This window comes from Aquarana catesbeiana, linkage group LG04 (genome assembly GCF_042186555.1).
Source record: "Aquarana catesbeiana isolate 2022-GZ linkage group LG04, ASM4218655v1, whole genome shotgun sequence".
In the NCBI taxonomy this organism is placed as follows: domain Eukaryota; kingdom Metazoa; phylum Chordata; class Amphibia; order Anura; family Ranidae; genus Aquarana; species Aquarana catesbeiana.
The window spans coordinates 542,570,949-542,792,834 of NC_133327.1; the positions used below are offsets into that span (position 1 = coordinate 542,570,949).

The window sequence follows — 221,886 nt, forward strand, 5'->3', positions numbered from 1 at the left end:
GACGTGCATGCTGGAAAACCAGCAGCCGACCGGCTCCCGATCAGTGCTCTCAGCCAATGGCTGTCAGAACACAACAGCTCAGCAGGGGAGATCACTGTACTAACATTTGATTGTTAGTACAGTGACTCTCAACAGAGCTTTCAGGTTTTTTTTGTTCAATCCAGCAGGTTGAACAAAAAAAAAAAAAACTGACAGTGTGTACAAGGCTTAATAGTAGTAGGGAGGATATGGGCAGCATAGTATTCCTTGCTTTGAACTCCAACCAGGGGTCTTCACGTTTTCCTTGTGTTTTCATAGGTTTTCCCTGGGTACTCCATTTTTCTCCCACACTCCAAAGACATGCTGATAGGGTAATTGGCTCCTGTCTAAATTGGCGTTAGTAGGTATATGTATGCATGTTGGATAGGGACCTTAGATTGCAAGCTCCTTGAGAGCAGGGGTTGACGTGAATGTACAGTATGTAAAGTACTACCTACATTATCTGTGCTACATAAATAGCTGTAATAGCTGCAATTAATAAAAGTATGTTCAAATTTAGTAATCTGTAATTTTCATCAAACTGTAAGTGGCCACTTGCATTACTTTGCTGGGAAAGTTGTCAGTATCTCCAAAAGGATCAGGATATGATCATCATATAACACACGTTTTTCATGCGAGTTTCAGAACACAGTATTTATTTACATTGAGGGTGCACCTCTCTTCAACACTCCAGACCTTGATAAATGTAGAAGGAAAGATGATGCAGCATGTCCAATTTTCTTCCTCCAGAGTGTCAAAGTACTCAGCATTTACGAAGACTACAAAAACTGACAGGGGAATTCACAATTGCATTTACTACAGAAACCTGGAGTTATTTGGCTACATGTTACCTGTGCACTTAAGTCACTATCCTTTAAGATGTGAATTCTGGTATTTTATACCACATAAAACAAATTCACACAGTTCTTATTAGAACCTGTTCTTAGTATTAGTGACAGCTGAAAGTCAAATTCACAAAGCTGATCAGACACTTTTCTTATCAAGAAATTAGGAGTCTGATAAGAGCAACATAGGGCTAGACAGAGGAATTCACAAAGACTGGTGCTAAGATACAGGAACAATTTCTTATAGCTATAAAAGGTGCAGTATATAATTCCAGATTCATGTACCTGGTACAGAAACCTCTGAGAATCGTAAACTGCCAAAATTATGACAGGTAAAATATCTATTAGTAAAAGTCCTCTTGCATAATTAGTCTATCATTTCTATTGTTAGGAAAAAAAGTAATTAATTCCAATAATATAAATTATTTGATAAAAAGTACAATATCAATAAATGTGTTTTCATAATATTTGTCATAAATAAATTAATACTAATGAAGCATTATTTAAAGCCAACCTGTGCATATGTATCTTTAATCATTCAATATTAACATTGTTTTTGCTATATAAAACCAATAAGAGTGTCACAAGATCTTTTCACAATACTGAGTTGCAAACATTCTGATTACAAAGCACTGATTTTTAAAATATATTTATTATATAATTTGTTTAATTTACACATTATTAGTTACAGATTTGGCAGTCATGTTTAAGCAGCAAAGTAGGAACAGTATGGCAGACATTGTGGTAAACACATAGGGTTTGAACTGGTCATTGTGTCCCAATATCACCTGCTAAAGCATCCAAGATAAACTTCAAGGTGCGTTGGTAGATGAACGAGTCCTTGCTTTTTGGCTTACAAATATTAAGATGGTTAACATCTACGGGAATGAGGTCACCAATACCTAAATCTAAAATGTAAAAAAAAAAAATGTTAGTTAATAAATTCACAGGAGTAATTATGAATATTATTTAAATTGGGTAGAACAATATATTTCTAAATGCATTACTAAGCATAGTTAAATGTACAAGTTTGCATATTAAAATATTATGTAAAAGCTAAGACTATACATAGGTAGAATTGCTGTTTGCTAGGCACTGGTATAATAAAACACACTGATACTGTAGCTTTGTTACAGGGAATCCTGTGGCTTGGGATCTCCCATCAGAACCTCAAGGTGATGAATGAAGAATCCAGTAGGGTAAGCATGATCTTTGCATTGTTTTATGAAAATGTTAATAAGGATTGCATGGCTAGAGCATGGAGCTAAACCCTTTTTCCATGCCCCTTTAGGCCTTCAGGCCCACTATGTCTGTATAGGCTTGACTTCTCTGCTTTCTGAGGTAAACACCATCCTTACAACTAACCAAAAAGAGTGTTTTAGGAGGCACTTACAGAGGTCTTATTTAATATCAGCATGCAAGGTGGGTTTAATCTCTCAAGTTGGAGAAGTCACACACATATTCACAATAGTAGGCCTAGCATAAAGCCAAGAAGCACTAAAGAGGATTTTCTAGAGATATTAATGTTAGATAGTGCAGTTCAGAATGAATATGGAACAAGCAAATATGTTTACACTTTAATATATACACTAAAAATTACAAACTAAACCCAGTTTCTAAAATGTTAACGCTCAGGGTGAGATTTACTAAAACTGGTGCATTTGTAATCTGGTGCAGCTGTTAATAGTAGCCAATCAGCTTCTAACTTCAGCTTGTTCAAATAAGCTTTGGCAATAAAACCTTTAAAGAGGAACTGCAGTCTGCTCACATAATTTGCAATAAAAACATCTTTGTCATTCTGTTGCTTCCCTCCAACCACTTTACATATTATTTCATATATACTTTGATTCTGTTCTTGTCAAATATGCTGCAGAAATCTCCCTCCACTGAGTCTGGCTGCAACCATTTTAACTGTGGGAAGCTGAAGCTCCTGCCTGTTCACTTCCAGGATTTACACAGACACACAGAGACACACCTCCAGCTCTGCAGCTCTCATTGGCCCTCTTATGACTCACCCCCCCTCCCTTCCTGGCAAACTCTCACGAGAGTGAGAGAGAGTTGTGCATGATGTCATAAGCGTGGGCTTTTTACCAGACAAGAAACAGGAAGTGGGCTTTATAAGGTATTTACTGGCAGAAAAAAAATTTACTATCCAAAGTTAAAACAACAAGGGCAGAGGATTTAATAGATGGAAAAATTAAAAATAACGACTGAAGTTCCACTTTAAGCTGATTGGTCCCTATGCAGAGCTGCACTTGATTTTGCACTCTCCAGTTTTAGAAAATAATCCCCATATTGACAAGATTTACTTACCGGCTGATTCTACTGGCACTACATGCAGTTTCATCATACTGCCTATGCGAGTTGGCAACTTTTCTGCAAAGTTCACTACTTTGAAGTTCTTATTTTTCAGAAATTCATGGAACTCTTCATTTAGCTGTTTTAGTGCAGGTGAATCTTATATTAAAAAAAAACAGAAAAAAGTATTATAATAAAACATATAATGCCTAGCATAACGCTAGTGCCTGGTACCTGCTAGAAGGCTAGAGTGAGGGTTGGTAATGTCACTACTGTGCAGCTCACTGTTCTTGCTGGAAGAGCAGATGTAACTGAGGAGGGTGAAGTGCAAGGACTGGTTCTATTTAATTCATTCAGTTACTCATCAGACATTCAGTTATTAGGAGGCAGCTCTGACATGAGGAAACAAAACCCCGCCTCTAACATGATGGCCACTTCCACACAAAAACAAAGTGTGTAACAAGGCATTCTAAGGCAGCAATAGGAAAATGTTCCGCTGCAGAGAGGCAATGGGCAATACTGGTGACTAGTCCTTTGTTCTCTACTTGTTCTCTACTTGCCTGGGCACAGCTTTCACAGTTCAGGTCCTCTTTAAGGCACTGATAGGAAAAAACTAGGGGTACCTTTTTCATTACCATAAAAATTCTCTAAAATAAAGTGGCTATAGCGTGTTGAATGTAGTCCTGTGAAAACATTACCATTAACGTTAATTCTAATTTTGTCTACATTTGCAGCATTTTCTTTTTTGGGGGCTAGATATAGGGGATATCTCAGATGAAACTTGGCAAATAATATTAGAAAGGGTACCCCTAGTTTCATTATCACCAGCACAATGTCTGACCTAATTATTTATAATTTACAGGGTATATAGAACACTGGTCAAACTATTTAGGTGGGGTAGGCGCTATTCCCCGGAATGTCCACGATGCCAAAAATCACCTGCTGATTTACTACATATGTTGTGGAATTGTTCTAAACTGGCTAAATATTGGCGAGAGGTGGTGAATATAATTAATGAAACATTTAATACATATATCCATAAAGACCCTAAAACTTGCCTGCTGGGCTACATTGATGAAGAACTTATGCCCCATGAGATTCTGATATCAGTTAGCAGACTACTGTTTATGGCACGAAAGCTAATTGCCCTAAGGTGGATATCTCCAAGTGCACCTTCCTTTGAGGAATGGCGCCTTCATGTAAACGACAATATTCTGAAGGAACAACAGATCTATTGTAACAGAGGCATACCCAATTACTTGTACAAACTGTGGAAGCCATGGATCTCGGTTCCACGGTTAGCCCCATCCTCACTGGCTTTTGCTGATCTTTAGAAGGGTGGGCAAGTATAATTATGGATAGAAAATTTGGTACCAGACAGAAAATGGAGGTAGAGGGCAAAATCAGCGGGGAGAGAAGAATCTACTGACTTAAGCAACCGGCAGAGGTAACGTTTTCACATAGGTACAGATGCATAGAATACAGGAAATGGAACAGTCATCCGATTTGCTTGTGCTGGGTATTTTTTTTTTATAGTTTGTGTGTTGTATGTTTATGAATATGTTGTTATTATTTGTGGTTAAATACTTGTTATGTTGATTGGAGAATATATGTAAGAAAAAGATAGAAAAATTCAGAATTTGCTGTGGATAGACCATATGTATGGTATTCGAAATAAGGAATTTATGTACAAACTGTATAAGTGATAAGTACTATTTTAAATAAAAAAAAAAAAAAGGCACTGATAGGACAAAACTAGGGGTACCTTTTTCATTACCATAAAAATTCTCTAAAATAAAGTGGCTGTAGTGTGTTGTATGTAGTGCTGTGAAAACATTACCATTAACGTTAATTTGAATTTTGTCTACATTTGCAGCATTTTCTTTTTATAAAGAGTCTTATTTCCATGTAATTTCCTTAGTGTAGAATATAACAAGATATAATCATACATGTAATAAGGAAGTTTCTGTGTTATGATAAATAACTTAACAGAATAACAAAACTAAAAACTTTAATTTACCTTTGCTTAGCTCCTTAACCTCTACTGATGGAAAGAGCAGCAGCCTTGCATTAACCGAATATTCTGCTAGTCGAGATCCATGATGGGGAACACTATAGAATGCGATTCCACGTGTATTCTTCACTAAATCATGCATACCTTCATCCTTAGAGGCATTTACCAACATTTTTTTCACTAGCAGACCTGCAAGTTGAACAATAATCTTTGTTGCTTTATTTTGACTATGATGATGACTGGTGTGTTAGAGAAGGACAAGTGTAAATGTTTGGGAGTGGGGAGGTCAGTTAGGTGCAATGTAATGTAGTCCCCAGGATTAATTTGAAAAGGAGCACTATATTTATTTTATGGGAGGAGGAATCTTAAATTACCAGCTCAATTTTATTTCAATATTTTTATTAGAATTTTATGCAAAAAGAGTAGAGAGTACAACTTTTACACCAGCAGTAGTATCGGACTAGAGATAAAATATGGTCCCACAGCGCAGGTGAGTGAAATAAACGTATCAATGGCAGGCAGAGCCAACAAAGTAACATATCGTAATATGAACTTCTATAGATAACTGGACCCAAAAAACATGTCTGACACACAAGGATAAACCACCCTATCAGGGCGCTCAGATAACCTATGCAGAGAACATGGAAAAAAGATATAATAGGTCAGCATTTACATAACCCACCGGTCAGCCGACGTGGGGTACAAACGCTTCCAAATATTCCATATCAAGTAGCAAATATGAAAATCATGGAGGTAGAAAGAAAGAAAGAAAGAAAGAAAGAAAGAAAGAAAGAAAGAAAGAAAGAAAGAAAGAAAAAGAAAGAAGAGAGAAAAGGGAGAGCCCACAACCCCAACCCACACTCTTTAAATGTCTACCAGCTCAATTCTAAGGATATAAGGGCTAGTATGATTATAATGAGGGGAAGACAGAGGCCGCATGTTCTCCTGCTGTCTAGCTATAGACATTTTGGTCCAAGTGCTTTGTCCATTGAGCTGATATCTCTGGAAATGGAGGAGTTAGGTGGGGGTCAATATAACAACTATTAAAGCTTAACTCCAGTAATTATCTATATGGCATACTTAGATTGGTCCAGCTTGGCACGGTGTAAATATGCATTACTCCATTACTCATACCTGATAGACAGCTGGGGAAGATGGAAATCACTGTAGTAGTCAAGGCTACTACAGTGATAGCCACAATCTTCCTGGTCCTTCTCAGGTTTTATGTGAGAAGCTGCCCCACTGCACACTGACCACAGGAAGCGACCCTCTCTGCATTACCGCCATTTATAGAACGCCTTATATTTTTTCAGTGAATACAAGGAATTCTCTTATTGAACAAGGTTGAAGGAAGGGGGCAGTGAAGTTACACTCCACCTTGTCCAGAGAACGTGTTTTATTTATTAAAAAAAAAAAAAAAAAAATATATATATATATATATATATATATATATATATATATATATATATACATATACATACATACAAGGCTTTCTACGAATGGCAGTGAATCAAATATCAGCTGGTTCAGTGTTTTATTATCAGCGTATCTCCTCATGGTCATTGTAACCTGCATGCTGCTGTGTGGTACTCTGTCTCAGCAGCAAGAAGGATACTGGTGAATAAAGAAAAAGAACCGAGCTAGAAAAGATATATCTTTGAATCAAAACAAAAAAGCAGCAGCATACAGTGCAACAACACAAGTCCAATATAGTATATAGAAACTGCGCTAAAAAAGAAAAAAATGTCCAAAAGGCTTTATCTATGGGCATCCAACAGAGGCACTTAAGGTCTTGCAAACACCATAATGTGTACATATAGATAAAGTAAGGTTCCCAACCACCATGGCTGTAAATTGCGCTTACCAAACAGCAAGCAGTATGAGCAGATGGCTTACAACCCAGCCAGGGCCTTTTAGATGTAGTAAATGTTTCCACTCTCTCCAGGCTCAGATCGCCGTTCCCTCAGTATATACACCAAAAAAAGAAGAAAGAAAGAACAAGAGAACTGGCTGTGACAGACCTAGCCGGGAGAGAGACTTTTGGAGGGGACTGTATGCTAGCCTCTTGCCGATCGATCGGGGGCCCTTGCATTTGGGGGAACGGTGCTCTTTGTGAGCTGTATGCCTGGGGACCCTTGAGGTGGTATTACTGTGGATTCGGGTCCTGGTCCCCCAGGTTACACAGACTCTGGGGACACTGGATTTGCCATATTGGAATAGTGGCTGATTCATAATGCTGGGACAGATACTGTTAGGAGATGCTCGTTACATTGGTTGGCAGCCGTGGGATTTGCTCTCCAGTTACTGGGACACTCCAAACCAGCCTGCAGGAGAGCCACGCTGAAAGACTTACTTGAGAGCTGTGGAGGGAATGGTGGGATAGTGCTTCCTTGCCGTGAACACATCCAAACCATCACCTGGATCCAAGGTAGCAGGATAGCAGGAGAGGAGAGATACCAGCCACCATGGATGAGGAATTCAGAAGGAGGTTGCGAGAGAAGGAGATACAGCACAGAGGACCAGTATCAGAGCAGGTCCTGCTAGGATGGTTTGATTCTATCCGCTGTGAACTCTGGAAGGAAGCGCTAGCCCATGAGCAGCGACACCAGGGAAAAGTTCTCCCCTCCATCCATGTGAGGTACTGGTCGCAGTATGAAGTGCGAATGCTGTTTTGGGGGGAACAGCCGAACCAGGAGTGGACAGCCGAGTTAAGCAGGCTGATCCAGGCAGAAATGCGGTTGGACGAGAGCTACAGAGCCCTCCAGTGGTGTGTAGCCCAAGTGTGCCCATGGACAGCGGATGACAGCCCCACGGAAGGCTTTGACTACGATGGCCTGGGATTGTTATACTGGAGGCTGTCCAGGGACCCTGACTTTGAAAGTGATCGGGAGTGGCGTTTGGAGGAAATAATGGAGCACAGAGAGCGGAGACTGAATGTCTCAGAAGTGCACTGGGCACTGGAAGATTTGGAGTTTCTGGCCGTTCAGGAATGGGAGTTGGAGATCGCCTACAAACAGCTGTTAGACTCTGCTCAGCAGCAGGGTGGTGCTCCCTTTGCCTGGGACTATCATGAAATACCAGTTGACAACTCTGAAATCCTGGCTGAAGAGTTGACAATGTGGCAGAGTAACGGTGTGCTTTGCCAACCTGCCCCCGCTGCTATGGAGGCGGAAGTCTTATGGCGGATGCAGCAAGTGCTGACTGACCTTGATGAACCTGTTTCTGCATTGGATGATCTTGGATGGAGGAATGTGCCTGTCCAGCAGAATGCCAGAGAATCGGCAGTGGAAAATCTGAAGATTGCCATCCCCAAACCTGAAGTGCTGACAACAGGGCAGAGCTCTGCTAACCTCTGCCCAGCACTGATAGCATCTTCTGGGTTCCACGGAGAGGAGATGGTGAACCTTTATCCCCAGACACCAGTTGCAGAGACAAGGGATTTGATAGACTTTTCTGCTGAGGAAGAACAAGCTGGTGAGCCTCCAGCAGAAGAAGAGCTGTTATTAGGGCCAAACTTCACTGTGTTCTGCCCAGCACTGATAGCATCTTCTGTGTGCCACGGAGAGGAGATGGTGAACCTTTATCCCCAGACACCAGTTGCAGAGACAGGGGATTTGATAGACTTTTCTGCTGAGGAAGAACAACCTGGTGAGCCTCCAGCAGAAGAGAAGCTGTTATTAGGGCCAAACTTCACTATGCTCTGCCCTCAACTAACAGAGGATGGATGTCCTGTGAAGGTGGATGGGACTTCAGTCTCCACCTGTATACCCCAGGGATGCTGGGCAGTCGGCCCAGATCCCCAACAGCACGATGGAGTGAGCCCAGACACCCTGTCTTCTCTCCAGCGGCAGAAAGGACTCCAGGGAGAAAGGCCAGTCCAGGCCTCTCCCCAGTGGCAGATATGTTCTCTGAGAGAGGCAGAGGTTGGCTGGGTGAGTAATACTTTGTTTGGAACAATTTGTTTGGGGTACTGTGTGGGTACAGGCATTAGAGGACTGGAACTACTGACTAACTTCAGAGTCAACCCGTCTGGGGTCTCCTCCTGTGTTAGTCTCCTTCCGAAAGGGGAGAAATGTGACAGACCTAGCCGGGAGAGAGACTTTTGGAGGGGACTGTATGCTAGCCTCTTGCCGATCGATCGGGGGCCCTTGCATTTGGGGGGACAGTGCTCTTTGTGAGCTGTATGCCTGGGGACCCTTGAGGTGGTATTACTATGGATTCGGGTCCTGGTCCCCCAGGTTACACAGACTATGGGGACACTGGATTTACCATATTGGAATAGTTAGTGGCTGATTCATAATGCTGGGACAGATACTGTTAGGAGATGCTGATGTAAATTCCAGCACCTGTCTGTCTGTTGTCTGCTAAAATGTGTATTGTAAATAAGTCTATAGTATGGGATCTAAGAGTCATTAGATCCCCATTGTTGTTTGTGTTAATTAACTCTGCTATTGTGTGAAGAAGAGTTTATGTTGATTGTGATAATGTTGATTGGATTTTCTGAACTACAAGACGGCCAGTCTGGCCTAAAAGTCATGTCTGATTCATCTAGGCTGTCTAAAGGGATTAGTTAATTAGCTCATGTTAATTAGGTTAATTAGGTTACAGCTGTATTGTTAGAGTAATATGAGCAGGAGGTCTGCACCTCCACTTTTAGTGTATAAAAGCCTGTATTTTGCAATAAAGTGAGATTCCTGGTTGAACTTACATACAGCCTGCCTGGTGTTTGTTCTGAGCTATCACAACTGGACTAGAATGGCACAGAGCTGTAGTTCTAGTCCCGGAGCATCGATGACCGAACAATCAGATGTTGTGATCTGCAGTCTGATTCTATAGCAGCAGAGGAGTGTCGGGAGAGTGGAACTGAGCAAGCAAGGGACTCGTTACACTGGCCATAGTGTAGTATGTCTGGGCATCAAATAAGGACACCTGGAGCAAGGTGAAGTTGGAGCAGTGGCTGCTAAAAATACACCCCCAAGAGATTTAATTTCCCACTGAAGTGCATTGAAGTTGCCGGGAAGGCAAATTTAAGGTGGTTTTAAAGTTTTTTTTCCTTTTTGGGTGGTATATTGAGGAAACGGATTTCATAGCTGCAGCGAGTGAAAATACTAACTTTCCATTATCAGCTGTAAAGAGCCCAGGCTGGGTCGTAAGCCATCTGCCTATAAAGCTTGCGATTTGGTAAGCACACTCTACAGCTACAGTGGTCGGGTTTCTCACTTTGGTTTTATGTGCACATCAGGGTGTTTGCTGCAACCTAAGTGTCCTTATTTGATGCCCAGACATACTACACTATGGCCAGTTCTCTTGTTCTTTCTTTCTTCTTTTTTTGGTGTATATACTGAGGGAACGGCAATCTGAGCCTGGAGAAAGTGGAAACATTTACTACATCTAAAAGGCCCTGGCTGGGTTGTAAGCCATCTGCTCATACTGCTTGCTGTTTGGTAAGCGCAATTTACAGCCACGGTGGTTGGGCACCTTACTTTATCTATATGTACACATTATGGTGTTTGCAAGACCTTAAGTGCCTCTGTTGGATGCCCATAGATAAAGCCTATTGGACATTTTTTCTGTTTTAGCGCAGGATACTGGTGAGCCTTGCAGCAACAAGCTATGCCTGACAGGTGCCCACACAGGTGGTCAGGACAGGGCAGAACCTAAACACATGTCTCCTAGAGGGGAGAGAGGGTGCTATGTCTGACTAAAATGTTTATTTTCCCTGCAGTTGCCCATTGCTTTGTAGTTTGCAACAGTTGTATTTAGATTCTTCTTCAAGGTAGGCTCAAAGTGTTAGCTCTCTGTCTTTATTCTGTTTAAAGAATTTGTAATCCTTCCTGACTCTGAATACAAACCCATCTTCATTTTTTCATCTTCAGTACATGGGATTAGAGGAATTTGTATTTTACTGAAGGATACTGCACTTCTGGCAAGATCACCATTTTTTTTTATGTACTTGTTGAAACTGTTTGTAGCCTGAAAAATGTCAACTAATGTAGCCACCACATCTCAGTACTGGTTAGCTGCAATATATTACAATTTTTGTTTTTCATTTTGGAAATTAATGTTAACCATTGCTTACATTTAAGTTCAAGTAACAGCAAGGAAAAAAGTGTTATCTGTAATTAGCTATATTACAACCCTCAAATATTAGTTACAAAGGCCTTTAATTAGATGCAGCATTTCTCATTAAAAAAAAAGTCTTTCCTGACAGACTCCATGGCAGCAACGTGTGGGTTTAGTCCCGCATCCACTACCCTATAGGACACTACTCCCATAAATCTTTGCTCCCTGCCCACGGCCGTGTTCTTTTTTTGTCCTCCTCCGCAAAGAACCTAGTGGTGGTCTTTCTACCCGAAGATTTCATGCCCACGATCAAGGTTGGCCGAGCTGCAACTTTGGGATTGGAAAGTCGCATTACTCCGCTAAGCCCTAGCTGTTAGCAGGGTATGGAGTGGGCATTGGAAGAGGAGCTGGAAGAAGCCAATATCCTGGCCACTGGCAGGCAAGGCTGCGCATTGGTCGGATCGCCAGCTATTAGCAGGTGACCCTTTGTGCCCCTGGAAGTCCGGTGTCTTCGTCTTACCTTCGGCCCATGGTGATCGTGCTGGGAGTGGTGAGATGTCCCTTTTTTGTCATGGCAGCAGTTTGTGTTTCATATTTATTTTTCCCCTCTGTTTGTCTCTTTTATATTACTTATCATGTATACATGCATGGCGGCTAGTTCTTCCAGCGTTCCAGCCGCTGTTTTACTTTCGGTTTTATTTTTCAGCCATACTGCGCATGTGCGAGTACGGTACGAAAACGAGGCTTGGTTTCGCGCATGCACGATAACGGCAAAATGACGCTAATCGTGCATGCACACTGGCGCCGATCTCAGCGCAGGCGGTGATGTCACAGGGGCGCCCTATTTAAACAGGGTAAATAGCCTGCAAGCCTTGGGAAAGCTTGCGGGCTATTGCGGTGACTTCCCCTTGCCCCTATGTGTTGGCTACCGGTAAGTGGCTTTCTGAGACAGGAGGGCTGGTGCTCCCTGTCCCTTGTACTGATTACTATATCTTTTCAGCCCGAAATGGATATCGCTGGAGACATGGACTCCCCACCGCCTGCCTGTGGCCAGCCTCATCATAAAAGGTACTGGGGGGGGGATTTTGTCTGGTTACTGTCTTCCTGACTATTCTGTTTTCTGTGGTTCTCCTTTCTTTGTTCTTTAGCCTTTCTAGGTCAGAACAGCGACGCAGCTCTCACAGAGGAAGGGACTCTTCTAAATCGCATCACTGACGCTCCTCTTCCAAATCCAAACATTACAGTTCCTTCTAAAAATCTGGACACCGTAGCGAGGAACGATCTCATTCCTCGATGGCTCACTCCAGTCACTCAGCCAGTGTCTGCTGGGGATGCAGAATACAAGTACCTGCAGGTAAATCTTTGTGTGATCCCTGCTACGCCAAGGCATCTAAAGAGAGAGGGGATACAGACCAGCAACTTCCTGGTTGAGAGGGTTGTTAAAGGGTCGCTTAGAGGTATTGAAGCTGACCGGTCCGATGTTCCTCCTGCAGAGCCTTCACGTTCCCCAGTGAGGGAGACCCAATTGCAGGATACTTGGGAATCCTCTTTGCCTAGCCACCCTTCGGTTTCCATCTTTGATAGCGACTCGGATGAAGATAACCCCTGTGTGGGATTTGACTTTGCTCTGCTTCCTCCCTTGGTTAAAGTCATTAGAGAAACCTTAAATTGAGATGATCCGGTGGCTGTTCCTCCCAAACAGAGGAAATTTTTCAAACAGCTAAAAAGGAACGTGTTAATTTTCCATCCTTCACTGAATTGGGCGAAATTATCACAGATGTATGGGGCAAGGTGGAGAAGAAGAATCCCATGCTTTCTAAAGTTTCAAAGCTCTATCCCTTCGAGGAGGAAGAGGTGAAGCATTTGGAGTCGGCCCCATTGGTGGATGCAGCCGTGATGAGGCTGGTAAAACATGTGACACTTCCCTTGGAAGATACAGTATCCTTCAAGGACGTATTGGACAGACGGATTGACGCTGATCTGAAGAGAGTGTATCTTACAGCAGGTATGGCCTGTAAGCCAGCTTTAGCTCTGGCGGCTATGTCCAAAGCTATGGAGGTATGGGCAGATAATGTGCATGAAACGCTTAGGAATACCTCAGATGACACAGCGAAGAGCTCGCCTATTCAGGAATTGAGGCTAGCATCTGCCTTTATAGGGGAGGCCTTGATTGACATCATACGTCTGGCAGCCCGGGTAATGCTTTCTTCTGTCAACGCCAAGAGGGCTCTGTGGCTCCGTCCCTGGTTGGCTGACCCAGCTTCAAAACAAGTATGGTGCCGAATTCCCTTTGGAGGGTCTTCTCTTTTCGGCAACAAATTGGATGAGGTTATTACCCGGGCCACTCGTGGGAAGTCAGGGTCCCTTCCTCAAGATCGGCATCTGCAAGGCCAAAGAAGACCTTTCCCGAAGAGGCAGTACCAGGAACGAGCCAGAGAGGCTCGGACTTACAAACCAGGCCGGGAATTCTCCAGGTCCTGGAAGTCAAGACAATCTTCTTTCAAGAAGCCTGCAAATAGTGAGTCGAAGGGGAGAGGCAACCAACCAAATGTTTTTGAGATTGGGCCTGCTCAGACGGGCCGAGTGGTGACTCATCTTTTCCACTTTCGTCATGTGTGGGCGGCCTCGATTCAGGACTTCTGGACCATCAAAACAGTCTCCTCCGGTCATGCTTGGACCTTCATCTGTGCCCCCAGACTCAGGTGGGTCCCAACTTCTCTTCCGGCTTCAAAAGAAAAAAGGCTAACGCTTCTAGCTTATGTAGAATCTTTGTTGATTCAAGGCGCTGTCATCCCCATTTCAGTCAATCAGCGAGGCATGGGAATGTACTCTCCCCTCTTTATGGTCCAAAAGAAGAGTGGGGCCTGGAGGCCTGTTATAGACCTGACTCATCTAAACTGCTTTATCAGAAAATAAAGGTTCAAGATGGAAAAGCTTTCCACAATTCAACAATCTGTCCAACCAGGAGACTGGATGGTCTCAATAGACCTCAAGGACGCCTATTTTCATGTCCCTGTGGTGGAAGACTTCCAACAATTTCTCTGCTTCTCCGTGGGCAAGCTTCATCTACAGTTCACATGCCTTCCCTTCGGGCTATCAACTTCTTCGCATGTCTTCTCAAAGGTTCTGTTGGCAGTGGTGGCTCTCCTGAGAACCAAGGGGATTCGTCTGCATCATTATTTAGACAACTTTCTTCTCTTGGCTCAAGACAAGGATCAACTCCTAGCACACAGAGGTCAGGTTATCTCCGCCCTACAGGAATTCGGGTGGATCCTGAACCTGGAGAAAAGTCAGTTAGATCCATTTCAGTCCCTGGTGTTTTTAGGAGCCCTATTCAATACAGTCAGAGGCACCATCTCATTACCAGAAGAGAAGATCTCAATAGTCAGAGACAGAATCCATCCGGCTCTCTCCGTTTCCCATCTCCATGCCCTCCAGTGCCTGAGAATTATCAGCACTATGGTGGCAACGATTCCGATGGTGAGGTGGGCCCAATGGAGGATGAGGCCCTTTCAGAAGGGTTTCCTGATTCGAATTACTGTGTTCATGAGGAACTCCCTTCTGTGGTGGCTCCAGCGGGAGAATCTTTGCAACTGCCATTCCATTCTTCCCATCTCATGGGTAACTAAAACAACAGATGCCAGCAACAGAGGCAAGGGCGCCCACTGGCTGGCGGAAGTAGCTCAGGGCACCTGGGATTTTCCTTCCAGAAGATTGGTGTCAAACATCCTCGAGTTAAGAGCAGTCTTCCAGGCTCTGCTGGCATTTCATCATCTGATTTTGGGAGCATCGGTTTTACTCAGACTAGACAATACCACAGCAGTGGCATACATAAGGAGGCAAGGGAGTACTCAAAGTCTATCCCTACTACAAGAAGTGGAACCAATTATGTCCTGGGCTCAGAAGAACCTGAAAGATTTAACAGCGACATATGTTCCGGGTGTTCAGAACGTTCAGGCAGACTTCCTTCCCTGAACACTCTTATACAGCGTACACATGAGCGGACTTTTCTATCGGACAATCCGATCGTGTGTGGGTTTCATCGGACCTTCAGCGGACTTTTCCAGTCGAAAATCTGATGGACTCTAGATTTAGAACATGCTTCAGATCTTTACATCGTAACTCCGCCGGACCCAGAAATCCGCTCGTCTGTATGCTAGTCCGACGGACAAAAACCAACGCTAGGGCAGCTATTGGCTATTGACTATCAACTTCCTTATTTTAGTTTGGTGTACGTCATCACGTACGAATCCGTCAGACTTTGGTGTGATCATGTGTAGGCAAGTCCGTTCGTTAAAAAGTCAGTTGGAAGTCCGTCAAAAGTCCGTCGAAAATCCGCCGGACAGTCCGTCGGACCAGTCCGGTCGAAAAGTCCGCCCATGTGTACACGGCCTTAGACAACAACGAGTGGTCTCTCCACGAAGAGGTATTCAATTGGATTCTAACGTTGGGGTTCTCCCCAGAAGTCGATCTGTTTGCCTCCCCCTGCAACAAGAAACTGGCGAGATATTATTCGAGATACAGGGACCCTCAAGTTTACGGGGTGAATGCCCTGATGGAGAAATGGTGGTTCCACAGAGCTTATGCCTTCCTACCAACTCCTATCATTCTTCAGTTCCTGAAAAGACTCAGGTCAGAGATAGCAGTGGTGATAGCCATAATTCCATACTGGCCCAACAGGCCTTGGTTTCCTCTCCTAATACACCTCATTGTCCGGGATCCGATTCCTTTACCATCCAGACCAGACCTTCTGTCTCCAGGATCGAGACTACATCCTTGCCCGTATCACCTGCACCCAAAGGCTTGGTTTTTGAAAGGGGAAGGTTGGAGGCGCTAGGCTGCCCTGATGAGGTAATTCTAATTCTCCTTATTGCACGAAGAAATAGTACCAATCAGGTATATGAAAGGATTTGGTCGAGGTTTGCTAGCCATATGTCTTCCAGGTCCAACTCCTGTACTAATCTGGCGGCTCAGGATATTTTAGGTTTCCTGCAATCAGGACTGGATATCTCACTATCTGTCAGTTCTCTTCGTGTCCAGGTGTCTGCAATTTCAGCCTTCTCTGGAGTCGCATGGGCAAAACATCCTTTGGTCCAACAGTTTTTCAAAGGGGCAGTCAGGCTTAGGCCACAGAGGAAACCTAGATTTCCCAAATGGGATCTTCCGTTAGTTCTGGATTTCTTTTCACAACTTGACAAATCACTCTCAGTCAGAGAATTAACCCTCAAGACCTCTTTTCTGATAGCCATAACTTCGGCGAAGAGGATTTCTGAAATTCAATCCTTAGGATCAAAGGAGCCTTTTCTCACTTTTTTTCCGGAAAGAGTGGTCCTATTTCCAATGCTAGGAACAAATCCCAAAGTTACCTCGGTCTTTCACGAGAACCAGGAAATCACACTTCCTACCTTCAATTCTGCTGGGAGTCTGGATCCACACCCTCTTGATATAGGAGTTACTTTTAAGCAATATTTGGAAATTACGGCTGCTTTTTGTCAATCGGACTCTCTCTTCGTTCTGTTCCATGGAAAAAATAAAGGCTCCAAGGCTTCCGTCAGATCCATCGTGGCTTGGGTGGTCCAAGCTATCCAATGGGCTTACAGAGAGAAGGGCTTGGCTCCTCCTGAGGCGGTTACAGCGCACTCTACTAGAAGTCTCTTCTTGGGGCGGCCTCACGTCATGTTGCACCTGATGTGAGCTGCAGAGCAGCTTCCTGGTCATCAATTCATACTTTCATGTCTCATTACTGTGTTGAACCAGCAACTTTATCTTCTGTCAATTTTGGTTTGAAAGTTCTGTCGGTTGACAGTGTTAAATAAATCTTTTGTTCAGCATTTGGCCCACCCGGGTGTGTACGACGAGTTATTTCCCACACGTTGCTGCCATGGAGTCTGTCAGAAAAACGGAAAATTCCTATCAAAATACTTACTGTAATTTTCCTTTCCTGATGGACTCCATGGCAGCAGGAGTTCCCTCCCGAATGGCTGAGGTAGGCTAGTCACCGAACACGGCCGTGGGCAGGGAGCAAAGATTTATGGTAGTGTCCTATAGGGTAGTAGAGGTGGGACTAAACCCACACCTTGCTGCCATGGAGTCCATCAGGAAAGGAAAATTACGGTAAGTATTTTGATAGGAATTTTCCGTTTTGTTTGTTGTACGTATTTGAGATTTCAATAGCGTATAAAGTCCCATTTCATTACCCAGTATTTTTTCTATGGGTAGCTATTACTATGTTATTTCTTAATTTTTGTTTCACTTTTTTAAGGTTTTGTAAAAACTCAGCATTTTATTTAAAAACTGCATTTATTCTGCTTAGTATATAATGTGTTTAAATAATTCATAGCTATGAACTTACCTCCCATGCTGTGTGATACCCATATTATTGGCCGTTCCCCAACACCAGCAGTCTTTAATTTGCTAAGAAGTTCAGTACTTCTATAGGCCATAGACTTTCTGCAACGAAAAAAAAATGTTGTGAATCTTAGTGACATGCTAAATGTTTCCTTTGTTCCTCACTTTTAAAATCAGCCATCTATTGCATTCAGTAGTGTTATCCAGCTTTTTTTCTTTTTTTGTAGATAAAAGCATACGGCTGAAGAACATTTTCTGTTGGTGATATAATCATTGTATAGCCTAACTATATTATTATTATTATTATTATTCAGGATTTATATAGTGCCAACAGTTTACGCAGCGCTTTACAATATAACTTCGCTTCTATTATTTTTCTGCACTTAGTTGAGTTAATAACCATCCAAGGGTCAGACTAAAGTCAAAGCTGTCATTACAATTTATTAACTTTTTACCATTTTAATATACATTTTGTTAGCTGCTATACAGGACAATAAGCAAGAAACTCAAAGCTCAACAACATGAAACAGGAAATGTTGGGTTTTGTTATAGAGGATGTCAGCAAGGTTATTTTAAATATAAGCCTAATGTTATATTATAATTTACAGAACCTTGTTCAGCCATAAGGGTACTGTACCAATGGCTGCATGCAGCTGCCTTGATGTTTATAATGTTAATATTTACAGCCCAAAATAAGATGGATACACATTTTCGTTTGGCCATGTCCCAAACTAAGTCATTTTTGTAAAGTCATTTCACCAAAGGCCTGCTTTTAGTTTGTCATATACAGTATGTATGTTTATGTATGTTTTGTTGCCTATATGTACAGCATAAATAAATTAATTAGATCTGTACTGTCATGTTTCCATGGTGTTTTCAGGTCTATCTTTTCTAATATATGTGTTTCATTAGAGCATCAGTAGCAGGTAGTCCAAGTATCACACTGCATGCTAATTGATAAAACTACATGATAACTCCCCACTCACATAACTACATTTTGGCAGACCTTACTAAAGCATTTAAACTATAGTACAGCAGAGTACACTTACGTAGATACCACAATAAATGGGATTTTTTTATTGAATTCTCTTCTTGAAGTACATCACAGGACACAGGAATAACTAAATTCTTGGACCACTGGGGTTTTATTCTGCCTCCAGGTGATGGCAAAATACAATGCTGTAATCCAGCCCTGCATAATCCTTCTACTCCTAGAATTCCTTCAGTTTTGTAACAAACAATATCAGAGAAACGTGAGACAGACCGAAGATTTCTGTGTCCTGTGTGATACTTCAGAAAAATGATTTTGCAGGTAAGTAAAACATCCACCTGGCAATACTTAACAAATGTGTGAACAAAAGTCCAGGTGGCAGCCTTAGAGACCTGAAAAGGGAAAAACAGAGGCACGCGCTTGGCTCACAGTTGTAGCGTGGTCCCACAATGTAAAACTATTAATTTTCAAAAATTGGAAAAAAAAGGGTCAATCGCTTAGCTCACAGTTCCACAATCTAAAATTGCTGTTCAGCAATAAGAAAAAAAGAAGTTACATTTTTTTTTTTTAATCAGGAAATTACAGTATGGCCTCCTGATTGCCTGGAGTAGGAATGACAAATCCAAAAACCCCTATCCTTCTGAACCTGGGCTTTAACAGCCATGAACACATGTGCACCTGTACACATTGAATGCCTTTAGTTGCCATTGTGCTGTGCTGTGCTGAGCTTCTGGTGTGTCTCTGCACCAATAAGGAGAAATCTGCTGCCTTCAAAAATTCTTGCCTCGTATGCCCTGCAACTGAAACCCCTGTATATAATGCTAATTGTTAGACAGTGTGATTTAAGTTTTTTTTTTTCATTTTTTTTTCCTGGCTAGCTGGTAAGTGTGCTGAGAAACATATCTGGTGTAGTTTTTCCTTGGAACAGTAGGTCCAGACAATCGAGGAGGGGCAATGGAGAGTCTACCAGGAGCCTGATTATGTCTGAGTACTATGCACCTGCCATAGAGTTGTCCGACTGCTCCTTGACAGAGTAACTCTGAAGTTGGGAGCACCAATGCAGAAAAGATAGGTGAATCGTCCTGAGGTCCTGCACATTGATGAGAAACTGAGATACCTCCATCAAAAGAGCCATTAAACTGGGCGGGAACCCAAGACTCCTCCACAACCTGATGAGTACTTGTCTTCTTAACCCTTTAAGACATTGAAAGAACTCATACTCCAAGGCTAGGCTGGAAATCCTGCACTCCATGGCTAACCTGGTCTTCCTAGTAAGACATGTAGGGTGATCCAGAGACTGAACCTATTTGTTCCACACCGCCAGAATGCTGAGTTGCAACAGCCTGGAATAGAAATTGGGCACATAGGACTTCTTGAAACAAGGCCACCATCAAACTCAATCAACCTGTTCAGGAGCTTTAGATCCAAAACGGGGCAAAAATCCCCAATTGACTTGAGAACAGTAAACAGCTCGTAGCCTCTGGACACAATGTGTTGGACCCTATGGTTTGGAAACATCCTGAGTATAAATGGCTGCACAATTAAAGAAGTGGGGGTATCCCTCCACTGAGAATATGACATCTACAGTCTTGGAAGATTTGGGAGTACAGTGCTTTATGGAACTGGGTGTAGGACTTTGGCTTGGAGCCTGAGGTCTGAGAGGGACAAAAGGAACACTTCTTATTCCCGACTAATGAAGACTTAGAGCTTAACACCAGGGTATTCTTGCCTCCAGAGATTTTGTGGATAAAGGTATCCAAGGGTATTGGAAGTGAATATGTTCAAGTTGCTCTTTGCTACAGAGTTCTCCCAACCAAAACTTGAGCAGTAGGATATCATATGAAAGACTTTACTTCAGATGGTCTGCAGATCTTGTCCAAACACACATCAGCCACAATTACCCAGCCTAGATCAAGTCTTGTGATTATGGGGCATTGACCAGTGCACTGTTGGCACACCTGATGTACTCCAAGAATGTCTCTTCCCACCAAGACTAAGAATTCAGCATTCATGCTCATAGCAGGAGATTGATCAGACCGGTTGCCTTAAGTAGGGATTATATTATGCAGCTTCCAGAGCAGGAATATCTTCCCCGTTGTTGGGTAACTAAGTACAATTGATTAATGTTGGCAAGGTTATTGTGTTGCGTTTGTTACAATATGATTTTTTTTATTAATCAGACTTACGATACATGGGACATAACATTACACAATAGTGGTTGGTCATAGAGATATTGTCAGTTTTTTGGCTTGAGTAGATTTCTTAAACAAATTCTGTTTTATACAATGGGGGTAGACATCATTGTTGTATTCAATTGACAGTTCAATTAACAGGCTATTGTCTCTATAGCTACAGTAAACAAGTAAGACATTACTTGTTTGAGATCCTTTCAGCTTTCAAACTGAAAGAATGACTGTTAGATTACTGTCAGGTGTTGGCTTGATTAGACAATGGTACGTAGATATCATTTTTGTATTCAATTGACAGTTTGCAACAGTCCATTGTTTCTACAGCTACAGTAAACAGGTATGTTTTCTGTTGTTTGGTAACTATGGTAAACAGCCTGACACATAAAAGGGGTGAGTAGGGACACACACACACACACCAGTAATATGTAGAAAAAGCCGCGCTTTAGGACAGGCCTATGTGGCAAAAAAACAGGTTGCTACCTCCCTTATTCAGGGCACTCACAAGGGTCCTTCTGCAAGGCTATCTCCATTTTCCAACGATTTGTCATGGACTGATTGCCCGAGATTTAAGTACCCTGAATTTGAAAGTCGCTGTGTTTCACTACATTGATGACATCATGATCTCTGGGACAAAAGAAAATGTAACTGAAGCACTGCACCTGCTGATAGAGCACTTGGAGAACAGAGGGTGGGCTATCAACAGAGACAAAGTCCAAGGACCTGCCACAGAAGTGAAATTCCTGGGAATGATGTGGACTGGGCCGCAGAGGAAAATTCCAGAGACAGTTGTGCAAACTATCCAGGCGCTGTCGCCCCCTACTACCAAAAAGGAGGCACAGAAGTTCATTGGAGTTGTGGGGTTCTGGAGATCGTTTATCCCACATCTTGGACTGATTCTGAGGCCTATATATAATGTCAACAGAAAAAAAGACTGAGTTCTCATGGGGTTCAGAGCAGTGGACTGCATTCCTGGCTACTAAAGAAGCTATTTTGCAGCATCAGGGATTAGGACCCGTGAGACAAGGAGTACCATTTCAGCTGGATGTAGTGGAGCAGAATGGTACCATATCTTGGAGTCTGTGGCAGCCAAATGAAAAGAAAGGACTGAGAGCAATACCCATTGGATTTTGGTCCAAAAAACTGACGGGCACAGAAGAGATACACGCCCCTAGAGAAGTACCTGTTTTGGGCCTACACAGCACTTCAACATGTAGAGACCATTACAGGAAAGGACACAGTCACCATTCATACTGCATTGCCAATAGCAGGATGGGTGAGAGATAATGGACTGACCACTAGGGCAGCTGTAGCCCAGAACCAGACACTGATGAAATGGAAGTGGTACCTTCAAGAAAGAGGGGGTATTGCAGCTGGGGATGTTAGAGACATTTCAAAACAGTTGGCTGGGCTTGTCACTTTTACCAGCACCTGGCCAGAAGAAGAAATCCCTGTGCTGCAGTCATCCCCCATTCAAGAGGCTCCACCCTTTGAGTCTCTGTCAGAAGACATGAGGGAGTCAGCGTGGTTCACTGATGGTTCAGCCATAGTCACCTCGTCTGGACGTAAATGGACAGCAGCAGCCTACAACCCAAGTACAGACGCAGTCCTGCAGGAGACTGGAATTGGAGGGTCCAGTCAGTATGCAGAGTTAAACGCTGTGGTGATGACTCTTCAGGAGGATCCTTCTTCCCATATCACTATCTACACTGACAGCTGGGCGGTTTTTAAAGGACTGACAACTTGGATGCCCACGTGGAAGTCCAATGAATGGATAATTCATGGAAAGGTGGTGTGGGGAGGCAAGGAAGTCTGAGACTACATCTGGAAGGAAGCTCACTCCTGCACCATAAAAGTGGGGCATGTTGATGTACATGTGCCCCTAGTCCCAGACTTTGAGAACTATAACAGAGTTGCAGATGAAATCGCCAAAGTGAAGGCAGTTGTGCCAATTGATCCTGTCTTGATGAACTTGGCCAACTGGGCCCACAAGCAATCTGGACATTTGGGGCAGAAAGCAACATATGAATGGACACAGCAGAGAGGATTGCCTATATCCATGGACATGATAAAGACTGTAATAGGGAACTGTACAGTGTGTGGAGAAGTGCGACAATGGCCATTGCAAAAGTACTTCACCGGGTCAATTAAGAGGGGTGAGAGGCCTGCAGAGATCTGGCAGATTGACTTCATCGATCCCCTGCCCCGGGGAAACAATGGACTGAGATATTGTTGCACTGCAGTGGACACCTATTCAGGATTTATGCTTGTTCATCCTTGCAAATTTGAAGATCAAGCCGCAACGCTTCAACTGCTCCAGAAACTTGTCGTTGCTTATGGTTGTCCCACACAAGTGCAAAGTGATAACGGCTCACACTTCACCAGATCAACAGTACAGCAGTGGGCCAAAGCTTCTGGAGTGTACTGGTTGTGCCACATCCCATACCATCCACAGGCAGCTGGTTTGATTGAAAGACACAACGGGCTATTGAAGGACCAGATATGCCCCCTTACACCCACACATACACTAAGGGGGTGGGATCGGGTCCTCACACAGGCAGTCATGTTGTTAAATTCTAGGCCAATAGCCAAAAGCACACCATATGAGAGGATGGTAGGGGCTGGGGCACAGATTCCACAGCTGGAGTGCAGAGTTCAGTATTTATGCAAGGTTCCTGAAAGAACAGGGCTTACCAGATACCATGTTACTGCTTCCCATGACATAGAAACCAAGAGTGACATATCTGAAGCTGAAGCCTATCTAGGAATGAGAGGGAATCTGGCAGTAAGGTTTGAAGTTACATTTGCATTGACAGATGAGCTTCAAGACAGTGGCTGGGACTCTGACTGGTTAGTGGATACTTCTCAGCAAGTGTGGAAAGTGCGGCTACATAACAGCAAACCTTCCAAAATAAACAGCAGTGATCTTCTGGAAAATATCAGTATGTTTCCTCTCCTCCCTATTTATGTTCTTTGGGAGGGTCAGAAGTGGGTACAGGCAGGGGGCAAAGTGTTAGTCAGATATCCAGGCAAGAAGCCATTTAGAGGAGAGATTTTAGCTGAAGGGCCTGGATCTACTGTTTATGTATTATTAGAAGGAACAAATAATCCGCTTTGTTTTCAACTCCACAGGCTGTCTCCGATTGGAGAGAAAAGTGGTTACATGATGGAAAGAATTACGGAAGATCGCAAGAGCTGTGGAGAGCAAGGCCTTTGATGTATTACAAGCCTGGACTTGTTTCTAAAGAACTTTAGAATGGACTTTCTAGTGAACTTTTTAGTTAAAGAGTGAAACACTTTCTCAGTGACAGAAATGGGAGGTGTTGCATTCAAGGAAAATTAATGTTTAGAATGAGTTTAGTAATTAAGAGATTTTGTGTGTAGTCTGAGAAAAAAAAATCTAGGGCGGAATGTGTTGCGTTTGTTACAATATGATTTTTTTTTATTAATCAGACTTACGATACATGGGACAATGGGGGTGAATATCATTGTTGTATTCAATTGACAGTTCAATTAACAGGCTATTGTCTCTATAGCTACAGTAAACAAGTAAGACATTACTTGTTTGAGATTCTTTCAGCTTTCAAACTGAAAGAATGACTGTTAGATTACTGTCAGGTGTTGGCTTGATTAGACAATGGTACGTAGATATCATTTTTGTATTCAATTGACAGTTTGCAACCGTCCATTGTTTCTACAGCTACAGTAAACAGGTATGTTTTCTGTTGTTTGGTAACTATGGTAAACAGCCTGACACATAAAAGGGGTGAGTAGGGACACACACACACACACACCATCATGCTATAACATCAGAAGCCACCCATGATAAAAGAACAGTGCCTGACGCTTCAGAAAAATCATTGCCAATGGAGATCACGAACATACAGTAACAGAAGATAAGTAACTTTTAAGTAAATTTGTACTGTTAGACCATAGGCTGTTCAGTTTGCTAGGCATTTTGCTTGTTATAGATATCTGTCAGTCTTGCATTGTATTCCTAAGATTGTAATAGTTTTGTATGTACAGCATCTTTGTATAGTAAAGCACATTTACACACTGCAGAAATCTCAGCTTCCTTGCTTATACCACAGAGGAACCTTGCTAGATAGATGCAAGCTAAACAGTTATGTGCATGTTTCCCTTCATTGAGGATAGCATGTACCCATTAGCTCTTCTACCAGAAGTCTCTACATGACCAGAACAGTTGTTGAGGGTATATGGTGTTGCACGTCCCTTTATGCCAAAGGTCTTAAAGAATATTGATTTAAACAGAGCATCCGTTTCTTTGCTCATCTACTAAAGCATACATCCTGGTAGCTTTCTCTGGTTGCCCCTGGGTAAATCTTAAATGAACATACTTTGGCACAGCACTTGGGATTGAAGCCTTCCCCACAGACTTCAGTTCATGAAGAGAAGATGATTGTTGCAGTTGAAACATGACTTTGTGGCTCCCCACCATGGGCTGAGGAAGAGCTGGATGTACCTGGATGCTGTTGATTGTCAATGAGTGGGGTAGGATGCAAACCTATAACAAGCTTGTCACTGCTGCATTCTCTGCACTTTATAATAACTTTACAGTTTTTAGCAAAATGGTCTGAGGAGGCACAGGCTGCATGACAGTAGGCTGCATGGCAGTTTTGGCACCGCTGGATTTACGCCGTGATCAGTGTCCAAATAGCTTAGTCCTGGCAGATGAGGGTCTGTCTGCTAATTCTGGTTTCATTAAGAGATCACTCAGTTCTTAAAGCTTGTGATGATCCTTGTTTTTTTTTTTTGAAAGGTTTGAAGCCTCTTAAATAAAGCACTTTCTATGGCTTCAGAGCTACCATAGGTTGCTCAAGCCTTGCCCATGCAGCATCAAGGCCTGCATCTGGGTAATACACATGTACTGCTCTCAGTCTCTTAACATGATCTACAGATTCTGGCCCTAGGCAGTTTACAAGCAAGTCAAGTTCCTCCTTGCCAGTAAGGTTGAGATCAGCAACTGCACCTTTGAAGGTTGATTTCCAGGATCTGTAGTTCTCTGGACAGTCGTTAAACCTTGAGAGATTGATATTATTGAGCTCACAATGTATCATATACCTCGCAAAGTCAGAAAGATCTGATTTCTCACTCTTTGGCGCCAAAGTGACTTGTGGCTTGTAAGTTCTCTAGTGCATAAATGGGAGGTATACCAGCAAAACATAATGTTGCAAGAGCATTAAGCTGTGGTGTAGCCTCTAATGCCCTGTACACACGATAGGATTTTCAAATGTTCGATGGGAGCTTGTTGTCAGAAATTCCGACCATGTGTAGGCTCCATCAGACATTTTCCGTTGGAATTTCTGACAAACAAAATTTGAGATCTGGATTCACTCCCCGCCCTGGCTTCAAGGAGAGCCCGTTCGCCCAGGCCGCAGAGGAGCCGACACAGATACCACATCGCCTCATCTGAGGAGGCACGGGGGATCTAACTGCTGCTAATGGTATAGTGAGCTGCCATATATACGTTTTATTCTGTTGCCCTTGGATAGCCCATCTCCCATCACCCTTGCCGTCGGCCAGACTACCGGTTCTCTACTCAGACTCCATAATATGTCGTTTGCAGGGATAGGGAGGAGCCCAGTGTGGGAGGATATTTACCCATGCTCCAGCTGAGTTTTTGTTCCCTGGGTTCCACCATGTTCCACAATTTGCCTGGACTGCCAGTGGAGGATGTTAGTGGGATGCATTCCCTCCCCCTGCGTGGAATTTCCCTGCCTCTATTGGAACTGTTGGGCTAGCGTCCCTGGCATCGCCCGGGAAGACACTGACTATACATAAGGTGCACCTGACATGCCTGCAGGCTCTGCATCTCTTTGGAATGCTTGGGCCCCTTCTGCTGCACCAGAAAGGTCTTTGTGCCTTAATGTTTTGAGGATATATATCTAACCCATATATGATGCACTCTAACATGTCTGGGGGTTCACAATCTTTTTGCACAATGCTCTCAGATACCCAGAGAGGGATGTATCTAATAAGTGATTTAGCATGTAGTTATGTGCCAACTGTGTCAATGTCTGTTGCTGTGGACTGTGCGCTATAGGGGAGTGGGTCGGCATGCACTATTAGCCTCACCTAGTAAAGGTTTTAAAGCCTTAATTTTTCTTTTTATATCAGTTAAGCCTAGTGCCCATATGTACTCCCTGATGTCTGTGCACGTGCCCACTGGCTCCCCCTCAGTGCTTCGGTATGGTAGAGATCAGTATGATAAAGGCATTGGTGGCTTTGATCGCACTGCTGACAGGTTGGGCATGCCCTTAGTGTAAACATGGGGGGGGGGCTGGATCCCCTCGCCCTCTTCCCTGCACCCCTGTGTGATACTGGGGGGGTCCACTTGGCTGAGGGGAGGGGATTGCCCCTTGGCAGTCGTCTCATATGTGGGGACCAGGGCCGTCTTTAATATTGATTGGACTCTGGGCAAACTTTTTTTGGGCCCCCACCATGCAATTTCGCTTCAATTTCGCTCCCCACTTACGCTCCCTGATTGATTGCTAGAGACTACCGCACATCATTACTGCTCACTCATTGGCTTTTGGAGCTGTGGGGGGAGCGGCGTGTGATCAATGGCAATGGGGGGTGGGATTAGTGGTAGTGCTGGGGCGATGGGAGGAGTTACAGTGCTGGTGGGTGATGGGATCAGTGGCAGTGCAGAACCCCCCCTTTACATCAGAGTCCCCAGAGTTCCCCCATCTGAAATCATGGTCCCAGAGTCACCTTTCTTATATCCCCAGAGCCCCCAAACTTAAATCAGGATTCCCAGTTATCCTTTTCCCAGAGTTTTCCTCTCTATTAATCAAGGTCCCCAGTGCCCCCTCCTTACTTTGGGGTCACCAGAGCCCCCCTTCTCACATCAGGGTCCCCAGAGCCCCCTCCTCACATCAGAGTCCCCAAAGACCCCTTCTTACATCAGTGTCCCCAGAGAGCCCCCCTTCTTACATCAGTGCCCCAGAGAGCCCCCCTTCTTACATCAGGGTCCCCAGAGCCTCCTCCTTACATCATGGTCCCCAGAGCCCCCACTTTACATCAGGGTCCCCAGAGAGCCTCCTCCTTACATCATGGTCCCCAGAGCCCCCTCCTTACATCAGGGTCCCCAGAGAGCCTCCTCCTTACATCATGGTCCCCAGAGCCACCTCCTTACATCAGGGTCCCCAGAGAGCCCTCACTTTAATCAGGGTCCCCAGAGAGCCCCCACTTTACATCACGGTCCACAGAGAGCCCCTGCCTTACATCAGGGTCCCCAGAGAGCCCCCTCTTTACATCAGGGTCCCCAGGACCCCCCTCCTTACATGAGGGTCCCCAGAGAGCCCCCTCTTTACATCAGGGTCCCCAGGACCCCCATCCTTACATTAGGGTCCACACATTTCCCCCCTTCATCAGGATTCCCTCCTTCTTATATCAGGGACTCCAGAGCTGCTGCTACTCCTCTAAAATAAATCAGAGCTTTTCTTTACCTTCCTTGAGTTCACTGCGCTGGCACTGGACTGGCAGCAGCTGCAGCAGCCAGGTGTGAAGGGAGAAGCCCCGTGCTCCTCTACTGAACACTGAGGGGTTGAAGGGCAGTGTTAAACAAGCCATGTGGTTGGTTACTAGCTGCTGAGTGGTCGTGACCTAGCAACCAACCACCACTGACAGCTGCGGGGTGAGCCTGGAGGTGTGGCAGCAGCCTGGACTGCAGGAGAAAGTTCCGATCTCCGCTGAATGCAGGGGCAGAGTCGGAGTCAGATTATCCACGTGGTTGGGTGCTAGACACCGGGCGGTCCTAGCAACCAACCACTATTGTCAGCAGTGGCAGGAACAGGAGCCAGGAGGTGGGACTTCAGCAGCATCACTGTGGCAGGCAGAATGTCAGATCTATGGCAACACTGGCGTGTGGCTCAAGGGGCTGCTGCTTCGGGCCCCACAACAATAACTGGGCCCTGGGCAGCTGCCCCTTTTGCCCTGCGTTAAAGACGGCCCTGGTGGGGACGGAGGGATCTACACGGTTCCCATGTTGGGATTGGTCCTGACGTCCGGGAGTGTGGGTGGGGACCTTCTCCATCACAGGACAAACTATGCATATTAGAGAGCCACAGGCACACCCCATCTCTCGCTGAGTGCTATTTATTATTATCCCTGGGCAATCGGAGGAGATGACTGCAGTATGCATTGAGATATGGGGCATTGTCTGGGGTGACGGCAGCATTGCATCATAACTCATGCTATCAAAGCTGATTCTTGTTCTTCCCTTCAAAAAAGTTTATCTATAACAATGGAGTTTCCAAAGTTTTTTTTTTTGCTTAGTACTCTTCTTTTCTGGGGTAACTGTTTGTTTTATGTTTCCAAGCTGGGGGGGCTGGGGGTGGGCCGGTATGACTCCTCTCAGTCTGGTCTAACCTCTTCCCCATTAGGCTAAACCACCTGTAGTGCGGGGTGGGCTTTTTGCAAAATCTTTTTGCATTCTCACTCTCATTCTTCTTGTTCTGACCTTGCTTTCTCTTTTCTTGTTCCTCTCTCTTCTTTATTGCTCCTTCTACTTCTCCCTCTCCCCCCCCCGCTTTTTTTTAAGGCCCAGAGACGATGGATTCTATCAATATTTTCTCGCTGAATGCGAAGGGTCTGAATATACCCAAAAAATGGCGTATGCTATTGAACGACCTTAAAAGAGCCTACGCTGATGTGGCGTTTATACAGGAAACTCACTTCAGAACGGGTAATGCTCCATGCCTGAGAAATCAGTACTATCCTTTGTCTTACCATGCTACCAACGTATCAGCTAAATCCAAAGGAGTGTCTATACTCCTTTCAGGCAAGGTACCTTGGACATGTCATGATACTCTGGTAGACACTGAAGGCCGCTATGTGTTTATCAAGGGATCGATTGGGGGCAGGTGGGTGACGTTGGCCACCATCTATGCTTCTAATGATCGGCAGGATGCCTTTCTTCACCGTATACTGAACTTACTCCTGGAATTTGCAGAGGGTCAGGTGATTGTAGGAGGCGATTTCAATATACCCCTGTACCCCCTGGTGGACACCTCGTCCGGTCTTTCCTCGGTCTGCTTTGGCATTCATAAACGCATAACACAAGACCTACACAACGCCCAACTGATAGACATTTGGAGGCTGCACCACTCCGGGGAGAGGGATTATACCTTTTATTCCTCTCCCCACAGAGTGTACTCGAGAATTGATTATTTTCTGGTCCCCCATGGTCAGTTGGAGGGAGTGCATGATTTTGTGATATCACGCGCCTATTACCATGTGATATGCCCTCTCAACAATCTCGACCACCAGAACTAGGTTCTGGAAACTGAACGAAAGTCTGTTACAGACCCCAGCAGTTCTGACGTTGCGAATGAGCTGAAGCACTATTTCCAAATGATAGTTTGTGCAGAATGTGATAGATGAAAGTGCAGAATGTGACCCGGGTATCCTATGGGAAGCCCATAAGACCGTTATAAGAGCGGTGTTGTTTAAACATGGTGCGTGCATCAAACAGGAAAGAAAACAACAACTGCTTAAGCTTTTTCATAAGATACATGAAGTTGAATTGAGGCATAAACAAACACCTATAGCCTCACTGGAAACGTAACTGTTATCCCTTATGCCGCGTGCACACGATTGCACATTCTGACAACAAAATCCATGTTTTTTTTTCCGACGGATGTTGGCTCAAACTTGTCTTGCATACACACGGTCACACAAATCTTGTCGGAAATTCCGATTGCCAAGAACGCGGTGACATAAAACATGTACGAGGAGCCCAGAAAAAATGAAGTTCAATAGCCAGTGTGGCTCTTCTGCTTGATTCTGGACATGCGTGGAACTTTGTGCGTCAGAATTGTGTACACACGATCGGAATTTACAACGGATTCTGTTGTTGGAAAATTTGAGATCCAGATCTCAAATTTTGCTTGTCGGAAATTCCGACGGAAAATGTCCGATGGAGCCTACACAAGGTCGGAATTTCCGACAATAAGCTCCCATCGAACATTTCCCATCGGAAAATCCGACCGTGTGTACGCGGCATTATATGGCAAACGGTGAATTTACTATATTATAGAGCTAAAGCGGCGCTACAATTCTGCCAGAAGCTTACTTAGGAATCTGGCAATAAATGCGGGAAACTCTTGGTGAAAGCGGTTAGAAATGACAGACTTAATACATATGTACCCCAAATCAGAGCTCCCTCGGGCCAAAAAAGGGTCATGCCCACCCAGATTGCGAAGGAATTCAGGGACAACTACTCTTCCTTATACAATCTCCCAGTACAGTCACCAATGAAGCAGCAATAGAGAATTACACTGCCTTGTCCCAACTACCCCAACTCACTGCAGAAGTAGGTGCTGAGCTGGAGGCCCCCATCACCCTAGAAGAACTGCAACGAGCGGTGGGGGGGATGAAGCCTGGCAAAGCTCCGGGTCCTGATGGTTTCACCCTCCAGTATTACCAATCCCTTCTACCACTTCTAGGCTCTTATATGGTGACGCTGTTCAACGCCCTCAGGGAGGGTGTGCATTTTCCTAGAGATACCCTGAAGGCACACATACCCCTATACCTAAAGATGGTAAAGACCCATCCGCATGCAGTAGCTATAGACCCATTTCCCTTCTGAATATAGATCTCAAGCTTTTTATGAAGATACTGGCCAACAGACTAACTCAACACATGCAGGATATAGTTCATCTATACCAGGTGGGCTTTATCCCCTCACGAGAGGCTAGAGATAACACCACCAAAGTGCTCAACCTTATTCATGTTGCCTCTGTGACTAAAGCGCCTTGCATCTTCCTCAGCACGGATGCTGAGAAAGCGTTTGACCATTTCAACTGGGAGTTCATGTCCTCTGTCCTTAAGCACATTGGTCTGGGACACAAAATGCTGCAATGGATTTCAAACATTTACTCCACACCAACGGCTCAGGTTAAGGCTAATGGTGTTCTCTGGGATCCCTTCCCCATTACAAACCAGACAGGGGTGTCCGCTCTCACCTCTTCTTTTTGCCCTATCCTAAAACCCTTTTTGTGTACCATACGCTCAAACCCAGACGTATCAGGAATAACATTAGGTAACGCCCAATACAAGATATCGGCCTGTGCTGATGACCTCCTCTTTTCATTAACTAATCCTGTAGTGTCCCTGCCAAATATCCTCAGAGAGTTTGATAGATATGGAACACTGTCTATCCTAAAAATTTACTCAGATAAATCCGCAGCAATGGGGATTAATGTAGCTCCAAATAGACTACGCTCCTTACAAACCCAGATCAACTTCAAATGGACTGACTGCACCCTCAAATATTTAGGAATCCTTATTCCTAGTGACTTGACACACACCTTTGAACTCAATTTTCCACCTCTGCTAACTAAGTCCTGTTTGCTGCTAGAGGAGTGGAACAAAGTACTACACTCCTGGTTCGGCAGGTGTAACCTCCTTATCATGTGTGTACTCCCAGTTTCTATTCTTATTTCAAGCACTACTGGTCAAGATCGCACCACAATATTTCAAACAAGCGCTGATTACTGTGTAAATGTCACTGGCAGGGAAGGGGTTAAACACTGGGGGAGATCAAGGGGTTAACTCGGTTCCCTCGGCATGTTCTAACTGTAGGGGGGATGGGCTCACTAGCACATGACAGAGATCACTGCTCCCGATCAGTAGATCCCTGTCATGTTGCTAGGCAGATCAGGGAAATGCCTTGTTTACATAGGCAGCTCCCCGTCCTCCCTCTCTGTGCCATGATTGCGGGCCACCGGCAGACATCTAGCCGTGGATGACACATCGATGTATGGGTACGTTGTTTTGTGCACCATGCCACTTTGCCAACGTATATCGGCGTGAGCCGGTCGGCAAGTGGCTAAACACTGTGGAGATTTAGCTCTCCCAGACTTACGAAATTACTATTTGGTGGTACACCTTGGGAGAAATATTGACTATTGAATATGGACACGGTAAGAACAAACTTTGGACGCAACTAAAACAAGCCCAGACAATTGTTCAGTTGAAAGGGGCTGTGCGGGGTTTTGACCAGTTACCTTCAGCTCTGAAATCCCACCCCGTAATGGGCACTACTCTCTGTGTAGGCTTGACGATTATATTGACAACTTCCCTTTCCACTAGAGACTCTCCTCTTTTCCCAATACTGGGTAACCCAGCGTTCCCCCCTGGACTGTGCCTCGAATTTTTTAGATGGCAATCAGTGGCCTTCCATCCAGTCGCTGATAAGTGACACTGGTCACTTTTAACTTCCGTTCTGGAAAGCAATATGACTACACCACTTCCTGCACTCGATCGCTAATACGGCTCAATTTAACCATACCCTGATGACCTTTGAGGCTTACTGTAGGGACGAGGGGGCTTTACCTCAAGTGCTATCTAAAACCTATGCTTTGATTAACTTCCCATCGGAACAACCTGACTTGTCTTTCTTACAGAAATGGGAGCTTGACTTACAATGCTCTTTTACAGACGCCCAAAAAAAAACTAAAATCAGGTTCTCCTTAAAAACATCTATTTGTACGAAAATACAAGAATCTAACTATAAGATTTGGACCAAGTGGTATTATACACCTCAGTTATTACACAAGTACTTCCCAACCACCACTGACAACTGCTGGAGATGCCAGACGGACAGGGGGATGCTTCTCCATATCTTTTGGTCTTGCCCTCTGCTGCAACATTTGTGGACGACAGTTCGAACGGTTACTCAGAAATTTTCGGATCATACGATTCCTAACGATCCAACTTTCCTTCTACTCCGCACTACCACGATCCCGGCAAAAAGCCACCAAAAATCAATAGTGCGACATTTGTTGAATGCCGCTAAATCCTGCATTTCCCCTTATGTGGAAAAAAGCACACCTCCATCTATTGGGTCATGGTTGCGCAGAGTGGAGGAAATTAAAAAATTAGAAGACTAATGCCGCGTACACACGAGCGGACTTTACGTCAGACTTTGTCCGGCAGGCTTTTTGACGTACTTTACGACGGACTTTCCAAATGAACGGACTTGCCTACGCACGATCAACCAAAGTCCGACGTATTCGTACGTGATGATGTACAAACGGACTAAAACAAGGAAGTTCATAGCCAGTAGCCAATAGCTGCCCTAGCGTCGTTTTTTGTCCATCGGACTAGCATACAGACGAGCGGACCTTTCAACCGGACTCGAGTTCGTCGGAAAGATTTGAAACATGTTTCATTTCTAGGTCAGTCGAACTTTTGGGGAAAAAAAGTCAGCTGGAGCCCACACACGATCCAATTGTCCGCCGGACTCCGGTCCGCCAGACCAAGTATGCCGTAAAGTCCGGTCGTGTGTACGCGGCATCAGTCCTGTCTAAAGGCATGGCGGCTCTGGAATATGTTTATTCTATCCGATGAAGGTATATCCCTGCTCGGGTCATGAAGTGCGAATCAATACAGGCCCGAGAGCTATTTGAAGCGGCGACACGTTCACCGCCTCCGGTTTTGCACCCCCTTTTTATTTACCTTCCCCCTCCCCTCTCCCCCTAACTACTCTCATGTCTTTTATCCTTTACTCATTTGGCTACTGTTTCTGTCTTCTTTTTATTCTCTATGGAACCATTGTGTTCCCCTCTTTCATCTTTTCTGTACTTTTCCGATTTAACACTGTTTGGGGTTTGGGCAGTTCAATTGGGTTTCTAATTGTGGGGATAGGGTGACATTTCTCATTCAATAATTCATGATACCAGTGTTGTGTGTCAAACAATGTCATTGACAGTGCTATCACAGGTCTCATTGCTATACAGATATGTGTTTTAAATGCTTGACATTTAGCCTGCTGTTATCGAAGTAATTACCCATGTACGTTTTCTGTTATGGTATCATTGAGCCGTACCTTCCCTGACTTTTTTCTAAAAAGAATAAAAAATGTAGGTTGAAAAAAAAAAAACTCATAGGGAACACAGAACACAAAACACTTTGATTGCCCCTGATGTTAACCCCTTCCCTGCCAGTGTCATTTATACAGTGTCAGTGCATTTTTTTTAGCACTGATCACTGTATTAATGTCACTGATATCCAAAAAGTGTCACTAAGTGTCAGATTTGTCCGCCGCAATGTCGCAGTCCCACTAAAAATGGCTTCCATTACTAGTAAAAACATAAAAAAAATATAAAAAGTCCTTAATCTATCCCATAGTTTGTAGATGCTATAACTTTTGCGCAAACCAAATCAACATACTGTATGCTTATTGGGATTTTTTTACCAGACATATGTAGCAGAATACAAACTGGCCTAAACTGATGAAGAAATTTGAATTGGAATTTATTTTTATTGAGAATGTTTTACAGCAGAAAGTAAAAAAAAATATTGTTTTTTTTTCAAAATAGTCAGTCTTTGTTTGTTTATAGCAAAAAAAATAAAAAACGCAGAGGTGATCAAATACCACCAAAAAATGCTCTATTTGTGGGAAAAAAGGACAATAATTTTATTTGGGCACAGCGTCGCACGCCCGCGCAATTGTCAGTTAACGTAACGCAGTGCCGTATCACAAAAAATGGCCTGGTCAGGAAGTGGGTAAAACCTTCGGAGCTGAAGTGGTTAAGTGTGTGCGGGACGTCAGACACACAGGTGCTATGGAAGGCATGATGTGTTTGCAATCACATGATTGTGGCTAAGAAGCTCTATTGGCTTTCTTTAGAGTGTCCTCGGGGTGCAGATCAATGCGCCTGAACACTCCCACTGTAGCATTATGTTTCCTGTGGTTGTTACTGATTAATGTGGTTCATAGGGTGGTGCTTTTATCGGACCCGCACCGTCACTTCTGGTTTCTCAAGTGACTTATCCTGGTCCAAATATAGTTGGAACGCAAGGGCAGACAGGGAGCGATTGGTCTGTGCAGCAGGCAGAGGCAAAGGCAGCAGTCCATCTATCTCCCTATGACATAGACTCAGCAGCCAGCAATGCACACAAAGTGATTACTTGAAACACACAGAAATATCAATGTACAGTACATGTAGGGCCAGGACTAGGGGGGGGGGGGGGGCAGAGGGGGCACTTGCTATGCTATGTTCATTGTGTCCTGACTCCTGCTACAGCAGCACCTTTCACCTCCAACTTTACTTCCCCTCTCTCTGTGTAATGCAAGTCTGTTCATCTTCCCAATATGATGAGGCAATCACACCGTTCACCCCCTTCACTTTCACCTGCGTGTTTGCTCTCCCCTCACATGTTTCTTTACTGCTCACATCCTGCAGCCTCCTGTGTCAGATCTGACCATTCCCATCACTGACTGTCTGAGACCCTTTCTATCCTACATTACTTTTTAGCTCTTCCAACTGTTCAGCAGCTCAGTACATTCTCTGCACTCATTTAAGGTGGCCGTAGTAGGAATGAAATTAAAAAGGAATCATCTATTCTATGGCCACCTTAAATGACTGCAGAGAATGTACTGTGCTGCTGAACAGTTGGAAGAGAAAAAAGTAATCTGGGGTGGAAAGGGTGCCAGGCAGACAGTCAGTGTGTGGACCCTTAGAGAGGAATGTCCAGATCTGAGACCACACTTGTAAAGAAGAACTCAGTATAGGGATGGTGGAAACCCCTCATAATGGGCACAGTGAGGCTGCATTGATGGGCACAGTGAGGCTGCAACTGATGGGCACAGTAAGGCTGCAATTGATGGGCATAGTGAGGCTGCATTTGATGGGCACAGTGAGGCTACAATTGATGGGCACAGTGAGGCTGCATTTGATGGGCACAGTGAGGCTACAATTGATGAGCACAAGAAGGTTGCATTTGAAGGCCACATTGAGGCTGCAATTGATGCGCACAATGAGGCTGCAACTGATGGGCACAGTGAGGCTGCATTTGATGGGCACAGTGAGGCTGCAATTGATGGGCACAGTTAGGCTGCATATGATGTACACAGTGAGGCTGCATTTGATGGGCACAGTGAGACTGCAATTAATGGGCACAGTAAGGCTGCAAGGGATGGGCACATTGAGGCTGCATTTGATGAGCACAGGAAGGTTGCATTTGAAGGCCACACTGAGGCTGCAATTGATGTGCACAATGAGGCTGCATTTGATGAGCACAGGAAGGTTGCATTTGAAGGCCACATTGAGGCTGCAATTGATGGGCACAGTGAGGCTGCAATTGATGGGCACAGTGAGGCTGCATTTGATGGGCACAGTGAGGCTGCATTTGATGGGCACAGTGAGGCTGCAATTGATGGGCACAGTAAGGCTGCAAGGGATGGGCACATTGAGGCTGCATATGATAGGCACAGTGAGGCTGAAATTGATTGACACAGTGAGGCTGCAATTGTTGGGCACAGTGAGGCTGCAAATGTTGTACACAGTGAGGTTGAATTTGATGGGCGCAGTGAGGCTGCAATTAATGGGCACAGTGAGGCTGTATTTGATGGGCACAGTAAGGTTGCAAGGGATGGGCACAGTGGGGCTTCATATGATGGGCACAGTGAGGCTGAAATTGATTGACACAGTGAGGCGGCAATTGATGGGCACAGTGAAGCTGCAATTGATGTGCACAGTGAGGCTGCAATTGATGTGCACAGTGAGGCTGCAATCGATGGCCACAGTGAGGCTGCAATTTATGGGTGCAGTGAGGCTGCATATGATGGGCACAGTGAGGCTAAAATTGATTGGCACAGTGAGGCTGCAATTGATGGGCACAGTGAGGCTGCAATTGATGGGAACCGTGAGGCTATATATGATGGGCACGGTGAGGCTGAAATTGATTGGCACATTGAGGCTGAATTTGATGGGCACAGTGAGGCTACAATTGATGGGCACAGTGAGGCTGCATTTGATGGGCACAGTAAGGCTACAATTGATGGGCACAGTGAGCTGCATTTGATGAGCACAGGAAGGTTGCATTTGAAGGCCACATTGAGGCTGCAATTGATGTGCACAATGAGGCTGCAATTGATGGGCACAGTGAGGCTACAATTGATGGGCACAGGAAGGTTGCATTTGAAGGCCACATTGAGGCTGCAATTGATGTGCACAATGAGGCTGCAATTGATGGGCACAGTGAGGCTGCAATTGATGGGCACAGTGAGGCTGCAATTGATGGGCACAGTGAGGCTGCATTTGATGGGCACAGAGAGGCTGCAATTGATGGGCACAGTTAGGCTGCATATGATGTACACAGTGAGGCTGCATTTGATGGGCACAGTGAGGCTGCAATTGATGGGCACAGTAAGGCTGCAAGGGATGGGCACAGTGAGGCTGCATATGATTGGCAGAGTGAGGCTGAAATTGATTGACACAGTGAGGCTGCAATTGATGGGCACAGTAAGGCTGCAAGGAATGAGCACAGTGAGGCTGCATATGATTGTCAGAGTGAGGCTGAAATTGATTGACACAGTGAGGCTGCAATTGATGGGCACAGTGAGGCTGAAAATGTTGTGCACAGTGAGGTTGAATTTGATGGGCACAGTGAGGCTGCAATTAATAGGCACAGCGAGGCTGTATTTGATGGGCACAGTAAGGCTGCAAGGGATGAGCACAGTGAGGCTGAAATTGATTGACACAGTGAGGCGGCAATTAATGGGCACAGTGAAGCTGCAATTGATGTGCACAGCGAGGCTGCAATTGATGGGCACAGTGAGGCTGCAATTAATAGGCACAGTGAGTCTGCATTTGATGGGCACAGTAAGGCTACAATTGATGGGCACAGTGAGCTGCATTTGATGGGCACAGGAAGGTTGCATTTGAAGGCCACATTGAGGCTGCAACTGATGTGCACAATGAGGCTGCAATTGATGGGCACAGTGAGGCTACAATTGATGGGCACAGTGAGCTGCAGTTGATAGGCACAGGAAGGTTGCATTTGAAGGCCACATTGAGGCTGCAATTGATGTGCACAATGAGGCTGCAATTGATGGGCACAGTGAGGCTGCAATTGATGGGCACAGTGAGGCTGCATTTGATGGACACAGTGAGGCTGCAATTGATGGGCACAGTTAGGCTGCATATGATGTACACAGTGAGGCTGCATTTGATGGGCACAGTGAGGCTGCAATTGATGGGCACAGTGAGGCTGCATATGATTGGCACAGTGAGGCTGAAATTGATTGACACAGTGAGGCTGCAATTGATGGGCACAGTGAGGTTAAATTTGATGGGCACAGTAAGGCTGCAAGGGATGAGCACAGTGAGGCTGAAATTGATTGACACAGTGAGGCAGCAATTAATGGGCACAGAGAAGCTGCAATTGATGGGCACAGTGAGGATGCAATTGATGTGCACAGTGAGGCTGCAATTGATGGGCACAGTGAGGCTGCAATTAATGGGCACAGTGAGGCTGCATTTGATGGGCACAGTGAGGCTGCAATTGATGGGTGCAGTGAGGCTGCATATGATGGGCACAGTGAGGCTAAAATTGATTGGCACAGTGAGGCTGCAATTGATGGGCACAGTGAGGCTGCAATTGATGGGCACAGTGAGTCTGCATTTGATGGGCACAGTGAGGCTGCAATTGATGGGCGCAGTGAGGCTGCAAATGATGGGCACAATGAGACTAAAATTGATTGACACAGTAAGGCTGCAATTGATGGGCACAGTGAGGCTGAATATGATGGGCACAGTGAGGCTGAAATTGATTGGCACATTGAGGCTGCAATTGATGTGCACCATGAGGCTACATTTGATGGGCACAGGGAGGCTGCATTTGATGGGCACAGTGAGGCTGCATTTGATGGGCACAGTGAGGCTGCAATTGATGGGCACAGTGAGGCTGCATTTGATGGGTACAGTGAGGCTGCAATTGATGTGTACAGTGTGGCTGCATTTGATGGGAATACTAAGGCTGCACTTGATGGGCACAGTGGGGCTGTATGTGATGGGCACAGTGAGGCTGCATATGATGGGCACAGTTTTACCTAGCAGTAATGATACAGCCGTGAATTACTAACAATTTAATTTTTCAGTTTGTTTGCGCCACCCAAAAAGTTTTGCTCACCAGCCACCACTGCCTTCCACTGTCAGCTAGATCTGAAATTTAAAGAAAACCTTGCCTTTGTTCCTGCTATCCCATCCCATGTAGTTTAAGCTCTTTGTCACACCCTCTCGTGTCACAGTTTTCTCCAGCAATCCATATTTAGCATCTGTGAAATCTCTGGGATAAAAATCAATTTATTATTCAAAAGTCTCTTTGTGTTCAGTTTGCCTAGATACAATCACCTAATTCCTTCTTTGCCAATTGGCTGGAATTATTATTTTCTTCTACTGGCTGGGGCCAACCAATAGTAAACAAATTCCATCCAACTGGCGGGAAAAGCCATATCAAAGAAATGAAAGTAAAAATAAGTAAAGTTGATTTTTACACACAGTTTTCACTATGGAACTGGGACATTAAGGGAAGCAACAATGAGCTTACAACCACCTCTACGTACAGGTACTGTTAGATGGGATACTGTAGCAACAGCAATGCCATGAATCACGTATGTGCAAGGAATAATAATGCTTCAGTATAAGGAAGGATACAGGTAAGACAGCACAGCTTAAATAAGTTTAGCAAATGTTTAATTACTATATGGTTAACTATACTATATATAAGTAACTATACCATATAGTTATTGTTTAATTCCACCTGTCTGCTATAAAAGCATAGCTCAAGGAACTTTCATGTTAACTACTTCTTTTTGTTAACTCATGTAATGGAAAATTGAAATACATTTTACTTTTTGACAATACCTGTTACTGTCTGCTGGGCACTTAACTTTCCAGTCACTTAGATGAGTATCATATTCCACAGAAATAATTCTTAAAGCTGGGGAGTCTGCTGCAAGCCAGTCCTAATAAACAAAGACATCCTTTCAGACAAACATGTATCCATTAATGTAAAGCAAAAGAGCACACTCTTGCAATGGTGCAATGGATCTAAAGTGGCCAAGCCAAAAAAAATAGTTTTTTTAAAACAAGCAAACAATTTAAAATATTTGGATGAGCTTCACTGTAAAAAATAAAAAATCTCAGTGCTGGGCGACTGATCCTCTAAAAGTGCCCAGACATTTGCTCAAAATGACACTGTACAATGTATCCTACATAGGTCTAGATTTCCCAAGCCTTCAAATACACTGTAGTTAGTACAGGTAACTATTTTACGATGAGCTTCACTGCTTCCAATCCAACACATTTTTTGCAGCCTTTTCCCAGACCATAACCCCTCTCCTGGCAAAAGAAAGCAGGTGGGAGTGCCCAGAAAAGCCATAGAAAACAATAGGTACCACAACATCCCACCTACCAAACAAAATAAAAAAAGTAAATCTGTCAAAATCTTGGACAATTTTAACTAAGCATTAGATGAAAAAATATATAATCAGCTTCATTACAAATTGCAAGTAGTTGCAATTAGGAAGTCAAATGAGAATATACAGTTAGGTCCATATATATTGGGACACAGGCACAATTTTAGCCTTTTTCAGGTATTTACCAAAACATATCCAAGCTATAGTTATATAAAGGATATGGGCTGAACGTGCACACTCTCAGGTTTAATTTGAGGGTATGTACATCCAAATCGGAGGAAGGGTTTAGGAATTACAGCTCTTAACATTAGTCACCCCCCCCTTTTCAAGGAACCCAAAGTAATTGGACATTTGAATCAAAAGCTGTTTCATGGCCAGGTGTGAGCTACACCTTCATTATTTCTTCAGCAATTGAGCAGGTAAAAGGTCTGGAGTTGATTTTAATGCCCCATACTCACGGTTGGATTTTCCGAGGGAAAATGTTCAATGGGAGCTTGTTGTGGGAAATTCCGAACGTGTGTAGGCTCCATTGGACATTTTCCATCGGAATTTCCATCACACAAAATTTGAGATCTGGATCTCAAATTTTCCGACAACAAAATCTGTTGTCCTAAATTCCGATCGTGTGTACACAATTCAGACGCACAAAGTTCCACGCATGCTCGGAATCAAGTAGAAGAGCCACACTGGCTATTGAACTTCCTTTTTCTCGGCTCGTCTTACGTGTTGTACGTCACCGCGTTCTTGACATTCGGAATTTCCGACAAGATTTGTGTGACCGTGTGTATGCAAGACAAGTTTGAGCCAACATCCGTCGGAAAAAATCCATGCATTTTGTTGTCGGAATGTCCGATCGTGTGTACGGGGCATTAGTGTGGTATTTGAAGTTGGAATCTATTTCTGTGAACCTACATCATGCGTTCGAAGGAGCTGTCCATGCAAGTGAAACACGCCATTGTAAGGCTTCAAAAACGAACAAATCCATCAGAGAGATAGCAGCAACATCAGGAGTGGCCAAATCAACAATTTGTTACATTCTGAGGAAAGAAGAACGCACTGGTGATCTCAGCAACATAAAAAGGCCTGGACTTTCACGGAAGACAATAGTGGTGGATGATCGCAGGATCCTCTCTATGGTAAAGAAAAACCTATTCACAACATTAAAGTGAAGGACACTCTCCAGGAGGTGGGTGTATGATTGTCAAAGTCTACAATCAAGAGAAGACTTCACAAAAGCAAATACAGACGGTTTACCACAAGGTGCAAACCATTCATAAGCCTGAAGAATAGAAAAGTCAGACTAGACTTTGCCAAAAAACATCTAAAAAAGCCAGACCAGTTCAGGAAAAGCATTCTTTGGATGGATGAAACTAAGATTAATCTGTTCCAGAATGACAGGAAGAAAAAAGTGTGGAGAAGGCTTGGAACAGCTCATGATCCAAAGCACACAACGTCATCTGTAAAACATGGCGGAGGCAGTGTGATGGCATGGGCATGCTTGGCTTCCAGTGGCACTGGGTCTTTGGTGTTTATTGATGATGTGACATAAGACAAAAGCAGCTGGATGAATTTTGCAGTGTTTAGAGATATACCGTCAGCTCAGATTCAGACAAATGCAGCAAAGTTGATTGGACGGCACTTCACAGTACAGATGGACAATGATCCAAAACACACTGCAAATGCAACCCAGGAGCTTTTGAAGAAAAAGGAGTGAAATATTCTGTAATGCCCGAGTCATTCACCTGATCTCAACCCAAATGAGCATGCATTTCACTTGCTGAAGGCAAAACTAAAGGCAGAAAGACCCACAAACAAAGAAGAATTGAAGACAGCTGCAGTTAGAGCCTGGCAAAGCATCAGAAAGGAGGAAACCCAGTCTTTGGTAACGTCCATGGGTTCCAGACTTCAGGCAGTCATTGCCAGTAAAGGATTCTCAACAAAATATTAAAAATGAACATTTTATTTCTGATTACATTTATTTATATTTATTATTATTTATTTATCCAACTACATTTGAGCTCCTGAAAATGGGGGGATTGTGTATAAAAATGGTTGCAGTTCCTAAAATTTGTACTCGATATTTATGTTCAACCGCTTGAATTAAAGCTGAAAGTCTGCATTTCAAATGAATTTGGATTGTTTCAAAGGACATGTTGGACCTAACTGTATCTCCACTGGGAGAAAATTCTGCTTATGGCCAGTGTTAGATACCCAAATAAAATTAAAGGGATTACAGTTTTGTGCTAGTGTGATAGCCAAACAAACCCCTGTGATCTTTGCCCTCTACTTTAAGCTCCAACATGTCCTTTTCTTTAGGTGACAGTATTTGACTATACATTTCTAGAAGGAACATCAACAGAGTGAGCGTTTGGGAAGCTAATTTATCACAACAAATTTTCTTTACTCTCTGAATTGAAACCCGAGTGAAGTTTCTATTCACATTTAATGTGGACCTTACCCTAAAATTGCATTAAACTCTATTTATTAGCTCCCCCCTATTTAACATTGCTAAAAAATATATATATATAGATAGAGAGAAATTAGCTGTTAAAAACAAAAGATACTCACTACAGCTTCCGGCTAAGTAGAAGCATGTTTTAGCAAGATTTCAGTTTCTAGGCTTTCACAGGAATGTTGACACCAAATTGAACTGGCCAGAAGCCAGGGTCTGCAGTAAGTATTATTTACATCTCACAGCTAATGTTTCATGTAATTATTTAAGCTTGTAATTTTAAATGTGGAGATAGTTGGGCCAACAAATACATTTTTTATTTTTATTTTGCTATTCTTGTAGATTAGCTTCTCTATGAGAAATACTGTAACCACAAGGTTTATGAGCAGATGGAAGAGGAAAATTCAAATGCCACCTTTGGCCAACATTCTGTATAGTCATCTTCCTGGGAAGTGCTCTCATCCAGTGGTTGATCCCGGTCTTGTTGACGCCAAGTTTTGAATGCTGCTCCCAACAAACCATGGACAAACAGGACATCTGCTTTTACTGGCTGACTAAACATAGCATTTTTGAGAAAAAAATAAAAGCATGAAAACATTGTTACAGTATTTTAACAGATTTCATCACATAATTTGAAACAATTTGACAGCTCTAGAGGTTTACCTACAAAGTTTATCAACAATGTTTGTCGCACTAAGGCACTCCCAGGTGTAAGCAGGGATACTGATATAGGCAAGTCAACCTATCACCCATACTCAGTAATTAAATATATGCTATTGATAGGAAGTGGGGGAAATGGTGAGGGGATGATGTTGCTAGTTTAGAACATTAAAATCATTTAAAAATGACATAAAGATTTTCTTGTTAAAAAAAAAAAATGACATAAAGATTCATTGATGTGAATAGTCCAAGGTAAGAGTCCATATGTCCTGGGTGGTAACATCAGGAATAGTGACAATCTGGAGATCAACACTGGAAAGGCAGCAAGCTAAAGAGTAGAAGTTACACTGGTAATGAAAACATAAAGAACAAAAGAGCAGTGCCAATCTGAGTGTAGTAGTTGAAAAAGCAGATTTTAATCACAAATAGTTGCACTCACTAGACAGCAGTGGTTTGTGGGCACATCATTAGTAGCAACCGAAGATATTACAGGAGTCCAGGGTGGCTTTAGTACAGCGCGGTTCTATCGAGCTTGACAGCGCCGGTGGCTTCCGGAGTCCCAGGCTTGATGAGGAGGGCACAAAAGGAAATCGTCAGCTGGACATCACTGGTGTCAGGTGGTTGATGATGGGCGGTTACAAGATGATGCATGCGTTCGGGGCATGCGTGCTCCTTCCTCAAGCAGTACCGCCGTCCATCTTTAGTGTGGCTATATAGGGCTGACACAGTAGGGCCGGCCAGTGACATCACTAGGCCCGCCCATCAGACACAATAACCACAACAAAAGTGTTGAGGGATGGGACTGGACAGATAAGAGAGGATATTTCTGAATAGTGGCTGGCCCAGGGAAGCAAGTTATGGACATAAATATCTATACAAGAATATCCATACAAAAACAGATTGTGAGAAAATGAGCTCTTAACATTAAAATGATAATTACGTTTTAAAGAAACAAACGAACAATAATGTAATATATAGTAATAAACAAAATAAATTAATTAAAAAAATGAATGAATTAATTAATCAATTAATCAGTCAACTAACCAACCAATTAACCAATCAATTCATCTAAAAATAATGAGAAGAAAAAATGAAAAAAATAATAGTTGAAAAAATGAAAAAATATATAATAAAAAAATAAATAAATAAAAAATTACTTTTTTTTATTAAATAAGTTGATATAAAATATTTTAAAAAAGTATTTATAAAAATGAAAGTATGAATCTGGAGCAAAAAATGAATGAAAATATGTATATATATATATATATATATATATATATATATATATCTATACACATATGTATACATATAGAAAAATATATATGCACATATATAAAGAAAGAAATATGTAGAAGGATGACAAGCTTAGGCTCAAAAGTGTTGAGATTAAGATGGAATAAATCATTATTTCTTATATATATATATATATATATATATATATATATATATAGGGAGACATTTTGAAAAACAATATTATAATACAATAATATATATATCTATAAAAATCTAAACTTATCAAAGCATAATGAATATACTATATATGTTGTACTTATGGATAATTCTATGTGTGGAGTGTTTTATTTTCTTTAAGACTATAAGGGTACTGTGAAAGAATATATAATGAGAAAGAATATACATATACATATACACACACACACACATTTATATATATATATATATATATATATATATATATATATATATATATATATATATACACACATATGCAACACACATATATATACATTCGTATATGCACATGCGTATGCATGTGTATACACACACACACCCCCATACATATACACACATATATTCAATCCGTGTTATTCTGCGTATTATGAGAATAATAACTAATGTAAGCGCACTAGTGTATGAATATGCACATAATTGTTGCTTATTTGGAGGTTATTTATAATTTTTGGACAAAGATATATAGGGAATTTTTGATTTTTAGTTTTTAATTTTAAATTTAAGGATTTAGCTGGAATATTAAAAAGAACTTGATTATAGAAGAGAATTGATCTCTATGCCTTTGTTTAGGCCTCCAGATGCAAGGGTACCTAAGGTGTAGATCCAGAACGTCTCCCTTTCGCAGAGATGCTTGAATCCCTCTGCCACAGGGAGAGTCCTGGATATTTGTTGAACAATCCAAACCTGGAGTCCAACAGTGGAGTTTTGGTGGAAGGTCTTAAAATGTTTGGGGATAGTCAAGTCAGAGTCACCCTCAATGGAACTTCTGTGTTCTCCGAAACTTTTGCGCAAGGTCCGGATAGTGCGGCCTACATAAAGTAGGCCACATGGACACAGTATAATACACAGTAAAATACAAATTCAGAAGAAAAATTGTAGAAATCATTTAAGGAGTAGGTTTTCCCTTTTGTAGTAAAGGACTTGGCGGTGTGTCACAAAGCTACAAGTCAGACATTGTAGTTTTTTACATTGATACATGCCTTTGATGGACAAAAAAGGAGGGATGTTAAGTTTACTGGGTGTGATAGGGCTCTTTATGTTTTTGGCTTTACGATATGTGATTTTTGGTACACTGGAAAGAGATGCCTTTAATAAGGGGTCTTCCAATAGTATGTTTCAGTGTCTCATGAAAATGCCTTCCATCTTTTTATGTCGGGCATGAAATTGTGTGATGAACCTAGTTGTTTGAATTTGGGTGGGAGCAGTAGTTTTAGAATGAGAGGGATCTCCTGGATAGGTGGTAGATGTGTAGTCTAGGAAGTTTTCAAAGGCCTTATCTACTAGAGTTGACGGGTATCCTTTGTCCTCAAATTAGATTTTTAGGAGGTTACCTTGTGTGGTATAGTCTACAACATGTGTACAATTATGTTTCAGGCGATAAAACTGGCTTTTAGGGATATTTGAGATCCATCTGGGATCTGGGGTGATGGCAACTGTCAAAGTGAAGATATAAATTTCCTGCGGTGGGCTTAGTGTAATTTTTTGCATAAATGGTATTAGCGGATGATGAAGTTCCAGGTCTAGGAAAGCCAGGCTATCCATGCTGCAGACGGAGGTGAGAGGAGAGTCCTAGGTCATTGGAATTACAATGGGTGAAAAATTCCATTATAGGTGAATCGGGTCCATCCCAGATGATAATTATGTCATCTATGTAGCGTCCCAGGAAGACAACGTTTTTGGAGAAGAGATTGTTATTCCAGATGAATGAGTCTTCCCATAGCTCCATGGCTAGGTTGGCATAGCTGGGCGCAAAACTTGCGCCCATAGCTGTGCCCTGAATTTGAAGGTAGAACATAGAGAAAAGTAATTATGTATCATACAGAAATGTGTTGTGTTGAATCAAGGATGAAGTTGGCCTGTTTTGAATTAATGAGAGGATCTTGTTTTAGAAAGTGTTGTACTGCCCTGAGACCGACATAATGGGGAATTGAAGTGTATAACGAGTTTATATCTAGGGACACCCACTGGTAGGTGGGTTCCCAGTTGTAGGCTTGTAGGGTATCTATGAGGTGAGTTCTATCTCGTATGTAAGTGGGCAGATTTGGACTAGAGGTTGCAAGAAATGGTTAATGTAAATGGAAAAGAAACTGCTGACACTCTCCATTGCGGCCACAATGGGGCGTCCGGGGGTTTTTTGGAATCTTTATGAATTTTAGGAAGATAATAGAAGTATGGAGTGTTATAATATTCTCTAGATACAAATTATGCCTCTGCTTTGTTAATAATGTCGTCATTGAGGGCTTTTTTGACTAAAGTCTGAGCTTCTTTGTAGAACTGGGTAAGTGGATCACTAGGAAGGCATATGTAAGTGGTTTTATCAGATAGAAGTCTGCAAGCTTCCTTGAGATAAGTGTCTCTAATTTGTAGGACAATACTGCCTCCCTTATCTGCTGGTTCAATCATGATGGAAGAATTTTCGGTTCAATTTTTGAGAGATGATCTTTCTTGTTTGCACATCCGTTTTATATCGGAGTATACCACCTGGTAAAAAACTGTGTATAAACGGGCCTTTTACATGACTAGGGTTAAATACTGATTTGGGCCGGAACATGGTGTGTTGTATTGGGGGAAAATGGGGAGGTGTTGTGTGAGATGAGAAGTATACGTGTCATCGTCATCATTGTAAAGTTCATCTAATATAGCTAGACATGATGCATCTGGACTGTTGTTGGGTGTGGGATCTTGTGACAAGTCCTCAGTGTCTGGGCTGGCAGTGGCATTGTTCATAGTGGATTTAATATTGTAAAACCTTTTAACTGTCAGATTGCGAACAAATTTGTTGAGGTCAACAAAAAGAGTAAATAGATTGGGATATGTGGTAGGGGCAAAGTTTAGGCCTTTGTTTAATAGTGAGGTTTCTTCTGGAGTTAGGTGATGGGAGGAGAGGTTGAAGATTTTTATAGTTTGGCCATTTGGAGCTTCTTCCTCCTCTCCGGCTTCTTCTGCCTCTTATAGTTTTCTTTTTAGAGCAGGGGGGGGTGTCAAGACAAAAAAAGACGGATCCTGACTTTGAATGAGCTGGTACACACAGTAGCACTTTGAGATTCTGTATGTTGAAATGAGTTAGACTGAATAATGGGTGACTTCTCTAAGATTCCAGAACCAGCATGTGAACCGGAAGGAGATTCTGGTTGTTGAGACAGACTAGTATCCAGAGTGGGTTGTGAGTTCCCTATGTCGCGGTTAGGGGTATTAGTATTACTGTTGTCAGTGAATTCCATAGTGGATGTGGGGGAGGAAGTACTGGGGTGGGAGAGGGAGGGTGAGAAGGATTAGGAGGAGTGGGATTGGTATCCTGGGCATCAGTGTTGTTCTTTCGAGTGGTTCTTTTAAGTTTCCTGTACCTTTTTGGTTTTGGTGGTAGGGGGTTGGGAAGGTTTATAATTTTTGTTCAGGGTGTAGTTGATGTTTACATTTTTGGAGTGATCAAACTGTTTTTGAGATTGAGGGTATGAGGGGCATTCTTTGAAATGGGGGTGGGATTGGAATGAGCATAAGGGGCATGGGTGTAGGGTTTGTGGATTTCCATTGGAAAACTTTATGATTATTATAATCATCTATTTCTCTTCTTATTTTTTGTAGTTTCATTTTTATGAGTTGATCTTCATCTATTTTGGTTTTCTTTTTGAGTATGTGTAACCATTGTATGGGGAGTTGTGGCATCTGAGCAATAAGTATATTTACAAGATTTTTTAATTTTTCTGTCAGTATCTGAGTTTTAGCATCTCTCTGTTAAATGATGATATTTATCCATTTTTGGGAACAAAATTCTGAGACATATTCCCATTCTTTTTGGAGCTCAGGAGAAAGGAATGAACATCTAGTTTTTATCCTGAGTCCCCTGGGGGTGATTTTGGAAGAGAGATATTCAGTGAGAAAAAAATGTATCCCACCTTTGGTGGTTAAGTGTGATAATGTTTTCCTCTATTTTCCTAAAAAGTGCACACAGTTTGCCATATATATTGTCTCTGGCTACAAAATGTGTGTTGAAAAATTGCAGTGGAAAGAATGAATATAGTTTATCTAAATATGCGTATTTGGAAGTTCTATTGCTGGAACTATATCCATTTTGGAACAGAATATGGAAAAGTAATAAAAAATATATATATTTGTTATGTTTTTCAAAATGTCTCCTTATATGTATGTATGTACATATATATATATATATATATATATATATATATATATATATATATATATATATATATATATATATATATATATACACATATAAAATGATTATTTCATCATAATCTCGACACTTTTGAGCCTAACCTTGTCATCCTTCTACATATTTCTTTCTCTATATACAATACATATATTCTTATTTTTTTATTATATATTTTTTAATTTCTTAATTTTTTCAACTATTCATTTCTTCTTCTCATTATTTTTAGATGAATTGATTGGTTAATCGGTTGGCTAGTTGTCTGATTAATTAATTAATTCATTCATTTTTTTAATTACATTTTTTTTTTTACTTAATACATTTTTTTTATACTCTATATTACATTATTGTTCGTTTGTTTCTCTAAAATGTAACTATCATTTTAATGTTAAGATCTCATTTTCTCACAGTCTGTTTTTGTATGAATATTTTTGTATAGATATTTATGTCCATAACATGCTTTCCTGGGCCAGCCCCTATTCACAGATATCCTCTCTTATTTGTCCCGTTCCTGTGTCAGCCATATATAGCCACACTAAAGATGGCCGACAGTACTACCTGAGAAAGGAGCATGCATGCTCCAAATGCATGGATCTTGTAACCGCCCATCAGCAACCACCTGACACCAGGGACGTCCGGCTGACGATTTCCTCCTGCACCCTCCACATCAAGCCTGGGACACCGGAAGCAACCAGTGCCGCTGAGTTCAATAGGACCACGCTGTACTAAAGCCGTCCTGGACTCCTGTGATATCTTCGGTTGCTACTAATGATGTACCCACAAACCACTGCTGTCTAGTGTGTGCAACTATTTGTGATTAAAATCTGCTTTTTCAACTACTACACTCAGATTGGCACTGCTCTTTGTTCTTTATGTTTACAAAGTTTATCAGCTACTCGTCCTACAGTTCAACAAAGAGCCTTGGAATGAAGGGAACTGTAATGCCCCGTGCACACGGTCGGACATTGATCGGACATTCCGACAACAAAATCCATGGATTTTTTCCGACGGATGTTGGCTCAAACTTGTCTTGCATACACACGGTCGCACAAAGTTGTCGGGAAATCCGATCGTTACGAACGTAGTGTCGTAAAACACGTACGTGGGGACTATAAACGGGGCAGTAGCCAATTGCTTTCGTCTCCTAATTTATTCTGAGCATGCGTGGCACTTTGTCCGTCAGATTTGGCTATACACGATCTGAATTTAAAGGATCGGATTTTGTTGTTAGAAAATTTTATAGCCTGCTCTCAAACTTTGTGTGTCGGAAATTCCTATGGAAAAAATCCGATGGAGCCCACACACGGTCGGAATTTCCGACAACAAGCTCCGATCGCACATATTCCGTCGGAAAGTCCGACTGTGTGTACAGGGCATTAGGGTTCCTAAAGACATGAATTTGTTATAAAATCACTAAGATAATGAATATATTTTATGCTGATTAGCAGAGGGGGAAGTATTCTATAGTCCAGCAGGGGAGAACTGGCCAGAGCTAACAACACTGTTTGGGATTTCATTGCAGCAGTAACCCTGTTGTCAGCTCAAACAAGAACACATTCAATTTCTGGCAGATCAACAGGAATTCTTTGATATTTGCAGTTTTAAATGAGAATAAACATTGGGAAATGTGCATGTACTGCAGAGATGTACTGAATAGGTTTTTCAGACATACAATATAAGCACATTGTGGAAGCCTCAGGATATTACGTTACACAAATGTAGCATGTCAGAAACCATCTAGTTCTGGAGACAGCAGTGGAACATCTTGAACCCAGAGTAGTTACACCAATTTTAGAGTAACAGTAAAATATAACTGAGCTTCGGATTTCAAACAATCACGAACAGAGAGTATCCATCAACTTGTTAAAAAAAAAAAAAGAAAAAAAATATTGATGTAATAGCCTTTCTGGCCACAAGATTAATCTACAACATCAATCATGGTCCTAATATTTGAAGGGTAAAGACAGCCATTCCTTACCTTGTTCTATGCTGTGGGTGTAGAACGTAAACCCCATCAGGATATTTCTCAGTAACCGTTTCGCGATCCAAATTAGCCAGTGCTCGAGCAGCATGGGAAGACTGGATAACATATGGAGATTTCATGGCTTCAGCCAAGAGTGATACCCAGCCTAAGGGATAAAGAATTCATCTGAACCTTTGCAAATAACTAGAAGGCATTTACTGCAGTCTGTTTTTAAACAGTAAATGGACTTTAGTCCATAGGCAGCTTACATTGCAAGGAAATTTGCTCTTTGCTAAGGGAATTTTCCCTTATGCCCTGTACACACGATCGGACATTCCGACAACAAAATCCATGGATTTTTTCCGACGGATGTTGGCTCAAACTTGTCTTGCATACACATGGTCGCACAAAATTGTCAGTAAATTCCGATCGTTCTGAACGCGGTGATGTAAAACACGTACGTTGGGACTATAAACGGGGCAGTAGCCAATAGCTTTCGTCTCTTAATTTATTCTGAGCATGCGTGACACTTTGTGCGTCGGATTTGTGTACACACGATCGGAATTTAACCGATTGGATTTTGTTGTCGGAAAATTTTATAGCCTACTCTCAAACTTTGTGTGTCGGAAATTCCGACGGAAAAAGTCCAATGGAGCCCACACACGATTGGAATTCCTGACAACACAATCCGATCGCACTTTTTCCGTCAGAAAATCGGACTGAGTGTACAGGGCATTAGCCTAGTGAATGTAGTGAAAATTCCCTTTGCAAAGATTAACCAATCACATTATTATTATTATACAGAATTTACAGTGGGGAAAATAATTATTTGATTCCCTGCAGATTTTGTATGTTTGCCCACTTAGAAAAAAAATGAAGGATCTATCATTTTTATCATAAGTGTATTTTAAATGATAGAGACAAAATATCAACCACTAATCCAGAAAAAAAAACCACATAAAACAAATGCTATAAATTAAGTTGAAGTTCAGTGAATATAATAAGTATTTGATCCCCAAGCAAAAGATGACTTAGTACTTGGTGGAGAAACCTTTGTTGGCAAGCACAGAAGTAAGACGTTTCTTGTAGTTGGTGACCAGGTTTGCACACACCTCAGGTGGGATTTTGGTCCACTCTTCTTTACAGATCTTCTCTAAATCCATAAAGATTCTTGGCTGTCTCTTGACGACTCAAAGATTCAGCTCCCGCCATAAATTTTCTATAGGTTTATGGTCTGGAGACTGACTAGGCCACTCCATGACCTTAATGTGCTTCTTTTTGTGCCACTCCTTTGTTGCCTTGGTGGTATGTTTTGGGTCATTTTAATGCTGGAAGACCCATCCACGACCCATCTTCAGTGTTCTGGCTGTGGGAAGAAGGTTCTCATCCAAGATATTACAATACATGGCCCGTTCATTGGCCCCTTATAGCATCATGTTTCCAACTCCATGCTTGACTGTAGAGATGGTGTTCTTAGGGTCATAGTCAGCATTTTTCTTCCTTCAAACATGGCAAGTGGAATTAATGCCAAAGAGTTTAATTTTGGTCTCATCTGACCACGGCATTTTCTCCCAATCCTTCTATGAATCAATTAGATACTAATTGGCATGACTGTACAAGTGCCTTCTTGAGGAGGGGGAATTGCCGTGTTTGACGGAAGAAAAATGGTGACTATGACCCTAAGAACACCATGCCTACAGTGAAGCATGGAGGTGGAAACATTATTCTTTGGGGCTGTTTCTCTGCTAAAGGTCTTGAATGAGAACCTTCTTCCCTCGGCCAGATCACTGAAGATGGGTCATGGATGGGTCTTTCAGCATGACAATGACACCCTAAACCTACTGCTAAGGCAACAAAGGAGTGGCTCAAGAAGAAGCACATTAAGGTCACGGAGTGGCCTAGCCAGTCTCCAGACCTTATTTCTATAGAAAATGTATGGAGGGAGCTGAAACTTCGTGTTGCAAAGCGACAGCCAAGAAACCTTAAGGATTTAGAGAAGAACTGTAAAGAGTGGACCAAAATCCCTCCTGAGATGTGTGCAAACCTGGTCACTAAATACAAGAAACATCTTACCTCTGTGCTTGCCAACAAGTGTTTCTCCATCAAGTACTAAGTCATGTTTTGTTGGGGATCAAATACTTATTTTATTCACTAAAATGTAACTCAATTTATAACATTTGTATGGTGTTTTTTTCTGGATTTTTGGTTGATATTCTGTCTCTATCATTTAAAAAAAATACACCTATGATAAAAATGATAGACCCTTCATTTCTTTGTAAGCGGGCAAACTTATAAAATCTGCAGGGGATCAAATAATTATTTTCCCCACAGTATATAGCGCAACACTTTACCACATACAAGGAAAGTAAAAAACTTCCTTCCCTATCCAGTTTTACTTTTACCTCTACACCTAGCATGATTTCATACCCCCACACACCCCTAATTTATCTCCCAACACAAATATTAATGGAAGCCTAATCTGATGTGCTAAAGTTATTTAACATTTGGCAAACATATGACTTAATACTGAGCATGAACCATGCAGTGTTAAAGGCTATAAATTACTAAATTACTGTTCTTATAACCTAGTCCTTGCTTGTGCTGCCTATAGCTTTGCTCCAACAGTATTCCATGAAAAGCTCCATCATTCAATAAAATCTTTGTAAAAAAAAAAAAAAAAAAATGACACCCTAAACCTACTGCTAAGGCAACAAAGGAGTGGCTCAAGAAGAAGCACATTAAGGTCACGGAGTGGCCTAGCCAGTCTCCAGACCTTATTTCTATAGAAAATGTATGGAGGGAGCTGAAACTTCGTGTTGCAAAGCGACAGCCAAGAAACCTTAAGGATTTAGAGAAGAACTGTAAAGAGTGGACCAAAATCCCTCCTGAGATGTGTGCAAACCTGGTCACTAAATACAAGAAACATCTTACCTCTGTGCTTGCCAACAAGTGTTTCTCCATCAAGTACTAAGTCATGTTTTGTTGGGGATCAAATACTTATTTTATTCACTAAAATGTAACTCAATTTATAACATTTGTATGGTGTTTTTTTCTGGATTTTTGGTTGATATTCTGTCTCTATCATTTAAAAAAAATACACCTATGATAAAAATGATAGACCCTTCATTTCTTTGTAAGCGGGCAAACTTATAAAATCTGCAGGGGATCAAATAATTATTTTCCCCACAGTATATAGCGCAACACTTTACCACATACAAGGAAAGTAAAAAACTTCCTTCCCTATCCAGTTTTACTTTTACCTCTACACCTAGCATGATTTCATACCCCCACACACCCCTAATTTATCTCCCAACACAAATATTAATGGAAGCCTAATCTGATGTGCTAAAGTTATTTAACATTTGGCAAACATATGACTTAATACTGAGCATGAACCATGCAGTGTTAAAGGCTATAAATTACTAAATTACTGTTCTTATAACCTAGTCCTTGCTTGTGCTGCCTATAGCTTTGCTCCAACAGTATTCCATGAAAAGCTCCATCATTCAATAAAATCTTTGTAAAAAAAAAAAAAAAAAAAAAAAGGACAATCCTATAGGAAGGATTGCAAGAGTTCATGTCCACTGTAGTGTATAAATATTCTAGTATTGTTTTCCAGGCAAAACCTTTTTTGGACAGGTAAGGGAAAGGTTAGACCCCCTGATGGGTTTTTACTGTCTGTGACCCCACTAGGGAGATATACCCTCACTTCATGTCACGGTGACAAGTGAAAGGAAATAATTTCCAAAATGAGAGGAAATACCACTTTCAACATTTCTTACTAGATACTCCCATCTGTAGATTTCCCTTAACCAGTTGGTAACCACTATTGTGGTGGGATTTTCACCACAATTTTTGTCCCAGTGATTGCTGTTATTAGGAGGAGAAAAAAAATGATGCTTCAGTTCCATTGAATAAAATAATGCAAAATGGCCCTTTGAGTGGGTGACTATGGTGCTACAGGGAGAATATAATCTAGTAGGAATATGTTAATAAAACAATATAAACTCACACATTGTAAAAGCTTTTAGGAAATAAAAGAACTGTAGCTAGTTTTTATTACCAGAGTCCACAATATCTATATGCAGATGCTCATGTAAGGCCAGGTTTCCTATAATGCGCATAATGCTCCTTTGTATTTTCTGAGAATCTTTACGAAGCATATATATCCTCTGCAGCAGCTGCAGCCCACCATTTGACACAATCTTGTCGACATGAGAGGAGATCTGTGTTGGATAGTAAGAACAAAGAAAAATATCTTAAGCTATCTGATGATATTTTAAAGTTTGTGTAAATAATGGCTGTTATCTGTTGTGAAGCTTCTTTGAATAAAATGCACTTTGCATTAGGGCTGCAACTAATGATTATTTTCATAATCAATTAGTTGGCCGATTAATCGGATAAAATCATTAAAAAAAAAAAAAAAAGTAATATGCAATTGTTTTTGTTTATTTAACGTAATAATGAAAATTATGGGGCACTATTCCTCCCGGGAACACCAATGATGGGGCAGCGCTATTCCTCCCGGGAAAACCAATGATGGGGCAGCACTATTCCTCCCGGGAACACCAATGATGGGGCACTATTCCTCCTGGGAACACCAATGATGGGACACTATTGATCTTTTATTGAAAAGAATCAAGCAACCAATTTTATACAAAAGTAAAAAACAAAACCATAGTACAAAACATCAACAGAGATCCAAGGAATACACATCCATGTTCAGAATATATACAATATATACATAATCCACTACCAAAACTATTTACATAAAGCAGCAGAGAGGGCCTAAGAGGCACAACCCATCACCTATGTACGCAGCCATTTATCAAAAATTAATCCAAAAAAATAATAATCTAGGGTGATAAGAGACAGACATCCACACCCGGGAAAGAGACTCCTGGCAGTCAGGGAGGCTTGAAACCCCTCCACGCCTTCAACCAAGCCCCCTGACTCTGCTTGTCTCTCTCAAGCACCCGAATCTTCTCCACCTCATGCAAAATGTCATACACCACCACCTGAACAGGAATGATTTTATGCCGAATGCTGACCAGACACCGTGCGTTCCAGGTGAAATAACAGACTACTAGGCTAACTAAAAAAAGTGTATCCAAACAAAAAACACCACCAGTATTGAATGCTCCGTACACCCACTCAGCATAACCCAGCCTGGAGAGGAAAGGAACACCGAGGGCCCGCCCCACCTGTTTGTACACCTCTATGTTAAAAGGGCAATGAAGCAGAAAATGGTCCATAGTCTCCTCCTCACCTGCACACTCCTCCCGAGGACAGCTATGATCCATCCCACTGCGGAATTTCAAATTGCCCCTAACATAGAGCCTCCCATGGAAGCACAACCAGGCCAGATCCCTAAATTTAGGGGGTACTCTGTCCAAATTAATAAATCTTAACCCTGCCCTCAAAACTGGGCATGGGCAATCCTTTAAGGCCAGTGGGTTATGAAAGACTTCGCTCAAGACTCGACTCATAAGGACTTTCCTCGGAACCGATCTGAGATCTTCAGCCGACAATCGCCACTGCCGTAGTAACTTCAGGCACGGAGCGACATAGGCTGGTGGCTGACCACGATGACCCCTGAGATTCTCCACTTGGCCACCTTCTTCCCAAAGTCGTAGAAAAGGCCTAAACCAAGACCTAAAAATGCCTACCCATCCAGGAGGTTCCACTGCAAGCATAATACCAATGTTAAACTTGAGAAAAAGCAGTGAAAAGAAAAGAACTGGGTTGACCATAGCTAAGCCACCCTCCCTCCTGGATAGATAGGTGACATTCCTCTTGATGGGGTTCAGTCTGTTCCCCCACAACATCTGAAAGAACACACTACTGTCCCTAGCATAGAGAGACACTGGCAAGATGCAGACAAAGCTGACATACAAGAAGATCGGAATCAGGTAAGTCTTAATCAGATCAACCCTTTCCCTCATAGATAACTTCCATCTCTTCCAGCTGACCACCTTAGTTTCGGCAATTTCCAGTCTGCCTTCCCAGTTTTTGAGGCCATAATTGCCGGGTCCAAATTCAATGCCTAGAATCTTAATTCTTTCCTGGGGCACTGGAAAGGTGTCCGGGAGATCAAACCCCTCACCTTCCTTTCCCATCCAGAAAACTTCACTCTTTTCCTGATTGATCTTGGAGCCTGATGCTTCAGAATACCGTGATGTCAGAGAGACCACCTCCTCTGCTTCATACGCCCCGGTGACAATCACCGACACATCGTCCGCATAGGCAACAACCCCCAAAGGCGGCTCACCCGGGAGCCCCACTGGCACCCCACACAACATGCCGCTCTCTAGCCTCCTGATGAAGGGGTCGATTGCAAACACATAGAGCAGGGGACTCAGGGGACAACCTTGACGCACTCCAGAGCCAACCTCAAAGGACTGCCCAACCCAACCATTAACAAGAGGAAAGCTTTCTGCCCCCTTATACAAGACTTTCAACCAATCGAGAAAAACCACCCGGCAGACCGTACTTACTAAGGAGCAACCACAGGTACTCACGGTTAACACGATCAAAAGCCTTTGCCTGATCCAATGTCAGCATATACTTTCCCCAGCCTGCAGCCCTGCATTGCTCCAAGGCCTCCCGGACAGCTAAAACCGCTGTGAAGGTGCTCCTACCCTGGACTGAACAGTGCTGATGGCGAGAAAGCAAAGACTCTGCTACTGACGATAGGCGCCAGAAAAATATTTTTGCCAGTATCTTTCTATTGACATTAAGAAGACTGATGGGGCGCCAATTCTCAATCATTGAAGGATCTTTACCCTTTGAAAGAAGAATCACAGCCGAGTGCTTCATGGAAGGGGGAAGTACCCCCTCAGCACGGCAATTGTTAAAAACTTCTACCAAATGTGGGGCCAGAATAGGCTTAAAAGCTTTGTAAAACTCAGCCGTCAAGCCATCCGGTCCAGGTGACTTTTTAATGGCAAGCTGTTCAATTGCCCTCGTCACCTCTTCAACTGTGATCTCCTCTGTCAAATTCATCAATGGGACATCTTCATCATTTAGACCTGGAGTAGAGCCCAAAAAGCTTTCCATCTTGTCACGGTCAAGCTCTTTCCTCCCAAGAAGGTCAGCATAAAAGGACCTCACGACCTCCAGAATCCCTGACCTGGACTTTGTCAAGGAACCTGTACTGTCCTTAAGGCCAACGACCGTTTTAACAGCTACACCTTGTTTGCAGTTCTGGTAAGGGTCAGGCGAGTGGTACTTCCCATAGTCCCTCTCCAGAACCAAAGAGGCATGCCGGTCATATTGACACTTCCTGAGAAGGAGTTTCACTTCGGAGATTGCCCCAGGATCTCCTCCTCTTGAGACAAGAATATCCAGCCTCCTCCGTAAACGTTGGTAGGTCATGTATTTATTAAACTGCTTTCTATTGGCTAGGCCCCTGAAGAATCCAGCGATCCTCTTTTTGGTCAGCTCCCACCACTCAGCCTTGCTGCTACAAAAGTCCAGGATGGTCACCTGTGCCTGAAAGAATTCCTCAAAGGATTGTCTAACATGTTCTTCCTTGAGTAGAGTCGAATTCAATCTCCAGATGCCCTTACCCCTCTGAGGGGCGTCTGAAGCATTCAGGACCACAGATAGCATACAGTGATCATAGAACTCTACTGCCTGCACCGCTGGGGGCGAGAAAGCAGAGGTCTCCTTCAAAAAAACCTATCTATCCTACTCTGACTATTACCTCGATGAAAGGTGAACCCAGTGTCATCCGGGAGGTGCTTAATGTGCACATCCACAAGACCAGCATCCCTAACCATACTATTTAAAAAAACGCTATCAAATCCCAGTCTGTCCTTGGGCCTAGTTACTGTATTAAAGTCACCTCCAAAGACCACTTGCCGGGATGTAAAAAGAAATGGCTTGATCCTTGTAAAAAGGCACTTCCTGTCCCACTTTGTGTGCGGCCCATAGACATTAATTAGGCGCAGGTCCTGCCCTCCCACAAGGACGTCTAAGACCATACATCTCCCAATCTCCACCTCAATAACCCGCCGGACAATTACCATACCGGTTTTAAACAACACCGCCACACCGCCGTAAGGCTCGGCTGCAAGAGACCAGTAAGATGGACCATACCTCCACTCTCTCTTGGCCATATGAATATCTGCCAAGGAGGTGAGCCTAGTCTCTTGCAAAAATAAAATTTCAGCATCTAATTGGCTGAACAAAAAGAAGGCCATAGAACGAGCTCTTACTGACTTAATGCTGGCGACATTTTTTGTCACCACTTTTAACGGAGGGGGAACCGCCATTTGGGTTATTGGGTGGACTGCTTCTTAGCTCCCCTCTGCTGCTCATCACCAGAAGCCTCTCTCTTTCTTGAGGCCGCCTCAAACTCCATCTCAGAATCGGAACTTCGCTCAGAAGAAGCTCCAGATAAAGAAATATCCCACTTAGAGGACCTATGATGGTTGGAGACAGGCACTGGAGCCTATTACGTCCTCACCACCTGCTTCTTCCGCTTTCCAACCTTCCTTCTCTCCTCCGGGTACTGCAGGTCCGCTTCAGAAATGCCCTCATCTCTTGTTTTTTTCTTTGAAGTCTTTACAGAAGACTCCTTTAGAGAGGAAGAAGCAACCTTTTTAGTACCTGCTACCACTCCTGGTGGTGGTGGGGGGGGGTGCTCCCTTTGAATCAGACTTAGGAGGGGTAGACTCCTGGGGGGTAACTGATTGGGGGGCACAGACTTGGAAGGTTCTGACACATGAGGAGAGGGTACAGTAGGCTGGGGGGGACACAGAGACAGATACAGAATGAATACTTACAGACACAGGAGGGGTGGCCACAGGAACTGGGGAGGGATCCTGAGCAGGACCAGGGGAGTCAGTCACTGCAGAGGAGGATGGTACACCAGGGGCCTCACCCTCCATCCTGTCCAGCCTTGACATGTCATCAATTACCTCCTTCTCCATATTGTGCCAGGCTTCAGGACATCTGCTGTAGGGGTGACCAAGGCGCAGGCACAGGTTGCACCTGATCATCTCGGTGCAGTCCTTAGCCATATGACCCTGACCCCAACACACTGAACATATCAAGGCTGAACAGGAAGAGCTCAAATGCCCCTTTTCTCCACAGCGGTGACACAGCTTTGGCTGGCCTGGGTAGAAAATAGTCATCCTATCCCTCCCTATGAAAGCTGAGGAGGGCAGGTGATGGACAACATTCCCATCCCTGGCCAACCTGACTGTTACTGACCAACCCCCAGTCCAGATGTTACGCTCATCAAGGATTTTGCTGGGCTTAGTCAAAACCTCACCATAGTTCCTTAACCAGACCTCTAGGTCCCGAGCAGGAACACTCTCATTGGTGAGTATGATGGTTATCTTTTTCACCGTTGACCTTTGCGAAACCGCAACTGGGGCCAGACCTTCCCATTCAGGTCTTGACCTGCACCGAGCCTCATATCGCTCCCAGAACAGGTCAAGACCCTCTGGCCTGGTGAAGCTAATGGTATAATCCCGTGTCCCAGCTACATGTATTAAAGCATACAGGTCATTTGCCCCAAATCCCATCTCCAAAATCAAAGGATTGCACCACCTTCCCATTTGAGAATTACCACATTTCTTCTCGGACCCCCAGCAGAAGCCAGAGACCCAAGACCAGATCCCGGGGTGCCCAAAGTGGTAGGCTGCAGGGGGAAACCCTGCTTGGGAGTGGAGCTACCAGGAGCAGAGCGCACCACCTGAGCAAATGTAGGTTTATCAGGGCCAAGGCCCCACACTGCTGAATCTTGCAGTTCCTCATAGCATAGAGAGACACTGGCAAGATGCAGACAAAGCTGACATACAAGAAGATCGGAATCAGGTAAGTCTTAATCAGATCAACCCTTTCCCTCATAGATAACTTCCATCTCTTACAGCTGACCACCTTAGTTTCGGCAATTTCCAGTCTGCCTTCCCAGTTTTTGAGGCCATAATTGCCGGGTCCAAATTCAATGCCTAGAATCTTAATTCTTTCCTGGGGCACTGGAAAGGTGTTCGGGAGATCAAACCCCTCACCTTTCTTTCCCATCCAGAAAACTTCACTCTTTTCCTGATTGATCTTGGAGCCTGATGCTTCAGAATACCGTGATGTCAGAGAGACCACCTCCTCTGCTTCATACGCCCCGGTGACAATCACCGACACATCGTCCGCATAGGCAACAACCCTCAAAGGCGGCTCACCCGGGAGCCCCACTGGCACCCCACACAACATGCCGCTCTCTAGCCTCCTGATGAAGGGGTCGATTGCAAACACATAGAGCAGGGGACTCAGGGGACAACCTTGACGCACTCCAGAGCCAACCTCAAAGGACTGCCCAACCCAACCATTAACAAGAGGAAAGCTTTCTGCCCCCTTATACAAGACTTTCAACCAATCGACAAAACCACCCGGCAGACCGTACTTACTAAGGAGCAACCACAGGTACTCACGGTTAACACGATCAAAAGCCTTTGCCTGATCCAATGTCAGCATATACTTTCCCCAGCCTGCAGCCCTGCATTGCTCCAAGGCCTCCCGGACAGCTAAAACCGCTGTGAAGGTGCTCCTACCCTGGACTGAACAGTGCTGATGGCGAGAAAGCAAAGACTCTGCTACTGACGATAGGCGCCAGAAAAATATCTTTGCCAGTATCTTTCTATCGACATTAAGAAGGTTGATGGGGCGCCAATTCTCAATCATTGAAGGATCTTTACCCTTTGAAAGAAGAATCACAGCCGAGTGCTTCATGGAAGGGGGAAGTACCCCCTCAGCAAGGCAATTGTTAAAAACCTCTACCAAATGTGGGGCCAGAATAGGCTTAAAAGCTTTGTAAAACTCAGCCGTCAAGCCATCCGGTCCAGGTGACTTTTTAATGGCAAGCTGTTCAATTGCCCTCATCACCTCTTCAACTGTGATCTCCTCTGTCAAATTCATCAATGGGACATCTTCATCATTTAGACCTGGAGTAGAGCCCAAAAAGCTTTCCATCTTGTCACGGTCAAGCTCTTTCCTCCCAAGAAGGTCAGCATAAAAGGACCTCACGACCTCCAGAATCCCTGACCTGGACCTTTCAAGGAACCTGTACTGTCCTTAAGGCCAATGACCGTTTTAACAGCTACACCTTGTTTGCAGTTCTGGTAAGGGTCAGGCGAGTGGTACTTCCCATAGTCCCTCTCCAGAACCAAAGAGGCATGCCGGTCATATTGACACTTCCTGAGAAGGAGTTTCACTTCGGAGATTGCCCCAGGATCTCCTCCTCTTGAGACAAGAATATCCAGCCTCCTCCGTAAACGCTGGTAGGTCATGTATTTATTAAACTGCTTTCTATTGGCTAGGCCCCTGAAGAATCCAGCGATCCTCTTTTTGGTCAGCTCCCACCATTCAGCCTTGCTGCTACAAAAGTCCAGGATGGTCACCTGTGCCTGAAAGAATTCCTCAAAGGATTGTCTAACATGTTCTTCCTTGAGTAGAGTTGAATTCAATCTCCAGATGCCCTTACCCCTCTGAGGGGCGTCTGAAGCATTCAGGACCACAGATAGCATACAGTGATCATAGAACTCTACTGCCTGCACCGCTGGGGGCGAGAAAGCAGAGGTCTCCTTCAAAAAAACCTATCTATCCTACTCTGACTATTACCTCGATGAAAGGTGAACCCAGTGTCATCCGGGAGGTGCTTAATGTGCACATCCACAAGACCAGCATCTCTAACCATACTATTTAAAAAAAACGCTATCAAATCCCAGCCTGTCCTTGGGCCTAGTTACTGTATTAAAGTCACCTCCAAAGACCACTTGCCGGGATGTAAAAAGAAATGGCTTGATCCTTGTAAAAAGGCACTTCCTGTCCCACTTTGTGTGCGGCCCATAGACATTAATTAGGCGCAGGTCCTGCCCTCCCACAAGGACGTCTAAGACCATACATCTCCCAATCTCCACCTCAATAACCCGCCGAACAGTTACCATACCAGTTTTAAACAACACCGCCACACCGCCGTAAGGCTCGGCCGCAAGAGACCAGTAAGATGGACCATACCTCCACTCTCTCTTGGCCATATGAATATCTGCCAAGGAGGTGAGCCTAGTCTCTTGCAAAAATAAAATTTCAGCATCTAATTGGCTGAACAAAAAGAAGGCCATAGAACGAGCTCTTACTGACTTAATGCTGGCGACAATTATTGTCACCACTTTTAACGGAGGGGGAACCGCCATTTGGGTTATTGGGTGGACTGCTTCTTAGCTCCCCTCTGCTGCTCATCACCAGAAGCCTCTCTCTTTCTTGAGGCCGCCTCAAACTCCATCTCAGAATCGGAACTTCGCTCCGAAGAAGCTCCAGATAAAGAAATATCCCACTTAGAGGACCTATGACGGTTGGAGACAGGCACTGTCTCCAACCGTTTTATCCACAATATGGGATTTGACAGGCTTTACCTTGTCAGGCACATTATCTGTTATGTCCTCATCATTAAACGCCAGCTGATCCCCCAGGATAGGAGATTCCATTACCTGGATGGCCCTCAGCATGCCTCCTGAGTCCTGGGAAGGCATGGGGCTGCTTACCTCTCCCTGAGTAGGCAGGGGGTCAGAACTATTCCTCACAGGAACACCAATGATGGGGCACTATTCCCCCCCTCACAGGAACATCAAAGGGGCACTATTCCCCCCCCTCTAAGGAACACCAATGGGGCACTATCCCCCCCCTCCAAGGAACACCAATGGGGCACTATCCCCCCCTCCAAGGAACACCAATGGGGCACTCCCCTCCCAGCAACACCAATGGGGTACTATTGTCCCCTTCAGCAACACCAATGGGGCACTATTTCCCCCCCTCCCAGCAACACCAATGGGACACTATTCCCCCCCCCCTAGGAAAACCAATGATGGGGCACTATTCCACTCAGCCCCCAGAACACCAATGTTGGGGCACTAAAACCTCCCGCCCCCCCCCCCCCCCAGAAAAACTTATGATCAAGTCAAGGGGCACTTGTCATCACAATGTATGTACTACTACTAGTTTTGTTGTATACAGCCGCAGCGCCGCTACCTTATCTCACAGCTGCTTCTCGCCTCTCTCTCTCTTCCCTCGAGGCAGCAGCAGGCGGGGCTGGGGGGGAGCTGACATCAGCGAAGAGGAGAGAGGACGGCGCTCATGGCTGCTTCTCGCCTCTCTCTCTATTCTCTCAAGGCAGCAGCAGGCGGGGCTGAGCTGACGTCAACGAGGAGAGGCGCGGATGTGCGTCGCGGACGTGCCTGGTCACATATGGAGGCGCCGCCGCCACTATGTACACAGGAGGATTCTAACAAACCGGCAGGGAGGAAGGTGCGGACCAACTAATCGATAATGAAAATCGTTGACAATGATTTTCATTATCGATTATTATCGATAATATGGATTCATCATTTCAGCCCTACTTAATCATTTCAGCCCTACATACTATGCTTTTTCTAAGTACCAATTCCCCTATATTAGACTGAATCTCTTAATGAGCATTAGCTCAATTTTCTGGTAAATCAGGAGCTCACAATATAGGCGTTAAAAAAAAAAAAACATATTAAAAGTATATTTTGTACTTTGCCTATGGGAAGAGAGGAATAGTTATGAGTCACATACTGCATTCTCCTTGAGGTCTAGGCATACATTTCATTGTCAAAAAAAGAAAGCTTCATACTGATGACAATACCAGTTTCAGTCGCTTTATTCAGCTATACAATCCATGCAGCAAGTCCCTGCTTATAGGCTGACTGATGCGTTTTACCCTTGTGGGCTTCATCTAAATTTTGGAATTTACATACACCTAATAAACTGGTTTTAGATTTATACTAATAACATTATAAAAAAACACAAAAAAGTAAACAATCATGGTATTGATCACACTGGGTCAGTAAACAAAATATAAATTAATTCAGCAGCAGCTATCCATCATCCATCCATTGGTACAACATATTATACTACGGGCCGGTTCACACGGGGGCGACTTGTCAGGCAACCTAGCCGCCTGACAAGTCGCCTCCCGTTCTGTACAATGGAACCGTTCTAATCGGAGCGACGCAAGTCGCTCCGACTTAGAAGAAAGGTACAGAGGTATAATATTTTTTTTTTCTTTTTCTAGTAGCATGGAATCATATGGTATAGGAACTGTTACAACCAATTTAATGCAAAGACCCCAAAATACATTTTTTAAATAAAATCTACATACTGCTCTTCTTTAAGCTTGAGGTCTGCCAAAGGTAGTTAAATGTTCACTACTTGGCTAATCAACACAGAATACAGTTTAAAGTAGTTATAACTATATTTAAAGAAGAATGCAAGTCAAACATCTAAATACACTGTTGACATATATATATAGTTACAGGTTTCCCACACAGCAGAAGCAGCAGGATAGCAACATTTTCTCAGTTACAGTTAAGGAACACAGTGATGACATCCAGTTGGCTGACTGGACAGTGAAGGAGCAGCAGCAGACTTTGTCACGGTCAGGTGTCAGGCTCTGAGACCAGTAGCTATTTCAGTAGAGAGGCTTCTATCTAAAAGCAGGATAAGTACACAAACAGGTCTCCCTGGTGGATGACGCGTGTTCACCCGAGATGCAGCTTCTAAGCACTAACTGGTCCGCACCAAAGCTCCTGATGGGGGAAATGGTTTTTGCTGCATTTTAGTGCCAGGTCGAGGTCCTCAGGATCGCCCCACCAGGAGGTGAGCAAGCCAGGATCTGGTGGCAGATGTAGCAGGTAGAGATCAAGCAGTAGCATAGTCAATAAACAAGTCAAAGGTTGGTACGGTAACAAGTGGTTGTAGGTTTGAATCAAAAGGAAGCATAGTTGAGGAACAAACCAAAGGTCGAAAACACATGGTTGCAGGTTGGGATCAAGCGGAAGCGTAGTCAAGGACCAAGCCAAAGGACGATAACAAATGGTTGCAGGTTGGGATCAAGTGAAAGCGTAGTCGAGGAAAAAGTCAAGCCAAAGGTGGGTAACGGGTGGTAGTGAAGATTTGGATGGCAGCAGGAGTGAAAGGTTCTAGATATTGGCTGAAGAAGAGCACAATAATCTGGCAAACAGGAAGTGCTTAAATCAGGAAGTTCATGGGAGGAGCAAAGAGTTCAAGGTTCACCAGAAGCAAGGTACAAGGCAAGATTGTCAATAGATCAGACAGTGAGCTGTCCAGCATCTCAGGTACCACAGCGAGAAGAGCTACAGCCAGACTGTTCAAACCTGGACCTTGAAAGACTGATACTCATGTGAGCTTGTGTCAACACATTTGCATGCAGCAGAACCTAACTGGTTCCTAGTACCTCTCCTCCTGCTACAAGTCTAGGTGCTGTTGTAAAGATTATTACAATAGACTGAATTTAAGTGAAATCCAGGTATCTAAACTGGTTTCATTTAAAATATAAATTAACTTATGTATTAAGGAATACAGAGCTGCATTCATTGGTGTATTTTAGATCTCCCTGGATTTCACTTTTAAATTGTTAGTTTCATGATAGACCTTTAAACCCAGGATATGTAGAACGATGCCTAGGCCTATCTAACTAACAAAAGGACATTAGAAAAATGCAATAAGATTACAATGTTTTGCCTAAGGAACAGCTCTGATGAAAGCTCGCCATTTTGTTTTTTTTATCCAACTTTTCAGGTGAAAAACAAAGCAGAAACAGATAATCCTGCAATGTTTTCAAGCCTTTTCAGTATAGTTAATTTAATTTTAGCTTAGAATTATTCCCAGCGAATAAACCATTTAGATCTGTGAAAAACTATTCGGTATACAAATTGCAGAATATTTCAAAATGTAAAGAATCTTTGGAGGTGGCATAGTAAGTAGTGTGATTCACGTTACCTTGGAATGCTTTATTAAAGCCTGCAAGCTGAACACTTCCAACTTTTCAGAAGGAACTGTGCTAAGACTTTCAGCATATGGCAGCCCATTCCCTCCAAAGCACCACAGGCCTCTCTGAAATAATTCAAATAAAAAAAAAAATCAAAATGACCATATCAAACCTAGTGGAATCACATACTAAGGCATACCATATATACTTAACCAAAAGAATCACAATACCTTACCTTAGTGGAGCAAGCAAAATTAGTTTATTTGCTATTGTTGGGAAATGCCAATGTCTGTACTTTATCTACACTGGCATTCTATGCACTAACATTTGAAAAGAAAAAGTATTACTTGGCAGACACCTGATAGGTGTGACTGCCATACTCTACTGAATCCAAGACATATGGAATGATGTGGACTGTCTACCCAAGTACCATTTGTGCCAGCATGTATTGATAAGCACCTTGCCAATGTTAATAATAATTGAATCAATACTATCTGCATTAGCAATAGAAAATAAAAAAAGCATTTGGTGCATACCAGATAGTGGTGAAACTGCTATACACTTTAGCGAAAATTGCTTTGATAAAAGACTCAAGGTTACACATATCAGAGTGAATTATACATGGAAAATTATTTTCAATTAAAACAGTTAGATACAAGGCTATGTCAGCAAAGATAAATAGTTTATATGTTTATAAATTAATGGGTTAAGGAAAATCTGGGTGTCTGTTTTTCACATGTATTGGGACATTAGGCACCTGTCTTTTGAATTACATATTGTAAATAGATGTGGTCTTACTAGGATATCCAGATCCAAGCAGTGGTGAGGTTTGTAAGAAGGGTTTTAATTGCGGTATGTTTATACCGTTGTATTTCATTTATCGTATTTGAATAAGAGTTTTCATTAAGAGTACAGCTTGCATATGTATTTTTAGAGTCTTTGTTGAAACATATGTTTTCTACAGGGTCCATAGAAGTCCTACGAGCAGTTTTGTTTCCTTTTTTGGGGGTGATTATTAGAATTCTGGACCAACAGGGGTCTAAACCATTATTGAAGTTGGATATAAATAGATATTTAAATATGTATTTGCAGTTCTGATACAAATTTAGAAATTTTCACTTACCCGTTGAGCTGCTAATGCTTGGGTACTCTCTCTCAAGGCCAGCGATGTAAAGTACTTTATACATTGTTCAAGTTCACTTTGAGGTAGGGAAGACAGCAAATGATGTAGTCTATCTTCTATAGAATAATCCTGCCAAACAATTCAGGCATATGTCAATAACTGGTCATCTGAAGGGCATTAAAAACTTCAAACAATGTTTTTAGGACAACTACTGTTTGTCAAAAAACATGGCTGTCTATGATAAACTAAATCTGTCTCAAATTTGAGCAACGCAATTTGGTCATATATTGAGAAAATGTAAGGGTTAGAATAGTATACTGCTTATAAAAATCACCAGTAGATCCAGTGATGCAAAATCTGAAGATGACCCAAATCTCAACTGTTCCTTTAAAAGTAGAGTTTAACTTACTCTACCTCCCTACCAGTCACCCCTGTTGATCTATTATTGTGATACACAGCCTCATTTCGCAATAGAGAGTCAAAAGAGGGAGCTGGTACAACACTTAGCTCCACTCCTAATGGTTAACTGCATTCGGAAATAGAAGGCTGCCAGTACTGGAACGGTAGGCTTGGAGTTGATATATAGTGCTATCTACCTACTGGTCACATGCCATCTACCTGCTAGTCACATGCCATCTGCCTACTGGTGACTCCAAGATTGTAAGTATGTTGAACGCAAAAGTCACCAGCTGCCATTACACTTCTGATACAAACCTATACTATATTTGCACACCGAATGTTTTTAAACCTTATAATGAGACTTTTTTGGTTAAATATGGAAGTGGCTAATCAACTTATCCTATTAAAGTAAAACTGTACCTCTTTACAAAGCAAGAGTAAGATTATCTTGGGTATCATGATTAGTTTTAGGCACCATTCCATAGAATTTATAGCCCGAAAAGGCTACAGAAGGGGGTGAATGAATGAAGAAAGAGCATAAAGGGTCTCAGTTGTAAAAATATGATGTCCTAATTACCCGAAAGAACATATTCTTAATAGGAGATATAATGACAATTTATAAATACCTGAATAGTATGCATCAAAAAATTCAGATTTAGTTTAAAGTTTGTTTTTAAAAGTTTAAATTATAAATAAGAGGAACCCTTTATGGTTGAAGGAAAAATGTTTATATTCTAGTTACAAAAAAGGGCACACTGACAGGTGCTAGATGTGCGTACGTAGCGTGCCCCCGCTGTGTCTCAGGCCATTCCAGTGCTCTTCTCACTTAGAACTACTTCTACTGGGTGAACAATTTTCCTGAAGGGTAACTGAAGAATCTCATACATAAAATGCTTGAAATCTTAGGGGCTAAGAATGATTTATTTCTCTAAAGATATATCAAAATGTTTAAATCCAAAATTTTAAGAAGGCTTCTTTCTTTTTCTGGATTAAGTGGATATAGCATTCAAACTGACTTTTTCCACTTTTACACAAGGCTGTGAATAGGATGTGACTCAATCTTCTACTCACATCATTTACTTTTGGCAATGTTCGAGGTGGAAGAAAAAAACGAAGGTCTGTGTCCTTGCTCCTGGCCAAGCCAATAATTGTTCTTCTATCACATGCTTGCGCCACTGTCCTGTATTGGTATTCTTAAAGAAATTTAAAAAAATATTTTAAAAACAAATTGACAGTTTTACTCCAATGCATCAAAAACGTATTCTTGATTATTCAAAGCTGAACTCCAGAAAAAAAAAAACATGTTATGGACATTTGCTTTGTAAAAATAAGTTACCTCTAGTGATGGATGTCCCATGTGTGGATGCTGCTGCTTTAGGGAAAATTCTTAGTTACATTCATCCTGTACACTATTGTAAGTATCGAACTTCTGGAGATGAAACATAAGGTCCTGGCTCAAAGACAGTGATGACAGTGGGTTGCGCTCTCTCTCCACCTTGTCCACCAATTAAGCCAGCTATAGTTCTGTCTCTATTACGTTGTTGATAGTGGGTTGCCTCACTTGCTTGCTTTTCTTGTAATCTTTTCACAGAATGCAATGCATTCTATGAATGGATAAAAGTAGAGGAAGGGCAGATGACTGTCATAATCTTCCCTCATCCATTCACAAAACAGCTTTTTTGTGAAAGGAATACAAGACGTTTTGTCAATGGATAAGGTAGAAAGCGAGTGACCCACTATCAACACTGTAATAGAGCCAGACCTATAGCTGGCTTGTCTGATTACAGACAGAAGATGCACACCGGAACCCAGCCAAGCTGAGCCAGAGAAGTATAGATATAGCTTCAGCACTCCGCTGTGTAGAGTTTTTTTTTTTTTTTAACATAAAGTTTATTAAAGATTTTAGACAAAATAAAATAAAACATTACATTGCCAGTTTATACCATCTAATAAACAAATATCAAGAATTGCTTCACGTATCCGCTCATGCAGTGCATATTGCAGCATTTCCAGTAGTATGTACTTATCAGAGTAATACCAGACAACCCCCATCCCGTCACACCAAGGAGGTATTCAGGACCTATCCTAAGGAGGGTGGGGGGAGGGGAGGCAAAATGGTGGAGCAATCCCACACCTAAGTAACATGTGGATTACAACTACGGGATAGTAAGGTGTTTTGCCTTTACCCATTCCGACCATATTTTCCCAAACTTTTTTGTACAATTTCTGCCCATATATGTCAGTTTGTAGAGTGGGAGTGCTGTGTTTATCAGTGATTGCCATAGCTGTTTAGTAGGTGGCGAGTTCTGGTTCCACTTCAACAAAATAGCCTTCCTAGCATAAAACGTGGTGTAGAAGAGGAACAGCTTTTTTCCCCATGTTAAGTCAAGGAAGTCACTTATGCCCAGAAGAAGAGGGATCGGGCTGTACGGGACCGATAATTTCCCAATGTTATTGATTTCAGCTAGGATTTCTTTCCAGAATTCCATCACTGCAGGACAAGACCAAGTTATATGAAAGAAGTCGGCTTCGTGATAGTTACATCTGGGGCATGTAGCAGTGCGATCAGAATAAATTCTTGCCAGGCGAACCGGGGAATAATATGCTCGGTGGAGGAACTTCAACTGAATATATCTGTCTCTAGCCGAGATCACAAGGGGCAGATACTGTTGGACACCCTCCTCCCAATCATCATCTGTTAGCTCCAGGATATCCCTCTGCCATAAAGCCAAGAGCCGGGAGACACCAGAGGTATTCAACGTGATAAACAGACTGTATAAGGTAGACATCGTTTTAGTTTGATCAGGGGATCTAAGCAATTTCTCCACCGGCGACATCTCGAGTGAGATCGAGGAGGGGAATTGGGATCTAAAGGCATGTCTTAGTTGGATGTACCTGAAAAACATATGGTTCGGGATATCACGGTCGTGTTTTAGTGCATCAAATGGAATCAGCTGCCCCTGAATTGTTATGTCGCTCAATTTTGTTATTCCATATCTGGCCCAGGCAATAGGATCAGGTATGGAGCGAAAATGTGGTAATCGAGGATTCCCCCACAATGGGGTCTCAGGGGACCACCTCCCAGGACCACCCACCTGTTTGGCCACCGAGTCCCACACCTTCAGGGTCGCAATCATAGGAAGGGTAACCCGAGAGTTAGATCTAGGACCCCTATGAATCAGGTTCCTAAGCTCCGCATATGAACCCAGCAACGCCGCCTCCAATGAGGAGGCAGGGTTAGCTGGCTCCTCCGACAGCCACCACTTGACCGTCACCAGGGTCGCCGCCCAGTAATATTTCAACAGGGACGGCAGTGCGAGGCCACCAAGCGACGTGGGCATCTGCAGTTTCGCTTTAGCCACCCTGGGAGCTCCCCCATTCCAGACAAAGGATATCACAATGCTATCCAACCTCTTAAAAAAGTTATGTGGTATTGGTACAGGGGCTTGGCGGAAAAGGTACGTGAACTTAGGAAGAATCGACATTTTAATTAGATTAACTCTTCCGACCGGTGTCAGGGGGAGTGACCTCCATCTGGCACAGCTCTGGGACACCTGCTGAACCACCGGGTTGAGATTCAGAGGGATAAACTGCCTTAAGTCTCTATGTATCTCAACTCCCAGGTAGCGAAACCGAGAAACCCTCCGCAACTGTCCATCCATCTGCTGGCCCCCCGTCCCAGAATGTAGGGGAAATATCACTGACTTCCCCCAGTTTATTCTGATTCCTGAGAATCGCCCAAAGCTGTCTATAATTGACAGAGCCGACCGTAGCGAGCACCCATCATCTCTCAAATACAGTAGGGTGTCGTCTGCATATAGAGATACCTTTTCTTGCAGTGGTCCTCTATCAATCCCTTTAGTTTGTGTTGATGCCCGTAGAAGTGCCGCCATAGGTTCAATTGCTAGAGCAAAAAGTCCCGGGGATAAGGGGCACCCCTGACGCGTTCCCCTGCCCAAAGCAAAGGGCGAGGATAAGACTGTTCCAGTACGCACCCTGGCCCTCGGCGCCCCATATATCAACCTGACCCAGGAGATGAAGGATGGCCCAAAACCAAATTTGTTGAGGACCTCCCAGAGATAGCCCCATTCAACTGAATCAAAGGCCTTCTCCGCATCTAGAGAGGCCACCATTTCCTCAGCCCCTCCCCCATCTCCAGAGGCCAAGACTGCATAGAGCCTTCGCAGGTTGATATCTGTTCCCTTGCCAGGCATGAATCCCGATTGATCTTCATGGATGAGGGTAAGTATAATTTCATTTAGACGCCTGGCAAGAATTTTGGTGAGTACTTTGGCGTCAGAGTTGAGCAGGGAGATGGGCCGGTAGGAAGAGCACAACTGTGGGTCCTTCCCCGGTTTGGGTATTACAACTATGATGGCCTGGGACATGGATGGTGGGAGGTCTTTGTCCTGAAGTGATTTTGTAAACATGTCATGCATTTTAATAGTCAGGTCATCTAGGTACTGTTTGTAGAATTCAGGGGGGATCCCATCCTCCCCTGGAGTCTTCCCTGTCTGCATAGATTTCAATGCCGCTCGCACCTCCGGTATCGTGATCGGGGCGTCTAGATTTTCCCTTGCCTCAGCAGAGAGAGTCGGGAGGGTCACCCCCTCTAGAAATTTGTGCAGCTCATCTGGGGAGTAATTTACCCTAGTAGAGTACAAGGCCTCGTAGAATTCTTTAAAGCATCGATTGATGCTCAACGGGTCCGCCACTTTAGTCCCATCCTCCCTTCGCAGACTCGCAATGGTGGAGATTGGAGACTGCTCCCTGGAAATCCAAGCCAGCAATCTACCTGGCTTGTCACCATGTTCGAATATCTTTTGTGTTTGGGTAAGCTGACGTTTATGAACCTTATTAACTCTAAGCAACATTACTTCTCGATATGCTACCTTCATATCCTGAGCGGCGATAGGATTAGAAGTCATGGCAAACCTAGACTCCAGTTCCTGTGCTCTGGCCTCCGCCTCCTCTAGTGTAATTTTATTATTGTTCCTTTCTCGTGTAATAGATGATATATAGCACCCTCGTATATAGGCTTTAAATGAATCCCAAACCATCGCCATCCCTGTGGAGGCGGCATTAGTCAACCAAAAACCTCTTATCTCTTTGGCCACCTCTATTTCTATGGTCGGGTGTTCAATCCAGAATCTAGAAAGTCGCCAAAGTCTGTCTGCTTGGGGAGTATGAGTTTGTATTGTGCAGAGTAGGGGGGAATGATCCGAGATACCTCTTGGAAGTATCTCGACTGAAATAACCCTAGGGAGCATTGCGCCACTAACATAGGTCACATCAATACGGGACAAGGTATTATATGAAGAGGAGTGGCAGGTGTAAGCTCGTTCTGATGGATTCTTCCATCGCCATATATCTACTAGCCCATACACATCAGCCCATTTAGACAACGCAGAGTCCCCAGCGGGGTCCGGAGATAATTTATCCATACAAGGGTTGGGCGGTATATTAAAGTCTCCCGCTATGACCACATTGTCAGTCTGGAATTGGGCAATCAACCCTATCAGTTTCTGCAGCACAGAAATATTAGCCGGAGGTGGCAAATACACTCCCACCACCACCATGTCTACTGTATCAATGTTAGCATGTATCAAGACATATCTCCCTTCCGGATCTGTAATCACATCTATCAATTCAAAATTAAGATTTTTGTGTACCAGGACACTAACTCCTCTAGAGTAGCTGGAGTACGTGGCATGGTAGTGTCGGCTCACCCAAGGTCTCTTTAGACCCATCACCCTACCACCCACCAGATGTGTCTCTTGAAGGATGCAGATTTGAGGGGAATATTTTTTAAGATAGTCAAAGACCAGGGATCGCTTAATTTTGTGATTTAGTCCCCTGACATTCCAGGACAGAATTTTAATAGGGGCCATCATATGTTATACTGTAGTGGATTAGCGAAGGGATCCGGGAGAGAGAGTATCCCACATAGCTAGGATTTATCAGAGACATCAGCGAGCACCGAAAGACTTCATGGCGGGCATAGTAAAACAATCTCATAGACAGTAAGGCATAAAAATAGGCAATTAAAGTGAAAAACATAAAAAACTGAAACAAATCAAACTCCCCCCCCAGCCCACCCCACACCTCCATTTGTAACTCATGGGGTGTACTTATACCCGAACCTAACCCAATAAACATTTCAGATAGGAGAAATCTCCCTTGGGGGGTGGCGCGTATTACTAAGCGCACCAAGGACCTAGAGCCCCAGCCGGGGCTAGGGAGCCCCGCCCACATCCGGTCATGAAGACCACTGTCGCCCAGGGGACCCCAACAGAATCAACCGTCCAGGAGTCCCCCGCCGACAGCTAACCTGGAATTATCCAGGGGCACAAACTTAAAAGCCCTTTTACAGGCATTATACGCAGTTACCGGGAGTCATGTGGATGGGCACATCTCCACCCCTATATCAAAATCACCTTCGTTTCCTTCAGACTCACTAAGGATAAACATCTGCCTGGAGGTACGTCCTGCTTCCCCTGTTGCAGGGGGAGAAAGAGGCATGGAGCTAAGCCTAATTCAAGCATCTGTATCTTCCCTTCAGTACATCCCCATCTGACCAATGGGACCGACTAGGGAATGTGTAAATCATGCCTATCCTCCCATATGTGGAAAGAGAGTTACTGTTCCTGACTCAACCCGGCTAAGCACAATGATCCCCCCCCACCCCATCCACAGCAAGTCAAAGGTACTTTCCAAATTGCATTGTACATTAACAAGCAGTTATAACCCTCGGGATCCCCCCTAATCAGCGGCAGGTTCAGAAATAGAGCGCCAGGTGGGGATGGGGGCGCCGTCCCTCCCAGGCCAGTTCAAGATTCGAGTTCTCCACAATAAGGTAAAAGGCTCCTTTAAGTATCTTTCTATGGGTGCCAGGAGAATTATGTCATTCAGAGTAGAAGTACTCAGCCAGGAGGAGGAAAGGCAGGGATTCCCGCAGCAGTAAACACCATGAGCATCCAAGGGTGATCGACTTTTTTATCCTGAAGGAGAACCTCAGGGTGTCATGGAAATAGGAGCTCTTATATCCCCAGAGTGAGGATGCTGCATCCCCCCCGCCCCCACAGCAAACAAACCGCCTGTCAGGGGAGTCCCCAGGGAAAGCCCGTGTGATAACCAGCCCACATATTGAAACTGTAGATAGTCATGCACCTCACCGGCAGCTGCGCACTTCACCAGAGTCTTCCAAAGTGGTCAAAAGAAAAAAAAATAAAACAATCGAAAAACAGGGGGGAATGGGAGACAAAGCGGCGGGCATCTTAACGATGCCTAGGAAGGGATTCAACCCATCTGGAAGCCTCCTCCGGGGAAACAAAAAACTTGGTGGTCTCGCCATCAATCACTCTAAGGCGTGCTGGAAACATCATGCTGTACTTGAGACCTTTGCTCCTCAGTTGGGCCTTGACCTGGTCGAACGATCTTCGTTGTCGTTGTGTTTCGATGGAGAAATCCGGAAACAGCATAATCTTCACGTTCTCATAACGCAGTTCTCCAATCTTCCTGGCCTCTCTGAGAACCAGATCCCGGTCTCTAAAGTTCAGTAAGCGAAAAATAAAAGTACGTGGCGGAGCGCCAGGGGGGCCTGGAGCGGATGGCATCCTATGAGCCCGCTCAACTGCAAAGTGGGGGGAGAATGGCGCCTGCGGGAGAAGCGTACGCAGCAGTTGTTCTGCATAGTTTTCTGGGTCTCTCCCTTCAGCCCCCTCCGGGAGACCAACCATGCGTAAATTGTTCCGCCTATTTCTATTCTCCTGATCTTCTGCTCGGGATTCGATCGCCTTCATTTTAAGCTGTAGCGTGCGTAGGGAGGTGGAATGTTCCCTGAGCGTGTCTTCTGTCTCCCCCACTCTCCGCTCCGCCTCTGTTAATCGGTCCCGGTGTTTGTCCATGTCTCGCCTGATAAGGCCCATCTCGAGCTGCATTTGCTCGATTTTGTTGGTCAGAGTAGCTTGGCAGCCCGTGATGGCTTGCATAAGCGCCTGGAACTGATCAGTTCCCAGCTGGGGCGACTCGGTTTGCTCCGTCTGGGACGCCATGTTGGTGTAGGCCGCCCCGCACGCACCGCTGGATGTTAGCGAGATCCTGGGAGCCCGCTGCCTCTTCCCCTGGGAACCGGATCTTCCCCTTCTCATACCCGCTTGTTTCCTCCACCGCTCGGTAGCGTCAGGGTGAGGCTATGTCCCCTGAGAACGGATAAATTATCGGCATAGGACGGAGCTCCCTTCACACACGTCCTATCTGGTCGCCATCTTGGCCACGCCCCCTTCCGCTGTGTAGAGTTTCTATCTTCTGTCTTCCGATCTGTTTCAGAAAGCCTGGATGAGCTTGTTTTATACACTGGCACCCCATCTGTGCTTTAGACTGCAGGGGGGAAGGGGGAAGTTTTGCAGTGCTTTCAGCAGTTCTCCAAGTTTTTGCATATGTGTCAAAGTGGCTCAATAGATTAGCTGATATGTGTTACTTTGTATATCATCACTGCTTTATGCATTGCCTTATGCTAGCTGGCTCGCTAGTCATGCTTACATTCTTGCTTCAATTCTGTGAGTTGCTGACCAGGAACAAGGATTCAGATAAGTACTTCTGACTTATCAGATTTTTCTCAGCTGCATCTGCATGTTGTTTCCAGGTCAGAAGGTATTACCCTTTTAGTGCTACTGATGTAGAATGTGTGTATATCTAACAAACTGCTGGTTTTCTGACAGAAGCTATCCGGTGGCTGGGCACCCGCCCAGTCACTTCCAAACACCCCTTTCATGTATCCCGGGCTCTATATGCTCATCAGCGTGCCTGGGACTGGCATGGTAGGTGACGCCAGGTCAAGGGGAGCAGCAGAGTGGACATTTGTCTGCTCTCCTCCCCTTCTTCTTGCTGACCCAGAAGCAAAGTGTAAAATGTCATGTCTGGCTCCCCCTTTCACTTTCCCCAGCCTCTATGGCTGTGGCAGAAGCTGATGGAATGTAATCTGCATTCCATCAGCTTTTTAGACCTCTAATGTCTCATTAAACCTGTCACCTAAAACCATCATTTATATCACTTATATCATGGTCACAATATTACGTGCATTATGTTTAGTTCTCAAAAAGTTTGCTTTTACATACTGCACAGTACATGTTAATGAATGTTACTAGTGGTTTCTTATGCCGCATACACACAACCGGACTTTCTGGCAGACTAGGTCCGACGGTCTTCTCGACGGACTTCCGGCGGACTTACGATGGACTTTCCGAATGAACCGACATGCCCACACACGGACTAAAGTTCGTTCATTTTGAACGTGACGACGGGACTAGAAAAGGAAGTCAATCTGGCCGCTTTTATCGGCGAGATTGACACCTTGCGAGCCCCGTCGCAGAGCATACCAGGCTCTCAGGTCTGGTATGGATTTTAAGGGGAACCCCCCTACGCCAAAAAAAACGACGTGGGGCCCCCCCAAAATCCATACCAGACCCTTATCCGAGCACGCAGCCCGGCCGGTCAAGTAAGGGGGTGGGGACAAGCGAGCGCCCCCCCACTCCTGAACCGTACCAGGCCACATGCCCTCAACATGGGGGGTGGGTGCTTTGGGGAAGGGGGGTGCCCTGCGGCCCCCCCACCCCAAAGCACCTTGTCCCCATGTTGATGAGGACAAGGGCCTCTTCCAGACAACCCTGGCCATTGGTTGTCGGGGTCTGCGGGCGGAGGGCTTATCGGAATCCGGGAGCCCCCTTTAATAAGGGGGCCCCCAGATCCCGGCCCCCCACCCTATGTGAATGAGTATGGGGTACATCATACCCCTACCCATTCACCTGGGGAAAAAAGTGTCAATAAAAAGCACACTAGACAGGTTTTTAAAGTAGTTCATTAGGCAGCTTCGGGGGTCTTCTTCCGACTTCGGAGGTTCTCTTCCAACTTTTCTACTCTCTCCGGCCTCTTCTCCCACTCTCCGGCCTCTTCTCCCGGTGTCCGTTCCTCTGCCGGGCTCCTCTGCTATCTTTTGCTCTTTTGCCGCTCTTTTGCTAGCGGTGGCCCAGTCTTCTCCGTCATCTTGTTCCCTCTTCTCTTCTTCCGATGTTGACACAACGCTCTCTCCTGCTGTAATGCTGTGTGCGAGGTGTGCAATGACTTATATAGGCATGGGGGTGTGGTCCCCGGGTTGTGACCCCGCCCCTTATGACGGCACAGTCCCAGCATTACCCGGTGACCACGCCCCATGCCTATATAAGTCATTGCGCACCGCTCACACAGCATTACAGCGGGATAGAGCGTCATGTCAACATCGGAAGAAGAGAAGAGGGAACAAGACAACGGAGAAGACCGGGCCTCCGCTAGTAAAAGAGTGGCAAAAGAGCAGAAGATAGCGGAGGAGCCCGGCAGAAGAACCGGAGAGCGGGAGAAGAACCGGACACCGGGAGAAGAGGCCAGAGAGAGGGAGAAGAACCGGACACCAGGAGAAGAGGCCGGAGAGAGCGCAGAAGTCGGAAGAAGACCCCCGGAGCTGCCTAATAAACTACTTAAAAAACCTGTCTAGTGTGTTTTTTATTGACACTTTTTCGCCCCAGGTGAATGGGTAGGGGTACGATGCACCCCATACTCATTCACATAGGGTGGGGGGCCGGGATCTGGGGGCTCGTCCCCACCCCCTTTCCTGATCGACCGGGCTGCGTGCTCAGATAAGGGTTTGGTATGGATTTTGGGGGGAGCGTCACGCCGTTTTTTCAACGTAGGGGGTTCCCCTTACAATCCATACCAGACGACATTGTCCCCTCTTTCTCGGGCTCGCTGCAATAGGAAAATGTGTTTTTCCTATTGCAGCGAGCACGAGATTATACCCTGTCGCAGAGAACCAGCGCGATAGGATCGCACTGGAAAAATTCTCGCGGGTAGGTGCTGTAGCTGCCCTTGCGTCGTATATGGTCTGTCGGACCAGCATACAGACGAACGGGCTTCCCGATAGGAACTGGGTCCGACGGAGTTCTGGCAGAAAGATGTGAAGCATGTTTCAAATCTAAAGTCCGGCGGATTTTCGACTGAAAAGGTCCATCGGAAATCCAATGAAGCCCACACACGGTCGGATTGTCCGCCAGATTCGGTCCGTCAGACCAGTCCGGTGGAAAAGTCCGCTCGTGTGTACTCCGCATTAGAATGTAAATTTAAATTATCCCCAGACTGACAATTCTGCTATTCAAAGGTGCCCCTGTGCGCCTACATCCAGAGCGGGGGCACTTTAATACAGGAGGGGTGTTAGTCGCGAGATCATCAAATAAAAACAGAGGGAAAAAAGACTAAAAAAGAAAGATAATGCAGCCACCACATCTAACAATAGGTAAACTGCAATATACAGTGCCTATTCACACCCCTTGAAATTTTCCACATTTTGTCATGTTACAACCAAAAATGTAAATGTATTTTTTTGGGGCTTTTATGTGATAAACCAACACAAAGTGGCACATAATTGTGAAGTAGAAGGAAAATTATAAATGGTTTTCAACATTTTTCAAAAATATGTGAAAATTGTGGCATGCATTTGTATTCAGCCCCCCTGAGTCAATACATTGTAGAACCACCTTTAGCTGCAATTATAGTTGGAATTCTTTTTGGGGATGTCTCTATCAGCTTTGCACATCTAGAGAGTGAATTTTTTGCCCATTCTTCTTTGCAAAATAGCTCAAGCTCAGATAGATTGGATGGAGAGTGTCTGTGAACAGCAATTTTCAAGTCTTACCAAAGATTCTCAATTGGATTGAGATCTGGACTTTGAATGGGCCATTCCAACACATGAATATGCTTTGATCTGAAACCATTCCATTGTAGCTCTGGCTGTATGTTTAGGGTTGTTGTCCTGCTGGAAAGGGAACCTCCGCCCCAGTCTCAAGTCTTTTGCAGACTCTAACAGGTTTTCTTCTAATATAACCCTGTATTTGGCTCCACCCATCTTCCCATCAACTCTGACCAGCTTCCCTGTTAAAGAAAAGCATCCCCACAACATGATGCTGTCACCACCATGTTTCACGGTGGGGATGGTGTGTTCAGGGTGATGTATAGTGTTAGTTTTCTGCCACACGTAGCATTTAGCTTTTAGGCCAAAAAGTTTAATTTTAGTCTCATCCGACCAGAGCGCCTCCTTCCACATGTTTGCTGTGTCCCTTACATGGCTTCTCGCAAACTGCAAACGGGACGTCTTATGGCTTTCTTTCAACATTGGCTTTCTTCTTTCCACTCTTCCATAATGGCCAGATACGTGGAGTGCATGACTAATAGTTGTCATGTGGACAGATTCCCCCACCTGAGCTGTGGATCTCTGCAGCTCCTCCAGAGTTACCATGGGCCTTTTGGATGCTTCTCTGATTAATGGTCTTCTTGCCCATCCTGTCAGTTTAAGTGGACGAGCATGTCTTGGTTGGTTTGCAGTTGTGCCATACTCTTTCCATTTTCGGATGATGGATTAAACAGTGTTCCATGAGATGTTCAAAGCTTGGGATATTTTTTTACAACCTAACCCTGCTTTAAACTTCTCCACAACTTTATCTCTGACCTGTCTGGTGTGTTCCTTGGCTTTTATGATGCCGTTTGTTCACTGAGGTTCTCTAACAAACCTCTGAGGGCTTCACAGAACAGCTGTATTTATACTGAGATTAAATCACACACAGGTGGACTCTATTCACTAATCAGGTGATTTTGAAATTTTGAAAAACATTTATCTTTTTTCTTCCATATCACAATTTGCCACTTTGGGTTGGTCTATCACATAAAATCCTCAAAAAATACATTTAAGCTTTTGGTAAACAAAAACATGAAAAAATGTGGAAAATTTCAAGGAATATGAATACATTTTCAAGGCACTATATTACTGTGACAGACCTAGCCGGGAGAGAGACTTTTGGAGGGGACTGTGTGCTAGCCTCTTGCCGATCGATCGTGGGCCCTGGCATTTGGGGGAACGGTGCTCTTTGTGAGCTGTATGCCTGGTGACCCGTGAGTTGATATTACTGTGGATTCGGGTCCTGGTCCCCCAGGACACACAGACTCTGGGGACCCTGGATTTGCCATATTGGAATAGTGGCTGATTCATACCGTTGGGACTCCTACTGTTAAATGCTAATGTCATTAATTTCAGCTACCTGTCTGTTGTCTGCTAAAATGTGTATTGTAAATAGTCTGGCCTAAAGGTCATGTCTGAGTAATCTAAGCTGTCTAAAGGGATTAGTTAATTAGCTCATGTTAATTAGGTTAATTAGGTTACAGGTGTATTGTTAGAGTAATATGAGTCGGAGGTATGCACCTCCACTTTTAGTGTATAAAAGAGCCTGTATATTGCAATAAAAGAGGTTCCTGTTTGAACTTACATACAGCCTGCCTGGTGTTTGTTCTGAGCTATCACAACTGGGTTAGAACGGCACATAGCTGAAGTTCTAATCCCGGAGCATTGGATGACCGAACCATCAGACGTTGCAATCTGATTCAAAAGCTGCAGAGGAGTGTCGGAAGAGTGGAACCGAGCGAGCAAGGGGCTCGTTACAATTACATTTTTGGTTTTAGGTTTAGAACCACTTCCATATACAAGAGATCCAGCAGCAACAATATTGCTTTAGGGCAAAAGAGATATACTGGGGTTGATTTACTAAAATTGGAGAGTGCAAAATCTGGTGCAGGTCTGCATTGAAACCAATCAGCATCCAGGCTTTATTATCAAAGCTTAATTGAACAAGCTGAAGTTAGAAGCTGATTGGCTACCATGCACAGCTGCACCAGATAATGCACTCTCCAGTTTTGATAAATCAACCCCACTGTGTCCATTTTGGCTGCAAAGTGCACAGGGCTGATGAGCATTTAAGAAGGAGAATTATGAGATATGTTGCAATTAGCGCAAACTACCCATAGTATATTCATCATATTAATGTTTAAGCATTGTGGTGCTTCCATAGGAATTAATATATAGAAGGGATGATTTTGGGATATGTTGCGTGTGTTTTTTTACTAATGATTTTAAAGTTTGTAATAAATTATCTTTTCTAAGCATGGCAGAGCTCTTACATTTTTCAAATATTGTTAATTTACTAGAATATAAAATAATGAAAAACAACTCAGCGCTGACACAAGAACAATATATAATAAATGCAAGCAAGCACAAAGGCAAATTCAACAAAAACCTCAGAAAACATATAAATAATAAGAGTGCTGCGCAGATAAATTGTCCATTTGATAATAAAATAATAAAAGGTGGAAGATGAGATCACCAGTGGATAGTCAAACGCCTAGGATAGGATCAGAGGTGACTAGAAATCCCTTTACCATATATGGATGGCCCCTCACCTGCAATCTTCGACCTGAAACAGGTCACACAGCATGTAAACCAAACAGAAGGTAAGCTGAAACAGGCGATAGTAACTTCTCATATAATGCTCCCACTTTGCTGCTGTAGGTTGGCTGGTACCTGTTCCATTAACTTGTGTTCAGCTCTGCTGCACTCTGCAGCTATGGGTGTCGCTGGCCTCACCTGTTGCTTAATATATAATTCCTTCCTGCTACTTACTGACAGGAAGTAGCAGGAAGGAATTATATATTAAGCAACAGGTGAGGCCAGCGACACCCATAGCTGCAGAGTGCAGCAGAGCTGAACACAAGTTAATGGAACAGGTACCAGCCAACCTACAGCAGCAAAGTGGGAGCATTATATGAGAAGTTACTATCGCCTGTTTCAGCTTACCTTCTGTTTGGTTTACATGCTGTGTGACCTGTTTCAGGTCGAAGATTGCAGGTGAGGGGCCATCCATATATGGTGAAGGGATTTCTAGTCACCTCTGATCCTATCCTAGGCGTTTGATTATCCACTGGTGATCTCATCTTCCACCTTTTATTATTTTATTATCAAATGGACAATTTAAATTTACTAGAATATACAGTAGGTGGAAAATTTAGAGGCCAATTTTTGGGAGTTAAATAGATGTTTATGATGTTCGATAAACTATTAAAAAAAACAAGAACGGTGTCTTCTGGTCAATATAAAACCCTATGTTGATGGACTTTTGTATATGTTAGAAATGCTTTTCTCCCCATCCAAACTGATTTCAATACCTGATAGCATGCTGCATTTGCCCATCAACACAAGCTGTAACAGGACAAAATCTACTTACACAATACCATCTATTAATCACTTACCTTGCCAATAATGGATCTTAGCTAAGTTTTCCACAGCTTTCAGACGGACTATTTTTTCAGGTGACTGGGTTTTCTTCAATAGAAGCCACACTGGAAACTCATGATCCTCCACATTGCATTTGCTGCGTGGTTCTTATAGCAAAATGAATACATAAAGTACATGTCATATATTCTGCCCAATGTTTATGCTTTCAAGAACACAGTATCCATTTCTATGATTAGATCACTCAAGAAGATCTACGCAAAAGTTTTACTTTCAGGCATTTTATTATGTGATGAATTTTGCTCATTAGATGTTTCCTTGTCAAAAAGGTTTTTATTAGTTGAGCATAAAAGTTTAATACAATTAGGTACAATAAGTACTAATAATATAACAGAAATGATAAATGGTACAACTCATTGGCTTATTTATTCACTACAACCAGGTAATTAATACAATATCTTACATTTAACATTTGGTTACTGTCTGACCAAGGGAATGAAGGAGATTTTATGTTAAAATAAATTGTCTCATTTGTTGGATCAGAGCTTTGGAGATATTGTTTTATTAAATCATTACATAGGTAAAATATAGTAAAAATAAGTTTAAGATGTAAGAAAGAGGAAAGGAAAGAATAGTAGGAAAGATAGAAATAGAAGAGAAAGAGTCCACAGGATTGATCCAGGTAACATGGCATGATTTTGTTGATATTAAGAACGCTATATTATTTTAATAATGGGGTGAAGAGTTTCCTTAGCTACCACGGTTTAAGAATTGAATTATCAAATATTACTTAATCCAAGGGTTCCAAGTTTTTTCAAATATAGGAATTTGGTCTCTTTCTATTGCCAGCATTTTGGCATGTGACATGAAAGTGTTTTATCTGTGTTTGGTCTCAGGTATTTCCAAGTTGGCAGACCTCCATGCGTTTGCAATCGTCTGTTTTGCAGCAGTGAGGAGTTGAGTAAAGAGTTTAAATTGATTATGTGTGAGACAATCTGGTTTTAAGTTGAGTAAGGCTATGACAGGATCTGATTGCAATTTTAGTTCAAACATTCTGGAGGCAATTTCAAATATTTTTCCCCAAAACGTTTGTACCGTTGGACAGGACCACCATATATGCATATGAGTGCCTGGATCTGAACAGCCCTGAAAGCATTGAGATGCTTGGGTTGGCGCAAATTTGGCCAACCTGGAGGGTACAAGGTACCAACGAGTTAGAACCTTATAGTTAGTTTCTACCACCAGAATGTTTGGTGAAGAAGATTTAGTTGCAGTCCAGATTTTAGACCAATCAGCCATATCCAACGATTTTTCCAAGTCCTCCTCCCATTTCCGGGCATAAGGTGGTTTTTCGAGGCCAGGATTCATTGAAATTTGTGAATATATGGAAGAAATCATACCTCTTGAGTGGGGGTCTTTTAGGCATACTGATTCAAAATTAGTGATTTGGGACATGGAGGTATTTGTGCTTACCAAAGGTGAATAGAAGTTTTTAATTTGAAGGTATCTAAATAGTTCGGAGTGTGGTAGCTTATAGGTATCGCAGAGGGTAGGAAAGGTGAGGAAGGATGTGGAAGAAATGCTCAGTAGATGTTTCTTTCTGTAAGGGCCTGTTCAAATAGTTGCAGTAGGATGACAGGCATTTAAACTATTTATCTAAACCCACTCACTAAAATCTCCTGTAAGGTTTAAAATGTATGTTACCCCAACATTTCATATTTCTGATATGTGTCCCTTTGTGTGAAATCCCTGGTGCTCCTGCCAGTCCCTCTGCTTTCCTGTTAAAACTGACCACGCTAGGCTGTGGATGCACATCCATACCAGTGTGATCAGTTTTCTTCTTTTTATTCTACCTGGGAGCACAGCCTGTCCATCCTCCAAAGGTCAGACTTGTGCTGACATGCCCCCCTGCCTAACTCTTCACTGTGAAGATCAGTGTACTGCTATTGCTCAGCCTCCTGCTGACATACCCCTTCTGCTCAGCTCCTCACAGTGCACTTTCAAGAGAGAGAGACACACACACACACACAGATATCCCCTTTCTGACAGGCCATTTTTTTGCTATACCGCACTGTGTTACTTTAACTCATAATTGTATTGGTCTGTACCGAAACAAAATTTATATCTTTGTTTCATACAAATAGAACTTGCTTTTGGTGGTATTTGATTACCACTGTTTTTTTTATTATTTGCGATATAAATAAAAAAAGGTTGAAAATTAAAAAAAAAAAATAAAAATTTCTGCTATAAAGCATATCCAATAAGAAAATGTAAAAAATCTAATTTTTTTTATACATTTTGGCCAAAATGTATTCCACTACATGTCTTTGGTAAAAAAAAATCCCAAAAAGTGTACATTGATTGGTTTGCGCGAAAGCTATAGCCTACCAACTATGGTATATATACTGGAATTGTTATTAATTTATTTTATACTACTAATGGCGGGGATCAGTGACTTATAATGGGACTGCGATAGTGCAGCAAGCAATCTGACACTAACCAAAACAGGGGGAACTGACTAACTGACACTAATATCACCAGTGACATTACTACAGTGATCAGTGATAATAATTCACACTGTCACTGTACTAATGACACTGGCTGGGAAGAAGTTAATATCGAGAGTGAGCAAGGGGTTAGATATGCGCTTAACTATGTGTAATGTGTGCTGCTTTTACTAATAGATCTCTAATTTTTGCACAAGTGTTTTGCAGCCATGAGTAACATAGAGATCGTTCCCTGTGTACAGAGCTCTGTGTTGAATGTCAACACAGAGCTCTGGGCTGTGACTGTACACAGCCAATCAGCAGGCCCCAATGAATCATTGGCTGGGACTTGGTATAATCTGTGTATAATCACAGCGGGTGCCGACTGGGGGGGGGGCGTATGTCCAGGCCTGATACCCGGAAGTGGGCAGAGACATACAGGTACGTCGCTCTGCCCACAGCAGCCGCCCATCCACAGTACATTGTGGGTGGACGATCATCAAGTGGTTAAACGCTAAGTTCACCTGAACATGTTACATGTTACACCTGTATTTAGGTAGTTACATATAACATGTTCAACATTCACCCCCTCCTCCCACGATACCACCCTCCCTCCATTCCTCTCCCGCCTGCTGCTGTCATTTACCGGCCGCTTTCCTGTCTGAATGAACAGAGTGAGTGATCAGTGCATTTTTTTTTGTGTGGCTGGAGCTGCCTGTTACTCTATGGGGATGCAGCGGCTGTTGTCCTAATTTGACAGGTGTGCAGGTGCGGGTGAGTGGCCCTGAATGCACACTCTCTGTACACGTGCATCCACACGCCTTTCAAATTAGGTCCTGTGGCTGTGTTCATACAGATGCTGCGTACCCATAGTGTAACACAGGCTCCCTGCACACAGCTCCAGCCACATAAAAAAAAAAAAAAAAAAAATCTGGTTCACACTGTACAGACCACAGCACCCATGTGAATGAGCCCCAAGACATCATTCGCATATAGAGCTTTATTTATTACCTCAATACACTTTTATCTTTTAGATTCAGCAGGAATTTTGTAAGTTATGTTGGGTTTCTGAAAACTTAAAAAACACGTGCAAATATGTGTAAACTTCTAGTTGGAAGGTTCCTTTCACAGGTGCCTTCCACAGGTGCTGCTGTGCTAGAAATAGTACAAATCAATATTAAGCATGTGACCACTGAAAGTCCAAAAAAGACGTGCACATAAACATATAGCAGTTCTCAGTTGATGAATTCCTTTCCCAAGTTCCTTTCAAAAGTGCTGCTGTGCTAAAAAAACATATGATGCTGTAAACAGGTGCATACGGGATCCCCCCACCCCCCATTTTCTCAGAAGACGAACTGCGCGTTTTAGAGTTAGGTCTAAAATTCGCCCCTGACAGGAAATTGAACAAATTTGATGGTTTTACTGATTTACACAAATTCATGAGGAAGGTGAATACCAGGAAGCATTATGCCAATACTCAACCACAGAGAGATCAGGAGGAAATCCAATCAACACACGCAGCTTAGGAATAGGTCGGTGTTTAACCCCAAAGTAAAAAACAACCACTTTAGTGAGGTTTTCAGGACCCTGGTTCGATCTTGATAAACTCAACATTGTATCAGGAAGGTGCAAAAAGATATAGAACAAGGGCTCAGACTGTTAGAAAAAAACAAAGAGGTTGTGATACGACCATCTGATTAAGGAGGAGGATTGGCGATTTTAAATAAAGGAGATTTTTTTGGCAGTACTCAATAGATTAGTTGACGATCAAGAAACCTATGACGTATTAAAGGAGAACCCTACAAACAAATATAAGGTCAAATTGAAAAAAATGATCAACAAAGCCTATAAAGAAGATCTCATCAATAAAAGAGAAGCTAGATATCTTATACCTGATGCCCCCTGTATGCTGGTTATCTATCAAATACTGAAAATTCACAAATGCATGGCCAAACCCCCAGGGAGACCAATAGTAAGTGGCATCAACTCTCTCTTCAGTAGGCTGGGGAAATACTTGGATTGCTTCCTGCAACCCTTGGCCCAAAAGTGACCAGCCTACTTAAGAGACAGTAAGGAACTGATTAATCTGCTTAAAGATATGTAAGTATCAGACGACTGCATCCTGGCGAGTATTGATGTTAATGCGCTCTACACCAACATCAAACAAAGTTTGCAGTAATGTGGGCCTTACAAAAGACCAATTTAAAGAGGAGTTCCACCCAGGGGCTCCATTAAAAAAAAAAAAAATCAAAAGTCAGCAGCTACAAATACTGCAGCTGCTGACTTTTAATTGGACACTTACCTGTCCCTGGGTCCAGCGATGCGGGGGGATCGAAGCCCCGCTCGTCCCCCCCCTCCGCTCGTCGGCGCCGGCATTTCAACTGTGGGCGCCGGGCTGTGGCTTCACAGCCTGGCACCCACTGCGCATGCGCGAGCGGCGCCGCGCGCCGTGATTGGCCGCTCAATCACCTGGGACCTGTAATGGGTCCCAGATGATTGACAGGAGGGAGGGAGCAGAGCTGAGCCCTTCCTGTGCCGAGGGGGAAGTGATGTCACCAGCCCAGGCAAAGGAAGAAGCAGACTACGAGGGACCACCTAGCAACAGGCATTTAGAGGTAAGTAAAAAAAAAATATATATCCAAATGTTTTTTTGTTTTGTTTTTATAGAATTTTTCAGGTATTTTTGTTTTTTTGGGTGGAACCCCACTTTAAAAAGGAAACAAAGACAGTTTTTGATTAAAGCACTGGATCTGGCCATGAGAGATAATTTCTTTTGGCATAACGGTAGCCACCATAGGCAGAGGAAGGGAGTAGCCATTAGGGCCAAGTATGCACCCTCAGTGGCAAATGGGAACATGGGGCCATACATGGGGAATTGAGACCAGAACTGAAGTTATACAAGAGGTATATTGACGAAATCCTCATTGTGTGGGCGGGAATGCAAGAAACATTTCTGGAATTCCTACATTATATTAATAATAACTCCTATGGAATTTCATTTATGAAAACGTACAATAAATTGTCTGTCAACTACCTAGATCTGGTAATTTTCAAGAATAATGGCAAATTAAACACATGCACTTTCTTTAAGGAGGTGGACCGTAATGGGTATATTCAGAAAGGAAGTTGCCATCACCCAAGATGGCTAAATGGGGTACCTAAAAGCCAGATGATGAGAATACACAGGAATTGTGACATCACTGCGGATTATTATAACCAAACACAAGTAATTATAAGTAGATTCCAAGAGCAAGGGTACGCGCCCAAAGAATTAGTTAAGACACAACAGGAAGTCCTACAATTGGATAGAAATGCAGTGTTACAAGATAAGGAACATAGAAGTAACAATTATGGGTTCGCTTTTATGACTGGGTTTACAAGACAATATAAGCAAGTTGAGAGAATAATATCAAAACATTGGCCATTACTCCTGAAGGATCACTTATTAAATACAAGGATCGTACCCGGGAGTTGGCGTTTTCATCACCCCGCTCACCATACTAAGCCTACTTGACCCGCAACGCAGTACTGCTTGGGGGTCCATTGGATCTGGTGAGTTCAACCATAAGGGGGGGGGGGGTGTATCCCGTATGCACCTGTTTACAACATATGTTTTTTAGCACAGCAGCACTTTTGAAAGGAACTTGGGAAAGGAACTTATCAACTGAGAACTGCTATATGTTTATGTACACGTCTTTTTTGGGCTTTCACTGGCCGCATGCTTAATATTGATTTGCACTATTTCTAGCACAGCAGCACCTGTGGAAGGCACCTGTGAAAGGAACCTTCCAACTAGAAGTTTACACATATTTGCACATGTTTTTTAAGTTTTCACTGGCTACATGCTTGATAATAAGATTTTTTATAACAGCTTACCTGTAAAATCCTTTTCTTGGAGTACATCACGGGACACAGAGCCACAGTAATTACTGTATGGGTTATATAGGCCCCTTTAGGTGATGGACACTGGCACACCCAAGACAGGAAGTTTAGCTCCCTATATAACCCCTCCCCTTACTGGGAGTACCCCAGTTTTGTAGCAAAGCAATACATGTGTAAACAGAAAGAGGGGAGGGACCTATGTGTCCCGTGATGTACTCCAAGAAAAGGATTTTACAGGTAAGCTGTTATAAAAATCCTATTTTCTTTATCGTACATCACGGGACACAGAGCCACAGTAATTACTGTATGGGATGTCCCAGAGCAATGCTATCTGAGGGGAGGGAGACACAAACAAAAATAGGGTGAAATCAGACCTGAGGACCTATACTGCTGCCTGCAGCACACTGCGCCCAAAGGCGATATATCCACATGTCTTCTTACATCCACCTGATAGAATCTGGTGAATGTATGGACTGAAGACCAAGTTGCGGCCTTGCAGATTTGAGCCATGGAGGCTCGGTGATGCACTGCCCACGAAGCACTAACAGCCCTGGTGGAGTGCGCTTTGATTTGAAAAGGTGGAACTTTTCTCTTCAAACCATAAGCTTGAATAATTACTTGCTGAATCCACTTAGCAATAGTGGATTTTGACGCTGCCTGTCCTTTTCTAGGAGTTTCAAGCAACACAAACAAAACATTCGTTTTCTGAATCTGAGCAGCCTCCTCCAAATAGCTTTTGACTGCTCTCACCACATCCAGAGAATGTAGTGACTTTTCTTCTGTAGAACAGGGTTCTGGAAAAAAAATGAAGGTAGAACAATATCCTAGTTTAGATGAAAACCTGAAACCACCTTTGGCAAAAAACTGGGATGAGGACGCAGTACTACTCTATCCTTGTGAATGATTAAACGTGGCTCTTTACAAGAAAGAACAGCCAATTCTGATACCCTTCTTGCAGAAGATATGGCCACCAGAAAAACTAGCTTCCTTGTCAAAAGGACCAAGGGAATATGTCGTACTGGCTAAAAAGGCTGTTTCTGTAATGCCGACAGAACTAAATTCAAGTCCCAAGGGTTCAGGGGTGACCTAACCAGTGGATTAAGCTGCGTTACCCCCTGTATAAAGCTAAGGACCAAAGAATGCGAAGCAAATGGCCATTGAAACAATACCGATAAGGCCGAGACCTGGCCTTTGATAGTACTCAAGGACAGCTTCATCTCTAACACCATTTGCAAAAAGGCAAGGATTCTACCTATAACATACTTTCTAGGATGCCAACCCCTGGATTCACACCAGGAAACATATGCCTTCCAGACTCTATAATAAATGACCCTGGAAGTTGGCTTCCTTGCATCAATCAATGTAGATATCACTGAGCCTGAAAGCCCACGATTCTTAAGAATGTGGGTTTCAATAGCTAAACCGTTAAATTTAGCGTTTGTAAGGTAGCATGGAACACTGGTCCCTGCGATAGCAGGTCTGGACGTGGTGGTAGGGTCCATGGGGCTCCTACTGCCATTTTTACGCTCTCTGCCTACCAAGATCTTCTGGGCCACAAGAACTACTGACTTCCTTTCCCGCTTGATCCTGCAAAGAAGTCGGGGTAGCAGCAGAATAGGAAGGAATGCAGAAATCAGTGAGAACTGATCCCACGGGGTCACCAACGCATCTGTTCCGTATGCAAGTGGATCCCTTGTTCTTGACACAAAGTTGTCGACTTTGCTGTTTAACCTGGATGTAGACAGATCTACATCCAGGATCCCCATCTTTGGCATATAGCCAGGAAGATGTCGGGGTGAAGAGACCATTCCCCCGGAAACAACTGCTGGTGACTTAAGTAGTCCGCCTGTCAGTTCTCTACCCCTGGAATGAAGCTTGCCTATATGCATGGCACATGCTTTTCTGCCCAGGTTAGGATATGGTTTACCTCTCCCTGGGCTGCATGACTTCTGGTGCCCCCTTGGTGATTGATATAAGCCACTGCTGTTGCATTGTCGGACTGAATCCTGACAGGACAATTCTGCAACCTGAATGTCCAGGTGTCAGGAAAGGTCTCCTCCGCTGGTAATATCGATCATTTGGCGTGCAGTACTGAGGTCCACCAGCAGGTGTCTCCTGGCAGTTCGGAGCTGTCAGAAGAGCTCTTTCCGGCAAGTATTCTGTCACCTTTGGGCTGCAGTACTGGCGTCCGCCAGGGTATTCCCCTCTGCAGACAGGTGTCACCTGAGGTGAATTAGCAGAGCTGCAATATAAATACCCGGCAATTGCACACTTATGTTGCCCTGGTATTGTCCTTGAGCCCTGAACTGCATCCTGTTACTCTGATTCCTGAATCTGAAGCCTGATTCCTGGTACCTGTTTATCCTGTTTCCTGTCTGTTACCTGAACCCTGGACCCTGAGCCTTGTACCTGACCCGTCCCTCCTGTGATCCATCCATCCTCTTTTGTCCTGTTTATCTCTCTTCCCAGCTACTGATTCCCTGTTTATGACCCCGGCCTGGCTTGACTACGATTCTGGTACTCCCTCTTTCTACATATGCTGGTTGGTTTAATATCACTGTTTGGTTGTTCACTCTGTATTGGTGGTATGTTCACATATGCATTTTCCTTAATAAACTTACTTTCACCTATTTATGTCTGGTTCACTCTGTCGCAGTCACACAGTTCTGGTCACATCTGGTTTATGACAGAATACCAGGGCCTTCCCTGACCGGAAGCGGCTGCACAGGGGAACCATTTTTGACTCAGTTTGGTTGCAAACATGAATGCAGATGAGGTTATTTTTCTCTACTGGCATCTGAAAGTGGTGATTATTGCCGCCAGGCTCTGAAAGGATGGTCTAGTGACCAGTTGTTTGCAACTATACGTTTGGCTCACTCCCTGGTCGATCAGGGTTATATATTGTTTGGGGAGGTGCAGCCTTTGATCAAGATATGTACTGAGCTGGCCCTGCCCTGTATTCCAGAGGGCCGTGATGATTTCACTCCTCCTTTTGATATGAATCAGGTGTATCCTTAGTATGACTTTTTGAAGATGATCCAGCCAATTTTTGTGAGCACTACTCAGCCTGTTCCCCACAGGTGATTGCTGAGTGCATTGTGTCTGCTCAGTCTTTTGTTAGACAGGGAGTTTTAAAAGCATAGTTTGTACAACCTATACTTCTATACTTTCAGCATGGTCTGACATGATGCAATCAGCTCCAGCCAAACAAACCACCTCTGCCACCAAACACCAGCCTACCCAAATGTATGTTTCCCCATCACCCATGTCAACCTCAGTTTCAGCTCAGTATACGCTGCTCCCAACCAAATACTCATATCCAGTCTCTGCTCCCTGTACCTACCCTGCATTCAAACCACCTGCCGCTTCTCAGCTGCCTACAAACCCACAGGAACTTCCCCCAGCTACTGTTACCTCTTCTCTACCATATCCCAATCCTCTTCTCCAGTCTGCTGCACCCCTCACCTACAGAGATTCAGTGGCTAAGCCAAAGAAAAAACTAAAGTTTTTTCCAACCAAGACGATCCTGCCAGTAACCCAACCTGCCTCCGCACCAGCGAATCCAATCCAGTCTGACGTCCCAGTGCCTGTTATCCAGTTCGATGTCCTGGTACCCGCCTTCCAGCCTGAGGGGCCAGTGTTCCAGCCGGAGGTGCCAGTGTTCCAGCCTGAGCTGCCAGTGTTCCTGCCGGAGGGGCCAGTGTTCCAGTTGGAGGGGCCAGTGTTCCAGCCGGAGGAGCCAGTGTTCCAGCCGGAGGGGCCAGTGTTCCAGCCTGAGGGGCCAGTGTTCCAGCCGGAGGTGCCAGTGCCTGCTTTCCAGCCTGATGAGCCCGCTTTCCAGCCTGATGTGCCCGCTCTCCAGCCGGATAAGCCCGCTTTCCAGTCTGATGTGCCACTGTCTGCTGCCCAGCCTGATGACCCGAAGCTTGCTGCCCAGCCTGATGACCCGAAGCTTGCTGCCCAGCCTGATGACCCGGAACTTGCTGCCCAGCCTGTGCCCATGCCCGCTGCCCAGCTTGAAGTGCCCGTGCCTGCTGCCCAGTCTGATGTGCCTGCTGCCCAGCTTGAAGTGCCTGTGTCAGGTCTCTCACTTACCAGACCGGAGAGTCCACTTGAGCAGAAGGTAGGCTCCCTTACGTATCCGACTTGCGGCCCCTGGTAGAGCAGACAGGAAGCACACGAGTGCGGAGTGGTATGAGAGCCTGTGCAGGAGTCCATATTACAGAAGCTAGCAGTCTTCAGACAGCAGATGATAGTCAGAGGCACAGGCAACAGATGCTGAGCAGGAGCTAAAGGCAGGTCAATGCACAGGCTGGGTTTGGCAACAGGCGGGCAGCAGAGGTACAGGAGGAGCAGGCAGAAGCGAGGTCAAAACAAGCTGGGGTCAGATGCAGGCGGAGGTCAGAAGGATCCAAAGGCAAGCCGGGTCGTCAACAGACCAGGAACTCAGGAACTCAGGAATACAGGAACTAGAAACAGGAAACAGGAACTAGGCACAGAGCTGTTGATCAGGCAGCACTGATCAGAGATAGCAGCAGACCTAAATAGGCTGATTGGTGCCAAACGTCGCGCTCGTGCGCGCGCCGATACGCACAGATGCCCGCGCACCCGCACGCGCCGGAACGCGCCCCCGGACACCGGCGCGCACACCAGCACCACCAGGCACAGCACGGCCAGCCGGATTAGACACGCCAGTGCCCCCAGAAGCACGCGCCCCAGCACGCACAGGAACGCGCGCACCAACGCGCCTCGGCGCGCACCGACGCCCAACCAGGTAACCTCTCTGACAGTGCCCCCTCCTAAAGGGCAGACTCCGGATGCCCAGCTGGGCCAACTTTGAGGCATGAGAAGCTTTGAATGACTGCAAGAGCTCTCTGGCGTGAAAGTTGCTTTCTGGCTCTAATGAGTTGTCTTCAGGCCCATAGCCCTTCCACTTTAGGAGGTATTGGGTTTGGTTGCGTCTTCTTCTGCAATCTAAAATTGCCTCCACCTCAAACTCCTCTTCGCCGTCAACTAGGATAGGCTTGGGTGGACCGATACTATGGCCAACAAAGGAATTGGGAGTAACTGGTTTCAAAAGAGACACGTGGAAGACTGGATGTATCTTCAAGGAGTTAGGCAGGTCAAGTTCATAGGCCACGTTGTTAATCTTCCTCTTAACCAAGAAAGGACCCAAGTACTTAGGGCCTAGTTTTCTGGACAGACAGGCCAACTTCAGGTTAGCGGTGGATAACCAAACTGGGTTGCCGGGTTCCAAGACAAGCTCTCCACGCCTCTTCCTGTCGAACATCCTCTTGTAGTATTCCTGAGCCTTGGCCATGGTGTCCTGTAGTAGTTTATTGTTTGTTGAAAAGAAATCCAAAGTTTCAGACACTGCAGGGACGGAGCACTCGGGTATTGACCCAGGCAAAAAGGAGGGATGGAAGCCGTAATTAGCATAGAATGGTGTTTGATTGGTAGCTGAGTGCAATGAATTATTGTAAGAGAACTCTGCGATAGGGAGCAAGGAGGCCCAATCTTCCTGGGAGAATGCAGAAAAACAGCGGAGATATTGCTCCAAGGTCTGATTCGTCCTTTCAGTTTGCCCATTTGACTGGGGATGATAGGCCGAGGAGAATGCTAATTCAATTTCCAAGGAGCCGCAGAGGGCTTTCCAGAATCTGGAGGTGAACTGGACACCATGGTCAGAAACTATGTTCGTTGGCACTCCATGTAATCTGATAATTTCTCTAATAAAGATAGTAGCTGTTTCCATAGCCGAGGGGGTACCCTTCATGGGAAGGAAATGGGCCATCTTAGACAGCCTATCTACCACAACAAAGATGGAAGAAAACCCTTCTGATGGGGGGAGTTCAACGATAAAGTCCATTGATTGGTTTTAACAGACCCCACGCCCTTGCCCGGCTATTCTTGATTCTGGCACAGGTATTACAAGAATCAACATACTCCTTGCAATCTTTAACAAGATGAGGCCACCAGAAGGTACGTTGTACTAGATTGATTGTTTTTCGTGAGCCAAAGTGTCCAGCCAACTTGTGATCATGGCAAAGTTCTAACACCTGTACTTTTAGCTCCTCAGGGACCACAATTTTGTTTTCATACCAAAACAGCCCATCTTTGGCACGAGCTTCAGCAGGTGGTGTCATTCCCATAGAGGCCCGTCTAATTTGAGAGACAAGATCTTCTTGAAGCAGCAGGAAATTCCCAGAAGGGAGGATGGTGTCTTGAGGTAGGGCTTTTTCTGAGTCGTGGAACATGCGAGAGAGTGCGTCAGACTTGACATTCTTGGAACCGGGTCTGTAGGTAATGTGGAATTGGAATCAGGAAAAAAAAAGTGCCCATGTGGCCTGCCGAGGTTTTAGTCTCTTAGCCGTTCTCAGGTATTCTAAATTTTTATGGTCTGTGTAGACCAAAATGGGATGAGCAGCACCCTCCAGAAGATAACGCCATTCTTCTAAAGCTGCTTTGATGGCTAGAAGTTCCCGATCTCCCACATCGTAATTCCTTTCTGAAGATGAAAGTTTACGTGAGAAAAACCCCACAGGGTACAGGAGGGCTTTGGCGCCTTGTCTTTGCGAGAGCACAGCTCCTACCGCAATTTCGGATGCGTCAACTTCCAATACGAAAGGTAGGGCTGGATTGGGATGTTTAAGAATGGTGGCTGAGGTCAACAAAGCCTTGAGTTCTTCAAAGACCAGCTGCTTAGGAGTCCAGCAAAACCGGGTCCCTTGTCTGATGAGTTCAGTGATGGGGGTTATTATAGAAGAAAATCCTTTGATGAACTTCCTATAGAAATTGGCAAAGCCAATAAAGCGCTGTACTCCTTTCTTATCTACAGGTGCAGGCCAAGCCAGGATAGCGGATACTTTTTGAGGGTCCATCTTGATACCCTCGGGAGAGATCGGGAACTCACATTTTTCAAGTTTGGCATAAAGCCCATGTTGCCTGAGTCGGGTAAGTACGTTTCGTACATGTCTGCGGTGGTCGATCAGGGAAGCGGAAAAAAACAGAATATCCTCCAGATAGACTATGACGTACAGGTCCAGAAAGTCACAGAAGACATCATTAACGAAGTGTTGGAAGGTGGCTGGCGAGTTACAAGGGCATGACGAGGTACTCGAAGTGCCCGAATCGAGTACGAAAAGCCGTCTTCCACTCGTCCCCCTCTCTTATGCGGATCAAATTGTAGGCTCCGCAGAGATCCAACTTGGTGAAAACTGTAGCGGATCCCAATCTTTGAAACAATTCAGGTACTAAGGGTAGCGGATATCTGTTTTTTATGGTAATTTTATTTAATTTCTGGTAGTCGATGCAGGGACGTAGGGAGTGATCCTTCTTCTCAACGAAGAAGATGCCCACACCTGCAGGAGATGTGGAGGGGCGAATGAATCCCTTCTTTAGGTTTTCATCAATATAGGTTTTCAGGGTGCCCAGTTCCTGCTCAAAGGAAAAATTCTTCCGAAGGGAACTTCAGTTCCCAGTAAGAGTTCTATTGGGCAGTCGTAGGGCCTGTGTACCGGGAGAGTCTCTGCCCCCTTCTTGCTGAACACATCCAGGAAATCCTGGTAGGGCTCAGGAAGGGATTGGTAAAGCTTGGTATCAGAGTCTAAGCAAAGACACTGAGATGGTGTTATGGGTGTTCCCAGTAGACAGTGTTGTTTGCAGTAATTGGAGAGAAACTGAATCTTTCCTGTGGACCAGTCGATGCTGGGATTGTGAGCTTGCAGCCAAGGCATTCCTAGGATAATTGAAAAGAGGGGAGAGGAGATGACATCCAGGCGTAAGAGTTCCTGATGTTCCGGGCCAATAGTGGCCAGTAAGGGAACGTCTCCTGGGTAACTGGTCCGGAGCTGAGGGTGGAACCATCTGCTAAGAATACTGCAAGTCCCTGGGCCTTGGGTTGGAGAGGAATACTATGGCTATCAATGAAGGTTCGGTCAATGAAGCCGCTGCATGCTCCCGAGTCAATAATGACCGGTACCGGGATGTTCCTTCCAGGAAGCTGTAACATAACAGAAAGTGTCAAATGGTTACCAGATCTGGGTAAGACAGGTACACATAAAGAAGAGGACGGCAGGCACTTACGTCTCTTGTTGGGGCAGGCCCTCACAAAATGTCCTTGTTCTCCGCAGTACAGACACAAATTGAGCCTACGTCTGCGTGTTTTTACTTCTGGGGTCAGGGATGGACGGAGCAGACCGAGCTGCATGGGTTCTGGAGCTTCTGTGGCCGGAGCAGAAGAGGCGGGAGGAACGTGATTTGGAGCACTAGGAACCCTGGGCAACAGCCAAGTGGGACGTGGGTGGCTAACGGACCTCTCTGAACGTCTCTCTCTCAGACGGCGGTCAATCTGGATTGACAAGTTTATGAGCTCATCCAGCGTCTGAGGTATCCCAACACGTGCCAGTTCATCTTTGAGGGGATCAGATAACCCCAACCGATATTGGTGATGCAAGGCAGCGTCATTCCATTCTATATCAGAGCTCCAACGTCTGAACTCTACGGCGTAGTCTTCGGCCGCTCTGCGACCTTGCTGCAGGGAGTGCAAGGCGGCTTCAGCAGTAGCCATTAGTTTGGGGTCCTCGTATAGCTGAGACATTGCTAGGAAGAGGTCATCCAAGGAATCCAGAGCTCTGGATTTTTGCTCCAGTAAACGGTGAGCCCAAGTTTGAGGCTCGACGATCAGTAGTGATATGACGAATCCCATCTTTGTGGCTTCCAGAGAAAACGTGTGGGGTTGTAAGGCAAAATAAAGCTCACATGCGTTGTGGAATGCCCGGTACTTGCAACGTTCTCCAGAGAACTTTTCGGGTGTGGGTACCCTGGGCTCCAGGGGGAGCATTACTACAGAGGGTGCTGCAGAAGGGCCGGCAGACGCTGCTCCTTGAGGAGATGCTGAGAGGGCCTGGACCTGTCCCTCTAATCTGGTATAGCCTTCTTGTAGGCTTTTGACTGCCTGGGTGAGGCCCGCTAGGTGCCTACAGAGTTCATCCATGGGGGAGGCCCCCTGCCCGGACTCGGTCATGGCTGCCTGATACTGTCAGGTCTCTCACTTACCAGACCGGAGAGTCCACTTGGGCAGAGGGTAGGCTCCCTTACGTATCCGACTTGCGGCCCCTGGTAGAGCAGACAGGAAGCACACGAGTGCGGAGTGGTATGAGAGCCTGTGCAGGAGTCCGTATTCCGAAAGCTAGCAGTCTTCAGACAGCAGATGATAGTCAGAGGCACAGGCAACGGATGCTGAGCAGGAGCTAAAGACAGGTCAATGCACAGGCTGGGTTTGGCAACAGGCGGGCAGCAGAGGTACAGGAGGAGCAGGCAGAAGCGAGGTCAAAACAAGCCGGGGTCAGATGCAGGCGGAGGTCAGAAGAATCCAAAGGCAAGCCGGGTCGTCAACAGATCAGGAACTCAGGAACACAGGAACTAGGAACAGGAAACAGGAACTAGGCACAGAGCTGTTGATCAGGCAGCACTGATCAGAGATAGCAGCAGACCTAAATAGGCTGATTGGCGCCAAACGCCGCGCTCGTGCGCGCGCCGATACGCACAGACGCACGCGCACCCGCATGAACGCGCCCCCAGACACCGGCGCGCACACCAACACCACCAAGCACAGCACGGCCAGCCGGATTAGACACGCCAGTGCCTCCAGAAGCACGCGCCCCAGCACGCACAGGAACGTGCGCACCAACGCGCCCCGGCGCGCACCGACGCCCAACCAGGTAACCTCTCTGACAGCCTGTGTCTGCTGCCCAGCTTGAAGTGCCTGCTGCCTAGCTTGAAGTGCCTGCTGCCCAGCTTGAAGTGCCTGTACCTGCTGCTCCGCTTGATGTGCCCGTGCCTATTGCCCAGCTTGATGTGCCTGTTGCCCAGCTTGATGTGCCTGCTGCCCAGCTTGATGTGCATGTTCCTGCTGTCCTGCATGATGGGCCTGCTACCCCACTTGATGTGCCTGCTGCCCAGCTTGAAGTGCCCGCGCCTGCTGCCCAGCTTGGAGTGCCCGCGCCTGCTGCCCAGCTTGGAGTGCCCGCGCCTGCTGCCCAGCTTGAAGTGCCCGCGCCTGCTGCCCAGCTTGAAGTGCCTGTGCCTGTTGCCCAGCCTGATGTGCCTGCTGCCCAGCTTGAAGTACCCTTGCCTGCTGCCCAGCTTGAAGTGAACGTGCCTGCTGCCCAGCTTGAAGTGCCCGTGCCTGCTGCCCAGCTTGGAGTGCCCGTGCCTGCTGCCCAGCTTGAAGTGCCCATGCCTGTTGCCCAGCTTGAAGTGCCCGTGCCTGCTGCCCAGCTTAATGTGCCTGCTGCCCAGCTTGAAGTGCCCATGCCTGCTGCCCAGCCTGATGTGCCTGCTGCCCAGCTTGGAGTGCCCGTGCCTGCTGCCCAGCTTGGAGTGCCCGTGCCTGCTGCCCAGCTTAAAGTGCCCGTGCCTGCTGCCCAGCTTGAAGTGCCCGCTGCCCAGCTTGAAGTGTTTCTGTCCGCTGCCCAGCCTGGAGTGTTCCTGTCCGCTGCCCAGCCTGGAGTGTTCCTGTCCGCTGCCCAGCCTGGAGCGTTCCTGTCCGCTGCCCAGCCTGGAGTGTTCCTGTCCGCTGCCCAGCCTGGTGTGTTCCTGCCCGCTGCCCAGCCTGGTGTGTTCCTGTCTGCTACCCAGCATGATGTGCCACTGCTTGCTGCCCAGCTTGAGGTGCCCGCTGCCCGGCTGGACACCATGGAATTTCCCCAGCAACGGCTAGTTGGAGCGTCCAGAAGTCGCTCCTTCGAGGGGGGGTACTGTCAGGAAAGGTCTCCTCCGCTAGTAATATCGATCATTTGGCGTGCAGTACTGAGGTCCACCAGCAGGTGTCTCCTGGCAGTTCGGAGCTCTTTCCTGCAAGTATTCTGTCACCTTTTGGCCAAAGTACTGGCGTCCACCAGCGAAGGAATCCTGGCAGTATGGAGCAGGTATTCCCCTCTGCAGACAGGTGTCACCTGACGTTAATTAGCAGAGCTGCAGTATAAATACCCGGCAATTGCACACTTATGTTGCCCTGGTATTGTCCTTGAGACCTGAACTGCATCCTGTTACTCTGATTCCTGAACCTGAAGCCTGAATCTGAAGCCTGATTCCTGGTACCTGTTTATCCTGTTTCCTGTTACCTGAACCCTGGACCCTGGACCCTGAGCCTTGTACCTGACTCGTCCCTCCTGTGATCCATCCATCCTCTCTTGTCCTGTTTATCTCCCTTCCCAGATACTGATTACCTGTTTATGACCCCGGCCTGGCTTGACTACGATTCTGGTACTCCCTCTTTCTACATATGCTGGTTGGTTTAATATCACTGTTTGTTTGGTTGTTCACTCTGTATTGGTGGTGTGTTCACATACGCATTTTCCTTAATAAACTTACTTTCACCTATTTATGTCTGGTTCACTCTGTCGCAGTCACACAGTTCTGGTCACATCTGGTTTATGACACCAGGCCTTTAGAGCTAAGTACGCTGCCAGAAACTCTAGAATGTTGATGGGCAAGGTCCTTTCGGTTCTGGACCATTTCCCTTGGACAGTCGCCTCTTCCAGGACTGCTCCTCAGCCCGAAAGGCTTGCATCTGTTGTTACCACCTTCCAGGTAACTGGTAAGAAGGATTTCCCCTTCCGCAGATTCTTGGATATCCTCCACCAACTGAGGATCTGGCGCACTTTTGGCTACATACGCATTGGAAAATCTAGCGCCTGGACCTTCTTGTTCCAGGCAGACAGGATACTGTTTTGCAGCAGTCTCGAATGAAACTGAACATAGGGAACCGATTCGAATGACGCCACCATCTTTCCCAACAACCTCATGCAAAGGCGAATAGAAGGACCCTTCTTCTCCCTGACCACCTGAACCAGCTCCTTTATGGTGCTGATCTTTGCCTGGGGTAAAAACACCCTCTTCTGGGCTGTATCTATAACCAGACCCGAGTACTCTAGTCTTCTTACTGGCTTTAAAGAAGATTTCTCTAGGTTGAGGACCCAACCTAGGTATTCCAGGTAGTTGACTGTGGTGACCATGCTTTGGTCTAAGCGGGCTACCGACCAGTCTATCAAGAGCAGGTCGTCTAGGTATGCTATAATTGTTATACCTTGAGTCCCTAATCTGGCCAGAGGAAGGGCCAGAAGTTTTTTAAACACCCGAGGTGCAGTAGCTAGACCGAAAGGCAGAGCTACAAACTAAAAATGAAGTTTTCCACTTCGAAAACGCAGATATTTCTGATGAGCGTGGAAAATAGGTACATGCAGGTATGCATCCTTGATGTCGATTGACTCCAGAAGTTCTCCTCCTTGTAGGATGGAGACTACTGATCAGATTGATGCCATGCGAAAAAAGCAGATTTTCAGGAAGCGGTTTAGATCTTTGAGATCTAGAATGGGTCTGATATTTCCATTTGGTTTTGGCACTGTGAAAAGGTTTGAATAAAATCCCAATCCCTGCTCTTCCATGGGGACCATAATGAACACTTTTTGCAACAAAAGTCGGTCTAACGCTTGAAGGAGAGACTTCTTTTTCTCTGGATCTTTGGAAAAATTTGACCTGAGGAAATGAGGAGATGGGAATTCTCAGAACTCTAGTTTGTTACCTAGAGCTATTGTGGAGACCACCCATCTGTCATGAAACTCCTCCTGCCAGACCCTTGAGAACTGTAGCAGTCTTCCCCCCACTCAAGCGAGCGGGGGCGCCCCTTCATAAAGAGGCTTTAGCGTTCTGTCTTGTAGGTTTCCTCCCCCAGGACTTCTTTTGTCCCTGGGGTTGACCCTGAGGTTTACCTCTTGAACCTGATGGTGGAGGCCATCGCGACTGCCTGGAGGCTGATGTCCCCGACACTGGAGAAAGAGCCATTTTAAATGAGGGACGTTTGCTCCTTTTCTTAACTGGCAAAAAGGTACTTTTCCCACTTGATATCTTATGGATATATTTGTCCAAATCATCTCCAAACAGCCTTTCACCACGTAAAGGAAACTCAGCCAGGAGCTTTTTGCATGGCGCTTCGGCTGACCAATTTTTCAACCATAAGATTCTACACATATGCACCAACCCAAGCGTAAGGCAAGAGGTCTGAAAAATAGAATCTCTAATTGCGTCAATTGCAAAACACAAAGCCCCTGGCAGCTTGGCTAAATCCTGGGCCTGCTTTTCAGGGAAAACTTGAGCACCTGTTTTAATTGGTCTCTTGGATTGACATACCCCAATTGCCGCCACTGCAGGTTGAGCTACTGAACCTGCCAAAGAAAAAATGTTTTTTAACAGGAATTCCAACTTTTTATCGGTTGGATGCCTAAGCATTTGAGCATTGTCAACAGGACAAGTTAAACTTTTATTCACAGAGGATATAGCAGCGTCAATTGCTGGTATACCCCACATCTTTGTAAATTATTCCTCCATAGGATAAAGTGTTGAAAACTTTTTAGGAGGGAAAAAATGCTTATCTGGGTGATCCCACTCACAATACATAAGTTTTTCCAGCAATGAATGGACAGGAAAGGCATGCAAAGCTTGAGGAGGCTTTAGTGAACTCAAACAAGAAATGGGCTTTTCAACCAAGTCAGTTAAGGGTAACTTAAATGTGGAGTGGACCATTTCAGTAAGAGATTGCACCAGCAATTTCTCAGCCTGTGAAGCTGAAGAAGGTCCTTCTCCACTCGATCCCTCGGAAGAGGAGTCATCATCTGAAATGTCTTAAGCAGTTGCAACCCCTGACAACCCCGATGGCTCGCTCTGACCAGCCTCCCTAGGCCTTTCGGGGGGGTGGCCTTGCAGAGGGAGGGTCCTCAGAGCCTGAGGGAGATCCCTTTGAGCCCCTGTTTTTGGGGTATTTGTACCTCCCCTTCTGCCCATAGTGCTAAGCACAAATGCAGAGGTACTACCAGAAAATGCACCCACTGCTGAGCAAATAGTTCAGCAACTGCTGCTGCTATCAAGGCTCAGCCTGATGCTTAAGTAAACGTGCCCTGGGAATGCCTGTGTCACCAACACTCACATGCCCCCATCTGCTCTGTGTCCCTCCATCAGCTGAATGCACCTGCAAAAGGTGTACTTATAGCCTACACAGCCCCTGCCTTGTGAATGATGAAGCACGTCAATGCCGCGCTAAGCCCCGCCCCCTCCCTCCGACTTCCCACCGCGCCCCCCCTCACTTTTTAAAAAAAAGAGTGGGGCTCTGATCTGACCGGATCGGCATGTGGGGGGGCTGGGGTGGAGGAGAGGAGGAGAGCTGCTGGAAGAGAACCGCCATCTATGGCGGTGGCGGCAGGAGCGGCGCGGCATACCACCAACTGGTCCATGCTCCCTCGGCCTCCTGGAGATAAAGAAATACTTCAGTCCAGGTGGGGGATGTCTAAAAGAAAAGCCCCCCTTCCAACATCTTACCTGAGGCTTGGAACTGGAGGAAGCGTGCAGCTTGTACTGACACAGAGCGAGACTGACAAGCATGGAACAGGTATGTGTTCTTGACAGCCCCCGGTGGCGACTTTAGGCATGACAACATTTACTTAAAGGAGAAAACCCATAAGAATTAGAAAATTCCTTAGGAATCTTCACTTACCTTATACAGCTGCAGGGTTCTGTGGTAAACCAGACAGACCCAATCTTCACCCCTCACGGTGGGCTCTGTTTCAAAAACCTTCAAGGACCGGGGCCCCTTTTTATCAGGGGTTCCACACCCTTGGACCCGTAAAGCACCCCACCAGGAAATATGGCTGAAAAAATCAAGCACTGGATCCTGGGGTCCAGTTCTCTAAAAATAGAAGCGTTACAGGCAAAACCTTGTTTCTTCCGACACGAGGCCCGGGTAACATTCAATTTGGCCTAAAAAGACATTTTGAATGGATCCGGTTGCATAGCTTGCCCCAGCAAAGGAATATTCCAGTGGAGCTCAGCCCAGCACATCTTTACTCGTGACCAACACCTAAGACACTGGCGAAAAACTGAGGTACTCCCAGTAAGGGGAGGTGTTATATAGGGAGCTAAACTTCCTGTCTAGGGTGTGCCAGTGTCCATCACCTAAAGGTGCCTATATAACCCATATAGGAATTACTGTGGCTCTATGTCCCCTGATGTACGATAAAGAAAATTTTTTTTTTTTCTTTAATTAATTTTGCACTTAATTTTGTATGCACTACAGTTGCACTTTATTATATCTATTCAGTTTGTCAGCGCTGTGGTACTCATACCCTTTTTTCCATGGTTTGACTTATATCATGTACAGCAGCAGCAGGCCTAAGCACTAATTAGTATCTTTAGTGCAGGGGGTTGTTTTTTCACATGTTGAGTTTGTGTCCACTAGTAATGATTTTATTGTAATTTTTTGTGAAAAGGAAACAATGACACAGGAAATAATCAGAAAACTCAGAGGAAAAAAAAAGAAGCTAACACACCTAAACACGATAAGAATCTAAAAAATACGCATAAAAATGCAGGTAAACGCAAGTGCTTCCATGTGAGTTTTAACCTTCCTTTTTTTATTTGCACAAGTGTGAACCAGCTCTGAATGAATAGACTACAAGTTTATCCATCTTGTAGTTCTCAAGGAACTGTGAGGGCGCTGGTGAGCATCCTTGCAATGCTCTGCAGGCTCCTTAGAGAAAAAAAAAATCAATGCAAATTTTTTTTTTACCTGCAAGAAAATGTGCATTTATTTTTTTTTTCTTTCAAAAGGTGAACTTATCCTTTAACATGCTAATGTAATTTCCAAAGCAGTTTTCATTTTCTTTAATGTCCAGATTTTATAATTTCTCCACTACTTTCTGTCCTAGGAACAATCCTCACCAGAATAAGTAGAGAGGGTGAATTTGCAGTGAGGACACACAGAGCAAAAAAAAAAGTTCTCACCCTTCCTCACTTTATCAAAAAACTAGAAACTGTTTGGCTATAGGTACACTTTAATGGATTTCAACTTTGTTCGATATTCTGTAATTTAATTTCATACAAGCATTGTTTTTAAAAACTGGCCACATAATATGACAAAAAATATACCTCCATCAGACTCTCTTTGAAAGATATTGGCTGAGGCTTCCAAAGCTTTTCTTGCTGTTTTGTGGAGTTCTTTTCTTATTCGATTTGTAAAGCCTAAAGGCAGAAAGAACACATCAATACTGAAGATGGAAAAGAAGATGATTAATATTGTATGGAAGTTGCAACTTCCTTCCAAAATTAAAATGAAAAAACAATCAGCGCAAACCAAATGTGAAAGAACAATATGCAGGCTGAACACTAGGAGGATAACACCAACCTCAGTGACATACAATAGATAAAATAAGTGCAGCGCAAGAGAATATTAATAATCATGGAGTATTGAATAATCTAATAAATCCTAAGAAATAACAAAAGTCCTTAAATATGAGGAGGGCGGTATTTTTTGACCACCGTCACCCGCAGCATTCTCTTGCTGACAGCTGTTATGTCATGAGCAGTCTGTCCCATCGTTGCTCACTGCCACAGCACGTGTATTTATTGGCGCTCTGCTAGCGTCCTCTTGTTTTTAAACAATTGAATAAATGTTGAATACTGGTTTCCATACGGATCGCTCTTAGAAGTTTTTTTCTTTATGTCATTTACTCTCCCTGGGGATCTCTATCTCTCCGCCCGGCATCTCCACACGGACCTCCTCCCTCTCCGAAGGATATTGCCAAATTGAGAAAGAAAAGAAAATATCCAGCGGTATTATGGTTTTATACTCCTGATCTGAGGAGATTTCTGCAGATCACAGCCAGCCCAGGAGTCTGCCACGGACCCATTTATGCTGTTTCGGACCCCCTATAATCAAGGGGTCAATTGGATCTGGATATTGCCAAATTGAGAAAGAAAAGAAAATATCCAGCGGTATTATGGTTTTATACTCCTGATCTGAGGAGATTTCTGCAGATCACAGCCAGCCCAGGAGTCTGCCACGGACCCATTTATGCTGTTTCGGACCCCCTATAATCAAGGGGTCAATTGGATCTGGTAAGCGCAATCTCTTTCCACATTTACCGCATGGATTTAAGTTTGTTACCAGTTTCCCCAGAAGAGAGTTATCTGCTACTTTCACCATTTCATATTTAAGGACTTTTGTTATTTCTTAGGATTTATTAGATTATTCAATACTCCATGATTATTAATATTCTCTTGCGCTGCACTTATTTTATCTATTCCTTCCAAAATTAACTTACAAGATGTATGTTACTGTAAATCGAATATTTTTTGTGAAACATTTGTTTTCTTTGATAACTAAACTCCAAATTGGTTGTATACCAATAAAAACTTTAGCAATAGTTAGGATCTGAAATACACAGAAGGCAACTGAAACAATTAGGATTGAGCCTCTGACCTGGTGGTCAGCACTCAGCATTGCAGTTCAGGTTATGCTGTAGCTTACACCTGCCCTTTTTAAGTGTGTTTTAGTAGATTGCTGGACATTAACCATATGCTTCATCAACAAGTTAGTTTGGTCATATCCTGGAGCCAGGTATGCCCTACTTCTTCATGCCATGGATATTGCTGCATATTAAATGGGTAGGTTTTTATTTCATTGTCTGTGCTTATTCGGTTCATCACCTCTTATTGTCAGTCATTGCTCTGTCTACCTGCCTGGAACCTAGTCTCTATTTAAAATTGGGTTATCTGTGGCTGATCTGACCATTAGCCTGCTAAATCTGAATCTGACTCTGCTGTTTACTCTAACTACCTGATGACACAATAAGTTGACCAAACTCCATGACAGGAGCAATTCCCTGTAAAAATGTTTTAGAAAACCTCTAATACAACTAAGAGGAGTTAACCTAAATGGCAAGAAAGCTACTGATTACAGTTTTTCAAACTCATCCTCAGGCATCAATTAGTGTGAATGCGGATTTCCTCTCAGAAATATGAATGGGATATCACTAATTGAAGAGACTAGGCAGATTTGCATGTACTTTAGTATGTAAATCCACAAACCATATATTAAACAACTACAACTATGAATAGAAATAGGGCTGTGCTGAGCAGCAGCCAGACAAGGGAGCTAAGCACCCAAACTAAGAAAACAAGTGTGAGAAAGAGCAATAGTGCCCCATGGTGAAGGAATGTTTGACTACAATGCAGGTATCTGTCAGGGCTGGGCTCAGCCCTTCCTTCTCTGAGCTGGCCGCTCAGCTGTCGGCTAATTGCCAGCTCCTTTCTCTTCACAGTGACTCAGCTGTTGATGATCTGCTCGTCAGTCCTGGCCCTCCAGCTCACTTCATCTCTGCCTTCGCCCACATCTCAGAGACTTTCTCCTGCATTCCTGTTGAAGACTTGCTCATCTGATGTCCCTTCTGGCTCCTGATCCTGCTTGCTGTACTACTACTTTGATCTCTGGCTCTCTGACATTGGCATTGGCTGACTACCCGATCTGGTTACTGAACTCTGGCTATGTATTGACTATGCTTACTCTGTTTACCTTATTATTATTATTTAAGAAGTGTGATTAACTGTACTTCTGTCTCGGTCTGATTCATGGTTTCTGACAGTATCAAAGAAAGAAAATTCTATTTGTGGAATGGACTTTCTCGAACTGACTAACTGTAGCACTTTGCAAAAGATCTGTGTTGAAAAAGTCAAAAACTACTAAGGAAGAAACCTTTTCCTTGAAATGTTAGGTTTATATGTAGCTCTAGTTACACTTTTTTGTACACATTTTACTGTTAAAGCGTTTGTTACCCCAGCACTTCATATACCTGATATGTGCCTGCTGTACCATGTACTTTATATAAGAAAGTATCATGTTCTCTTTGTATTGTTTCATTTATGTGAAATCCCTGGTGTTCCTGAAAGTGCCTCTGCTTTCCTATTAGAAACTGACCACACTTAGCAGGAGAGCACAATGTGGTCAGTTCTCTAGCTATGCCTGCTCTCCTACAATGATCAGACTTGTCCTGACATGTCCCCGCTGCATAGCCATTCACTGGGGAGCTCTTACGTAGCTGAGAACAGAGGGAATGTGATCACTTAAAAAAGGAAAAGAGGTATTTATAATGATATATATATATATATATTATATATATATATATATATATATATATATATATATATATATATATATATATATATATATATATATATATATATTTATATATATATATATATATATATATATATATATATATATATATATAAAACATGTGTTGCCTTTCATTTATATTTTAAACTGAATGGGTTGTTTACAAGGTGATCATTTACAATCCCTTTAACATCTTAAATTTTGTTGTTGATTTTGCATGTAACAGAAAGCATTAATATTTAATTATAGCTATGATTGCCTATATTTTCCACAAGTTATCAATTATATTAATACCTGTTAACCCAATTTTTTATTCTGTGTATAATTGTTGCTCCACAATTTAGTGCACAGCTCATAATCACTGGGAAACAAAAATATGTGGAAATCTTTCTTACTTTGGAAGTCATTTTGATCCAATGGGACGGTGTGCAAGTAAATGTAGGACTTAAGCTTCTCCTGCCGCACTGCCTGTGTATCGAGCGTAATAGACCTTCTAAGAGACTGGATTTCGTATGTGAAAAGCAAACACCCGCTGATTAAAAAAAAAAAGAAGGAAATCTTTAAAACAGGCTGCAAGGAAACTGTAAATAGATGAGCTGCTGTAGAAAAAAAGCAAAAGAAATTCATGTGGAAGTGATGCTAATAGTAGCCAATGAGATGGTTGCTATTGCTGTTTGCTCAAGTGTAGTTAAAACTGCAATACTTACCTTGGCAGCCCTATTATAAAGGGCTATTACTAAAAAGCTGAGTCCTGCACCTGACCCTCAGGTTGGATGGGGCTGCAGTTGGAGTTGTACTCATTCTTACAATGTTGATGGAAGCTGTGCCATGAGACCTGTACTGTCCATTCCAGAACTAACGGCACTTGCCAGTGCAGGTAAAATGCATTTGTTTATCAGATTCCACTGTCCTAAAATGGTCATCTTGACACCAAACCACTTTATTGAATTAAAGAAAAGTTGTGATTTGGGGTTATGAGGAACACAGCTATACTGATATACAACTTCTAAACAGACTTGCTTGAAAAGCCTGCATGTGTAGGTGCATCATAAATATTTTACACAAAAAAAAGTATACATAAAAGCAATTTTTTTTTAGTTTTGGATTCTGTGGGGAAGGGTTAAACCCCTCCACCATTATATTTTGCCATCTGCATTCCTGCTTAGGTTATCATGAGAGGAAGAGGAGAAAGGCAATCATTCAATGGGCACAAATGTTCTAATGACAAATGTCCAAAATGGGAATTCCCCTCACTTTAGGCAGATCTCTTCAAGAAAGGAAGTTAATTGAAATATTAGTTTACCTACCTAACACCAACAAACCTTGATCCAAAACAATGTATTACTCATTAGCCCTGTTGGAAGGCAACATGGTTTAATATCATATTTCTGGAGTTTCTTTCTGGTTGATACAACCAAGTTGGAATGCAACAAGTTGCACATCAAAGATTTATAGAACAAAAGCTTGGCTCCTGATCGTCTGTTGTGATAACGCTATGCAAGCAAGCTTCAAAAGGGATTTTGGCTGACAAGATGATTGGTGAATGTCCTGCTACAGAAGATCAAAGGGCCAACTAAGATTGAAGATTGACCCAGGACACATAGACGTGATACATGGACAATACTGCCCCTAGAAGCCAATACAGCAGGACGGACAGAATAATAATATATTAAAAGGACTACCTTTTGGCAATAGCTCATTGGACAGGAGGCTAGTGGGGGTGGTTACGAGTGGGTCTGAATGAATGTGTAAAAAGGGCACACAGAAGGGAAATCGTCCCTTTTGCGCTCTTGGCTCATGCCTGATGGCTCTCTGAGCCGCATGGCTCTCTCTGTTACCATCTCGAGCCCAGCTGATAGTACTGTATCTATAGGACAGCCTTGCAATAAGTATATTTGATGTTTCTTGTTACATAGTTACATAGTAGGTGAGGTTGAAAAAAGACACAAGTCCATCAATTCCAACCTATGTGTGTGATTATATGTCAGTATTACATTGCATATCCATGTATGTTGCGTTCGTTCAGGTGCTTATCTAATAGTTTCTTGAAACTATCGATGCCCCCCGCTGAGACCACCGCCTGTGGAAGGGAATTCCACATCCTTGCCGCTTCTACAGTAAAGAACTCTCTACGTAGTTTAAGGTTAAATCTCTTTTCTTATAATTTTAATGAGTGGCCACGAGTCTTGTTAAACTCCCTTCCGCAAAAACGTTTTATCCCTATTGTGGGGTCACCAGTATGGTATTTGTATAATGAAATCAAATGCCCTCTCAAGCATCTCTTCTCCAGAGAGAATAAGTTCAGTGCTAGCAACCTTTACTCATTAACTAATATCCTTCCTTAATATCCCTTTATTAGCTTTTGTTGCCCTTCTTTGTAGTCGTTCCATTTCCAGTACATCCTTCCTGAGGACTGGTGCCCAGAACCGGACAGCATACTCTAGGTGCGGTCGGACCAGAGTCTTGTAGAACGGGAGAATTATCATTTTATCTCTGGAATTAATCCCCTTTTTAATGCATGCCAATATTCTGTTTGCTTTGTTAGCAGCAGCTTGTCATTGCATGCCATTGCTGAGCCTATCATCTACTAGGACCCCCAGGTCCTTTTCCATCCTAGATTCCCCCAGAGGTTCACCCCCTAGTGAGTAGATTGCATTCATATTTTTGCCACCCAAATGCATTATATTACATTTTTCTACATTGAACCTCATTTGCCATGTAGTTGCCCACCCCTTTAATTTGTTCAGATCTTTTTGCAAGGTTTCCACATCCTGCAGAGAAGTTATTGCCCTGCTTAGCTTAGTATCGTCTGCAAATACAGGGATTGAACTGTTTATGAACAAATTAAACCGGATGCTTTTGTAAAATCCAGATAAACCACGTCTACGGCCTTCCTTTATCTAGATGGTAACTCACCTCCTCAAAAAAGGTTAATAGATTGGTTTGGCAAGAATGATTCTTCATGAATCCATGCTGAATATGGCTAATGATACCGTTCTCATTACTAAAATCTTGTATATAGTCCCTTATCATCCCCTCCAAGAGTTTACATACTATTGATGTTAGGCTAACTGGTCTGTAATTCCCAGGGATGTATTTTGGGCACTTTTTAAATATTGGTGCTACATTGGCTTTTCTCCAATCAGCTGGTACCATTCCAGTCAGTAGGCTGTCAGTAAAAATTAGGAACAATGGTCTGGCAATTACTTGACTGAGTTCCCTAAGTACCCATGGGTGCAAGCCATCTGGTCCTGGTGATTTATTAATGTTAAGTTTCCCAAGTCTAATTTTAATTCTGTCCTCTGTTAACCATGGAGGTGCTTCCTGTGATGTGTTATGAGAATAAACACTGCAGTTTTGGTTACTGAAGCCCCTCAATTCCCTCGTGAAGACTGAGGAGAAGAATGAATTCAATACCTTTGCCATCTCCCCATTCTTTGTTACCAGATGTCCTTCCTCACTCTTTATAGGGCCAAAATGGTCTGTCCTCCCTTTTTTACCGTTTACATACTTAAAGAATTTCTTGGGATTTTTTTTTGCTCTCCTCCGCTATGTTTCTTTCATGTTCTAGCTTAGCCGTCCTCATTGCACCCTTACATTTCTTGTTGCATTCTTTATAAAGTCTGAATGCTGATGATGACCCCTCAACTTTGTATTTTTTGAAGGCCTTCTCATTTGCTTTTATATGCATTTTTACATTTGGGTTAAGCCATCCAGGACTTTTGTTTACTCTTTTACATTTATTACCCAATGAGATGCATTGGCTAATGCCCTTATTTAATATGCTCTTAATGCAAACCTATCTCTCCTCCGTGTTCTTTGTTCCTAATATTTTATCCCAACTTATGTCTTCTAGCAAGGTTTGTAGTTTAGGGAAATTGGCTCTTTTGAAATTCACTGTCTTTGTATTCCCCTTATGTTTCCTATTTGTGTGATTTATACTGAAGCCATTTGACCTGTGATCGCTGTTACCTAAATTGCCCCGTATTTCCACATCCGTGATCAGGTCTGTATTGTTGGTAATCAGTAGATCCAGTAACGCTTTATTTCCAGTTGGTGCGTCTACCATCTGACCCATAAAATTGTCCTGCAAGAAATTTAGGAACTGACGAGCCTTAGATGAATGCGTGGTTCCTTCCGCCCAGTCTATGTCTGGATAATTAAAATCCCTCATTATTATAAAACTTCCCATCCTTGCTGCTAATCCAAATTGTGATAGGAGATCTGTCCCCCCTTCCTCCCTCAGGTTGTTGTTATATGCTTTGCAATACCTTCCTTTAGTATTTTCATGTTAGCGTTTTCCTATCTTCTTGGGAAATAAATAAGACGTTGTTTTATTAAGCAGTGTGTTTGTTTTCATAGCTAACCTTATGTTATTGTGATATCAACAGTAACCCTATTACTAGAACGTATATTACCCAGGATTGATAATCAATCTATCTGTTTTCTCTTGTCTCTTTACTTTTACAACCATGGATACATGAACTTACCCTAATAACAATGATCCTGTTATCTTGGCGATATTTTCTGAAACAAAAACAGAATTAGGCACTGTAGTACTATGTGAAAATTACAGTGGGTACATTGTTATGTTGTCATCAGACACTAATTTATTTCTCCTCAGCCAATTTATTTTTTTGGTCATGATTACACAGATTGTATTTGTGGTTGGGGTAGCACGGTGGCTTAGTGGTTAGCACCTAAGCCTTGAAGCTTGGCCAAGGCATTATCTGCATGGAACTTGTATGTCCTCCCTGCGCTTTTGTGGGTTTGCTTCTGGGTACTCTGTTTTCCTCCCACACTCCAAAGACATTTGTCGTAGGTTAACTGGCTCCTACCTAAATTGGCCCTAGTATAAGTGTCTATGCACATGTGTCACATTCAGCAGGCTGGTCTCAAGCCCATGCAAATAGGAAGGATTGAGAAAAGACCTAACAACTAACAACATAAAAAAACTTGCCAAGAGAATTCTATGGATTCTAATGCCCCCTATACATGATCGGACTTTCTGACAACAAAACCGTGGATTTTTGTTCGAAGGATGTTGGCTCCAACTTGTCTTGCATACATACGGTCACAAAATGTTGGCCAACAATTACGAACGTAGTGACGTACAAGAAGTACGTGAAATCTCCATTATGAACGCTAGTTTTACAAGACCGAGCGCTTCCGGCTCGTACTTGATTCCGAGCATGCGTGGAATTTTGTGCGACGGACTTGTGTACACATGATCGGAAAGTCCAACAAAAAAAATTTGTTGACAAAAAATTTGAGAACCAGCTAGCCAACATTTGTTGGCGGAAAGTCCGCCAACAAATGTTCGATGGAGCATACACACGGTTGTACTTTCCACCAACAAGCTCACATCCAACATTTGTTGTCGGAAAATCCGATCGTGTGTACGTGGCATTAGGCTCTAAAGCTGGCCCATAGAATCCTTGAGCGTTGGATAGACTAAATAGATATCACCAACACACTCACAGTTAAAGTGGATGTTCACCCCCCTCAGTGACTGACCCTGAAAGGTCTCTGCACTCCTCCCCTCCTCCACAAATTAAAAATGTGATCAACCCCTTCCCGACCGGCGCACGCTGATGTACATTGGCAGAATGGCACGGCTGGGCAAATGGACTTACAGGTACGTCCATTTGAATTCCCCGCCGTGCCATTGCGTGCGCGCTGCCGCCGGCACCCGTGCCGGCCTGGAGCTCCGTGAGTCGGGTCGCGGGTCCCACAGACACGATCGCCGCGGGGATGTAAACAGCATCTCCCCGTTCTGCCTAGTGACAGTGTCACTAATCCCTGCTCCCTGTCATCGGGAGAAGTGATCAGCGTAGTGACACAGCTAGCCCATCCCTCCTACAGTTAGAAAACACTCCCTAGTACTGACTTAACCCCTCCCCGCCCCCTAGTAGTTAACCCCTTCACTGCCAGTGTCATTTACACAGTAATCAGTGCATTTTTAATCGCACTGATCGCTGTATAAATGAAAATGGTCCCAAAAATGTGTCAAAAATGTCCGACATGTCCGCCATAACATCGCAGTCACAATAAAAATCACTGATCGCCGCCATTACTAGTAAAAAAAAAATTATTAATAAAAATGCCATAAAACTATCCCCTATTTTGTAAACGCTATAACTATAACTTTTGTGCAAACCAATCAATAAACGCTTATTGCGATTTTTTTTTTACCAAACATATGTAGAAGAATACGATCGGCCTAAACTGAGGAAAAAAAATGTTTTTTTATATATTTTTGGGGGATATTTATTATAGCAAAATGTAAAAAATAATGCGTTTTTTTCAAAATTGTTGCTCTTATTTTGTTTATAGCGCAAAAAAATAAAAATTGCAGAGGTGATCAAATACCACCAGAAGAAAGCTCTATTTGTGGGGAAAAAAAAGACGCCAATTTTGTTTGAAAGCCACGTAGCACGACCGCGCAATTGTCAGTTAAAGCGACGCAGTGCCGAATCGCAAAAAGTGCTCTGGTCAGGAAGGAGGTAAAATCTTCCGGAGCTGAAGCGGTTAATGTTTTTTCTTTTGCTTCATTTACTTTTATTTAATATATGTTTTGCTGGTACAGCCCCTGCCACCATCCTTGCCTAAGAGGAGAATGACAAAAATGACTCCTGCAACCTCCTGCTGTCCCCATCACATATTCCAGGAGGGCGTAGAAACTCACAGTGGCCAGTGGGCAGAGCTAAAACACATCATTATTGGCTGTCTGAAACTGACCCACAATGACTAAGGAGTACCAAGACAGCGACAGGGGCTGTGATACCTGAATAACGGTTCACAACAAAACAAAGCAGGGTTCGCTGGGCAGGTAAGTATGTGAATTCAGAACAACGCTGCACAACAGGTATGAGAGGGTTAGAAAAACATTGCAGGGGGTAAGAGTGAAGTTCCTTTTTAAGAGTATTCCCAAGACTTTGTATGGGCTCCCAACCTGGTCCAACTCAAGTTAATTAGCGGACCTCCAGCTGTTGAAGAACTACAAGTCCCATGAGGCATAGCAAGACTTTGACAGCTACAAGCATGACACCCAGAAGCAGAGGCATGATGGCACTTGTAGTTTTTCAACAGCTGGAGGTCCGCTAATTGCATATGCCTGGCCTAAAGCATACACTAGTGCTGCATTCAGATTTTTAAAAATCATAGTTAATGCACGAGTGTAAAATTAGCTGCGTTCAGATCTGTAATATATAACGTGCGCATGAGCCCTTATGCTGTGATAGAAAATACATTTTCTGCTGTGAAATTTCAAGACACATCTCCAAAATGCCTATAGCCAAAAAGGTGAACGAGGGCTTGTTTTAAAGTGCTTTTACTGCTTATTCAGAATATGTGCATCCGGTACTGTGCAAAAGTTTTCGACAGGTGTGAAAAAATGCTGTAAATTAAGACTGCTTTTAGAAATAGAAGTTTTAATAGTTTATTTTTTAACAATTAACAAAATGGAAAGTAAATGAACAGAAGAGAAATCCAAATCAAATAAATATTTGATGTGACCACCCTTTGCCTTCAAAACAGCATCAATTCTTCTAGGTACACTTGCACACAGTTTTTGAAGGAACTCAGCACAGAGGTTGTTCCAAACATCTTGGAGAACTCAGCACAGATCTTCTGTGGATCTAGGTTGCCTCAAATCCGTCTGTCTCTTCATGTAATCCCACACTTGATGACGTTGAGATAAGGGCTCCTTGTTCTTCTTTACGCTGAAGATGGTTCTTAATGATATTGACTTTATGTTTGGGGTCGTTATCCTACTGCAAAATAAATTTGGGGCCAATCACATGCCTCCCTGATGGTATGGCATGATGGATAAGTATCTGCCTGTATTTTTTAGCATTAAGGACACCATTGTTCCTGACCAAATCTCCAACTCTATTTGCAGAAATGCAGCTCCAGACTTGCAAGGAACCTCCACAATGATTCACTTTTGCCTGCAGATACTCATTACTGTACTTGGGCACTTAGGCGAACAAACTGCCTCCTGCAACAGCCAAATATTTCAAATTCTGACTCATCAGTCCAGAGCACCTGCTACCATTTTTCTGCACCCCATTTCCTTTTTGGCCACAATACTGCCATTGAGACCACTTCTGGACAGACTTCTCTGGACAGCAGACGGGTGTACCTGGGTCCCACTGGTTTCAACCATTTCTATGCTGATTGCACTGCTGTACATCTTCTGATGTTGAAGAGAAGTAAGCATGATGTGTCTTTAATCTGCTGCATTAGGTCTCCTTGGCTGACCACTGCATCTTCAGTCCTCAACGTTATTCGGTCAATGGTATCCTCCATCCTGAGAAATATATGCAGATACTTATCCATCATGCCAAACCTTTAGCCATACCATACCATCAGGGAGGCATGTGATTGGCCCCAAATTTATTCTGCATCAAGACGACCCCAAACATACAGCCAAAGTCATTAAAGGGGTTGTAAGGGTTCTTTATTTTTGTTTTGTTTTTAAGTAACAAACATGTCATACTTGTCCAGAGAAGCACGGTTTGTCAGTTGCTGTGGTGTGATGAGCTGATCACCGGAAGGTAGCTGGAACAAGCAAGGTGCACTGTGGAGCAGGTGTGCTTGCATGGTACCAGGCAAACTTGGCAGAGCAGCAAACCGGAAACAGATCCAGGAGCCAGGCTAGGGGTCATACACGGTCGATTGGTCAGTAGCAGGTTCAGGTAGAGGAACTGGAACAAGCCGGGGTCATACACAGTGAGACAGGTTGCAGTCAGTCAGTGAGTCAAGCCAGGATCAAACACAGTGGAGCAGACAGGAGCAAAGTCAGTAGTACAAGCCAGATTTCAAACCAGGAGATCAGAATAACAGGTCAGTGCAAGCCTGGTTGGTAACAGGAGGCCAAGGATCAAGATGCACAGGAACACGGGGGAGCTGACGATTATCCAGCAATCTACAGGTCCCAGCAGCAGGTTAATATAGGCCAGGAGGCACCAGCATCTGTCACACTGTGCGCGTGCCATTGCACTTGCATAACTGCATTCACGTCGTCACGCATCTGCGTATGCCCGTTCGCGCCGTCACGCATCTGCGTGTGCCAATGCGCATGGGAGTGCGCCTGATGCGGCCATGATGGGTGCTGGTAAGATTGCCAGTTCTTTTCCCATTTCCCTGACAGGCATCATCAAGTCTGTCTTGGATTACCTGAAGAGACAGAAGGATTTGAGGCAGCCTACATCCGCAGAAGATCTGTGGTTAGTTTTCTAAGATGTTTGGAACAACCTACCTGTCAAGTTCCTTCAAAAACTGGGTGCAAGTGTACCTAGAAGAATTGATGCTGGTTTGAAGACAAAGCATATTAACACCACATATTGATTTTTCAATCTCAATAACGTTTTTATTGAAAGGAAAATGTGTCAATTACAAGTCATTGAATCACTCCAGAGATCTTAACACAAATTCTCCACATTATTAGTGATAGTGACAAGTCCAACATTGTCACACAGGTATGTAAATATACATATCATTCCTAACCACAGTGTCAAGTTATGAGCAAATACACTCCACATTAGATCCACATAGAACCTTCAAAAAGAAGATGATGCCACCTATACAGAATCCTATCCAAGATAATTCCGGAGTGTCAAGCCAAGGCAGCCATATTGCTTGAAATTTATGTGAACTGCCCCCATGCTGGTAAATGTACTTTTCCAAACGGATCGTATCTCCCATCGTTGCCACCCATTCCTTTCAGGAGGGGGGCTCAACAGACTTACAATGCCTAAGGATTAGTTTTCTGGCCTGGAACAAGGCTCCTGTTATGGCCTGCGTGGTGATCTCCTCTACTTGGAGGCTGTTCACGATGCCCAAAAGGCAAGACTTGGGATCCTGACCAATATAACCTGAAAGACTCTGTTAAAAGTATCCAGGACTTTACTCCAGTAGAGGTGGAGCTTGGGACTTCTTCACAGTAGGTGGATCAGATCACAGTGGTCTCTGTTACATCTAGTACATATAGCAATGGTTCTCAACTCCGGTCCTCAGGACCCACTAACAGGCCATAATTTAAGTATTACCTTGGGAAGATGCAGACTAGAATACTGCAATCACTGAGCAGCAAATGATATCACCTGTGATGTATTTCAGTTATCTTGCAAACCTGGCCTGTTAGTGGGTCCCGAGGACAGGAGTTGAGAACCACTGACATATAGGGTCCTTCCTCATCTCCATTTTAAAAAGCCTAGCTGGCATGAAGTGAGCTATAAGCAGGATATATAGCTGTGATAGCCTTTGTGTTACATTGAGGGAACTGAGTTATACCGCCTAAAGGGCTTCCTCCCACTGTTCCTCCTCCAAAAGCTCCCACATCCTGCTCCCAGCAAGCCTCAGCTCTTGAGGGAAAATCCCTTAAGAAAATGAGCAACAGCATATAGTAACTCCTAGAGATGAAACCTTTGTAAACCTCCACTTCTGACATATAGTTAAAGATGGTGTTGGAGATTGCACCCAAGATGCAGACCTGGGTACAGCATAATCTTATCCTGTCTGTCACCATATTGAAAGCCACTGATTGCGACATTAGAGCATATCATAGCCACCAGTGGCTCAATAGCTATGGCAAATAAAAGAGGGGATAGCGGGCACCCCTGATGGGTACCCCTATGTAGGGGAAAGCTGGGTGAGAGTCTTCCAGCCACTCTAATGCCAGCTTGGAGGGAACTGTATAACAATCTTACCCAGGACAGGAAAACCTGCCCAAACACAAATTTCTCCCTGGTGCCCCACAGGTATCCCCACTCTATGCTGTCAAATGCCTTATGTGCATCTAGAGCAGTGTTTCTCAACCGGGATTCCGCAAGAAGTCCCCAGGGGTTCCGCGGCGATCTACCCGTCAATCACAGACAGCTGACGGGTAGATCGGTCTCCTTTAACACAGGCAGAGTAGCGCAGGAAGCGTCTGTAATAAGTTCTCTTTCATATCGCGCTGCTCCCCGCCGCCCCTCATTTCCTCCCGCCCACCCAAACAGCTTGTGACTTCACCTGGGATAGATGAGAAGAGAGGAGGGGCCAACAGGGAGCAGCGCGATATGAAAGAGAAGACTTATTCCAGCCGCTTCCCGCGCTACTCTGCATTTGAAATGGCTACAACGGTGTACCAGTGTGCTCCATGCCCTACTGTGAGTGTGAGCTTATGTGCCCCATGCCCTGTGATGTGCCTCATGCCCTGTGATGTGTCCCATGCCCTGTAATGTGCCCCAAGCCCTGTGATGTGCCCCATGCCCTGTGATGTGCCCCATGTCCTGGGATGTGCCCCATGCCCTGTGATGTGCCACATGCCCTGTGATGTGCCCCATGCCCTGTGATGTGCCTCATGCCCTGTGATGTGCCCCATGCCCTGTGATGTGCCCCATGCCCTGTTATATGCCCCGTGATGTGCCCCATGCCCTGTGATGTGCCTTGCGATGTGCTCCATGCCATGTGATGTGCCCCATGCCCTGTGATGTGCCCTGTGATGTGCACCATGCCCTGTCATGTGCCCTGTGATGTGCCCCATGCCCTGTCATGTGCCCTGCGATGTGCCCTATGCCTTGCCATGTGCTCTGCGCTGTGCCCCATACCCTGCGATGTGCCCCGTGCCCTGCGATGTGCCCCATGCCCTGCGATGTGCCCCGTGCCCTGCAATGTGCCCCATGCCCTGCCATGTGCTCTGTGCTGTGCCCCATGCCCTGCGATGTGACCTGTGATGTGCCCCATGCCCTGTGATGTGCCTTGCGATGTGTCCCATGCCATGTGATGTGCCCCATGCCCTGTGATGTGCCCTGTGATGTGCACCATGCCCTGTCATGTGCCCTGTGATGTGCCCCATGCCCTGTCATGTGCCCTGCGATGTGCCCCATGCCCTGCCATGTGCTCTGCGCTGTGCCCCGTGCCCTGCGATGTGCCCCATACCCTGCCATGTGCTCTGCGCTGTGCCCCGTGCCCTGCGATGTGCCCCATGCCCTGCCATGTGCTCTGCGCTGTGCCCCATGCCCTGCGATGTGGCCTGCGCTGTGCCCCATGCCCTGCGATGTGACCTGTGATGTGCCCCATGCCCTGTGATGTGCCTTGCGATGTGCCCCATGCCATGTGATGTGCCCTGTGATGTGCACCATGCCCTGTCATGTGCCCTGTGATGTGCCCCATGCCCTGTCATGTGCCCTGCGATGTGCCCCATGCCCTGCCATGTGCTCTGCGCTGTGCCCCGTGCCCTGCGATGTGCCCCATACCCTGCCATGTGCTCTGCGCTGTGCCCCGTGCCCTGCGATGTGCCCCATGCCCTGCCATGTGCTCTGCGCTGTGCCCCATGCCCTGCAATGTGGCCTGTGATGTGCCCCATGCCCTGCCATGTGCCCCATGCCCTGTGATGTGCCCCATGCCCTGCCATGTGCCCCATGCCCTGCCATGTGTCAAGTGATGTGCCCCATGCCCTGTCATGTGTCCTGCCATGTGCCCAATGCCCTGCCATGTGCCCCATGCCCTGCCTTGTGCCCCATGCCATGTGCCCTGTGATGTGCCCAATCCCCTGCCATGTGCCCTGTGATGTCCCCAATAACCTGCCATGTGCCCTGTGATGTGCCAATGCCCTGCCATGTGCCTGTGATGTGCCAATACCCTTCTGTGTGCCTGTAATGTGCCCTATGTGTCTGTGATGTGCTCTGCCGTGTGCCCCATGCCCTGCCATGTGCTACTGTGAGCTCCATAATCTGCCCTGTGCCCTACTGTGAGCCTCGTAAAAATGCCCTGTGTCCTGCTGTGAGCCCCATAATGTGCCCTATGTCCTGCTGTGTGCCCCATGTTCTGCTGTGTGCCCCATGATGTGCCCCATATCCTGCTGTGTGCCCCATGATGTGCCCCATTTTCTGCTGTTTGGCCCATGATGTTCCCCATTTTCTGCTGTGTGCCCCATGTTCTGCTGTGTGTTTAATGGTGTGCCCCATCTTCTGCTGTGTGCCCCATGTACTGCTGTGAGTCCCTTAATGTGCCCAATGCCCTGCTGTGAGCCCTGTAATGTGGCACGTGCCCTGCTGTGTGTCCCTTGATGTGCCCCATGTTCTGTATTGTGCCCTGCTGTATGCCCCTTGTGCCCCATGTTCTGCTCTATGCCCCATGTCCTGCTGTGTGCCCTTTGATGTGCCCCATGTTCTGCTGTGTGTCCCTTGATGTGTCCCTTGATGTGTCCTGCTGTGTGTCCCTTAATGTGCCCAGTGCCCTGTTGTGAGCCCTGTAATGTGCCATGTGCCCCATGCCCTGCTGTGAGCCCTGTAATGTGCCCTGCTGTGTGAACCTTGATGTGCCCCATGTTCTGCTGTGTGTCCCATGTTCTGCTGTGTGCCCCATGATGTTCCCCATTTTCTACTGTGCACTCCATGTTTTGCTGTGTGTCCTTATTATGTTCCCCATGTTCTACTGTGTGCTCCATGATGTGCCCAATGCTCTGCTGTCAGTCCTGTAATGTTCCTTGTACTCTGCTGTATGCCCCTTATGCCCCATGTTCTGTTGTATGCCCCATGATGTGCCCCATGTTCTGCTGTGTGCCCCTTGATGTGCCCCATGTTCTGCTGTGTGCCCCATAATGTGCCCTGCTGCCCCCATGTAGTGTGTCCCATAATGTGCCCTGCTGGCCCCCCTGTATTGTGTTCTGACCTCCTGTGCTCTGCCCTGCTGCCCCCTGTACACTGCTTATCTCCAGTTAAACCCAGAATTGAGCATCTGTGTAGAAAATAAAGCTGTAGATCTGAACATTATTTTAGGGGTTCCCCGAGATCTCAGACTTTTTGCCAGGGGTTCCCCGACGGTAAAAAGGTTGAGAAACACTGATCTAGAGACAGCAAGGCCCTGTCTCCTGAGTTGTCCGCATTGGATTGAAGGTTAAGTTACAATCTTCATGAGTTAATGGCTGTGGATTTTTGGGAAATAAAGCCCGCCTGACCCGAATGTATAATAGTGGTGATGACCGTATTTAACCTTAGTGATAAAACCTTGGCTAACAGCTTGATGTCAGACTGTAAGAGAGATATATACCTATAGGAACCTGGGTCTAAAGGGTCTTTACCGGGTTTTAATAATAATATAATATTAGCTTAGGTCATAAAACCAGGAAGAGAGTGGTGCTTATTGGCCTCTTAGAACACCTCAAGTAAATGGGGGAGAATAACCTCCCCGTATTGCTTGTACACTTCCATCGGTAGGCCATCATCCCCCGCTGCTTTAGCGTTCGGGAAGAGACCGCCAGCCACCTGAAGCTCTTTCAAAGTTATCAGAGCATCCAGGAAGCGCTGGTGAGCCTACGCTAAACAGGGTAGTTCTATCCCATTTAATAAGTTTTGTAAGGATTCGGTACTGTTGCTGAGACTGGTACAAGTTAGAGTAAAACTCCACCAATTCTGCCATGATCTGGTCTGGGGAGTTCACCACTACACCCTGTGGCGTGCGCAGAGCACCAATGGATAGTGATACTTGTTGGGACTGTACAGCAAGCGACCAGTCTGCTCCCCCTCGTAAAAGGCTAGTTTACTGAAAAACCTTTTCCTTTCTGCCATTGACTTAGTTATACAGTCCAATGCACCAAATATTGATTTGATTTAGATTTTTCTTCTGTTTGCTCACTTTGCATTTTGTAAAAAATGTAATGTAATGTAAATTGATCTAAATAAACAATTAAAATATAACATTTTGAAAGAATTCTTACTTTACAGCATTTCTTCACACCTGCCTTAAACTTTTGCACAGTGCTGTACTCTGTGGACATAATCTGGGCGAAGGTTCACTTAAAGTTCCCTTCTCATCCAGTTGCAAGAGGGGATACAGTTGATCAGTTGCTTTACTAAGCTTTAATGACGCATATTGAGTAGCTAGCTTTACTTCTGCAATGGCATGAAAAGGACTCTTCCTGCTGAATTCTCCTCACTACTCTGTACTTTAGTGACATAGGGGTCAGTGAGAGGAAGCACTGAGCGCAGAGGAAGACCAGGAGCCCAAGACTCCCAGAAGTGTTGGTTTCTACAGTACAAAAATGCTCTTGAACGCAGCATAATTTAGTAATGTGAGCAGCAGGAAAGGTAAGTATCTACTTTTACAGGGTATTCATTGTGGCTATTTTAATATTCACGACAGGGTTGCTATAAAAAGCAGACTGGGCTTAAATGCACAGTAGACTTTTCCTTCAAAAAAAAGTTTTAGTGAACGAGAGAAAACATACACTGAAAAAGAAAGCGTGCATGACAAATCATTGACATAATGAACAGTATAGAACTCAGACATTACATGTAAAAATCACTTAGCGATGTATACATAGACATGAGACATTGTGGATGTTATCAAGAGTAATCAGTCATTTACTTGGGTAGGTGCTGTGCGATCCCGCTACATCATTTTCCGATCATATTAAAGTCTCAGAGGCCTTAAGCCACCTATCCCATATTTTTTCACACTTTGAGGGGCATCCTCTGTAGGAGTAGATACGTTTCTTATAGGATAATGTACTATTCACCTCTACTATCCAGTGTGAGAGCTCTGGCGGGTCTCATCCACACCCTGACTATGACCTTCCTAGCAGAGAATAGGGTTTTATGTAAAAATATTTTGGTGAACTTGTCCGGTTCTGGCTCAGGAAAAATACCCAGCAAGCAAGGTTTGGTTGCACTGTTATAGGGGAGTCCATGGTGTCGTGTAAGAACCGGACCACCTGCATCCAGAATGCCTGTATTTTAGAGCATTGCCAGAGGAGGTGGTAGAATGTACACGGGGCCTGACCACACATTGGACATCCAATAGATTGGTTTGGCTTATACCTGGCTACTTTAAGTGGTGTAAGATATGATCTATGCAATATAAAGATCTGTGTAAGGTGATCAGATAGTGTAGGAGAAACCAATTTGCAGGTATCCAGGGCTTCACTCCATTCTTCATCCTCTATAGGACCTAACACTTCCTCCAATCTATTTTTCTAGTGTATATGCTGTCACGGTTGCTTGTGGAAGCGACAGCATACCATAAAACTGGGAGATCAGTTTCTTAGGGTCCGGACATTTTATTGCCTCCATTAGGGGATTGTTAGCTAATGAGATGCTATTAGTTGGAAACTGTGCACGGAAGGCATGGTGTAATTGTAAATACCTAAAGTACATTTGGCCTGGAAGTGCAAACTCGGACCTCAGTCTGTCAAAGGTTTTTAGTGTTCCGTCATTTATAATGTGGGACAGATAGACTATACCCCTGAAGCTCCACACCTCACAATCCGGGATTGAGTGAAATTCTAAAGGGGGATGAATTCATGAGTTGATGTTATATTGAGCTTAGTAGAGGTTATATCCCATATCTTTCTATAATGATAAAACAAGGTCCTGCGGTCGTTCATCTTTCCCGTCCTTCCCACCTTTCCCATTATTGCCACAAAGGGGTCTCTGGTGGTCCGTGCCCACCCCGGACAAAGGAAACATAGGAATCTGTCTTTGTCTACTTTGCCAATATGAAAAAGTTGTGAAAGTTGGGCCGCTAAATAATACAGATTGAAGTCGGGCAGGGCCGTTTCAGCGAGATCAGTAGTGTTTTTGAGTTTGTACCAAGGGAGTTTGTGTCTGTTATTGCCCCATATAAACAGTTCTAATATGGCCTCCATCAGTCTGAAATGCTTGAGTGTTAGGTATATTGGTGCGTGCCACAGCATATATAGGATTTTAGGCAAGAGGATCATCTTCACGAGGTTTATTCGGCCCATCACCCCCAATGGAAGCACAGTAGACTTTTAGTGAGTTATATACAGTGAACTTACTAATATCTTTCCAGCTGCGCTCAGGTCTTGAAGCTGTTGCAGATGTACTAACCTTTCTGTAGCATAAGAGACAGTAGGTTGCAACTGACATTTTTCACCTGCAGATGAAAAAGGAAGACATTAAGAAGACAGTTAGCATTTTGACACATTTACTGATTTTCGGACTGTGCTATGTCCTCTCCGCCTTGAACAGTTTGGGACATTAAATGGGAAAAGAAAAGAAAATGAAAAGAGATACCACTAATACAGCAAACAGTAACTTGACTGGATTTAAAAAATAAATAAATAATTGAATATAATTATATATTAATTTAATTGTATTTATTTTTTTTTTAATGCAAAAGGCTTTGAATTTGCAAGTCAAAAATTGTGAATTCATGAATAATTGCTAATTTTACTTTTTGCATTATCTATATTTCATATCAACAGACCATCTTGCCAAGTTATTTCCTTAGCATTATAGGAAGGTAACGAAGGCGGCACTACCATCAATCAACATTAACTATTTTTAATCCTTAAGTTGCTAGCATTAGAAAATAGATAGGAACTTATATAAAATGTACTTGTTTTAAACTTTTTTTAAAAAATGTCTTCAATTGCTTCCTGGTTTCTGGCCTAGGTGAAAATGGTGTCATACATCCCATGAGTCTTCATGAGCATTTTTATTTCTTTCATCTGAAGGAGGGCCTTTTCTAAGCTAAGCACACCCTCCTGCCTGAACGGCAGATAGATTCCAGGAAGTAAATGCTATATGAATCAACTGCCCTTACTTAAGATGGCCATGGCTAGCAATGCTAGGGTTTCAACAAAATAAAGCATGGAGACACAGATGGATGGATGAGTTTGCTTTGAATATTATAAATTATTATATAAATTAAATTGTATAGCATTTATTATATCATAAATGAGAGTATACAGGTTGAGTATTTTTTCACTGAACCAGCAGGTTGAATGAAAAGAAAAACACAGATCCCTGCATCAACACAAATGATGTAGATGTAGGAAAACCTCCAAGCGCTGATCGAATGTTGTTTTTTTGGAAGGACCGTTTGACAAAAACCTGCCATTAGACCAGCTTTTGTTGAACAGACCGGGGTATACACATATTGAAAGTCATTGGGACATGTATACCTTGCTTTAGAAGTGCTTTTTTATCTCAGCTCATCAGCTTTTTTTATATCAGCTCATCAAATAAATAAATAACTAAAAAGCTGTTCATCCCGTCAGAAATCTAGTTATCTGGTAAAAGTTTGAAGGCAGTGAGCACAGGAAGTTATCGGTAAGCATTGTTCTCTGCTATCTCTGTGGACTACAAATAACCTCCTCCTGTTATGGGGAAATGAAGGAGGTGTTATGCATTCATAACACACTCCCTGTCCTATGGTGTGCTACTAAGTACAGTTGTTACCCTAGGACAGGAAGTGAGTTAATAGTAGAATTACCAGGTTAAAATAAAATAAAAAAGTTTGATAAAGGCAAATCTAATGCAGCCACCACATCGAAGGTGGTACACTGCAATACTAGCATTTTTTTTTTAGGTTTAGATACACTTTAACCACTTGCCCACTGGGCACTTATAACCAGGCCAATTTTCAGCTTTCAGTGCTCTCACATTTTGTTCCAATAGTTTCCATTACATTTTTAAAACAACATACAGAACATTATGAGAGTAGAACAGAGGGGGGTGGGTCCCCCTGACCCCGGCCTCTCATCACAAATAACCCAGCATTCAGGGAGCTTGGAGATAAGCAATCCAGGTATTCCACACCTTCTCAAACCCAGCTTGCCTATCTCGTCTTATACTGGCCAGTTTTTCATTGATCATAATCCAGGACACCTTGTGCTTCACCAAGGTAACATTGATTACATACGATTTCCATGCATGTGCTATAGTTATTTTAGCCGCTAGGAGAATGAAAAATATGAGAGATCGTAGATGTCTGGGGATCTTCTCTGACAGGTCATCAGTAAACAACCCCGTTTTGGCTTCTCTAGGTAAATTTTGTCCTGTCACTGAGTAGATCAGGTTGAATATTCTCATCCAAAAACCTCGGACCGTCAGACAAGACCACCAGACATGATACATATCTCCTTCCTGTCTGCATCCCCGAAAGCAAAGGGTTGAAATACGGGGTATAGTTTTGCTAGCCTTGTAGGGACAAGGTACCAATGCGCTAGCACCTTATAGTTTGCCTCTACCAATGAGGTGTTGAGTATGCCTTTGTGCACCATGGTTGACCATTTTGTCCACACCTCCCCTTCCACTATTTCCCTTAGGTCCGTTTCCCAAGCCATTTGGTAGGAAGGTTTGTTACCCTGATTATTGAATAAGGTATATAACTCTGTTATCCCTCCCTGTGATTCAGGTCCCTGTATACAACGGTTTTCAAAAAGGGCCCTAGTGGTTATAACCACCTGGTCTTTCAACAAGGTTCTCATAAAATGGATAATTTGGTATAGGCGATAAGTCTCTGTGGGGGGCATTTGTAAGGTTTCCTTAGCCCCTTATTATCTATAAAGTGAGCAATTCTGTAAAGACCCTTGTTGATCCACCACATGAATTGGGTGATCTGTTGACCCGGTAGGAAGTGAGGGTTTTTGGAAAGTGGGACTACTGGCAGATGGGGGGATTTTAAGGGGTGTAACTTGCATGCTGTGTCCCACAGAGGCAAAGAGTGGGATAAAGATGGGCTCAACACCGCCCAACGCTCCTTCACAGGGAGCCACATTAGCAGATGCAATGGAATGGTCGGACTTGCTTGTGCCTCTAATTGGACCCAGTCGGGTCTGTATCCTTTAGCAAAAATTTGGTATAATTGGACCAGTTGTGCTGCCCTATAGTATCGCAATAAATGTGGGACTCCCTGCCCACCTCGCCATTTGGACCTGTATAGGGTAGAGCGGTCCACCCGACAACCACCCTTATTCCAGATAAATTTATATATCAGCGACTGTAACTGCCGGAAGAAAACAGAGATCTAAAATAATTTAGTATGCGAGGGAGAACTATCATCTTGACGGCCGCTATTTTACCCATCCAGGAAAGATCATGGGTTTGCCAGGTCTGCAGGTCACGTTCTGTAGCGTCGTATAAAGGAAATGGCCAAAATAGTGTAGCAATATCAGAGGTCAATTTAACCCCAAGATACGCTAGCTCCTGTGTACACCATTTAAAGGAGAAGGATTGCCGTATAGAATTTAAGACCCCATCTGGGATGTTTATATTGAGAGCTTCCGATTTTAGCCGATTTACCTTTAATCCAGAGACGGCTCCAAAGTCAGATAGCAATAAATTGGGTAAGGTCGTGACAGGGTCCGATATGAATAGCAGCATGTCGTCGGCAAATAAGCCACATTTATGCGTTTTGCCACCGCTTTAAATGCCATGAATATTGGGATTGGATCTAATAGCTATCGCCAATGTCTCAATAGAGGAGCGTGGAAAGAGGACACCCCTGCCTAGTTCCTCTCTGGGTGTGCAAAGGGTCCAATGTACGACCATACCCAATAATGTTAGCCGATGGAGTTGAATATAAAGCCCTCATTACAGTAAGCAATTTCTGTCCACAGTTCCATTTCCTTAGGATATGAAACAGAAAAGACCAGGATATAGAGTCAAAGGCCTTTTGCAGGTCCAGTGACAAGAGCATGCCCCGCCTATCAGCCACACCATCCCAGTTAGATCGCAAGACACAGATCAGATCTACCATCTCATCTGATCTGCGGCCTGTCTCCCTGGTACAAATCCAACCTGGTCAATTTGAATATATTGTGATAGGAAGTTATTGAATTGATTCACGTATAGTTTGGTCAGGAGTTTTAGGTCATTATTGATCAGGGATATTGGGTGGTAATTGGCTACATCAGTATGGTTCCTGTCTGGCTCAGGTATTAAGCTTTGTTAGAGTCTACACATTTTTGACACATTTTTACAGCACTGATGGGCGCTGATGAGGATCCACTGATAGGGTGGCACTGATGAGCACTCACTGATGGGCACTGATGTGGCACTGTAGAGCACAGATGTAGCACTGATGGGGCACAGATGTGCACTGTAGGGCCTTGATGTGACACTGATGGGGCACTGTAGAGCACTGCTGGGCATTGATTTGGCACATATGTGCACTGATGGGGCACTGTAGACCACTGCTGGGCACTAATGGGGCACAGATGTGGCACTGTAGAGTACTGATGGGGTACAGATGTGGTACTGTAGAGCACTGCTGGGCACAGATGTGGCACTGTAGAGCACTGCTAGGCACTGATGTGGCACTGTAAAGCACTGCTGGGCAGTGATGTGGCATTGTAAAGCACTGCTGGGCACTAATGTGGCATTGTAAAGCACTGCTGGGCACTGATGTGGCACTTGAAAAAAACAAACAAGCAGACACGCTGCAGCGCCTCCCACCTCTCCTCACATGATCGGTGTGAGGAGAGGAAAGAACAGGACATGACGCTGGTTTGTTGACAGTGATCAGTCCATCATTAGACAGAGTGATCACGTGGTAAAGGGCTGCTGGGATTGGCACTTTACCCCGATCCATGACGCGCGGGGGCCCGAGGACCTAGCAGTCACGGACACTGCCATATGCACGCCCCAGGGGGCGTGCGAGAAGCTCTTTCATGGGAGTATGTCATAGTATGCCCTCCCAGAACTAGTCGGCTGCGCTGTAGCCGTCATTCAGCTATGGCCTGGTCAACAAGTGGTTAAAGTGGTAGTAAACCCTCACATATACCCAGTGAAGTGACTAGCCTCAAGTGATACACAGAGATGAAACTAATCCTCCCACATCAATTGTACCTGTTTATCTACAGCTGTTTTTCCCTACATCCATTCAAAGTGCAGAATTTACACAGGATCTCTCAGCTCTGAAAAGCAGGGGGCAGAGAGCTGAAGTTACATCAGTGAGGAGAGCTCTGAGAGCTAATTGGAGGGAAGGGACACACCCCCTTCACACAGCACACAGGAACAGGGTTGAAGCTGTCAATCAGCTGGAGGTCCCTTCCCTGTCACCATTTTTCTCTTGGTGTCAGGAAAGCTTGTCAGAAGTGATTCATGCAGATAGCAGAGAAATGAGGCAGCAGACAGAATCGACACTTAGTGTTCTGGATTGAGACAAGTACACACTACAGAGAGATATGCTGGGGGCGCGCATCGCAGCGATCGGTGGTGTGGTGTGTCAGTCTGACACACCCCTACACCAATCTCAGTAAAGACCCTCTGATGGAGGCTCTTCACCCGTGATCAACCATGTCCAATCACTGTTGATCACGATGTAAACAGGAAGAGCCATTTATCGGCTTTTTCTCACTCTCGTCCGACAGATGCGAGCTGAGGAGAGCTGAACGGCGACTCTTCTGACGGGGGAGTCTGCACTGATTGTTTATCAGCACAGTCCCCCCCATGGATGCCCACACTGGACCACCAGGGATGCCGCCAGGACCACCAAGGAGGCCCCAAACACGTGGATGGCCAGGTATGTTCCCCATAGCCACCAGGGATGCCACAGTGTGCCCAATATATGCCAATCTGTGCCCACAAATGGTGCCTGTCAGTGCCCATTATGAATGCTTGCCAGATCAGTGATGCCCAGCAGTGCCACCCATCAGTGTCCATCAGTGCCGCCTATCAGTGCCCATCCGTGCCACCTATCAGTGTCACCCATAAGTACCTATCAGTGCAGCCTTTCAGTGTCACCTATGAGTGCCCATCAGTGCCGACTATAAGTGCCCATCAGTACTGCATACTAGTGCCACCTATCAGTACCCATCAGTGCCACCTATCAGTGCCCATCATCAGTGCCACCTCATCAGTGCCCGTCATTGAAGGAGAAAACATACTTATTTACAAAATTTTATAACAGAAACAAAGAAAAACTTATTTTTTCAAAATTTTCGGTGTTTTTTTATTTGTTGTCCAAAAAATAAAAACCCCAGCAATGATCAAATACCGGCAAAAGAAAGCTATATTTGTGGGAACAAAATGATACAAAAATTTTTTGGGTACAGTGTTGTGTGACCGCGCAATTGTCATTCAAACTGCGACAGCGCTGAAATCTAAAAATTGGCTTGGGCAGGAAGGGGGTGTAAGTGCCTAATTTTGAAGTGGTTAAAGTCCCCTATATCTTACAAGTTGCCTATCACTCATTTAGTGTTGTAGTCTTCATTTGCTGCTCTGAATATTTATTACACTATAACATCTTTGGAAAAATGTATATCAAGGGTTACCTAAAGTATCTAAATCAGGCAACTTTTATGTAATTATGTGTATTTTTTTTACTGTTTGTAATTTTGTGTATATTTTTTTTTACTTGTCATAAAACATTAAAAAAAAAAATGTTTAGCATCGTTATTTCCAGAATACCATATGCATCTCTATTAAAAATGTTACTATGTAGCATCAAAATCTTTGTTCAGTACACTAGAAGATGCAGGCAATCACCACACAGCTCTACAATGAAAAATGGCAAAAGAAAGAAATGATAAATACAGATATTTAAACCATCAAAGACAGTTTTATTTTCATATGCTAATTACAAAATTCCACTGAAAATGCAGGCAAGGTAACAAAGTTTTATTTGATTAAATCCCACCTTGAAAGCTTTCATTTATAGGTCACAATATCCTCCAGTGCCTAATGCATTTGAAATGAGATTTTTCTTGATTATGGCTGATATTTCTCCTGGGGTAATTTATTCTACTGTGCGAGGTACAGAAATAAAAAGCGAATGACTGCACATCATGGGGCTGAATACAATGAGAGGGTTTTCCAACACTGTGTATAAATTTTCTTTTCATGTAATTTAGGGAAGGGGAAAAGGAAAGCAATTTCAAATGTAGGCAAGCGTATTTTAATATGCAGAGTGTGAATTAGCATACATGAGTTTGATCTAGCTCTCCTGTGTCTTTTCTTTTTTTTTTTCCTTTTGTTAAACCAAGTTTATATTGAGAAGTATTAAAATACAGCAATGTTTTCCTTGGGATAAACACTTGTTGAATAATGATTGCTGTTGTCTTAGGTGCAATTTATATCCACCCATTCATAGAATGCGGCTGTGGTGTGTATTCTCTGCTGCGTCATGAAATTTTCTCTTTTTTAACCACTAGTGATGGGCTGAACACCCCCCCGGTTTGCACCAGAACTCCCGAACATGGAAAAAGTTCGGACCCGAACAGCGAACCCTATTAACCCTATTATTAGCCTATTTTGAAGGCTTATATGCAAGTTATTGGCCAAAAAAAGAATATAGGATGGCCCAGGTACTGCCCCAGGGGACATGTAACATTTTTTTTTTTTGTTGAAAATATCGTTTTAACCACTTCAATACTGGGCACTTTCCCCCCTTCCTGCCCAGGATATTTTTCAGCTTTCAATGCTGTCGCACTTTGAATGACAATTGCGCGGTCATGCAATATTGTACTCAAACTACATTTTTATAATTTTCTTCCCACAAATAGAGCTTTCTTTTGGTGGTATTTGATCACCTCTGGGGTTTTTATTTTTTGCTAAACAAACCAAAAAAGACTGAAATTTTTGAAAAAAAAAAGTTGTTCTTCGTTTCTGTTATAAAATTTTGTTTTTTTCTTCACTGATGGGAACTGATGAGGTTGCACTAATGGGCACTGATGAGGCGGCAATGATGAGGAGGCACTGATATGTAGAATTGATAGGCACTGATATGCAGCACTGATGGGCACCAATAGGCTACACTTATATGCAGCACTGATGGGCGCTGATAGGCGGCACTAATGGGCACTGATAGGTGGCACTGATAGGAGGCACTGATGGCACTAATAGGTGGCACTGATAGATGAAACTGGGTAGGCAGCACTGATGAGGAGCTACTGACAGGCATTACTGATTGGCATCTGAAGGGCACTGGCGGGCATTACTGGGGCACTGATTGGCAAATTTATGGGCACTGATTGGTTTTACTGATGGGACACAGACTGGCAGCTGATGGGCACCTTTCACGGGGGCTGCGCTGATAATCAATGTGCTGATTATCAGCGCAGACCCCCTGTCTGACAGGTAGAGCCACCAATCCGCTCTCCCTCTCAGCACGAACCGAGGAAAGCCCTTTACCGGCACTTCCTGGTTCACACTTTGATTGATCACGTGGTAAGGAGCCTCCGTCAGCAGCTCCTTACCACGATTGGAGATGCGGTGTGTCAGAGTGACACACAGCACCACCGATGGCCGCACTGCGTGCCCCCGCGGGCGCGCTGGTATGTTATCTTGAAAGACATCCAGTCAGGATAACAGAACCACCGCCCCGCCGTCATTCTGATATAAGCCGGGCGGGAAGTGGTTAAAGGAACAGTGATTTTAATGATGCTTAAAGTGAAACAATAAAAATGAAAAATTCTTTTAAATATAGTGCCGGGGGGGTCCTATTAGTCTGCCTGTGAAGTGGTGCATCTGTACCATGTATAGAAACTGCTGCAGCAAAACTGACATATGTAAAGAAAAATATGACCTTTAACCCCTTGCCAATTGGCTTACGCCGATATACGTCGGCAGAAAGGCACGTACAGGCATATTAATGTACCTGTATGTTGCCCTTTAAGACGCGGCATTGTGGGTGCGTGCCTGCCGTGAGCTCCGTGAGTGTGTTCGCGGGTCCCGCGGACTCGATATCTGCGGGGATACCCGCGATCGTCTCACGGAGAGGAAGAACGGGGAAGTGCTGATGTAGACAAGCCTTTCCCCATTCTTCCTAGTGACAGGACACTGATCACAGCTCCATGTGATCAGGAGCGGTGATCGGTGTTGTGTCACACGTAGCCCAGCCCCCCCACAGTTAGAATCACTCCCTAGGACACACTTAACCCCTGCAGCGCCCCCTAGTGGTTAACCCCTTCACTGCCAGTCACATTTAAACAGTAATCAGTGCATTTTTAATCGCACTGATCGCTGTATAAATATGAATGGTCCCAAAATAGCGCCAAAAGTGTCACAGTCACGATAAAAATTGCAGATCACCGCCATTACTAGTAAAAAAAAAAAAATATTAATAGAAATGCCATAAAACTATCCCCTATTTTGTAGACGCTATAACCAATCAATAAACGCTTAGTGCGATTTTTTTACCAAAAATATGTAGAAGAATATGTATTGGCCTAAACTGAGGGAAAAAATGTATTTTTATATATTTTTGGGGGATATTTATTATAGCAAAAAATTAAAAAATATTGCGTTTTTTTCAAAATTGTCGCTCTTTTTTGTTTATAGCGCAAAAAATAAAAACTGCAGAGGTGATCAAATACCACCAAAATAAAGCTCTATTGGTGGGGAAAAAGGACGTCAATTTAGTTTGGGAGCCATGTCGCATGACCGCGCAATTGTCAGTTAAAGTGACGCAGTGGCGAATTGCAAAAAACGCTCTGGTCTTTGGGCAGCCAAATGGTCCGGGGCTAAAGTGGTTAAATAGATTTTCCCACAAAAAAAAAAACATTGCTGGCAGTAGAAAAATGCGAGAAAAAAAGGCGTAGGGGTCCCCTCCCAATCCATACCAGGCCCTTTGGGTTTGGGTCCGCAACACCTTTTTTTTTAAATTTTGGCATGGGGTTCCCCTCAAAATCCATTCCAGACAGAAGGGCCTGGTATGGACTGGGAGGTGGCCCCCACGCCAATTTTTCTATTGCCAGCAATGTTTTTTTTTTCATTCAGCTGTCAGCAGGGAAGCCCACTGACAGCTGATGACTCATCTGTTGTTAAGGACTCGGTGGCCAGCTTCCCGGTCCTGCTCCTTACAACTGGCAGCTATTCACTGTGTGCTCAGCAGGTGAACATTCCGCCAAATGCCCAGAAAATGTGGGTGTTCGGCGAACACCCAAACGGGCACTGTTCGGGGCCGAACCGATGCCCGAAGGGAACAGTTCGCCCGTCTCTATTAACCACTAGAGCTCTGGAAGGTTTTATCCCCTTCACGACCGGCCATTTTTTGCTTTTCCGAACTGTGATACTTTAACTGGCAATTATGTTGTCATGCAACACTGTGCGCAAATTAAATCTGTATAATTTTTTTTTGGACACAAATAGAACTTTCTTTTGGTATTTGATCACCACTGGGTTTTTTCTTTTTTGATATACCGTATAAACTAAAAAAGACTAAACATTTGAAAAAAAATAAATAAAAAATTAAATATTTTCTACTTTCTTATAAAGTATATCCAGTAAATTCAAATTTCTTCATACGTTTAGACCAAAATGCTACATGTCTGGTAAAAAAAAATCCCAATAAGTGTATATTATTTGTTTTTTGTGAATGTCATAGCATCTACAAACTATGGTATATATTTGAAAATTTATAAATCCTGGTGTACTAGTGGCCTAATTTCTTGAGGCCCGGAAACGCCAAGACAGTACAAATCCCCCCTAAATGACCCCTTTTTGGAAAGTAGACAGTCTGATGTATTTAGTAAGAGGATTGCCAAGTTTTTTTAAGTTGTGATTTTTGTCACAATTTGGGGGAAAATTAAGAAATGAACCACTTGACCACTGGAAGATTTACCCCCCTTCGTGACCAGGCCATTTTTAGCGATACGGCACTGCATTACTTCAACTGACAATTGCACGGCCATGCAGCGATGTACACTAATACAATTTATATCATTTTTCCCCGCAAATAGAGCTTTCTTTTGGTGGTATTTGATCACTGCCTTTTTTAATTTTTTGTGCAGTAAACAAAGAAAGGCCAACGTTTCTGAAAAAAAAAAAAATATATATTTTTTATTTTGTGCTATAAAACATATCCAGTAAAAAAAATTGAAAAAATCTAATGTTTTAATAAATTTAGGCCAATATGTATTCTGCTACATATTTTTGGCAAAAAAAATCGCAATAAGCGCATATTGATTGGTTTGCGCAAAAGTTATAGCCTCTACATACTATGGTATAGATACTGAAATTTTTCTTTCTTTTTTTTAGTAGTAGCAATGGCGGCGATCAGTGACTTATAGTGGGACTGCGATATTGCGGCTGATAGTCGGACACTAACTGACACTTTTGACACTTTGTGGGAACCAGTGACACTAATACAGTGATCAGTGCTAAAAATATGCACTGTCACTGTACTAATAACACTGTCTGGGAAGGGGTTAGACAGCTAGGGCAATCAAAGGGTTAACCTTGCACCTAGTCAATGTTTTATCCTAGGTTCACATCTATGTGGCTGCGGTTGTAGCATTTTTCTGGTGCACTTTGCGTTTTTTCAACTCGCGTTTTTGCATGCCACAAACTAACAAACTGTGATTATGTGATTAGCTGGTTGTTAAGGAGCTGGGAAGCCGGCCACCATGTCCTTAACAACCGATGAGTCATCAGCTGTCAGATGGATTCTCCACTGACAGCTGAATGTAAACAAAAGAATTGCCAGCAATTAAAAAAAAAAAAATCGTCAAAAAAACGGCATGGGGCCCCCCCCCAATCCATACCAGGCCCTTCGGGTCTGGTATGTATTTTGAGGGGAACCCCATGGCAAAATGATAAAAAAATAATGGTGTGGGGTACCCCCCAAAATCCATACCAGACCCTTATCCGAGCATGCAGTGCGGCAGGTCAGGAAAGGGAGGGAATGAGCAAGTGCCCCTCCTGAACTATACCAGGCAACATGCCCTCAACATGGGGGGTGCTTTGGGGTGGGAGGGCACTGTCCCCCTGCCCCAAAGCATCTTTGGGGACAAGGGCTCTTCACCTCAACCCTGGCCGGTGATTGTGGGGGTCCACAGGCAGGGGGCTAATCGAAATCTGGAAGCCCCCCTTAACAAGGGGGCCCCCGGATGCTGGCCTCCCCCCTATGTATATGAGTATGGGGCACATAGTACCCCTACTCATTCAACCCCCAAAAAAAAGTGTAGTGTAAAAATTACCGTAATGCTTTCATCAGTTCTTAACCACTTCAGCCCTGGAAGATTTGGCCGCTGAATGACCGGGCCAATTTTTTGCGATTCGGCACTGCGTCAATTTAACTGACAATTGCACGGCCATGCGACGATGCACCCAAACAAAATTGGCGTCCTTTTTTTTCCCACAAATGGAGCTTTCTTTTGGTGGTATTTGATCGCCTCTGCGGTTTTTATTTTTTGCGCTATAAACAAAAAAAGAGCGACAATTTTGAAAAAAACATAATCTTTTGTACTTTTTGCTATAATAAATATCCCCATTTTTTTTTTTAAAAAAGCACATTTTATCTCAGTTTAGGCCGATATGTATTCTTGGTAAACCATATTTTTGGTAAAAAAAAATCGCAACAAGCGTATATTGATTGGTTTGTGCAAAAGTTATAGTGTTTACAAAATAGGGGATAGATTTATAGCATTTTTATTATTTTTTTTTACTAGTAATGGCGGCGATCTGCGATTTTTATCAGGACTGCGACATTAAGGCGGACACATCGGACACTTTTGACACATTTTTGGCAGCATTGGCATTTATACAGCGATCAGTGCTATAAAACTGCACTGATTACTGTAAAAATGTCACTGGCAGAGAAGGGGTTAACACTAGGGGGCGATCAAGGGGCTAACTGTGTTCCCTGGGAGGTGTTTCTAACTGAAGGGGGAGGGGACTGACTAGAGGAAGTGACGGATCGTAGTTCCTAGCTAATAGGAACACACGATCTGTCACTCCTCTCAGAACAGAACAGGGAAGGGTGTGTTTACACACACTCGTCCCTGTTCTGTCTCTCGTGCTCGCGATCGCTCGTGGCCAGCGGTCATTGCAGCGGGTGCGCGCCTGCTATGCCGATCCCACGAACCGTCGTGGCTATACCTGCTGCAGTAAAATGACGGCGGCTGGTCGGCAAGCAGTTAAATAACTAAAGGGCGGAGCCACCCGGTGACTTAACCGGGTGACCCCACCCCCATGTGATGTCATCGACCAGGGGCATGCATACACATCTAAAAATGCAACACTTTTTTTGGTGCAAGTCCACTAAATTCTATTACAGGAAAAACGCAATCTGGTGGGAAAAAAAATTCCTTGACTCTTTCCAAAAACGCACCTACTGAAAAACGCATAGATGTGAACTTGTACCATAGGAAACCATGTTAAAGGGACTGTAGTGTGTTTCTGCAAACTGCAAAACACACTAAAAAACGCATAGGTGTGAACCTAGGGTTACTGTACTATATGTGCTGCTTTTTCTCAGAGAAGTGATGGATTTTATTCAAAATCCATCCCTTCCACTCCTGTCAGAACGAAGATCTGCCTTGTTTACATAGGCAGAGCTCTGTTCTGTGTCTCTGTCCAACGATCGGTGGGTGCTGGCGGACCAGTGCCCATCACCTGCAGATAAGCGTCTGCTGTGACTAATCACAGCAGAAGTGGTCCCGCCCCCCGGCGGTGCACACACATGCCCCCTACGGGGAGGTGCAGAATCACCTGTATACACTCCCCAGCCACTTTATTAGGTACACCTGTTCACTTGCTTGGTAACACGAATTGATAATCAGCCAATTACATGGCAGCAACTCAATGCTTTTAGGCATCTACATGTGGTTTCATGCACAACCATCTCTAGGGTTTACACAGAATAGTCCGAAAAAGAGAAAATATGCAGTTAATGGCAGTTCTGTGTAGGCAAAAAAGCCTTGTAGATGTCAGGGGTCAAAGGAGAATGGGCAGACTGGTTCGGGATGACAGAAAGGCAATACCCACTCGTTACAACCAAGGTATGCAAAATACCATCTCTGAACGCACAGCACATCAAACCTTGAAGCAGATGGGCTACAGCAGCAAAAGACCACACCAGGTGCCACTCCTGTCGGCTAAGAACAGGAAACTGAGGCTACAATTTGCACAGGCTCACCAAAATATGACAAATGAAGATTGGAAAAATGTTGCCTTGTCTGATGAGTCTTGATTTCAGCTGTGACATTGAGATAGTAGGGTCAGAATTTGGCATAAAAAACATAAAAGCAAGGATCATTCCTGCTTTGTATCAACGGTTCAGGCTGCTGCTGGTGGTACATTGCAATATGGCTACCTGGAGTTGTTCTGTACACAGAATGTGTACTGTCCACTCCCAAGAAACATCATTTCCCGCTTGTGTAATTGCCTCAACAATTTTCCCAGAAGTCTGCCTAAGATACAAGTCAGATGTCAGGCATCCCTTGCAACAAAAATGTAATTTTTTGAGAGATACTTTCATCGTCTAAAGCAGGGGTCTCAAAGTACCGGCCCGCGGGCCATTTGCGGCCCGCGGACCGGTTAAAAATGGCCCGCAGGCAGGGCTGATAAAGGACTAGAGGTCGACCGATATTTGGCCATTAGGTCGATATATAGCACTGGCCGCTGCTCTTCCTTCCTTCTCCACACTCAGCGCTTGATGCTTGTGTGAAACTGACACGTAACAGGAGGAGAGAGACAGAGGGATCTGTCAGATTTGAGGTTGATGTCGGGGGTGGGCGGGACCCGGCCGGGGTGGGCGGGACCCGGCCAATATCAAACACCAGCCAATGGGATCTGGGCGGGCAGCTACGTGTATGTGGCCCGCCCCTTTTCTTAAGCAGCCCAATCATTGGCTGGTGTTTGACAGCTGCTGGCCCCGCCCACCTCGGCCGGGTCCCGCCCACCCCGACATCAACCTCAATTCTGACAGATCCCTCTGTCTCTCTCCTCTGTGCTACGTGTCAGCTTCACACAAGCATCAAGCGCTGAGTGTGGACAGCTCCTTGTCAGTTTCACACACTGTTACACTCCGCTCAGTGTGAAACCTGCCAGTGGCACCTGCCTGTGCCAATCAGTGCCATCTGTCAGTGCCATCTGTCAGTGCCAGCTGCCAGTGCCACTGCCAATCAGTGCCACCTGCCAGTGCCAACCAGTCTGCCATTGCCACCTGCCACCTCCAACCAGTACCACCTGCCAGTGCCACCTGCCACCGCCAATCAGTGCCACCACCAACCAGTGCCTGCCAGTGCCACCGCCAACCAGTGCCCCTGCCAATCAAAGCCACCTGCCAGTGCCACCTTCCGCCACCTGCAAGTGCCACGCCAATCAGTGCCACCTGCCAGTGCCAACCAGTGCTTGCCAGTGCCACCTGCCACCACCTGCCAGTGCCACGCCAATCAGTGCCACCTGCCAGTGCCACGCCAATCAGTGCCACCTGCCAGTGCCACGCCAATCAGTGCCACCTGTCAGTGCCAATAGTGCCACCTGCCAGTTCCAAACCAGTGCCACCTGCCAGTTTCAAACCAGTGCCACTTGCCAATGCCTGCCAGTGCCACCTTCCAGTGCCAGCCAGTGCCACTGCCAATAAGTGCCACCTGCCAGTGCCATTGCCAATCAGTGCCACCTGCCAGTGCCATCTGTCAGTGCCAATCAGTGCACCCTCCAAACAGTGCAACGTGCCACCTGCCAGTGCCACCTGCCAGTGACAGACAGTGCCACCTGCCAGTGCCACCTGCCTAAGCCTATTTGTGCAGTGTGTGGCTATTTGTGCAGTGTGGGAGGGGTAATGCTGGGTAGTTAATAATGCGTTTGCTGACACCAATGCTGGGTTAATAATGCGCTTACGGACACCAGTACTGGGTATAATGCGTTTGCTGACACCAGTGCTGGGTATAGTATAGTATATTATTGCTGGTATAGTTCATTGCTTTTGAAGTTTTAAAAGTTTGCATGCGGCCCCCCATGGGATATGAAAACTTGTCATGTGGCCCTCAGGCAATTTGAGTTTGAGACCCCTGCTGTATAGTGTCGATATTCCTTATACTGAATCTCGAATCATGTCGAATCCATTCGTTATATGCGCTATAATTTCGTTCGTAGTCATTGAAATTCGATATTTATGTATGTATATATATATATATATATATATATATATATATATATATATTCGTGATAATGATTCGTAGTTTGGAAAGTCGTTTGTTTATTGAATCTTTTAACACGCACAATGACAATATCTCTTCTTCTCTGCTCAAATACAATACAACACCCTTCTCACTCAGTTCTCAGGAACGCACTTTGCCAGTAATCCAACCTCCAGCACAAAATTAATCAGCTGATTGGACTGTAAGATTTACCTTGAGTTGACCTTTTGTTTCATTAGATCTTTAACGAATTACCGAATCATGTCGAAATCATTCGTTATATTCGTTATAATTTCTTTCGTACTTGTTGAAATTCGTTATTTTTTTATTCGGACATTCGGATGCATCCGAATGTCCGAAAGATGCAAAATTCGGCCAAATTTCGATTCGTTATGAAATGAATTGCACAAGCCTACCGAGTACCTGTCACCAGCCCATCAGAGTACCTGAGTACCTGTCACCAGCCCATTAGAGTACCTGGGTACCTATCTGCAGCCCATTAGAGTACCTGGGTACCTATCTGCAGCCCATGCCTCATAGAATATACGTCGGGGTGTTTGCTTTTCAAAATGGAGTCATTTTGTGGGTAATTCCATTGTCCTGGTGCTCCAGGACCTTCAAAAGCGTGTTAGGAAGGAATGAAATTATATTTGTAATTTATGCTCATAGGATGCCTGAAGGTACTACTTCAATGGTGGACCTCTCTATGTGGTCAAGCTGTGTAAAAGTCTCACACATGTGGTATCACCATAATCGGGACGAGTAGCAGAAAGTATTTTGGAGTGTAATTTTTGCTATGTACATGCTGTGTGTTAGAAATATCTTATAAATTGACCACTTTCTGTAAAAAAAAAAAAAAAAAAAAAAGTTTTCATTTCGTATCCACGTTTTCTGAAGACTTGTGGAAAAAAAATAAACCATTTAAAAGACTAATTATACCTCATAGAATATACCTTGGGGTGTTTGCTTTCCAAAATGGGGTCATTTTGTGGGTAATTCAATTGTGCTGGTGCTCCAGGGCCTTCAAAAGTGTGATAGGTCGTTATGAAATTGTATGTGAAATTTATGTTCCTAGAACGTCTGATGGTGCTCCCTGCATATTGGACCTCTCTATGTGGCCATGCTGTGAAAAAGTCTCACATATGTGGTATTGCCATACTCGGGAGGAGTAGCTGAATATATTTTGGGGTATAATTGAAAGTATGCATATGCTGTGTGAGAAATAACTTATTATAAAACTTTTGTGCAAAAAAAAAAAAAAAATAATAATTTCCTAATTTTCCCAAGAATTGTGGGAAAAAATTACAACTTCAAAAGACTCACTATGCCTCTTACTAAATACCTTGGACTGTCTACTTTTCAGAAAGGGGTAATTTTGGGGGTATTTGTACTTTCCTGACATTTCAGGGCCTCAAGAGAGGAGATAGGTCGTCAGTGCATCAGGTGTGATCAATTTTCAATAATTTGCACCATAGCTTATAGACTTTATAACTTTAACACAGACCAAATAATATACACTTATGCTGGCCATACACTATACAGAAAATCGTCCGAACACATTTTCAAAAAACGAACGTTCGACCGTGACCACAAACGATCGTGCCATCATGTAATGACCGATAAATTGTTCAGTGGACATGAATAAATAATTTTTTGTTCGTTTTTTTACATATACCTAGTGCAGACAGTTCGGACGGGAAACACATTAACCTTGCAATTTATCGTACGTTCGGCAGAAATTTTCCAAACTTCCCGTTCGTTTTTTTCCCACAAAAACTTCACAAACGATTATCGATTTGTGCCCATTAACTTGCCGAAAAACGAACGAAGTGTCTATACAAACGATTTTTCGGCCGATTTTTCGTATAATGTATGGCCAGCATTATTTTGGTTATTTTTACCAAAAATATGTAGCAGTATAAATTTTGGTCCAAATTTATGAACAAAAATGACTTATTTGCAAAAAATAAAAAAACCCATGGTGATTAAATAACACCAAAAGAAAGCTCTATTTGTGTGATAAAAATTTTGTTTGGCTACAGTGTTGCATGACTGAGTAATTGGTATTCAAAGTGCGAGAGCGCTGAAAGCTGAAAATTGGTCTGGGCAGGATGGGTGTATAAGCACCCTGTTTTTAAATGGTTAATGATGTTTTCTAACTTTTTTTTGGGGGGGGGGGGGGTGTTAATGCATTTGTATATTTAGGTAAGCTTTTTTCACATGGTCAATTTTTTTTTCCAATGAATGGTATGAGAATGGTGCCTGGTTCTTAATAAAGCAATGACAAGTATGGGGAAACATGTAAATCTCTCATGTGCCCCATCCTCAATAAGCACAATCGTTGTAATAGGATGCCGGTGAACTGCAGTTCCCAACCAGCCCTCCCCTATTTTCCAAATGCTGTCTTTATACTGTATTATGAATAGCCAGCAGCTGCATCAGTGTAAACTTTTTTAAATAAATACATGGACACGTTCATTAGTAGAAGACTTTTTTTGTCAATGTATTGGCTTTAAATTTTGGACATTTAATGCTACATTGATGTATACATGTATCAGTATTTGCTTAAAAAAACATGAATATTTTTGGCTCATTCCAAATTTTTAAGTTCCAATGAATCTTTTTTTTTTCCAACAAATTATATATCATGTTTGTTTTACAACAAAACAATACATACAGTGCCCCGAGAAAATATTCATACCCCTTGAAATTTTCCAGTTTGTCATGTTACAGCCAAAAACGTAAATTAATTTTATTGGGATTTTATGTGATAGACCAACACAAAGTGGCACATAATTGTGAAGTGGAAGGAAAATGATAAATGCTTTTCAACATTTTTTACAAATAAATATGTGAAAAGTGTGGCATACATTTGTATTCAGCCCTCCTGAGTCAATACTTTGTAGAACCATCTTTTACTGCAATTACAGCTGCAAGTCTTTTTGGGGATGTCTCTACCAGCTTTGCACATCTAGAGTGAAATCTTTGCCCATTCTTCTTTGTAAAATAGCTCAAGCTCTGTCACACTGGATGGAGAGTGTCTATGGACAGCAATTTTCAAGTCTTGCCACAGATTCTCATTTGGATTTAGGTCTGGACTTTGACTGGGCCATTCTAACACATGAATATGCTTTGATCTAAACCATTCCATTGTAGCTCTGGCTGTATGTTTAGGGTCGTTGTCCTGCTGGAAGGTGAACCTCCACCCCAATCTCTAGTCTTTTGCAGACTCTAACAGGTTTTCTTCTAAGATTGCCCTGTATTTGGCTCCATCCATCAACTCTGACCAGCTTCCCTGTCCCTGCTGAAGAAAAGAATCCCCACAACATGTTTCATGGTGGGGATGGTGTGTTCAGGGTGATGTGCAATGTTAGTTTTCCACCACACATAGTTTTGCTTTCAAGCCAAAAAGTTAAATTTTGGTCTCATCTGACCAGAGCACCTTCTTCCACTTTTGCTGTGTCCCCCACAGGGCTTCTCGCAAACTGCAAACAGGACTTCTTATGGCTTTCTTTCAACATTGGCTTTCTTTTTTATTTTTCATTTATAAATTTTTATTTCGCTGTTGAGCAAAGCACAGAGTACAGTACAACAAAAAATTGTGTGCCAAACATGGCATATCAGAAACAGTCAAAGCATTTAACAGTAGTAACAATGAAATATGTCAATACACATTCGGAGCCTTGTCATCTTGTTTCTTTCTGTTACCATTAGCAATCCGATTACCTGGAAACCATTAGTTCTGAAATACTAGTGTGTAAACAGGGGTCCGACCCATACAGGCTTAAGCCAAAAAAGCGAGATTACATTTTTCTTTTTCATAAAACCTTAATTTAAAACGTAAATGGGGAACAGGGAGGAATGAGCAGAAAGAAAGAGAAGAGAAAGAGAAGAAAAAAAAACTAGGGGGGGTTAGAGAGTGGAAAAGCAAAGATTTAGTGCTTTCCCAAAAGGCCAGAGGATACCCAAGCAGTCAATCATTATTGGGCCTGGTACATAATCCCGTGAACATTGAAAATCGTGCCAATAATACCACAATTTGCAGAATTTTTCTTCCTTACGTTTCATGGCCGCTGTTAGGCATTCCATATCGTTGATCTCATTAACCACAGCAATCCATTGACCAACTGACGGGGGTCAGTATGTTTCCATTTTTGTGGGATGCACACTTTGGCTGCATTAAGCATGTGGATCAGGAGAAATTTCCCATACCTATGTCTCGAGAGTGGGGTAATGTTTAATAAAAAATGTCTCCGGCGCATCTCTAGCAGTAGATCAGTACGTTTATGAATCAGCCCCCAGACATCCTCCCAAAAGGGTTGTACTCTAGGGCATGACCAAAAAATATGCAACAATGTGCCTGGTTCCTTTTAGCATCGCCAACACAATGGAGAGACAGTGGTGTAAAACCTATGGAGGAGAACAGGGGTCCTATACCAGTGAGTCAGAAGTTTATATCCTGCTTCCTGGTACCTGCTGGACAGGGAGGACCGATGAGCAAAGTAAAGAACCCTATCCCTCTGTGCAGGCGTTAGGGTCATGTCTATATCTCACTCCCAGTCCTCAGGTGGTTTAGAAATTTAGAGAATATGACACTGAAAGTGTATGGCGCATAGGGGAAGTCTGTAAACAGAGCTGCTCGAACTGATTAATCTTACTATGGTTCACTCTACTCACTCTGATGGTGGTTAAAAAAATGCGTATTTGCATGGCTCTCCACGAATCTGAAGGGGAAGAGATCATGATCTGGATCTCCGGAATAGTTCTCCATCTGCCACCCGTCAAAAAATGTTGGTCATAAGAAAGTCTCTGAACCTTATATCCTCCAAGCCTGGAATAAATTCTTGAGCACCAAATATCAGAGACATTAGATTAACTGTCTGTGGAGTGGCTCCTAGGGCAGCTGTCACAGGATGATGTTTCACCTCTAGTGGGAGAGGTTTAGACTGCCATAGAAATGTCTACAGGTTAAGTGGTGACAGCTCCTGCTCCAGGCCTACCCACCCCTTTTCTGACTTATGTTTGATCTAATCCAATGTGTGGGACATTCGGATTGCATAGTAATACTTAAAGGGGTCCGTGAAGCCAATTTGCTATCTCTCCTTGGGCAGAGCAAGGAGCCGGTATGAGATGCGCTTGGTTTTGTGGCCCCATAAAAAGTTCAGAAATTCTGCTTTAGTTGCACGAAGGAAAGAGCAGGGAATGGCCGCTGGGAGGGTTTGTAAAAGTTATAAAAGTCTTGGAAGAACTGCCATTTTCAGAATGCTATTACGTCCGAACCAGGTAAACGTTTGCTGGTGCCAGTATTTCAGATCTATTCTAGTTGATGTTAACTACGGAAAAAAATTTTCTTTAAATATCTGACAAAGATGGTGTAAGATATATGCCCAGATATTTAATTTTCTTCTGGGCCCACGAAAAGGGAAAATTAGCCTAAATTCGGTGAAGAGCTGCAGGGGTTTGATTAACATTTAGAGCTTCTGACTTGGCTTTCTTTATTTTGCCGCTCTTCCATAAAGGCCAGATTTCTCCCACCTGAGCTGTGAATCTCTGATTAATGCCCGCCTTGCCCAGCCTGTCAATTTAGGTCAGTTTTTCTCAATTCCAGTCCTCAATGCGCACCAACAGGTCATGATTTCAGGCTCTCCATTATTTTGCACAGGCGATTTGATCAGTTCCACTGCTTTAGTAATTACCACTGCCGTTTCATCAATGGGAAATCCTGAAAACATGACCTGCTGGTTCGCCTTGAGGACTGGAATTTAGAAACACTGGTTTAGGTTGGTGGCCATGTCTTGGTAGGTTTGCAGTTGTGCCATACTCTTTCCATTTTCGGATGATGGATTGAACAGTGCTCTGTGAGATGTTCAAAGCATGGGATATTATTTGTATACTCTAACCCTGCTTTAAACATTTCCACAATCCCTGACCTGCCTGGTGTGTTCCTTGGCCTTCATGATGGTGTTTGTTCGCTAAGGTTCTCTAACAAACCTCTGAGGGCTTCACAGAACAGCTGCATTTATACCGAGATTAAATTACACACAGGTGGACTCTATTTACTAATTAGGTGACTTCTGAAGGCAATTGGTTCCACTAGATTTTAGTTAGGGGTATCCGAGTAAAGGGGGCTGAATATAAATGCATGCCATAGTTTTCACATATTTATTTGTAAAAAAAATATTGAAAACCATTTATCATTTTCCTTCCACTTCACAATTAGGTGCCACTTTGTGTTGGTCAATCACATAAAATCCCAATAAAATACATTTAAGTTGTAACATGACAAAATTTCAAGGGGTATGAATACTTTTTCAAGGCACTGTACATTAGAAAGGATTCCCATAGTAATATGATTTATCTAAAGGGACAGCACATCACACTCTTTGAGGTACAATGTTCAACACTTCTGACTGAACCATCAAGGGATTAATCATTGTTCTGATGACTCATCTGGCTGTGCTTAAAATGTAAAAGATGCCTAAAGCTCAACTTGCTGGCTCAAATAGAGAATGCAAAATTACATATTTACTAGACTAAAAATATTTTATTCCTGACCATAATAAAATGTACAACACTACTATACACTCCCTTTAACCACATGGCGACCAGCCGCCGCAGTTGTACTGCGGCAGAATGGCACGGCTGGGCAAAACGACGTTATGTAACGTCGCTTCGCCCTGTGGCCACTAGGGGACACGCGTGCGCCCTCCACTCGCCCCCTGAGCCGATGCGAGTGCCCGGCGGTCTCGATCACCGCTGGGCTCCCACGATTGCTCGGGGCACACAGAGAACCCGGAACTGTGTGTGTAAACACACAGTTTCGGGTTCTCTGAGGGGAGAACCGACAGATCGTCTGTTCATACAGAGTATGAACAGTGATCTGTTAGCTTCCCTGCACAGTGCCCACACCCCTTCAGTTAGAACACACACTAGGGAACACATTAACCCCTTCACTGCCCACCAGTGTTAGCGCCTTCACTGACAGTGACATTTTTACAATAATCAATGCATTTTTAATCGCACTGATCGCTGTATTAATGACAATGGTCCCAAAAATGTGTCAAAATTGGCCGACGTGTCTGCCATAATGTCACAGTCATGATAACAATCGCTGATCGCCGCCATTACTAATAAAAAAAAAAAAAAAAATATTAATAAAAATGCCATAAACTATTCTCTATTTTGTAGATACTTTAACTTTTGAGCAAAAAGTAAATAATGCATTTTTTTTTCAAAATTGTCGCTCTTTTTTTGTTTATAGCGCAAAAAATAAAAACCGCAGAGGTAATCAAATACCACCAAAAGAAAGCTCTTGGAAATTTGTGGGAAAAAAAGGACGTCAATTTTGTTTGGGAGCCACGTCCACGCAACTGTCAGTTAAAGCGATGCAGTGCCGAATCGCAAAAAGTGCTCTAGTCTTTGGCCAGCCAAATGGTCCGAGGCTGAAGCAGTTAAATAACTACATAAAAGGCAGGAATAGAAAAAAATAGGCACACTGATCTAGACTGTTTATCATAAGCATGCTTGAAAATCGTCTTTAAAAAATATTCTGTTTAGGCTAGATTCACACTGCTGCGATCCAATTTTGATCTGATTATCAACGCAACTTGGATGTGGTTTGCATATTTTATGGGCCAAAATGACACTGGAATTTCACCAAAATAGTACAGGAGTCTTTTCTAAAATCACTCTGTGCCAAGTTGCATTGATGTGAATGGGCACTATTGAAAAACAAATGTGATTGCCCTTATTATGCCATCTTTTGCAACTTGAGACGCATCTGAAATTGCACTGGCGCCAATGGAGCCCTAATGTTTAAATGTTGTACAGCTGATGAGTGCTCAAAGTAAACAGTATTTTCCGGCATACAAGACTTTTTATACTTAAAAATATCCCTCAAAAATCAGGGGTCGTCTTATATGCGGGGTACCTTTTAGTCTGTTTGGTCCAAGCTGACCCAAAACGAACGTCCCTAATCTGTCAGCCTGCTGGATGTGTAGTAATACTGTATGTAGCTCTGTCTACATACAGTATACTGTGCTGAGCCAATCACAGCGAGCAATGTATTCTATTAATGAATGCAAAGCCTGCTCAGGTTGGCTTTGAGAGTCAGAGAGGCGCGGGCTGATGATCTAACAACCTCTACCAATCCGAGCAGGCTTCGTATTCATTAATAGAATACATCACTTGCGTGATTGGCTCAGCGCGGTATACTGTATGCAGCCGAAGCTACTGTACATGCACATCCAACAGTAATACCCGACAGATTACAGATTAGTGGGTGTAAAAATGGCTGCTAGACAAGACCCCATCGTGGCTCCAGCAAGAAGGAGGAAATATGAAGCCAGTTTCAAGCTAAAAGTTGTAAACTTTGCCAAGGAACATAATAACTGTGCTGCTGCAACACAATATGGAGTAACAGAAAAGATGATCCGAGACAGGAAAGCAAATGAAGATGCATTAAAGGCTATGCCAAGGAGTAAGTGTGCATTAAGAAGAGGCACCCCACATTGGCCAGAACTTGAAAATTATGTAGCAGACATGGTGCATGAGCGTCATCAAAATGGTTATGTAGTGAAACAAAACAAGCTACTTATGTTTGCACTTCAGGGAGCCAAATCTAACCCAAATCACAGCAAAGGATTTAAGGCCACTATATCCTGGTGTACTAGGTTCTTGGAAAGGCAATCACAAGATGTCATTGATGAACTTATGATGTCACAGGATGAACAAGATGAGGATTTTAAGTACCGGTAAGTCATAACCATTTAATTTAAATTATTTTATTCAAATCTGATGTTTTTAAATGGTGTTGCCTCGGAAAGGCTTAGTCTTATATGGCGAGTATAGCCCAAAACATATGTTTTAACTGGAAAATTAGGGGGTCGTCTTATACACCGGCAAATACGGTACATATATTAGAGATGTTGAATATAATCGCAGCATCAAGATTCAAGGGGTTGTAAACCCTCGTTTTTTTGGGGTTTTTTTTTAACCACTTAAGGACCGAGCCTCTTTTTTTACACTTGTTGTTTACAAGTTAAAATCTGTTTATTTTGCTAGAAAATTACTTAGAAGAAAAAAATATATAATGTTTGGTGTTTCTAACACCCTAGAGAATAAAATGGTGGTTGTTGCAATACTTTTTTTCACACCATATTTGCGCAGCGGTCTTAGAAGTGCATTTTTTTTGGAAAAAATATTTTTTTTAATTAAAAAAATTGTATGACAACAGTAAAGTTAGCCCAATTTTTTTATATTGTGAAAGATAATGTTACGCCGAGTAAATTGATACCCAACATGTCACGCCTCAAAATTGCGCCCACTTGTGGAATGGTGACAAACTTTTACCCTTAAAAAATTGCCATAGGCAATGTTTAAAGATTTCTACAGGTTACCAGTTTTGAGTAACAGAGGAAGTTTAGGGCTAGAATTATTACTCTAACGATCGCGGTGATACCTCACATGTGTGGTTTGAACACAGTTTTCGTATGCATTTGCTTCTGCATGCGAGCTCGCCGGGATGGGAGCATTAAAAAAAAAAAAAAAAAAATATTTTTCTTTTATTTATTTTACTTTTAATTTTTAATTTTGACATTTTTAATAAAAAAAAAAAAACGGTCATCTAAACGTCCCTTGTAATAGAAAAAAAGCATGACAGGACCCCTTAAATATGAGATCTGGGGTCAAAAAGACCTCAGATCTCATATTTATACTAAAATGGAATAAAAAAAAAAAAAATTATTATTAATTATATATATTTCTCCTTTAAGAGCTATGGGCGGAAGTGACATTTGCCATGGAGCCGAGCAGGGGCCATCTTCCCCTCAGTCGGCAGCCAGGCATCCACAGGAGAGAACACGATCGTCTCCGCCGCTACCGGTGGGTCCAGTAAGTGGCGGAGACGACCGGAGCATGGTCGGTGGGCACCTCTCCCGCCGCTGATAAAAGGTATCTTCGTGGCAAATCCGCAGCAGAGATGTCTTTTATCCTAAAGAGAAACACTCCTTTCCTGAAAATGCCAGGGTTATGGCAGCTAGCTCCTGCCATAACCCTGGTATTTAGTGTCAAAATATCGACATACGGGTACGGTGATTTGCGTGAAGTAAAAATGTCAATTACTTCCACTGTGCAGTTCGTTTTACACAGAGTGGCCCCCCCCACCATCCTCTTCTGGGGTCCCTCAGCAGCACTGGTGGCTCCTCCCCACATCGCGTGTCCACGTTGGAGAAGCGTTCTCCTTGGTGGGCACCCGTGCAGGCACGCTCCCGAGTCCCGCATTCGTGTCTATTCACACAGAATGCAAGACTTGGCCCCGCCCCCGGCGCCTCATCATTGGATTTGATTGACAGCAGCGGGAGCCAATGGCTGCACTGCTATCAATCAGGACATGAGACACCAGGTAGAGCTGGTGTGCTCATTCCCGGCCGGAAAAGGATCAGGGTCAGGTAAGTAAAACGGGGGCTTGGGGGGGCTGCAGCACCACAGAAGGTTTTTCACCTTAATGTATAGAATGCATTAAGGTGAAAAAACATGATGGTTTACAACCCCTTTCAGACGTTCACAATGCTGCACGTTGGCCGAATCGATCTCTGATGACATTATCCATCGCTCTGTGCGGTGCTCTGCCTCTCCGGGAGAAACACAGAGGCAGAGCCTGCATGGTGGATAAGGCCCCTCCCCTTCACTGAAGCAGAAAATCAGCTGATGAGCTGACAGCCAGTACAGTGCAGGGGGGAGGAGTTGGAGGAGACCCAACATCAGGAGAGGCTTCATTGGAGGCAGCGGAAGGAAAAAACACACTGAGCAGCATGGAGGAGGGGAAATCGCCTGACACAGAAAGCTGGTGAGTGCCAGTGTCACTGATCCCATCCCACCCCTACCATTACTCCTCTGCCTGATCCCATCCATCCCTCTGCAACTGGAGAAAAATTGAGCTTTTCTGACTGCTTGAATTTTTGGATAAAAAGTTTTTAACCACGCACACCTGGTGATGCATTGCGGAATCAAATCAAAATCGTGGACAGGATAGTCGTAATCAAATTGTGAGACCAGTGAAGATGCGCGCCCCTAATATAAATTTTATATATATATATACACACACACACACACACACACACAGCATCTCACAAAAGTGAGTACACCCCCCATTTTTGTAAATATTTTATTATATCTTTTCATGTGACAACACTGTAGAAATGACACTTTGCTACAATGTAAAGTAGTGAGTGTACAGCTTGTATAACAGTGTAAATTTGATGTCCCCACAAAATAACTCAACACACAGCCATTAATGTCTAAACCGCTGGCAACAAAAGTGAGTACACCCCCTAAGTGAAAATGTCCAAATAGGGCCCAATTAGCCATTTTCCCTCCCGATGTCATGTGACTCATTAGTGTTACAAAGTCTCAGGTGTGTTAAATTCTGTGTTTTCGCTCTCACTCTCTCATACTGGTCACTGGAGGTTCAACATGGCACCTCATGGCAAAAAACTCTGAGGATCTGAAAAAATAAAGAATTGTTGCTCTACATAAAGATGGCCTAGGCCAGTGATGGCAACCCAGATGTTTTGGAACTACATTTCCCATGGTGCTCAACTACACTGCAGAGTGCATGAGCATCATGGGAAATGTAGTTCCAAAACATCTGGGGTGCCAACGTTCACCATCACTGGCCTAGGCTATAAGAAGATTGCCAAGACCCTGAAACTGAACTCACGTGCTCAGCGTCATATCCAGAGGTTGTCTTTGGAAAATAGACGTATGAGTGCTGCCAGCATTGCTGCAGCGGTTGAAGGGGTGGGGATGAGGTCAGCCTGTCAGTGCCCAGACCATACGCCGCACACTGCATCAAATTGGTCTGCATGGCTGTCGTCACTGAAGGAAGCCTCTTCTAAAGATGATGCACAAGAAAGCCCGCAAACAGTTTGCTAAAGACAAGCAGACTAAGGACATGGATTACTGTGGTCTGATGAGACTAAGATAAACGTATTTGGTTCAAATCAAGCATGTGTGGCGGAAACAAAGCGAGGAGTACAAAGACCAGTGTGTCTTGCCTACAGGCAAGCATGGTGGGAGTGTCATGGTCTGGGGCTGCAGGAGTGCTGCCGGCACTGGGGAGCTACAGTTCATTGAGGGAACCATAAATGCCAACATGTACTGTGATATGCTAAAGCAGAGCATGATTCCCTCCCTTCGGAAACTGGGCCGCAGGGCAGTATTCCAACATAACGATCCCTAACACACCTCCAAGACGACCACTGCCTTGCTAAAGAAGCTGAGGGTAAAGGTGATTGACTGGCCAAGCATGTCTCCAGACCTAAACCCAATTGAGCATCTGTGGGGCATCCTCAAAATGGAAGGTGGAGGAGCACAAGGTCTCTAACATCCACCAGCTCCGTGATGTCATTATGGAGGCGTGGAAGAGGACTTCAGTGGCAACCTGTGAAGCTCTGGTGAACTCCATGCCCAAGAGGGTTAAGGCAATGCTGGAAAATAATGGTGGCCACACAAAATATTGACACTTTGGGACAAATTTGGACATTTTCACTTAGGGGTGTACTCACTTTTGTTGCCAGCGGTTTACACATTAATGGTTGTGTGTTAAGTTATTTTGTGGGGACAGCAAATATGCAGTGTTATGCAAGCTGTACACTCACTACTTTACATTGTAGCAAAGTGTAATTTCCTCGGTGTTGTCACATGAAAAGATATAATAAAATATTTACAAAAATGTGAGGGGTGTACTCACTCTTGTGAGAATCTATATAAATCTCTATCTTCAGCCAGCCGACAGACGTGCCGGATGGTTGCTCGGGCCTCCCGGTGGATTTGACAGGCATTTGCTCCCCTCTGAAAGGTGCCAAATGTGACACTGGAGGGGAGGGAGGCATCCGATCAGCAGGAGTTCCATTTCTGGGTGGAACCCCGTTTTAAGGTCAGGCTGAAGGTTTTTATTATTTTTTTTTACAAAAAAGGAAAAAGAATAAGTTCACCTGTTAAAAACAGTAAATGCATTTTTTTTGCAGGTAAACACATTTGCATTTACAATTTTTTTTTTAGCATTAGAAAAAAAACACACATACATAAAGCACTGGTGTAACAACTCAGCGCTGAAACGCCTGATTTTGAAAAATAGTGGGAGGACATGCATAAGTATGCTGGTTCATCAATAGCAACAATAAAAATATATTGTAGCGGTAAAAATTGAATTAAAAAAAAAAAATAGATTGATCGATCAAAGTCCTGAAATAAACATAGTTCTAGGGGGTGCGCTCCTGTCAACTTTGAAACAAATGCTACAAAGGCAGCGAGGCTGCTTCGGGCGTGGGCTGGGGGATGTGATCACTATGGGAAAAGAAAGGCAAAAAAGGAAGAGAAGCGCCAGCAAGTCCTAGTACAGCATTATTTTATTTGATTAAAATACAAAATTGTTGACAGTATAAGGTGCACTTACATAGTGCTAGTGAGAGTAGGTACTTTCCAGATCCAACATCACAGAAGAGCTGCCAGGGTGTATCTGTGGAAGAGTCCACGAGTGCCGTGTGTCAGCAGGAAGCTGAAGCCTTGAAGGATGCCGGCTGTGTAACTCTGTGTAGGAGTGTTCCAGAGCTGTCAGAGTAGGGTTCTGACATGCGGCGCTTGTGGACTCTTCCACAGGGACACCCCTACGGCTCTTCTGTGATGTTGGATCTGGAAAGTACCTACCCTCACTAGAACTATGTAGGTGCACCTTATACTGGTCAACAATTTGTATTTTAATCAAATAAAATAATGCCGCATTAAGATTTGCCTGACGCTTCTCTTCCTTTTTTGCCTTACAAAGTCAATAAACTACCAGAACACTCAACAGAGCCATGGTAGTTCACTGAGAACTACAAGCTGAAAGCCACAAAGGATGTACTTGTAGTCGATTCATTCACAGAACTCTGTGATTGAATGATGTGATCGTCTGGGTGGAACCCTGCATGACTGCGCTCTTTTGAAATAGTGACAGCTGGTACGGGGAACTTCTTCCTGTACTGCTATCACACCTGGAGCTCGGACCCCCGAGTGGCAGCAGGAGCGGGAACATGTCACATGTTCCACCCTAAAAAACAAGTGGAACATTTTAAGATGTTCCCAAAGGTGAACTTATGCCTTAAAGAAGTTCTCTATAAAACTCTCTTTTAGAGAGACTCAATAATGAAATGGACATTTCACGAAGAAAACACTTAAAAGTGATTGTCGCTAAAGATAACAAACATGTCATACTTACCTGCTCTGTTGCAGTGGATTTTTACAGAGCAGCCCCGATCCTCCTCTCCAGCTCTCCTGGCCTCTCCCTCCTGTCCAGTGCCCCCACAGCAAGCAGCTTGCTATGGGGGCACCTGAGCCGAGTCACAGCTCTCTGTGCCCATTCAGACACGGAGCCCTTGTTCGGTCCCGCCCCCTCTCTCCCAAATTGGCTAACTTTGATTGACAACAGTGGGAGCCAATGCTGTGTCTCAGCCAATCAGGAGCAGAGTCCCGGGTGGCTGAGGTACTCGTGGACATCGCTGGAGAGAGAAGGAGCTCAGGTAAGTATTAGGGTGGCTGAGGGAAGCTGCTGCACACAGAAGAGGGTTTTTTTAAACTGAATGCATACAGATAAAAAAAAACCTTCTGGACACTACAACCACTTTAAATCGATTTTAAAACATATTAGATATTGTCACACCAAGAAAAAAAAAATGAAAAAATACGGTCTAAAAATACAATCACACTATATTCTACATTAACAACTGCACAATAACAATTATGGGATGAAGAAACCCTAGATAAAGTTTTGACTGCATAGAACATATGTTTATTTTCTTCCAACCAAAGTCACTAGAAACCAAGTAACTATAGTTATTAAAAAGCGTTTACATCAGCCATGCACAATTTATGCAGCAAATTAAAAATTCATATTTTGAGAAGCTCACGATGAACATTCATGTACTGTGTACTGGGGGGGGAGAAGGATGAATGACTGTAAAAGTGCAATCTAGCAGTGTAGCCAGGCTGGGTGATCACCACATTGGTACCTATAGCACGCTGCTAAAATCCGCAGAGGCAAAAGGTCCCCAAAGTGTTTTACTTGTCAGAAACCAATATCCACTATGTATCCCAATATTTCACTTCCATCCAAAGAACATGTCACACCCTAACTTTATACCATGTTACACTGAAGGTGGAGCAAAAGTTGTCCAAAAATAAAATTAAAGCATCACATATAGGTTTTAACACTTTACTGGCAGCTTACATCTGTTTAATAGGATAAGAAAAATACATTTAAATCTCTGGAAATACTTTACCGTAAAGAAACAATTTCACTCTGTACATACATAGAACAGATGGCAGCAAACGCAAAGATTTTATTATACACACAAATTATTAAATTCACTCGTGTTCTTGGATACATTTTACAGTGTCAGCAACTATTAGAAAATCCATTCATTTTATTTTTGTGTAATAGGAAAGGAGTTCTGGTCCATCAATTCTCCAACCTTCTCTTGAAGGACAGTGACCATTTCAGGTAAAATAAACACATGTGTGTCATCCAGGTCCTGGATAATAAATTTGACTCCTAAAGCGTTAGTTTCGTCCAAGTATAAGAGGAACTGTTTCATTGCAGGATCACTGCAGGAGGAAACAAAATGGGAATTTGTTACAATAGGTAGCCAGAAAGTTCATGACTTTAGCACTGTTAAACACCGCAAATAGTAAAGTACAAAGGCATGTTCACACCAGCGCATTTTAGGTGTGTTGTAGTGAAAAAGAAATCCCACTTGCAGCACCCTTGATGTGGTTTGTTTCATCAAACCACGTGTTACACGATAGCCCATGTAAAATGCAACGTGCACGCCGCACCTAAATGGCAAGCTTGTGAACCGGCCCTAAAGCTCATAATGTACACATGGAAAAGCCAAACTAGCCAATGTGTTTACTATAAGCATGGACAGATTACAACACTAAACTGCAAATGCTTTGAGTTTGTTCCTGTTCTATGCGCTCTTACAGATGCTAAACCAACAGCACCAGTAACAGGACTTTATATTGGGGAGGATAAGAATGTAACAAAAGCTTCTTCACCCAAATCTTGTTTTTTTAATAAAAAAACAGCGAATGGAGCATCGGGTATTTTTCATGTCACTTTCCCAAAAACTAATATGTACTGTATTTATTGGTGTATAACACTCACTTTTTCACCATGAAAATCGGGTGCAAATAGCGTGTGCGTGTCATACGCCAATACTTCAATTTTAGCTGCCTCAGAGGGGACAGGGGGGGGGGGCAGGACGAGCGCCGTCAGATTACATACAGCGAGAATCTCCTGTTTACTTGGCGGCATCTGTAAAAAGAAGTTCCATCTCTTGGGCCGCCTTTGGACCACTGTTCTGTCTATCATAGGAGATTCTCACTGTATGTAATCTGACAGCGCTCATCCTGCCCCCCTCCCTGTCCCCTCTGGGCTGCAGATGGGCATTGATCAAGCTGCACTGATGGCAATGGTGAGGCTGCTGCATTGATGTGGACTGATGAGGCTGCATTGATGGCACTTGTGAGGCTGCACTGATGGGCATTGATCAGGCTTCATTGATGGCAATGGTGAGGCTGCAGATGGGCACTGACCCTTATTTTGCTTCAAAGTTCCTTATTTAAAATTTAAGTTTTTTTTCCTGAAACGTCCCTCTTAAAATGAATGTGCATGTTATACGCCGATAAATACGGTAATTGTATTTATTTATTAAAGCAGAGCTAGGGACCGCAAATACTTCACTCCAGTGATGAAACAAAATAAACTGCTCTAGGTGAAATCTGCTAGGCTGCAGGTAAACAAGCATCAGGTGGGGTGCACGCCCTGTCACTGCTGCAGAGAACATATATGAACAAAAATAGGATGGCCGCACTCCCAATACGATGCAAAATAGAAGATTTATTTAAGGAGTATAAAAGCATGTACAAGCGAGCAATGACATAGGCAAGGGGGAAAAAGGTGACACGTTTCACACAACTAGTGTGCTGTCAAAAAAAACAAGTTTTTGACGATGCGATGTCTGAGCTCCCTTATAGGTGCCGACATCTTCCTCCGGCTTTTGGCTGCCAAACTTCCATTAATCCCAGCACAAAGGTGTGCTGAGAACAAACAAAGTTGCACATTTGCAGCCCACTGTACATTCTAAAGAAGAGTGTGAACAGGCAGTCTGTTTTATTGTAGAAGAGACATACAGTTCAGAGATTTCTGTGCGGGTTCCTGCACAGATATCTATTGAAAATCGCACCCAAAGTCGCCAAAAGTAGTACAGAAACTACTTTTGGGAATCGGTGCAGTGCTGCAAAAGTCGACGCTGCACTCAGACAGTGCCATTGCTAGCAATAGCTGCCGATTTGGCATGCGATTTGACATTTTAAATTGCATCAATGTGAACCTAGGCTAAGACACAGAGCTGTGACTCGGCCCTGCACCCCACTCTCTCCTCATTAGCTCACTGGCTGTGATTGACAGTAGCAGGAGCCAATGGCTCCCACTGCCTTAGCCAAGGAAGAATGAGATACCTGGGAGAAGCTCAGCTCTCATGCACATTGCTAGATCCAGAGGGAGCTCAGGTGAGTATTGAGAGAGCAGGGGTGGTGTGCTAAACACAGAAGATTTTATTACCTTCATGCATAGAATACATGAAGTAGTCTGGCAGTAGTCGCAATCTACGACTACGCAATTTAGTCTCAATTCCTCTTCTTCCCAACGCCAGCCTCACCCTCTCCTGTGCCCTCTGGAACGCCCACTCTGTCTGCAACAAACTCACCACTGTTCATGACCTCTGTCACGAATTCCTTTAATCTACATGCTGTCACTGAAACCTGGCTCCACGAATCTGACACCCCTTCTCCCACTTCCCTCTCCCAGGGTGACCTTCACTGGACTCACTCCCCTAGGCCTAATGGACGCAAGGGAGGTGGAGTGGGATTCCTCCTATCCCCCCAGAGAACCTTCAACTCCTCCCTCCTCTATTCTGCTACTGACCACCTCTATGACAAAATCTCTCCCCTGTCCTGCCCCAACCAAGCCACTTCCATCTACAATAAATCCCTGTCCTCCACCCTGGACAAGCTCGCTCCCCTCACTACACGCACAATCAGGCCTGGACTCCTACAACCCTGGCAAACAGATGACACTAAAATTCTCAAAAAACGTAGTCACGCTCTCGAGCGTCTGTGGCACAAGACTAAGTCTCTCAAAGACTTCAACCAATACAAATCTGTCCAAAAAAATATTATTTTTTCCTCCACACTGCCAAGCAGATCTATTTTACAACTCTTATTAACACCTTCTCATCCAGTCCCCATAAACTCTTCTCTACCTTCAACTCTCTACTTCGTCCTCCACCTCCTCCACCCACCGACTCACTCACTGCCCAGGAGACTGCTAATCACTTCAAAAACAAGATTGATACAATCCATGATGAAATCTCCACTCTACAGGTATCTCCCCCAGTTAAGACCCCATGTCAACAGGTACAACTGACACCCCCCTTATTCAAATCTGCTACTACATACAAAGTTGCTAAACTCCTTTCTAACGCCCACCTATCCCCTGGATTCCTCTCAAATACTACGGTTGCTCTCTGACTCTATCCTACACTTTCTAACCCACATCTTCAATCTCACCTCTGGCATTTTCCCCAATGCTCTAAAACATGCACATGCACTTAAAAAGCCGTCCTTGGACCCTACCAATCTTAACAACCTACGCCCTATCTCCTTGCTCCCCTTTTCCTCTAAACTCCTTGAATGCCTGGTTTACAACCAAGTGACCACCTCATTAAGAATAACCTTCTTGATCCCCTTCAATCTGGATTTCGCCCTCAACACTCCACAGAAACTGCTCTTTTAAAACTGACAAATGACCTACTAACGGCAAAAACCAAGGGACACTATTCTGTACTCCTACTTCTGGACCTTTCAGCTGCCTTTGACACGGTTGACCACCCCCTCCTCCTCAAAAAAACTTTACTCCCTCGGTCTCCATGACTGTGCTCTTCAGTGGCTCTCATCCTACCTATCCCAATGCACCTTCAGTGTCACTTACAATTCTACTTCCTCCACTCCTCTTCCCTTCTTGGGTCCCCCAAGGTTCTGTTCTTGGACCTCTTTTTTTCAATCTACACCTCTTCCCTGGGTCAGCTGATAGCCTCTCACAGCTTTCAATATCATTTCTACGCTGACGACACACAAATCTATCTCTCCACCCCTCAACTCACTCCATCAGTCTCCTCATGCATCACTAACTTACTAACAGACATATCTGTATGGATGTCACACCACTTCCGCAAACTCAACTTGTCCAAAACCAAGCTTATAATATTTCCTTCCCCCACTCTTCCCCTGACTTCTCTGTCAAGAGCAATGGCACAACCATCCACCCATCCCCACGTCAGCGTGCTAGGTGTTATCCTAGAATCTGAACTTTACTTTCGGCCCCACATCCAATCACTTTCCAAAGCTTGTCACCTCAACCTCCGCATCATCTCTAAACTACATCCCTTTCTAACCAATGAAACCACAAAGCTCCTGATTCACTCCCTGGTTATCTCTCGCCTTGACTACTGCAACTCCCTCCTCATTGGCTTACCTTTAAATAGACTATTCCCCCTTCAGTCCACCATGAATGCTGCTGCCAGACTCATCCACCTTACAAACCGCTCAGTGTCTGCTAACCCTCTCTGCCATTCCCTTCATCGGCTGCCACTGGCCCAACGAATTAAATTAAAAATACTAACAATAAGTTACAAAGCCATCCACAACTCTGCCCCCAGCTACATCACTAGCCTAGTCTCAAAATACCAACCAAATCGCCCTCTTCGTTCCTCCCAAGACCTCCTGCTCTCTAGGTCCCTCATCACCTCCTCCCATATCCGCCTCCAGGAGTTCTCCCGAGCCTTGCCCATCCTCTGGAATTCGCTACCCCAATCTGTCAGACTGTCTCCACATTTATCCACTTTTAGGAGATCCCTGAAAACCTTCCTCTTCAGAGAAGCCTATCCTGCCTCCATCTAACAACTGCACTACTTTCTCCATTAGCTCATTCCCCACAGCTATTACCCCTTTGTATAACTCGACCCTCCCTCCTAGATTGTAAGCTCTAACGAGCAGGGCTCTCTGATTCCCCCTGTATTGAAATTGTACTGTCTGCCCTAATGTTGTAAAGCGCTGTGTAAACTGTCGGCACTATATAAATCCTGTATAATAATAATAATAATAATAATAATAATAATGTAAAAAAACTTGAGCCTTTAAAACCACTTTATGACCCATTATTAATGGATAGGCTAGGATAGGATAGGGAAAGAAACATGTAAGAGAAAATAAGGCAGAAGTCCAGGGAAAGTCATAATTTACCTCAAATAATTATGCTCAGATGGCTGCTGTTTACTGTACAAATTCTAATTTTTATTGACGCCATATATTACTGTTCTGTAACAGAGTTCAATCTCTCATACAGTAAAGGATTCTGTAATTTACCATCTTTCCTCCCCTCTCCTCCATTCACAGATTGCTAAGCATTCTGTAAAAATAATACAAGGATGTTTGTGAATGGACATTAGGAGAGGAAGGTGAGCGTGAACATAGGATACTCAGAAGTAAATGGTAGGGCTATTCCAAAAAGAGAAATAAAATTCCTGGAGTTTCGCTTTAGGCCCCTTTCACAGTAGCGGACCAATTGGGTCCGTCTGTCAGTTTAATAGAGGATAACCCTCATTACCCTCTATGCAGCAACAGGTTTAAAGTGACATGTGTCTATCCAATCCATTTAAATCCACTAAAAAAAAGATAGAAGTTTCACTTCTGCATAGCGGATCTAGCAGATGGCAGTTGGATGTAAAAAGAACAGGCGGTTAACTTACATCTGACTGCATATAGAGGAAAGCGGGCTGTGTCTGCATAAGCAGAGAAGACATAGACCAGCTATCCGTCTGCTCAGCAGGGATCAGAGGTCAGATCCCCCGCTGAGCAGGCGGACTCCTGGCGGAGATTGGAAACTGAGCAGAAGGAAAAAACAGCTAAAATTCAATGGCTGGATTCTAAGGTAACCAAGTCCCAGACATTGCATTAAACAGGGTGCCAACCTGCCCTGCTTTTTCACAAAGTTCAGCTCAGTCCTCCATTTTTGGCTCTGCCATTTGGAAGATGCTTGTCAAGGGAGAAAACCCCCAGCCATATAGGGGTCTTGTATCTGCCAAATTCTGTTCAGTAGTATGTCACTACAGAGGATTCCCAGTGTTGGAACAACAGTGCTTAGCTATACAATTAGACCCTGGCTCAGAGTACCGACTACCATTCTGAATCTGGGTCCTGCATTGCAAAGGATCGCTGTATGCTGAAACAGAGGCAGATATTCTGCTATATTTATACTACAATAAACCATTTTAAAGAACACAGAATGGTTTTATAAAAAAAGGTAGCATGCAACTTCCTGGGGTTGAACTAAAAAACATTTTAGAACAAGGATTACAGGGATTGAATAGGAAATGAACAATGCTTACCACTCCACCAGTACTCCTTTCATTACATTCACCATTTTCACAGCCAATGAAGAGCTAGTTCCTCAGAATAGGCCTCCCCTTTCAGTATTGTCCTGTCTTTGACAATAAGATATGATCACTAATGAAATGCAGATCTAAAATGAAAAGTAGTCCTCATCTTAGAAAACACTTGCTTTAAAGAATTTACAGTCAACATTTTGCTACAACCTCTTCTGCTTACTAACTGAACTAATGAAATCTAACCAGACATGTTTCTTGGATGGAAGTGGTATCTATCTGGGATGGAGTTTGTATCTACATTGAAAACCATAACACGATTCATGATTTTAGAATATTAAGAGAGAAAATTATTATATAATATATATATATATATATATATATATATATATATATATATATATATATATATATATATATATATATATATATACACATACATACATACATACATACACACACACACACACACACACACATACATACATATACACACACAATCTTACTTTAAAACAAAGCCATATGAGTTACAGGGCTGCTTAAAAACAGAGAAAGGCCTGTTCATACTGGGATTGCACAGGAATACAGCATGTGTTCCATCAAATTCACTACATTTGTGATCTACTTCTGGGGTGCCATTACTATATTGGGACCCACAGTAGGCACATGGGCAGTGCGTTTGAGTGTGGTGCAGGAAACTACAGGAATCTGCCCTAAGCTCATATCTAGAGTGGGAAATCAGCAACAAATGGCAAGAGTTAAAGTCCACATGAAGAATATAAGTTGTTTGCATACCTAGCCACTTGCCGTCTGCCCACAGTACGTTTACAGTCAGCTGCTGGCATGGCGATATACTGGTGTTTGGTTTGTAGACTTTCACAAAGACTAAATAAAATACACTGATTTTACACTGGTTTAAGAATCACTTTTTTTCCTTCTTCAAAAGTTTCAGTATTTCTTTCTTTTGGTGGTATTTAATCACCGCAATTTTTTATTTTTTTTTGCCTTTATAAAGAAAGCTGTATTTGTGTGTAAACAAAAAATTAAGTAAATTTGGGTAAAGTGTTACGTGACCGTGTAATTGCCAGTTAGACCCCTTTCACACCAAGGCGTTTTTGCAGCGTTTTAGCGCTAAAATTAACGCTATTAAAACGCTCATAAAACGCTCCCCATGCATCTTAATGGACCCTTTCACACTGAGGCGTTGCGCTGGCAGGGCGTTGAGAAAAGTCCTGCAAGCAGCTTCTTTGGAGCAGCTTTTGGGCGTTGAAAAAAAGCGCTTCAAAAACGCCCCTCTCCATTTAAATGAATTGAAAACGCTGTGAAAATGCCTGAATAGCGCCTATAATCCGCCCTGAGCTGTAGAAAAGTCACATGATCTCACAAAAAGGTAAACATGCCAGTAGAAAAGAGAGCATCTACAACAGGACTGAAATTGTGGGAAGGTCAGAATGATTAAACAGACCATCAAAGTGTCAGAAAAAGAATTAATCCCAGAAAAATGAAGATTTGAAGTAAAACAAGACACTGCTTGTTACATTACAAGACACTGCTTGTTTTACATGATCTCACAAAGGATAAACATGCAAGCAGAAAGATAGCATCAATAACACATGCTTCAATAACGCTTGAAAAACGCTGTTAAAAACGCCTGAAGCATTGCGTTAATTTTACTGCTAGCGCCCCAAAACGCGGTAAGAACGCTAAGGCGTTTTAGGGCATTTTTGAAGCGCCTTGGTGTGAAAGGGGTCTTAAAGTAGCACAGTTCTGAATAGCAAAAAACGGCCTAGCTGGACATCAAGGAGTTAAGCTTTATGCTTTGAGAAAAGAAGAAAAAAAAAAAAAAAAAAAAAAGGAAAAAAACAAACTACATATCACAACAGAGCCTGCAAAAGTTTCAGCCTCCTGGCTGACAGCAGGAGTTTTGCCTCATCACACCAGACAGTAGATTTTGAAGGCCCTCTCCAGTCCAGCCCTACTCACTGCTAGGCTGTTGCAACCTTTCTGATGTTTGAGAGATCCTACATCCACCTGTCCCCCCTCTCTACCACTCAGCACAGGGCCAAACCCCAAGGTAGAGTCCCTAACCCCATAATGCACCAAATTGTGATAGAAATAGAAAGTTGTTCAAGGTTTAAATCTCCTTTTATTACAATATACATTCACTGGCCACTTTATTAGGTACACCTGTTTAATTGCTTGGTAACACAAACTGCTAATCAGCCAATCACATGGCAGCAACTCAATGCATTTAGGCATCTAGACATGGTGAAGGCGACTTGCTGAAGTTCAAGCCAAGCATCAGAATGGGGAAGAAAGGGGATTTAAGTGACTTTGAACATGGTATGGTTGTTTGTGCCAGACCGGCTGGTCTGAGTATTTCAAAAACTTCTGCTGTACTGGGATTTTCATGGACAACCATATCTAGGGTTTACAGAGAATGGTCGGAAAAAAAGAAAATATCCAGTGAGCGGCAGTAGTGCAGACGAAAATGCCTTGCTGATGTCAGAGGAGAATGGGCAGACTGGTCTGAGATGATAGAAAGACAACAATAACTTAACTAACCACTCGTTACAACAAAAGTATGCAGAATACCATCGCTGAACGCACAATACACCGGGTGCCACACCTGTCAGCTAAGAACAGGAAACTGGGGCTACAATTTGCACAGGCTCAGCAACATTGGGTAATAGGAGATTGAAAAAAACGTTGCCTGGTCTGATGAGTCTTGATTTCAGCTGTGACATTGTCAGAATTTGGCATAAACAACATGAAAGCATAGATCCATCCTGCTTTGCATCAACTGTTCAGGCTGGTGGTGGAATGTTGTGGGGGATATTTTCTTAGTACCAACTGAGCATCGTTTAAATGTCACGGCCTACCTGAGTATTGCTGACCACGTTTATCACTTTAGGACTACAGTGTACCCATCTTCTGATGGCTACTTCCTGCAGGATAATGCACCATGTCACTAAGCTCAAATCGGTTTCTTGAACATGACAATGAGATCATTGTACTCCAATGGCCTCCACAGTCACCAGATCTCAAACCAATAGAGCATCTTTGGGATGTGGTGGAAAAGGAGATTCACATTATGGATGTGCAGCCGACAAATCTGCAGCAACTGTGTGATGCGATCGTGTCAATATGGACTAAAATATCCGAGGAATGTTTCAAACACCTTGTTGAATCTATGTCATGAAGAAATAAGGCAGTTTTGAAGGTATAAAAAAAAAAAAAAAAAAGATAAAAAATGAATTTGGGTACAGTGTTGCATGGCCAAGTCATTTTCAGTCTATCACAGCACTGAAAACTGACCAGATAATATAGGGGTATGTATGGGTTAGCACCTAAGCGGTTAAAAAAAAAAAAAAAAAAAAAAAAAAAGTTTAATTGGATCCCACTAGTCTCCTTTCATACACTTCACATGACCTGTCACTTGGGAAAATTACCCTTTCATATGCACTGTCAATCTGCTCCAAAAGATGGCAAAAGAGAAAACCTCATTATAGATTAAAAAAATACCTTCATAAGTAAAAATTCCTCACCAGTTTAACAACAATCTTTGAATATGTCTCCATTTATGTCAAGCAAAAGTGAGACCAGCTGCTCAATACCACTTAATTTTAGCTTTGGCTGGAATATACCGATATATCAAATGCAAAACAGACTCCCTAAATTGATTACTGAAATTGATTGATTGCTGAAAGTCTGTGAAGAGCATTTCACCTGCAGGCTGTTCAGAGTAAAATATACAAGCCATGCAGAGAACACAGGAGGATATTTCCAGGAATGCCTCTCTAAGGTCACTTCGGAAACACAATATATACATATTTATGTTTTCCTAACCACCAGTCAGTATCATTAATACAGCAGAACACATTTGTTTTCTGATTATTTCCTATTCAAGTTAATCTGGAACTGGCTATATGCACACTACTTTAAAGCTAAACTCCCGCCTTAGGCTGCATTCACACTCGAGCTGAATCTCTTTGGTTGTTTTGCAGGATTTTTTTTGTTCAGGCTTTTCTGCAGGTGCCTCAGGCTTGTGCATTTTTTTTTAAATTAATTTTTATCCAAAGCAAAGCTAGTTGTTATGGAAAATAATGCACAATCTGCCCTTTTTTCCCCATTTGTGTTGCTGCTTCTTTTTTTTTTTTTTTTTTGGCACTCCAAGTGTAGCTTTTTGGGGCCAAAAATCACTTAAAGCTTCTAGTTCAAAAGAAGTTCACATACTTTTTCGGGCTACAAGCAACACTATTCTCAGATGTGAACAGCCACAACTAAAAAACATAGGATTTTAGATGTTGAGCTCAGGTATCAATTGGGCCTTACCATAAGTCTCGCACAGTTGTATAGGCTCCTCTCCTGTACTGAAATTGCCAAATCTGATCTGTACTTGTCTACCAAAGTAGATCTATAAAATGTGATGGTAGACAGGTGGTTGAACCGGCTTTTTTTTTTTTTCAAATTAAGTTTATTCAAGCGCAGGGAAGGGCAGGGGTCCAATAAAACATCTTGAACATGAATACAATTTGAGGATGCAGCCTCTTGCAATATTACAACTGAAAACATGACAATATTAGCTTCCATTACAGAGTCATTCATGTACTACTAAGGAATGTGTAAGTAGTTCCACCCTGTATTGGTTCTTAAACAGATTCGGTTTACCCTGTTCCTCCTGCCATTTTCCTCTTTCCAAAACAGTAGACATAGAAAGATAGTAATGGAAAGAAAAGAGAAGAGAAGAGGTCGGAGAGGGGGGCAGAAAGTAGTGGGGTTGGAGAGGTGATGAGGGGGAGGTGATGAGGGGGTGGTGGGGGGGGGGGGAACCACGGAGGAGGTGCGTGTAAATGATTTGGGGTATACGTGTCATTATATGTTGCCGTTTGGCTTCAGCTGATTACTTCAGTTCCTGAGGCTGATAGAAGTTTTTACCCCTCATCAGAGAATATATATATAAGCCATTTCGACCATAAGTTGGTGTATTGTTCATTTTGGTTACGGGCCGTGAGGATAAGGTCCTCCATCTACCTAATGTCTTCTACCCTTTTAAGCCACATACCCACAGTTGGGGGTCTAGTAGACTTCCACAGCAGGGGGATACATGCCTTGGTTGCATCTAATAGATATCGGATCAGGGATTTTTTGTAAGCCTTACTGGGCATGGTAGAAGCGTGTAGCAAGAAAAGGCCAGGATCAGCTAAGATAGGGCGCTCCGTGAATCTCTGTATCGTCTGTTGTATGGACCTCCAGAACTGCTCCAGCCTGGGACAGGCCCAAAAAATATGAAGAATCGTGCCTCGATCTTCTCCACATCTCCAGCAAAGTCCCGGGGAAGATGGGAAAAATTTTTGTAATTTGGCAGGGGTGTTATACCATCTAGTGACTAGTTTATAATTCGTTTCCTGCATCTTTGTGCATATCGAGGATTTGAATGTAAAATGGAGTATGTTTTGTTTTTGCCGTGACGTGAATTTACACTGCGTATCTCTTTCCCATGCCTCTAGGGTAGGTATTTGGTAGATATCTGGTGGTGTGATCAACAGTTGGTAGGTGGCCGATAACGTGTGAGGAAGGGCTCCTTCCTTGGAACAGTAGATTTCATAGGTGGTCAAGGCCCTGTCAAAGTTTCCAGGAGGGGGTAACGTCTTAAGGAAGTGACTAAGCTGTAAGGCTCTCCAAAAATCTAGACGGAACGGTCCCTTCGAGCTCATGAGAGCCTCAGTGGATGGCCACTGGCCATTTGTGAGTGACCTGTGCTACATAGGGATCGAAATACTGAGTCCGTGCACCCTGGGGTGAATTCTGGGGTTCCCAGGATCGGGCGTAGTGGGGAGCTAGGGGATGTAAGGTTTAGGCGGGTGAAAAGAGATGAGCAAATTCTCCTGGTGACCCCTATCAAAGGATGGTTCTTCATCTTCCTTGGCAACAAGTCATGACACCAGGGCGCTCTGCCCAGCGGTATGGTACAGTGGGCCTGTTCCAGTTGGGTCCATAATTTAGTGGGCTGATGTCGGTTCCAGTCGATAAGTCTGGTCAAGTGAGTCGCTTGTTGGTATTTGCGAAGATCTGGTACTGCCAGGCCTCCATATATTTTGGGTAGTGTGAGCTGTCGTTTATTAAGTCTAGGCCTCTTGTGTGCCCATATAAAAAGTCAAAGAAAAGGGCACTAGTCTGGTCAAAGTAGTGTGTGGGTATTTGAATCGGTAGGGCTTGTAGAAGGTACAAAAACTTTGGGAGAATGCACATCTTAAGGATGTTACATCTACCAAACCATGAGTGTAACCCTGTGTTCCCAGTGATGAGTAAGGATCGGACTGTAGAAAGTAGTGGAGGAAAGTTCAGGGCAAATATCTGAGACAGTTTGGGGGGAATATACGTATCCAGATACTTCAGGGCTGTGGTGGTCCATTTGAATTTAAAACTCTCCTGTAAAGCAGTGAGAAGGCATGGGGGTAGTCCTACACTCATCGCTTCCGATTTGTTAAAATTGATTTTCAGGTTGGAGATACCTCCATAGGTTTTAAATTCTTGGAGAAGATTGGGAAGAGAGATTACCGGATTAGTCAGGGTAAACAACAGGTCATCCGCATAAGCGGCAATTTTCTGCTGTGTCTCCCCCATAGTTACACCAGTTATATCTGGGTGGGCACGTACAGTTCGCAGAAAAGGTTCCAGTGACAGGGCGAAGAGGAGTGGTGACAACGGGCAACCCTGGCGAGTCCCGTTCCGGATCTCGAAGGGGGCTGACAGAACCCCATTTGCCCGGACACAGGCCGTGGGAGCAGCGTAAACCGAGCCAATCCATCTCATCATCCTACTTCCCAGGCCTACGTGCCGAAGCATCGAGGTCATAAAGTGCAAGTCCACCCTGTCAAAGGCCTTCTCGGCGTCCGTGCTTAGAAATATACAGGGGGTCTTATTCTGATTAACTACGTGGAGGATGTTGAGAACTTTAATTGTATTGTCCCTGGCTTCCCTGGATGGGACAAAACCCACCTGGTCTAGATGGATCAGGGACGGGAGATATGTTTGAAGTCTAGTTGATAGTAATTTCGTGAAGATTTTGAGATCTACATTGAGAAGCGAGATTGGCCTGTAGCTCCCACATAGCGTGGTATCTTTCCCCTCCTTGGGGATTACTGCAATATGCGCTGTCAGGGTGTCTCTGGGGAAATGTGCGCTAGTGAGTTAAAGTGAGTTAAAGAAATTATGCATGTGTTCTCCCAGGGACGGTAATAAAGTTTTGTATTATAGGGCTGTAAAGCCGTCCGGACCCGGAGCCTTCCCTGATTTCATGGACGCAGTTGCTTTCTGGATTTCTTCCATGGTAATGGGTTCTTCTAGCAACTCACTGCACTCAGCTGGTAATTTAGGCATGTTGGATTTAAGTAGATACTCCTCTATTTGAGATGGAGATGTATGTGTCTGTTTTAAGTTATAAAGGAAGGAATAGAATTCCCTGAATTCCATTACTATTTTCTGTGGAGGTGTAATCTTCTGGCCTGAGGGTGACATAATGTGGGGAATGTAACTCGCCAAAGTCTGCTCCCTCAAGGATTTGGCTAGAAGCTTACCACATTTGTTCCCTGATTCGTATGTCACTCGTCGACAGATTTGCAGCGCGGCTTTTGCTCGAAATTGCATTAGATCAGTGACTTTGTTACGTAGAAGCGTAATTTCTGCCTCTCCCGCCGGCGTTGCGCATGTTTGTGTCTTGCCTCTGCTAGATGTAGGTCATGCAGGAGAGTAGTCAATTGAGCCGATCGTAGTCGTTTAATGCCTGCCCCATGCTTTATCAGGACTCCACGGATCACCGCTTTATGGGCTTCCCAGACAATTCCAGGATCACGGTCAGGGGTACTATTAGTTTTGAAGTAGAAGTCCAACTCCCATGTTACATCTTTAAGTACCTCATCGTCTGTTAGGAGGCTTTCATTTAGTCTCCAGGTCTTTGGTCTGTTGGTGGGGTTGTCAGTTAGGGCGTAAGTCAGCAAGACAGGAGCATGATCTGACCACGTAATGGAGCCGATCGTGGAGTCCCGAAGGGCATGTAGTTGGGCATGGGGAAGTAGAAAGTAGTCAATCCTGGAGTATTGCTTGTAAGGAGTAGAGTAAAAGGTGTAGTCTCCATCGGTCGGATGGAGGAGTCTTCAAACGTCAATCAATTGTGCCTTGTGTAATGCCCTGGATATTCGTTTCCTAGCGTTGGGGGTGATAGAGGAGGTCCCTGAGGATGTATCTTCCGATGGAATTAGAGGGTCATTAAAGTCACCTCCGAGTATAAGGTGGCCTCTAGAAAACTCAAGTAGAGCCTCTAAAATTTTAGCGATAAAGTGGTCCTGGTGACTGTTGGGTGTATAGATGTTCGCAAGGGTCACCTGCGTCCCTCCAATCTCACCTCTAAGGAACAGATATATTCCCTCAGGGTCAGATATCACATCTGCGCATTTCCAAGAGACCCTGCTGGAGATGAGTATAGATACTCCACGGGTCTTAGTGGACCCATTAGTGGAGTGGTACACCGTTGGGAAATATTTGTTTTTCAATAAAGGTAGGTTACCGCTTTTAAAATGTGTCTCCTGAAGTAGAGCTAGGTCTGTCCTATGGCATTTTAGGTCGTGTAGCAGCATGCGTCTTTTTTCCGGCACGTTTAAGCCCTTTGCGTTAAGTGAAAACACATTCACCGCCTCCATGTTTCCCACGGGTAGAGAGGGATGGGAGTCAGACACTCAGGAGAGTGTGAAGGGGGTCAGTAGAGAGGAAGAAGCAGACTAGTAAGGGTAAATAAGACAGAACGGGAGCTAGAATCTAAAGCGTACTAGTTGAGTACAATAGAATTATTCTAAAAGATTTGCACGATAGTGCTATGACGCTCACGAGACCAAGTACAGTAATCGAGCGTTGGCCTAATTGGGGTTGTGGAGAGAAATAGCCAGCAAGAAGTCCACCGACTACCCCTCCCGTTCCCCTGGTAGGGTGGTATGTGGTTTAGTATATGTGGTGACGGTCTTAACTCAAAAGAAAAAAGAAAAAAAAAAAAAAAAAAAGGCAGAAGCTAGGTTTTACAAAAAGAAGGTACAGGTTTGCTAAGAAATAAAACTGTGTAAATAAGTGCCTCGTCTATAATCATTTATGCATAGTCCAAGCAAGAGTTAAGTAAACACATATATATTCTTCAACCTCGTATATTTACTAAACAATGAGTTTAAATACGCGAACCCACTTGCATGCATTGTCTTTAAAGTTTCCCCCGTGCATCTAAAGAGATCCCAAACAGGGAACATATAAAAAAAAAAAAAAAAAAAGGGAAGGGGGGGGGGGCCCTCACTTTGAGGTGAGGGGACCTCAAAGCTCTAGCCAGATCTACCGTCTCCTCTGTATCAAGTTACATTCCCCCTTCCCCCTGCATGCATAGAATAAAAGGCACATTTATTTTCCACATCTATGTATGTTGAGTCCTGGGTACACATAACGCTATTACCTGTGATTTTCCGGGCTTAAGAATCGGGGGGGCAAACAAGGGATAGTTCCCACCCTCCCTCTCACTTATTGCCAAATCACAAGTGGAGCGTTCAACTCGGGTCAGGGCCAGAGAAGGGAAGGACACTCGCCGGCCTCTACTGCCCGAGTGGTGGTGATGTCCTGGATTTATGCAGTTCATGTAAACTCCATAGCCCAGCACCGTTCGTGACCCGTATCTCTGTGACCTTGGTCATGAAATACTTCCCACAGCCGGAGGTGTTGGTTGAACCGGCTTTAACCCTTTTCGCTGCCAGAGCAGTTTTTGCATTTTGTGCACACGTTTAAAAACATTTTCTGACAGTAGACACCCTAAAGAATAAAATAGTGGTAGTTCCAATTTTTTTTGTCACACAACATTACCACAAATTTTAGTAAAAAACAAACACCCTAAAGTGAATATTAGGGCAAACAAACCTAACTACCCACATTTTTGGTAAAATATAAAAGACGAGGTTGCACCGAGTAAATAGATACCCAACATGTCAAACTTTAAATCTGTATGCACCAGTGAAATGGTGACAAACATCAGTACCCTATATGTTCTATAGGAGACACTTCAAAAGCCCCCTAAAGGTCACCAGTTTAGTGTTGCGGAGGAGGTCTTGTGCTAGAGTTAATTCTTTTACTCCGGCATGTGCGATGATATGTAACGTGTATTGCAACTGAAGTTTTCACAAGTAGGCTCCCCCGATGTAGGCGTCTACATTCATATGTACATATATGTGGGGGTGGGGCTTAAAATGTAACCCCCCCCATCATCACATAGGGGACAGGTTCTTTTTAATCAGACATGCACGGTCTGGGGGCACCAGGGGTGTGTAGAAACAAACAGGCGGCAGCAGATTGGGTGGCTCGGGAGTCACAATGATCACTTTTACAGGGCTCTCAAAGAAGGCCCCAATGTCTTCACAAATAGAACCGCTCACCTGCCAATGCTTTCACATAAGTATGTAACACGTGTCTGTAACAGCAATTGCTCCACACATGTGAGGTATCGTCGCAAACATCGGAGTAATAGCAATAATTTGGGGGCCATAGTTCACATATCCTGGAAAGGCTTTTGTAACATCACCTATGGAGAATTTTAGGTACCATCGTTTTTGTGCTTCTACGGGCTTGCACAATTTTAATTCTTGACATGCTTGGTATTTATTTATTCGACGCAAGCTATCTTTTATATTTTACTGAAACTTGGGTACAATATTGTGTTGGTTTACACTAAAAACTCACTTTCATTTTTCCTGAAAATATGCTAACCACTTGCCGACCCGGCCATAGCCGAATGGCGGCTACAGCGCGGTCAGCTAGTTCTGGGAGGGTGTACTTTGATGTCCTCACAAACTTGTGCACCTGGAAGTGTGTGTGACCACGGATCAGGGTAAAGGGCCGAAGACAGCGGCCCTTTACCACGTGATCACGCCGATGCAGCAGCGCGAGTGGGCTGGATCTGAAGTGCCTGATACATGCCCAATCGTGCCTCACCCATGCACATCGCGATTTTACCGCGACTTTTTACCTTGATTTGAAGCAATGCCTGTATCTATGGACCTCAAGTCGCATCAAAGTGGGACCAAAGTAGTGCAGGGACTACTTTGAAGTCGCTGCGACTTGAAGTCGCACAGATATGAACGGTACTCATTGGAAATCATGGGATACAATTTGTCATGCGACTTTTCAGTCCCAAGTCGCATGAAAAGTCGCACTAGTGGAAACATAGCCTGAAAGCAAAACGGTGCTCTATCTATGGAGGAAAGCTGTTAGCACACCGCATTAAGGAGCAGCTTGTCGGTATGATCAGCGGGAGGAGCATTATCAGTGTGCAGCACCGCAGAGGTTAAGAGTGCAGGATTTGTTGTTTGACATGCTGTTAGAAACGGTGAGCCCGCTCATTGAAGCTGGATCTGAAGTGCCTGATACATGCCCAATCGTGCCTCACCCATGCACATCCTGATGGTACTCCCTGCATGTTGGGCCTCTCTATGTGGCCAGGCTGTGTAAAAGTCTCACATGCGGTCGCACTTTGAATGACAATTGCGCGGTCATGCTACACTGTACCCAAACTCGATTTTTATCATTTTGTTCCCACAAATAGAGCTTTCTTTTGGTGGCATTTGATCACCTCTGGGATTTTTATTTTCTGCTAAACAAAAAAAAAAAAAAAAAAAAAAAAAACACACACACAAAAAAAAAGCTTTTTTTTTTGTTTCTGTTACAAAACTTTGTAAATATGTTTTCTCCTTCACTGATGGGGCTGCACTGATGAGCACCGACAGGCGGCACAGATGGGCACTGTGCACTAATAAATGGTACTGATGGATGCCAAACAATAATGCCTGCCAATCAGTGATGCCCATTGTGGGCACTGATTGGCATCCCTGGTGGTCTAGAGTGGCTTACCTGGTGGTGACATCCCTGGTGGTCCATTGTGGGCATCCTCATGGGGGGGGGGGGCTGCACTGATAATCGATCAGCACAGATCCCCCCCTGTCAAAGGAGCAGCCGATCGGCTCTTCTCTACTCGCGTCTGACAGACGCGAGTGAGGGAAAAGCCGATCACCGGCTCTTCCTGTTTACACTGTGATCAGCCAGATTGGACAAGGCTGATCACATGGTAAATAGTCTCTGTCAGAGACTCTTTACCTAGATCAGAGTTGCAGTGTGTCAGACTGATACCGCAATGCGGCTTGATATCCTGTTGGATGCCATATGACGTCCGGTCAGGATAGTGAAACCACTTTGCCGCCGTCATTTTGCTATATAGCGGGCGGCAAGTGGTTAAGGATCAGGTCTACTTTTCAAACTTGTTTACAAGTTAAAATTAGTTTTTGTTTTTTTGCTAGAAAATTAAATTAGAACCCCCAAACATTTTTTCGGACAACCTAGAGAATAAAACGGCGGTCGTTTTAATACTTTGTCACACCATATTTGGGCAGCGGTCTTACAAAACGCAATTTTTTGGAAAACACACACTTTTTTGAATATAAAAAAAAAAAAAAAAAAAAAAAAAAAAAAAAACCCCCAAAAAATAGATTTTTTTTTTATAACAGCTTACCTGTAAAATCCTTTTCTTTTGATGTACATCACGGGACATAGAGCCTTAGTAATTACTGATGGGTTATATGGGTATCACAAGTGATTAGACACTGGCCGCACCCTAGACAGGAAGTTCAACCCCCTATATAACCCCTCCCCTTACTGGGGATACCTCAGTTTTGTAGCAAAGCAATATAAGTGTATTAGAAGAGGGGCAGGACCTCTGTGTCCCGTGATGTACATCAAAAGAAAAGGATTTTACAGGTAAGCTGTTATGAAAAATCCTATTTTCTTTCTCGTACATCACGGGACACAGAGCCTCAATAGTTACTGATGGGATGTCCCAGAGCAATGCTATTTGAGGGGAGGGGACCACACAACGTAGGGTGTAATCAGACCTGTGGACCTTGTACTGCTGCCTGCAGCACACTACGCCCAAAGGCGATATCCTCATGCCTTCCCACATCCACCTGATAAAATTTGGTGAATGTATGGACTGAAGACCAGGTTGTGGCCTTGCAGATTTGAGCCATAGAGGCCTGGTGATGCACCGCCCAAGAAGCACTAATCGCCCTTGAGTGTGCCCTGATTTGAAAAGGTGGAATTTTTTGTTTCAAACCGTAAGCCTGAATAATCATTTGTTGAATCCATTTCGAAAGGGTAGACTTTGACGCTGCCTGCCCTCTATTGGGACCTTCTGGTAGTATGAACAAAACATCCGTTTTGCGAACTTGAGCAGTTGCTTCCAGATAGGCCTTGACTTCCCTTACTACATCCAAAGAATGTAGTGACCTTTCTTCCGTGGAACAGGGATCTGGAAAAAAGGAAGGCAGAACAATATCTTGGTTTAGATGGAAATCTGAAACCACCTTTGGCAGAAAGCTAGGATGAGGGCGCAATACCACTCTATCCTTATGCATGATCAAATAAGGCTCTTTACAGGAAAGGGCTGCTAATTCTGATACTCTTCTAGCAGAAGAAATGGCTACCAGAAAAATTAACTTTCTTGTCAACAAGACCTAAGGGAATCTAACGTATAGGTTCAAAAGGCTGTTTCTGTAAAACTGACAGAACCAAATTCAAGTCCCAGGGGTTTAGGAGCGCCTTAACCAGAGGATTAAGACGCATCACCCCCTGCATAAAGCTTCGGACCAAAGAATGTGAAGCAAGTGGCCGTTGAAATAATACTGATAAGGCCGAAACCTGGCCCTTGATGGTACTCAAGGCCAGCTTCACCTCTAATCCTATTTGTAGAAAGTCAAGAATTCTACCTATGACATATTTTCTGGGATGCCAACCCCTGGCTTCACACCAAGATACGTATATAAGTCTTCCAAACTCTATGATAAATCACTCTGGAAGCTGGCTTCCTTGCATTGATTAAGGTAGAGACCACAGGTCCTGAAAGCCCACGACTCTTTAGAACGTGGGTTTCAATAGCCAAACCGTCAAATTTAGTGTTTGTAAGGCAGGATGGAACACTGGACCTTGAGATAACAGGTCTGGACGTGACGGTAGGGTCCACGGGGAACCCACTGTCATTCTTACTATTTCTGCATACCAGGCTCTTCTGGGACACCCTGGGGCCACCAGAAGTACCGACTTCTTCTCCTGCCGGATCCTGCGAAGGAGCCATGGTAGTAGCATAATAGGAGGAAACACATAAATCAGTGAGAACTGATGCCACTGAATTACCAACGCATCCGTCACGCATGCAAGAGGATCCCTTGTTCTTGCCACAAACTTGTTGACCCTGGATGCAAAGAGATCTACGTCTGGTACCCCCCATCTTTGGCATATGGCCCAAAAGACATCGGGGTGAAGAGACCATTCCCCCGGGACTAACCGCTTGTGACTCAAATAGTCCGCCTGTCAGTTCTCTATCCCTGGAATGAAAACTGCCGATATGCATGGCACATGCTTTTCTGCCCAGACTAAAATCTGGTTCACTTCTTTCTGAGCTGTACAACTCCTGGTGCCTCCTTGATGATTGATATAAGCCACTGCTGTGGCATTGTCGGACTGGATCCTGACAGGGCAACCCTGTAGCCTGAGAGTCCAGGCCCTTAGGGCTAGATACGCCACACGGATCTCCAGAATGTTGATGGGTAAGGTCCTCTTGATTTCGGACCATTCCCCCTGGACCGCAGACTGTTCCAGAACTGCTCCCTAACCCGAAAGACTGGCATCCGTTGTTACCACTGTCCAGGTAACTGGTAAAAAGGATTTCCCTTTCTACAGGCTTTCGGGTATTAACCACCAACTGAGGCTCTGACGCACTGTAGGAGACAGGTGCATCGGAAAATCTAATGCCTGTACCTTCTTGTTCCAAGCAGACAGGATACATACTGTGTTGCAGCATTCTTGAATGAAACTCAGCATAGGGAACTGCTTCAAATGAAGCCACCATCTTTCCCAGCAGCCTCATACAAAGATGGACAGAAGGACCCTTTTTGGTCCTGACTACCTGAATCAGCTCTCTTAAGGCACTGATCTTTGCCTGAGGTAAAAATACCTTCTCTTGGCTTGTATCTATGACCAGGCCCAAATACTCTAGTCTTCTTACTGGTTTTAAGAAAGACTTTTCTAGGTTGAGAATCCAACCTAGGTATTCCAAGTAGTTGACTGTGGTCACCAAGTTCCGGCTCAAGCAGGCTACCGACCGGTCTATCAAGAGCAGGTCGTCTAGGTATGCTATGACAGTTATACCTTGGGCCCTTAATCTAGCCAGAGGAGGAGCCAAGATCTTTGTAAACACCCGAGGTGCAGTGGCTAGCCGGAAAGGCAGGGCTACAAACTGAAAATGGCGTTTTTCTATTTCGAAACGCAAGTACTTTTGATGAGCAGGGAAAATGGGTACATGCAGGTACGCATCCTTGATGTCTATTGACGCCAGAAATTCTCCTCCTTGTAGGATGGAGACTACTGACCGAATTGATTCCATGCAAAAAGATCGAATCTTTAGGAATCGGTTTAGATCCTTTAGTTCCAGGATGGGTCTGACATCTCCATTTGGTTTTCGAACCGTGAAAAAGTTGGAATAAAATCCCAATCCCTGTTCTTCCGTGGGAACCACCACGATGACTTTTTGCGACAATAGTCGCTCCAATGCTAGAAGGAGCGACTACTTTTTCTCTGGATCTCTGGGGACATTTGATCTGAGGAAACGAGGAGAGGGGAATTCTTGGAACTCCAGTTTGTAACCTACAGTTACCGTGGAGATTACCCATCTGGCCTGGAAATCCTCCTGCTAGAGCTCTGAGAACTGTAGCAGTCTTCCCCCCCACCCGAGCGAGCGGGTGCGCTCCTTCATAAAGAGGCTTTAGCGTCTTGTCTAGTAGGCTTCTTCCCCCAGGACTTCTTTTGTCCCTGGGGTCGACTCTGAAATTTATTTCTTGAACCTGACGAAGGAAGCGTGACTGCCTGGAGGCTGATGCTCCTGACACTGGGGAAAGAGCCCGTTTAAAAGAGGGACGCTTACTCCTTTTCTTAACAGGTAAGAGTGCTTTTCCCACTAGAGATCTTTTGGATATAGTTGTCCAAATCCTCTCCAAGCAGCCTAGCACCACGAAATGGAAATCCAGCCAGAAGCTTCTTACATGGTGCTTCGGCTGACCAATTTTTTAACCATAAGATTCTGCGCATATGCACCAACCCAAGCGAAAGGCGAGAGGTTTGGATGATAGAATCTCTGATAGCGTCAACAGCAAAACATAAGGCTGCTGGAAGGTTGGCCAACCCCCGGGCCTGCTGTTCAGGTAGAAATTTGAGGACCTGTTTAACATGGTCTCTCAAGTATTGACAGACCCCGATCCCTGCTACTGCAGGTTGAGCTACTGGACCCGCTAAGGAAAAAAAATATTTTTTAACAGGGATTCCATCTTTTTATCAATTGGATCCCTGAGCATCTGGGCATTGTCGACAGGACAAGTCAGACCTTTATTTACAGAGGAAATGGCGGCGTCAACTGCCGGTATACCCCACATTTTTCTAAACTTTTCTTCCATAGGATAAATTGTTGAAAACTTTTTAGGTGGGAAAAAAACTTTTATCTGGGTGATCCCACTCAGAGTAAATGAGCTTTTCTAGTTAATTATGAACAGGAAAAGCATGTGTTGTTTGAGGAGGCTTCAGTGAACCCAAAGAAGAGGAGGGTTCTTTAACTGACTCAGATACGGGCAACTTAAATGTGGAACGGACCAACCCAGCAAGGATCTGTACTAACACCTTCTCATCCTGAGAAGCTGAAGAGGGTCCCTCTCCACTTGATTCCTCAGAAGAGGAATCATCAGTCCCATCCCGATCCTCTGAAAGGGATTCCTCTCCTTTTTCCCAGAGTTCCTCTGCTTGAGGGTCCTGGGTAACAGATGGAGACCTAGTGTGTTTTCTTCCACTGAGTGAAGACACAATTAAGGCCATTAGTCTTTCCTCTAGTCCATTAATGGTTGAGGAAAAAACCTCCTGCATAATGTATACAGTGCCAGAAGCAGATGCAGCCCCTGACCCCGACGGCTCACCCTGTCCAGCCATCCCAGATCCTTCAGGGGGGAAGGTGCTGCAGAAGGGGGGTCCTCAGAGCCCGAGAGAGATCCCCTAGAGCCTCTGGTCTTTGGGGTATCCGTACCTCTTCTATCCATAGTGCAAAGCAACAAGGTGGAGGTATCACACAAATGAAACACTGACTCCTGAGCGATGTAGTACAGCAACTGCCGCTACCAATGCCCAGTCTGGTGTTTCTAAGTAAATGCTGCCTGGGAGAAGGCCTGCGTCCCACCTTACATGCGACCGTCATCTCTGTGTCCCTCCATAGGCTGTGTGCACCTGAAAAAGCGTGCTCTTTATAGCCTGTGCAGCCAGCGATGTGGGCGTCTAAGCACGCCGGATGTTGCGCTAATGCTCCGTCCATTTGATCGGCTGCCTTGGAGGGCAGAAGAGGGACTGGGGTCTTATAGACCCCTGATCTCACAAAAAACAGTACCTGTCCCTAGGGGTGCACTGAATAGGTTTTTTGGTGCCGAAACCGATACCGAAAATGAAAAATACACTAGGCTGAAAACCGAAATTGATACCGAAAATGACCGATACTGAAAATGACTGTTTTTAAAAAACATTTTTATACAGGAGATGGTCAGAGACTGGGGACATGGTACAGGAGATGTTCAGAGACTGCGGACGTGGTACAGGAGATCAATGCAGCCTCACCAGGTTCCTTTAAATGCAGCCTGCCAGTGCCCTGCAGCCTACCAGTGCCCATCATTTGCAGCCTGCCTGTGCCTCACCAGTGCCCAGCAGCCTACCAGTGCCCATCATGCAGCCTGCCTTAGTATGTCAGACAGGATCAGGACAGGGCAGTGTTAGCAAGGCAAAGCCAAGAACAGTACGCTAAACTTTTTTTTTTTTTTCAAAATTTTCGGTCTTTTTCTTATTTGTTTAGCAGAAAATAAAAATCCCAGGAGGTGATTAAATACCACCAAAAGAAAGCTCTATTTGTGGGAACAAAATGATAAGAATTTAGTTTAGGTACAGTGTAGCATGATCCCGCAATTGTCATTCAAAGTGCGACAGCGCTGAAAGCTGAAAATTGGTCTGGCCAGCAAGGTGTATAAGTGCCCAGTATTGAAGTGGTTAATTTCTTGACTATGTATTACAATTTTGAAGGCCCTGGAGCACCAGGACAATATAAAAACGCCCAAAAAATTCCACATTTTGGAAAGCAGACACCCCAACACATAATCTAGGAGCCATAATGAGTCTATTGAACATGTCATTTTTTCCACAAGTTTTTGGAAAATGTGGAAAGAAAATGAAAACGTGTGTGGTTGTTTTTTTTTTCATAAAGTTGTCAATTCATAAGATAGCTTTAACACATAGCATGTACATAGCAAAAATTACACCCCAAAATACATTCTGCTACTCCCTCCTGAGTATAACAAGACCGCATGTGAGACTTTTACACAGCCTGGCCACATAGAGAGGTCAAACATGCAGGGAGTACCATCAGGATGTGCATGGGTGAGGCTCGATTGGGCATGTATCAGGCACTTCAGATCCAGCTTCAATGAGCGGGCTCACCGTTTCTAACAGCATGTCAAACAACAAATCCTGCACTCTTAACCTCTGCGGTGCTGCACACTGATAATGCTCCTCCCGCTGATCATACCGACAAGCTGCTCCTTAATGCGGTGTGCTAACAGCTTTCCTCCATAGATAGAGCACCGTTTTGCTTTCAGGCTATGTTTCCACTAGTGCGACTTTTCATGCGACTTGGGACTGAAAAGTCGCATGACAAATTGTATCCCATGATTTCCAATGAGTACCGTTCATATCTGTGCGACTTCAAGTCGCAGCGACTTCAAAGTAGTCCCTGCACTACTTTGGTCCCACTTTGATGCGACTTGAGGTCCATAGATACAGGCATTGCTTCAAATCAAGGTAAAAAGTCGCGGTAAAATCGCGGTAAAAAATCGCGGCAAAATCGCGCGACTTTGGGGACGCAATAGTGGAAACATAGCCTCAGCCGCCTCGTTGAGGAGGGAGGGGACTGAACCAGGGCTGGACGAGGACGCTCCAGAACGACACCCCCGCACAGGGCAGCACCCCGCACAGGCCCCACCGCCATTTTTGGCGTGATTTCCTTTACAGCAAAATGCCGAAAAGGCCATTTTCAGCCGATATGTTTCGGCGGCCGAAATTTCGGTGCAGATGTTGTTCATCTCTTCTGAGAATAATAAAGTTGAAGCAGAAAAAAAGTGAAACAAATATACATAAGATCATAATAAAAAATAAATAAATAATAATTTAAAGCATCCCATCCCATGCAAATGCAAACATGCATGCAAGTCCCAAAAACATATGTAATCAGTGATCACACCACACATGAGGTTTTTCCACGAAAGTCAGAGTGAGAACAATAATTCTAGTGCAAGAGCTCATGTTTCTTCAAGTATAATCTAAGTGAATCTGTATGGGTGTGGTTTTATAATTATCCATCAGCTGCTGCACCTGCAGGGCTCTAATGAGGAAAGTGGTAGGGTCTGCATTCCTTCATAAGGAGGCCTTAGCATTTTGCTTTGTCAGGCTTTCAGCCCCAAGACCTCTTCTGGCCCTGGGACTGTCCCTGAGGTCTACCTCTTGAGCTTGATGGTGAAGGCCGTCGAGACTGTCTATGAATGAATGATTTGTAAAGCGCTGCAAATGTGAACTGAATCGCCTCAAGGCGCTAATGCGTTTGTGTTGTCAGCTTCATTAGAAGAGGTAAGTCTTGAGTTTTTTCCTGAAGGCCAGATGGTTTTCTTCTATGCGGATGTGAGTCGGAAGAGAGTTCCATAGCCGAGGTCCCTGGACTGCGAATCTTCGTTCTCCCCTTGCTTTGTAGCGGTATTTGGGAACGAGGAGGAGGTTTAGGCTAGATGATCGCAGATTGCGATTCAGTGTGTAATGTTTTATTTTCTCTCGGAGGTATTGAGGGGTGTTACCTTGTATGCATTTGTGGGTGAGGCAGAGGGTCTTGAATGTGATCCGATTCTTTACTGTTAGCCAATGTAGGCTCCTCAGGGAAGGAGAGATGGACTCCCAGGGTTTTTTTCCTGTTAGCAGTCTTGCCGCCGCTTTTGAATGGCCTGTAGGCGCGCAAGCTGATATTGGGGTAATCCTATGTAGAGTGAGTTTGCGTAGTCAAGACGGGAATTGATGATTGTTCCAACTACTGCTGCTTTGTCATCTTCTGGGATGAATCTGCGTAACAGGCGGAGGAGATGGTGAGATCCGCTAACTACTGATCCTATTTGTGCATCCATTGTCATTTCTGAGTCAAAGATAACTCCAAGACTTTTGGCTTTGGTGCTTGGAAAGATGGTTTGTTCAAAGATGGCGGGAGGTGTCCATGAAGTCTTGGTTTTGGGATTTTGGTTAGCTTGTAGGTAGAGAAGTTCTGTTTTTGACCTGTTGAGTTTGAGGCAACTAATGGTCATCCAGTCATCTATTAAAGTGAGGCATTTCTCTAGTTGCTGATGGTGGTCTTTTTGTCCGGCGATCCGAAAGTAGATTTGGGTATCGTCTGCGTATGAGTGGAAGCAGAGGTCTGATTTTTTGATGATTTTGAGGAGAGGGCGGATGTAGATGTTGAATAGCACTGGCGACAAGGGTGAACCCTGAGGGACTCCACAGGAGATTGCCCGGGTTTCCGAGGTGAATGCTCCTAGTTTCACTGTCTGCGAGCGATTCTCTAAGAAGGATGCGAACCATTTTAGACTAGAATCTGTGGCTCCTGCTACTTCTGTGAGCCGGACAAGTAGAGTATTGTGGTCCACTGTGTCAAATGCTGCACTGAGGTCTAACAGTACCAGGAGACATGATTCTCCGTCATCTGCTGCTTCAAGTGCATCGTCCCATATTTTTAGAAGTGCAGTTTCCGTGCCATGGCCTGGGCGGAAACCTGATTGTAGAGTGTCCAGAAGTTGATGCGTGTCCAGGTGGCGTTGTAGCTGTCGTACTACCGCTTTCTCCATAATCTTGGAGACGGTGTTGAGGCTTGTTATCGGTCTGCGGTGGTTAGGGTCTTTAGGGTCGAGATTGGGTTTGGGATGCCCCTGGTACTGAGAGGAAGCATGCTAAAAGCAGAAATGTTTGAACTTCTTCTTTTACTGGCAAAAGAGAACTTTTCCCATTAGAAATCCTTTGGATATATTTATCCAGATCATCTCCAATAACCGTTCACAATGAAAAGGGAAACTGGCTAGGAGCTTTTACATGGTGCTTCAGCTGACCAATTTACCAGCCACAGGACTCTGTGTGTATGTACTAGTCCCAGCATAAGCCGTGAGGCTTGAATAAAACAATTTTTAATCGCATCCACCCTAAAACATAGTGCATCTGATACGCCAGCCCATTGCTGGGCCTGCTGATCAGGAAGAGTCTTAAGTATCCTTTATGGACTGAGATACCTCAATTGCGGTAAGAATCGGCTGCGCTACTGAACCTGCCAGAGACTATGTTGTTCTTAAGCAGAAGTTCCAACTTTTTATCTGTTGAATCCTTTGTCATCTGCGCATTGTCTACCGGACAAGTGAGATTTTTATTCCCCGAGGTGATTGCAGCATTAATTACTGCAACCTCCCACTTCTTATAGAATTCTTCCTCCATAGATACACTTTTTTGAAGGAAAAAAAACAGCTTATCCAGGTGTTCCCATTCTGAATATATCAGCTTTTTTAGCCATGAATAAATGGGAAAAGCATCCCCAGACGGGGAAGGTTAGTGATCCCAACCAGAGGTGGGCTCATCACTAGACTGCACTACAGGCAGCAAAAGGGTTAAACGAACCAATCTAGTGAGGGAGTGTACCACAAATGTGAGATTACTCCCTCAACTAGGATCCTCAGAAGAGGATAAATTAGTATTTTCCAGGTCTCTTTGGAAGATCTTCCTGATCCCCTGCCCCTTGTACCTCAAATGAGGGTCCTGAGCACTGGATGGGATCTGCTATGATAGAACCCACTATGGAAAGTGATCATAGCATCAACCTTCTTTTCCACTAGAAATGGTAGAAGAAAAAACCTCCTGTGTGATATATATACAGGGGCTGAAGTGTCCAGCGCTGCTGCAACACCAGTCCCCCCTGACGGCTCATTCCGACCGACCGCATTACTCTCAGAGGAGGAAGACATTCTTTTGGTCATGGATTTAGGTTGTTGTAAAACACTCGGACCTTTAGAACCCTTTAGATTTCCTGGTCCCTCTTCCACTCATAGCCTTAATGTACAAAAAACAGAGACGATACCAAAAAGAATGCATACGCTGCTAGGTTATAGTCCAGCCATATAATGCTGCTATTAATGCCCAGCCTGAAGCAATAATAATGTGTCAAGTGAAATGCCTGCGTCACCAAACCTGAAACAATGCCACCCTCTTTGCTCTTGTGTCCCTCCACAGCCAGCAGCAGCACACAGTGTGCTTTTAAACACTTCCTCTACGTGTTCCTGGCGTCTGAGAACGCCGACGCTGTTAGCCCCGCCCCCCCCACGTTGCCTACAGCTCTGCCCTCCTTTTAAAAAAGGACGGGATTTCCCGCGCAAGCGGCGGACTACAGGTACATTCGGATCTAAAGCCAGACTGGCGAGGGGGGGTAAAAAAGTCGCCAGGCGGCCGCAGCGTTTTATTTATTTTTTTAAATGTATCCAGGCTTAAAACCGCCCTGAGGGGGGAATCTCAGCATAGGGACCACTAACGGGGAGACAATTCACCCCTTTCTTACCGGATGATCTGCTGTTTTGGCCAGAGGAGAAGGAGGAAGTGTTCGGCTCCTGACACAGTGACTGTTTCCAGCATGAGGCGGTGAGTGCTCAACACAGCCCCCAGTGGTGACACATAGGCATGATAACATTATTCAGTTAAAGGAGACTTTACATGAAAAAATTTCAGAAAAAAAAATCTCCACTTACCTTTTCCCCGCAGCAGGGTTATCTGTGGTAAAACCATCAGACCCAATCTTCACCCTTCACGGTGGCCTCCGTAAAACCTTAAGGAACAGGGGAACCTTGAGGTATCCCACAATTCTGGACCTGCAACAGCACCCTGCCAGTAAAACTTTATTGGCCTTACTACCAAAAGTACTGGATCCCAGAGTCCAGCTCTCTAGAAAGAGGAGCATTTGCAAGCAAAAAACCTTGTTTCTTCGGATACGAGGCCCGGGTACCATTCAACGTGGTCTAAAAGACACTCTGAATGGATCCGTCAGCATGGCTAGCCCCAGCAAGGATTGTTCCAGAGGAGCTCAGCACAGCACATCTTCACTCGTGACCAACACCTTAGACACTAGCGAAAAAACTGAATACTCCCAGTAGTGGGAGGAGTTATATAGGGAGTGCCAGTGTCCATCACCTGAAGGTGGCCTATAACCCACATAGTAATTACTATGGCTCTGTGTTCCCTGATGTATGAAAATAAATAAAAAACGCAGAGGCGATCAAATACCACTAAAAGAAAGCTCTATTTGTGGGAAAAAAAGGACGTCAATTTTGTTTGGGTACAAGGTCGCGCGACCGCGCAATTGTCAGTTAAAGTGGCGCAGTGCCGAATCACAAAAAATGCTCTGGTCAGGAAGGGGGTAAATTCTTCCGGGGCTGAAGCAGTTAAGAATTTTTTGTTGCAGGGGATGCTCAAAATCTGATTTGTATATTAGTGTAGACTTCAGAAAAAAACAGTGATCCAAACAAGCAGGATATTACATTTCTGGGGAGCGTTCTGTACATCATCTGTACACAACATAACCCGGGTAACCATATTGCATATTACAGAAAATTACAGTACTGCAAATTGAAAAGGAAATTTTTAATAACATTCAATTACAATATGAATGTGTTGAAATTGTATATGCTATATTTTTTTATTTATTTTTTTCCCCCCCGAAAGTGGAGTTACCCTTTAACTCTAAACTGGCAACTTGTAAAGGCTATTAAAGCATCACCTATGGACAATTTTAGGTATCGAATTTTTGTCATCATTTCACAGGTGTGCAAAATTTTAAATTTGTGATATTTTTGGTATCTATTTACTCGACACACATTTCATATTTTACCCAAAAAATAGGTATATCTTCCTCCCAAGAATTTTATTTGGAAATTAAGACGTAACAAACAGACAATGCCTATATAATGGAATCATCAAACATCTGAGAATAAGTTTCCCTGCTGAGAGTAAAGTACACTGGATGTCACATATGAAAACGAGACATAATATGATAAAACAGCACAGTGGCGCAGTGCGTAGCACTCTCGCCTAGCAGTAAGAAGGGTCGCTGGTTCGAATCCCGACCACGACACTACCTGCCTGGAGTTTGCATGTTCTCCCTGTGTCTGCGTGGGTTTCCTCCGGGTACTCCGGTTTCCTCCCACACTCCAAAGACATGCTGGTAGGTTAATTGGATCCTGTCTAAATCGGCCCTAGTATAGGTATGAATGTGAGTTAGGGACCTTAGATTGTAAGCTCCTTGAGGGTATAGGGACTGATGTGAATGTATAATATGTATATGTAAAGCGCTGCGTAAATTGACGGCGCTATATAAGTACCTGAAATAAATAAAATAAAAAAAATAAATAAATAAAACAATTCTCTGTACATAAGGGTCTTACTTCACAATAGAATCTGTCATTATACAATATACTGTACATGATCTGTATAAGAAAAAAATAACCAAAAAAAGTATAATTTTAATACAAATCAGGAACGCCAAAATGACAAACTAAAAAGCTTTGGTATTCAGCCATCATGGTAGGATGGAAAGGTAATAAGGCGCTGTAAGGATTTAGAACCACATATACCCAGTTAAGCATCAGATTCAGAGAGGTGAAAACACGAATGCCCTGTACAAACGGTCGGACATTGATCGGACATTCCGACAACAAAATCCATGGATTTTTTCCGACGGATGTTGGCTCAAACTTGTCTTGCATACACACGGTCACACAAAGTTGTTCGAAAAGCCGATCGTTCTGAACGCGGTGACGTAAAACATGTACATCAGGACTATAAACGGGGCAGTAGCCAATAGCTTTCGTCTCTTAATTTATTCTGAGCATGTGTGGCACTTTGTGCGTCGGATTTGTGTACACACGGTCGGAAAATTTTATAGCAAGCTCTCAAACTTTGTGTGTCGGAAATTCCTAAGGAAAATGTGTGATGGAGCCCACACACGGTCAGAATTTCCGACAAGATCCTATCACACATTTTCCATCGGAAAATCCTATCGTGTGTACGGGGCATCAGTCTGGGTAGAGCAGGTATTTATAGAAAACAAGAATGGGGTGTAGTATAATATATATATATATATATATATATATATATATATATATATATATATATATATATATATATATATATATATATATATATATATATATATATATATATATATATACACACACTTTTATTGTGGTGTTGAACGTTAACAAAACAAAAAAAAAGGGGGTGGGGGTGGAATCCTTATGGAGCTCAAGGGAAGGCCATAAAAAAATAGTCCTCCACCAAGTGGTATAATTTCAGCAGTTTTGCTCACACATCGGAAACCAATCAGCTATAGTCGGAGGGGTTGTCCCACGCCAACAGGCTGGGATACACATTTTTGCCACGTTAACTGGATACATAGCTAACGATTGGTAATGTGTTGCTCGTGGGAGTGACGTGTGATGCAGGAGAAATTGGGCTGGGGTATAGTCTATTAAGTAGGTTGTGATTCGAGTAATGAGGCGGTGGACTTCCTTCCAGGAAAGGTTGAACTGCTGGACAAGACCACCATATATGCAAAAGAGAGCCTACCTACCTCCGCCAACATTTGGGTGATTTTGAGGGAGAGATCTAATGAAGTCGTAAAGGGTTCCATACCATCGAGAAAACTTTAAAAGCGGTTTTCCTGTGCAGATACATTGACTGTCCTATTATGTAAATATCTAGCATCTCACAAAGTACACCCCTCACATTTTTGTAAATATTTTATATCTTTTCATGTGACAACACTAAGAGCCGGTTCACACTGGGATGAACTTGTCAGGTGACTTAGCCGCCTGACAAGTCGCTTTCTGTTCTGTACAATGGAACCATTCTAATAGGAGCGACTCAAGTCGCTCCGACTTAGAAAAAAGTTCCTGTACTACTTTGGGGCGACTTGAGGAGACTTGCATTGAATTCTATATATAAGTCATTTTGCAAGTCGCCACTGCTGTCATGTGCAGGTCGCCTGAGGCAGATGCGCTGCAAGTCGTGTTGCCTCAGTGTGAACCAGCTCTGAAGAAATTACACTTTGCTATAATGTAAAGTAGTGAGTGTACAGCTTGTATAACAGTGTAAATTTGCTGTCCCCTCAAAATAACTCAACATACAGCCATTAATGTCTAAACCGCTGGCAACAAAAGTGAGTACACCCCTAAGTGAAAATGTCCAAATTGGGCCCAATTACCCATTGTCCCTCCCCAGAGTCATGTTAGTGTTACAAGGTCTCAGGTGTGAACGGGGAGCAGGTGTGTTAAATTTGGTCTAGTCGCTTTCACTCTCTCATACTGGTCAGTGGATGTTCAACATGGCACCTCATGTCAAAGAACTGTTGCGCTACATAAAGATGGCCTAGGCCAGTGATGGCGAATGTTGGCACCCCAGATGTTTTGGAACTACATTTCCCATGATGCTCAACTACATTGCAGAGTGGATGAGCATCATGGGAAATGTAGTTCCAAAACATCTGGGGTGCCAACGTTCACCACCAATGGCCTAGGCTATAAGAAGATTGCCAAGACCCTGAAACTGAGCTACAGCACGAGACCATACAGCAGTTTAACAGGACAGGTTCCACTCAGAGCAGGCCTTGCCATAGTCGACCAAAGAAGTTGAGTGCACGTGCTCAACTTCATATCCAGAGGTTGTCTTTGGGAAATAGACATATGAGTGCTGCCAGCATTGCTGCAGAGGTTGAAGGGGTAGAGGATCAGCCTGTCAGTGCTAAGACCATACGCTGCACACTACATCAAATTGGTCTGTATGGTTGCAGACTAAGGACAAGGATTACTGGAACCATGTCCTGTGGTCTGATGAGACCAAGACTAAATTATTTGGTTCAGATGGTGTCAAGTGTGTGTAGCGGCACACACACGGGTTAGGTAGGTGCAGACTCTTGGCGTAGGCGCTGTCTTTTTTGTGTGCAGACCCGGCACGGCAAGGATGTCCCCTTCTGGGGCATCGTGGGGCGAGATGCCATTTGGACGCTCCTCCATCCTTGGCCTGGATCAGCCCCCTGGCTGTCTCCAGGGCAGGTTTGCCGTGCCGGTGGGAGTGGACTGTGGCGCGTCACTCCGCAGCGTGGCCCGCCACCGATTTGCATTCCAGCTTGGCTGGCGCACATGCGTGGTGCGTTTTCGGGGCTGGCGCCTGCGGGGAGGCGGGGCTCAGCCCACGCCCAGGGGGCCGATTGGCGGGACCGGACTATTACACACCCTTCTCAGGCTGGCAACCAGTCAGCTGACAGGGGCTTGGTTGGGAGAGCTCTGGGCTACACACCCCTCCTCCAGCTGATTCTTGTTGTAATCAGCTGGTGGCGTATTCTGGTGGATATAAATATATCAGCCCATTCACTCTGACTGTCAGGTTGGAGGGGGCTGTAGAATCGATGCTCTGTTTCTGGGCTGGCTAAGTAAGTTTTATTTATAATGTCTTGGGCCCTTTTTTAAGCCTATCTCTACGTCTATTTAAGATGTTTGCTTGGCTTCCTCTCTTTATTGCTGGAACATATCTGCTTGTATTTTGATCCATCCCTGCTCTTCTTAACTAAGTTCCTTTATTATTTGTAGCTGAATCGTTGCAGGCCTGGATTCTCAGTCTCCTGCTTCCCCCCTACATGACGAGCTGTAGTACATACCTTCAAACCTTGTTCACAGGTATGCTCCCTGTCACTGGTCCTGACATATGTACCCCACCCCTTTGTATCAGATACTATCGATCTTATGAGTTGTTACTTTTGTACCTCCACTCCTTAATTTTTATTTTTCACTGGGTTGTGTTCTTGTCCTCAGGTCCGGAGACGTTTGGACCCCAGCCTGCACACAAACACCGCACCAAGTATTTGGGTGTGGCGATTTTCAGCATAATCTGGGATTTTTTTCCTTTTTCCCCCAATACACCAATTATCCACAATACCATTAAGGAGAGCTACCCATTAGGTAACACTCAAGTGCACACGGCCTGGGAGACTCTTGTGAAGTTGATTTTATGCTATGGATACTTACGTAGCATTGGTACTTTGGAAGTAAGTGTGGTTGTTATGCAGATTTTTATTGTGTGGGGGGCCGTCATTAAACTTGTATGCGATGTTAATTATTCCTTTGACTTTGTAAACCCTCAGATATTAACTCTCACTCGGCGAACCCTGATGAAGGATTCTCTGAAACGCGTCGGTTCAGTGAGACTTATCAAACCTTGACATTTGGTTCTCTTTCCATTATGATGCAATCTGTATCTATAACTACATGTACTTTGCTCTTAATGTATTTTTTTGTACATATTGTTTGCATATATTCTGTTATTTCTGTTTTTTTGGTTATGTAATAAAAGTATATTTTTTATCTATACCCTATTGATTTTTATGGTAGTGCCTTTAAAATCCCGCCATAGGTGAATCCTTGGTTTTTTTTTTAGATTAATGGGATGTGGCACACCCTCTCAATCTACTCTCTGTCAGACGCTTTTTTCTAGGTGAGGAGTGCAAAGACAAGCGTGTCTTGCCTACAGTCAAGCATGGTGGTGGGAGTGTCAGTCAGGGGCTGCACGAGTGCTGCCGTCACTGGGGAGCTACAGTTCATTGAGGGAACTATGAATGCCAACATGTACTGTGACATACTAAAGCAGAGCATGATCCCCTCCCTTTGGAGACTGGGCCACAGGGCAGTATTTCAACATGATAACAACCCCAAACACCTCCAAGACGACCACTGCCTTGCTAAAGAAGCTGAGGGCAAAGGTGATGGACTGGCCAAGCATGTCCCCAGACCTTAAACCTATTGAGCATCTGTGGGGCATCCTCAAACGGAAGGTGGAGGAGTGCAAGGTCTCTAACATCCACCAGCCCGGTGATGTCGTCATGGAGGAGTGGAAGAGGACTCCAGTGGCAACCTGTGAAGCTCTGGTGAACTTCATGCTCAAGAGGGTTAAGGGAGTGCTGGAAAATAATGGTGGCCACACAAAATATTGACACTTTGGACATTTACACTTAGGGGTGTACACACTTTTGCTGCCAGCGGGTTTATTTGTGTCATTTCTTCAGTGTTGTCACATGAAAAGATTGATTTAAAATATTTACAAAAATGTTGGGAGCTCTTGCTCCAAACTTTGACTAGCTTTATTGAATTTGGGTTCACAACTAAAAATGGGCATGATATCATGTGCACCAAAATTCATGTAAAGGATAGCTTTATCTTTTCAAAAAAATAATACATGCACTTTTTTTTTCCCCCTACAAAAAAAAAAAAAGTGCATTTACATTTTTTTTAAAGGCACCTGGAAAGCATTGCAGTAGCACTCAGCAGATCACTGGTGCCCTGCAGGACTCCTGCAGACTGTCAGTGTAAGCTGTCTGCCCCATACATCATAGGGGCAGGTAGAGACTCATTGACAGGGAGAGTCAATGAACTCAACAGCTCCGTAGTAGTTAATTGAGAACTACAAGCCGACCACCAAAGAGCCATTCCTTTTAAAAAGTGACATCTGGTGTGGGGAACTTCTCCCTGTACTGCTGTCACACAGAGGGCTTGAATCACCAAGCCACTGCAGGAAATGGGTGGAAAATGTCACATGTTCCCAAAGGTGAACTAATCCAAATAAGTGTATTTTTTCCTGAAAGATCTGCATTTGATAAAATAGCTGGACGTGTATCGTGTGACAAAAACTGTAAAGGATGCAACAGCCACCACTTTATTCTCCAGGGCCTCTGCTTTCAGAAAGTGTATTTTCTAGCAAAAAAATAAATAAAAATGCTGATTTTTAACCACTTGTTGACTGCATTACGTATATATACATTGCGGTTTACAAGTGGTTTACTGGGATTATGACTGAAGATATCAGAGATAATCCCGGTATTGTTTTTTTTTTTTTCAGCTGGTGGCTAGCTTTCTCTTGAAAGCATTCTGAGCAGCAAAAGCAGCAGGTGGGGACGTCCCCCCTACCACTGATGCTTCTCAGTCTTACAGCTTCCATCGGTTTGACCGAGAATTGATCCGACGATGGTGCCAGCTGGTCACACAGGCAATCAAAGATTAGACCCACTTTGATCGCCTCTATGGCTATACTTCTGGTCCAGGTGGAAGTAAACATTTTTTTTTATGTTTTAATCTTTTGCTTTTAAAAAGGTAAAGAGGAGATTTGGGGTCTTTTTGACCCCAGATCTCTCCATAAAGAGGACCGGTCATCCTTATTTCTAATACAAGGGATGTTTACAATCCTTGTAATAGGAAAAAAAAGTAAAAAAGTAAAAAAGGGACAGTGTAAAAATAAAAAGTAAAATAAACAGCTTTTTTTTTTTTTTTTTTAAGGGCCACCATCCCTCTGTGCTCTCGTGCAGAATAGAACATATACTTAAGTTGCATACCCATATTACATGTGAGATATTGCCACGAACGTTATAGTGAGAGTAATAAATTCTAGTGCTAGACCTCTCTGTAACTTTAAACAGGTAACCTGTAATGGTGTTTAAAGCGTCGCCTATGGAGATTTTTAAGTAGTTTTTCGCCATTCCAAGAGCGTGCGCAATTTTAAAAGCATGACATGTTGTTAGGTATCTATTTACTCAGTGTAACATAATCTTTCATATTCCACAAAAAAAAAAAAAAAAAACACGGGGTATTTATTGTTTTTTTTTTTTGTATTTATTCAAATGTATTTTTTATTTTTTTTCAATTGCGTTTGAAAAACCGATGCGCAAAAAAAGTGACATAAAAAACAGCAAAGATCGCCATTTTATTCCCTAGGGTCTCTGCTAAAATAAATAAATAAAAAAGGAAGAAGTAGTATGTTAGATGGTTACAAGTAATTTTTTAGCAAAAAATACTGACGTCCTGGACTTTGAGTGGGGCTATCTGGATGATGCCTGCAGCTACAGGCATCATCCAGATATCATCTTTTTGGCTGGCGATTCCCTGCACCGTAAAATCATAGTGGCAGTTAAGCCGCTTGATTGTTCTTACAGGCGGCGGCAGGAGGGGACGCCCCCCCTCCCACCACTTCGACCGACTTGCCCGTGCGATCAGCGAGCCAGAGAAGCAATCCACCGGCGCTGGAAGTTGAGTATAGAGATTTCCAAAGGACAGATGGTCCCAGGCAAGCTCTATGACCTTCGGAGGCCCGGGCGCGACGTCACGTCCGGCGGAAGTGAACATCGGCGGAGACTCGGCTGGAAAGGCAGATATTGTTTATTTTTTTTCTTTTGATCTCTGTATTTCCTGCCTGGGGGAAATATGTGGGGTCTTATGTCTCCATAAAGAGCACTATTCCTTGTAACAGGAATAAAAGTGATCAAAAAAAAAATAAATAAATAAAAAGGGAAAGTGCACAAATGAAACATGTCAAATAAAATAAACAAAACAAAATATATATTTTTTTTAACGCACCCCCGTCCTCATGTGTTCACACACATAAGCGAACGCATACATACTTCGCGCCCACATATGTAACCGGCGTTCAAACCACACATGTAAATTATCGCCACGAACGTTAGAGCAGGAGTAATAATTCTAGCCCAAGACCTCCTCTGTAACGCTATACACGTAACCTGTAAAAAAATTAATAAAAATGTAAACGTTGCCTTTATTTTTAAACATCGTCCTTTGAAGATTTTTAAAATTTTTCCAAAAACATTTTTGAAAAAAAAAAAAAAAAATAATAATAAACCGCTGCGCAAATACTGTGTGACATAAGTTGCAACGATCGCCATTTTATTCCCTAGGGTCTCTGCTAAAATAAAGCATATATAACGCTTGGAGATTCTGAGTAATTTTCTAGGAGAACATAAATAAATGACGATTTTTACATGTAGGAGCGGAGTGCCAAAATTGGCCCAGATGGGAAGTGATTAAACTTGTAAACAAAAAGTGCCAGAAAAAGCCTGGTCAGCAAGTGGTTAACATGTATAATAAAACGCCAAACTTAGCCAAGAAGACAAGTGGTTAAACTTAATCCAGCCAAGTGGCCAACCTAAAGGGAGGCCAGTCAGGGAGGCTTCAATATTTTTTTCTTAAGGCCACATAAACTCTGTTGTGATACATGGAAACAAATGATGACACTGAAGAATAGCTGATAACCTAAAGAAGAAAGGGGATCCAGCATGCATGAGATAGATAGAGATATATATATATATATATATATATATATATATATATATATATGTGTGTACATGATATATATGTGTGTACATGCAATGTTATTGAAAAACAGAAAAAAAAATCCTTCTTCCCCAAACACTGCAACCTACACATATTGCTGTACTTCACACACCACACCGGCTCACAGAGCAGGAATAGTAAATACAAACATAAAGCAAGTGAGCACATTGCCTTGTCCGGCAGGCTAACTACACCGCTGTCATCCCCAGAAGTCCTATCATCCCGCAGCACATACCTTATAAGCAGACACAGAACTCACTCCTGGGAACACTGGAACTTCCGCTTTCAACGTCACTTGCGTGAGAATACTTCCGCTCTGCGCCCAACAACCAATCAGCAGCTGAGTGGGCGTCTCCGAGCAGTGACTGATAGTAGAAAAGAGGTTTCTATCTGTGACATAGTATGTGCTGCCTGGCGTCCATAGAGGAAAATCTCCCCCTAGTGGCCGTATACTGGTGTCACTATAGTCAAGGAAAAGACAGACTGCAGTGCTGTGGTTTATTTGCAAATCCATAGCAAAGCGTTTCAGATTATACTCATTTGTAGATTAACCTTAAGTCTATTTCTGACATTTGTTGCTTACAAGTTAAAATCCGTATTTTTTTGCTAAAAAATTAGTTACAACCCCCAAACATTATATATATATATATATATATATATATATATATATTAGCATAGAGCCTAGAGAATAAAATGGTGAGCGTTGCAATAGTTTATGCCACACGTATTTGCGCAGCGGTCTTTCGTATGCAATTTTCTGTGAAAAAAAAAACACTTTCATAAATCAAAAAAAAAAAAAAAACAGTAAAGTAAGCTACATTTTTGGTCAATGAGTGACCTTACATGTCGTGCTTTGAAATTGCGCACACTCATGGAATGGTGACAAACTACAGTACCTAAAAATCTCCATAGGTGACGTTTTAAAAATTTTTTACTGTTACCAGGTTAGAGTTACAGAGGAGGTCTTTTGCTATAATTATTGCTCTCGCTCTGACAATCGCGGCGATACCTCACACGTGTAATTTGAACACCGTTTACATATGTGGGCGCGACTTCTGGATGCATTTTCTTTGCTGCGCGAGAATTTGGGGACAGGGGCGCTTTTAAAAAAAAAATGTCTTACTTATTTTTATTTTTTTACATTGTCCCTTTAAAAAAAAAAATCTGATCACTTTTATTGCTGTCACAAGGAATGTAAACATGCCTTGTGGCAGTAATAGGTGGTGACAGGTACTCTTTATGTAGGGTTTGGGAGTCTAAAAGACCCCCGATCCCTCCTTTGCACTTAAAAGTATTCAGATCGCCAAAAACAGCGATTCTGAATACTGTCATTTTTTTAAATCGGTGTCGATGGCAGCCGAGTAAACCAGAAGTGACATTGTGACATCGCTTCTGTGTTATTACATAGGAGACTCGATCAAAGCAGTTTACGGCTTTGTTCCAGTCTCAGCCTAGGCGGCTGGGACGGGAGGCCTGGGATGAGTGGCGGAAAGCAGCGGGAGAGGGGGGGGACTTTTAGCCACATCGGTTGTTATCACTAAAAAGCCAACCGCCCGCTCTAAAAACCGGTACTGGGTGATGCCTGCATCATATAACCCCTTCACGCCACTAATGCAAATTTGCGTACGGTCGGCACTAAGGGGTTAAAGGGGTTGTAAAGTCTCCAGGTTTTCCACCTTAATGCATTATATTAGCTGCCCCCAGGCACCCCCCCTTTTTCTTACCTGAACCCGTCCATTCCAGCGATATGCACAAGCCCAGCGATTCCATTGGATAGATGGATAGCAGGGGGAGCCATTGGCTCCTGCTGCTGTCAATCATATCCAGAGATGTGGAAGGCAGGGCCGAGTCCTGTTGTCTGTGTCAATGGATGCAGCAGCGGAACTTGTGAGCACGCCTGCACGGGTGCCCCCAGGGAAAGCGGCTCTCTGTAGGGGCACCCGATGAAGTGGAAGAGCCAGGAGCGCCGCTGGGGGACCCCAGAAGAGGAGGATCAGGGCTGCTCTATGCCCAACCCTGGTAAGTATAACATGTGTTATTAATATAAAAAAAATGAACCTTTACAATCACTTTAACTTCTATTTCACTCTATGGAAGAGCACTGGGGCTCAAGGGAATACAAAATATATGTGTATGACCTGTATATATATATATACACACACATATATATATATATATATATATATATATATATATATATATATATATATATATATATATACACACTCACCGGCCATTTTATTAGGTACACCTGTTTAATTGCTTTGTAACACAAACTGCTAATCAGCTTCAACTCTTTTGGGAAGGCTGTCCACAAGGTTTAGGAGTGTGTCTATAGGAATATTTGACCATTCTTCCCAAAGCGCATTTGTAAGGTTAGGCACTGATGTGTACAAGAAGGCCTGGCTCGCAGTCTTTACATCATGCCAAAGGTGTTCTGTCGGGTTGAAGTCAGGACTCTGTGCAGGCCAGTCAAGTTCCTCCACCCCAAACTCACTCATCCATGTCTTTATGAACCTTGCTTTGTGCACTGGTGCGCAGTCATGTTGGAACAGGAAGGGGCCATCCCCAAACTGTTACCACAAAGTTGGGAGTATGAAATTGTCCAAAATGTCTTGCTATGCGGATGCCTTAAGAGTTCCCTTTACTGGAGCTAAGGGGCCAAGCCCAACCCCTGAAAAACAACCCCACAACATAATCTCCCATCCAACAAATGATTTGGACCAGTGCACAGAGCAAGGTCCATAAAGAGTTTGGGGTGGAGGAACTTGACTAGCCTGCACAGAGTCCTGACCTCAACCCAATAGAACACCTTTGGCATGATTTAGAGCAGCGACTGCAAGCCAGGCCTTCTCGTCCACATCAGTGCCTGACCTCACAAATGCGCTTCTGGAAGAATGGTCAAATATTCCTATAGACACACTACTAAACCTTGTGGACAGCCTTCTCAGAAGAGTTGAAGCTGTTATAGCTGCAAAGGGTGGGCCAACTCAATATTGAACCCTACGGACTAAGACTGGGATGCCATTAAAGTTCATGTGCGTGTAAAGGCAGGCGTCCCAATACTTTTGGTAATATGGTATATACATTATATATATATATATACACACACACACACACACACACACACACACACACACAGTATATATACATACATTTATTATCTGAAAAATTTATTTTTTAAAACTAAAATCTTCTTTTCTTTGACCACAGTGCTCTTCCCTACATGTCCTTTTCTGCAACAGACCAGGACTAAGATAAGACTCTATCCTTGCAGGTTCAATTATTTTGTGTTTCCCTGGCAGCAGAGTTTGTCCTTTCACCTCTCCTGGTTTTCTTTTCTCCCTTCCTCAACAGTGTTCCCTCAGCACAGTCTGTCATTCCTGTTGCTTCCTTTAAATTAGTTTAGACATTTAGTTACTTAGCCATACCTGCAAAAGGCGCCAGCCTGGAGTGACCTAGCAGGACTTAAAGTGGGGTTCCACCCAAAAAAAAAAAAATACCTGGAAAAATTCTAAAAAAAAAAACAAAAAAAATTTGGATATTTTTTTTTTTTCACTTACCTCTAAATGCCTGTTGCTAGGTGGTCCCTCGTAGTCTGCCTGTTCCTTTGCCTGGGCTGGTGACATCACTTCCCCCTCGGCACAGGAAGGGCTCCGCTCTGCTCCCTCCCTCCTGTCAATCATCTGGGACCCATTACAGGTCCCAGGTGATTGAGCGGCCAATCACGGCGCGCGGCGCCGCTCGCACATGCGCAGTGGGTGCCAGGCTGTGAAGCCACAGCCCGGCGCCCACAGTTGAAATGCCAGCGCCGACGAGCGGAGGGGGGGGGGGACGAGCGGGGCTTCGATCCCCCGCATCGCTGGACCCAGGGACAGGTAAGTGTCCAATTAAAAGTCAGCAGCTGCAGTATTTGTAGCTGCTGACTTTTAATTTTTTTTTTTTTTGACGGCCCCCCTGGGTGGAACTCCTCTTTAATTTTCTGATTAAAGTTCCACTTTAAGACACACAGTACGAGGCATTGGTAGTTCATTCCTGAAAATGGAATAGTGTGTCACATTTACCTGATAATTTCACTTTCTAATCCATGGCAGCATAGCCAGTTTGCCTAATGCCGCACACACACGACCGTTTTTTCCATCAGAATAAACTCTGACGTTTTTTTCGACGGAGTTCCGACGGAGTTCCGCTGAAACGGACTTGCCTACACACAATCACACCATCGTCCGATCGTTTAGAACGCGATGGAAGGGACTGGAAAAAGGAAGCTCAATAGCCAGTAGCCAATAGCTGCCCTTGCGTCGTTTTTGTTCCGTCGGACTAGCATACAGACAAGCGGTTTCCCCGATAGGAACTGATTCTGTCAGAAAGACTTGAAACATGTTCTATTTCTAGGTCTGTCAGAATTTTCGAAAGAAAAAGTCTGATGAAGCCCACACACAAACGGAATGTCCAATGGAATGATTCCATCGGACCTTTTCTGCCGGAAAGTCCGGTCGTGTGTACGCGGCATAACTGTCAGTAAATTTACTGGTAGTTTGTAAAAATCAGTGATTTTTACAGCTGTCAGTAAATGTCTATTAGGGGAATTTTATCTCAGTAAAAATCGGTCCTTTTTTTCCCGGCAGGTTAGTGTTGGCTCTGCAAGTATAAAAAGGTCCCCTTGACAGCTTGATGCAGCACCAGCACCCACTTATTCTGGGGCCTTTGTCCGCATTTGCCAATCCTGCTCCTCTAGTTCCAGGTGTGGAGTTAACTCAATTGTGCTCTGCCTGACGCCTCTCTGCGTGCTTGCCCACGGCCCCACAGCTACACTACACTCTCCTCCTGAGCAACCTGTCCTGCTCTTCTGCAGCCGCAGTTCTCTATCAGGTACTGTCAATGAGGGGGATTTAAGAGTGGGAGTAGAGCACTGTACAGGGGGAAGTGATGATTTTGGGGGAAAAGGGGGTGCCCCTGTACTCTGCACTCTGTATGCAGCACACCCCTGAAACTTGCACTCTGTATGTAGCACACACGTGAACCCTGCACTCTGTACTTAACGTACACTTCTGGTATTTAATGCCCCTTTAAGACCCTCCCACTGTTAGTGCAGGAGGTGATACTGCTGCCTCCTGAATGTGTTTTTTTTTCCAGCCGAATGGGAATTTTGCATTGAAATACTGTGTCACAACCACAAGGCAAGCATATGGCTTGTGGCTGCTGTGCAGCCTCATTGAGCTCAATGGGCAAGTTTGACAGGCGATGCTGCCTGTGAAATTTGACATGTCGAGTTAAAATTGCTGCACTATGAAGCTAAGTATCAAGGCCATGGCAATGTGTACTCACCCAAACAGCTGCTATGTTCATTTAGAGGTAGGTGGCCAGGGAGTGGTTCTGTTTAATCATCTTCTTCTAGGCCACTCCCACTCGATGGAGGTATTTCCAATTGTTTACGTCACATAGCACAATTGTTTATTAAAGTGGTTTTAAAGGCTTCATTTTTCCTATAATGAGAAAAATGGTATACTTACCTGCTTTGTGCAATGGTATTGCACAGAGTGGCCCTGATCTTCCTCTTCTGGGGTCCCCCTCCGGCGCTCTTGGCTCCTCCTATACTGTGTGTGTGCCTCTATATCAAGCTGTGTGCTATGGGGAACCCTGCTGTGAGCGTCAAGAGACACACACACACACACACACACAGTGCAGCCTGGCCCTGCCCCCGCTTCCTTCTCACATGATTTGATGGACAGCAGCAGGAGCCAATGGCCTCTGTGTCCTGTGTTGGAGGTGGAGCCCTTTTTCAAAATAACATAGAGCCACAGCACCGTGAATTTTGGTGCATGGGAATACGCACTTCTCAGCAGATGTGTGAGGGTATCATTAACAATTCATAGCACTGCTGTGTATCTGCTAAAGGGCAGCATGTTTCTGTGGTGTCAGGAAAGCGATTTTGCATACATTCCCAAGACACATAAATGTGAACGCAGGCTAAATGTTTCAGTTATATCAGTGGTCAGTGTAAATTTTCTCATTACATTGGGGCTTGGTGTACAATCCTTTCATTCACACTAGTGGCCAGTGTGAAGGTCCCCCTTACATTGGTGGTCAGTGTAAATTCCTCCTTACATTGGTGGTTACTGTGAATGCTCCTAGTACATTAGTGATCGGTGTAAATCCCAATTACATTAGTGCCCAGTGTAAATCCCCATTACATTGGTGGCCAGTGTAGAAACTCCTCTTTATAATGGTAGTCGGTAAAAAAAAATCAAAACTTGCATTTGTGGTTGAATCCAATTACATTGGTTGTTGATGTAGAAGCCCTCTTTAAATCAGGGTGAGTGGAAATCCCCACTTACATTGGTGATCAGTATAGAAATCTCCCTTTATTGGCGGTTGATGTAAAATCCCCCATTACATTGGTGATTAGTGTACATTTCCCTTTACATTGGTGGTATATGCAAAATTGCCCTTACAGTGGTGGTCAGTGTAAATTCTCCTTTACATTGGTGATCATTGTAAATCCCCCCTGACCTTAGTGGTCAGTGTAGAAATGTCACCTTACATTAGTGGTCAGTACAAATCTCCTTGACAATGGTTGTCAGTGTAAATTCCCCCTTACATGGAGGTCATTGTTTATTCCCCCTACACTGGTGGTTGGTGTAAATGTTCCTATTACATTGGTGTCAGAGTAGAAATCCCTCTTGATATTGATGATTCCCAGCTTTGCTCTACATGATGCAGAATTTGCCACAGTGTACTGCCTCCTAACTAATCCCATCAACCCCCCCGCATTGCCACTGATCACACCCCATCCCCCCCCAGCATTGCCACTGATCCCAGGAGTCCTAGGATTCCTAAGAGTTTTCTGTCTATTGCTGGGTCCCCTCACCTCCCCCAGTCCATGGTGTGCAGGCAGTGAGGAGATGATGTGCTTTAACCTTTAGCAACCAATCAGTGAGCAGTAATGATGTGCACAAACCTCTTGCAACCAATCATTGAGCGGTAAGGATATGCAGTAACCCCTAGCAACCAATCAGGGAGCAGTAATAATGTGCAGTAACCTCTAGCAACCAATTCGTGAGTGGTAAGGATGTCCAGTAATCTCTAGCAACCAATCAACAAGCAGAAGTCATGTGCTGTAACCGCTATCAAATAATCAGTGAGCCCTAATGTGTGCTGTAACCTCTAGCAGCCAGTCAGTGAGCAGTAATGATACACTGTAACCTCTGGCAATTGATGCCTGATCTGAATTGTTAAACAGATTTTGAGTCTAGCTGCTATTTATTGTATGTCTCAGAGCAGGTGGAGAGCCAAATTGCATGGGGGGGGGGCAAGAAAATGTTTGCCCAGGGTTCAATCAATATTAAAGACGCAGTGTTTCTGACTGATGCCACACTAGTCCCCAGTGTCACCAGACCTGTGTAAATCAGTAACATTGTTCCTGATTGCTGCTACACAAATCCCAATGTCAGAAGACCAGTGCAGCTAGCAACAGTATTCCTGATAACCGTTATGCCAGTGCAGTATTGCATGCGCCTGCCATCTGTCCTAACCCTGGCCTGTTTATTGACCTGGCTTCTGCTTGCCACCTGAACTTGCCCATCTGCACATCTGACTGACTATGTTCCTGCAAGACACCAGTCCCAGGCCATATCTGTTTCAAACAAGCTACAACTAAGGCTATTGCCGAAACGGGTCAGCTTTATTGTCTTATTGTCACTCTGATTACAGGATTACAGTTTTGCCGGCTCTTCTTACTACCAGTCCCAGCCATCCTCTGTGGAGAACTCCACCCCGGAACTCTTTTGTTCTTTCTTTTTTCAGCCTCCTGTACTTCCTGGCCAGAGAACATGACATTCCTTGGGGCAGCCACATACTAGGCTTGCTTGGCTTACAGGAGTGGAGACTGCTACAGGTGATGCTACACTAAGCTATATTCCATGATCACTGGTATAGAGGTGAGGCAACCATTACAGTACATTGGTTTTAACACAACTGGTTGATTTTTGTGTTAAGCAAGATAGAATGGTTGGTACATACTCAGTCCAAGTGAAAAAGCTTCACATGTGTGGTATTTCAATACTCGGAAAGGGAGTACCAGAATGTGTTTTGGTTGTAATTCTAAGGATGTCTATGCTGTGTGTGAAAAATTGCTTATAAAATTGACAACTTTGCATATAAAAATTATTTTCATTTTCTTTCTGCATTTTCAAAAATCTTGTTGCAAAAAATGAAGTCCTCAAAAGACTCACCGTGCCTCTTAGGAAATACCTTGGTGAGTTTGATTTCCAAAATGTGGTGCTTTTGGGGGTGTTTTCATTGTTCTGGTGCTCCAGGGCCTCCAAAAATATGATAGGTAGTCAGGAAGTTAGATATGTAATTTATGTCCCCGCAACGTCTGTAGGTGCTCCTTGGATTTTGAGCCTCTCTATGTGGCTAGGCTGTGCAAAAGTCTCATGCATGTGGTATCACCATACTTGGGAGGAGTAGTAGATTGTATTTTGGGGTGTAATTCTAAATATGCCTATGATGTGTGTGAGAAATATCTTTTTTCATTGAAAACTTTGTGTTAAAAAAAAAATACATTTTAATTTTCTTTCCTTCATTTTCAAGACTCACCATGCCTTTCAGAAAATACCTTGGAGTGTTTTCTTTCCAAAATGGGATAATTTTGTCGACGTTTCTCCTGTCCTTGCACTTCAAGGATTCATGAAATATGATAGGTAGTCAGGAAATGAGTTACACAAATTATGCTCCTTGATTTTGGGCCCCTCTGTGAGGCTAGGCTGTGAAAACGTGTGGTATCCTCATACCCAGAAGGCACAGTAGAATGTGTTTTGGGGTGTATTTATACAGTGCCTTGAAAAAGTATTCATATCCCTTGGCATTTTCCACATTTTGTCATTTTACAACCGAAAACATTTTATGTGATAGACCAACACAAATTGGCACATAATTGTGAAGTGGTTTTAGAAACGTTTTTCTAAATGTTTTACAAATAAATATGTGAAAAGTCTGGCGTCAACTTGTGTTCAGAGTCATTACTTTGTAGAACCACCTTCCACTGCAATTACAGCTGCACATCTTTTTGGGGATGTCTCTACCAGCTTTGGACATCTAGAGCGTGATATTTTCTTTGCAAAATAGCTCAAGCTCTATCAGATTGGATAGAGAGCATCTGTGAAAAACAATATTCAAGTCTTGCCACAGATTCTCAATTGGATTTAGGTATGGACTTTGACTAGGCCATTCTAACACATGAATATGCTTTGATCCAAACCATTTCATTGTAGCTCTGGCTGTATGTTTAGGGCCGTTGCCTTTCTGGAAGGTAAACCTCTGCCCCAGTCTCAAGCGTTTTGCACACTCTAATGCCGCGTACACACGGTCGGACTTTTCGTCTACAAAAGTCCAACGGACGCCGACGGACTAAAGCTGGCTGGTAATCCGATCGTGTGTGGGCTTCTCCGGACTTTCAGCAGACTTTTTCAGCCTCAAATCCGACGGACTTTAGATTTGAAACATGCTTCAAATCTTTACGTCGTAACTACGACGGACCCCGAAATCCGCTCGTCTGTGTGCTAGTCCGACGGACAAAAACCCATGCTAGGGCAGCTATTGGCTACTGGCTATGAACTTCCTTATTTTAGTCCGGTGTACGTCATCACGTACGAATCCGTCGGACTTTTGTGTGGTCGTGTGTAGGCAAGTCCGTTCGTTAGAAAGTCTGCTGCAAGTCCGCCGAAAGTCCGCCGGAAGTCTGTCGGACAGGCTGTCGGACTTTTGTAGACGAAAAGTCCGACCGTGTGTACGCGGCATAAGTCCGTGTACACATGGGCGGACTTTTCGACCGGACTGGTCTGACGGACCGAATCCGGCGGACAATCCGACCGTGTGTGGGCTCCATCGGACCTGCAGCGGACTTTTTCGGTCAAAAATCTGACAGACTTTAGATTTGGAACATGTTTCAAATTTGTCCGACGGACTCGATTTGGGTCGAAAAATCCACTCGTCTGTATGCTAGTCCGACGGACGAAAACCCACACTAAGGCAGCTATTGGCTACCAGCTATCAACTTCCTTATTTTAGTTCGGTCGTACATCATCACGTACGAATCCGTTGGACTTTGGTGTGATCGTGTGTAGGCAAGTCCATTTGTTCAAAAGTCTGTCAAAAGTCCATCGAAAAGTCCGCCCGTGTGTACGCGGCATAACAGGTTTTCTTCTAAGATTGCCCTGTATTTTGCTCCATCCATCTTCCCATCAACTCTGACCAGCTTCCCTGTCCCTGCTAAAGAAAAGCCTCCCCACAACATGATGCTGCCACCACTATGTTTCACAATGATGTGCAGTTTTGTGTTAGTTTTCCACCACACACAGCACTTTGCTTTTAGGCCAAAAAGTTAAATTTTGATCTAATCTTACCAGAGCACCTTTTTCCACATGTTTGCTGTGTCCCCCAAATGGATTCTCACAAACTGCAAACAAGACTTCTTTTGGCTTTATTTCAACAATGGCTTTCTTCTTGCCACTCTTCCATAAATGTCATAAATGTCAGACTTGTGGCGTGCACCACTAATAGTTGTCCTGTGGACAGATTCTCCCCCCCCCCCGGAGCTGTGGATCTCTGCAGCTCCTCCAAAGTTACCATGGGCCTCTTGGCTGCCTCTCTGATTAATACTGTCCTTGCCCAGCTGGCCAGTTTATGTGGACAGCCAAGTCTTGGTAGGTTTGCAGTGCCATACTCTTTCCATTTTCGGATGATGGATTAAACAGTGCTCTGTGAGATGTTCAAAGCTTGGGATAATTTTATTTATAACCTAACCCTGCTTTAAACTTCTCCACAACTTTATCCCTGACCTGTCTGATGTGTTCCTTGCCCGTCATGATGTGGTTTGTTCACTAAGGTTCTCTAACAAACCTCCGAGGGCTTCACAGAACAGCTGTATTCATACTGAGATTAAATTACACACAGGTGGACTCTATTTACTAATTTGGATACTTCTGAAGACAATTTGTTCCCCTATATTTTAGTTAGGGGTATCAGCGTAAAGGGGAGTGAATACAAATGCACGCCACACTTTTCACATATTGGTTTGTAAAAAAATGTAAAACCCATTTATCATTTCCTTCCACTGCACAATTATGTGCCACTTTGTGTTGGCCTATCACAAAAAAAAATCTAATAAAATACATTTATGTTTTTGGTTGTAACATGACAAAATATGGAAAATGTCAAGGGGCATGAATACTTTTTCAAGGCACTGTAAGTATGCCTATGCTGTGTGTGGGAAACTTGTTAAAATTACAACTTTGTACAATAAAACAATTATTTAGAATTTCTTCATTTTCCAAAAAAACGACAATTTCAAAAAGCTCACCATGCCTCTTACTAAATACCTGTCTGCTTTACAAAAAGAGGTAATTTGGGGGGTATCTGTACTGTTTTAGGGCCTCAAGATTGAAATAGACAGTCAGTACTGTACATTAAGACCAATCAATTTTCAAATATACTGTTTCTACAATAGTTTGTAGACCCTAACTTTCACACAGACTAAATAATATACATTGATTTCAGCTATTTTTTACTAAAGAAATATAGCAGAATGCATTTTGACCTAAATTTATGAAGATTATTTATTTGCCAAAATAACAAAAATTATGAGAAATATTTTGTTTTTCCAAATTTTCCGTCTTTTTTAAATTTATGTAGCAAAAAATAAAAAACCCAGTGGTGTCAAATTATTACCAAAAGAAAGCTCTGTCCCAAAAAATGATATAAAATTAATTTGGGTACAGAGCTGCATGACTTAGTAATTGTCATTCAAAGTGTGATAGTACCGAAATCTGAAAAATGGCCTAAACTGGAAGGGGGTGAAACAGTCCAGACATGAAGTCAAATTTCAAGTTCCCGTGAAGCGGCAACAAACTTTGGTACACAAAATTGTCCATAGTCCAGGCTTTGAAGTAGTAGTAAAGGCTAATACTTACTATTCTTAAAAATCTTCCCTCCTACTCCTACCAATTCTGCATACCCTGTATAAAAAAGATCTGCATGCTTACCTTTTTTTAATCTGCTCTGGTCCAGTCACATGATCTTGTAGCTCCAGCTCCCCTGTGTAAGGAAGCGGCCAACAACACCTGTGAATTCCCAAAGCTGTGAGGTCAACCAAAGACTCCCATGGCCCAGAGCTCCCTCCTCTTCCTTGCAGCAGCTTCTCACTGACACAGGGAAGCTGGAACTGCAGGATCAAATAATGGGAACGGAACGGAATGGATTAAAAATAGGTAAGTATACACATCTTTGTTATACAGGGCTTGCAAAATAGGTAGGAGAAGGTGAGGGGGGACATTTTTAAGAATAGTCAGTATTAGCTTTATCTTCCACTTTAAAAGCTCTTACAGGTCATTGGTTTAGAGTTAACTGTGAAAAACTGCCCTAGATATCAGATGACCTGCCTTTCTTCCTGCTTCATGTTGTAAACATGCCTACAAAAATCTAAAAGAAATCTATTATCCATCACCTTCTCAACACTGCTAAATCATGTATTTCTCTCAAAAGGAAAGATCCACAACCTCCGTTCACTGGACTCTGGCTTCACAAAGTTGAATCAACATAAGTGAGAGGTATACACTAAAATTTGGAACCTATAGAACATGTTTTGTCTATTTGGAGGAGGGCAAGTCTCTTCTTACGGTCTCTCCCACTGGATCATAGGCACATGTGACCTTTCCATCCCAGATGCTCTACATTCTAATTTATTCATATTTAATCTTTTTTTCCCCCTCTTCTTGTCTGTCACCCCTCCACCCCCTTTCTCCCTTTGTTCTTCCCCTAGTTTTTCTTCCTTCACACAAAAAAAATAAAACCAGCAGTGTCCTCTTATGTCATATCTTTATCTATACTTTTCAGCTCTGCATTGACTTCATGTTTTTATGACTGCACCATATGCAGGGCCGGACTTATCATTGGGCTTGAGTGGGCTCAAGCCCCTGGGCCCCGCCTAATAGGGGGCCCCGCGGGCAGGGCCGGATCCACGGCAAACTCCCACCCGCTAGCCAGCCCGTTTCGCCGGCATCGCTGCTTATTATTTAACGGGGACCGATCGGGCTTGTGTACTCTCACTTCCTGGTAGCGGTGGAATGCAAGATAGGGCCTCCCATGTCTTGCATAATTTCTGGCTGATTACATCACGTCTGCCCTATCGTGCATTCCACCGCTACCAGGAAGTGAGAGTACACAAGCCTGATCGGTCCCCATGAAATAAGCAGCGGTGCCGACAAAACGGGCTGGCTAGCAGGCGGGAGTTTGCCACCCCCCCTGAATGTTAGAAATCATGGGGCCCCCGTACATCCTACCTGACGGGGGCCCCCTTCGACCCGGTGGCAGGCGACATGACAAGTGACACACATCAGCTGCCAAGTGACACCCTGCATCCGCTGGCAAGTGACACCCTACATCCGCTGGCAAGTGACACCCTGCATCCGCTGACAAGTGACACCCTGCATTGGCTGACAAGTGACGTGGCAAGTGACACCCTGCATCCGCTGACAAGTGACACCCTGCATCCGCTGACAAGTGACGTGGCAAGCGACACCCTGCATCCGCTGGCAAGTGACACCCTGCATCTGCTGACAAGTGACACCCTGCATCCGCTGACAAGTGACGTGGCAAGTGACACTGTGCATCCGCTGACAAGTGACACCCTGCATCCGCTGGCAAGTGACACCCTGCATCCGCTGACAAGTGACATCCTGCATCCGCTGGCAAGTGACACCTTGCATCCGCTGGCAAATGACACCCTGCATCCGCTGGCAAGTGACGTGGCAAGTGACACCCTGCATCCGCTGGCAAGTGACGGGGCAAGTGACACCCTGCATCCGCTGGCAAGTGACGTGGCAAGTGACAATCCGCATCTGAAGGCGGATGACATTGGCACGTGACACGCTTAGGCTCCGACTGATTCTGCTTATGGTGAGTTGAACTATTTTATTTTATATAACAATGTAATAATAGAAATATTGCACTTCAATCATTTTTTTTGCGATACAGCACTGCATCGATTTAACTGACAATTGCGCAGTTGTGTGATGCTGTACCCAAACACTCGGTTACTCTCGGCTCCGCTCGGGGCTGCGAGAGAACCCGAGAGCCGCCGAGATACAGAGGTCTCTGTATCTCGGCGGCGCCATTTTTAAACTTCAAGACTGCAATGACAAAGCTGCAAATGACAAGGCTACACTGACAAGGCTACAGATGGATGGACAAGGCTGCAGATGGACGCTGTGCAAGGCTGCATTGATGGGCATTTAAATGTAAGTTTTTTTTCCTTAAACTTCCCTCCTAAAAGTTTTTTTCCTTAACCACTTCAGCCCCGGAAGGTTTTACCCCCTTCCTGACCAGAGCACTTTTTACAATTCGGCATTGCGTCGCTTTAACTGCTAATTGCGCGGTCATGCAATGCTGTACCCAAACAAAATTTGCGTCCTTTTCTTCCCACAAATAGAGCTTTCTTTTGATGGTATTTGATCACCTCTGCCGTTTTTATTTTTTGCGCTATAAACGGAAAAAGACCGAAAATTTTGAAAAAAAATGATATTTTCTACTTTTTGTTATAAAAAAAATCCAATAAACTCAATTTTAGTCATACATTTAGGCCAAAATGTATTCGGCCACATGTCTTTGGTAAAAAAAAATGTCAATAAGCGTATATTTATTGGTTTGCGCAAAAGTTATAGCGTCTACAAACTAGGGTACATTTTCTGGAATTTACACAGCTTTTATTTTATGACTGCCTATGTCATTTCATGAGGTGCTAAAATGGCAGGGCAGTACAAAACCCCCTCAAATGACCCCATTTTGGAAAGTAGACACCCCAAGGAAATTGCTGAGAGGCATGTTGAACCCATTGAATATTTATTTTTTTTGTCCCAAGTGATTGAATAATGACAAAAAAAAAAAAAAAAAAATTACAAAAAGTTGTCACTAAATGATATATTGCTCACACAGGCCATGCGCATATGTGGAATTGCACCCCAAAATTCATTTAGCTGCTTCTCCTGAGTACGGGGATACCACATGTGTGGGACTTTTTGGGAGCCTAGCCGCGTACGGGGCCCCAAAAACCAAGCACCGCCTTCAGGATTTCAAAGGGCATAAATTTTTGATTTCACTCCTCACTACCTATCACAGTTTTGAAGGCCATAAAATGCCAAGATGGCACAAAACCCCCCCAAATGACCCCATTTTGTAAAGTAGACACCCCAAGCTATTTGCTGAGAGGCATGTTGAGTCCATGGAATATTTTATTTTTTGACACAAGTTGCGGGAATGTGACAATTTTTTTTTTTTTTGCACAAAGTTGTCACTAAATGATATATTGCTCACACAGGCCATGGGCATATGTGGAATTGCACCCCAAAATACATTCTGCTGATTCTCCTGAGTATGGGGATACCACATGTGTGGGACTTTTTGGGAGCCTAGCCGCGTACAGGGCCCCGAAAACCCAGCACCGCCTTCAGGATTTCTAAGGGCGTAAAGTTGTGATTTCACTCCTCACTACCTATCACATTTTTGAAGGCCATAAAATGCCCAGATGGCACAAACCCCCCCCAAATGACCCCATTTTGGAAAGTAGACACCCCAAGCTATTTGCTGAGAGGCATGATGAGTCCATGGAATATTTTATATTTTGACACAAGTTGCGGGAAAGTGACAATTTTTTTTTTTTTTTTGCACAAAGTTGTCACAAAATGATATATTGCTCAAATATGCCATGGGCATATGTGGAATTACACCCCAAAATACATTCTGCTGCTTCTCCTGAGTACGGGGATACCACATGTGTGGGACTTTTTGGGAGCCTATCCGCGTACGGAGCCCCGAAAACCAAGCACCGCCTTCAGGATTTCTAAGGGCATAAATTTTTGATTTCACTCCTCACTACCTATCACAGTTTTGAAGGCCATAAAATGCCAAGATGGCACAAAACCCCCCCAAATGACCCCATTTTGGAAAGTAGACACCCCAAGCTATTTGCTGAGAGGCATGTTGAGTCCATGGAATATTTTATTTTTTGACACAAGTTGCAGGAAAGTGACAATTTTTTTTTTTTTTGCACAAAGTTGTCACTAAATGATATATTGCTCACACAGGCCATGGGCATATGTGGAATTGCACCCCAAAATACATTCTGCTGATTCTCCCGAGTACGGGGATACCACATGTGTGGGACTTTTTGGGAGCCTAGCCGCGTACGGGGCCCCGAAAACCCAGCACCGCCTTCAGGATTTCTAAGGGCGTAAAGTTGTGATTTCACTCCTCACTACCTATCACATGTTTGAAGGCCATAAAATGCCCAGATGGCACAAAACCCCCCCAAATGACCCCATTTTGGAAAGTAGACACCCCAAGCTATTTGCTGAGAGGCATGTTGAGTCCATGGAATATTTTATATTTTGACACAAGTTGCGGGAAAGTGACAATTTTTTTTTTTTTTTTTTTTTGCACAAAGTTGTCACAAAATGATATATTGCTCAAACATGCCATGGGCATATGTGGAATTACACCCCAAAATACATTCTGCTGCTTCTCCTGAGTACGGGGATACCACATGTGTGGGACTTTTTGGGAGCCTAGCCGCGTACGGAGCCCCGAAATCCAAGCACCGCCTTCAGGATTTCTAAGGGCATAAATTTTTGATTTCACTCCTCACTACCTATCACAGTTTTGAAGGCCATAAAATGCCAAGATGGCACAAACCCCCCCCAAATGACCCCATTTTGGAAAGTAGACACCCCAAGCTATTTGCTGAGAGGCATGGTGAGTATTTTGCAGCTCTCATTTGTTTTTGAAAATGAAGAAAGACAAGAAAAACATATTTTTTTTTTCTTTTTTCAAATTTCAAAAGTTTGTGACAAAAAGTGAGGTCTGCAAAATACTCACTATACCTCTCAGCAAATAGCTTTGGGTGTCTATTTTCCAAAATGGGGTCATTTGGGGGGGGGTTTGTGCCATCTGAGCATTCCATGGCCTCCGAAACTGTGATAGGCAGTGAAGAGTGAAATCAAAAATTTACGCCCTTAGAAAGCCTGAAGGCGGTGATTGGTTTTCGGGGTCCCGTACGCCGCTAGGCTCCCAAAAAGTCTCACACATGTGGTATCCCCATACTCAGGAGAAGCAACAGAATGCATTTTGGGGTGTAATTTCACATATTCCCATGGCATGTTTGAGCAATATATCATTTAGTGACAACTTTGTACAAAAAAAAAAAAAAAAAAATTGTCTTTTTCCCGCAACTTGTGTCACAATATAAAATATTCCATGGACTCGACATGTCTCTCAGCAAATAGCTTGGGGTGTCTACTTTCCAAAATGGGGTCATTTGGGGGGGGTTTGAACTGTCCTGGCATTTTATGCACAACATTTAGAAGCTTATGTCACACATCACCCACTCTTCTAACCACTTGAAGACAAAGCCCTTTCTGACACTTTTTGTTTACATGAAAAAATTATTTTTTTTTGCAAGAAAATTACTTTGAACCCCCAAACATTATATATTTTTTTAAAGCAAATGCCCTACAGATTAAAATGGTGGGTGTTTCATTTTTTTTTTTCACACAGTATTTGCGCAGCGATTTTTCAAACGCATTTTTTGGGGAAAAAACACACTTTTTAAAATTTTAATGCACTAAAACACACTATATTGCCCAAATGTTTGATGAAATAAAAAAGATGATCTTAGGCCGAGTACATGGATACCAAACATGACATGCTTTAAAATTGCGCACAAACGTGCAGTGGCGACAAACTAAATACATTTTTAAAAGCCTTTAAAAGCCTTTACAGGTTACCACTTTAGATTTACAGAGGAGGTCTACTGCTAAAATTACTGCCCTCGATCTGACCTTCGCGGTGATACCTCACATGCATGGGGCAATTGCTGTTTAAATTTGACGCCAGACCGACGCTTGCCATTAAAGTTCATGTGCGTGTAAAGGCAGGCGTCCCAATACTTTTGGTAATATGGTATATACATTATATATATACACACACACACACACACACACACACACACACACACACACACACGCACACACACACACACTATATATACATACATTTATTATCTGAAAAATTTATTTTTTAAAACTAAAATCTTCTTTTCTTTGACCACAGTGCTCTTCCCTACATGTCCTTTTCTGCAACAGACCAGGACTAAGATAAGACTCTATCCTTGCAGGTTCAATTATTTTGTGTTTCCCTGGCAGCAGAGTTTGTCCTTTCACCTCTCCTGGTTTTCTTTTCTCCCTTCCTCAACAGTGTTCCCTCAGCACAGTCTGTCATTCCTGTTGCTTCCTTTAAATTAGTTTAGACATTTAGTTACTTAGCCATACCTGCAAAAGGCGCCAGCCTGGAGTGACCTAGCAGGACTTAAAGTGGGGTTCCACCCAAAAAAAAAAAAATACCTGGAAAAATTCTAAAAAAAAAAAACAAAAAAAATTTGGATATTTTTTTTTTTTCACTTACCTCTAAATGCCTGTTGCTAGGTGGTCCCTCGTAGTCTGCCTGTTCCTTTGCCTGGGCTGGTGACATCACTTCCCCCTCGGCACAGGAAGGGCTCCGCTCTGCTCCCTCCCTCCTGTCAATCATCTGGGACCCATTACAGGTCCCAGGTGATTGAGCGGCCAATCACGGCGCGCGGCGCCGCTCGCACATGCGCAGTGGGTGCCAGGCTGTGAAGCCACAGCCCGGCGCCCACAGTTGAAATGCCAGCGCCGACGAGCGGAGGGGGGGGGGGACGAGCGGGGCTTCGATCCCCCGCATCGCTGGACCCAGGGACAGGTAAGTGTCCAATTAAAAGTCAGCAGCTGCAGTATTTGTAGCTGCTGACTTTTAATTTTTTTTTTTTTTTGACGGCCCCCCTGGGTGGAACTCCTCTTTAATTTTCTGATTAAAGTTCCACTTTAAGACACACAGTACGAGGCATTGGTAGTTCATTCCTGAAAATGGAATAGTGTGTCACATTTACCTGATAATTTCACTTTCTAATCCATGGCAGCATAGCCAGTTTGCCTAATGCCGCACACACACGACCGTTTTTTCCATCAGAATAAACTCTGACGTTTTTTTCGACGGAGTTCCGACGGAGTTCCGCTGAAACGGACTTGCCTACACACAATCACACCATCGTCCGATCGTTTAGAACGCGATGGAAGGGACTAGAAAAAGGAAGCTCAATAGCCAGTAGCCAATAGCTGCCCTTGCGTCGTTTTTGTTCCGTCGGACTAGCATACAGACAAGCGGTTTCCCCGATAGGAACTGATTCTGTCAGAAAGACTTGAAACATGTTCTATTTCTAGGTCTGTCAGAATTTTCGAAAGAAAAAGTCTGATGAAGCCCACACACAAACGGAATGTCCAATGGAATGATTCCATCGGACCTTTTCTGCCGGAAAGTCCGGTCGTGTGTACGCGGCATAACTGTCAGTAAATTTACTGGTAGTTTGTAAAAATCAGTGATTTTTACAGCTGTCAGTAAATGTCTATTAGGGGAATTTTATCTCAGTAAAAATCGGTCCTTTTTTTCCCGGCAGGTTAGTGTTGGCTCTGCAAGTATAAAAAGGTCCCCTTGACAGCTTGATGCAGCACCAGCACCCACTTATTCTGGGGCCTTTGTCCGCATTTGCCAATCCTGCTCCTCTAGTTCCAGGTGTGGAGTTAACTCAATTGTGCTCTGCCTGACGCCTCTCTGCGTGCTTGCCCACGGCCCCACAGCTACACTACACTCTCCTCCTGAGCAACCTGTCCTGCTCTTCTGCAGCCGCAGTTCTCTATCAGGTACTGTCAATGAGGGGGATTTAAGAGTGGGAGTAGAGCACTGTACAGGGGGAAGTGATGATTTTGGGGGAAAAGGGGGTGCCCCTGTACTCTGCACTCTGTATGCAGCACACCCCTGAAACTTGCACTCTGTATGTAGCACACACGTGAACCCTGCACTCTGTACTTAACGTACACTTCTGGTATTTAATGCCCCTTTAAGACCCTCCCACTGTTAGTGCAGGAGGTGATACTGCTGCCTCCTGAATGTGTTTTTTTTTCCAGCCGAATGGGAATTTTGCATTGAAATACTGTGTCACAACCACAAGGCAAGCATATGGCTTGTGGCTGCTGTGCAGCCTCATTGAGCTCAATGGGCAAGTTTGACAGGCGATGCTGCCTGTGAAATTTGACATGTCGAGTTAAAATTGCTGCACTATGAAGCTAAGTATCAAGGCCATGGCAATGTGTACTCACCCAAACAGCTGCTATGTTCATTTAGAGGTAGGTGGCCAGGGAGTGGTTCTGTTTAATCATCTTCTTCTAGGCCACTCCCACTCGATGGAGGTATTTCCAATTGTTTACGTCACATAGCACAATTGTTTATTAAAGTGGTTTTAAAGGCTTCATTTTTCCTATAATGAGAAAAATGGTATACTTACCTGCTTTGTGCAATGGTATTGCACAGAGTGGCCCTGATCTTCCTCTTCTGGGGTCCCCCTCCGGCGCTCTTGGCTCCTCCTATACTGTGTGTGTGCCTCTATATCAAGCTGTGTGCTATGGGGAACCCTGCTGTGAGCGTCAAGAGACACACACACACACACACACACACAGTGCAGCCTGGCCCTGCCCCCGCTTCCTTCTCACATGATTTGATGGACAGCAGCAGGAGCCAATGGCCTCTGTGTCCTGTGTTGGAGGTGGAGCCCTTTTTCAAAATAACATAGAGCCACAGCACCGTGAATTTTGGTGCATGGGAATACGCACTTCTCAGCAGATGTGTGAGGGTATCATTAACAATTCATAGCACTGCTGTGTATCTGCTAAAGGGCAGCATGTTTCTGTGGTGTCAGGAAAGCGATTTTGCATACATTCCCAAGACACATAAATGTGAACGCAGGCTAAATGTTTCAGTTATATCAGTGGTCAGTGTAAATTTTCTCATTACATTGGGGCTTGGTGTACAATCCTTTCATTCACACTAGTGGCCAGTGTGAAGGTCCCCCTTACATTGGTGGTCAGTGTAAATTCCTCCTTACATTGGTGGTTACTGTGAATGCTCCTAGTACATTAGTGATCGGTGTAAATCCCAATTACATTAGTGCCCAGTGTAAATCCCCATTACATTGGTGGCCAGTGTAGAAACTCCTCTTTATAATGGTAGTCGGTAAAAAAAAATCAAAACTTGCATTTGTGGTTGAATCCAATTACATTGGTTGTTGATGTAGAAGCCCTCTTTAAATCGGGGTGAGTGGAAATCCCCACTTACATTGGTGATCAGTATAGAAATCTCCCTTTATTGGTGGTTGATGTAAAATCCCCCATTACATTGGTGATTAGTGTACATTTCCCTTTACATTGGTGGTATATGCAAAATTGCCCTTACAGTGGTGGTCAGTGTAAATTCTCCTTTACATTGGTGATCATTGTAAATCCCCCCTGACCTTAGTGGTCAGTGTAGAAATGTCACCTTACATTAGTGGTCAGTACAAATCTCCTTGACAATGGTTGTCAGTGTAAATTCCCCCTTACATGGAGGTCATTGTTTATTCCCCCTACACTGGTGGTTGGTGTAAATGTTCCTATTACATTGGTGTCAGAGTAGAAATCCCTCTTGATATTGATGATTCCCAGCTTTGCTCTACATGATGCAGAATTTGCCACAGTGTACTGCCTCCTAACTAATCCCATCAACCCCCCCGCATTGCCACTGATCACACCCCATCCCCCCCCAGCATTGCCACTGATCCCAGGAGTCCTAGGATTCCTAAGAGTTTTCTGTCTATTGCTGGGTCCCCTCACCTCCCCCAGTCCATGGTGTGCAGGCAGTGAGGAGATGATGTGCTTTAACCTTTAGCAACCAATCAGTGAGCAGTAATGATGTGCACAAACCTCTTGCAACCAATCATTGAGCAGGAAGGATATGCAGTGACCCCTAGCAACCAATCAGGGAGCAGTAATAATGTGCAGTAACCTCTAGCAACCAATTCGTGAGTGGTAAGGATGTCCAGTAATCTCTAGCAACCAATCAACAAGCAGAAGTCATGTGCTGTAACCGCTATCAAATAATCAGTGAGCCCTAATGTGTGCTGTAACCTCTAGCAGCCAGTCAGTGAGCAGTAATGATACACTGTAACCTCTGGCAATTGATGCCTGATCTGAATTGTTAAACAGATTTTGAGTCTAGCTGCTATTTATTGTATGTCTCAGAGCAGGTGGAGAGCCAAATTGCATGGGGGGGGGCAAGAAAATGTTTGCCCAGGGTTCAATCAATATTAAAGACGCAGTGTTTCTGACTGATGCCACACTAGTCCCCAGTGTCACCAGACCTGTGTAAATCAGTAACATTGTTCCTGATTGCTGCTACACAAATCCCAATGTCAGAAGACCAGTGCAGCTAGCAACAGTATTCCTGATAACCGTTATGCCAGTGCAGTATTGCATGCGCCTGCCATCTGTCCTAACCCTGGCCTGTTTATTGACCTGGCTTCTGCTTGCCACCTGAACTTGCCCATCTGCACATCTGACTGACTATGTTCCTGCAAGACACCAGTCCCAGGCCATATCTGTTTCAAACAAGCTACAACTAAGGCTATTGCCGAAACGGGTCAGCTTTATTTTCTTATTGTCACTCTGATTACAGGATTACAGTTTTGCCGGCTCTTCTTACTACCAGTCCCAGCCATCCTCTGTGGAGAACTCCACCCCGGAACTCTTTTGTTCTTTCTTTTTTCAGCCTCCTGTACTTCCTGGCCAGAGAACATGACATTCCTTGGGGCAGCCACATACTAGGCTTGCTTGGCTTACAGGAGTGGAGACTGCTACAGGTGATGCTACACTAAGCTATATTCCATGATCACTGGTATAGAGGTGAGGCAACCATTACAGTACATTGGTTTTAACACAACTGGTTGATTTTTGTGTTAAGCAAGATAGAATGGTTGGTACATACTCAGTCCAAGTGAAAAAGCTTCACATGTGTGGTATTTCAATACTCGGAAAGGGAGTACCAGAATGTGTTTTGGTTGTAATTCTAAGGATGTCTATGCTGTGTGTGAAAAATTGCTTATAAAATTGACAACTTTGTATATAAAAATTATTTTCATTTTCTTTCTGCATTTTCAAAAATCTTGTTGCAAAAAATGAAGTCCTCAAAAGACTCACCGTGCCTCTTAGGAAATACCTTGGTGAGTTTGATTTCCAAAATGTGGTGCTTTTGGGGGTGTTTTCATTGTTCTGGTGCTCCAGGGCCTCCAAAAATATGATAGGTAGTCAGGAAGTTAGATATGTAATTTATGTCCCCGCAACGTCTGTAGGTGCTCCTTGGATTTTGAGCCTCTCTATGTGGCTAGGCTGTGCAAAAGTCTCATGCATGTGGTATCACCATACTTGGGAGGAGTAGTAGATTGTATTTTGGGGTGTAATTCTAAATATGCCTATGATGTGTGTGAGAAATATCTTTTTTCATTGAAAACTTTGTGTTAAAAAAAAAATACATTTTAATTTTCTTTCCTTCATTTTCAAGACTCACCATGCCTTTCAGAAAATACCTTGGAGTGTTTTCTTTCCAAAATGGGATAATTTTGTCGACGTTTCTCCTGTCCTTGCACTTCAAGGATTCATGAAATATGATAGGTAGTCAGGAAATGAGTTACACAAATTATGCTCCTTGATTTTGGGCCCCTCTGTGAGGCTAGGCTGTGAAAACGTGTGGTATCCTCATACCCAGAAGGCACAGTAGAATGTGTTTTGGGGTGTATTTATACAGTGCCTTGAAAAAGTATTCATATCCCTTGGCATTTTCCACATTTTGTCATTTTACAACCGAAAACATTTTATGTGATAGACCAACACAAATTGGCACATAATTGTGAAGTGGTTTTAGAAACGTTTTTCTAAATGTTTTACAAATAAATATGTGAAAAGTCTGGCGTCAACTTGTGTTCAGAGTCATTACTTTGTAGAACCACCTTCCACTGCAATTACAGCTGCACATCTTTTTGGGGATGTCTCTACCAGCTTTGGACATCTAGAGCGTGATATTTTCTTTGCAAAATAGCTCAAGCTCTATCAGATTGGATAGAGAGCATCTGTGAAAAACAATATTCAAGTCTTGCCACAGATTCTCAATTGGATTTAGGTATGGACTTTGACTAGGCCATTCTAACACATGAATATGCTTTGATCCAAACCATTTCATTGTAGCTCTGGCTGTATGTTTAGGGCCGTTGCCTTTCTGGAAGGTAAACCTCTGCCCCAGTCTCAAGCGTTTTGCACACTCTAATGCCGCGTACACACGGTCGGACTTTTCGTCTACAAAAGTCCAACGGACGCCGACGGACTAAAGCTGGCTGGTAATCCGATCGTGTGTGGGCTTCTCCGGACTTTCAGCAGACTTTTTCAGCCTCAAATCCGACGGACTTTAGATTTGAAACATGCTTCAAATCTTTACGTCGTAACTACGACGGACCCCGAAATCCGCTCGTCTGTGTGCTAGTCCGACGGACAAAAACCCATGCTAGGGCAGCTATTGGCTACTGGCTATGAACTTCCTTATTTTAGTCCGGTGTACGTCATCACGTACGAATCCGTCGGACTTTTGTGTGGTCGTGTGTAGGCAAGTCCGTTCGTTAGAAAGTCTGCTGCAAGTCCGCCGAAAGTCCGCCGGAAGTCTGTCGGACAGGCTGTCGGACTTTTGTAGACGAAAAGTCCGACCGTGTGTACGCGGCATAAGTCCGTGTACACATGGGCGGACTTTTCGACCGGACTGGTCTGACGGACCGAATCCGGCGGACAATCCGACCGTGTGTGGGCTCCATCGGACCTGCAGCGGACTTTTTCGGTCAAAAATCTGACAGACTTTAGATTTGGAACATGTTTCAAATTTGTCCGACGGACTCGATTTGGGTCGAAAAATCCACTCGTCTGTATGCTAGTCCGACGGACGAAAACCCACACTAAGGCAGCTATTGGCTACCAGCTATCAACTTCCTTATTTTAGTTCGGTCGTACATCATCACGTACGAATCAGTTGGACTTTGGTGTGATCGTGTGTAGGCAAGTCCATTTGTTCAAAAGTCTGTCAAAAGTCCATCGAAAAGTCCGCCCGTGTGTACGCGGCATAACAGGTTTTCTTCTAAGATTGCCCTGTATTTTGCTCCATCCATCTTCCCATCAACTCTGACCAGCTTCCCTGTCCCTGCTAAAGAAAAGCCTCCCCACAACATGATGCTGCCACCACTATGTTTCACAATGATGTGCAGTTTTGTGTTAGTTTTCCACCACACACAGCACTTTGCTTTTAGGCCAAAAAGTTAAATTTTGATCTAATCTTACCAGAGCACCTTTTTCCACATGTTTGCTGTGTCCCCCAAATGGATTCTCACAAACTGCAAACAAGACTTCTTTTGGCTTTATTTCAACAATGGCTTTCTTCTTGCCACTCTTCCATAAATGTCATAAATGTCAGACTTGTGGCATGCACCACTAATAGTTGTCCTGTGGACAGATTCTCCCCCCCCCCCCGGAGCTGTGGATCTCTGCAGCTCCTCCAAAGTTACCATGGGCCTCTTGGCTGCCTCTCTGATTAATACTGTCCTTGCCCAGCTGGCCAGTTTATGTGGACAGCCAAGTCTTGGTAGGTTTGCAGTGCCATACTCTTTCCATTTTCGGATGATGGATTAAACAGTGCTCT

At 43.9% G+C, this 221,886-nt stretch overlaps 2 protein-coding genes across 4 annotated transcripts; both read right to left on the minus strand.

The window, feature by feature from the left end:
• Nucleotides 1-1,499: 1,499 nt before the first annotated feature.
• On the minus strand, nucleotides 1,500-196,534 carry SERAC1 (serine active site containing 1). 2 transcript variants are annotated; one of them, XM_073627893.1, is made up of 17 exons: nucleotides 196,406-196,534; nucleotides 126,394-126,439; nucleotides 114,043-114,079; nucleotides 109,948-110,084; nucleotides 106,528-106,620; nucleotides 84,199-84,330; nucleotides 70,117-70,238; nucleotides 68,647-68,775; nucleotides 67,535-67,648; nucleotides 55,776-55,938; nucleotides 51,728-51,878; nucleotides 43,867-44,005; nucleotides 40,446-40,546; nucleotides 17,591-17,688; nucleotides 5,182-5,364; nucleotides 3,177-3,320; nucleotides 1,500-1,771 (listed from the first exon to the last, which is right to left on the minus strand). In XM_073627893.1, exons 2-17 carry the CDS (start codon nucleotides 126,404-126,406, stop codon nucleotides 1,632-1,634), a joined length of 1,896 nt encoding a protein of 631 aa, XP_073483994.1. In that variant the 5' UTR covers nucleotides 126,407-126,439; nucleotides 196,406-196,534; the 3' UTR covers nucleotides 1,500-1,631. The 2 variants fall into 2 exon arrangements, with proteins under 2 accessions (XP_073483994.1, XP_073483993.1); XM_073627892.1 differs by having other exon boundaries at nucleotides 126,342-126,439; nucleotides 196,406-196,479.
• GTF2H5 (general transcription factor IIH subunit 5) lies at nucleotides 156,960-196,517 on the minus strand. 2 transcript variants are annotated; one of them, XM_073627894.1, is made up of 3 exons: nucleotides 196,406-196,517; nucleotides 163,706-163,839; nucleotides 156,960-157,802 (listed from the first exon to the last, which is right to left on the minus strand). In XM_073627894.1, exons 2-3 carry the CDS (start codon nucleotides 163,738-163,740, stop codon nucleotides 157,622-157,624), a joined length of 216 nt encoding a protein of 71 aa, XP_073483995.1. In that variant the 5' UTR covers nucleotides 163,741-163,839; nucleotides 196,406-196,517; the 3' UTR covers nucleotides 156,960-157,621. The 2 variants fall into 2 exon arrangements, with proteins under 2 accessions (XP_073483995.1, XP_073483996.1); XM_073627895.1 differs by having other exon boundaries at nucleotides 163,706-163,801; nucleotides 196,406-196,490.
• Nucleotides 196,535-221,886: the final 25,352 nt, after the last annotated feature.

Excerpts from the sequence above, each read along its gene's own strand:
- SERAC1 (XM_073627892.1), bottom strand. The coding sequence starts at position 126,432 with ATGTCAGTTGCAACCTACTGTCTCTTATGCTACAGAAAGGTTAGTACA. Across the intron at positions 51,879-55,775 it reads TATAGATATTGTGGACTCTG|GCTGGGTATCACTCTTGGCT; the intron begins GTAATAAAAACT and ends TTTATCCCTTAG. Across the intron at positions 17,689-40,445 it reads TGCCCAGCAGACAGTAACAG|AAAGTCTATGGCCTATAGAA; the intron begins GTATTGTCAAAA and ends TTTTCGTTGCAG.
- GTF2H5 (XM_073627894.1), bottom strand. The coding sequence starts at position 163,740 with ATGGTGAATGTAATGAAAGGAGTACTGGTGGAGTG. Across the intron at positions 157,803-163,705 it reads AAAGGAGTACTGGTGGAGTG|TGATCCTGCAATGAAACAGT; the intron begins GTAAGCATTGTT and ends TTCCTCCTGCAG.